The following is a 243,689-nucleotide window of genomic DNA, read 5'->3' as shown; positions in this document are numbered from 1 at the left end:
GACTGGTGGGACCGCATAGTGTTGCAAGTCTGGGACGATTCTCAGTGGCTACGAAACTTTCGCATGCGTAAGGGCACTTTCATGGAACTTTGTGACTTGCTTTCCCCTGCCCTGAAGCGCATGAATACCAAGATGAGAGCAGCCCTCACAGTTGAGAAGCGAGTGGTGATAGCCCTGTGGAAGCTTGCAACGCCAGACAGCTACCGGTCAGTTGGGAATCAATTTGGAGTGGGCAAATCTACTGTGGGGGCTGCTGTGATGCAAGTAGCCCACGCAATCAAAGATCTGCTGATATCAAGGGTACTGACCCCGGGAAATGTGCAGGTCATAGTGGATGGCTTTGCTGCAATGGGATTCCTTAACTGTGGTGGGGCCATAGACGGAACCCATATCCCTATCTTGGCACCAGAGCACCACGCCGGCGAGTACATAAACCGCAAGGGGTATTTTTCAATAGTGCTGCAAGCTCTGGTGGATCACAAGGGACGTTTCACCAACATCAACGTTGGATGGCCGAGAAAGGTAAATGACACTCGCATCTTCAGGAACTCTGGTCTGTTTCAAAAGCTGCAGGAAGGGACTTTATTCCCAGACCAGAAAATAATGTTGGGGACGTTGAAATGCCTATATGTATCCTTGGGGACCCAGCCTACCCCTTAATGCCATGGCTCATGAAGCCGTACACAGGCCGCCTGGACAGTAGTCAGGAGCTGTTCAAGTACAGGCTGAGCAAGTGCAGAATGGTGGTAGAATGTGCATTTGGACGTTTCTCGCTTAGACCTCAGCGAAACCAATATTCCCACTGTTATTCCTGCTTGCTGTGTGCTCCACAATATCTGTGAGAGTAAGGGGGAGACGTTTATGGCGGGGTGGGAGGTTGAGGCAAATTGCCTGGCTGCTGGTTACGTGCAGCCAGACACCAGGGCGGTTAGAAGAGCACAGGAGGGCGCGGTGCGCATCAGAGAAGCTTTGAAAACCAGTTTCATGACTGGCCAGGCTACAGTGTGAAAGTTCTGTTTGTTTCTCCTTGATGAACCCCCCGCCCCTTGGTTCACTCTACTTCCCTGTGAGCTAACCACCCTCCCCTCCTCCCTTCGATCACCACTTGCAGAGGTAATAAAGTCATTGTTGCTTCACATTCATGCATTCTTTATTCATTCATCACACAAATAGGGGGATGACTACCAAGGTAGCCCAGGAGGGGTGGTGGAGGAGGGAAGGAAAATGCCACACAGCACTTTAAAAGTTTACAACTTTAAAATTTATTGAATGCCAGCCTTCTGTTGCTTGGGCAATCCTCTGTGGCGGAGTGGCTGGTTGGCCGGAGGCCCCCCACCGCGTTCTTGGGCGTCTGGGTGTGGAGGCTATGGAACTTGGGGAGGAGGGCGGTTGGTTACACAGGGGCTGTAGTGGCAGTCTGTGCTCCAGCTGCCTTTGCTGCAGCTCAACCATACACTGGAGCATACTGGTTTGGTCCTCCAGCAGCCTCAGCATTGAATCCTGCCTCCTCCCATCACGCTGCCGCCACATTTGAGCTTCAGCCCTGTCTTCAGCCCGCCACTTACTCTCTTCAGCCCGCCACTTACTCTCTTCAGCCCGCCACTTACTCTCTTCAGCCCGCCACCTCTCCTCCTGGTCATTTTGTGCTTTCCTGCACTCTGACATTATTTGCCTCCACGCATTCGTCTGTGCTCTGTCAGTGTGGGAGGACAGCATGAGCTCAGAGAACATTTCATTACGAGTGCGGTTTTTTTTCTTTCTAATCTTCACTAGCCTCTGGGAAGGAGAAGATCCTGTGATCATTGAAACACATGGAGCTGGTGGAGAAAAAAAAAGGGACAGCGGTATTTAAAAAGACACATTTTATAAAACAGTGGCTACTCTCTTTCAGGGTAAACTTTGCTGTTAACATTACATACATAGCACATGAACTTTCATTACAAGGTCGCATTTTGTCTCCCTTGATAGATAAAGAACGGATGTTGTTTGAACGCCAGCAAACATACACTGCAATGCTTTGTTGTACAATGATTCCCGAGTACATGTTACTGGCCTGGAGTGGTAAAGTGTCCTACCATGAAAGATGCAATAAGGCTGCCCTCCCCAGAAACCTTTTGCAAAGGCTTTGGGAGTACATCCAGGAGAGCTGCAAATGCCAGGGCAAATTAATCCTTTCACATGCTTGCTTTTAAACCACATATAGTATTTTAAAAGGTACACTCACCAGAGGTCCCTTCTCCACCTGCCAGGTCCAGGAGGCAGCCTTGGGTGGGTTCGGGGGGTACTGGCTCCAGGTCCAGGGTGAGAAACAGTTCCTGGCTGTCGGGAAAACCGGTTTCTCCGCTTGCTTGCTGTGAGCTATCTACAACCTCCTCCTCCTCATCATCTTCTTCGTCCCCAAAACCTGCTTCCGTGTTGCCTCCATCTCCATTGAAGGAGTCAAACAACACGGCTGGGGTAGTGGTGGCTGAACCCCCTAAAATGGCATGCAGCTCATCATAGAAGCAGCATGTTTGGGGCTCTGACCTGGAGCGGCCGTTCGCCTTTCTGGTTTTCTGGTTTTCTGGTAGGCTTGCCTCAGCTCCTTAAGTTTCACACGGCACTGCTTCGAGTCCCTGTTATGGCCTCTGTCCTTCATGCCCTGGGAGATTTTGACAAAGGTTTTGGCCTTTCGAAAACTGGAACGGAGTTCTGATAGCACGGATTCCTCTACCCATACAGCGATCAGATCCCGTACCTCCCGTTCAGTCCATACTGGAGCTCTTTTGCGATTCTGGGACTCCATCATGGTCACCTCTGCTGATGAGCTCTGCATGGTCACCTGCAGCTTGCCATGCTGGCCAAACAGGAAATGAGATTCAAAACTTCGCGGTTCTTTTCCTGTCTACCTGGCCAGTGCATCTGACTTGAGAGTGCTGTCCAGAGCTGTCACAATGGAGCACTCTGGGATAGCTCCCGGAGGCCAATACCATCGAATTGTGTCCACAGTACCCCAAATTCGACCCGGCAAGGCCGATTTAAGTGCTAATCCACTTGTCAGGGGTGGAGTAAAGAAATCGATTTTAAGAGCCCTTTAAGTCGAAATAAAGGGCTTCATTGTGTGGACGGGTGCAGGTTTACATCGATTTAACGCTGCTAAATTTGACCTAAAGTCCTAGTGTAGACCAGGGCTAAGGAAGGAGATTCCAGCACCTCTCTAGGTAATGCATTCCACTGTTTTACCACTCTCCTAGTGAAAATCTTTTTCCTAATATCCAACCTAAACCTCCCCCACTGCAACTTGAGACCAGTACTTCTTGTTCTGTCATCAGCTACCACTGAGAACAGTCTAGATCCATCCTCTTTGGAACCCCCTTTCAGGTAGTTGAAAGCAGCTATCAAATTGCCCCTCATTCTTCTTTTCCGCAGACTAAACAATCCCAGTTCCCTCAGCCTCTCCTCATAAGTCATGTGTTCCAGTCCCCTAATCATTTTTGTTGTCCTCTGCTGGACTCTTTCCAATTTTTCCACATCCTTCTTGTAGTGTGGGGCCCAAAACTGGACAAAATACTCCAGATGAGGCCTCACCAGTGTCGAATAGAGGGGAATGATCACATCCTTCGATCTGCTGGCAATGCCCCTACTTATACATCCCAAAATGCCATTGGCCTTCTTGGCAACAAGGGCACACTGTTGACTCATATCCAGCTTCTCGTCCACTGTAACCCCTAGGTCCTTTTCTGTAGAACTGCTGCCGAGCCATTCGGTCCCTAGTCTGTAGCGGTACCTTGGATTCTTCCGTCCTAAGTGCTGGACTCTGCACTTGTCCTTGTTGAACCTCATCAGATTTCTTTTGGCCCAATCCTCTAATTTGTCTAGGGCCCTCTGTATCCTATCCCTACGTAGAGGAGGCAATGCACCCACGTGCACAACCAGACCCGGCTCTGCTGGAACCACTGGAGTGGCACCCGTGACCGGTGGTGAGCACCTCACTGGGTCCCTCAAATGTGGCACCAGCGGCACTGTCGTATCTACCTAAGCCCCACCGCACACAAGAAGCACGGGCACGAAGGCAGCTCCCCAGTGGGGACTGCCTCAAAACACAGTCTTCCCTCCCCAAGCCTTGATAGTCAGGTGAGAAGTCATGTGTCAAAGCAGAAGGTTCAGCTTCAACGCCGGCCCCGAAGAGAGCGTGCCTGGGGCACCGTTCCAAATACCAGCGCTCGCTACCTACCCCACCTTCTAGCGCCCCGACACCTGGACCTTCTACTTCACGCCCGACACAGTCGACTCCATCGGGACGCTCGAGCTTGATGCATCCGGTTCCGCACACTCCGGGCTGTTTATTGCCTCTCACATCATTGGCAGAGCTTACATTGCCCTTTGTGAGCACCCCACAGTGCTCTGGACCTCCACCCAGCTCTAGACTCCCTTCTCCGGCAGACAAACCTCTTGTCCTCCATCATTCTCCACTGGCTCCAGTGACAGACGAGCCCCTCTTGCTCATCGGCTGTCCTCCTGCTCCACACCTGGCACCGTCAGTTCCACCAGCGCTGACAGCTCCTCCTTTCCTGGACCCTTCAGAGTCTAACTGGTCTTTCCACCTGGACACGGCCCTTTTTCCTGGCCCACCTACAGCCAGACCCTCGACACCAGTTTTACCCTCTGGACTATGGTCCTGCAGCTGACCCAGGTTTCCGGTACCCATAGGCACCGCCAATGCATGGCAATGCATGGCAACCCCTACTCCTGGCCTTACTGGCCCTCGTGGGATCATGCAGTATGCAGTATCCATCACTCGCACCACTCATCTGCTGCCCAAACTGCCACCCTCCAGGAAGAACCCCTGGATACTCCATTTCCATCAGCACCGCTGGCCCTGGCTGCACCATCAGAACCACCCACCCCACCAGGCACTTCGTCATCACCAGATTATGCCACCTTCCCTCTCACCACCAGATGACCTTGCACAGTACAAGTCCCCACTCCATCACATGGCTACTGCTCTCAATGGCCCACTGGAAGATGTTCAGGTCCCCCAGGACCAGTTCTTCAACCTCCTGGACCCTCTTGTATGGCCTTATCCACCCATGCTGCCATATTACAACCAGCCCAGATGGTGTGGCACACACCAGCATTCTGCTCCCCTTACACCAAAAAGGGCAGAACGCCGATATTTCATTCCCTCAAAGGGCACCAACTTTCTTTTTACCCACCCATCAATTCCCCAGTGGTCAATGCCGTCACCGAACGTGCCCCTCAGCAACATTTGAAATCTACCCCTGACCGTGCTGTCAAGAAACTAGACTTGATGGGTCACAAGGTTTCTTCATCAGCAGGGTTACAGTTCCACATCGCCAGCTACATTGCTATTCTTGCCAAATACGACTTCCTGTCCTATTCCAAGCTGGCAGACTCCCAAGACTCTCTTCCACCAGGAGCTCCAACGCCTGCTAGACGGGGGGCAATTAGTAGCCAAGGTTGCGCTCCAGGATGTGGTTGAAGCAGCAGACATTGCATCTTGCTCCTTAGCTTCTGCCACGACTCTTGGCTCCCATCTAGCAGCTGCCCCAAAGAGGTCCAGACGACCCTTGAGGACCTCCCTTTCGATAATAAGAAATTATTCCGTGACAAAACGGACTAGTCCCTTCACTCCCTCGAGGACTCCCGAGCTACCCTCTGTTCCCTGGGCATCTATACTGCAGCCCCCACCTGCTGACAGCAACGGCCATCCTTCTGCCCTCTGACCACTTACCAAGTAAATGCCCAGCGACCACTTGACCCACCTCACCACCGCCCTCACTCCCAGCGACCCCAACATTCCTCTTCTGCCACCTCTGCTGCCTCCCCCTCTCACTGACCACCCAAACGACCATTTTGACTCTTCCCTTGAGACCCGCAAACTCTCCCTGGCCTTTCCAGTCATGCCACAAGTCGTCTTTGGGGGTCGTCTTGCCCACAACTGGGGCAGAATCACCTCCGACCATTGGGTGCTGGACATCATCCCTCAGGGTACCTTATTACATTTTTTTCCTTCCCTCCTCGCCACTCACCCAGGGGCCACCCTCCGAACCCTTCCCAAGACTATCTTCTCCACCACACTCCTCCACAAGGGTGCCATAGAACCTTATGCATGACGTTACCATGGCTGTGGCCTCTATTCCCCTTATTTCCTCATTCCAAAGAAAGGGGATGGTCTTCGTTCCATCCTGGACCTCTGCTTCACTTCCTGAACCAGTTTCCGGATGGCCACACTCCCCTTCTTCATCCCGTCTTGCCCCCATGGATCTGAGTTCACAGCTCTCAAGATGAAAGATGCATACTTTCACATAGACATCCACCCCATTCATCGCAAATTCCTTCACTTCATAGTGGGCAGTGCCCATTATCAATTCCGTGTTCTTCCATTCGGGATCACTCCCCTCCCCCACGTCGTCATGAAGGTCTTCGTGGTTATGGTGGCCCATGTGTGCCAATGGGGCCATACCCTTTCCCTTACCTGGATGACTGGCTTCTCATGGCACCCTCTTGCTTCCGCCTCCTGGCCACCGTACGGACTCTATGCTCCCTACTCCACAGTTTGAGCATTTGCATCAATGAGGAAAAGTTGATCCTTGTCCCCACCCACATGCTTACTAGTATAGGGGCACACCTGGACTCTCTTGAAGCCCAGGCCTTTCTCCCCAAGGATAGCTTCGCCGCCTTTGCGACACTCCAACGCCATCCAGCACACGCGTCCCTCAGTGCCTCTCCCTCCTGGACCACATGGGGGCCTGCACTGCTGTTATGCCATATGCCCACCTCCATATGCCCTGCCTTCAACACTGGCTCTGCACTGTCTATGATCCGCAGTCAGACCGACTAAACAAACCACTCATAGAATCATAGAATCATAGAATATCAGGGTTGGAAGGGACCTCAGGAGGTCATCTAGTTCAACCCCCTGCTCAAAGCAGGACCAATCCCCAATTAAATCATCCCAGCCAGGGCTTTGTCAAGCCTGACCTTAAAAACTTCTAAGGAAGGAGATTCTACCACCTCCCTAGGTAACGCATTCCAGTGTTTCACCACCCTCCTAGTGAAAAAGTTTTTCCTAATATCCAACCTAAACCTCCCCCACTGCAACTTGAGACCATTACTCCTTGTCCTGTCCTCATCTACCACTGAGAATAGTCTAGAACCATCGTCTCTGGAACCACCTCTCAGGTAGTGGAAAGCAGCTATCAAATCCCCCCTCATTCTTCTCTTCTGCAGACTAAACAATCCCAGTTCCCTCAGCCTCTCCTCATAAGTCATGTGTTCCAGACCCCTAATCATTTTTGTTGCCCTTCGCTGGACTCTTTCCAATTTATCCACATCCTTCTTGTAGTGTGGGGCCCAAAACTGGACACAGTACTCCAGATGAGGCCTCACCAATGTCGAATAGAGGGGAACGATCACGTCCCTCGATCTGCTCGCTATGCCCCTACTTATACATCCCAAAATGCAATTGGCCTTCTTGGCAACAAGGGCACACTGCTGACTCATATCCAGCTTCTCGTCCACTGTCACCCCTAGGTCCTTTTCCGCAGAACTGCTGCCGAGCCATTCGGTCCCTAGTCTGTAGCGGTGCATTGGATTCTTCCATCCTAAGTGCAGGACCCTGCACTTATCCTTATTGAACCTCATCAGATTTCTTTTGGCCCAATCCTCCAATTTGTCTAGGTCCCTCTGTATCCTATCCCTGCCCTCCAGCGTATCTACCACTCCTCCCAGTTTAGTATCATCCGCAAATTTGCTGAGAGTGCAATCCACACCATCCTCCAGATCATTTATGAAGATATTGAACAAAACTGGCCCCAGGACCGACCCCTGGGGCATTCCACTTGACACCGGCTGCCAACTAGACATGGAGCCATTGATCACTACCCGTTGAGCCTGACAATCTAGCCAACTTTCTACCCACCTTATAGTGCATTCATCCAGCCCATACTTCTTTAACTTGCTGACAAGAATACTGTGGGAGACCGTGTCAAAAGCTTTGCTAAAGTCAAGAAACAATACATCCACTGTTTTCCCTTCATCCACAGAACCAGTAATCTCATCATAGAAGGCGATTAGATTAGTCAGGCATGACCTTCCCTTGGCGAATCCATGCTGACTGTTCCTGATCACTTTCCTCTCATGTAAGTGCTTCAGGATTGATTCCTTGAGGACCTGCTCCATGATTTTTCCGGGATCTGAGGTGAGGCTGACTGGCCTGTAGTTCCCAGGATCCTCCTTCTTCCCTTTTTTAAAGATTGGCACTACATTAGCCTTTTTCCAGTCATCTGGGACTTCCCCCGTTCGCCACGAGTTTTCAAAGATAATGGCCAATGGCTCTGCAATCACAGCCGCCAATTCCTTTAGCACTCTCGGATGCAACTCGTCCAGCCCCATGGACTTGTGCACGTCCAGCTTTTCTAAATAGTCCCTAACCACCTCTTTCTCCACAGAGGGCTGGCCATCTACTCCCTATGTTGTGATGCCCAGCGCAGCAATCTGGGAGCTGTCCTTGTTAGTGAAGACAGAGGCAAAAAAAGCATTGAGTACATTAGCTTTTTCCACATCCTCTGTCACTAGGTTGCCTCCCTCATTCAGTAAGGGGCCCACACTTTCCTTGACTTTCTTCATGTTGCCAACATACCTGAAGAAACCCTTCTTGTTACTCTTGACATCTCTCGCTAGCTGCAGCTCCAGGTGCGATTTGGCCCTCCTGATTTCATTCCTACATGCCCGAGCAATATTTTTATACTCTTCCCTGGTCATATGTCCAACCTTCCACTTCTTGTGAGCTTCTTTTTTATGTTTAAAATCTAGGATTTCACCGTTAAGCCAAGCTGGTCGCCTGCCATATTTACTATTCATCCTCCCTGCTTGTGTGTTAGCTTCCTTCGCCTGGTGGTACACCCCGACCCTTACCACAGATGCTTCCTTGGTGGGCTGGGGCACCCATCTTGGGACCGCATGGCACAAGGCCTTTTGTCACCATGAGAAGTGTGGATGCACATCAACATCCTAGAGCTCCGGGCAGGCCGCCTTGCCTGTCAAGCTTCCCTCCACTCGCCCCACATTCAAATACTGCCAGACAACATGACAACGGTCATAGACATCAACAAGCAAGGCAGTGCCAGGTCCCCTGCTCTTTGTACGGAAGCCTTTGGAATTGGTGCCTCTGACACGAGATCACCGTATATGCGGTGCACCTCTTGGGCAGACAGACTGAGCCAATCCTTCCCCACAAACCATGCATGTGAGCTCCACCACCCCATGCCCCAGTCCCTCTTTTGTGGGTGTGGCACGCCACGCTGGGATCTCTGTGCAACACCAATAAACCGCAAGCTTCGACTGTTCTACTCCTAAGGGGGCCTGGACCCGGGCTCTCAGGGCAACGCCCTTCTCATTCCCTGGACTTCAGATCTTCTCTATACCTTCCCGCCACTTCTCCCCCAGGTCCTACGCAAGTTATGCAGTGATCAGGCAACAGTAATCCCATAGCTCCCTCCTGGCCTCACCAATACCGGTACACCGATCTTCTCCTCCTCTCTGCTCACCCCTTAATCCCCCTCCCCACCCTCCTGGATCTCCTGACACAAGACTGCGGCCGACTGCGACACCCCAACCCATGTCCTCTTCACCTCACAGCCTACTATTTGGTTGGGGATCACATGTAGACCAGGCCTCCTCTGCGCCTGTCCGCAGCATCCTCATTAACAGCAGGCGCCAAGCCACTCTCACGTCTTTTGCTGCTAAGTGGCGCCGCTTCACTGCCTGGGCATGCCACCGTCACATCTCAACAGACTCTGTCTCCATTCCTACTCTCCTGGATTACCTCCTCCATCTCCACCAGTTGGGCCTAGTGCACGCCCCTGTCCATGTTCACCTAGCTGCGCTCAGTGCCTTCCTCCCTCCCGTGGACGGCTTCTCTGTCTTTCCTCACCCGACCACCTCCCAAGTCCTCCAAGGCCTCCTCAATGTTTTTCTCCCTGTACAAAGGCCCACCCCACCTTGGGATCTCACTTTGGTCCTCTCTGCCCTCACCAAGCACCCTTTTGACCCATCACCTCCACACACTGTCAGTGAACTGGCGGCCATAATGGCGGACACCCCGTTTACCATCTTCTGTAAGGACAAAATCTCCTTACATCTATACCCCAAGTTTCTGCCCAAGGTGGCTTCCTCTTTCCATCTCAAACAAAGTATACACCTCCCGGTCTTCTACCCCAAGCCTCACGCCTTGCCCATGGAACACACCTTCCACACCCTTGATGTCTGTTGGGTGCTAGCCTTTTATCTCCGTTGCACCCGCACCTTCTGCACGTCCCCCTGGCTTTGTAACCATCGTGGAGCACTGCCGTGGCTCTGCCCTCTCCTCGCAACATCTCTCCAAGTGGATTTCTCGCTGCATTGAGACCTGTTAGGAGCTATCAGGCACTCACTCCCGCTGGGAATCACAGCCCACTCCACACAGGCATATACTGTCACGTCAGCCTTCCTCACGGACGTTCCGTGGCAGGACATATGTCGAATGGCTACTTGGGCCTTCATCCACACCTTCTCCATTCATTACACCATTTCTCCCTACACAACGATGGATGCAGCAGTCAGTCAAGGTGTCCTATAGATTTGGTCTTTTTGAGAGCCCTCGTGCCCACCTCCGTCCTGACCACTGTTTGCTACTCTCCCACATTTGGAATCCACATAGGGACCAGCGGTTGAAGAAGAAGAGGACGTTACTTACTGCAACTGGAGGTTCTTTGAGATGTGTGGTCCCCATCTGGATTCCAATCCCGCCCTTCTTCCCTGTTATTTACTCCATCTCATAACACAAGGACTAGGGGTCACCAAATGAAATTAATAAGCAGCAGGTTTAAAACAAATAAAAGGATGTATTTCTTTACATAACGCACAGTCAACCTGTGGAACTCATTGCCAGAAGATGCTGTGAAGGCCAAAACTATAACGGGGTTCAAAAAAGGACTAGATAAGTTCATGAAGGAGAGGTCCATCAATGGCTATTAGCCAGGATGGGCGGGAATGGTGTCTCTAGCCTCTGTTTGCCAGAAGCTGGGAATGGGTGACAGGGAATGGATCACTTGATGATTACCTGTTCTGTTCATTCCCTCTGGAGCACCTGGCATTGGCCACTGTTGAAAGACAGGATACTGGGCTAGATGGACCTTTGGTCTGATCCAGTGTGGCCGTTCTTATGTTCTTATGTTCCCCTCTGCTCCGGGCTTGTCTGTTGCCAGGTAAGAGGGAACTGGAGCAGCATTAACCCGTGCAGTGTCTTAAAGCCTCAGATGTGCCACGTGGTTGACACACGCGTGGGTCAACCGATACTACTCTGAAAAATTCTGGCTCCGGCACATGGCATGCATACACACACGTGTTTGGCATCCAGATAATCCAGATAGGGACCACACATCTTGAAGAACTTCCAGTTATAGTAAGTAACTCTCTCATCCTGTCAAAGTAACAATATCTGTTTTTTTATGAGATTTCATGTTTCATTGAGAAAGGTAATAGGCTGATGTAATATGCTTCGGCTTCTATAAGGCATTTGACGTGGTACTGCATGATATTTTGTTTAAGAAACTGGAATTTTACAATCAACATGGTCCATATTAGATGGATTAAAATCTGATTTGCTGACAGGTCGCAAGATGTAACTGTAAATGGGGACTCATCACTGCATGGGCGTGTTTCTAGTGGGTCCTGCAGGAATCGGTTCTTGGCCATACGCTATTTAATATTTGTATCAGTGGCCTGGTAGAAAACATAAAACCCTTAATGGTAAAGCTTGCAGATGACACAGAAACTGGGGGAGTGGTAACTAATGAAGAGGGCAGATCACTGGTACAGAGCGATCTGGATCGCTTGGTAATCTGGGCCCAGGCAAACAACCTGCATTTCAATGAGGCCAAATGTACAGCTAGGAAGAACAAAGAATGTGGCCACGCTTACAGGATGGGGGACTCTATCCTGAGAAGCAGGGCTCTGACAAAGACTTGGGATCATGGTGAATAATCAGCTGAGCATGAGCTCCCACTGTGATGCAGCGGCTAAAAAGGCTAATGCCAGCCTGGAATGTATAAACAGGGGAATCTCAAATAGAGGAGAATAGAGGTTATTTTACCTATGTATTTGGCACTGATGCGACCACTTTTGGAATCGTGTGTCCAGTTCTAACGTCCACAGTTCAAGAAGGATGTTGATCAGTTGGAGAGGGATCAGAGAAGAGCCATGAGAATAATTAAAGGATTAGGAAAACCTGCCTTACAGTGATAGACTCAAGGAGCTCAGTCTGCACAGAGAAGAGAAGGCTTGATTACAGTCTATAAGTACCTATATGGGTGTGATGCTGTATGGAATCTGGGGGACACTTTAGGATATTATGAATACCAATATTTTAAAATGGCAATGTGTTGTGCCAGATATGCCGTGTAAAGTACCTGCAAAAATGTTATAATTTGCCAGGTATGATAACCTCATTAATGTGTTTGTATCACCTTTGTATTGTAAATTATATGTATGGTATGTCAGTAGTTCCAAACTTGTGATGTGCATCTGGGTGACACTCCCAGACAGATTGGTATTAGCAGTGCCTAGCCTGCTTGATGGCCCATCAAGGGACATCAGCTCTACAACTGACCCATTGAGAGAAGGCAAGGAATACATCTTATGACTCAGCAAGGCATGCAGGGACATGCCTGTGGACAGAACTCTCAGGCTTCCAGGCCATGTGCTGGGCAGCTTGTGTTTGGAACAAAGGAAGTGCAGGCCGCATGGCAAAAGACTATAAAAGGCAGATGCATCTTTTCCATTTTGTCTTCATTCCTGCTTCTTGCCTCTGAAGTAACCGTTCTACAAATGAAGCTCTGAAGAAAGGACTGAATGATCCATCCAAGCTGTTGATGTGTTCCAGATGAACTTTCAAGCCAGCAAAATCATCAATACTGCTAGGAACTTCATGGACTTTGAATCTTTGTATGTATGTGACTGCTTTATCATTTAACAACTCTCTTCTTCTTTTTTTATAATAAACCTTTAGTTTTAGATACTACAGGATGGGCTGGCAGCGTGGTATTTTGGGTAAAACCTATACTGACCTGGTAATGTGGCTGATCCTTTGGTGTCAGAAGAACATTTTGTATACTTGAGCAGAGTTTTAAAATAACTTCTCACTGTACTGGACCTAGGTGCTGATTGGGAGCCAGAGAACTGGAATGCAATAAGGGTGCTGTGTAATTTCTTTTTGCTTCTTGATAACCAGTGGGGGGATCAGAAGCACACTCTGTGACTGATTGGGGAGTTTAACTTCAGTGTTACCCACCAGTCTTGGGAGTACCTGCGCTCCCTTTTGCAGTCTGCCCTGACCTTGGCATTTCCAGTGGGGGCTGCCCTGGGCACCCCAGGTCACAATGGGGAACAGAAATTTGATAATAGAGGCCTCTTCAGTCTAGCCGAGTAAGGTCTAACATGATGCAATGGCTGAAACTTGCAGTTAGACAATTTCAGACTGGAAATAAGGTGTCCATTTTTAACAGTGAAAGTGATTAGCCATTGGAGCAATTTACTAGAGGTCGTGGTGGTGCAATCAAGATTGGAAGAGTTTCTAAAAGATCTGCTCTAATTCAAACTGGAACCAACCCAGGGCCATTCTCTGGCCTGTGCTCACTATGGGCCCTTCTGGTCTTGGACTCTGATGACAATTCTTTATTCTTTGTATTCCAGTAGCATGTAGGGGCCCAGCCATGCTCAGTGCCCATTGTTCTGAATGCTGCACACACAAGCCAGGCCTTGCCCCCAAGAGCTACGGTCTAAATAGATGCACCTGATAAAGGGAAACAGGCAGCACCGACCGTCCCAGGGTCACCCTGCAGCAGAGCTGGGGTCAGAGGGCTTCACCAACCCTAGCTAAGCTGTTGCACAAATCCTAGGGAAGGCAGGTTAGTGCTGTTAACCTGATACACTCGGAGCTACTGGCTTGAGGAAACTGGCAGGACAAATCCACTGGAGATCCTGATGCCCGGCCCCTGAGCAGACCACACGGCCACTCCCATTCCTAGGAAAGCCTCTTTCTTCAGTGATGGACTTTCTAACTCAGTGTTCTCCCTGGGAGGAGGGTGGATTCAAGAAGCACTGGTTGCCCCTTGTTAGCATCACTGATAATTGCATGGCTTTGTTGAGTGCTGACAGCCTGCTTGGTGCCACGCCGGGCACAGAGGAGCCCCAGGCCTGCCCACAAACTGCTGCCCGCCCTCAGGAGCTCAGTGAAGGCCTTGCAAGTGAGATTGCTGCAATCCCACCACTCACCACTTGAGGGCAGTGAAATGCACTCTGTCTGGTCATTCCAGCTGCAGAAACACCTGGCACTGTGCAGCTGGGCAGAGCCTGCTTCCCAGGCCTTTGGGGGCCAGAAATCCAGCCGGCGCAAGTGACAGGTGCTGGCTGATGGAGCAGTGACTGGCTGATCCCCGACGGTCCCATGCTGACCGCCTCTGCCCTGCCCCCGCCCTGTGCTGGCTGCATCTGGTGCTGCTGCTGAGCTGCATGATGCTTTGCCTGTGGCTAGTGCTAGAGTGGCATTAGCCTGCAGGACTCCTGGGGTCCAGTCCCGGCTCTGACTGATGAGGTGACTTGGGATAGAATCATGGAAGATTAGGATTGGAAGAGACCCTAGGAGGTCATCTAATCCAACCCCCTGCTTAAAGCAGGACCAATCCCCAACTAAATCAGGTAGGTCCATACCTCAGTTTCCCCACCTGTGGGAGGGAGCTATCGATCCTCCCTCACATAAGTGCTCTGAGATCTGTGGATGAGGAGCCCAGTGGCCAGCAGGGCTTTGTGTCTGTTCTCTTCTGGACACCATGATTCTGAATTTCACTGCGGCTCCAAAGAGCTGCAGTGGGGTGGCCCAGGCTGTGTGGGGAGGTTAGAGGAGGTGGCTGGGATGAGCTGCTCAACTCACGTCCCCAGGAATTTAAGGGGTGCTGATGCCAGAGTAAAAACTGCTTGATCTCTGGGTTATTGTTTAGGATGGGCCTGGAGCCCCCTCCCCCGCAACTCTGGACTGGACCTGTGCCCCGGCTGGGGCTCCCCATTCCTCTGTGCCTCCCCTCTCTCCCCGCCCCCCGCACTGTGCTCTGTAGCTCCTCCAATCCAGCATTGTCTCTTTGGCCTGAACCCCCGCCTTGCAGCCAGAGCCTGGGCCAGATCCCAGCTCATCAGTGAGGCTTTGTTGGACAGTGAGCCTGCTCCTCTTTTGCTGCTGGTAACAAAGACACAAGTCCCTCTCCTGCCCTGCATGGCTGTCCAAGGGACGGTTGCTTGTGTCCATCTGCACTTTGGATGGAGCCGGGCTGAGAGCCAATGAGCCAGCCTCCTTTTCCCCAGCCATCGGCTAAGAACTGTCCACTAGGAAGCAGTGGAGGGGCTGGTGTGGCTGGCTGGGGGCTGGGGCATGTCAAGCGAGACATGGCGAGATATGCTACAGCCCATGCTGCTCGCCAGCCTGGCTCCTTTCTCAGCAGGGTTGTTTCTCCAGCTAGCAATGGAGCAGTAGCGAGTGCCTGTCAGCTGCTTGCCTTGAGCTGGACCCCGGCTTGTGAGGAGCTGGGAGCTGTGCAGGTGCTGAGGAGCCGGGCATGGGCTGGACGCACTGCATGCAACGATCAGGCATTGCCTGATCAGCCCAGCCAAACTCAGCCTGGCCTCAGCTGACCAAGTCCAGCCCCTCTCTTGTGTTTACAGGCAGTCACCACCCCGGGGGCTGTGCTGAGACCCCCTCAAACTGGCTGTATGTTTCAGGGAAGGGCTGTCTCTGGAACAACAGGGAACTCTGTGCAGCATGGGGCCGAGCGCCCCCCTTCTCTCCTGCCTTCATCTGCCCCTGAACCCCTGGCTTGGGGATGAGGTGCTTGGCAGAGAGACGGACGCTCCCAACCCCTCAGCCCCGGACAGGGCACCCCCAAGCTGTGCCTGGTGGAGGCTGTGAGGTTGGGGCTCCATAGCAGTTTCTAAGAGGGGGCAGATTCCTGTCTCTTTAGCTGGGGAGTCACTGCCCTACAGTGGTTCCCAAACTTTAACAGCCCGCAAACCCCTTTCCACTAAATTGTGAAATCTCGTGAACCCCTCCTAAAAATGAATATTTCCAGGGATTTAAGTTTAAATTTCCTCTACGCTCCACACTCCATGGGGATCCTGCTGCTGGACCCCGTTGACCACCCCGGTCAACTGAGCTCCACTGAGCTCGGGTTGCAGGTCCTGCTGACTGCCAGGGCTCAGGTTGCCAGCCTCAACTGCCCTGCCCCACTCTCCCTGGGGCTTGGGCTGCCTGCCCTGCAACCAGGTCCCACCTTCTGCCTCTAATGCCCGGGGTCCTCTGGCTGCCATTAGAGAAATTTTTCTGGTGAACCCCCTGTAACATTCTGCGAACCCCCAAGGGTTCGCAAACCCCAGTTTAGGAACCACTGCTGCCCTCTGTGCCTCTGCCCTCTAGCTGAGCCGCGGGGAGGTGCACTGGCCTGCCTTCCTCCTGAAGAAACATGCAGCACCCTGAGAACACAGAGGGGCTGATGCTACTGATGTAATGCCTTGGTGATGCTCCCCCCCCGCTGGCCTGGCACTGCCCCATGGGCATCGCTGAGCAAAGCAGTGAGCCAGCACGCTTGGGGGCAGCTGTTCCCCATCAGCCTTCTCTCAAACCCTGCCATTAAAAAGAATACAGCCCAACCCCTGCGCTGGTGGATCCCAGCCCCCAGGGTCTCTGCCAGCACTGCTGACTGGCCTGCACCAAAAGGTAGGGGAGCAGAGCAGAGCATCCAGGGCCTTTGTGCCATGCTGTCCCAAGGCTGAGGGTGCAGTGGGTGCAGCACAGCTCAGCAATAACTGCTCCGGAGCCTTGGGCGAGCCTCTGCTTCCCACACTTGGTGCTTTGGGATCCCCGGCTTCCAGCCAGGGCTGTCTGCCCCCTGCATCGGCTGGCAGGCCCCAGCCACTGCTCTTGCATGAACCCAAGGGCCTGTAGGGGACCCAGGACCATCTGCCCCACATTCTGGCCTTGCCTGGGCAGGACTGGTGGGGTCCCTGGGCACTGCTGAGCCTCGCCTGGTGAGGGCACCTCTCCGGCATCTCCACAGGCAGCTCCCTCCCCCTGACACTGTCCTGAGGGCTCAGCCCCTCCTTGTCTCCCTTTTAGGGGAGCAGCTGAGGTCCCCTCTCTTGGACGTTGCCTGTCACCATCACCAGCTCCCCCATTTCCTGGCCTTGCAGCCTGGGGCTGCCCCCAAGCCTCTTCTTCTTCAGCTGTTAAGGTTTGACCCTAGTACTGAGTATTGAGAATATTTGCAAGAAAATGAGCTGGAGACAGTCCTTGTCCCATTCGTTTTTTTTATGCTTGTAATTTAACTCTGTCATTGCATATTTCTCTTTTTAAAGATCTCACTCAGTTCCTTCCAAATTTCAACAGCATCAGCAATAAAACAGCGATTTTCCTGCATTTTGTTCAAGGCTACAGAAATAGGCTTCAGGGTGCTCAGCATAGAATCATAGAATATCAGGGTTGGAAAGGACCTCAGGAGGTCATCTAGTTCAACCCCCTGCTCAAAAGCAGGACCAATCCCCAATTAAATCATCCCAGCCAGGGCTTTGTCAAGCCTGACCTTAAAAACTTCTAAGGAAGGAGATTCTACCACCTCCCTAGGTAACGCATTCCAGTGTTTCACCACCCTCCTAGTGAAAAAGTTTTTCCTAATATCCAACCTAAACCTCCCCCACTGCAACTTGAGACCATTACTCCTTGTCCTGTCCTCATCTACCACTGAGAATAGTCTAGAACCATCGTCTCTGGAACCACCTCTCAGGTAGTGGAAAGCAGCTATCAAATCCCCCCTCATTCTTCTCTTCTGCAGGCTAAACAATCCCAGCTCCCTCAGCCTCTCCTCATAAGTCGTGTTCCAGACCCCTAATCATTTTTGTTGCCCTTCGCTGGACTCTTTCCAATTTATCCACATCCTTCTTGTAGTGTGGGGCCCAAAACTGGACACAGTACTCCAGATGAGGCCTCACCAATGTCGAATAGAGGGGGACGATCACCTCCCTCGATCTGCTCGCTATGCCCCTACTTATACATCCCAAAATGCCATTGGCCTTCTTGGCAACAAGGGCACACTGCTGACTCATATCCAGCTTCTCGTCCACTGTCACCCCTAGGTCCTTTTCCGCAGAACTGCTGCCTAGCCATTCGGTCCCTAGTCTGTAGCTGTGCATTGGGTTCTTCCGTCCTAAGTGCAGGACCTTGCACTTATCCTTATTGAACCTCATCAGATTTCTTTTGGCCCAATCCTCCAATTTGTCTAGGTCCCTCTGTATCCTATCCCTGCCCTCCAGCGTATCTACCACTCCTCCCAGTTTAGTATCATCCGCAAATTTGCTGAGAGTGCAATCCACACCACCCTCCAGATCATTTATGAAGATATTGAACAAAACCGGCCCCAGGACCGACCCCTGGGGCACTCCACTTGACACCGGCTGCCAACTAGACATGGAGCCATTGATCACTACCCGCTGAGCCCGACAATCTAGCCAACTTTCTACCCACCTTATAGTGCATTCATCCAGCCCATACTTCTTTAACTTGCTGACAAGAATATTGTGGGAGACTGTGTCAAAAGCTTTGCTAAAGTCAAGAAACAATACATCCACTGCTTTCCCTTCATCCACAGAACCAGTTATCTCATCATAGAAGGCGATTAGATTAGTCAGGCATGACCTTCCCTTGGTGAATCCATGCTGACTGTTCCTGATCACTTTCCTCTCATGTAAGTGCTTCAGGATTGATTCCTTGAGGACCTGCTCCATGATTTTTCCAGGGACTGAGGTGAGGCTGACTGGCCTGTAGTTCCCAGGATCCTCCTTCTTCCCTTTTTTAAAGATTGGCACTACATTAGCCTTTTTCCAGTCATCTGGGACTTCCCCCGTTCGCCACGAGTTTTCAAAGATAATGGCCAATGGCTCTGCAATCACAGCCGCCAGTTCCTTTAGCACTCTCGGATGCAACTCGTCTGGCCACATGGACTTGTGCACGTCCAGCTTTTCTAAATAGTCCCTAACCACCTCTTTCTCCACAGAGGGCTGGCCATCTACTCCCTATGTTGTGATGCCCAGCGCAGCAGTCTGGGAGCTGACCTTGTTCGTGAAGACAGAGGCAAAAAAAGCATTGAGTACATTAGCTTTTTCCACATCCTCTGTCACTAGGTTGCCTCCCTCATTCAGTAAGGGGCCCACACTTTCCTTGACTTTCTTCTTGTTGCCAACATACCTGAAGAAACCCTTCTTGTTACTCTTAACATCTCTCGCTAGCTGCAGCTCCAGGTGCGATTTGGCCCTCCTGATTTCATTCCTACATGCCCGAGCAATATTTTTATACTCTTCCCTGGTCATATGTCCAACCTTCCACTTCTTGTAAGCTTCTTTTTTATGTCATAAAAAAGACATAAGATGCATGTCATAGCATCATAGAATATCAGGGTTGGAAGGGACCTCAGGAGGTCATCTAGTCCAAACCCCTGCTCAAAGCAGGACCAACACCAACTAAATCATCCCAGACAGGGCTTTCAACATTTCTCTTAAGCCCACTGTTGAGAACTGTGGCTGTGACAGGGCCATCTATTTTTTCACGATTTTGTTCGCAAACTGTCATCAGATTAGGCCAGTTCTTGATACGGTGCTCAAACCAGTCCACTACTGAGGTCCATAGCACGTCTTGTGGGAGAGTTAGCTTGGTTCTTCCCACTTTTTTCAGAGCAGCTGCTGCAAGTGGTTGTTACTGAAGTACTTTGCAATTTCAACAACATTAGCCTTTATTTCTGGAACACTGAAGTCTTTGGCTAGGAGGTGCATCAAATGAGCACTGCAACCGTATGTTGTTAGCTTGGGACTCTCTTCACTCTCTTCTAAATTTCTTCTCATCTTGGATACATTTGCAGCATTGTCTGTGACCAAGCTGCGCACTAGACATTTGAATTGTTTTTCACAGTTTGTTATAGCTTTTACTGCTACTTCTTGTAAGTATTCTGCTGTGTGTGCATTTCCTGGTGCATCAATTGTTTCTGTAAGGAAGACATTCCCTTCTTCTGTTGTCACACGAGCACATACAACAGGATCATTGTGGACATTGCTCCACCCATCAAGATTCAGGTTAACAATTTCACCCTCTAGACCTTTTGCACACTGCTCAATTTCTCTTTCCTCCACTTTATCCAGCAATTTGCCTGCAACATCTGCTCTGTTGGGTGGACTGTATCCTGGTCTCAATGACTGAACCATGTTAATGAAGTGTGAGTTCTCAATCATATGGAAAGGAGAGTTTGTTGCATACAAACCGAGCAATTTTTTCATCAATTACCTCTTTTTGTAATCCGCTGGTTCTTATCACAAATTTATCTATGGTTGTTTCTGGATGATGGAGATTTTTTTTCTTTTTGCTCCAGGTGATATACTGTGACATACATGATGTGACTGACACACTAGCATTGGCAGATAACTCTGAAACTATAGAAAATGATGGTGATCTTGAAGGTGGACAGTCTTCAGTATGTTGAGAATGGATTCTCCTAAACAAAATAAGTCAATGCAGTTATATAATTATTATTACCATAGTGCTCATTTAGTATTACTCATTGCATTCACTGACACTCAGTACTACTTTAAAGGTGAAATTGTAAAAGGAAGATCTGCCTATTTCAGCTATTTATTTTTGTATCACAACTGCATCTAAAATGATAATACCGTAGAGTAACAACTACATTTTTTTGCTCAAACATGAGAATTCAAGACTAGTCCAGAAGGAAGACAGGCCGTCCTTTAAGAAAAGTATGAAATAAAAAAGTTGACCAACCTGAATCATAGAATCATAGAATATCAGGGTTGGAAGGGACCTCAGGAGGTCATCTAGTCCAACCCCCTGCTCAAAGCAGGACCAATCCCCAACTAAATCATCCCAGCCATGGCTTTGTCAAGCCTGACTTTAAAAACTTCTAAGGAAGGAGATTCCACCACCTCCCTAGGTAACGCATTCCAATGCTTCACCACCCTCCTAGTGAAAAAGTTTTTCCTAATATCCAACCTAAACCTCCCCCACTGCAACTTGAGACCATTACTCCTCGTACTATCATCTGCTACCACTGAGAACAGTCTAGAGCCATCCTCTTTGGAACCCCCTTTCGGGTAGTTGAAAGCAGCTATCAAATCCCCCCTCATTCTTCTCTTCCGTAGACTAAACATCCCCAGTTCCCTCAGCCTCTCCTCATAAGTCATGTGTTCCAGTCCCCTAATCATTTTTGTTGCCCTCCGCTGGACTCTTTCCAATTTTTCCACATCCTTCTTGTAGTGTGGGGCCCAAAACTGGACACAGTACTCCAGGTGAGGCCTCACCAGTGTCGAATAGAGGGGACCAATCACGTCCCTCGATCTGCTGGTAATGCCCCTACTTATACATCCCAAAATGCCATTGGCCTTCTTGGCAACAAGGGTACACTGTTGACTCATATCCAGCTTCTCGTCCACTGTCACCCCTAGGTCCTTTTCTGCAGAACTGCTGCCTAGCCATTCGGTCCCTAGTCTGTAGTGGTGCCTGGGATTCTTCCGTCCTAAGTGCAGGACTCTGCACTTGTCCTTGTTGAACCTCATCAGATTTCTTTTGGCCCAATCCTCCAATTTGTCTAGGGCCCTCTGTATCCTATCCCTACCCTCCAGCGTATCTACCTCTCCTCCCAGTTTAGTGTCAAGAAGATCCTGCATGTTCAGACATGTTCCTTTCATCATCTTCAACACAGCTTCCTCCTGAGAAGGAACACTTCTCATGATGTTGTTTCATTTGGGCAACAAGGCCTTGCATTTCTTTGTTGCACTTTTTGCATTTTGCATGCATGCCTGTCTTATGCACAGGTAGAGAAACTTATTTAAAATATTCCCAAACTGGGTCTCTTTTATAGCCTGCTGCCATTATAGGTTTTCCCTTCTAGTGAGAGAATGGTATGGTAGATCTCACATCAATGAAGGCTACACTCAGAAAGACCTCAAGTCTTCTGGAATATGCTGCTCAAACAGTTTCACTTTTGTTTCTACTGCCTGTCCCTCCCTTCTCACATTTATCTCCAGACTTCTTGTCCTTGTCCAGATCTATTCCGCCCCCAATCATAAGAATAAGAACATAAGAATGGCCCTACTGGGTCAGACCAAAGGTCCATCTAGCCCAGTATCCTGTCTTCCAACAATGGCCAGTGCCAGGTGCCCCAGAAGAATGAACAGAATAGGAAATCATCAAGTGATCCATCCCCTGTCACTCATTCCCAACTTCTGGCAAACAGAGGCTAGGGACACCATCCCTGCCCATCCTGGCTAATAGCCATTGATAGACCTATCCTCCATGAATTTATCTAGTTCTTTTTTGAACCCTGTTATGGTCTTGGCCTTCACAACATCCTCTGGCAATGAGTTCCACAGGTTGACTGTGCGTCATGTGAAGAAATACTTATTTTATTTGTTTTAAACTTGCTGCCTATTAATTTCGTAATTTCATAATTAACAATCTTCTATTCATTGAACTTTTTGAAACTTTGCACTTTTAGAGGGAGGTAAGGGATTGGCTCTGTGTACACAAATTTGCAAAGAGACAATAGGGTTGAGGTCTGTTATTTCTCACCTCTATATAATATTTATTTATTTAAAAACATTTTTGCTGTTAACAAGCATGTTATCTCTGGAGACACAGAATCCACAGTTTGAGAACTGCAAAACTAAGCATCTCTGATGGTATCTTCTAGACTGAGCACTGAGTCCCATTGGGTAGATAGAAAGATTAACCTAAATAATCTATACAGAAGCCCCTGGAACCCCATAAAATGGGGTCCCTAATCCATGAACTATTGGAACTCATTTACAAACTTTTCTTAAACATTACATGAACATACTGTCTCTTACTATAGAATTATAATTTATAATCCCTATTCCATGATGAGATATCTTTGAGCTATAATGTATCTTAATTAAAACTATCTTTAGATAGTTTTTTTCCTCAAAAAACATTTTATCAAAAAAATCTGATTTAAATTTAAAAAATCCGATGTTTTTGATTTTTTTTTTTAAATCATTGATTTTATCCACCCTGGCAAATAGGGACACAAGCCTATGCTCCTCTGCCCAGGCCAGCCCTGCTTCTCCCTCCCGCCTCCTCCCTGACTGCAACGCCACCATCCCTGTGGCCTGGGGCTGTGCCTGCCCACGAGGCTGCTGCACCGCTCTCTGCTCCCGCCCACAGTGCAAACTCCCTGGGCTGCGCCCTGGCTTACAGCTGCCACTGCCTCCTACAGTCCAGCTTTCTAGCCTCTCTGGCGGTCTCAGCCTGGAGGTCATGACCCAGCGGGCGTTGGGGTCACGACTCCCCAGCCCTTGCTGTGTTGCTAACCGGGAGGTGGATCCTGGCTGCATGGTGGTGGTGGGGGGCTCAGTACGGAGGAGGCGGGTCGCGATATGGAAGGAGCGAGAACCCCTCTCCAGACCATGTGAACTGAGGCTTCCGTAAAGCCTCTGCCTGCCCCACTGGTGCGATCACACTGCTCTCCACCACCCCTACCCTAGAGCCAGGCACCAGCCTCTCAGCCCCACAAGTTCAAGCCTCAGGACTCTGCTCACTCCCCCCACATCTCTGGTCTCTTTTCCTCCTGCCTCTGCCTGGCCCAGCCTGTCGTTCCCAGCTCCCCCTCTAACACCTGCTTCCCCTCTCTTTTGCCAGGCACCAACCTCCACACAGCTGGCCCAGGCCTCCACCTACCACGGCTGTGGGAGCTAGCAACTCCAGTGGGATTTGGGCGTTTAACTCCTTTGGACACCTTGGCCCCAATTGGCACTGCCCTGCCACCTGCAACAGCACCCAGGGCTTGGTGGTATGTCTGCATAGACACCCACGGCTGGCCTGGGCCACTGACTCAGGCTCACGGGACTTGGGCTGCGGGGCTGTTTTATTGTGGTGCAGCCATTTGGGACCCTCCCTCCTGACAGAGTCCTACAGTCAGAGCCAGTCGTGGGAGGGGGAGGAAGGAAAGCTCCATGCTGCCTGGAAAGAGCCATGACCTCTGGAGCGCTGGAGACCGTTGTCACCCATCCAGGCACAGCACCAGAGTATGGAGCCCCTGGCAGAACAACTGTCCCCACTTCCTATGGGCGGGAGGGGGCCCCAGATCCCCCAAGGTGTTTTGGCACGTAATTCCCATTGACAACGCTGCTTGCATTGGGAGCCTCTGGCAGAGCTGACTTGTACCTGATCTCTGGAGTCCTACGTCAACCCTGTCCCCACAGATTGCCCTGCCTGACGCTTGACTCACAGCTCGGAGGCCCCCAGGGTGCCCCTGGCTCAGGCTGTGTGTGACCTGCAGGAGGGGAAGCACCTTGACCTGGCAGGAGGCCTGGCTTGTCCCTCTGCGAATGATACTAAACTGGGAGGAGTGGTAGATACGCTGGAGGGCAGGGATAGGATACAGAGGGACCTAGACAAATTGGAGGATTGGGCCAAAAGAAATCTGATGAGGTTCAATAAGGATAAGTGCAGGGTCCTGCACTTAGGACGGAAGAACCCAATGCACAGCTACAGACTAGGGGCCGAATGGCTAGGCAGCAGTTCTGCGGAAAAGGACCTAGGGGTGACAGTGGACGAGAAGCTGGATATGAGTCAGCAGTGTGCCCTTGTTGCCAAGAAGGCCAATGGCATTTTGGGATGTATAAGTAGGGGCATAACGAGCAGATCGAGGGACGTGATCGTCCCCCTCTATTCGATATTGGTGAGGCCTCACCTGGAGTACTGTGTCCAGTTTTGGGCCCCACACTACAAGAAGGATGTGGATAAATTGGAGAGAGTCCAGCGAAGGGCAACAAAAATGATTAGGGGTCTAGAACACATGACTTATGAGGAGAGGCTGAGGGAGCTGGGATTGTTTAGCCTGCAGAAGAGAAGAATGAGGGGGGATTTGACAGCTGCTTTCAACTACCTGAAAGGGGGTTCCAAAGAGGATGGCTCTAGACTGTTCTCAGTGGTAGCAGATGACAGAACGAGGAGTAATGGTCTCAAGTTGCAGTGGGGGAGGTTTAGATTGGATATTAGGAAAAACTTTTTCACTAGGAGGGTGGTGAAACACTGGAATGCGTTACCTAGGGAGGTGGTAGAATCTCCTTCCTTAGAAGTTTTTAAGGTCAGACTTGACAAAGCCCTGGCTGGGATGATTTAGTTGGGGATTGGTCTTGCTTTGAGCAGGGGGTTGGACTAGATGACCTCCTGAGGTCTCTTCCAACCCTGATATTCTATGATTCTATGATTCTATGATTCTGCTAACCCTGCCCAGGGCGCAGCACTGGAGGGAGCTCAGACGGTTCTGTCCTGATTCCTAGTGGCAGGATGGACACAGACCTGGGCATGGGAACCCAGCTTTCTGCCAGGCTCCTACTGCTGAGCGCTCACCCTGGGGCTGGCTACCATGGCTACAGAGAAGCTGCAACCCCTGTCCTGTGTCACAGCCTGTTCCTACCCAGCACCATGTCCCGTCTCTGAGCACCAACGCTGTCAGTGCAGGCCCTGAGCCATCGGTGCGGGAGCTACTCCCCCTCAACTACTGATCGGCAGAGAGACCCACCACGCCCGCCTGGTAGCCAGCCCCAGGAATGGCACCCACTGATGGGAGGAGGAGCGAGGCTGGGAGCACCATTGTTGTGATCTTGGTCTCCCAGAGCTATGGGGACAGGTGTGATTGTAAGGCTGAGCGAGAGAGAGCAGATGCTGGTTAGATTACACAGAGCAGAGCGAGGGGCAGGGTAACTCTAGCTCAATGGGTGTGCACAATAGATGTATAAATCAGAGCAATAGAAAGGACACATGGAGAGGCTAGCTAGTAGGATCACTTAAACAAGGGCTGTTCTCTCTCTGGGATTGGAACAGAGGAGAATTAACTATCCCCAGCCCCTCCTCAGCCCCATGCTCAGAGGTGCCATCAGAGCCCTTTCCTCCTTCCCTGCTGCCCTGGAGAATCATTGATCTGGGCCCAGAAATCCCCTGAAACAGACCCCCTCAGCCGCGGTCTCCTGACAAGCTGCAAACCTGTCCACATGCGTCACTGCCTGCTCGAGAGCAGTGTTCAGCCTTTAACCACTTCGTGCCTGTCTCGCTGGCTGGCCTGCGTGTGTCCTTCACACACAGGCATGGGGACATGAGAGGGGTGTTTGCAAACTGGGCCTGGAGTGGCCTGTGAGTGACAAGCCAGGTGTCGACCAGAGCAACGACTCTGGCTGTCAGCACATGTGGAGGGCTGTAGCATGACGTGCAGAGTGGATAATCTCCCCAATGAGTCACACCTTTGATCCGGCTCGCTCTCTCTCCTTTCATTTTCTTCTCCTCTGTCCTTTTCTAGGCTCTCTCTCCTTTGACCTTTCTTTTCTTTCCTTTTCTTCATGCATCTCTCCCTCTTCCCTTGCTCCCAGTCACCACCCTCCCATTCTTTTCTTGTGTTCTCTCTCATCCCCTCCCTCCATCCAGCCAATAGCACAAGCCGACTCCTCTCCTGGGAGGAAAGTCAGTGATACTGGACCTGCCCTCTCCTGCCCCCCTCCCTGCCCCCCCATCATGCCAGTCTCTTGATGAAGCTTAATATAGCTCAGAGGAAAATGATTTGCAGCATAGGCTTGAAGATCCCCCCAGCCCCAGTGGCAGAAAGGGATCAGAGGCAGCCAGCTCTGCAGCATTGATGATGGCAAGTCGCATCCTGGCTACACAAGAGCCCGGCCCCAGCCTGCGGGGCCAGGATATTCTCCACCATGGACTAGCAGTATGTGGGAAGCCGGCCGTGGCTGAAACCTGTCCCAGCAAGGGACTCCAGGGTTGAGCGAATGCCTCTTTTCTGAATACAAACTTGGAGGCACAGGCAGAATCCTCTGCTGCCCCCTCTTACTCCAGCGACTCAGTGGCTAAGGTAGAAGCTTGGGGAGGATTTCCATTCCAGAGCGCTCGACACACAGCAGCTCTGCACCCAGCTCTGGGAAGTGGCAGCAAAGAATAACATCTGGGAAACTCCCAGGGGAGTTGAGGGAGGCAGACTGGCATCCCCAAGGGAGTATTCAGCATGACTCCTAGAGCTAACAGACATGCTTGTGTGGAAAGGGCCAAGAGATCTTCATGAGCACCGTACCGTGAGGGCCCCATTGTGCTAGGCTCTGTCCACAGGCAGTGAGAGACAGTCCTGGCCTCAGAGAGCTTCCACTCTAAACAGCCGGGCCTGGTGAATGGTGGGAGGGGAGACAGAGGCAGAGAGAGGGGAAGTAATTGATCCAAAGACTCCTGACTGCCAGACCAGCACCCTCGCCCCCGGAGCACTAGCCTCCAAAGGGCGAACTCACATGCTCTTGGGGAAAGTGACATGTGATCATCACTGACCACAACTAGCCAGCGCCTTGGCTCTGTGCCTTAAGGAGAGACAGCAGCTCCATGTCCCCAGACACCTGGCGGAGCCACGGCTCAGACTTACTCTGAAAGCCACTTTCAGCAGCAGCTGGGTTTCAGTCGTACACATTAGAGCTAGAAAATCCCCATTAAAGGTGCCGTGGAATTGGTGCAGGACCCTTCCCCACCTCGCACACCCCAGACTTAGGCAGCAGGGGCTGTCCTTGAAAACAATCGAGCTTGTATGGCTGCAAAAATAACCTTCCAAATGGGAATCCACGCTGCACTGTATCCCAGGGCTGTGAGCATCCCCTCTCGATCTTCTGTGTGCAGCTGGGCATGGGAGCGCTGGGGCCAGGGCTCAGCTGCAATCAGCTGACACAACTTGTCCTTGGCTATACTGACCGCAAAGCCATGCTCAGCACCGCGGCAGCTAGCTTGAGTGTGCCCAAGCAAACATGACAGAGACAGGCCCGCTTTCACAGCAGCATCAGATGCTGAGCTCTGCTGAAGGTCTGGCCCTCAAAGTCGAGGGCAGGGATTCCTCCCCTCTGCTATGGTCCTTGAACGTTTCTGAGCCCCTTCGCTGGCCGGGGGAGAACTCCCATGGGGCAGGCACTGGGTAGGACAGCCATAGGCTGGCTTGCAATCGCCTCCTTGGGAACTCGTCTACTGTCTCCAGTGCTGAGAACAGAGACGGGGATTGGAGGGGTGCGCTGGAGCCTGCGTGGTTGGTGCAGATTCTGGGGCAGCCCACAGACAGCCCAAAGGGGAAGCAGTATCAATTACAGTAGGTCCTGGGGCTCTGCTTGATATTGGGTGCAGTAGCCCAGAATCAGACAGTCTTGCAGCCACCCATCAACCACAAAGGCTGCACCTGTAGGAGGAGCCAGGGAGCAAGGATTAATTAGTGATGAAGCTCAGCTGGAGAGGAACAGGAGGGGCCTGTATAAAGCCAGGTAGCTGAGAGCAGAAGAGGGCTGCAGACACTTGCAGGGTGGGAGAAGACAATGTAGGAAGTAGCCTAGGACTATAGCAGTAAAGATTAGGACTGTGCAGACCTGGACTGCTTGTTGTAGGGTCCCTGGGCTGGAACCCAGGGTAGAGGCTGGGTCTGGGTTTCTCTACCAGCCACTGGAGTAGCTTTACTGAGGGGCAGTGAACTGGAAGGCTTCCTGGGATGGCAGCGAGACTTTGGTCCACAAACCTCCCTGGAAGGGGAAAACTACAGTGACCTGGCTGAAGGGCCAAGTAATGAAGAGGAAGCAGTTGAGCAGCTGGAGGACTGTGTCCAAGTTTGGTCACCAATGTATAGAAAGGCTGTAGCGAAACTGGAAAGGATCCAGAGGCAAGCAATTAAGATGATCAAAGGGATGGAAAAATTTGAGCCATATGAGCAAAGGCTGAAGAAACTGGGTATGTTTAGTTTGGAAAAGAGGACATTAAGGGGAGACATGATAGTGGTCTTCAAATATTTGAAAGGCTGACATAAAAAAAGATGGACAAGAGTTGTTCTCTCTTGCCACAGAGGGGAGGACAAGAGGCAAACTCCAGCAGAGCAGATCTAGGCCTGGTTTACACTGTGTGGGGGGATCAATCTGAGTTGTGCCAGTTGTGCCAATCTGAGTTGTCATACCTATGTGAATAATGTAGCTGAAGTCCACGTACTGAGAGCTATTTGCTGAGGTAAGTCAACAGCTGATGCTCTCCCATCAACTCCGCCTGTGCCTCTTGCCCTGCTGGAGTACTGGAGTGGACGGGAGAGCAGTTGGCGGTCAATTTATCGTGTCTGGACTAGATGTGATAAATCGGCTGCTGCTGGATTGATTGCTGCCCATCGATCCAGCGGGTAATGTATGCAAGCTCTTAGATTAAATCTCAGAAGAAATTTCCTACCTGTAAGAACAGTAGGACAGTGGAATAGACGCCTAGGGAGGTTGTGGAAACTCCTTCACTGGAGATTTTCAAAAGGATTCTGGATAGCCATCTGTCTTGGATAGTTTAACAGGCAGACCATGGGCCAAATCTGGACCACCAAAATTCAGCTTTGAACTGACCATGAAATCTTTTTATTTATTTGTTATTATCATTACTGTTGGGTGTTTTTAATTATTTTCTCTGGAGTCTGGACCTTGACTGGACCTTGACCAAGAAATTTGGACCTTGAGAAAAAACAATTGACTACCCCTGGTTTAGACTCAACAAATCCTGCATCTTCGCAGGGGGTTGGACTAGCTGATCATTGTGGTCCCTTCTAACACTATGGTTCTCCGAGTCCCGAGAAAGAGAAGGAGTGAGCACTGGCAGGAAGGGGAGTCAGACAGGCAGAGCTAATCCACAGCCAGGAGGAGATGCCCCAGTGGTGAGTACAGAGCCCCGTGATGCCTGGGAACATCTCCTCCTAGGAGAGAGTCTACTCAGGCAGAGATTGCTCAGAGCAGCATCTGTTTTGGCCTCAGACCATTCCTGGGGCTCTGCCCTGGATCTTCTGTGGGTACTAAACTCACACTAAACATGCTCAGAGCTGCTAGTCTCTTGGTGCCCGAAGCCCTCTCACTCAACGTCCATTGTGACTGGAACCACCCAGTCAGGGGCGCTTTGAAATTGGAGCTCAGGCAAACCCCAAGCCAGTAGAACAGGGTGGCCTAGCCCTGGTGAATTAGCTTGTCCCTGCCACACCTCTGTGAGGTGTAGGGTGGAAGCCAGCAGGCAGGAGCTGGCTATGGGGAGCTCTTGAGCGGGGTTGAGGCGAGCCTGGGCAGTGGCGCTAACTCTGGTTGTGGGCCCTGGCACATGCGGTCAGGTTCCAGGAAGGCAGGCCTGGGGAGGACTGCAAGATCAGCAGGGTACTGAAGAGTGGGGGTTAATTTGGTTTGTAGCTTTGGGGTCTGGGGAGAATCCCTGGGACCTGGTACTCTGCAAAGAATGGTTTCAGAGTAGCAGCCGCGTTAGTCTGTATCCACACAAAGAAAAGGAGTACTTGTGGCACCTTAAAGACTAACAAATTTATTTGAGCAGAAGCTACAGCTCACTTCATCGGATGCTCACGAAAGCTTATGCTCAAATAAATTTGTTAGTCTCTAAGGTGCCACAAGTCCCCCTTTTCTTTCTGCAAAGAATGTGATTCTGCTGAGTTCTGTTTGGCTTGGCAGGGCCTTTCTGCTGGCTTGCTCGCGGGCACTGGGTGCAGAGATGCTGAAGACGCCAGCTGGGAGAAGCCAGCTGGTCTGACAGCTGGACTTGGACACACTGGAAGGGAACAGAAATCTGAAGTCCTCTTGCTGGAAGGCAAGGCCACAGAAGACTCAGGCAGAGACATGCTGTTGCAGGACCAAAGAGGGCAGAGGCGACCAGCAAGAGGTGATGCTGGGCCTTCCCTTTGCTCATCAACTGTTGGGTGCCAACTAGTGAGTTGTTTTGCTGCTCATAGGGCTTGCTCTGGGGCTAGCCCTTATAACAGCTATCTGTTCCACTTGGACAAAGAGCTCCTAAGAACCAGCCCAGCTTCCCTCCCTGCAATAAATCTCATGCATCTGCGCTCCCAAGAAAGGTGCTTCTCTCTTGAACCAAACCATTTAGCAAACCATGGCAATTAGAGACCGACAGGATCTCTCTAGTCCCTCCCCTGCCTGCCAGAGTAGGTGGCTTTCCATAGCCTATTCCTCTGGGTTTTATCCAATCCGGTTGTAAATGTCCCATGGGATGTGGCTCCCACCACGGCCCTGGGAGACTATTCCATGGTCTAGTGCAGTGTTTCTCAACCTTTTTGATACCAGGGACCAGCTTGTTGACTTCCTAGACTGAATCAGAGAGATCTCAGGGATTGACACCGGTCCACAGACCAGTCGTTGAGAAACACTGGTCCTAATGAACTGGCTAGCTTGTGTGTGCACACTGCTGTCGTCTACTGGCTGGGATCAGAACTGCCCAGTTATGTATCAGATGTGCACTGCTAACCTCTAAAGGTGATTCTACCTTTACCAAAGCAGCAGGATCCTCAGCACTCAAGGTGGGAGGCTGGGGGGTTTGGTACTGTGAAGCGCCCAGCAGCCCCAGTCAGAGACTGAGTTTCTGGGTGGCCTCAGGTTTGTGATGCTATGAGTAGATTTGTAACTTTGAAAGGGTTCTGTTCAATTTAAAAATCACATGCTGTCAGCACAGCTGCCCCTCACTGACTCACTAGAGGTGGGATATGTAAAAGTGAGAAACTTTTAACAATCCTGTTGCATTTTTCCTACTTCTTCTACCTGTTTCCTATTTGCATTTTTCTCTGCCTGGACAATGGAACCCAATGGCATCAGCTTCACTTTTGTTTAGGGTCATTTTCACTCCTAACTTCTCAGTGCTGCAGAGTTGGCTGCTAACAACCTGGAAGAGGGGAGGAGAGGGGATGGCTGTTTCTCTGTTATTTCTGTATTTCCAACTTTAAAACAAAACCCCCAAGAACCTGAGAAATACTGATGTTGTGGCTCTTAAAGGTTTCACTAATTTCAATCTACATTTGGAGACAGTATCTATCTAGATCCTTCTTCTGTAACCATCATAGTAGTATCCGAGTCTATTTAATTAACAATTTCTCTTGCACGCATTTAGGATGTGATCCCACAAGCCACTCCTTTTGGGCAGAATCCACCCACACAACAGCTTTCAAGACCCAGGGCCTTATTCTGTTACTGATCCGGGGTCTTACATCAAAAACAAATTTTCTTCAATTTCCTTTCTGACTCAGCAGCCCACAGCCTGGCGAGCAGTTGATGGATACAGCAGGACCAAGCTCCTGGTAAACACCAGGGTTGGCAGCTCCACATGGCTGGGATCAACTGCCTTATTGCACCCCCGGATCTGCTTTTAACAAACTGTCTCTTCAGAAGACTTTCTGGAGTACAATTTGCTGAAGTTTGCAAGGCTCAGTTCCACCTGATAGCTTAGATGGAGCTGCTGGTGTTGGAGCTAGAGCAAGCAGAGCTGGATTATGTCTGCCTGGTGCATCACCATCAGTAGCAATAACTCTGTGAGCGGAATTAAATTCTTAGCTCCCTCTGTGCAGCAGGGAGTTCCACACTGGTAAATGAGGGTGGAATCTGAATGACTAAGGATCTGTATGGGAGCCAGGCAATCAAGAATTTAGGCCTTTGGGTTCAGTGGTCTGCCCAGAGGAACAACTAGATTGAGGCCCTGGATAACAGACCTGTTGATGCACAAACCTGGGGATAATCTGGCTGGTGAATCTTGCCCATATGCTCAGGGTTCAGCTGATTGCCATATTTGAGGTTGGGAAGGCATTTTCCTCCAAGGCAGATTGGAAAAGGCCTTGGAGGTTTTTTGCCTTCCTCTGTAGCATGGGGCATGGGTCACTTGCTGGAGGATTCTCTGCTCCTTGAAATCTTTAAATCACAATTTGAGGACTTCAGTAGCTCAGGTTTTTCGCAGGAGTGGGTGGGTGAGATTCTGTGGCCTGCGTTGTACAGGAGGTCGGCCTAGATGATCATAATGGTCCCTTCTGACCTTAATATCTATGAATCTATAATCCAGCTGCCTCTCACAGAGCAGTGCTGGCTCTGTGGGGCTGACAGGAGCATATGGGACAGGTAGGAATAGCTCATTTTGGACACTGAAGTGACCAGGCATGTCTGTGAATAGACAGAGGGAGCAGATTCATTCACAAATGCAGTACAGTCTCTGGTGGCATAGGGCATCAAGCTGTATGTGTGCGTGTGCATGTGTCAAAAGGCCCCCTATGTTAGTGGCAAAACTCAGCCCCCTTTTACATATGCATCATAATACAGGTTTTAATTCCATGATGACATAGTGCTCTTTCCACAGGCCCCCTGCCTCATTCAGCAGGGGTCGCTCTTCCTTTTTACCCTCCTCATTCAGTGTGTGGCCCCAGCCTTATTTACCGCTCATTATTCAAACCCTTTACTGCCTAAACAACTCTTAATTGCCTCCTGGGTGTTTCTGTGGTGCTCTCATCACAGTGCCTGAACGCTTCACAAACATGAATGAACTTATCTTCACATCGCCCCCTGTGAGCTGAGGTGGGGTTAGCCCCAGTTTGCACAGGGGGAACTGAGCCACAGAGCGGGTGTGGGTGTGGGTGTGTGTATGAATTTTGGGTGCATAACTTGAGACACCTACAGCCTAGGTTTTTCCCCCAGAGACTTTAGCGTGTGATATGCTCAAAACACAGTTCCCATTGACTCAGCAGCCATCAGGGGTGCGCTGCACGACTGGTGTCTCATGTTGGGCACCAAGGAAATGAGGAACACACAGTCAGTGATCACCTGTCCAAGTCTGGGTTAAGTGACTTGCCCAGCACCAACTGGGAACTCTGTGCCAGAGGCAGGGCTAGACTCCAGTTCACAGGGCAATGCTTTAACCATGTGACCCTCCTGTCTCTGCCTGCAATACCCTCCCTTAGTCACTGCACAGCTTCCAACTTCTACACAAAATGAAGCAGGGATCCTACACACGACAGCCTCCTTTCCTACCCAGCCATGCTGAATGAGACAGAGTCCTGTGGGAAAAAATACTGTGATTGTGTAATTAATGACTGGAGCAGAATGTCTATCCATAAAGGCTCCAAATTAAGGATGCCTGGGAAGCCTTAATTTTAGCACCTCCCAACTTTCCAGGGCTTCACTTTGCAACTTTAATGATGTAATTTGCAGCATGTGAAAGCATATTGACCCCCAGCTTGGGTCAGCCGCAGGGTTCGGCCTTTTAGCTCCTTGGCACAGACCTTTGCTACTTGAGCTAGTAGAGTAATTGACAGTAATAGCAGGCTGAGTATCTGGACCATGCATCGGAGGGGGACGAGACACACTCTGCCAGTGGGTTTTACAGACATCCGCTGACAGCAGAGGACTGGACAGACTCAGGTCTCCTGGGTTCAATTCCAGGTTCTGGAGGGAGTGTGCTCTCATGATGAGAGACTTCTGCCCCAGTCCCTGCACCAAGCCTGTCTGTGTTCCTCTCTCTTGCCCCCATCTGCTCCTGTCCTCCCTCCCATCCATACTTCTCTGCCCCAGCTGCCTGCCCTGCCTCTACTCCTATCCAGTTTCTCTGGTGCCCCCCAGCTCCTGTCTCCCACCACTCCCCACTTTCTGGCTACTGTTTCCCCCTCTCCCTATGCTTCTCCCAACTCTCAGGCTCCTGTAATCCCCCGCCCCATCCACAGGTGCTGAACCAAACTGTAAACCCTGTATATGATGGAAACAACTTTAAGCCAGAGGGTGCAATAGTACCACTAGTTCCAGCACCTATGTCCCCCTGGCCCCCACTCTCCTCCCCAGTGCCTGAGCCCTCTGCCCTCCTCCATGCTGCCTGGGTGCCAGCAGGGGGGAACACTGAGCGCACAGCCTCCCTGCTTACAGATCTGGCACTACAGCCAACAGGAGCAGCAATTGCAGGGAGAGTCTAGCTCAGCCCCCAGAGGTTGCAGCCCCATGCTCAGTCCCTGCAGGGGATGGTGCATGTGCAGTCCAGTCATATGGAGGAGCCATGAGGGGCTGGAGCGTACTCAGTGCAAATGCCATCTTCAGAGAATTTAGCTGTTCAACTCTAACAGGTTGTGCAAACTGCAGTTTGTCCAAAGGCTCATAACTGGCCAAACTTGGAGAGATTTTTACAGGAACTGCAAATGGCAGATCCCTAATACCAGGGCAACCCTCCTACCAATTTCCTGTCCCTGCTCCAAAGCATGTGGGCACTGGAATGCCTCTGTGATAAATGAAGTGGGGAGGGGGAGTAGCTCCTTTTTATGGACACCCACCCAGCCAGTTAGCCACAAAATCCCTGTTAGTAGCTGTTCTCTACTTGCTTGACCTGTAAAGGGTTAAAAAAGCCCGTAGGTAAAAGGAAGGGAGTGGGCACCCGACCATAAAAGCCAATGGGAGGGCTAGAACTTTTTTAAATTGGGAAAAAACTTTCCCTTTGTCTGTCTGTCTGCTGTTCTCCGGAGAGAGGTGACAGAGCAGAGACAGGGCTGGGACTATGCTGTAAGAAGCTTTAAGCCAGGTATGAAAAACCAGCAAATCATACCTAGAAACTACTTATTTAAAACCCCAGATATGTAAGTAGATCAGGAAATGTCTAGGAAGACACGATTAGGTTTATCTCTTTTATTTCTTTATGGCTTGTGGACTTCTCTGTGCTAACCCACAAATGCTTTTGTTTTGCTTGTAACCGTTAAGCTGGACCTCAAGAAAACTATTCTTGATGCTTAATTATTATATTTGATCTTTTAAAATCTAGCAATAGCCTAAGTTCCAGATGTATTTTCTTTCTTTTTGTTTTTAATAAAATTTACCTTTTTAAAGAACAGGATTGGGTTTTTGTGTCCTAAGAGGTTTGTGCACATGTTGTTTAATTAGCTGGGGCAACAGCTGATTTCCTTTGTTTTCTTCCTCAGCTCTTCCCTTGAAGGGGGTGGTGGTGAAAGAGCTTGAGGGTACCCCACAGGGAGCAATTCCCAAGTGTGCCTTCCTGGGTCCCAAGGGGTTTTTTGCATTTGAGTGGTGGCAGCTGTGATGGGTTGGATCACAGAAACCCCCTTGGGGCTGCCAACTGATGTGCCAAGACTACTTCTGCCCCTGCTTTCCCTGCCAGCTTGGGACTCCAGCACCCTGTCTTCCTGAGCCAGACACGCATGTCTGCTCCAAGACAGACCCATGGTCTGAACACGTGCCCCAAAGCTGCAGACTTAACTGAAAGTAACTTAAGAAGTGTTCTTGTCCTTAACACTCAGATGCCCAACTCCCAATGGGATCCAAACCCCAAATAAATCCATTTTACTCTGTATAAAGCTTATACAGGGTAAACTCATAAATTGTTCGCCCTCTATAACACTGATAGAGGGGTATGCACAGCTGTTTGCCCCCCCCCCCGGTATTAATACATACTCTGGGTTAATTAATAAGTAAAACGTGATTTTATTAAATACAGAAAGAAGGATTTAAGTGGTTCCAAGTAATAGCAGACAGAACAAAGTGAATTACCAAGCAAAATAAAATAAAACACACAAGTCTAAGTCTAGTACAGTAATAAAACTGAATACAGATAAAATCTCACCCTCAGAGATGTTTCAATAAGTTTCTTTCACAGACTGGACACCTTTCTAGTCTGGGCGCAATCCTTTCCCCGGCACAGCCCTTGTTTCAGCTCAGGTGGTATCTAGGGGATTTCTCATGATGGTCGCCCCCTTTGTTCTGTTCCACCCACTTATATATCTTTTGCATAAGGCAGGAATCCTTTGTCCCTCTGGGTTCCCACCCCTCCTTCTCAATGGAAAAGCATCAGGTTAAAGATGGATTCCAGTTCAGGTGACATGATCACATGTCACTGTAAGACTTCATTATTCACTTGCCAGCTCACAGGTGCACAGGAAGACTTACAAATAAAACAGAGCCATCTACAGGTAATTGTCCTGGTTAATGGGAGCCATTAAGATTCCAAACCACCATTAATGGCCCACATTTTGCATAATTACAATAGGCCCTCAGAGTTATAGTTCATATTTCTAGTTTCATATACAAGAGTGATACATTTATACAAATAGGATGACCACACTCAGTAGATTATAAGCTTTGTAATGATACCTTACAAGAGACCTTTTGCATGAAGCATATTCTAGTTACATTATATTCATACTCATTAGCATATTTTCATAAAATCATATAGAGTGCAACGTCACAGCAGCACCTACCCATCCAAGGTCAGAGAGAAGATGTTTAATACAAGCCTGGAGTGGCCAGTATTAATTTTTAGAATCTTTGCGGGCCCCCACCTTCTGCATGCGAAGTGCCAGAGTGGGGAATCAGCCTTGACAGTCTCCAAAAAAAAAAAGTCTTTGTCCCTAATCTCCTGCGCAGAAACATCTCACTCATTTTTGTTGAAACTTTCCAAAAATATTCAGCCCCAGACTTGCACGGCATGGACAGTTTCAGCCGCAAGGCTTAAAGTTTGGCAAAAGTATCAGTAATTGAAAAAATGGGCTTACAATGGGAGGTGTCAGGCAACCTTAACAATAAGTGGTACTACCAGCATCCTTTGTAGGAAACAAATCTACACCTTTGGAACATTAGGAAATGTCAGGGCTTGCTTTGAGAGATGTATTTCATTTGGTAACTAACATCCCCCTTCCCCTTTTGGGCCTGCTGTGAGAATTTGGTTCCTTCTCATCAAGGCCCTGCTGTTGGCACAGGACCCAGATCTCCAAGTGCCCCTTGCTGAGCAAGGGCCGCATAAGGAGGGGAACCAGGATGGGGTGGGTAAGTGACACGCCCAAGGTCCCAGGCTCCGGATTGACTTTAGGGTCAGGGAAGACAGAATCACAGAATATCAGGGTTGGAAGGGACCTCATCAACCCCCTTCTCAAAGCAGGACCAATCCCCAGCTAAATCAGGGATCCAGCACAGTGAATGGGTGACACAGCCAGCAATGGAATCGGGAGGCCCGGTCAAGACTAATGCACCCGGCCAGGGAAGGGTTCAGTCCAGGAGGCTGAGAACCCTCCTCATGTCACAAGCAGTAGAGGGGACTGTGCCCCAAATATCCCCCCCACCCCCGCACCTCTCTCTGAGGGCCCCCAGGGCTGGGGCCTGCAGTTCCCCTGGGCCCCAGCAGCCTCCCAGCCAGCCGGGCTGTGTGATCATGAGTAGCCTTGCGAGCCGCAGACAGCAGGCTCGGGCTTGCGGCGCTGAGGGCAGAGACCGGGCCGGTTCGCACAAGCTCACAGCTCCGCAGGGCAGTGGGAGGAGGGGAGGGTGAAGCGCACCCGAGCTCAGCCTGCATCAGGCCGGGGAAGGAGAGCCCCATTGCGCAGCTGGTGCCAGGGCCGGGCGGATCAGGCCCAGAGGGGAGCGGCCCCGCGGCTGCAGCGGGCAGGGCAGGGAGCGGGGCAGGGGGGGCAGGACTGCAGTGCCGGGGCGCCCGAGCTGACAGGCGCGCAGCGCCGGGGGCGGAGGCAGAGAAGCAACATGTGCCGCAGATCGCGGGGCTGCCAGTGAGCTGAGCGCGGCGCCGGCCCCGGGAGCCCGGCCGCGGAGCGATGCGGCGGGGGAGCCCCGCAGCCCAGCCCGCCCCCCGCGGGGCTCGCTAGCGCCGGCTGGGCAGAGCCCGCCGTGACCCTCTCTCCTGCCGGCGGAGGCTGAGCTGGTCACACGCGTTCACTGCGGGAGCCGGCGAGCGGCGGCAGCAGGGACGCGGGGGGCTGCAGGTAAGTGCCTGCCCCAGCCGGGATGGGACTGCCTGGCACGGGAGGGACCTCTCCGCCCGGGGGGGCGCTCGGAGCGCCACCTGTCCTGGCCGTGGCGCGGCGCTTTGCATTGGTATATTCCCACCCCAGCGGGCAGGGACCAGCCTCCTCTTCTTGGGCTTCATCACCTGCCTCCTTGGCTGCTGGGGAAGAGGCTTTCCAGTGGGAATCTCCTCTCCTCTCCTCCCGCCCTCTCCCTCCCCCAGCAAACACAGTAACCGGGGCAGGGGAGTGGAGGGGTGCATTTGGGACTGACGGGGTGGGGGATTTGCTGCGGGTCCCCCGAGGATAGGACAGAGTGTTCTTGTTATTGCCAAGGGGTGAGATGCCCTGGCTGGAACTGTACCCAGCAAGCCCTGCAGGCAGCAGCATGAAATAAAAAGCAGCCTGAGAAGGAAGCTGGGCTTTGCACAATTGTTGTGATCGGAGGGTGAAAAAAGAGGAAGAGTTTGGAGGAAAAAAAAAAAGTTTGACAGCAAAGCAGCTGTTTTGTATTTTGACATCCAGGGTGAATTTCAGAGGCGAGGAAGTGCCTGCATTTCAAACTACAACCTCCCCAGAGCATTCAGTTACAAACCTCCATGTGCTTCCAACCCCACTGCTAGCCCTCCCCACCCCTCCCATGATCTGAATGTCTCACGGGGACATGGGAGGGGGATCCCACGGTGGCAGGGGAGCTCTGCGAACTGGGGCCCAAGTGCTGGGTCTCTCACAGAGCATGTCGCCTTGTCCTTTTTTGAAGGTTTGTAGGAAGTGGAAGAGCCCTGAGCCCATCTGGGATCTGCACCTCAGTCGCACGCCTCAGCGAGACGCTCTGGAGATGGCAGAGAAACTGGTCCCTGGGGACTTGTTTTTCAGGAAGGCTAGGGAGTCGGTGTCTTCCCTGGACTCGGACAAGCTGGCCCCGGCCTCCACTGAAGGAGCTGGCGAGGAGTCCTCTGACAGTGAGGGTGAGCAGGAGGGCAGCTCTCACAAGCTCATCAGGAAGGTGTCTACGTCGGGGCAGATGAGGAGCAAGGTAAGGGAGCCGGGGCCCATTGATGGGAGCTGTGTCTCTGTGCTGTGGTGGGGCAATGACCAGGATGTTTGTGGTGAGACCTCAGGGTGGAGGGAACCGCCGTGGCCAGGCCGTGAGGTGAAGGCCAGGTTTATCAGTTCCTCGGCTGGGGGGTGTCGGGGCAGCTCTCCTTCAGTCAGCACAGCTGCCTGATGAACACCAGCCAAGGATGTTGCCCAGCACGTGTTTGTGTGAACAACAGCTCTTGTGTAACACAGGGCAGAAATGTTCTGCTGGGGCCAGACCCCAGGGAAGCAGCAAAGGAAGCTGCAACTGGGTCCAGTCTGCACCCAGAGTCCAGATGATGACAGGTGCCTCCCTGCAGATACAGGAGCAGAGTGATGCCAGAACAATACAACTGTGGAGCTGGAGTGGGGTGGGACATTGCTCCCAGGAAGCCAGGCTAGAGACTGGGGCTGATTCCCTTCTCACAGCTGCATGAATCAGGAGGCTAGCGGGCTTAGGCAGGTGTAAAACTGGTGTCAGGGTATTCAGGATCAGCTCCTCTACATCCATATGTTGGGAAAGGGTGAAAAGGAACCCAGATCCCACCCCAGCTTTAGAGACCCAAGAGCTGTCCCCTTCAGAGGAAGGTGTGAGGTCCCCTGAAGCATCTGGTATTGGGTACTAAATTATCTGTGGGTACTTGGCTCCCAGGTTTCATTTCAGCTCAGTGCAAAGATAGGGACATTTGGAAAAATGAGATCTGGGTTTGGATTTCAACACCCACATGATTTGGGGGCGTGAGAATCTGGGGGTTTGATTGTCTCCTCGAAGAGCAGGGGTCTGTGATTCAATCAGGTCATTGCTCCTCCTAGCTAAAACTTTCTGTGTCCCAAAAGGAGAATTGAGCCCCTCACCTAGACAGAGAGACAGAGGGGTGCGCATATGGGGACGGATCGAGGTGTGCGCATGTGGGAACGGATAGAGGGGTACGCATATGGGGATAGATAGATATACCTGGTGGCAGAAATTGTAAGCAAGGATTTGTAAACGTGTTCTGTATTCTTATTACTTATTTGTGTTGTTGTGATGCCTGGAGATCCCAACCATACATACATAATCTAACCTCTTGTAGCTCTGGTATATAGGCCATGTTGGATCCCCTATGGACAGCCTCTCAGATACTTTAGCCACTCAATTAAATTCTCCATAAACTTGTCCTGATCTCATCTGATGAGAAAAACCTTCCAGATTTTACATACTGGCTGGTTGTTGTTGCCTGGGATTCAATGAGAGCTTGGGGAACAGAATAGCAATAAATGCCTTTTTGGTAGGACCTACAACAAACAGTGTTGTGAGTTCCCCCTGCTGCCTCAGCAGCACAGCCAGGGGTCTGGTGATGCTGCAGTATAGATAGCGAGGGTAGCAATAAAAGTAGTTAGCTCTGTTTGGAACACAGGTGAGACCGAAAGAGTCCGTGCTGGACAAATGGCAAAAATAAACCAATTAGCAAGAGACATTTCATTTGATTTTTTAAAGAAGATCTTAGAAACAATAGAGAAAAAAATCAATTATCAGCCATTTAAAAATTAGCTGATAAATGTTCTTTGAAATCCATCTCCAGACAGCACCCAGAGACAATGATTGTTACTGTAAAAGATTTAGATGTTTGTATGAGTCAAAACAGCATCTGCAGTTAAACTGGGGAAGAGTAAAAACGACAAGAACTACTAAACTTCATGCTGCAGGGCATAAACCGATTACCAGCTAGGGGGTCAGGAAGGAATTGTCCCTAAGGAATAGCACTGCACAGTGAGGTGCACCGGGTTATACTCTGTCCTCCGAAGCATTTGGCAGTGGAGACAGGAGCCTGTGCTCCATGGACCTTTGGTTTGCTCTGGAATGGTAGGTCCTCAATTCTTATTAAAATGTGTTATTGGCAGCACCGCTCATCGCAAATTGGCAGATGAGAAATGAAAGACAAGCCATTCCCAGAAGTGCCGCAAAGGGGAAAACAAACATGGCAGATGTCAGGAAGGTGGGCCTGGAAAAGTGCTCAGGGAAGCAGAACATATTGTCTTGTTTATGTCTAATAGCATTTAAGATTTATCTTCTTTTCTTGCATGTGCATATAAGGTCAGATTCTGCTCTGATACATCAGTGTCAATCTGGACATCAGTGTCAATCTCCATTTAAGTCAATAGAGAAACTGGTTTTACACCAAATTAACTAAAATCATAATGTGGAAGCCACAGAGTATGTCAGAAGAAAAATCAAAACAAGGAAAGTTGCTTTGAGCTAATGTGGCGCATCTACACTGGAGATTTGCATTAGTATAGCTACAGCTCAGCAAAAATCCCTCCTACTGAGAAGTCCTGAAACTAGCTGGGTCAGTTTCCCATTTGTTTCTCGTCAGTTTCACTCTCTGGCTCCCTGTCCCTAGCACAGACCCCTTGTGTTTGCAATTCCAGCATTGCAGGGAAAGGTTTCAATAATGCTTGTGTGAAAAAATGCCCTCTCCCCAATTCCCCCTGTTTTTGGGGCGTTAACATGAGCCGCACGGGGAAATACCTTGTCATATCTGCCCTTGGTAAGTTTTAAAAAAACAGAATCTAAATCTGGAGTTTAGAATGAGTTGTTAATAATGTTCCTGAGGGCTGCCACTCATCCTGAAGCTGTCAGCACTGTCTCAATGCTACCCACATCCTACAATGTTGCCACCTGAAAATGTATCGAGGGCGAGCAAAGTGCCCCCTCCCCTCCCCAGGACAGTGTGATGCCATCACATGAGTAAGTGAGATGGCCTCTCTCCTCTGCGCTATGGGGTGGGCAGTGTTGGCACTAAACTTTGAGGCAGGATTGTGCCGTTCAATGGAATTCTGTTACCTGAGTGCCGGAGGAAACAGGGGTATCTAGTGTACTGGATAAGATCAGAGCAGGCTCGGCTGGTGCTCTAACAGGCAGATGTTCTGGGCTACTGAGTCAGGAGCTGGGTTCTAGTAGCAGTGATCTCTGCCCAGGTGAACACCATGTTGCTCATCTGTGCCACCAGTCTGCTCATCTGGACTGGCATCAGCTGAGCTTTGTGGGTAGCTCAATCCAACTCTTTGGGCTAGAGGACAAGCCCAGGTCCATGGGTGGGGGGGCATCTCAATATTATGATATGACAGCTCCAGTAATGCATTTAATCACAAAAAAGAAAATAAGGCCTGTTGGCACAGGTTCACCGCTCTCTGGCCAGACTGCCTGGAAGGGCACCAGGCCTCAGAGAGGTCAGTGACTGCTCTAAGTACCAGATGGTTGCTGCTGGCGGGGGGAACATGCTGTGGGAAGAGTGGTGGAGGATAGCTGGGAGATAGATGTGCATGGGCTACAAGGGCCAGGTTATGCCTGTGAGGAAACTATAGCGGGGACCAGGGGAGCTAAAATACAGCAGATCAAATGTTAAAATGTTCAGCAAGTGATTGAGAAGGGAGGGTTTTGTACAGGATCTGTCCATTGCACCCGGGGGGGGGGGGGGAGAAGCCATGTGCAATGGGTGTATTTGCCAGTGTCTTCGGCTGGAGGGGGTGTCTTCCTAGGCCCTCCATCATGCAGTGTTTTTCAAAGGGACTGAGCCCTGATCAGACAAGCTTTGAGTGAGCCTCTCTGGGCTGTGGAATCAGTGACAGCAGCAGCAAGGCCTATTGTGTTAACATGCACGATTTCCCAGGATGAGTCACTGCTGCAGTCACCCACAATGAAACAAGCTCATCGCATGACGGTGTTGCTTGGCCGGGCTGGGATTCACACATGTCAGCGATAACCGAATAACATGTGGAGGGCACCACTGAACTAAGTGAGCCTTGAGCTGTGTGGGGGCCGCTCTTCCCCCCCAGCCTTGCACTGGAAGTGGTCATTTGCTCCTATGCAAAGCAGGTGGAGAGCTCTGATACAGGGGCATTTTGCCCCCACATGGCTTGGGAATAAATGACCATGTACAGCTGGTCGAGGGGGAATCTGTCCCAGGGCTTTTCCCTCTCCCAGTAAGTAGAGAAAAGAGCAGGCTCCCTGGAGACACAAGCATCTCCTGGCTCCTTCCCTCCAGGTGCTGGGATGGTGCTGACACTAGTTAGAATAACACGAGCTGGTGATGGAAAACTGTAGTAGTCTGCCCTGACCCTGCCGGAACAGTGCAGGCGTGCTCCTCCAGACTCTCCTCCAGGGCTCTGTGCAGTCTAGTTATAAGTGGGATGCTTTCCCTCAGCCCAGTAGCTCTCTCTCCTAGGGGCTTTTCCTGATGCTCAGTCTAAATCGGGGTGGGCAAACTTTTTGGCCCAAGGGCCACATCGGGGTGCGAAACTGTATGTATGAAGGGCCGGGTAGGGAAGGCTGTGCCTCCCCGAAGAGCCTGGCCCCCACCCCATCCACCTCCCTTACTTCCCTGTCCCCTGACTGTTCCCGCCCCCCCAACCTCCGCCCCATCCAACCGCTCTCCGTCCCCTGACCGCCCCCCGCCCCCGAACCTCCGCCCCATGCAACCGCCCCCTGCTTCCTGTCTCTTGACTGCGCCCCGGGACCCCCTGGCCTCCTTACCATGCCGCTCAGAGCAGCATGGCTGGCCGCCGTGCCGCCTGGCCGGAGCCAGACACACTGCCGTGCTGCCCTGCATGAGCGTGCAGCCCCGCCACCCAGAGCGCTGCCTTCCCTGCTGTTGGCTGCAGAGGAGGGGGAGCAGCGGGGGAGGGGCCAGGAGTTCAGGGGCTTGTCTTCTAGCCGGACGTGGCCCACGGACTGTAGTTTGCCTACCTCTGATCTAAATGCTGTGTTTAAGAACTGCATCCCCATTGAACTGTCCTCCCCGCGCTGGCGATATGGGGCTCAGGACTGAACACTACTGTCCTGATTCCCCCACTGCCCTGCCTCTTGAGGCCCCCCTGATTCCCTGCTGGCCTGCCCCTTGGGGGCCTCCACTATCCTGCTCCTGGTGCAGTCGTTTACCTCCGTGGAGAGAGCTGTGATGGCATTAATTCTGGAAATGTTCCATGGGTGAGAAAGCTAAACAACATCAATCGGGCTGGGAAAAAAGGTTTCATTTGCTGATGAGCAGGACAAACTCCCTACAGGGCTCCCTGGTGAGACGGAGGGGCAGAGGGAAAGTTCCAGTTGGGCAGCCATGTATGGGATGGGAATGAGCAAGTATCACTGTAGTGGTGAACCCATGGCCCCCAATGCCCTGGCTGGGAAGGGACGTGCAGGGCACTGGAGCTGGCATTGGCTGCTGTTCACTTGGAATTCCCATGCAGGGCAAGCACGCTGGTGGGTTGGCCCTAACTTTGCCTGACGGCTGTCTAATCATCTGATGTTTGCTGATGCCTGCATGAAGGAAGTGCCTTATGGCATGCTGCCATGTGGGTAGCTCTGATGCTGCCAGGACAGGCTGGGAACCTCTGCTAATCTGGGTGGCATCCTTACGCAGGGAGAGAAAGAGTCACCTGCCAGAAGCCTGAGAGAATCAGCAGAGTGTGCGGGTAACTCAGGGGCATCTGCCCCAGGCCTGTTCAAGGGCCACGTTGGCCACTTGTTGATCGCAGCTATGGACTGGGGCGTCTGCAGATCCCAGCATGCATTGCTGCACACCAGCAGGTGAAGCATTGCATGCTGGGCCCTGTGGCTCCGGGTGTATTAATGGGAGGACACTGCTGCGTTCTGGGAGCTGCAGATGGCATTCCACAGTGATGCAGAGCAGGGATGGCCTGGCCTTTGCCCAAGTCAAGCTGTGGCTGGGGGCTGGAAGGGTCCCAGCAAGGAGAGCAGCCTCTGGCTCTTTTTGGGATCAAACATACCTGTTTTTCACTAGGCAGCAGCGCTTTGCCCTCTGGTAGCTGCTTTCTCCTGCTCCCTGAGCCCACTGTGAGGTCTTGGGCCCGTATTCACTATCCCTAAGGGAGTGGGGGCCTTTGCACCTCACCTGTGTGCTGCTCCTGGGGGCTGGTTTGAGCCCTAGCATGGGTTAGTGCAGTGTGATGGCTGTCGACAGCCCCAGCAGCTGGAGTTCCAGGAAAGTTGCAACCATCCCCTCCTTCCTGAGACATGTTCCCTGCACCATGGGCTCCTGTGGGAGGTGGCGATGGCTCTTCTCCTCTCAGGACTCTCCCTATGCCCAGGGCATTTCTGTATAACCCCTTTGTGGCAGCTGGAATGACGGTGCCATCACAGCATGTGTCTGAGCTGGAGGGATGGGCCAGAAGGCTATCAGGCTAGTGACTGCAGGGAGCAATCCTGCATCAGCAAGAGGAAGTAGAAATTAGATCAAGGAGGCCTTCTCTTGTGGTTAGTGCATGGAGGAGTCAAAGGAGTCAAGGTGACCTGGGTTCTAGTCCCAGCTCTGGACAGAAGTGTTGTCTAGTGGTTGGAGCAGGTGACAGGGATTCAGGATTCCTGGGTTCTACCCCGTCACTGACTTGCTGTGTGAAGTTGTGTAAATCATGCTTCAGTTTCCCCATCTATAAAATTGTCATTATCTACCTCTTCCCTCTATAAATTCCATGGTTCTGTTGCAAAGGCAGATATTGTTGCTAATTAGCAGTGAAGGATGAACCGCAAAGAGTTTGAGGTTCAGTTCAGAGGAGCAGCTAAAAGCTTGGATGCTAAATCTAAAGGCTCTTGGGTTTGCTGAGCTGGGATCTGAAAACAGTCTCTCCTGAGACTTCCAGTCCCTCCTGCGATGAGCACTGTGAGATCAGGGAGTTTTGGTGCTTCTGTTCCTGGTGCAACCCTCGCCAAGCCGGAGGAGCGTGAGAAGTGAATGAAAGCAACACCGTGTAACACTGAATTGGAGACCTCAAGCCAGGCTGAGTGCATGGAGCGTGTCTAGCCCTTCCCGGGCACTTATTGAGCAGAAATAGGCTGGTGTGTCGGAGCTGGATGGCCGGCTGTGCACAAGGCACCCTGCCTAGAGTGACGCTTTCCTCGCCATGAGAGCATAGGGGCTGGTGTCTGGCAGTGTGGAGAGCTCGCCAGCTGAGACCCAGGCAGAGGAAGATGCTTGTTAGTAATCTGAGCTCACCCTTTTGTCAATTCCAAGCTGTAAAGACTCCTCTGACAAGAAACAGCTCTGCTGAGGGAGGGAATGTGTTCTAGTGGTTAGAGCAGGGGCCTGAGAAGCAGAACTCCTGAGCTCTGATAATGACTCAGTGTGCTCAGCTTTGGACAAATCACTTCCCCTCTCCATTCCCCATTGTAAATTGGGGATAACGAATTGGAAAGCTAAACGCCTTCCTGTCCCGAAGGAGCTGGGAGGGGCTTGGGGCGGCGGATGCCCCGTGGAGCCTGCGTGGGACCTTTCCAGCCATTTGTCTTTCTGGAGAGCAGAAGAGGAGGCCAGGTGTGGTGGGAGCAGAGGAGCAGTCTTGCTCAGAGGCAGAAATGGGCCCAAGCCAGGACTCTCCCAGGAGACACTCCCAAAAGCCCACCCTAGGGAAGTCTGGGTCTGGACCATGTGAGCAGAGGACTCAGTTCCCAGTGGCATCCTGCAGACCACATGGATTGGCTCTCTCCAGCATGGCTGAGCGGGGGAGGACAGGAGAAAACTGAGCACCACCCTCAGGGAGCGTGTGCACCAGCCGTGCCAGGGGCTGAAGACAGAATGTTCTGCTGCTGGCACAGGTGGGCTGGCAGGGGGATGCCCATTTGGTGTATCTGTCTCTGGCAGGCGGCCCTGTGGAGCCGTTCACGACACTCTCTCTGCATTTGCTCCCTTGATGAGCTGCCTTATTTATCTGGCGCCTGCACCGGTCTTGTAAAGCAGACGCGCGACTGAGCCCCCACCCCATGGTCACGGCCCCCCCTTGCCTTCGGTGCCACATCCGCAGGGGGTGTCGGCCCTTTCCTTCAGACCGGCCCTGCTAATTGGGCGGTCGGAGTAGGTGGTGTTGTCATCCCCAAGCAGAGGAGATCTGGGCTTTGCAGCAGTGTCAGGACAGCCTTGCCCCTGCCCTGCTCCTCACCAGGCTAATGGAGCTCGGGGCGGGGGGCGAGCAGTGCTGGTAGCAGCAGCGCTTGCTGGTGAGGGTGGCAATGCCGCTGCACATGACACATTCCTTGTTCTGAGGCCAGGGAGCCATGCTGGCCTAGGCACGGCTGAGGGGGGCCACCCCACAGACCCTGCCTGGGCCGGGTGAGGGGGTTCCCATGGGCGATCAGCAAGTGTTAAGCTCTGCTGATGGGCTGGGGGGAGACTGCCAGAACTCAACTCACCTGCCCCTTACCTGGGACGTCAGAGACTCCGATTCCTCATGGGGCCCTGCTGGCTTTACTGGGCTGGTGCATTCACAGCTCTTGTGGCGAGCGCTTGCAGCTCAGAGTGGGAGGGAAGCACAGGGAGGCAAGGCCGGATTAACCTGTTATGGGCCTGGTGCCAAACATATTTGTGGGCCCCCATGGAGGCAATGGAGCATGGCATGGGGAGGTCAGTCCCCAGAGCGAGGGGCCAGCCAGGGGCACTGGGGCATGGCATGGCAGAGGTGGCCCCGCTCTGCCCAGCCCAGTGCAAGGGCACTATTTACAAACTGGCAATTGCCAGACGCACAGTGGCCTGCCCAGCCCTGTGCTGCCAGCATGCCCCTTCCCCTTGGGGGTAGGCCCACGCTGCACCACACCCCCCCGCCCAACACCAGAACATCCCCTGATTCCCTATGGCCAGAGCCCCCCTGGACCCACTATGCCCAGCACCACCCCTCACAAATGCACAGCACCCTGCACAACACCACCTTTGCCCAGCGCCCCCATGCCCACAGCCCCACCACAACTGCCCAGCACCCCCCACAGAACCCCCACTCCCAGGTGCCCCAACACACACATCTTCCCTGCAACCTCACGCCCAGCACCACCCCGGAACCTCCCTAGGGTGACCAGACAGCAAGTGTGAAAAATCGGGACGGGGGTGGGGGGGTAATAGGAGCCTATATAAGAAAAAGACCCAAAAATCAGGACTGTGCCTACAAACTCAGGACATCTGGTCACCCTAAACATCCCAGAGACCCACTCCCCACCCCCTGCCTCCCAGCCGCACTCACTGGCCCTGCTGGGAGGCGACTGTGTCTGCTGGGCTGAGCCAGCAGCACAGCCAGAGCTGGTCCCGGGGGCGGGAATTGCTCCAGCCCTGCGGGAAGGGCGCGATCAGCCAGGCCAGGGCCTGCCCCAGCTGGGCTCTCTCAAGATGCACTTTCCTGCAGGAGCCCAGGCAAGCCCCCCACACTGTCACCCTCTCCCCACACCTGGCTGAGACTGGCCAGGCTTCTGCACCAGTCCCATGCAGCTCAGCTCTAGGGAGACAGGCGGGGCCCCACAGGGGGTGGGAAGCAGAGACTGCCCAGAGCTGGAGGTGCACGGGGGTCCAGCCAGGGGGCTGAGAGGAGCAGGGGGGTGGGGTCAGGGGGCGGAGAGGAGCTCTTGGTCTGAGGAGCAAGTGATGGGCGGCAGGGAGCCAGCGGGCTGGCGGGCTCTCAGGGTGCAAGCGGAGCAGGCCGGGGCCCCTTCTAAGCATGGGCCCGGCTCCATGGAGCCGCTGGTCCCATTGTAAACCGGCACTGCAGGGAGGAATTAACCCCGCCCCACTTGTGCCCTCACTGCCCCTGCCCTGGGAGTTAACCTAGCCTCACTCATCCCCCCGACTGGGAATTAAGGTATGTTCTCTTCTAGGCTGGGGCAGGATCAAGTAGCCCTTGGCCATCCCTGGCAGGTGTTGGTGTCCCTGGCCAGGGCTCTGGCCATGCAGACTCCAATCACTGCCTCGATGCCACAGCTGGTGGAAATTTCCCGATGGAAGAGTTTATGTCGGAAAATGCTGATTGCACAAAATCGAACCGTTTTTGCGGGATGGGGTCGATTTCAGCTACATTTCGGTGGCAAAATTGTTGCCCTGTTTAGTTTGGATAAGGTCAAAGCTCTGTGTGTGAACATCCCCGTGTTATGGCCCAGATGATAAAGTGGAGACGAGGCGCATCAACCCCACTGAAGTGAAATGGGAAATTTTGCGATTTTGACTTTTTGCTGGGATTTGGGCTGGAGGCAAATTTGGAAATTCTGGCGTTTCCTGGGCAAAGGAAATCCTGAGTGTGGAGCAGCTCTAATAGAGTCAGAAATATTATGGGCCATTTGACACTGAGCCTGACCATCCGCACAGCTGCTCTGAAAGGGGTTCGAGCTGGAGCAGAGCTTTTAGAAAGACACCAAGGTTTGATTTAAAGACTCCAATGCAGTGTCTGAGGAGTGCCAGCACTCTCTTGGGGAGGGTAGGATTATCGAGAGGAAGGGGCTCAGGGCCCTGGGGTTGTGCATGAGTGGGAAGAAATGCCATAGTACCTGGATGAACAGGGTGGTAAGTGGGTTACAGTGTCATTAAGGGTCAATCCATTTTCCAGTGGACAGGTGTCAGTGTGACAGATCTAATCCCTCCCCGACCAGCCCAAAGCACAATGCAGCATGGCAGGTTCTTAATCAGGAAAGGAGGCTAAGGAAGAAATAGCACCTGTCTGTGGGTAGCTGTGCTCTTCGCTGCCTCTCCAGTGCATGCACAGAGCTTGAAATGGGGAAGGGGAGGGAAAGGTGTTTAAAAGGAAAGGTTCCTTTGATCTGGTTTGTTTAATCATATCCCGTCTTTGTGGCAGTCTCATGGGAGCACCCAGTGCAGAAGGTGGGATGCCTCTCTCTGCCCTTCTGGAAAGAGGAGACCAGGTGCGGTGGGAGCAGAGGAGCAGTCTTGCTCAGAGGCAGAAATGGGCCCAAGCCAGGACTCTCCCAGGAGACACTCCCAAAAGCCCACCCTAGGGAAGTCTGGGTCTGGACCATGTGAGCAGAGGACTCAGTTCCCAGTGGCATCCTGCAGACCACATGGATTGGCTCTCTCCAGCATGGCTGAGTGGGGGAGGACAGGAGAAAACTGAGCACCACCCCCTACCCCTCAGGGGAAAGGGGAGAGCTGTTGAACCTTTCACAAAGAGAGCTTTTGTCTCAACTGTTGTAGGGTGTTTGAGTTAAATTTGTATTAATAAATATAAACAGGGTGAATAAAACATAAGAATGACGTTCCCTGTCAACTAATCAGTTTGTCACCACTCTGTGAGTTCTCCCATTGACCCTTGAGTTCACTAGCAAAAATAGGTCAGACAAGACCTGAATTTCTAAGGAGAAAACAAGCAGAAAAGCAACCTATTGTAATCTTCATTAAATTTTATTGGGTAAGGAGGAAACCGATCCACATCTCACCTTTAGTCACAGCATTTAGCACTAGGAACAACTGCCACAAAGCTAGGAAAGGCAGTTGCTCCAAGATCTAGTGCAGTGGTTCCCAAATTTGTTCTGCTGCTTGTTCAGGGAAAGCCCCGGTGGGTCGGGCCGGTTTGTTTACCTGCCGCGTCCGTAGGTTCGGCCAATCACGGCTCCCAGTGGCCGCGGTTCGCTGCTCCAGGCCAGTGGCAGCTGCTGGAAGTGGCAGCCAGTACGTCCCTCAGCCCGCACTGCTTCCAGCAGCTCCCATTGACCTAGAGCAGCAAACTGTGGCCACTGGGAGCCACGATTGGCCGAACCTGCGGACGCAGCAGGTAAACAAACTGGCCCGGCCTGCCGGGGCTTTCACTGCACAAGCAGCGGAACAAGTTCGGGAACCGCTCATCTAGCACTTAGGTGAATACGGGGAGCATCAGTCTAATCGCAGGTTGGGTAGGAGTTGGGAACCAACGAGGCCTTTAACTCAAATCCTCAAGCAGCTTTCTCTCCCCCAGGGTCTCTGTCTTGAGGAATAGAGATGCTGTTCCACTGCGGAGAGTCAGAGGCCTCGTCTACACGCACATGTGACCTGGTGTATTAAACCAGTTTACTTAAACTGGTGCCAGTCCCTGTGTGAGTGCTCTTGTTCTGGTTTAGCTTAAACCTGTTTCTAATTGACTTAACCTCACCTGGAATAAGCCTGGTTTAAACCAACGTGAATGTCCACATGGCCTTTGGAGTCAATTTAACTCAGTCGGTTTGAAATCACCCCTTGAGGAGAACCAGTGCAGCTCTGTGTGCAGACAAGCCTGGAGGCTGAGCGCTCAGGTCTTCAGCTCACCCACCAGAAGGGCCTGGGACTTTGCTGCGACTCCAGGCCATGGTGCTACCCAGACTCCTTAAATGCACTCTCTTTACCCACAGGGAAACTTCTCATCTGCCTGCCTGCCTGCCTGCCTAGATACTTTTGTGTGCAGTGTTGTCTGTCTGCCTAGGTAGATTTGTGAGCCCTTTATCACAGCAGACTCTGTGCCCCAGGGGGTGGCGTGTGCAGTCTCTATGCTCCTGGAGGTGGTATGCTGCCAGCATATTGTCCCCTGGCACATGCCCATTACATTTCACGGCTCACAGCATGAGTCCATTGGGGCAGCCTGGGGGAAGCTTGCACTCCTGTTGCCCCAGCTATCCGTGGTTCTCTAGTCATGGAGAGGACACCAGCCTCCAGGGCTGTCAGTCTGGCACCAGCACTGAAAAGAAGACAAGAAGTGTGTGCATGCGGGTGGGTGTGAGTATGTGAGCCTGTGAACGTGTGCGTGTGTGAGTATGCCCAGGTGTGACTGTGCATGTGCGAAAGTGTGCACAGGAGTGTGAATGTGATGGGGTGTGGGGGTGTGTGTGTGAATGTACATGTGTCTGTGCGTGTGTGCACATTTGTAAAGCAGGTAAAGAAGTGCCATTTAGCATCAGCACCGTGTCAGTTCCCAGCTCTTCTGAAAGCCCAACTGCCTCCAAACTGGGCTCATCCTCCGGCCGGATTCTCACATGCTCCTGTGGCTTGTAGTGTCACCACTGCCCTGCTAGTTGTAACCCAGCTTGTGTCATGTCTGTACCCAGGTCTGCACTAGCTAGGCTTTACGAGTGTAGCTGTACTGGTGTACTACGCTGGCAAAGCGTTATACTGACATAGCTTATTCCGGTCCCCTGGGTGAAACAAGCTTCACCGGTGAAAGCACAGCTTTGCCAGTGTAACTGTGTCTGCACTAGGGGTGGTGTGGCACACCCCTGTCAGTCAGATCACACCTCTTCACATCCCTGTCTGACACTGCTAAGCTCTGTTGTGTAGTCCTGGCCTGTTTCTGAACCTCCCAGGAGTCCCAGATCAGCAGGGATGGTGTAGAGTGAACACTTGCCTCCTTTGTGGTGTATTTGTGAATCATGAAATCAATAGCTCCAGCCCTGGCAGGATATGAGTAGGATGGAAAACGACCCACGGAGCTGACAGTGGTGGCTGAGAATTCAGGTCCCGGTGTGTGGGCAGCACACATTTGTTTTCTCTCACTGCTAATGTCTTTCTACCTGCTTCCATCTGGTGCTTGGCAGCCCAAGTCAGGAAACATGGAGCAAGCCGCTGAGAGAAACCTGCTCTAATCTGCTTGCCCACAAGTTAAAGGCTCTAAAAGAAAGCAGAGATCTTTCCTTAACCCCTTCCTTAGTCGCCCATTCGAGCAGCCTCACCGCTATCCAGGGACAGGCGGTGGACTGAAGCCCCTTCTGGGAGTGGTGGAGAGCTGAAAGTGACATAGATGAGCATGAAAGACCAGAACCTAGACGATATCAAAGGGCTGCATTGACCTGGCCAATGGGGTCCTTTATATCTGTTCAGTGTCCTTCTGCCAGGGCTGCTGAAGCAGAAGCTTGAGGGGAAGTGAGGACTTCCCTTTGGCTTTCCCTTGCTAGCAGGGGCCTGACTCCTTGTGATCAGGGGAGTGGAAGCCAGCAGCATCAGTAAAAGCCCTATGTGTCTGAAGTGGCATGGAATGGATACTGCCTGCCTGGCTGGCAGCATCCATCTGGCTGCCTGCCCGGCCTTAATAAGCATTAGCCCAGGTGGAGCCATCCAGCATATTGCTGCTTGAAAGCTAATCTGTCACACTCTCCAAGATGATGCTCACCAGCTGCCAGGCCTGATGAAGGGCCTCAGCTACCAGCTTCCTTCCCCACTGCCTTAGGTCACTGCTCCCCACTCCGCTCCTGCAGGGGTTGCTCTCCGTAGCCCACCAAGTTCCTGGTGATCAGTGCTGCAGCCGGTACAGTGCTTTCCTGTGGCAGCCCAAGGACAAGCTGCATCGGAAAGGGCAGCTGGTAGGATCACGGGTGGGCGAGCGGAAAGGACTTCGGAGCTCACAGAATGGGGAAGGGAGGGGTCGGGGGAGGAGAATAGTTGTCATTCCCCGGTCAATAAGGCAGCAGGAGGACTTGGAATAGCGCCTGGAACGGAGTGGTGGGCTGGGGTTGTATGTGGGGCTGGGAAGGCAGAGGGCTGGGTTGTTGCTGGGTCATCTGATCTTGAGCAGTGGTTGCTGCTTGTGCAAAGGAAGATCTCAGCCAGGGTGCTGGCAGGGAGGTGTATCGGGAGGGCTCTGGGCACGCTGTTGGTCTGTAATGTAGCTCAGAATGTCTGGAGGGGACAAGGGGGGGCCTCTAGTGGTACTTCTGGGAATAGTACTTCTTAGTACAGGAAGTACCGGTTGGAAGACACTGGCTGGAATCGTGTACAGGAAGTTGTGTGTGCCCATGCTGGGAGAAGGGATTTGCTAACCACACACCTGCTAGAAGGGTACGTCAGGCAGGAGCTGCCTCCCAGGCTCACCTCAGGCTTCTCCCCAAACATGGGGCATTGAGCAGTTGTTTGTGCTTCAGTTTGGCCTTGAATATTTTGCTTGACCCTTAGTCACTGCCTTGGAAGGGTTCTTTGGAGACGTCCATTTAATACCTTCAGCCTCGTTAGCCTGCAGAACTCCCCGCTACAAGGTGATACTGAGTCAAACTGCTGATATATCATAAAAGGATTATCTTCCATTGTTGTTTGCAGTGCTGTTGTAGCTGTGTTGGTCCCAGATAGTAGAGAGACAAGGAGGATGAGGTAATATCTGTTGTGGGTCCAGCCTCTCTTGGTGAGAGAGTAGCTTGAAAGCTTGTCTATTTCACCAAGAGAAGTTGGTCCACTCCTAGATATTCCCTCGCCCACCTTGTTTCTCGAGAAGGATTAGGCACAGATATGGGGAGAACCGCTCAGTGCCTGCAGGACACCCCTAGAACACAAGGACTTTCCTTGCTACAGGGCACGAGCAGGAAGAAATTTCCTCCCATGAGATACGAATAAAAAATCCAGTGTATCAAGGGAGTTTGACACCTCCCAGTGCTTGGCGCTGGCTATGCCAGGCTGAGGACTCTGCATCAGCTCACTGAGCAGTTCTGCCGTGGCAGCTCCTGCCTTCCTAGAGACCCTTATCAAGGCAAATTGCTCTGGCTAGCATGTCAGCCATGTCAATGATATTTGTGTCATCCGCCTTAGCACAGGAGCCTTTGTCGCCCTCTAGTGGCTGGTGCACATAAGATGTTAATGAGTCAGCTGCAGGTGCTAGCTCGGTGGCTTGGGCCTTTTGCTCAAGCAGCAGCGGATTGTGCTCTTAGTGCCTAAGTTTCATAGTTCAAACCCCAGTGTCGGCCCAGGTGGGGTTGGTTACATTAGCTTGGGGGAAACATGTGCAACGGGGTTTTTGTTTTGTTCCCTTCCTTAGCCATAGGGACTCCGCGTTCTCTCCTGTGTAATTCCTCTGAATGCTGCATCTCAGCTACTCTGTTCCATGCCCCAGATTCTGTACTCTCCCTTGAGGGGTGAGGAGGGTCTCGCCTGCCCTCCCAGCCCCTGAATGCATTCATTTGCAACCCTCCTGCATTCAGCCCAGCGGCATGCCAGGCTCATGGCCCCCCAGGGTGGGGTCCGTCATGGGGCAGGTTGTGGCTGCTGTACTGCTTTAGCACATTCCCTTTGCTCCTCTGCTGCCGGGCTGATCTGGAACAGCCAGGACAGTTTATCACTGCTGCTACCCCTGGGTAGAGCTCCTCAGAGCATGCATTACCCAGCTCCACCCCAGGAGCCTGCTGGGGCTGGGACCCCAGTGGGGTTTTGCCTGTCAGGTGGGCCTGGGCTCCTGCCTGAAACTGTTCCAGTTTCGTCTATGGCTAGGATGAGGTGACCAGAGCTCGTGTGTCAGGGGCTGCTCAGGCGCAGGGTCAGCAAGGAAGAATCCCCTCTCCCTCCCCCTCCCCACCATAAAGCATTGTACAGTTGGGCACAGAGGGGGGAGCTCTGCTAAAGGGGAGCCAATGGGGGCTAGTGGATGGAGCACTGGAATGAGATTTAAGAGTTCCCTGCACTTCCCAGCTCTACCACTGGCCTACTGGATGACCTTGGGCAAGTCAGATCACTTTCCTGTGCCTCACTTTCACCATCTGTAAGATAGGTGTCGTGATGCTGCCCTGTGTTGTAAAGTGCATTCAGACCTCCTGATGGGCAGTGCCGTACGAGAGCTAAGGATTATTACCTCTTAGCAGGAGCAGAGGGTCTATGACATACAGTCGGGCAGTTCTGATTCAGTCCAGTAGAGGACAGTACTATGCACACACAAACTCATGACACTTTTAAAAGGCAGGGCTCTGACGTTCGCTATCTCCACTGCACAGTGGCCAGAGGAACGGAGCCTGGAAAAGGCTGTCATTTCCTTTGCGGGGAGCTAGCTCTTTCTGCTGTCTTCTCCCATGGGCTTTCTGGGCATCATGGGAGGGCCAGAGCCAAGGGGCAGCACTAATGTGCTCCAGCCACTAGTGCGAGGCCTGGGTAGTGGCTGAAATGCTGCTCACCATCATGCCTATGGGATCTGGCCCTGCAGGTGCCGTGTCTGGGAGCTTCCACTGAGCGCCTGAGAATTCAGGGCCTGGAGAGGCTGCCAGAGCAGGGCCATTGTTTGCTTCTTTGTGCATGAACATTGTTGGTGATGGCAGCCGTCATGTGCTCTGGAGAAGGGTGGATTTTAGTTCCCCACTGCAGCATAGAACAGAGGGGGAGCAAGGGGCCAGGAGAGGGTTTTTATGTAGGTCCCACCAAAATAGAGCTGTCACTGGGTGACTGGGCCCAGTGCAACTGTGAGTGGCCAGCTGCCTCCCTATTGGAGTGAAGAGAGCACCTGGGCCATATAAATAGGCTGACTGAGAACAGATAGGGAGGCAGGAAAGGGCAGGTGAGAACTGCGTGTGGAACCTCTCAAGTTACAGGAAGGCTGGTGCAGAGGCCCCTACAGGAGCAGAGACAGCTTGGTCAGGAGGCCCATCGCTGTGCTACTGAGGCCCGCTGCACGCGGGCACCGGTGATGGGGCTTTGAGATGCCAAGACCCATCCCAACAAGGAAGGCCAGCAGGCAGAGCACGGGGGGGCGCTGCCTCCCATCCCGGAGCATGCTCTATGACAAGAACCTTTGTTAAAGTTCTCAAGGCAGCATGGCCAACTTCAAAACTCTGGAGATTCTTAATAAACTAACAACTCTGATTCTTTGCTGGCTGGTATGTCAGCCTTTAGGCTGCACTCAGGTGATGTTTTCAAGCTTTTCTGTGCTGGGGGGGCTGGGCACTTACTTTTTTAATATCAGAGGGGTAGCCATGTTAGTCTGGATCTGTAAAAGTGGCAAAGACTCCTGTGGCACCTTATAGACTAACAGACGTATTGGAGCATGAGCTTTCGTGGGTGAATACCCACTTCGTTGGATGCATGTAGTGGAAATTTCCAGAGGCAGGTGTAAATATGCAAGTAAGAATCAGGCTAGGGATAACGAGGTTAATTCAATCAGGGAGGAAGAGGCCCTCTTCTAGCAGTTGAGCTGTGAACACCAAGGGAGGAGAAACTGCTTTTGTAGCTGGCGAGCCATTCACAGACTTTGTTTAATCCTGAGCTGATGGTGTCAAATTTGCAAATGAACTGGAGCTCAGCAGGTTTCAGAGTAACAGCCGTGTTAGTCTGTATTCGCAAAAAGAAAAGGAGGACTTGTGGCACCTTAGAGACTAACCAATTTATTTGAGCATAAGCTTTCGTGAGCTACAGCTCACTTCATCGGATGCATACTGTGGAAAATACGGAAGATGTTTTTATACACACAGACCATGAAAAAATGGGTGTTTATCACTACAAAAGGTTTTCTCTCTCCCCACCCCACTCTCCTCTGGTAATAGCTTATCTAAAGTGATCACTCTCCTTACAATGTGTATGATAATCAAGGTGGGCCATTTCCAGCACAAATCCAGGGTTTAACAAGAACATCTGAGGAACAGTGGAGGGGGGGAAAGGAATAAACAAGGGGAAATAGGTTACTTTTTATAATGAATCAACCACTCCCAGTCTCTATTTAAGCCTAAATTAATTGTATCCAATTTGCAAATTAATTCCAATTCAGCAGTCTCTCGTTGGAGTCTGTTTTCGAAGTTTTTTTGTTGAAGGATAGTCACTTTGAGATCAGAAATCGAGTGACCAGAGAGATTGAAGTGTTCTCCGACTGGTTTATGAATGTTATAATTCTTGACATCTGATTTGTGTCCATTTATTCTTTTACGTAGAGGCTGTCCAGTTTGGCCAATGTACATGGCAGAGGGGCATTGCTGGCACATGATGGCATATATCACATTGGTAGATGTGCAGGTGAACGAGCCTCTGATAGTATGGCTGATGTTATTAGGCCCCGTGATGGTGTCCCCTGAATAGATATGTGGGCACAGTTGGCAACGGGCTTTGTTGCAAGGATAGGTTCCTGGGTTAGTGGTTCTGTTGTGTGGTATGTGGTTGCTGGTGAGTATTTGCTTCAGGTTGGGGGGCTGTCTGTAGGCAAGGACTGGCTTGTCTTCCAAGATTTGTGAGAGTGTGGGGTCATCCTTCAGGATAGGTTGTAGATCCTTGATAATGCGTTGGAGGGGTTTTAGTTGGGGGCTGAAGGTGATGACTAGTGGCGTTCTGTTATTTTCTTTGTTAGGCCTGTCCTGTAGTAGGTGACTTCTGGGAACTCTTCTGGCTCTATCAATCTGTTTCTTCACTTCCGCAGGTGGGTACTGTAGTTGTAAGAATGCTTGATAGAGATCTTGTAGGTGTTTGTCTCTGTCTGAGGGGTTGGAGCAAATGCGGTTGTATCGCAGAGCTTGACTGTAGACAATGGATCGTGTGGTGTGGTCAGGGTGAAAGCTGGAGGCGTGTAGGTAGGAATAGCAGTCAGTAGGTTTCCGGTATAGGGTAGTGTTTATGTGACCATCGTTTATTAGCACTGTAGTGTCCAGGAAGTGGATCTGTTGTGTGGACTGGACCAGGCTGAGGTTGATGGTGGGATGGAAATTGTTGAAATCATGGTGGAATTCCTCAAGGGCTTCTTTTTCATGGGTCCAGATGATGAAGATGTCATCAATACAGCGCAAGCAGAGTAGGGGCGTTAGGGGACGAGAGCTGAGGAAGCGTTGTTCTAAGTCAGCCATAAAAATGTTGGCATACTGTGGGGCCATGCGGGTACCCATAGCAGTGCTGCTGATTTGAAGGTATACATTGTCCCCAAATGTAAAATAGTTATGGGTAAGGACAAAGTCACAAAGTTCAGCCACCAGGTTAGCCGTGACATTATCGGGGATAGTGTTCTTGATGGCTTGTAGTCCATCTTTGTGTGGAATGTTGGTGTAGAGGGCTTCTACATCCATAGTGGCCAGGATGGTGTTATCAGGAAGATCACCAATGGATTGTAGTTTCCTCAAGAAGTCAGTGGTGTCTCGAAGGTAGCTGGGAGTGCTGGTAGCGTAGATCCTGAAGAGGGAGTCTACATAGCCAGACAATCCTGCTGTCAGGGTGCCAATGCCTGAGATGATGGGGCGCCCAGGATTTCCAGGTTTATGGATCTTGGGTAGTAGATAGAATATCCCAGGTCAGGGTTCCAGTGGTGTGTCTGTGCGGATTTGATCTTGTGCTTTTTCAGGGAGTTTCTTGAGCAAATGCAGTAGTTTCTTTTGGTAACTCTCAGTGGGATCAGAGGGTAATGGCTTGTAGAAAGTGGTGTTGGAGAGCTGCCGAGCAGCCTCTTGTTCATATTCCGACCTATTCATGATGACAACAGCACCTCCTTTGTCAGCCTTTTTAATTTTGATGTCAGAGTTGTTTCTGAGGCTGTGGATGGCATTGTGTTCTGCACGGCTGAGGTTGTGGGGCAAGTGATGCTGCTTTTCCACAATTTCAGCCCATGCACGTCAGCGGAAGCACTCTATGTAGAAATCCAGTCTGCTGTCTTGACCTTCAGGAGGAGTCCACCTAGAATCCTTCTTTTTGTAGTGTTGGTAGGGAGGTCTCTGTGGATTAGTATGTTGTTCAGAGGTGTGTTGGAAATATTCCTTGAGTCGGAGACGTCGAAAATAGGATTCTAGGTCACCACAGAACTGTATCATGTTCATGGGGGTGGAGGGGCAGAAGGAGAGGCCCCGAGATAGGACAGCTGCTTCTGCTGGGCTAAGAGTATAGTTGGATAGGTTAACAATATTGCTGGGTGGGTTGAGGGAACCATTGCTGTGGCCCCTTGTGGCATGTAGTAGTTTAGAAAGTTTAGTGTCCTTTTTCTTTTGTAGAGAAGCAAAGTGTGTGTTGTAAATGGCTTGTCTAGTTTTCAGCAGTTTCTCTTTGAAGTCTGGTCCTGAAGTTTTTTTGCTGCAGGATGGCTACCTTTAAATCTGCACTTGTGTGTCCAGGGAGGTTGAAGTGTTCTCCTACAGGTTTTTGTATATTGCCATTCCTAATATCTGATTTGTGTCCATTTATCCTTTTACGTAGGGACTGTGCAGTTTGGCTGATGTACATAGCAGAGGGGCATTGCTGGCACATATTATATTGGTGGACATGCAAGTGCATGAACCGGTGATGGTGTGGCTGATCTTGTTAGGTCCTGTGATGGTGTCGCTGATGTAGCTATGTGGGTAGAGTTGGCATCGAGGTTTGTTGCATGGATTGGTTCCTGAGTTAATCATAGAATCATAGAATATCAGGATTGGAAGGGACCTCAGGAGGTCATCTAGTCCAATCCCCTGCTCAAAGCAGGACCAACCCCCAATTTTTGCCCCGGATCCCTAAATGGCCCCCTCAAGGATTGAGCTGACAACCCTGGGTTTAGCAGGCCAGTGCTCAAGCCACTGAGCTATCCCTCCCTCCAGTTAGAGTTAGAGTTACTATGGTGTGGTGTGTAGTTGCTGGTGAGAATATGCTTCAGGTTGGCAGGTTGTCTGTGGGCAAGGCCTGTGAAAGTGAGGGATCATTGTCCAGGATGGGTTGTAGATCACTGATGGTGTGTTGGGGAGGTTTTAGCTGAGGACTGTATGTGATGGCCAGTGGAGTTCTGTTGGTTTCTTTCTTGGGCTTGTCTGGCAGCAGGAGGCTTCTGGGTACATGTCTGGCTCTGTTGATCTGTTTCCTTATTTCCTCGTGTGGGTATCATAGTTTTGAGAATGCTCGGTGAAGATCTTGTAGGTGTTGGTCTCTGTCTGAGGGGTTGGAGCAAATGTGGTTGTACCTCAGCACTTGGCTGACAATGGATCATGTGGTGTGTCTGGGATGGAAGCTGGAGGCATGAAGGTAGGCATAGCGGTCGGTGGTTTTTCGGTATAGGGTAGTGTTAACGTGACTGACTTATTTGCACCATGGTGTCTAGGAAGTGGTTCTCCTGTGTAGATTGGTCCAGGCTGAGGTTGATGGAGGGGTGGAAGCTATTGAAATAATGGTGGAATTCTTCCAGGGTTTCCTTCCCATGGGTCCAGATGATGAAGATGTCATCAATGTAGCACAGGCAGAGAAGGGGCGTGAGTGGATGAGAGCTGAGGAAGCGTTGTTCCAGGTCACCCATAAAAATGTTGGCATATTGTGGGGCCATGTGGGTGCCCATAGCGCTGCCACTGGTCTGAAGGTATATATTGTTACCAAATTTGAAATAATTGTGCGTGAGGATAAAGTCACAGAGCTCAGCAACCTGTTATGCTGTGGCATCATCAGGGATATTGTTCCTGACAGCTTGTATTCCATCTGTGTGTGGGAGGTTTGTGTAGAGAGCCTCTACATCCATGGTGGCTAGGATGGTGTTTTCTGGAAGATCACCAATGCATTGTAGTTTTCTCAGGAAATCGGTGTCACAGAAATAGCTGGGAGTGCTGGTGGCGTAGGGTCTGGGTAGAGAGTCCACATATCCAGACAGTCCTTCAGTGAGAGTGCCAATGCCCGAGATGATGGGGCATCCAGGATTTCCGGGTTTGTGGATCTTGGGTAGTAGATAGAGCCCCGACCGGGATTATTCTAAGTGTAAGGGGACTGTTGCCCCCTTACTAACATTCAGTGGGGGTGTTTTGGTTGCTAGCTCCCAGTACTAAAAAGGGGGAAGGGTCAATGTGGAATCAGGACTCTGAGACTGACAGCCCCCAGGAACAATGGGGAGAGGCCAATGCTCCAGGTCAGCCTGAATGACAGGGCGAGCAGGCTAATCAGGGAGTCAGGAGGCCAAGGAGGTCCCGTCCTCCGTGAGAGCTGGATTTGCCTGGATCAGACAGAGTGGGGCTGAGCTAAGGAGAAAGCAGGGGCCCAAGCTGAGCTGGGGAGCAGAGCTAGGCCAGACCCAGAGAGAGCAGACCGTGTCCTGGGAGCAGAGCTGCAGCCCCAAAGCCAGAGGCACAGCCCAGAGAGAGCGGACTTGCCCTGGGAGCAGAGCTGCAGCAACCAGAGCCAGAGGGGCCAGAAAAGCAGCCCAGGAAGCCGGTCAGTGCTGGGAGCAGAGTGACAGAAGCAGCCTGCAGAGCAGACCTGTCCTGGGAGCAGAGCTGCAGCAACCAGAACCAGAGGGGCCAAAGAAGCAGCCCAGGGAGCTGGAGGCAGAGCAGCAGCAGCAGTGCTGAGACAGAGTGGTGGAGCTGGGGCTGGAGCAGTCCGGAGCTGGGTGCAGTGAGCAGCTGGGTGAGAGCGAGGGGGACCCTGGGCAGCGGGCCCAGCACAGGGAGACACTTCAGCCAAGAGGCTCTGCAGGCCAGGCTTGGATCGTAACTCCGACAGGGCCGGGGCGACACTGGGAAGAAGGGTCCTACCACTTAGAGCCTGAGAGCGTGTGGCCACCACCGGAGCGGAGTGTCCAACCCACAGCGTCCCTGCAGCACAGCCAGGGCCTGAGAAGGCGGCCTGGGGCTTACAAGGAACAGACTGTGAAATGCCCTGACATTCCAGAGACACTGTTTGTGATGTTCTCTGCCACAGAGCTGGTTGATGTGTTTCCTTTAGCCTTTCCCATTTTTCCTTATTCTTTTTAAAATTAATTGTTGATTAAATAACTTGCATTTGCTTTAACTTGTATGTAATGGTCAGTTGGTCAGGGAAGTGCCCAGTGCAGAGAGAGCACCCCGGAGTGGGGACACCCTAGCCCCTGTCCTAGGTGACCACAGCATGGTTGGGGGTCGAGCCCCCCAGGAATCGTGGGCCCAGCCTTGTTGGGGTTAAGAGGACTCTGCCAGACAGGAGAGTGGAAGGGGAGTCTTCAAGGGCAGGGAGGCCTCTGGGTAAAGGAAGTGGGAGCGAGGAGTCAGATCCTTTCGCTAGCCCACTTCACCAGAGTAGTGAGAAGCCAGAAAAGTTCCCCACAATAGTGGGACTATTCCCCCGCTAACATAAGGGTATGTTGATTTGTTCCTGTGTTAGTGTAGGGAGTGTCCTGAGTAGATGGTGAAGTTTCTTGGTGTATTCCTTAGTGGGATCTGAGGAAAGTGGCCTGTAGAATTTGGTATTGGAGAGTTGTCTGGCAGCCTTCTTTTGGTAGTCAGACCAAAAGCATGATGACAAAAGCACCTCCTTTATCAGCCTCTTTGATTATAATGTCAGGGTTGTTTCTGAGGCTGTGGATGGCATTGCGTTCTGCACGACTTAGGTTATGAGGCAAGCGATGTTGTTTTTCCACAATTTCTCCCTGTGCACGTCGGCGGAAGTATCCTCTGTATTTGCCAGATTGTCATTTTGACCCTCAGGAGGAGTCCACGTGGAGTTCTTCTTCTTGTGCTGTTGGTGGGAGGGTATCTGTGTATCAGTGTGCTGTTCAGTGTTATCTAAAACCTTTTTAGATAACTGAAGGTTTTCAGTGTTATCTAAAACCTCAGCTAAAACCTCTCCAACGCATCATCAGTGATCTACAACCCATCCTGGACAACAATCCCTCACTTTCACAGGCCTTGGGAGGCAGGCCAGTCCTCGCCAACAGACAGCCCGCCAACCTGAAGCATATTCTCACCAGCAACTACACACTGCACCATAGTAACTCTAACTCAGGAACCAATCCATGCAACAAACCTCGATGCCAACTCTGCCCACATAGCTACATCAGCGACATCATCACAGGACCTAACCAGATCAGCCACACCATCACTGGTTCATACACCTGCACGTCCACCAATGTAATATACGCCATCATGTGCCAGAAGCGCACCTCTGCTATGTACATCGGCCAAACTGCACAGTCCCTACGTAAAAGGATAAATGGACACAAATCAGATATTAGGAATGGCAATGTACAAAAACCTGTAGAAGAACACTTCAATCTCCCTGGACACACAAGAGCAGATTTAAAGGTAGCCATCCTGCAGCAAAAAAACTTCAGGACCAGACTTCAAAGAGAAACTGCTGAGCTTCGGTTCATTTGCAAATTTGACACCATCAGCTCAGGATTAAACAAAGTCTTTGAATGGCTCGCCAGCTACAGAAGCAGTTTCTCCTCCCTTGGTGTTCACACCTCAACTGCTAGAAGAGGGCCTCATCCTCCCTGATCGAACTAACCTGGTTATCCCTAGCCTGATTCTTGCTTGCATATTTACACCTTCCTCTGGAAATTTCCACTACACGCATCCGACGAAGTGGGTATTCACCCACGAAAGCTCATGCTCTAATACGTCTGTTAGTCTATAAGGTGCCACAGGACTCTTTGCTACTTTTTTAATGACAGCTGAGATTCCAGTGTTGTCCCATGACTCCGGGAGCTAGGGCTTTTAGAAAAATAGCAAATATCTGAGATGCAGGATAACATCATGAGAGTCGGTGATGCTGTATAACAGACGGTTGGCTTTGAAACGAATGTGTCTGTCTGCTTTCTGACTTCCCTAGAGAACATTCCCAGGCTAGATTATAACCATTTAATTTGGGGCGTGCATTCCAAAGGATGGCCGAGGTGACCTGTGCCCTTTTGCTGCTTCCTTATGTTGAATAAAAAGGGCCTGCCAGAATTGGGGTGGGAGTGGGGGTTGTCTTGTTTTTTACTTTTAGAAATATCAAGAATGGTCTGGCTTTTGCTATCAGACCTCTGGATCTGAGCCTTCACGGCTGAAATGAAGGGTCTTGACTCTTTAACAGAAGCTTTCTTTCTCCAAAGTGTTCAATACTTGCTGAGATAGACAAACTGAAGAGTTTTGCACTGGCTGCCTGACAGTCCCTTCCCTGCTCAGCTACCCTATCACTCAGCCTACCTTTATCTGTGACTCTCTAATCACCTCCAGCTCCGCTCCTGGTTGAGACAGGGCCCAGGTGATAACCACAGTGTGCTCCTACCCAGGGTTAGCTGACATTGGGATGATACCACTGTCTCCAGTCCCTGCCATGGGGAGCTGCTGCACTAGGGCAATGGGAGACTTTTTGATCGGTGCCAGTGCGGCTGGGACCATAGAGCAGGGGTAGGCAAACTTTTTGGGCTGAGGGCCACATCTGGATGGATAAATTGCATGCAGGGCCATGAATGTAGGGGAAGGGGTTTGTGGTGTGGGAGGGATGCGGAGTGCAGGATGGGGCTCAGGGCAGGGGGCTGGGTTGTAGGAGGGAGTGCGGAGTGTGGGAAGGGGCTCAGGGGAGGGGTTCGGGGTGCAGGAGGGAGATCAGGTTGGGGCGAGGGGTGCAGAGTGTGGCGGTGGGCTCAGGGCAGGGGGTTGGGGTGCAGGAGGGGTTTGGGGTGCAGGCTCTGGCCCAGCGCTGCTTACCTGGAGCAGCTCCAGGGTGGCAGCGGTGCCACGCCACTAAGGCAAGCTCCCTGCCGGCCCTGCACCATGCAGATCCTGGAAGGCGGTCAGCAACACGTCCCTGAGGCCCCTGGGGGAGGAGGGGCAGAGGGCTCCGCGTGCTGCCCTCACCTGTGGCTTCTACACCTGAAGCTCCCATTGTCCGGGAACAGGGAACCGCGGCCAATGGGAGCTTCGGGCATGGAACCCACAGGTGAGGGCAGCGCACAGAGCCCTCTGCCCCCCACCCCCCACCCCAAGGGGCCACAGGGATGCGGTGCCAGCTGCTTCCGGGAGCGGCACGAAGCCAACGGCCCCCTGGGGGTGGCAGTCCCGTGTGCCAGATCCAAAGTCCTGAAGGGCCGGATCTGGCCTGCGGGCTATAGTTTGCCCAGCCCTGCCACAGAGCCTTCCAGGGCAGACAAGACTGGAGTTTTTTTCGTAAAAACCCAAGAAGATCCTTTTTTTAAAAAACAAGCAAAGCAGATCCCCTCCTCAGCCCATTTTTCTCCAGCATCAAAGGGCATGAGCTCCATGCTTGCCCTTTGCCGATCCCTGCACGATGTGGCACGTGGCAGGATTTATGGGGAAGAAGGACAAAGCAGGGTCTGAGGCTGGGGAAGAACTGGGCCTCATCCTCCTGAACTGGGTGGGGGGAATGGGAGTCTGGCTACTAATAGCTAATTGTGCAGTGCGGTGACTACAGATTTCCTCCGCTTAATGAGCCCATTCCTGACCAGTTGTGGGCTGGCCCTGGCAGAGCTGCTGCAGCCCCCACGTCTGTGCCTTGTAGGAGGAGAGGCGACCCAATTAGCCGTCAGAAATCCTCGGGGTGAGGTGGGGGGCCCAATTAAGTGCTCTCCAATTAGTAGCTGCCAGCGCTCCCCCAGGGCTGGAGCGGGTAGCTAATTAACAGACATTTAATAGGAGAAGCCAGAAAAGGGAGCTGCACACCTGCCTTTCTCCAGTTGACCGTGCTCCGGGCAGTGAGCTGCTTTGCAAGCCAGAGCCTCCCTGCTCGTGTGCTGGGAGGTTAGTTGGCTTAACAGGAGGGGAGGAGCAGAGCCCAGAGTGACCTATTTCCCAGCCACCATTTATCACTTGGCATGTCTACCCTCATGGCAGAGACCAGAGCCACCCAATGCCCTGGCTTTGAGAGCCACTTGTGTCTGATGGTAGGGCTGTTCTGGGCCCAGGTGGGCGCTGCAGGAGATGGTGATTGCTGGGCACAGGTGGTATGCCTGCTGCAGGACATGGGCCAGTTCATCTCTGTGTAGCTAACTGAATGCTGGGGGTTAGACCAGCGGAGAACATGGCCCATGGGGCTGAGCTGGGTCTTGACTCAGGCTGAAGTCCATGGGGCTTGCCCATAGCTTTCTGCATTCTTCGCCTTGCCAGGCAGTATTTTTGTGATTCCTGGAGTGCGACGGGGCTGCTGTGGGCTCTGACGGGGACAATGTTTGTCCTCTACCTGTTCTTCCATTCAGGAGTCATGTGATCACTTAAAAGGGATGGGGAGCTGGGAGCCTCATAGGCCAGGGTGGAGTTCAGTCTCTCTATCATTTCTTTTGCCTGTGATTGGCGGACAGGCCTTCCCATTGAGGCAGAGCAGGTCTGCTAGATTGCACGTTTCACAGCTCTGGTGATGTCAGTGGGTGCATTGTGACTGATTTCAGAGTAGCAGCCATGTTAGTCTGTATCCGCAAAAAGAAAAGGAGTACTTGTGGCACCTTAGAGACTAACAAATTTATTTGAGCATAAGCTTTCGTGAGCTACAGCTCACTTCATCAGATGCATGCAGTGGAAAATACAGTGGGGAGATTTTATATACACAGAGAACATGAAACAATGGGTGTTACCATACACACTGTAACAAGAGTGATCAGGTAAGGTGAGCTATTACCAGCAGGAGAGAAAAAAAACCTTTTGTAGTGATAATCAAGGTGGGCCATTTCCCGCAGTTGACAAAAATATGTGAGGAACAGTGTGTGTGTGTGTGTGTGGGGGGGGAATAAACGTGGGGAAATAGTTTTACTTTGTGTAATGACACATCCACTCCCAGTCTTTATTCAAGCCTAATTTAATGGTGTCCAGTTTGCAAATTAATTCCAATTCAGCAGTCTCTCGTTGGAGTCTGTGGTTTGAAGTTTTTTTGTTGAAGAATTGCCACTTTTAGGTCTGTATTCGAGTGACCAGAGAGATAGAAGTGTTCTCTGACTGGTTTTTGAATGTTATAATTCTTGACGTCTGATTTGGGTCCATTGATTCTTTTACGTAGAGACTGTCCAGTTTGGCCAATGTACGTGGCAGTGGGGCATTGCTGGCACATGATGGCATACATTGGTAGATGTGCAGGTGAACAAGCCTCCGATATTGTGGCTGATGTGATTAGGCCCTATGATGGTGTCTCCTGAATAGATATGTGGACATAGTTGGCAACGGGCTTTGTTGCAAGGATAGGTTCCTGGGTTAGTGTTTTTGTGGTGTGGTGTGTGGTTGCTGGTAAGTATTTGCTTCAGGTTGGGGGGCTGTCTGTAAGCAAGGACTGGCCTGTCTCCCAAGATCTGTGAGGGTGATGGGTCATCCTTCAGGATAGGTTGTAGATCCTTGATGATATGTTGGAGAGGTTTTAGTTGGGGGCTGAAGGTGATGGCTAGTGGTGTTCTGTTATTTTCTTTGTTGGGCCTGACCTGTAGTAGGTAACTTCTGGGTACTTGTCTGGCTTTGTCAATCTGTTTCTTCACTTCAGCAGGTGGGTATTGTAGTTGTAAGAATGCTTGATAGAGATCTTGTAGGTGTTTGTCTCTGTCTGAGGGGTTGGAGCAAATGCGATTTTATTGTAGAGCTTGGCTGTAGACAGTGGATCATGTGGTGTGGTCTGGATGAAAGCTGGAAGCACGTAGGTAAGTATAGCGGTCAGTAGGTTTCCGGTATAGGGTGGTGTTTATGTGACCATCGCCTATTAGCACTGTAGTGTCCAGGAAGTGGATCTCTTGTGTGGACTGGACCAGGCTGAGGTTGATGGTGGGATGGAAATTGTTGAAATCATGGTGGAATTCCTCAAGGGCTTCTTTTCCATTGGTCCAGATGATGAAGATGTCATCAATGTAGCACAAGTAGAGTAGGGGCATTAGGGGGGGTGAGAGCTGAGGAAGCGTTGTTCTAAGTCAGCCATAAAAATGTTGGCATACTGTGGGGCCATGCGGGTACCCATAGCAGTGCCGTTGATTTGAAGGTATACATTGTCCCCAAATGTGAAATAGTTATGGGTGAGGACAAAGTCACAAAGTTCAGCCACCAGGTTTGCCGTGCCATTATCGGGGATACTGTTCCTGACAGCTTTGTAGGCCATTTTTGTGTGGAATGTTGGTGTAGAGGGCTTCTGCATCCATAGTGGCTAGGATGGTGTTTTCTGGAAGATGAGCGATGGATTGTAGTTTCCTCAGGAAGTCAGTGGTGTCTCGAAGATAGCTGGGAGTGCTGGTAGCGTAGGTCCTGAAGAGGGAGTCTACATAGCCAGACAATCCTGCTGTCAGGGTGCCAATGCCTGAGATGATGATAGTGATTGAGACATTTTGCCCCCACTCCTTTCCCAGTGGGTCAGCCCTCCACAGTTCTTCAGTATGTTTGCTAGGATAGCACTAAGCAATATCATGAATAATCAAAACTCAACTGCTGTAGCTAAAACAAGCGAACAAGGCTCATCCCAGGTCACATTAACCTGGCTTTATTTCTGAGCTAAAAGCCTGGGTCCATGAGCCCAGCTCAGCCCTGGGGAGGTTCTGATCCAGATCTGAACTTAGCAGTTCTGGCCCAGCTCTCTTTAATTTATTGTTGGGTCTGTGACACGCTTGTGAAGTTCAAAGTTCATGGGGTCTGCTGGGCATTAGTGTAAAAGAGGAAGGTTCTGTTGTGTAGACAAGAAACGGGTCAGAGACTCCAGCCTGCAAGTCAGCACCTGAGAGGTGGTCCCAGATTGGTGGGGGTGTATTAGGTGACAAGTCCTAGGTGAGTGGGCCTAGATGGATGATGCTCACTGACTAAATTTGACCAGGCTGGCCTAGGGAAGTGAGGCTGCTCTTGGTTACACAGATGCAATTTCCCCTGGAGGCAGGCCTGGCTGGTCGCTGGGGTAGTTCTCCAGCCGCCAATTCTGCTGGCACTTCCATCCTCCAGGGACTTTGCTCATTCTCAACCCTCCCAACTTCAGTTTGTCCAAACTTTGGTGACTTCGCCCCTCCTCTCATCCCCACCAAAGCAAGCCCACCCACTCCCCCGCCTCCCGGGCCCAATCCCCCCTGGTGGGGGGAGGGTGAGAGAGTGACTGTGTCTCAGACATTGGTCCTGTCACTTAATGCACACTAAAAGGTGCTCAGATCCTGTGGTGATTGTGAGGGGAATAGACCAGATCTATCCTGGCTTCCTAGCCATTCCTGGCTCTCTCTAGAAGCCTCCAGGTCCTGTGCCCCATGTGCTCCATAAACATCAGGCTTCTCTCTGCCCTCCACCCCATCTCCCACACCTTCAGATTGCTTCTGCCTTCCAGAATAGCCTCCCTGCTTCTCTGATATGGCCCACTCCTTTTGTGACCTCCTGTACAAGACCTAGCTCTGCTCCCTGGTACCTTGACTCCTACCCTTCCTCCAGCTGCAGAACCATCAAATCCCCTTTCCCGAGTCTCTGTCAATCCCTGCAACTAATCATTCTCTCTGGCCACTGCGTACCCGCCCCCTGGATCGCCCCCATCCTGCTGCCATGCTACATCTACAGATTCTACTTGTAACCCACATCATTTCTTTTTTTTTGCCTTTATGGCCTGTAATAGGTCGTGAACATCATGCTGCGCTGCTTTTGTCCGGGTGGTGCTTTAGAAAACGAAATGGCATTGTGCTAAGTGACAATGCTAGCTGCCATGTTCAGGTGCCTCTGGCTAGAATGAATGGATCCCTGATGGCTTGAAAACCGCGTCCCAGCCCCACCTCCTTATTGCTGCCTTTCATATTATTTACCAAATGCTCATGCACTCCAGGGCCCTGCAATTTCCCTGCTCTGGGAGGCCCATTGTGAGTCTCTTCTTAACAATTGCTCCCAAATTAGCTTCAGGAAAAAAAAGATAAAATTGCACTTTAGTGCTCTTTAAACTAAAAGTAGAAAAGTCTCAGTTAAAAGCTCCTTGTTATTTGGAGCCCTCATGAGCCAGTTAATCTGGCTTTTATGTCCCCACCCGACTCACTGGGATGTTTTGCTTTGGTTGCTACACTGGCCAAACGTTTGAAGTCTCTTGTCTACCAGCCAGGGCTCAGAAGATTTCATTGATTAATTTCTTATGTAGCCTGGCCAGTTAGAGGATGTGCCCCTCCTGTTGGGTCAGTTTCCATATTGACACTCCTCGGGGACATGCTGTCTTTCCCCTGCAAGTCTCAGTTTGCCAAATTTTGTGCGTATTGTAGAGCTTGTAAAAGGAGTTGTATGTAGAGAGTGGGCATTGCATTAGCAGAGATGTTACAACCCAGGGTGCCCTGTGTAGTCACCTAATTCACCGGGAGCTGAAGACCCAATGGGAAATATTGGTCAGTTAGTCTGATCCCACAAGCAGCACCTGCCTGCATGGGAAATGGACAAGCCTGAGATTTCCCAAGGTCGACTCCCACTCACCTCTTCGTGCCATTGTGACTTGTGAGCTTGGACTCCCCTGTCTCTGGGGACCCAGCTGGAGACATCTGATTTTCAGACCCTGCTGAGCACTTGCCCTCTGAAAATCTGGCCTCTTTAGGGGGCTCCGTTTGGGCACCTGAACTCACAGTCACTTGTTTTTCGAAAATCGAAGCCGCATTTTTATTCCCAAAGGAGGCGCTACCTCTTCCTTAGACCACAGCTTTGCGGGCTGCATGTGATGAGACTCAGGTCTGCTAATGTGTGTGACAAAAATCGGCCGTGCTCCTGAGCCCTACAGAGCCAGCCCAGCTACAGGAGAGGGAGCTGGGTTCAATGCATTCTTGGGCAGCAGTCCAATCAGGGACACCTGTGCAGCCCGGAGGGCATCCCGGGGGCAGCACAGCTGTCACTGAGGTCAGGATATGGGCTGCATAGTTTTGTTACTGGTGATCATTTGTGAGATGGAAAGAAGCCAGCTTGGGTCTTGTGTCGCAGAGTGAGTTTGCAGGCCTGGGGTTCAGGAGCCATGAGAGCCTGGCAGGGGTGCAGCATGAGAACCTAGGCAGACACACAGCGAGAAAACAGCTTGCAAACGTTCTGAAGAACTAGCTTGTAACCTAAGCCCATGGACTGTGGAGTCAGTGCAACCTAATGAACACAGGGTCCCACAGAACCTTATCAGGTCTCTTTTCAGAGCAGTGCTCCATTGTAAATCAGGAGCAGGGAAAGCAGCTTTCGATCCCTGCCGTGATCCATGCTTATGACACTGACTTTGTGGCCTACCTGGACAGAATGTCCTTCCCCATTCACCCTCCTCGGTAGCCAGCACCACGCCCAGGTGTTCATGCTCCCATCAAGGGAGGATGGTCTCGTGCTGAGGTAGTGGATGGAGACTGGGAACTGGGTGCGACTTCTGGCTGTGCCGCTGGCTGCCTGTGTGCCCTTGGGGCACGTCTGCACTGGGATAGGGCCTGGGCTTTCAATGAACATGGTTTTAAATGCCACTGAGCATCTAGAATTGCCAGACACAGTCATGTTCGATGCCTGGGGTTAACCAGCTCACAGGATTTTAAACACCACTGGGTGCTATGGGGTGGTTAAAAACAGGGCTCATCTGCCCAGTCTGGACAAACCTTTAACCTCTCTGGGCCTCTATTCCACACCTTTTAAAGGGGGACAGTGACCCTTCCTTTCTCCTAGCCTGTGTCAGTCTTTTGCCTGTGTAGATGGTGAGCTCCATGTGGTGGGGGCTGTCTCCCCTGGGCCCAGCCCAATGAGGCCTGTCTAGCTACTTGAATGCCAGCAAACGCCTGTAGATATCTGGGGTGAGCAGGGTGGGCAGAGAAGACCTCCCCAGAGCCTGCATTCAGGCAGGTCTATGTCGAGCCCTGCTAGGCAAAGCGCCCCCATGTAGTGCAGGATAGGGTAAGGCCAGGTGTCTGTCTCACTACTCGCATGCCGTGCGGTACTCTGTCAGTGGCTGGGCCACGTATCAGGTTGAGGAGCCTCTTGCAGCCTGGGCTGTCGGAGCTCGTCTTCTAGCTCCAGCAATGGAAGGGTGTGGCTTTAGATCCCCAGGTTTGAACTCCCCTGGTGACAACTACCCCAGGGCGCATGTGGTGTTACGAGTGGTTGTGGGCGGGGCATGGTGGGGAGAGGGGATTTGGTGCCCACTCTGCTCCTCCAGAGCGTTGGCAATTCGGGGTTGACTTGAATCACAGTGTTGTGGGAGGGGTCTGGGCTGTTGTCAGGTCCCTCAGCACATGACGCAAGTCTTCTACCTGATCTCATCTCTGAACCTGAACAAAGCTGGATCTTAGTGAGCTGCGGGCTGCCCACCCACTGCCAAATCTGGATTACACCTGCTCCCTGCTGAGGAGCTGAGCCGCCAGGGCACAGGGGACCTGAGAACATTTGGCCGGAGTGCCTCCATCTCGTGCTAGCGGGCAAGTGCCAGGAAATGCTTTGGGGCCTGCTGTCATCAAAGTCTGACGCACAGCTCTCATGGAGTTCAGCAGCTGCAGGATGGGCCCGGCATGTGGGCACACAGCTTAGCTTGCAGTGGCGCAGGTTGGTTTGCAATAATGAGGTCTAAGGGGTGGGTCTGGTGGTCCCAGGGTTTGTTATAACCTCAGGACATTGCAATTAGCAGGCAGTTGCAGGGCATATCCTACAGTAATGGGGCTTATTGTATTCCTGGAAGGTTTGCTGGGCTGCAGTTTATTACGCAGGGGGAAGGTGAAGACTGAAGGAACAAGGCTGGTAATAAATAAGGTTTATTAGGCAGTAGGAGCGTGACTGATCTGTGTGGGAGTGGTAATCTTGCTTCTTGGAGCTAAGGGTTTTTCTGCAGGAGGAAATTGACCAGCATAGTTATAGAGGAAGAACTATTTAGCTATAGATATTCCAGCATAACTCCTCAGATGGGCACCCTGTTCTTGACTAGCAGTGACTTCAAAAGTGGAGTAAGCATTCCAGAATAAAAGTCACTTTTATTCCAGCATGGCGTGTCCTGATGGCAAGTTATCCCGGCATAGCCAGATCAGGATAGATATGGTCAGTTTTCCCCATTCCGACAAGCCCTTATTTTTTTCTGTATTCCAGCAGTGCCTAGAGGTCCCAACTGAGATCCAGGCCACGTTGGGCTGTGTGCTGTGGAAACGCATAGTGAGGCATCCCAGCCTTGAAGAGACAAAGGGAAAGCTGATGCTCATGCCTGGTCAGGAGCCTAATACGGTCAAACCTTTCGACGTGCCTCTGGGGTGCTGTGCGTGACAAAGCCCCCGAATAAAGGACACACAATAACCTTTCATGTAGCAAATGTAATGTAAGGGTCTTTCTGGGACTCAGGAGCTGCTGTTCCGGCCAGGAACCATTTTTGACAGTTGAAGTGAGGTGGCCACAGCTATGTGTGGAATGTAGGTAATTCTGGGAGGATCGGGAGTGATGCCAGCCCGTCACAGTGACAGATGTTTCAGTGAGTTGAATGCAGCCCTGACCCCAGGGAGCAGAAAGCTGCTTTCTGGGAGTAACTCTGGAGGAGACCAAAAATAAAGTGTTTCTTGGCCTCCTGGCAGAAAAGAGAGCCTGCTAACAACTGTCAGCTCTTTGGGGTAGGAACTGGTTCTGTTCCTTATGTACAGCACACAGCACAATGGAGCCTAGTCTGTGCCTGGGACTCCCAAGGGCTAACGCAATACAGAGCATCAAGGATTGTTAGTAATTAGTAATAATGTGAACAGCTGCAGCGATTGACTTATCAGTTCCACCCAGACAGTCGGTCTACTTCCAGTCCCTGTGCAAAGACTTGATGTATTTTTACCTGCGAAATGATTACGTTTTTATTGACTAGATGTAAATCCTGACTTTGATGGCGAACCTTAAAAGCCCCACACATTATTAATGTCTTGTTGAGTTAACACAAGTCTCCTCCATGCTCTTACCTCTGAACCTGAACAAAGCTGGATCTTAGCAAGCCACAGGCTGCCGACCTGCTGTTGAATCTAGATCCCAGCCCTCCCTGACGGGGAGCCAAGCCATATCCCAGAATCCTGGGTATGGAGTCTTGGCAGAAAACAAAATATGGTATTGGGGGTCCTAGGTGGAAAAGAGGATAGTTATGGGTCATGGGAGGGACTAAACAGTGACCTATATGGAACAACCCTGCCAGGATGATGAGAGTAGGTCTGTGCCCCTCTTACTTCTCTGATTTTATGGGGAAAAGTGGATGGTTTTGGAATTTCAGGTGGAAAAAAATTGTTTTTGAGATCTAGTTCCTTGATGGAATATATGGTATCACCAAGGGGCTAGACCTCACACATGGAAGGTCATCCCAGGGACTGGTATGTAAACCCTTGAATGTCACTTCACCAGTAGGACAGTATATTGCAACTAAGCTAAAGGCAGCTGCATATGGATTGGCCAAAGTGCTTCTGATGTCACCATCTCACCACTGAACAATAACTGCACAATGAAAGTGTACCGTGAAAAATAACTAAAATCGGTCAAACAAAGAACATTGCGACATCCGCGGGGCTCCAGCCTGGAAAGTAGTTGTCTGAGAAAGTTGAGAGGCTCTGCAAATAAAGAGCTTGCAATGAAAGCGCCATCTCACGAACAAGTTTCAGAGTAACAGCCGTGTTAGTCTGTATTTGCAAAAAGAAAAGGAGTACTTGTGGCACCTTAGAGACTAACCAATTTATTTGAGTATAAGCTTCTGATGAAGTGAGCTGTAGCTCACAAAAGCTTATGCTCAAATAAATTGGTTAGTCTCTAAGGTGCCACAAGTACTCCCTGTCACGAACAAGTTTAATAAGAGTCAGAGGAACAGCCGTGTTAGTCTGTATTCGCAAAAAGAAAAGGAGTACTTGTGGCACCTTAGAGACTAACCAATTTATTTGAGCATGAGCTTTCGTGAGCTACAGCTCACTTCATCAGATGTATACCGTGGAAACAGTTTCCACGGTATACATCTGATGAAGTGAGCTGTAGCTCACGAAAGCTCATGCTCAAATAAATTGGTTAGTCTCTAAGGTGCCACAAGTACTCCTTTTCTTTTTAATAAGAGTGGCCAGTGAATAAGTGCATGATAATGCACTTGCATAATGGCAAGAATGCCTGAATGTCTGGAAGCAGTGTGGGCAGGGCAGGGGTCCCACTGTGCACACCTCAAATGAAGGATTATCTCCATTCCAGTAAGAAATTGCACCTGGGCTCTCTGCATTCAGCAGCAATATGGCAATCAACCATGCTGAAGGGGAGCTGGCTTCAATAGGAGCATTGCTGGAACCCTCTAAAGCATTGGACTCCAAACTTTTTGGCATCACACCCCCTTTTTAATTTTTGAGAAACTCTCATGCCTCTCCTTTACCATCATCCAACCCCCCCTTTTAAAAAATTCAATTAGTAATTTAAAATTAAAAATAAACATAAGAACTTGGTATAAAATTTTTTATTTAAAATTAAAAATAAGCTCACATAGTTTTTCTTGGCACAAAAATTTAATAAAAATGTAATTTAAAATAAGAAATAGCATAATCAAATTTAATGTGAAAGATGATGGTACATTTTCTTCACGAGTTGGAAAATCCTAGGTTTGAAAGATGAAAGTGCGCAACGCAAATCGTTTTCAGCATCCAGTCGATTCCTTTGTTTCGTTTTTGTTATGACTAAACTTGAAAAGCTTTTTTCACAGAGGTATGTCGATGAAACGGAAGAATAATATGTAGCGCTTCTTTTCCAACTTTCGGGTAAATTGGGAAATATTTTATCCAAAATTCCTCCAGGCTTAAGTTTTCAAAAATGTCTTTCGCACTTTAATCATATTTCATTTCGAGTGCTTGTTCTTGCAATACTTCTGGCGATGAATCGACATCAGCATTGAATGGATTATGTGCTAATTTATGAACGGGGTTGCCAGGAAAGTTGTGTGGAAAATAGCGGATGAATTAGTCCAGACAAGGCAAGTCCAGATGAAACACAATTTTGTTTTTCGCATCCTCTTTACAAAGTTCTTTGAAACCTTCATTTTCAGCGAGTGATGAAAATGTTGGAAAAGACAAAAAGATAGGCGTCTGAGCTTGCATTCGACGTTTCCAAAGCTTGATTTTTTCCAAAAACGCTTTGATGGCATTGGGGTGCGCTATAATGTTTGCAGTATTGTTTCCTTGAAGCTTCAAACTGAGATTGTTCAAAGATTCAAAAATGTCCACGAGGTATGCCAGTGAAAGTTGAAACATTTGGTCCGTAAATGCATGATATAACTCCTTTTTTCTGTTGCTGGAGGAAAATTTCCACTTCGCCTTTCAGTTCAAATAATCTCGAAAGCATGTTCCCTTTGGAAAGCTATCGTACTTCTGATGTGAAACAAAAGAATTTTATGACCTGCTCCCAAATCCGCGCAAAGAGCTGCAAAAAGTCTTGTATTTAAAGAGCTGTTCTTCACAAAATTGATAACTTTCATAGCCAAATTCAACGAGTCACGTAGATCATCTGGAAGGGTTTTAGCAGCCAACGCTTGTCTGTGTATGACGCAGTGAGTCGTGGTTATGGCTGGATTTTTTTCTTTCACCAATGTCACAAATCCAGAGCGAGAGCCAAGCATCGCTGGAGCTCCGTCTGTGCATACACCAACCAGTTTTTCCCATGAAAGTCCATTTTCCTCAAAAAAAAAAAGTCGGAAACCGTTTTCATAACATCAGAAACCTTTAATGTGGTCGTCAATTCCTTTGAAAAAAGCAGTTCTTCTTTCACAGTTCCATCATTAATGAATCTAGCATAGACGAGCAACTGACAGCATTGTGTTACCTCAGTGGTATCATCGCACTGAACTGTGAAAAAAGGAAAAGCTTTCACTGCCTCCACAACTTGAAGTTTTAGATCTTTCGCCATGTCATCGATGCGACGTTTCACGGAATTGTCGGAAAGCGAAATTTCCGATATTTTTTTTCTTGCTTTCGGCACCAAGCACAATATCAGCTGCTTTCAACAAGCAAGGCTTCACAAGAGTTTCTCCTATTATATGCGCTTTCTTGGCTTTAGTGTTGAGCAATGACAGTTGATAAGATGCTTCTACCACTTTGGCCGATGCTTGATTCAAAGCTCCAGTAGTGTCCAGCTTCATGCGTTTTAAATTTTGAAGTTTAGCAGCAAAAAACTCTTTTGGTTTGTCTTTCAAAGCGCTGTGGTTCTTTGTCAAATGTCGCTCAAGACGACTAGGACTAAAGGCATTATTGCTGAGAACTGCGTGGCATTCTACGCATTGAGGATGATTGATCCTGTTTTTTTCCATGCTTTTTTTCATTGTACTTCCTTTTCTTAATCGTGGCCATAATATACTAATAAAAAAATCTATACAAATAATTTTCCTGATTTGTGAATAATAATGGACGCAAGTTAATTTGAGTTATCGCGAACGTTTATTTACTACTACTATTACGTACAGACGCGTGCTGCTCTGTATATACTCCACCACCAGTCCAACAAGTAGCTGGTCTTGCGCGGTGAGGGGTGGAGGTAACCACTCCCACGATAGAACAGTCTTGAACACTCTCGCGAGAGAGCTAGGAAGTTTTTAAAAATTCTATCACTTTCTACATCGTTCTTTGGCCTCCTCACCAACCAGAACGGAACTCCTACACGTCGAAAGGCAAAAAAATAAAAAAGATTTGCATTTCGTGGTATGAAATTTGAAAACATATATACTTTTATTTATAGTTGTATTTTTATTATTATTGTACTTTGTTATACCTTTATTCTTGTCTACTTATATTCATAATCAAGAAAGAGAAGATTGTTAATACTTTATTGTAGTTAAATAATATAGGCCTGTAATTGGACAATTTTATGAATAGTTATTATGTATACAGAATATGTATAATTTATTGTCTGTTGGTCTATTAAATAAATAAAGAAAAAATAACTTTTATGCTTTTTTTCGTTATGAAAATTTCACAGCCACGCCCCCTAGTTTGGGAACCGATGCTTTAAGGGGAGACCCTGGTCCCCAGTAGATACAGTGTACCTCTGTTATAGAAAATAGCGCAGCTCCTCAGCTGGCCAGTCGGCGTTGCACTGTTGAAGTCAGTGGGCCAGATCCACAGCTGGTGCAAAATCTACATCACTCTCTTGTCAATCAGCCACATCCTGTATTCCCTGTTCTGCCACAGACTTCCTGTTTGACCCTGGGCAAGTCACATAGCCTCCCTGGGCCTGAGTTTCCCACCTGTAATGGGCTGTGATGGGGCATGCCAGGCCCACATGGGCCAAAAGGGTTAATGAGACCCCCACCCCACTACACCTGCAGTAGGTGTTAAGTGGGAAGAAGAGTGGGACTCAGGTGGGGGCTGGCCAGGATGGAGAGCAGCCTGGCTGTTGCCAGGAGTGGAGCTGGACTGCTGGCAGGCAGAGGCTCCCTGAAAGAAGGCAGAGAGCCCAAGGAAGATGGGCAGGAAAGCTGGAGAAGGGTGGCCAGCTGCATGGTGCAGGAGGCTGTTGCTGGCTCAGGGTCTGCCCTGCCAGGGGAGCAGAGCGCTCTCCTCCTGCAGCAGGACCAGTGGGGGGCAGGAAGTGCTATGAAGAAGCACTTGGAGAAGAGGCTCTCTTGGAGAAGAGGCAGAGAGAGGTGGTGATGCCCTGAGCCTGGGAAAAGGGGTGTGGGAAAGGCCCAAGACAGGACAAGGTAGGTTGTGGTCCAGGGAAGCATCCAGGAGTCTCTATAGGCAGGTCCTGGACAGGAACCAGTTGGGGAGGGGCGAACCTGGTTTCCCTGGCCAGCCCACTGGGGAAGGTGGAGTGTAAGCGCAGGGGGTAAGGGGTAAGGATGAGTGAGCCTGGAGCTGGATGAAGGCCCAGCGGGAAGGGGCTGGGCTGTTCGTTGGACTGTTGGGTTATCCTGAGAGCGATGGGACTGCATGTGGCCTGGCTGGAGTGCCAGAGTGCAAGGAGAAGCAGATCGCAGCGCGGACAAGCTGAGCCTGCTATGCCGTGCACTGACACCGGGGGGTGTGGTGATCAGGGTGGCACACTGAAGGGGGGTGGGAGCACTGCCCTGACTCCAAGGGCCGTTGTGAGGAGAAACACACTGAAGACTGTGATGTGCCTTGAGATCTGTTGAGGACAAGTGCAGGGTAAGAGCTGGGGGTTATTGCTGGTGTCAATGGAACGAGGCTGATCCACCCGGGCTGGGAGAGTCTGCATGCCCCTTTCCCCCTCTCCCTGGGAGGGCTCATTCGGGTACGTTTGTACCAACCCAGTCTCCATGTATCCAGAGACTGCCTCTCCAGTGGCAGCTGTCCATGCCCCCTAGTGCCAGGGCAGCTAACTACAGCCTGCATCTAGGGAAGAGAATGCAGAATGCTTTGCCTCTGTGGGGCGGGGGGAGCGCCGCAGGGCGATGCTGGGCTTGTTCTGCTCAGCAGCGACAGCCATAGGTGATCTGAGCAGGGTTTGTTCAGTTTTGATCGCCTCCTTGGCTCGGGAGGCTGCTCCGCAGTCCTAGTGCTCGCTGTGGTCAGCGTGCTGCCAGCCATTCCAGCAGTGCCCCAGAGAGGTAGGGGAGGAGAGAGGGCTGAATCCTGCAGGCCTTGCCCAGCTTCTGCTTCACTTGAGTAGAAAGTCAGTCCCGGCCCCAGGACCTGGCCTGGAATAATTCTCCCCAGTTTTAAATAGGAAAACTCCGACCCGTGGCCGTAAAGTTATTGGCTCCAGTCACAGAGGCCGGTTGGTATCCAAGCTGGGAACAGAGTGTATCAGGCTCTGACTGCTGGCCCAGCTCCATGCGCAGGCATCTTGCCAGCGCTCCCTGGGCTGCTGTTGGGGCACTTCTGTGGCTCCGTCGCTGTAGTAGCTGAGTTCATCCCCCACACCCTGCGGATGGGGCAGGGCGATTATCTTAACTGACAGCTGGGGCGGCTGACACTCCAAGAGACTAAGGGACTTGCCGGAGGTCATCCAGGCAGTCTGGGGTGGACCCCAGGGCCCAGGCTGGTGCCCTAACTGTTGGTCAATGCTTCCTCTCTTGCCCTTCAGAACCAGCCTAGCCTATGCTGCAGTGTCGCGCATTCCCTGGGAGAACCTGGCCCATCCCCACCTCTGAGCTCTTTGGCCCATGAAATGCAGGGGTCCTGGACGTGCTGTTGCCTGCACCCCTCACTAGATAGTGTGTGGGGAATTTCTATTCTCCTTTCTTTAGCTCTGGACTGGTTTGCAAACCGCGTCAGCCCTTCCCCAGCTCTTATCAGCTGCCTCCATTCCTGCCTAGCTAACCCCACAGCTATTTCCGGCAGGGCTTTCACCACAGCTGGCGCTTCCTCCACGGGGGGCTGCTGCCCAGCCTTCACCCTCCGCTTCTGCTTGCTTCCCTGGTGAGCTCCAGGGATGGTCTGCGGGGCTGCTGCTCCCCTCTTTTCCATGTTTGCCTCACCTGCCAGTGGGACCACTGTAGCTTCCCCAGAGCCTTTGTTAGTATTTGCCTTGGGGCAGGGGCTGTCTTCTTGCTGTCAGTGTGTACAGTGCCGAGTGTGATGGGGTCCTGATTCAGGGTCCCAGGTAGGGACCAAAGCCCCAGCATGCTACGTGACTATACACATGCAGGAAGAAGACAGAGTCCATTCAAGGAACTCATAGTCTGCATAGAGCAGAACTGACAAGTGGAGACAGGCAGAGTGGATGATTCTGAACAGGTAACAAGCAATGGCCTCGGCACACCAGTGGCTTAGTATCAGAGCTGAATCCAATGAGGGGTTGGAGGCATTAGTGCACCCAGTTCTGGAGTTTTGATCATCGTACCAACTAGACCGCTCTGCACAGGGGTTAACCTACAGGGGAGCTGTCTACACTAGCGCTTCCACCAATGCAATAGTGAGAAATGAAGAGGGGAGAACATATCGCGAGCCAGGCTGGGAGGGTGGAGCCGTGTTGCTTCAGCTCCTTGGTCCCACAGCTTGCCTGAGGTGCTGCTACCCACAAGCGGAGACTTCCTGCTGCACAGCGCCAGGCAGCCTCAACAATACAGGGAGCCTGCTCTCCGCGCACCAGCCCAGGAGGTGTGGGTGGGGGACCGGGATTTTGGTGACCTGAAAACGGAAGTCATTGCCTGAAAGGAAAGGAATAAATGCTCTTATTCTGGTTTCTCCACCCGGCAGCAGAGCCTTGCCTGCCATGTCTCACAGGCTGCAGGGAGGCAGTAGGGAGCATTCACCTTGCTAGGATCCCTTTTATCCTGGACATCTGAGGGAGCAGGCTCCTGTGCGCGGGGGACTTGTCTACACTAGAGCAATCAGTGAACTTGAGGTGGTTCACACATTTTTAAAGATTAGCATGGACATTCCCCACACAGTGTTCTAAGGTACAAGTGCCTGTGGTTTTGCCCTCAGCTGATCCTAAGGAGATGTCTACACGCCAGGGGCACAGCTGCAGCACTGTATATGTTTTCTCCATTGACAGAAGGGGTTTTCCAGGGATGTAGTTAATGCACCTCCAAGAGGGGGTAGCGGGTCGATGGAGTTAATACCTCGAGTTAACTGGCAATCACTCTTGCTCTGATTGAACTAAAAATGGGGCTAGCCACTCTGAATAGGATCCTGTCAAGAGCATAGGTATGGACTCCGGGCTGCTTGTGCCACCACAGCTACACTGCTATCTGTAGTGCACTAGCTGGATCAGTGCCAGCGTGGGTATGTCTCCTTTTGCTGGAACTTCTACCTCCAGCTTGAAGCATGGATGTGCCCTCCTAATGAAAATCCCTGGGACGTCTGTGCTAATCAGTGTTTGACGAAAGCAGAAGTATCGTAGACACTGCTCCCACATCGGCTCTCAGTCCTGGCCATTGGTTAAAGCTCCCTTTATCGTTTGCACAGCAGATTTGTTGGACAATTGCAGATGGTCTTGGGTAGTTTGAAACAGGAAACGTGTCTCCCCCGGGAATAAAGCTTCCAGGGTGCCCAGACAGGGAATAGAAGCAAGGTGTGATCAAACATGCAGAGCCCACAGCAGACTAGTGGATGCTCCCAGCAAACCACAGGCCAAAATTTGTTTGCTGAAATAAGTTGCTAAACAATTGCAATAACACCCTGCTTCAGTGAAGGCTGCATTGAGAGTATTGGACTGGGAGTCAGGAGGCCTGGATTTCATTATCTGCACTGGGTCCTTGGGGAAATCCCAGCCCTTTGTCTGTCTTGTTAATTTAAATCAACAGCTCTTCAGGGCAGGGGTGGTCTCTCACTGTGTCTGTACAATGGGGCCCTGCTCTCAGCTGCTGCCTCGAGATGCTACTGCAGTGGAAATAACAGCAAATGAGTACAAATCCTGACCCGTGTGCGATACTTTGCCAAAGGAGACAGGGCTGCGCTCACTGGGTGTGTTATTTGCACAGAATGATGGAACCACTTCTGCTCCCTGCTGGAGTGATTATGGTCTGATTCTAGGGTGAAACATGACTTGATTGTGGGGAGATGAGCTGCCGTGCATGTCTTCACAGGTGGTTTGTGGGGAGGAGCATGAGAGTCATGTGCTTCAGCCGTGAGACTCCTGAGTCTGCCAGCTCCCTGGAGTGCACGCTGTGGGGTACTGCTGCAGAGCACAGCTGTGGATTTTCATTAGGAGTGGCGACAGGGAAGGGTTGAATTTTAAGCAGAAATTTGGGGTGTTGGACGAGGCTGGGATGGGGGTGGGGCTCCATGCAGAAGGGGCTGTATGGAAGAAGACACTGAGGCCTGGTCTACATTACAAAGCCAGCACAGTGTATCTGGAGTGTTCAGGGCTGTGAAAAATATCACGCCCTGTGTGATGTAGTTAAGCCGACCGAAGTCCTGGTATAGACACTGCTAGGTCAGCAGAAGAATTCTTCTGCCAGCCTGGCTACTGCCTTAGTGATGCTGCTGGGAGAACCCCTCCACTGGCTGCAATAAGTGTCTACACAACAACAGTGCAGCCGCAGCATTTCTAGTGCAGACACCCCGAGATGAGAGACATATGTGTCATGTGAGATATCCGTAAGCTCCTATAGTGCCTTTATCCCCAAGGCACTATAGGAGCTTACGGATATCTCACATGACACATATGGTGGGAGGGGAGGGGTTGCAGCATGACAGCAGCATGGCATGGTAGTGTACTCTGAATGCTTTTCAGATGGGCATAAAATCCAGCCTGGGGTTGGTGGTGTCTGAGACTTCGCCAGGTGTGAGGGTCTGCACTAGCCGGTGCCTGGCGAGCTGGTGCCTGGCGAGCTGTGGAGAGGGTGGACAAGCACCAGATTTCCGTGCCCGCTATGACTCAACGGCGGGAGCCATTGCAACCTGGTGGCTGAGCTAGCAGCTTGGCAATGGGGCACACTGTCCTGTATCCTCCCAGCCCTTTGTCAGCGCATCCGGCACAAACGCAGTCAGACCAACTCAGACTCGGATGTCAGGGCCGTTCTGTTCCCTTCATCATCTCCTGACTGGAAGTAAAACCCAGCTGGGCCCTTGGGGGCAGTTGGCCTGTGGGGTCACCCATCCATCCGCCTTTGGGTGCTGTCTCCAGAGAAAGCTCTCATCCCCGTGGCTACTGAGAGGAGGTCAGTCCCTGGTGCGCCTTCCAGTCTAGCTTTCTGGTTACTCAGGGTTTGCAGGCTTCTGTGTGTGGGGGATAAAGATAGCCCCGTTTCTACCAGCCGGATGTGTGTGAGGTTTGCAAACGCGCTGCCCTCTCTCCACTCACATTTTCCATTATGCAAGCACAGCTCTCTCTCTGGCTGTAAATAGCGGGGCAGTTCACCAGCACTGCATGCATGCGTCCGTGTAGACCTGTGTTGCTGGGTGTATAAAACACATGTGAAGAACTGCCAGGCTAGATCAGAACAATGAGCCAGCTAGTCCAGTGTCTTGTCTTTGGTGGCTGGTGGCCAGGTTCAGCTGTTGCAGAGGAAGATGCAAAACACCTTGCAGGAGGCAGTTATGGGAGAACTTCCACTAGAGACTGGGGTTGTGCTCTGAGACATGGGGGATTATGTCCTTCCAAAGCACTAGTTTTTAAAATCCTTATTACTCTAACTCTGGATGTTTTTGTTATCCCTATAATTATCCAAGCCTCTTTTGAACCTATTCTAAGCTCTTGAGCTCAATTACATCTTGTGGATGTGAGTTCCACAAGCTAATTCTGCATTGTAGGAAAACGTATTTCCTTGGACCAGTTTAAAAAAACATTGTTTGGAAATAGCTCTGATTGCAAATGCTTGGGTCCCCTTGAAGCCCAGATAATGGATACTCTTTGATATTGCCATAATTCACCCTCAGAAAAATGCTGAAATCTGAGCGTGTGAAAATGATCAGTAAGAGGATTTACACACCATATATTCCTGCTTCACTTACTCCCTCCCTATGCAACTAACAGCATCCACCCACTCTAAACTCTGCCCCTTGCTGTCTCCTGAAAGAGTAGGGTAGTGCTGGAGGCATATGCTAGAAATAACCCTCCATTTGTTTAATTAGAACTAAAGATTTCAAAACCAGTTTACTCCCGTGCTGCGTTGGCACATGCTACAGCCTTGTGTGTCTTCTGCTATGTTGATTCAGTAGTAAGATGTTTCTTTTATGGTAAAAAGGGAAAATCTTATCTTTTGGCCCTTCTAGAATGTGTTCAATAAAGGAGGTGGATTCTCACCTTCATAACCCTGATGTAAATCTGGAGTAACTCCAGTGATTTCAACAGGATGACTCTGGATTTACATCAGTGTAACCGAGTGGAAGTTGCAATGTGTGTGTTACATTTATGGAAAGCAGACCTTGCTGGTTGATGCACTGAGCTGTACTGTTCAATTAACAGTCATGTTGTTCTTTCACCCTCGACAGAACCTAATGTGCTCTGGGTTCGGGCTGGAGTGGACTGGAAGCAGACCTCTCATCATGTTTACATGTATGTTGCAGCAGTGCCTAGGGGGCCCACAGTGCTGGGTGCTGTGTAAATAGAAAGTAAATGGCGACTCCTGCCCCAAAGAGCTTGCTATCTAGCAGACGGGTTGGCTGAGGCACACAAGTGGGTTGGGCTGGGGGGTTGGCCAGGGCTCACTTCTTACCCAGTTAGGAGCAGTGCTTAGATCTGGCGCCTGCCTCGCAGCCACTGCGGGGTGCAGATGTCTGTGTGCAGAGGTGAGTTCTGAGGGTGACCTGGAGGAGGCCAAGGTAGAGACATTACGAGTTTAGAGGGAAGCTCCCACCATGTGTTGGGGCAGTGGGGAGAGCGTGAAGGGCTTGTGAAGAAGTGGGTGTCTGAGGCTGGCATTGCTGATGAGGTGAAGGTGGTAGCTGACCTGATGACAGGATATTCCATAGCTCATACTGCAGTCTGCTGGTAATCTGTTGTACTTCTGTTTACATGTATTTATGCCAATCATGGGCCTGATCCAAAGGCCACTGAAGTCGCTGGGAGTTTCTCTCTTGATTGTGATGAGTTTTGGGTCAGATTTTACAAAGGGACCTAGGCACAGCTGAGTGGGGAGGTATAGAAAAAGTAAAGCAGGATTGTATGGCTGCATCACTTGATTGTAATCAATTTTCTGGGTGATCGCAGACTCCAATGATTGACATTTGCAGCCTGAACCACTGCCTAATGATGGTTTTTGTTGACTAATTCCCTGGGGTTTTTGGGGGGGTGGGGGAAGGAGAGAGGGATGGCGTTGTATTGATGTATCTTTATATGCAGAATTAATGAGGGAAGAGTAAAACTGAATTATAACTTAGAGACAACTAATATTTCGACTGACAGTTGCCAGTAAGGAATTAGGAAGTACAGAGGATCTCTTGATTGGAAGAGGGACACAGAAGTTATATTGATTAACTGATATCACAATTCAGAAGGTGAGTCACACTGAGATTAGTGCTGTCAACAAAATAAGTGTGTGGCTAAGGAAGGCAAAATCCCCTTGAAGGATCAACAAGAAAAAGCATACTTCTGTGGAAAAACTTGACTTGGCGTGCAGAGGAGGATGGGTTTGTGGTGAAGGCCCTGGCTGGTAATCAGCAGTTTCAGTAATCATCTCTTCCACAGACTTCCTTCATGACCTTGGGCGAGTCATTTAATCTCTCCCTGCCACATATATGACCCTACTTTACCATGGTAGCTGTGTGCCTCATAATCTTGAATGTTTGTATATTCCACCCACCCATCTGAGGGAGGGAAGAGCTATTATTTTGATTTCACAGAGGGGAAACTGAGGCATGGAGAGCCCTCATGACTTGTACCTGTCATCCAGGGAGTCTGGGGTGGAGCAGGGAATTGAATGCCAGTCTCCCAAGTCCCATGCTAGTTCCCTGACCACTGAACTACCTTCCTCTCTAGAGGACTCACCCTTCCTTCTCTGAGGAGTTCCCATCTGTAAAATGGAGATGGTAATTCTTCCTTTCTCTCCGCTCCATCTGTTTTAGACTGTAAGCTCTTCCGAGCAGGAGCTGTCTGTCACGATGTAAATGTTCAGTGCCCAGCACAAAGGGGCTGCTGGGTGCTCCCACAAATGACAATTGGCAGTTTTTCTTCCTGGCTCTGTGGTGGCTGCCACAGAGTTGTGCTAGGAGTCCACACGGATACCTGCCCGCATTTGGGATGTGATACTGATGCTATTACGTTGTTCCAGGACCCCACATCCACTTCCCAAAGCGAATGCCAGTCAGAAAGGCATTCTTGCCCAGGTCAGGTTGCTGGGCCTGGGGATGAAGGCCAGGAGTAAAGGGTGGTGCTACAGACCAGTGCGCCGAGGCCATTCAGAAAGAAGGGCTAGCCGGCACCATTGTTAGAGGAAGCTAAGAGGATGTGCTTGGTGCTACGCCCTCAAAACAGCCCTGTGCTGGGTGGGGTGGGGGTGGGGATGGAATGGGGGTAAGGCTTAGGTAAGGCTTGGGCAGGGGACGTTGTTCCATCTCACAGAGGAGGTCGCTATATTGACCTGTGGTTTTATTCAGATGTGGAATGGAGCCCTGGCCCAGGGCCATCCAGCTGGTGCGCTGCCCTGGGGTTACAGATCCTGTGAGCCTGGGCCCCAAGAAGCTGTGAACCCACAGCAAGGGCTGCCTGCCAGCGGGCAGCCGAGGAGCTGGGTGGGTGTGGCTGGAAGCCAGGCAGGGCTCTGTGAAATGTTTCCATCAATGAATTGGCAAATTTGACCCCCCACCACCCAGAATGCTGGCATTTGTGTTAGCCAGGCCCTTGCTTTGACATCTCATCTGAGAGACGGCAGCTCTGGGAGCCAGCACCATGCTGGGGCACACGGGAATCACCCCAACATGGCCTGCAAACACCTGGGCCCACTCCTGGGATAGTTCTGACCCAGCCAGGTCCTGTTTGGCTCATGAAATCTGCCCCCATTGCAGCCTGGGCAGGGGATAGCAGCCCTAGGAATGGGCTGCATGGCGAACACCCAGTGCTAACCCCATGGTTTGGCTGGGAGCCCATCCTGCAGAGCCCTGGGCCTGGCTAACCCTGCCAGTGCCCTGCAGAGCACAGCCACACGAGGCTAGGCAGCGCCATGCTGAAAGTCCGAGCACCCGGGGCTATTTTTAGCTATTCCCCTCTGATCATATCACACCTCAGTGTTGTTGACTGACTGTTATGAATGACTCGAAGGTGGTGGCTTGTGATCGGCCACCAGATAGTTTCGTTCTGAGGTTCACATGCTGTCCTACTTTACTGCTGGCTGAGAGCTGGAGAGCTCTCACATGGGTGCTGTGGAGCACAAAAGAGAAGCTTGAAAAGGCGACCCCTCCTGGCTATTGAGCCTGCTTTTCCTCTGGGCGCGAATCCGGGTCACTCTGGAGAAGTGCAGGGTCAGCTCAGGAGAAAGTCCTGGCCGTGAAAGAAGAGCCAGACCTGGTCTACAGGGTGCTGAGGGGGAGGGGCAGAGGGTTAGCCAGGCTTTGGGAGCAGCAAGGCTACAGTGGCAAATCTGATGTCCAAGTTCCCCCTCCTCCCTCAGTCTCTTCACCTCAGCTTCAGTGCACACCTGCCCGGTCCTGTGCCCCTCTCTCCGTCCCTTCCCATGAAGCTGCTCCCCTCCTGACTAAACACACCCAACCCCGCTGGTACTAGCACGGGCCACTTGCCTGGGGTCTTCTCCCTTCCCCCAGCCTGGGTCTGCCTGGGCTGTTTGGATCGGCAGTGCCTAGCATGCTGGGGCCCCTCTCTGGACTGGCCCTTAGGCTCTGCTGTAATGTAATAAACAGGCCTAAGAATCACACCCTCCCAACCCCACAGCTGCTGTCTGAACATTTTAGGGTCTATTCTGCGGCCCCATTATTGTCCCTTCGTACATGGAACCTGATTCTCAGCTGGGGTAAATCAGGGCCATCCCACTGAAGTCAGCAGAGATCTGCGGATTCGCACCAGTGGGGCCTCTGCTTCCCACTGAGTCTGGGTCTCCGTTCACCCCCTCCCCTTCCCCCAGGGTAATGCAGGCCAGTCTCTCTGCCTGTGTCTTCTGCTCTTCTCCTAGCATGGCTCTTGCCTTTTGCTCCTCCTTGCTGTCCTCCTGCCCTGATGCACTGGATGATCCCAGGTCTGCAGTGCAGAGTGCCCGCAGCGAGATGTGGTGTTGTGCTTTGCAGGTGTCTCTCGCTGGGACAGTGAGTACTGAACAATAAATAATAAGCCACCTTTTTTCAAATCAATGGGTTCTGCGTTCCAGTGCTATTAGCAGCAGATAAACAGAGCAAGAGCCAATGTTTTCAGATCTGCTAATCAGGTCTAAATCATCCACTCACTTGGTTGGGCCAGAGGAATTATTAAAGTGGCAGGGTTTGATTAAAACCAGGTTCCTGCTGCTACTCTTTTGGCAGCACCTCGAGGTCCAGCAGAGCTCAGACCCCCCTATACACCTAGGAAGACAGTCCTTACCCAAAGAGCTCACTGTCAGACAGACAAAGCATGTGTAGGGAAAGACAGAGAGGCCACCCAGGAGGTCTCCTTATCCCATCAGGGGACGTGTTTATCCAGGGATCCCAGGAGAGGCACCGGTGTGCCAGGAGAGGACAGGGTGGGGGGGATAGTCAGCTGCTGGCTCTTCTCTCAGTGAGCTCTTGCCTGGCATGTACTGACTGAGGTGTTGCCTTTCAGATCAGAACTAAACCTGATGCTCCGACTGCTTGTGATCCCTAGAGATCCCCAGTGCCCTTTCTCAAATCGAGGAGTGTGGGACTGGCCAGAACCTAGTTGACCATGACATTCTGAGTCCCCAGAGTCCTCCCTGCAGCTTGAATTGGGTACAGTGTTCCTCTTCACTGCCTGATGCTGCCTGCTATGCAGCGCTGCTACGTGCTGCTCCACAGCTGCTGCCTTCCACCCCAGAGTTGGCTGCATTCCAAAGGGGGATGCTGTATAGTGCTTTGGGATCCGGTAGGATGAAAGCTGGAAATGGAGTGCTCGTTATTCTTATGTTACCCATAGCGATGGTGGGAACACAGGCAGCTTGTGGGGTAGCGGTCTGAAGGGTTGGTGTGCAGGAATGAGGATGCTAGTAAGGAAGGTCATTCTTAGCACCTGCCACTGGAGTCAATGGCAGGATCAGGCCCTTAGCCTGGGTCTACACTTGCAAGTTGTACCAGCATAGCTATGTCGGTCGAGGTATGAAAACCCAGCCCCTGCCTGATGTAGCTGTGCTGACCTAATCCTCAGTGTAGACGCAGCTACATCAGCGAGGTCAGGGAGGTGTAATGCCACTTGGGGGGGTGGTTTCCTACACCGATTGAAAAGCCCCTTAGTTGGATGGCCTGCATCTGCACTCAAGGGCTGCACTGAGGTAGCTGTGCCGGCATAGGTGCTGTCGTGTAGATGTACCGTAGGCAGGAGTGATTCAATCACGTGTACCCCTGGAATGTCCTCTGATTCGGGCCCCTGACCTCAGCACACAGCCTCCCCCTGACCTGCCATGCTGTGCTGGTGTGTGGGGGGGAGGGAAGGAAGGGGAATGGCTGCAGGGCTCCTCTCTAAGCCGAGCGGGCGGGGTCTTTGAGGGGGCCCAGCTGGGGTGAAAGGGGAGACCTCCTGAACCCTGCGGGGTTGGGCTGGTCTCCCCATGGAGTGCACACATCAGAGTGCCGGAGCAAGAGCAGCACGCGTCCTGTGAGCATCGTGGCCTATCCCTGCTGGCCTGGCGCCTGCGCTGCCAGGAGGAGGGGGAGATGTGTGTGAGGAGTACAAGCTGCTGTGCAGGCGCAGGCAGGTAAACACTCGCTCCCCGAGGGATGTGGTGAGGTGGTGTGTGCTCCCCGCCCCCGGGTTCAGACAGCAGATCGAAGACATGATCCGGAAGAGAGAAGTATTTATAGAAACCAGGGCAGGCGAACAAGCAGAGCCCTGAGCCAGTGCCAGTTCAGTGGCTGGCGATGCCTCGTGCTTTCAGGGAAACCTTCTGCTGGCATGTGCCAGCTGGGGCTGACTGAGAATTGGGCCACCTCCTGTGCCCAGCGCAGGTCCCCCCAGGGTCGTGCAGGGGCCGCACCCTGCAAGGAGCACAGGTCAGAGGTTTTAAGCAGAGTCCCAGAAGTGCTGCGTGCCCATGTCATAGAATCATAGAATATCAGGTTTGGAAGGGACCTCAGGAGGTCATCTAGTCCAACCCCCTGCTCAGAGCAGGACCAATCCCCAATTTTTGGCCCAGATCACTAAGTGGCCCCCTCAAGGATTGAACTCACAACCCTAGGTTTAGCAGGCCAATGCTCAAACCACTGAGCTATCCCTCCCCCGAAACTTCCCATACCGGGAGTTGAACCCGGGCACCTGGGTGAAAACCAGGAATCCTAACCGCTAGACCATATGGGAGGCGTTGATTGGGAGGCGTTACAGTCAGTACCTGCAGCTCCCCCTAATCCTGCCAAGGATCAGGCCCTTGGGCTCTCCTTCGATTCCCCCACTCCCCCGGCAAGGATTGTGGCTTGGGATGAAAAGTGCTGTGCGGAGCCCAAAGAGCTCTGCCAGTAAACGGGAGCTCAGACTCACTTCAGGTCTGACGCTGGGGAGACGATCCTGCCTGGGTTTTGGAGGCCGTTGAACTCCTGTGTGCTAGCGCACCAGTGGTAGGTGTGGCCTACGGGCAACACAAACATAGCTGGAAATGACAGCAAGGACGTCAAGTAGGCATCTCTGTGAGAATAACAATGAGGCCTTGTCTATACCAACTGTACTGGGAGGCAGTGACCATGAGTTGGTTGAGTTCAGGATCCTGACGCAGGGAAGAAAGGTAAGCAGCAGGATACGGACCCTGGACTTCAGGAAAGCAGACTTCGACTCCCTCAGGGAACGGATGGCCAGGATCCCCTGGGGGACTAACTTGAAGGGGAAAGGAGTCCAGGAGAGCTGGCTGTATTTCAAGGAATCCCTCTTGAGGTTACAGGGACAAACCATCCCGATGAGTCGAAAGAATAGTAAATATGGCAGGCGACCAGCTTGGCTTAATGGTGAAATCCTAGCGGATCTTAAACATAAAAAAGAAGCTTACAAGAAGTGGAAGGTTGGACATATGACCAGGGAAGAGTATAAAAATATTGCTCGGGCATGTAGGAATGATATCAGGAGGGCCAAATCGCACCTGGAGCTGCAGCTAGCAAGAGATGTCAAGAGTAACAAGAAGGGTTTCTTCAGGTATGTTGGCAACAAGAAGAAAGCCAAGGAAAGTGTGGGCCCCTTACTGAATGAGGGAGGCAACCTAGTGACAGAGGATGTGGAAAAAGCTAATGTACTCAATGCTTTTTTTGCCTCTGTCTTCACTAACAAGGTCAGCTCCCAGACTGCTGCGCTGGGCATCACAAAATGGGGAAGAGATGGCCAGCCCTCTGTGGAGATAGAGGTGGTTAGGGACTATTTAGAAAAGCTGGACGTGCACAAGTCCATGGGGCCGGACGAGTTGCATCCGAGAGTGCTGAAGGAATTGGCGGCTGTGATTGCAGAGCCATTGGCCATTATCTTTGAAAACTCGTGGCGAACGGGGGAAGTCCCGGATGACTGGAAAAAGGCTAATGTAGTGCCAATCTTTAAAAAAGAAGGAGGATCCAGGGAACTACAGGCCAGTCAGCCTCACCTCAGTCCCTGGAAAAATCATGGAGCAGGTCCTCAAAGAATCAATCCTGATGCACTTGCATGAGAGGAAAGTGATCAGGAACAGCCAGCATGGATTCACCAAGGGAAGGTCATGCCTGACTAATCTAATCGCCTTCTATGATGAGATTACTGGTTCTGTTGGTGAAGGGAAAGCAGTGGATGTATTGTTTCTTGACTTTAGCAAAGCTTTTGTCACGGTCTCCCACAGTATTCTTGTCAGCAAGTTAAGGAAGTATGGGCTGGATGAATGCACTATAAGGTGGGTAGAAAGCTGGCTAGATTGTCGGGCTCAACGGGTAGTGATCAATGGCTCCATGTCTAGTTGGCAGCCGGTATCAAGTGGAGTGCCCCAAGGGTCGGTCCTGGGGCCGGTTTTGTTCAATATCTTCATAAATGATCTGGAGGATGGTGTGGATTGCACTCTCAGCAAATTTGCGGATGATACTAAACTGGGAGGAGTGGTAGATACGCTGGAGGGCAGGGATAGGATACAGAAGGACCTAGACAAATTGGAGGATTGGGCCAAAAGAAATCTGATGAGGTTCAATAAGGATAAGTGCAGGGTCCTGCACTTAGGACGGAAGAATCCAATGCACCGCTACAGACTAGGGACCGAATGGCTAGGCAGCAGTTCTGCGGAAAAGGACCTAGGGGTGACAGTGGACGAGAAGCTGGATATGAGTCAGCAGTGTGCCCTTGTTGCCAAGAAGGCCAATGGCATTTTGGGATGTATAAGTAGGGGCATAGCAAGCAGATCGAGGGACGTGATCGTTCCCCTCTATTCGACATTGGTGAGGCCTCATCTGGAGTACTGTGTCCAGTTTTGGGCCCCACACTACAAGAAGGATGTGGATAAATTGGAGAGAGTCCAGCGAAGGGCAACAAAAATGATTAGGGGTCTAGAACACATGAGTTATGAGGGGAGGCTGAGGGAGCTGGGATTGTTTAGCCTGCAGAAGAGAAGAATGAGGGGGGATTTGATAGCTGCTTTCAACTACCTGAAAGGGGGTTCCAAAGAGAATGGCTCTAGACTGTTCTCAATGGTAGCAGATGACAGAACGAGGAGTAATGGTCTCAAGTTGCAGTGCGGGAGGTTTAGATTGGATATTATGAAAAACTTTTTCACTAGGAGGGTGGTGAAACACTGGAATGCGTTACCTAGGGAGGTGGTAGAATCTCCTTCCTTAGAGGTTTTTAAGGTCAGGCTTGACAAAGCCCTGTCTGGGATGATTTAACTGGGAATTGGTCCTGCTTCGAGCAGGGGGTTGGACTAGATGACCTTCAGGGGTCCCTTCCAACCCTGATATTCTATGATTCTATGATTCTATGATACTGCCTTAACCCTACCCGGTATAGCTAACTTGTCCAACCTCTGGCGTGGATGCAGTTAGAATGGTATGAAGGTGCTTATACTGGTATTGCTGTTCCCCTAAGGGAAGGGGAGTTAGCTCTAATGGGTAAGGCCCACACTAGGGATTGTACTGGTATGTGTAGTTCGGTGAATAATCACCCCCTAACCAACGTGGCGTGGGGAGACCAGGCCCAGCCCACACTGCATGACTTGCATGACCAGCTGCTTTCCCAGGGTTGGGGTGTCTGGATCCGGGTGTTTTGTTTGGCTGCCTGTGGAATTCAGCAGCGGATCTGCTGCAGTTGCAGTGGGGGAGGTTTAGATTGGATATTAGGAAAAACTTTTTCACTAAGAGGGTGGTGAAACACTGGAATGCGTTACCTAGGGAGGTGGTAGAATCTCCTTCCTTAGAGGTTTTTAAGGTCAGGCTTGACAAAGCCCTGGCTGGGATGATTTAACTGGGAATTGGTCCTGCTTCAAGCAGGGGGTTGGACTAGATGACCTTCTGGGGTCCCTTCCAACCCTGATATTCTATGATTCTATGATCTATGATTCTATGATCTGGGTGCAGACTCTGACGCTGCAGCGGGCACTCTGGGCTCGTCACATTGTGCGGCCTGCAAGCGTTTGGTTCCAGACTGTGAGAGCTGCGGATAGTCTCTAACAGCAGTCTGCACGTATGCTGTGCAGCACCTTGCTCTGCTAACATTGATTTAACCTGCACCCCCTTGGGAAGTAGCTTGGTATTAGTAGCCCTGGTTTCCAGAGGGATAGATCGAGACCCAAAGAGATCCAAGTAAATTGCTGAAAGTTATGTGGTGAATCACAGCAGAACTGGGAATGAACCCAGGAGTCCTGATCTGCATCCTGCTTCTCTTTCAGTATCTTGCTGGGCTCTCTCCCTCAGCCTGCAGCGTCCATTTTACTAGTCCAGGAGATGTGCAGCCTGAGTGTATTCATGGTGCAGACCAAGCCCAGGTGTGAACAGGGCCAGTCTGCTCTCACTGCCTTTCTGACATGCCTCCCCTCAACCTGGAGGGACCCTCTGTAGAGCGAGAAGGAGAGAGCGCTCTCTGCGATCTGTCCCACCCTGGGCCTCTCTGGTGCTGACCGCAAACCAGGTGGTAGTTAGGAGATGAAGAACTGGACCGAGACCCTCTTTACTCATGTTGTATTGGCCCTACACAGACTTCACAGGGAAAGGTGATTTCCAATCCCTGTGGCAAGTTCTCTCATCATGCTGCTAGCTTGAAGCCCTGCTGGCATTTGGCCTGGAGTGCCCCGCTTCTGTCTGTGCAACTTTATCCAGACTGTCAGGCATAGCTAGGCCGCTGGGGTTGGAACAATAGCATCTCTCTGGTAATGTCGTGCTGGCAGCCCAGGCTGAGTCCTAACCCCCAGCTAGGCCCAGCTGTGGGTGCCAGTGCTAATGGTGGGGGTGGCTGCTGTTGGATATGGCTGAAGAATCCAAAGGATTACAGCAAAAGCAGGGCACTGAATGCGGAGCAGGTTGTGCCTGGGGTGCTGTTAGGTACATGTACATTTACTGTGCACAAAGGGACTTGTGTTGGAGACAGTGTGGTCTAGTGGGTAGAGCACTGGACTCAGGTGACCGGGGTTCTACTCCTGGCTCTGCAACTGGCCTGCTGGGTAACCATGGGCAAGTCATTTCCTCCAGCTGTGCCTCAGTTTCCCCAATTATAAATGGGGCTTCTGATCCTGACCTCCTTTGCAAAGTGCTCTGAGCTCTACTGATGGAAGTGCCACATGAGAGCTAGGGATTATTAGGATTTGCTTAACTCGAGCTCTCCTTGCATGAGTATTAGCCACACGCTCATTACCATGCCCTATGTCCCTTCTGTACCAACCTCATGCACTCTCTGAACCTTCCCCCAACCACCAGGGTGCCCTTGGACTAGGCCTGCTATGCGTCCAAGCAGGAGACACCCCTTTGTTCTGTCTTGCTGGCTGGCCAGGGAAGCTGCTCAGCAAATATGATCAGCTTCTTCTGGTGAATGGGTTTTGTTCTGTTCTTTCACTCACACATAAACTCCTTGGGGGGAAAAGGATCTTAAAAGCTCCAGGTGTTTTAAGGAAGTTAGCAGGACCAATGGGACCCCACTCGCTTTTCCTAAGGAGGAATTGCAGAAGCTAGAGAGGGATGAGATCTCCATCTCCCAGGGATTGATCCCTCCAGGAGATTTACAGAAGAGCAGGGAGTCCTGACTCCCCAGTCTGCTGCCAAGGGTACTAAGTACGTCTTACACCCAGACCTTTTCAAAGCAGTGTCAGTTACATCCAGAAATATGCTGCCTTGTATTCCTGTCAGGCCGCATGGCACTTGCTTGCTTTTCAATTGCACTGGAGAAAAAGAGGGCATGGCTTTCAGTGAAAGGTGGGGGTGTGGTCAGGACCAAATCCTGCCCTCTATTGGTTGCATTCCAACAGCTGCAGGGTGGGGAAAACAGTCAACTGAGAAAGAGCAAGTTGGAAGCTGCCCAAAGGAGCTGTAAAGTGCCCATTGCCTACTGGGCACACAGGAGAGCAGAGCAGATGTGGATACTGCTGCAAAACTGTGAGTGCCCGTGGGAGCTACCCCTGTAGTACTGGAGGTGCTGGGTGGCGTTCTGACTGGTGTTCGGGGCTAGGGAGCCAAGCAGAGGACTCTGTCCTGTACGGGTGTCTTCATTTTATTGGGCTGCCTTGTCTCTGACGCGCAGAGGTCAGTTATGGAGCTGATGCTTGTGCATGTTCCTCTGTCCCTGGCCTGTCTGACTGAATGTGCAGTATCCCTACTCTGTGTCTCCAAAGGCACGTGCATTGATAAGAAACTCACCCCAGAGCTTGCAGGCATACATGTCTGCAACAGCAATGACACTGCACATGCAGACCTGTGGTCAGCACCCATCCACACCCACGTCACTGGAATATTTTGCCTCACACAACTGTGACTTACTAAAATGCTGGGGAGTTATGATCTCTCCCCGGCTTCTTGATTACTTTCTCATTAGCCACACACCTTGTGCTTGTGCACTGCCTACCTGCTTCTGCTGATACCATCAGCTGTCTATGCTCCTGTGTTAAGCATAATAGAAATCTTTAACAGCCTAGCTCACTGCTGTAGCTACAGGGGCCTCCGGGTGGGAGAAGGAGCTTTTACAGCATTTTAACATATTTTAAAAAGTCCTTTATGATCCACATGGGCTCTAGCTCTGGGTGTGAGATTTGTACACATACTGTTATTTCTCTCCCATCCAAATGGTCATCATATTGCGCCCTGCCATGCACAAAGTATAGACATCCCATTACACACTGAGATCAGTGAACACAATGGGCTGAGGCAGAGAGGTGAGTTACTGAGAAATCAGCTGAAGAATCCCCTAGACTTGCAAATCTCCACAGGGCCTGAGCCCAGAAAATAGAACCTTGTCTACCTTGGGGTACATGGTCTGTGCTGCAAGAGACATCCAGGAGGAGAGACCTATATGTGGCCTCCTCCTGCAGTCCCTTGAGCCAGCTGGTCTGAAATGAACAAGTGTTTATCATAGTCACAGTCCTTTGTGCTTCTCTGGCATCCTCCCTCTGAGGAGCTCTGCCTGCATTGCAAACTTTAACAACCTGGGCACAAGAGTCTTGTTTAAGGTCACACAAGTAGTTGGGGGCAGGGCTGGGCATTGAATCTAGGAGTTCTGGCCACCAGCCTCCTGCTCTAATCACAAGACCATTCTCCAGTGAGCCTGGGGGAAACTTTGAATGATTGCCCCGACGTTCATTGCTTGTAACTCCCTCTTAGGGCTTGCAAATGAAAGCCAGTCCGCACCTGCTGCTCCGAGCGGCTAGAGGGTGCTATTGCTCCTCACGTAACCTTTGAACTTGGTGAATTGGACGGTTCAGGCAGGACTTCGCCTTTCCCACCCCCCAAATACTCTGTAACAGAAATAGCTCTCTCTGAACGTGTGGTCAGGGCAGCTGGCTGTGAATTCTATGTGGTGCTGGATTACAGGCCTCTGGAACTTCGAGGAAAGCAGAAGTGGCCAGGGAGCATTCAGCGTGCAGAAGGAAGTTTCACTTCTGTTGGGTCCAAACAGAAAGTGAAGGAGGCGACTTGCTTTGTCACGATGCACATTGATTTTCGGATCAGTCCCTTCGAACATCCAGGGTGCGGCTGGGGGGCGTGGACGGAGCAGTGTGTCATGAGAGATAGTACTGCCGCTGCATGGGCCCCACTCGCTCTGTGAGTACATGGAGACATGGCCCCAAGCACCTAGGCAAGTCTGAATGCAGCCAGGAGGGGGTGCTGATGACCAGTCGTGATGCTCTGGAGCAGATCCTCTCCCTCTAGGAACCTTGTTCGTGTACTTATTTTCTAGGCATGCTTTGCATGGCTCCCAACTATGAGGTATGGAATTGGATCGCCTTGCAGAGCCCTCCGAGAGCTGAGTGCCAGCATGGGGCAAGGAGGATACTGCTGCTACCTAGGAGGAATATTGACACTGATGTGCATGCCCACAGACTGTCCCTCAGGGTGGGAGCAGCCTTACGGCTGGCAACGGAATCAGATGGGGCTGCCTTGGGGAAGGGGAGACAGCTGGTCACCTAGGCAGTTAGTGGATTGGATCCCATTCACCCAGGGAATGGGGGCTTTATCAAACTCATCCGTCTCATCAGTCTGTCTGCACAGAATGGACCAGCCCCTCCAAAATCCCCCATCCCAACATGTGCTGAGTCTGGTGTCAGACCTGGGACTGGTTCTCTGGGGGCTTGCTCCAAAGACCTGGGCTGCGGATGCGGCAGGAGATCCCTCCAGGGCAGGGCAGCGGCATCCCTGCCAAGCCTTTGACGCAGTGTGGAAATGAAGCCAGCTGGAGAATCAAGCGAGTGCTCCCATGGATGGTGATGGCAAAGCCTCCACCGGGGCTGCTGCACTGGGGCATGGTGACTGTGGAAGCTGCAGCCAGCCTAGTGGGATTTAGCTGCATGTAGCGATTCCTCAGCTGCCTGCAAGGCGCTGCATGATGGTTGCATACAGGCAGCATTGTTAGGTAGCCACCTGATGGTGACAATGTACTTTTCTTGGCTTGGCTGGGCTAGCAATGTGAGTATGTCCTTGCACAGCCGGGCCACTGCAGCCACACTGCTATTTTTAGCCATGCTACAGTCACACCTCCGATTGCAGTGTAGACACACCCTAGGTATCAGGGACCAAAGGAAATTGGAATGAATCTGTAGGCTCAGACAGCAGAGTCTCCAGTAACGCCCTGCACGTGCAGCAATGATGAGAGATCTCAAAGCCTCCCACACCAAAACCTCAGGCCCCCTGTTGCTTGAGTTAAACGACAACCTCTGTTTGCTGCTAGTGGTCTAGGGTTTAGAGCTACTCTGGTCTTGTCTGCATAAGAATGTCTTTTCGGTATAAACCATGGTATGAATTTAAACCGATGTAGTTCTACCAGTATATCACCTCTAGGGACACGTATTCTGGTATCGGCGTGGCCTGTTTTCGGCTTAGCTTGTATCACTTGGGAAGGGGTTTTAACTAGGGCTGTCGATTAATCGCAGTTAACTCATGCAATTAACTCAAAAAATTAATCGTGATTAAAAAAATTAATTGCAATTAATTGCACTGTTAAACAATAGAATATCAATTGAAATTTATTAAATATTTTTGGATGTTTTTCTTCATTTTCAAATATATCGATTTCAGTTACAACACAGAATACAAAGTGTACAGTGCTCACTTTACATTATTTTTTATTAGAAATATTTGTACTGTAAAAACGATAAACAAAAGAAATAGTATTTTTTCAAGTCACCTCATACAAGTACTGTAGTGCAATCTCTTTATCATGAAAGTGCAGCTTAGAAATGTAAGGTTTTTTGTTCCATAACTGCACTCAAACAAAACAATGTTGTCGAGCAGTCTGGCGGTCAAGCTGCCTGGAGTGCCTGGACCCCAAGGACCCAGTTGGTTTGGCGGTCAAGCAGCCTGGGGAGATAGACAGCAGGAGATTGAGGACATTGAGCGCTGGTTGGCCAGCTACTTAGCACCACATAGCTAGGGGAGTTGGGGAGTGGGGAGCAGAGGAACCAGCCAGCTGGCTACCTGGCACCCTGGGGAGCTGAGGACTTGGGGAGTAGGGAGTGAGATGAGTGGGTGAGTGTGACATTCCCCTCTGGTGTTGTCTGGACCAGTGATCTGTTAGGCCACTTCAGTCCTTGACTCTGGGAGCCAGCCTTACCCTGCTGTGAGAGCCCCCACTCCTGGGCTGTTCACGCACAGCCTCTAGCATGTAAGCTGCTCCCAGCTACTTGCAAGTGAATGACACTAGCCAATATCTCCAGTCCCACATCAGAATGGTTACCAAAATAAAATATAAGCATGCAGTCTAAACTCTCAATCCTATTAGACTGGGCAGCAACTAGATTAAGCAGTTTTTCTCACCCCACTGGATATTGCAGTCCTTAGTATACAGGTTTGTTTCTTAAACCTGGGCCAATCTTTTATGTTGGAGTCTTGTCTTCTTCTCAGTGTCTTGGCTGCTTGCAGCGAAGGTGGAGGCAGGAGAAGGGCCCAGTATGCGTCCACTCTATCTATTTTATACTCTAGATCCATGTGCTTGTAGAACACAAGTCCAGGCATGTCTGTGGGGCATTGCTGAGTCTCTCTCAGCAAGGTTGAGCAATTCCCCTGGTGGGGACTCATGCAGGTGAGTCATTGCATTGTAGCTCCCTTGCTGGACAATGACTGTTGATGGGCTGTTTCACACCCCACCTAGGTGTTGGTTACTTTCCTTGCTGTTGCCTCTGGGGACCTAATATCTGGCTGATTCCCCCAACTTACAGCATGTTTTAGTGACAACCATACTACACAATTCTCATAACTTCATATGCATTAATGATACTGAGTCTGCGGTTGTGAAATTGCGTTAATACAGAGGGCCCTGCCCCAAATCTGAGTTTTATAGATTCTGAGTAAAACTACCCTTTAATTTGCTGCAGTTGATACAGGACTTGCTCATCCTTGGATCAAAATGGTTTCAAAGTGCCAAGTATTGTTCATTAATACAGACGGGCCTTTAGTTGGTTGATGGCTGCGTTTTTCTCGCACTACTGAGGTGAAGGGAGGGTTTCACACCTAGACTAAGATTCATTAGGCCAGTGAATCTGCATGGTGTAAGGAGTGGTTGACTCAGATTCTCTGCCCACTCTTATTGGAGCAAGTCTCACTCCCCAGCTTGTTTCAGAGGAACAGCCGTGTTAGTCTGTATTTGCAAAAAGAAAAGGAGTACTTGTGGCACCTTAGAGACTAACCAATTTATTTGAGCATGAGCTTTCGTGAGCTACAGCTCACTTCATCAGATGTATACCGTGGAAACTGCAGCAGACTTTATATACACACAGAGAATATGAAACAATACCTCCTCCCACCCCACTGTCCTGCTGGTAATAGCTTATCTAAAGTGATCAACAGGTGGGCCATTTCCAGCACAAATCCAGGTTTTCTCACCCTCCACCCCCCCACACAAATTCATTCTCCTGCTGGTGCTAGCCCATCCAAAGTGACAACTCTTTACATAATCAAGTCGGGCTATTTCCTGCATAGATCCAGGTTTTCTCACATCCCCCCCACCCCCATACACACACAAACTCACTCTCCTGCTGGTAATAGCTCATCTAAACTGACCACTCTCCAAGTTTAAATCCAAGTTAAACCAGAACATCTGGGGGGGGGGGGTAGGAAAAAACAAGAGGAAACAGGCTACCTTGCATAATGACTTAGCCACTCTCAGTCTCTATTTAAGCCTAAATTAATAGTATCCAATTTGCAAATGAATTCCAATTCAGCAGTTTCTCGCTGGAGTCTGGATTTGAAGTTTTTTTGTTTTAAGATAGCGACCTTCATGTCTGTGATTGCGTGACCAGAGAGATTGAAGTGTTCTCCGACTGGTTTATGAATGTTATAATTCTTGACATCTGATTTGTGTCCATTTATTCTTTTACGTAGAGACTGTCCAGTTTGACCAATGTACATGGCAGAGGGGCATTGCTGGCACATGATGGCATATATCACATTGGTGGATGTGCAGGTGAACGAGCCTCTGATAGTGTGGCTGATGTTATTAGGCCCTGTGATGGTGTCCCCTGAATAGATATGTGGGCACAATTGGCAACGGGCTTTGTTGCAAGGATAAGTTCCTGGGTTAGTGGTTCTGTTGTGTGGTATGTGGTTGTTGGTGAGTATTTGCTTCAGGTTGCGGGGCTGTCTGTAGGCAAGGACTGGCCTGTGTTTCCTTTCCTCCCAAGATCTATTTTTATCTTTGCTAAGCACACAAACCAAGGCCACCTGCAGCTTCCCTGACTCACTTCCTCATTCACCTGCATGACAGGAAAGGCAGGAGCTGCTCATTTGCATGCAGCCATGCTGTTGGTCCATTGATACTTTGGTTTGAGCTGGGGGCTTCCCTGGGCTGGGATAGTAAGTGCAGCTTCCTGGGACTCCAACTTGCAACTCGTCCTGCCTTTGACTCACTTGCTCAGAAACCGTGAATTGCGAGGCAGACACAGTCCCGGGAGTGTAGCTGCGTGCAGGAGGAGAGCAGCGTTGGCTGACGGCGCCAAAGAGCAAGGTTTGGATATTGGTATAATGTCACCATCTGACATGGACAGATTAGGGAGGTGAATATTTATGTCTGTCTCTCTTATACACATACACACACAGCTCCCAGGTACACACATACACTCACTCTTTCTCACACATTTTCACACACAGCTCCCCATCCCAGGTACAAAACACACACACACACACACACCCCTCCCCGGGTATGTACGCGCACAAACACACGCACCTCACTGTACATGTACTGTACATGTGCGTGCACACCCACACCCACAGAGCTCCCAGGTTCACACACTCTTTCTCACACATACACACGACTCCCAGATACCCCATCTTCCTTTCCTATATCTCCATGCATCATTCCCACAGATCCACACTAACGTAGGCGCCCCAATGTACGCTAGACCCCAGACATACAGGCTCACCACTCACAAATACACTCCTATGGCCGCACAGGAGCGCGGCGGTCCCTTCTTTCTGTTTCTCACCTACATGTCCACAGGCATGCAGAGACTGTGCAGAGACTTAGCTCCTTCTTGGGGCTGAAATGTGCATTCCTCTGGAGCATATCTGTGCAGAAGGGCTGAGAGAAATCTCTTCCACTGCCAGCCAGACTGGGATGGGGGAAGGGGGAGTGTGTGCCTTCTGCATATTCTGCATGTCCCTCAGATTTCCCTGGGGGAGCCGATCCAGGGCATGTGCCTTTTGTACCAATGAGTGGCCATTAGTTTCTCAAGCATTAGCACAGACCTTTGGAATAGCCATGGTGGAGCAGTCCATGGCTGGAGACACCTGGACCATTGACCAATGCAGAAGCCAGATGTAAAACCCTGCATTCCACATTATTCTGTATTGCTCTCTGCCTCCTGCTGGCAATCGGCTCACCATTTCAGGCAGGAGTGCTAGCCCTTTAAATGTTGTGTAGGTTATAGACTAGAGCCTGACTCCACTGACCTGCCTTGCAAGACTGGGAGGGTGTTGAGAAAAGGCCTTTCTTCCCGCCAGCAATAGATCTGTGAGCTGGGGGATCGCCTCCCAAGGGAAGTGGTGGAAGCCTCAGTCTCTTGAGTCATTTAAAACCAGGACTAGCCAAGGCTCTGGAGAGTAGCTTGTAGAGACAGTCCAGCCCTCGTCCTTTAGTGAATCAGATGGTGATAATAGCATTTAAATTGTGCTTTTAATTTTCGATGGTGTAATCCTCACAGCAATTCTGTGGGCAAGTGAAGTATCTTTGACTAGATGACTGGGTGCCCCGTGAGGCTGCTTCCATCTCTAACATCTGTGATGCTGGGACAGTAAATGCAGCAGTTGCCAGTCTGATATGGTGATCCACATCTTTCCCCCCTCTTCTAACATTTAAGGGTAGGGGAATGGGTTGGCAAAAAAAAGTCAAATTCCCATGATAATGTTGACAGATATATAGCCAAATAAGCCTACTTAGTGTACATATGTGGTCATGTGTGTTTGTGCAGGAGGCAGTGGGTGTGTGAATGCACATATGTGGGCATGCATGTCTGGGCAGGTGGGCATGCATGTCTGGGCAGGGAGGCGATAGGTGTGTAAATGCACGTATGTTTGTGCAGGAGGTAGTGTGTGTGTGAATGCACATATGTGGCATGGGGGTCTGGGCAGGGAGGCGGTGTGTGTGCGAATGCACGCATGTGGCAGGGGGTCTAGGTGGGAGATGATGTGTGTATACCCAGAGCCAGGCTTAGGGACATGTGCGCTAACAATAACACCTGCTGCTTTCTTGCCCAGGTCCCTCTCCAGGGCTGAAGAGCTGAGGCTGGGAGCTGGCAGTAACAGATGCCCAGCTGCTCTTACGAGGGTGTTAGAGGAAGTTCAAGCCATGCCCTGGAGTAGCCATTTCTTCCATTCTCATTGCCCACTGTGGCACTAACCCTCCCCCACATTCATAAAAGGGAAACGACTGATTTGTTTGTTTCCGCTGCATTTTGCAGAGCGACTTCCCATTGTTGGCTCAGTCCTCAGCTGTGGCTTTGCAGAGCTCCCCGCAGCAGAGCGTGGCAGCAAGCGGTAACGATTTCTGCAAGCCGCCTCTCTGACACCGGCCCTGGCCAGGGGCTGAACCAGTGCCCGGCGCAGCCCAGGAGCTATTCTAACTTGTGCAGTCTGTAATACTCCACAAGTGGATAGGACTGCATGGGAGCACAGCCCACACCACGGGGGAGGAGCCAGCCGAGGAGTACTGATATGGAGCTGAGGGCAGCTTTACGGTCACTGGCCCCATTCTGGTGGCACAAAAGGAGGTGACTGCAGGGCAGGAGCTGTTTTAAACACCAGGTTTAGGTTTGAATTTAAAAAATATCAGGTTTTTCACCTTGCGGAGAAGCCTCATGGGGCAGGGGGAGGGTGCTCTAGCTGGCAGGATTTCTCTATTCCCAGTGTTCCCTGGCTGAATCAAACCCCATTCTCCAAGCCATAACAGTGCCGACTAAGGGGTCAAAAGTCAGTGCCATGCTCTCCTTGCCCGTTTGTGCGAAGAGGCGAATTGAGCCGCAGTCACTTCCTGGAAGGGACTTTTTGGCCAAAGGGCATTTTTCTGACTGGGAAGCTGTTTGGATGGGATTGAGGCTGCACTGTCTGTGCCGCCAATTGAATGTGTCTTGAGCCATCTCTCCATGGAGACCTGCCAACCAAAGTAAGGATCTGAGTCTGTCATTGCTTCGTTAATGCTGATATGACTCAAGGAGTGCAGCTGACTCACTATTAGGAGTGTTGGAAATACACCTACAAGCACTGGTAACTGAATGACTAGCGAGTTTGAAGGACTATATGGTATTTGCAAGGCTCAGTTGCTAAAATGATTAGCGGCTTGATGTGTAGATTGCATGTCAAAGCAAAGGGAGACGGGGAGGTGGTGGGTCTCTAGGATGCTGAACAAGATAACGATATAAATAATAGCGATGGCTTTGCACGTCTAGGGTCTCCCATTCATGTGTTCAAAGCACTTCCCAAAGGGGGGTAAGTGCTATTGTCCCCATTTAGTGACTGAGGCCCATAGATGACTTCCCCAAGGTCCCACAGCAAGTCGGGGCAGGGATTGGAAAAGAACCCAGGAGTCCGGAGGCTCAGCCCCTTACTTTAATTAGAACACTGAAAAATGCCGCCATTCCATGTTGTATCTGCAAAACGTGCCACCTCTTGAGATATATGGACTCAGGTTTAAGCAGGCAATTGGAAATGCAAATTTTGTTTAAATGTGTTTGGTTGCACTGATAAATACCCATTTGCATGTGTAGTTATTCTGAGAACATCATATGGCCATCAAGGGTCAGATTCCTTGATACTTGGGATGTTTTGCGCTGCTCTGATGATCAAAGAAGCAGTTGACCAGACTTAACTGGGCAGCTAAATTGGTTTATGGCTGTTTTGCACTGCAGAAGCCAATCAGTGGAGGTGGGGTTCCCAGTTTTATTTCTTATGTCTGATCTGTATTACTGTAGAAGCCCCAGTTGTGGCTCTGGACCCCCCTGTGCTAGGTGCCGTACAAACACAGGACAAACAGATGGTCACTGTCCCGGAGAGTATACAGTTTTGAAAATCTCACCCTTCCCGTCCAGCAAGACTGTGCAGGATGGCGGCTGCGTTTCCATCACCATTTAGGTTGTTGACCGCTTTGCTCCCTCCAATGCCCGGCACATCAGGTGAAGAACACTGGAGCCATGGTTTCAGAGTAAGAACACTGGAGAGTTTCAGAGTGAAGAACACCGGAGCCATGGTGGCATGTAGGGTTGCCAACTTTCTAATTGCGCAAAACCGAACACCATTGTCCCGCCCCTTCCCCGCCCTTCCGCCGAGGCCCTGCCTCTGCCCCACCCCTTATCTGAGGCCCTGCCCCCACTCACTACAGCCTCCCTCCATCTGTCGCTCCCTCTCCCCCACCCTCACTCACTTTCACTGGGCTGGGGCAGGGGATTGGGGTGCAGGAGGGGGTGAGGGCTCCAGCTGGGGGGTTTGGGCTCTGGGGTGGGGCCGGGATGAGGGGTTTGGGGTACAGGAGGGGGCTCTGGGCTGGGGCTGAAGGGTTTGGAGTGCGGGAGGGGACTGAGGGCTGGGGCAAGGGGTTGGTGGGGCAGGAGGGGGTGTGGGCTCCAGGAGGGAGTTTGGGTGTGGGAGGGGGCTTAGGGCTGGGGCAGGGGATTGGGGTGCAGGAGGTGCAGGCTCTGGGAGGGAGTTTGGGTGCGGGAAGGGGTTTCAACCTGAGGAAGGGGTTTCGAGGTGTGGGCTCCGGCTGGGTGGCACTTACCTCAGGCGGATCCCTGTCGGCGGTGCAGTGGGGCTCTCTGCCTGCCCTGGCTCTGTGCTGCTCCTGGAAGTGGCCAGCATGTGGCCCGTAGGCGGAGGTGCGGTCAGGTGGCTCTGTGCAGTGCGTGCTACCCGCACTCACAGTTGCCACCCCCACAGCTCCCACTGGCTGCAGTGCCTAGCCATTGGAAGCTGCAGAGCCAGCACCCGAGGCGGGGCCGGATTGCGACGATTCCCTGGCTGCCCCTGTGCCTAGGGGCCACAGGGACATGCTGGCTGTTTCTGGGAGCTGCACGGAGCCAGGGCAGGCAGGGAGCCTGCCTTATCCCTGGTGCACCACTGACTGGACTTTTAATGGTCCGGTCAGCAGTGCTGACCGGAGCCGTGAGGGTCCCTTTTCAACTGGGCGTTCCGATCAAAAACCAGATGCCTGGCAAGCCTAGTGGCATGTGGGGGCCCGTGGACTGCAGGGTAGTTGAAGGGCCAGTGGTGGAGTGGTCAGCACAGCAGTGCCCAAAAAACAACCTAAGGAAGCCCTAAAATTTGGCCCTTTGAGTGCAGGACAGCACTGGACAGGTCAGCTGCAGCGTTTTAGTTCTTGCGAATTCAACCAACAAGCCATTTCTATTCATCCATCAGGACAGATGCAGGTCAAAGCAAAGATTAAAGATTTAATAGCTAATCTGTCTCCAGGATTTATAATGTGCCTATCACCTTGGGCACATTATCTTGGAGCTGACTGTGTGTGTGTTATCTTGGAGCTGATTGTGTGTGTGTGTGAGAAATTGCTGTGTTCGGGCCCTGCTGTGTCAGTAGATGTCTGCATGTGAAGTCCCTAATATAAAAGCTGATGAGCCTCAGAATGGACCCACCCATCCTTTGACAGCAGTCCCCTCTGTGGCCTCTATGAACACAGCTCCATTGTCTCGCTGCTTAGGTGTGGCACAAGAGTTACAGTAAATAGCCTCTGGCACCATGCTGAGAGTCTAGTAGCAAGGCACCTGCCCTCTGTGCTTGGAGACACAGCCTGAACCTCTGGGCGTGGACTCTGCAGGTGGGACAGCTGTCAGGGAGCTCCCGATTTTTATAGCCCCCTCTCCCCCCCCACTTTGTTCTCTCCTGGGAAGTCCGCTGGCGCCCCTGCTCAGAATGCAGGAGGGCTTGGCTTAGGACCAGCAGGGTTTCATCACGCAGTCACAGACTTTACTTGGCAGGAGGACACGGGAGCTGTGCAGGCACTTCTAAAGGAACACAATGCTTCCCTGAGAAGGCAGCCTCAGCCCTCCTCTGTCCTAAGGAATTTGCCCTGGCTACAGCTACTGGCATAACTGCAGAGTTGCAACCGACCGTGCAGATAGGCAAAGCCAGTTTTAAGCAGGAGGACTGCTCCATCAGTGTGGTCTAGTAGCTAAAGCACTGGACGGGGAATCAAAGATATGGGTTCTAGTCCTCTTGCTGGGTGACCTCAAGTGAGTCACTTCCCCTCTCCATGCCTCAGTTTCCTCATCCATAAAATCAGGATAATGATGCTGACCTGCTTTGTAAAGCACTTGGAGATTGATTGATGACAAGTGCCACGTAAGATCTAGGTGTTATCACAGTGGGGATGTGCCCCGAGGCTGAAATCAAGGCAAATCACCCATGGAATAAAGGTAGAAGAAAGCTGCATTAGCTAGTGGTCAGTACAAAGAGACTGGGTGTCTAGGAAACCTCATCTAATCTCTGCCAATAGCTTGTCCTGTCACTTTGGGTAAGTCATTTGCCTTCTCTGTGCCTTAGTTTCCCCACCTATGGTACTGGCCTAGCTTTGTAAAGTTGACTTGAGAGTGGCGAGGTGAGGATCTATCAGAGGTTCTGTTCATATGAAAATTAGTACAAGTGGCTGAGTAGTGACTTCCAAACGCACCTCCAAAGGGTTTTGATTTATTTCAGAAATAAAATACTGTTTCCTCCCCGCCCCCCCCTCCCCATTAAAACAATCATGGGGCCAAATTCCTTCCTAAGCAGGAATGCAGAGGTGACTTCAGAGTTTCCTTGGTCGAGCTGGTTGCAGATTTTCCAACGGAACATGTTTTCTATGGAAAAATGCCATTTTGTTCACCTTGAAACTTTCCACAGGAAACACTGATTTGGATGAAAATTTTTTAGGAAAAAACATCCAGAACAGAATGGTTTTGATTTTGTTTGCTTTTCATTTTTTTTATATTCCATTATACATTATAAAATAGCGAAAAGTCAAAATCGAAATGAAATGTTCTAACTGACCCAAAACTAAATATTTTTGAAAATGGCATTTCATGGGAAGTTTTGAAATCTTTGGTTTTGTTCTGAATTGGAACTGAAACTAATTTCAAAACTGTAAAATTTCCAGAGACACTGGAAATTCCAGTTCCTTCCCATCTCGGTTCCTAGGATGCTTCGCTTGGGAGTTGGGGTTCAGCATCCGCAAATCCTCAGAGACCCATGTGGAAGGGTGCATTGGAAGCAAGGACCATACACAGAAATCCTCTACAGGCTGGTTATGGGACCCTCCTCTAGCCCCTGGGCTGTGCATCTGCATGGTACTGGCACTGCTAGGCTGCAGCTGACTGGTGCTTTCCACAGCACTGGGAGTCACCAGACGTTAACAGCACCTCAGACTCCATGGAGCTAGAGCCCTGCTTGCAAGGGGAGAAGGGAGTACATTATGGAGCTGGAATCCCCTCTCCCCCTGCCCTGTTGAGGTGCAGGCTCCCCTCCCTTCTGAGTGCTAATGCAGAAGGGTGCAAGGGCCTGGGTAGATTACGTGGAATGGCCACAGCCAACTCCTCCCAGATATTTCGGGACTGAAGGTTGTGCCATGCATCCCCCAAAAGGTATTTTCTCCAGCTTTGTAGCTAGGGTCTGGATTTGACCTGTTAGCTCAACCTGCTGAGCCAGTAATGTCCCTGGGCAGGTGATATACAAACAGATGGGCCAGGGTTTTTTAGATTTGTTAGGATTTCTATGATTCCCAAAGACAAACCTTAGAAGTTAGTAATGGGAAAGACCTGTCAGGCTTCCCAGCCCATCTCCAAGGAGGCCCATGTGGGACTGTTCCCTCCAGCACAGCACAGTTGCTAGAGTATTTGTCCAGCCAGGTGTTTTAAACTCCAAGCAATAGGGTTTCCACAGCCCAGAGCTGCCAACAATCCCCCTAGCTGCAGGGACTCCCATCATACGCCCAGGCATGCCCCAGTGCTGGAAGTCAGTGTAGTGCTGCTCATGCTGTGCTTATAGCACGGGAGGAATTCTCCCCCAGCTATCGGCTAGCTGTTCACAGCCCCGTATGCTGCTGCAGTTGCGCATAGGTATTGGTGTGAGTGGAGAATTTTACCCTCTGAATCTCTGGATCTCACTCACCGTTTGGAATTTTTTCCTGCTGTTCAGCATATATTTTCTGTGATTGGTTTCATCCCATGAATAGCTCTGAGCAACCACTGAAGTGAAGCATTTATGCTGACTGAGCCTTTTTTACTCGAGTCCTTGGGTCTTGCAGCCTATCCATCAATAGGCGTCTGCCAGGTTGGGCTTTTAATTTCTCCCTCCCTCCTGCTGCCTCAGGTTGCTTCCTAGTCTGGAATCCTGCTGTTTTGAATTTGATCTCTGGTGTGACTCCACTGCAGTCAATGGCAATGCACCAGGTGTGGGGATGGATGGTCCAGTTTGTTAGTGGCGTCTGCCATGCTTTCGCAGTTGGGACCTGTAATGGGGCACAGCAGGATGCATGACCTTGTCGCATGTCTGTGTAATGTCACCATGGAGCACTGGGCAAGGTGCCAGAAAATCAGGGTGGATCACTTGGTTTCACTGCTGCTCTCCAGCGAGAGAACTGCAGTCAAATGGCTGCAGCTGCCCTTCAAGAGGCGCTGCCTGTTTTACATGACACATAAAGAATAAACAAGGAAGAAACCAGCTAGAAATTCAGTGTTTGCTTCCTTGTGTTTGAGGCTGTTTGAGATTGAATTTAGTGCCAGACAGACAGCTCTGGAGACGGAAGGCCACAAAGCAGGAAGAGCAGGGGCATCATCAGGACCAATACCTTGCCAAAATGCTGCCGCCCTGACCCAGATGGGAGATTTAGTTTCTATGCATCTGATGTCCTGAGTTGCTGAGCACCTGCTGCTGCCATAGGCGTGGGTTAGAGCCATGAGTACTCAGAACCTCTGAGACTCAGTGCCCTGCTGACTCTTTGCCTCTCTGCTGAGGCTGTCAACACATTATTGCCATAGCAACTTCCATGATGCACCACTTTGGTTCATCCCAAAGGAGACGGTGGTGCATCATGGGAGATGTAGTCCTGCCAAAGAGGCCAGCCCATAAAGGAGAACGGGGACATGAGGTGGTTGCAGATTAAAGTCCACGTGACTCCAAACAAAACGGTTTGATTTGGTTCCCCCAACAGAAATGTTTCACTTTGGATCAACCCAACCCCACATAAAACCTTCTGTTTAGATTTTCCTGAGGGAAAACCAAAAAATTTTGGCAAAATTTACATTTTCCTAAGGAAGATCTTGATTTTTGTGGAAATTGCATTTTCTACTAGAAAAGGACATTTCAATGGAAAAGTCCCAACTAGCTGTGCCAGTGATACTGCTCCACTGAGGAAATGGACGGAGATTCCATCCCCACCCCACCTCATTTCACATTGGCCACTAACAAGCCAATAGTCTGCTATGACATTTGATCATTCCAGGGACAGATTTCAAAAGAGCTCCATTCTCAAGGTGACACTCATTGCCAGATTTTTAGAAGGGCTCAATCCGAGAGGCCCTCCATCTGCAAGGAGGTTCTGTCCCTTGGGGATTAGCTTTGATGATGATGAGCACATTGAGTGCATGTTCAGGTCAGCTCCCTGACTGCTGCGCTGGGCATCGCAAAATGGGGAAGAGATGGCCAGCCCTCTGTGGAGATAGAGGTGGTTAGGGACTATTTAGAAAAGCTGGATGTGCACAAGTCCATGGGGCCGGACGAGTTGCATCCGAGAGTGCTGAAGGAATTGGCGGCTGTGATTGCAGAGCCATTGGCCATTATCTTTGAAAACTCGTGGCGAACGGGGGAAGTCCCGGATGACTGGAAAAAGGCTAATGTAGTGCCAATCTTTAAAAAAGGGAAGAAGGAGGATCCAGGGAACTACAGGCCAGTCAGCCTCACCTCAGTCCCTGGAAAAATCATGGAGCAGGTCCTCAAAGAATCAATCCTGAAGCACTTGCATGAGAGGAAAGTGATCAGGAACAGCCAGCATGGATTCACCAAGGGAAGGTCATGCCTGACTAATCTAATCGCCTTTTATGATGAGATTACTGGTTCTGTGGATGAAGGGAAAGCAGTGGATGTATTGTTTCTTGACTTTAGCAAAGCTTTTGACACGGTGTCCCACAGTATTCTTGTCAGCAAGTTAAGGAAGTATGGGCTGGATGAATGCACTATAAGGTGTGTAGAAAGCTGGCTAGATTGTCGGGCTCAACGGGTAGTTATCAGTGGTTCCATGTCTAGTTGGCAGCCGGTATCAAGTGGAGTGCCCCAAGGGTCGGTCCTGGGGCCGGTTTTGTTCAATATCTTCATAAATGATCTGGAGGATGGTGTGGATTGCACTCTCAGCAAATTTGCGGATGATACTAAACTGGGAGGAGTGGTAGATACGCTGGAGGGGAGGGATAGGATACAGAAGGACCTAGACAAATTGGAGGATTGGGCCAAAAGAAATCTGATGAGGTTCAATAAGGATAAGTGCAGGGTCCTGCACTTAGGACGGAAGAACCCAATGCACAGCTACAGACTAGGGACCGAATGGCTAGGCAGCAGTTCTGCGGAAAAGGACCTAGGGGTGACAGTGGACGAGAAGCTGGATATGAGTCAGCAGTGTGCCCTTGTTGCCAAGAAGGCCAATGGCATTTTGGGATGTATAAGTACGGGCATAGCGAGCAGATCGAGGGAGGTGATCGTCCCCCTCTATTCGACATTGGTGAGGCCTCATCTGGAGTACTGTGTCCAGTTTTGGGCCCCACACTTCAAGAAGGATGTGGATAAATTGGAGAGAGTCCAGCGAAGGGCAACAAAAATGATTAGGGGTCTGGAACACATGAGTTATGAGGAGAGGCTGAGGGAGCTGGGATTGTTTAGCCTGCAGAAGAGAAGAATGAGGGGGGATTTGATAGCTGCTTTCAACTACCTGAAAGGGGGTTCCAAAGAGGATGGCTCTAGACTGTTCTCAATGGTAGCAGATGACAGAACGAGGAGTAATGGTCTCAAGTTGCAGTGGGGGAGGTTTAGATTGGATATTAGGAAAAACTTTTTTACTAAGAGGGTGGTGAAACACTGGAATGCGTTACCTAGGGAGGTGGTAGAATCTCCTTCCTTAGAGGTTTTTAAGGTCAGGCTTGACAAAGCCCTGGCTGGGATGATTTAACTGGGATTTGGTCCTGCTTCGAGCAGGGGGTTGGACTAGATGACCTTCTGGGGTCCCTTCCAACCCTGATATTCTATGATTCTATGATTCTATGTTGGGTGCTGAGTAGTTCTGAAAATGTGGCCTCGCTTGTGGGCGCGGATGCTGCAAACTCTGTCCTTGATGACATGGGCTGGGGGGTGACACCCCTCTTTGGGGAGGCTAACCCGTTGACCCTGCCCCTTCTGCTCATGGCCCCATGTGTCCAGAGGAACCCCGAGCCCCTCCTTCCCACTGGAGGAGTCCTGGCCCTCCCACCCCATCTGCCCTGAGCCACCAGCTGACTGGCCTCAGCTACACCGGCCGGTCCCAGTGCTGGGCTGAGCCGCTGGCCCCAGTGCCGGGCTGCTGGCCCAACCCCTGGTCCAGCCCGAGCCACCCGGGGCTGTCCAAGTCCCTGGCCTTTGACGGGCCTGAGCTCCAGGCCGCTGGCTGGAGCTGAGCCTCTGCCAGCTTCAGGGAAGATGGGAAGGGAATGGGACCTCAGAGTGGAGCATGGGCAGGGCCACGGCCTGGGTTAGGAAGGCTTACCCTGCTCTGGCCTTTGATACCTGCTGCCCATGCTCGTTGACTGGGCAGGATACACCCAGCAGCTCGTAGAGGCGAAGGGCTTCTGATCCCATTCTCACATGAGCTGTCTAGCGTCAGGGTCTTTAGCCATCTGTACTCTACAGGCGTTACACCCGCACAGTTATACCATCAGGGGTCTCCAACCTTTTAACACTCAAGATCACTTTTTGAATTTAAGGACAACCCAGGGTCTACCCTGCCCCTTCCCCAAGGCCACGCCCCTTCCCCAAAGCCCCGCCCCGCTCACTCCATTCCCTCCCCCACCCTGTTATTCTCTCTCCCTCACCCTCACTCACTTTCACCGGGCTGGGGTAGGAGGTTGGGGTTCGGGAGCGGGTGCGGGTGCGGGCTCTGGGCTGGGGCTGAGAGGTTCGCAATGTGGGAGGGGACTCTGGGCTGAGTCTGGGGCAGGGTGCTGGGGTGCAGGAGAGGGTGAGGGGTGCAAGTTCTGGGAGGGAGTTTGGGTGCAGGAAGGGGCTCTGGGCTGGGGCAGAGTGTTGGGGTGCAGGAGGGGCTACAGGGTGCTGGCTCTGGGAGGGGGCTCAGGGCTGGGGCTTGGTGTGCAGGAGGGGGTATTGGGTGCTGGCTCCGGGAGGGGGCTCAGGGCTGGGGGTTGAGGTGCGGCCTCCTGCCGGGCAACACTTACCTGCAGCAGCTCCCGGTTGGCAGTGAAGTGTGGCTGCTGCTAAGACAGGTTTCAGAGGAACAGCCGTGTTAGTCTGTATTCGCAAAAAGAAAAGGAGTACTTGTGGCACCTTAGAGACTAACCAATTTATTTGAGCATGAGCTTTCGTGAGCTACAGCTCATGTATGATGAAGTGAGCTGTAGCTCACGAAAGCTCATGCTCAAATAAATTGGTTAGTCTCTAAGGTGCCACAAGTACTCCTTTTCTTTTTGCTGCTAAGACAGGCTCCCTGCCTACCCTGGCCCCACACCACTCTCGGAAGGGTCCAATGTGTCCCTGCGGCCCCTGGGGCGGGGAGCACGTCACTCCTTGCGCTGTCCCCTCTGTAAGCACTGCCCCTGCAGCTCTCATTGGCCACAGCTCCCCGTTCCTGGCCAATGGGAGCTGCAGGGGCAGTGCTTGCAGGCAGGAGCAGCCCACAAAGGGAGACCCCTGTCCCCCCTCCCCCGGAACTGCGTGGCTGCACTGGCAGCTTCCAGGAGTGGCATGAGGCTGGGTAGGCAGGGAGCCTGCCTTAGCGGCAGCCATGCTTCACTACCGACCGGGAGCCACCAGAGATTGGGATCGACTGCGAGTTCCTCTGGGATCGCCCTGTCGATCGTGATCGACTGGTTGGTGACCACTGGTGTAGACACTTCCTACAGCGGTGGAAGGGATGTTTCCGTTGTTGTAGGTAATCTGCCTCCCTTAGTGACAGTAGCGAGGTCACTGGAAGCATTCTTCCATCGATGTACAATCTACATTTTAAGTGTAGATCAGGCCTGTGACAGACTTGCAATATCTTGGAAAACTTTATGGAATTAAGTTAAACCTTATTGAATTAGGTTTAATACCTTTGGGGCCCATTCTATTAAAAATGCAACCATGTATGTTATTGTGGAATTGTGTGTAACTTCTCTAGGAGGAGAGGACTGCTAATAGCATTCCTCCAGTCATCAGCCCCCTGGAGAGGTTCGCATCTGCTCGTTCAAACTGGATTCTCCAGAGACCAACAGACAAAGAAAGGATTTTTGGATAAATACCCTGCTTTTAAACTGGCTCTGGGCCTTCTTCTTTATCCAGCAAATAGACAGGATCCTTGCTCTATGGATGGACCCAATCCTTAGGGGAGGTTTAGAAGGACTTAGGGGCCCCAGAACATTGGGTGCTTGTTCTGAGCTGAAGTTGTGCTGATGTTGAAACCACAAGGAAGCCCTTTGGGTCCAGTGCCGGATTGCTCCTCCCAGAGCCCATGTTAGGGTGGGGTGATTTTTGGCAAGCTTGGTAGTAGGCATGTAGGTTCTTTCATTGTATCTAACTTGTTTTCTCTGTTGTGCTTTTACCTTAAGAATAAAGCAGGCTTACATAGGAAGAGCTGTGGGGTGTTTATAACTGTGGGCATTCAGGCTGGTAACTGCCTCTGAGGAGAAAGTAAGGCTGTCTCTGCTGGGGAGAACACAGTGAAGGCAGGGCACGGTGCAGCCTGGAAATATGTTGGTCAGAAGGGAGTGAGACGCGGGTCTCTACCCAAGAGAGGGCATGGCCCAGGAGCCTGAAGCGGAGGTGCTTGCTGGATCATAGGGGGGAATATGGGTGTGGTTGCCCTGCCCTGTGACAAGGCCTTTTTTCTGGTAAGATAACAACCTGCTTTGTAAGCCCTTTCCATTGTGTTGTCCTCACTGGCCTCTGCTGACATGTGTTGCTGTTAAGGACATTAGGCCAGACTTGCTACAGGGCGGAAGACAGCGAAAGCCCGCTGAGGTGATTGGCCTTGCAGTGGCTTCCGTAGGGGTGAACTTGACAGAATGGGGTTTGTGACTGAGGCCCCAGCAGGAATAATTCTTCAAAGAGGAGGCGAATTGGTGTGCTAACAAATCCCTCTGTTGTGTGGGAATCGATGGGATGGGGAGTTTGGGCTAGGTTGTTCAGGGACATTATTGTGGGGATGTCATTCCCCTAAGAGACATTGGCTGTGCATTACTCCTCTGCTAACAACCCAGCTTCCAGTTCAGCTCCCAGAGCTCAGGGAAGGAGGCCCCTCTCTTCCCCTCGTCCTGAGAATCACTGAGGCAAACCCCGGCCAGCTCTTGATTTAGCAGCATCTGTTTTAGAGAAGGAACTTCTGCTTCCTGGTTCTAAAATAACTGTCCGCTGTTCCCTCCGACTCAGCCCTCCACGTTCTTCCTGCCAGTGTTCTCAGCATCAGCTGGGGTTTTAAGCTGCTGCGTGCAGGATATTATGACACATCACAGACAGGGGAGTCCTCCAGCACCTATCCCCCCTCCCCCCACCATATCCCACCATTGCATCCTGGGAAGTTTCAAGGAGGAGGTCAGGCTTGGCTGGGGGATGTTCTTTCATCCCCGGTGCAGATGGAGAGTGAGGGTTCGAGGAGTGTGTGGGGAGACTGGAGGAGGTTCAGTCCCCTTGAGTATTTAGAACTAAATCAAACAAAGCAGGGAAATGTCTCTCTCAGTTGAATCACTGTCTTTGTGAGATGAACCTGACCCTCGGAGTAAGGGGAGTGGCATTAATGGCAGCACAAATGCAGTCTGCAATAGCCCTCATCCTTAATAATGAGGTATTGTCCATGAAGACTATATGTCCCAGCATGCAGTGCTTCATCTTGATCTGCACAGTATTGCACAGTGAGACCTGCAGGCTCCACTGTGGTATCAAAGGGCACTTGCGATGCAGTCTGCTCCATTGTTTGTGTTGCGGTAGCACCTAGAAGCCCCAGTTCAGAGTTGGAGCCCTGCTATGACAGGCACTCTGTGCTTTGCAGATTAGGGTCAGCCATTATGGTCTAGGCAAGCTGTCATTGCGACCCTCCACCGGACTGGGAAAAATGTAGGCATTCCTAGTGCAAGAAAAAATGAAACCCGGGTACAGTTCTGCAAGCTGGGGATTCTGAGATCAGACTCACTTCATCCTGAAAGCTCTAAGTCTTGCTCACACTCTGATTGTCAGTTTGAAACAGAACTTTAAGCTGCTGTATGCAGCACTGGAAGAGCATTCTATATCCTGACATGTAAAGGGGCACTCATGGCTCAGTCCTGGAGCCTGGACAGTGTTCCCTAGTGGTGAAGATATCTCTTTGGGACACGGTAATCTTTGCATCACTACTTAGATTACTAGATTTCAGGCCAGGTGGGACAGTCTGTTCTCGACTGACCTCTTGCAGAGCATGGGCCAGAGAACCTGCTGATGTCATAATGCAAATGTCATCATGTCAGATTGCAGTGACTTTGTCCAGGAAGACAAAATGTTGCAAGAGATGTCCTGTGTCATGTTAGTGTGTCGCTCTTCAGTGAGGTACCTGCAGCAGGAGTTCTCAAGAGGGAGAGAATGTGAAAAGAGTGGTGTATGGCTCTTTAAAGTGCTCCCTCGAGTGCTGACATTCTCATCAATTAAAATCTTCTGTCAAACATCAGCATGAGCTGCAACCAGGCCAGCAAAATGCCATCGCCCTGCTGCTCCTGTTAAAGCCATACACTGTGCACCACTTCTTGTACGCCAGTCATTTACGCAGTAGTAATTAATCCTCACTAAATATGTATTTAATTATTTACTGCTATCTGACATAATTACTGTCCTGGTTAATTGAAGGCAAGAATTGCATAGGGTTGTTATTGCATCTGATTAAATACCAATCAAATATCAGTGGGTGACAATAGCCATTCTGTACACTTCTGCAACCCCTTTAATCTGCTGAGTACTTTGCAAACACTGATTAATGAAACCTCACAAACACTGCTGTGCAGTAGGTAAATACTGTTAGACTACACTCAGTGGATCTCAAACTGTGGGTCGGGATCCCTAAGTGGGTCACGACCCCATTTTAATGGGGTTGTCAGGACTGGCTTAGGCTTTCTGGGGCCCAGGGCTGAAGCCAAAGCCTGGAGCCAAGCTGAAGCCCAAAGCCCACTGCATGGGGCTGAAGCCCCTGGGCTCAGGCTTCAGTCCCCCTTCCTGGGGTCGTCTTCTATTTTTTGTTGTTAGAAGGAGGTCGCGAGGCAATGAAGTTTGAGAACCCCTGGACTACGTTGTTCTTGGAGGGAAGTGTGGTCTAGTGGCCTGGGGACAAGTGTGGGTGCTGGGAACTCCTGATTTCCATCCCTGGTTCAGGATTTTACTCCTCTCTGTGGGCCGATTACATTTCACCACGCCATGCTTCCATTTTCTGATCTGGAAATGGAGATGATAATGCCAGCACTTTGAAGCTGAGATCGTGGGCCAGTATTTGCTTAATGTTTCCTTATGGCACCCTCTACACACTCCTACCCTGGTCTGTTGCATCCAGCGCTTGTCGCACGTCTTATACGTAGGCTCTCTGGGGCAGGGACTATTTCTTTGTGTTATTTTGTGTGTTTGTACATCAGCTAGTGCAGTGGAGCCGTAGGCATGACTGGGATACCAACATAAATAATATGCTCCCCATTTTAAAGGGCTGAATGCCCACCCAACATCAGGATGCATCAGCACTGAGTAGGAGTGAGTGGCTTGCTCTGGAAGAGGGTGATGTCTCTGGTAGAGAGGAAGCTCCCTGTCTTGGGAGAGGGCATATAGGCATGTCTACACTGCAATTAAACACCTGTGGCTGTCCCCTGAATCAGGCTCATGGGGCATGGGTTAATTGCGGTGGAGATGTTTGAGCCTGGGCTGCAGCCCAAGCTCTGAGACCCCTGTCCTTCTCGGGGTCCCATTGAGTGTTGTTGGAACTAAATGCAGACTATTTGCATTTACCTCTTCCAGAACAACCCATGAGCATGGGAGTCACATGCTGCACACTCAGCTGTTCAAGTCAGTGAAAGGGCTAGTGGGTAGAATAATGTCCATAGATATCCAGGAAGGGAGCATGAGAAAATTCCCTTTAGTTGCGTTTCCTTTAGTTGGGCTGAGCCGCGTGGTATGGCCCGTCTCAACTAATAGGAACTTGAATGGCCATACTGAACAGACCGGTCCATCTAGTCGGTTTCTTGTCTTTGACAATGGCCAATGTAGATGCTTCAGAGAAACCTTCATAATTTACCTACTAGTGCATTACTGCGCTGTAGATGAAAATGCCTTTCTGACCCTACTAGATGATCAGCTGTACCGTGAAGCATCAAGATCAAAAGCCCCGATAATTGTCCCCGGGAAATTGTAATCACAGCTGCTATTCCTGTTTATATAAGATGATAAAAAGAGTCTGTAGACCTTTAATCAGATGATTGCCTCAGCAATATCCTGCAGCAGTAAGTTCCACAGATCAATTACATGTCTAATTGAAGATCTGATTCTACTCAGAAACAAATAATGCTGAACTAAACCGCCCGGTCCTCCAGCTGCTGGGACAAGACAGATCATGCTCCACATCAGTGAATTCCTTTTCTGAACTAAATGTACCTCAGCAAATTAATTTCAAAGGCCGTTGGAGCCTCCTAATTGACAATGGAGCCAGGAGTTCTTATCTATAAAGGGCCCTTGGAGAAGCTTGAAGCTTTTGATGAGAAGTGTTACCTCAGATAAAATGAGAGGTTTGGGGTGCAGGAGGGTGCTCCGGGCTGGGATCAAGGGGTTTGGAGAGTGGGAGGGAGATCAGGGCTGGGGCAGGGGGTTGGGGTGTGGAGAGAGGCTCAGGGATGCAGGCTCCGAGCAGTGCTTACCTCAAGTGGCTCCTGGAAGCTATGGCATGTCTCTCTCCAGCTCCTAGGCTGAGGCGCGGCCAGGCGTTTCTGCACGCTGCCCCATCCGCAGGCATCCCTCTCCAGCTTCCATTGGAGCGCCGGAGGGGGTCACTGGAGTACATAGGAGCTGGCGCAGGGCCATGCCGCAGCTTCCAGGAGCTGCGTGGTGCAGCCCGCAACCCAGTACGCTGACTGGAGCACCAGAGCGGCCCTGACCCTGCGCCCTGGCTGAAGCGGGGCCGAGCTGCGTGGTGTGGCCCACCGCCCTGGCTGGAGCGCTGGAGCTGGGCTGAGCTGCGTGGTATGGCCCACGACCCTGCTCCCCAGCTGAAGCTCGAGGGCCGGCTTAAAACGGCTCGCAGGCCATAGTTTGCCCACCCCTGTGCTAGCTCCTGAAGAGAGAGAGTGCCTTGGCTTCTAATCAGGCCCTTGCTAGGAAGGGGTAGTGTTGGCCTTTTGAGAGAGAGTGGGCTATTGATTAGTCCACTATTGCTCGAACCTTTCAAGGTGCAAATGAAGGAACAAGCAATGCCAGCCAGTCTAGATGCTTCAGCAAAGGGGAGATGTTAGCATTGCTCTGATTAGTGCAGCTGCTTCACTAGAAAGAAGGAACCTGTTTATATCAGGAGGCAAAAAACAGAAGTACAACGTTAATAACTGCCTGGCACACCAGGAAATAAGAGCAAAGAAAGCAAGAGTCTTTGGAAAGTTCTCATCGTGAGGGCTCTTTGTTTAAAGGGGCAGTATGCCCAGTCACTTGCAGTGGTTAGTTTTGTTGTTTGTCACCTTGCAGCCTCTTAGAAGCTCAAAAGTGACGTTTCCCATCCCTCCACTTCTGCTCTTACCTGTTTTCAGAGATAATTTCCCCCTTCTATTCCTTAAAAGCAAGATGCAGGGATAAAATGGCTAATGACCCCTGGCTAATAAAGGCTCATAACAGAAAGAAATGCAAAGTGTGTGTGTTTCCTCTTCCTTCCTCCCCCTCAAAAAAATCTCAGATACTTCCCGGTTAAATGAAAACATCCCAGAGGCAGTGTTTCCCACTCTTTAAATGTTTGATGCTTTTTCCTAAAGCCCCTGGTCCTGGAATCCTGTGTGGGATTTTTTTCAATTGAAAGTTTCTGGCCCTCCTGGTTACAGAAAAAAGCTTGAAAACATGATCCAAGTGCTCCTTAAAGTCTCAAAAAGCAAATAAAAAGAACACAATGTATATTATTTTACAAATCTCATGATTTTATTGCAATCTCTTGATTTTGGGGCCTAACTCATTGTTTTGGAGCCTTTGCTGAGCCTGTTGGCAATACATGCAGCTGCATGGCAGTCCTCGTACCTGTGTTCTCACACAATGCTGTATCCTGAGATGTCTTTAACCTGAAGGATTGCACAGAGCAGAAAACAATAATAATAATAAAACCATATTGAAACTTATTTATGTGGTGAATACCCTCATGCATAACCTGATTAATTGGAGCATTCAGCATCTAAACTAGGGCTTCACTGAGAGGCTTTGCAGCTTCCCTGTTGGAGAACATGATACAAATTGTATGCTTATTTTATATTCCTGTTGTCATATGCATGGTCCATATGGGCAGCACAGCTCTGGGGATATTTTTGAGTGTTATCTTATGCTCCCTCTACTGGCAACTCTGTTCAGTAGTGGAATAAGAGCATTTGCAGAGTCCCCTTGAAACAGGAGCTATTTGGGTATCAATTCCTTTTTAGCGAACCAGCAGTGTGAATTTTCTGCAGTGTTTCGAATCCTGGGGAGGTTTGCCCCGCTTTCCCCACCTGGCAGCACATTTCAGGACTACCCCTTCACAAGGGGTCCTCTTAAGACAGATTTAAACTCCAAGTTTCCTTGTTTATGTTTTGGAAAGGGTAGCAGGGCTGGTGCCTGCCCGAGAAAGAACAAAGGTAAGGTGTTATAGCAAACTTGGGGACAGCTGAGAGGCAAAGCACAACTGCAATGTTATCTGGAAAATCCTGATCCTCACTCTACCTCTTTGCAAACCTCGTGTGTTGTGCTAAGTCCACAGCCCCAACCTGGGCATCTACTGTGCCTAGAGCTGATGAAGGGGTTCTGGTTTTCTTGAGGCATTGCCGTGAAATCTAGGCACCAGAAGGTGAATCATAGGCAGCTCTTTGCATTCAACATTATGGTCCTATATTTGTCATGTGGAACACTTTAATTTAAGAGCATCCAGCATTTGCCATGCAGAGGGCCAACTTCCTGGGAGCCTGTGGGCTTCATTTTATCTGGATAAAAGTTTACATAAATATTTCACTAAAAAGAAAAATTTACCTAACCCTAATGAATGCTGGGATTTGACTATTTCTTGACAGGCAGGTAGCGATCGCTTGTTTGCTTCATTCTGCAATAATGAAAACCGGCAGTTGATGGGTTTTGTCCTCACCCAAAGTCATGGGGGGAGGGGAGGAACTGCAAATGGTTTTATGGAATAGGAAGATTAAGTGACCTCCAAACCAGAGCACCACAGGCTGTGACCCTATGCAAAGGACATGTGCCTGTCCTCATTTAGCACTCGCTCCAACTATGATGGAGGCCTCCCTCACAACCCCTCCTGTGATCCTCCTCCCACCTGTCTGGGGGCTTCTTTGCTGTCTGTTATACCCCCTGTGTGGACTGGGACAAGGAGGTGCAGCTGAACTTTGGTGTTCCTTGTGGGCTTTGCAGGTGGGCAATATTAAGAAATGCAGAGTTAGAGCAGCTAGTCCGTCTTTGCTGTGGGCCATCAGCACTGGTGTCAGATGGGATCCTGGATGCTGTCAGGAATGGTGCTCTGCCTCGGGGGCTGGGTGCCATTGGTGTGTCTGGGGCTGGGACCCTGGAACAGCAGGACACAGTGCTGTTCCAAAGACTAAGGCCCATGACGCCATGTCAGTCATTTGGTGCTGGTGCCACATCCATTGGGTTTAGCTGAAGAATCTGTGTTGTGCAGTATCAGCCTGGTGTAGTTACAGGTGTGTACTGTGCCATGTTGATCCTGTGTTCTTATGAAATCTGCATGAAACTAATTTGATTGTATCCAGGAAAAAAAAGGCAGTATTGGTATTTTTGGTTTTGTTTTGGTGGTGGTGAGGAGTTGGAGGAGGGGAGGGTCAATTTTCCCCGACTTGTTGAATTTGTGTGTCATTCTGAGCTGTTCACCTGACCATAATATGAAGATGTTTGATACTCTGGATGTTTGGCTCTCACTGCAATGTGTGAGTGGAAATGGAAAGCATTCTAAAAAGCTCCACGAGGTGCGAAGAGAGGGTAAAGGTCCGAGCTCTGCCTGTTAGCAAGCTATCCAATTGTCCGGAGTCGTCGGTGACTGGGGAGTGGAAACAAGCCCGTGAACATACTGAAGGAGTAAAAATCAATCATTCTTCAATCTAGATCAAATAGAAACACTGTCAAGAGTCGTTAAGCAGCGAGATAGAAAGGGGTTCATGTGCATGATACAGAAAATTGGCTCCTTCAGCTTCTTGGAGATCAATGGTAACACAGAATGAAATTGCCTATTGAGGCATTGGAGAAGAACGCTGATGATCCTGTAAGTCAGTGCTACTCAAAGTAGTGGTCTGCGGACTGGTGCCGGTCTGCGAGCCATCGGCTGCTGGTCTGCGCACACATTGGAAAAAAAAATTGCTGGTCCCCCACATCAGATAGCTTGAGAAGCACTGTTGTAAGTGACACATTTTCATTGCCGTTGTCCCATCGAAATGTAGCCACAATGATAAACTGGTTTCAGAGTAACAGCCATGTTAGTCTGTATTCGCAAAAAGAAAAGGAGTACTTGTGGCACCTTAGCGACTAACCAATTTATTTGAGCATAAGCTTTCGTGAGCTACAGCTCACTTCATCGGATGCAATTTAGCTAAATCAGTTCAATCTCCCTTTAGTGAAACTGTGTAAGTCTGTACGCAGGCCAGCCCACAGGCTTTGATACCCAAACCAGGGCCCAGATCACTTGGGAAGGGCAGTAACTGTGCCATGCAGCCAGAGGAAGGGGTCTCCAGAGCATACCCAGAGCGTTATTGCCTAGTCATTGCTCCATGGTGGCAGGCAGCAATCTTTGCTTGGCCGCCATGCTCCACCCACTTCTAAATCCATCTGCACAGAAGGGAGAATGGCAGCAGCCCAGCAGAAGCAGGGTCCAGTGCCGTGGATAGCTTATACAAGGGAATCAACGTCTCCTTGTGTTCCTCTTGCTCCCCGACATGGCATGGTGCACCACTGAGCCCTTGTTGAGTGGTGATTGTACCACTAAAAAGATCAAGACAAAAACCTGAGACTAAAGTTGTGACCTTCTTTTGCATTAATGCCCCTTTCAGTGTCACACAAAATGAGCAATGTAATGAAGTGTTTGAAGCACTTTGCTCTAAATAAACTCCTCCAGACCAGACAGATTTAAACTTCCAGACTCAGATGCTGCAAATGAAGAAAAAAAGGGGAAAAACTGAAGGAAGCACTAAGAGGATCAGCATGTTCATGCAAGATGACTGATCAGACATGAGAAATGACCCGATAATAGTATCCATTCAGGGGAAAATGCATTGCTGCTAAACGCTGATTGTACAGCTGCAAATAAACCTGCTCTACATTGTGTCTAGGTTACTGAAGAGAGCACCCCAAAATGCAGAGTATAGTATGAGAGGATCTCTGCCATTTTGCTCAGAGAAAATAAAATGAAAGAGATGAGAGACCTTCACAGAAGCAATCAACTCCAGCATTTGCTTTCTGTGCAGTGAGCACACTGTTGAAACCTTCTTGAAGAAAGAAGTAGCACCTTACATAGCACATGGGGGAAGTTCAAAATGTTTTCCACCCTGCCATCAGCCTCCTGGTTGATTGACTGATACCATAGGATTGATAGCCTGGCTTCCCAAAGACACTCAGTGGATTGAGTCTCTGCATTTTCATCCAAGTGCCATAAGGATGCTGCTGTTTGCGCTGAGCAGGAGGCCTTTGTTTGAAACACAACAGACATTTCACACAACAAGGGACTGTACAGAAATTCTAAACTTTTACAAAAGCAATTTCAGGAGTTTGCAGGGGGCTTGGCTGATCACAGGCTGCTAGTACAGCTGCAGTCTCAGTGGAAATCTGATTTGATGTAGTTAACAACAAAGAACTGGAACTATGCAACAGCAAATAAAATAAATGATTCACCGAAGGAATGGAACTTTTCCATTACTGAGCCAACATGATTGATCTCAAATACAGAAGTCATGGGCTGAGCTCCATACAAGAAGAGGCAGGTGTGATGTAATTCTGAGTTCCTTCCTTCTCTTCTAGGTTGGTACAATAAAAGCTATTACTGTCCCCCTCCCTCTCTGATAGCCTGGGACCAGCACAGCTCCAACAGCACTACAAACAACAATGGAAGATTTTGGTATCTAGGGCAGATACAAAGTGGGTAGGTCTGACTAGTTAATAGATTGGAGGCTTGATTCTTGTGTTTTACTGTCAGACCAGCCACCTCTGCATTGTGGACATTGGTTGCCTTTTTGTCTCTGAGGAGTAAATGGGCTTATATGAAGTGACTTGCAGCAAGTAGGTGCCTTCATTTCACAAAGCCTTTGTGCTTTCAGAGGGAAAAAGGTGGTTTTCTTTGGGCTGCAGAAAATGGCAGCAAGCCTAGTATTCTCCCATAGTGGGTCTCTAGCTCTGGTATTATCTGGCCCCCCTTACCAGTGCCTCTCCATCTCCATTGTGTGAGGCAGAGCAGGGCCACTCTCCCCACTGCACAGCTGGAACTAGGCCCAGAGAGACCTGTGCACGGTCACAGGTCACACATGGAGGCTGTGGCAGAGCAGGGAATTTAATCCAAGTCTCCTGGGTCCCAGGCTAGTGCCCTAAGCACTGGGCCATCCTGCCTCTCTAAGGGGCTCTGTGGGGTCTGTTCTGTATGTAGGGTTGCCAACTTTCTAATAGCACAAAACCGAACACCTCTTCCCCCCACACCATCCCACCCCTTCGCCGAGGCCCTGCCCCTGCTCGCTCCACCCCCCTCCCTCTGTCTCTTGCTCTCTCCCACTCTCACCAGGCTGGGGCAGGAGCTTGGGGTGGAGGAGGGGGAATGAGGACTCTGGATGGGGATGTGGGCTTGGGTGTGGGGCGAGGATGAGGGGTTAGTGGTGTGGGAGGGGCTCAGGGCTGGGGCAGGGGATTGGGGTGCAGGGTGTGAGGTCCGGGAGGGAGTTTGGGTGTGGGAGGGGACTCCAGGCCAGAGCAGGGGGTAGGCGTGTAGGAGGGGGCTCAGGATCAGGGAATGGGGCTGGGGTGGGAGGGGTGCAGGGTCCCGGCAGCACTTATGAGGCTCCCAGGAAGCAACTGCCAGGTCCCTGCAGCCCCTAGGCACATGGGCGGCCAGGAGGGCTGCACAGTGCTGCCCTAGTGCCCGCAGGCTCCACCCCCGCAGCTCCCATTGGTTGTGGTTCCCAGCCAATGGGAGCTGCAGAGCCGGCACTCGGGGTGGGGGCAGTGTGCTCCCATGGCTGCCCATGTGCCTTGGAGTTGCAAGGACCTGTCAGCTGCTTCCAGGAGCCGTGCGACGCTAGGGCAGGCAGGCAGCCATGGGCCCCCACTGCGCCGCCAACCGGACTTTTAACGGCTCAGTTGGCAGTGCTGACCGGAGCCCCCAAGGTCCCTTTTCAACCGGGCATTCCGGTCGAAAACTGGACTCCTGGCAACCCTATCTGTATCACAGTCTGCACTGCTCCACACTAGTCTCGTGTCATTATGGGGCTTGGATTCTACCCGTTCCAATCCAGATGTGTGTTGGACTCCGTTAGCCTTGTGTAAGTACAGAGGTCCTGATTCAGGAAAGCCCTTAAGCACATGCTTGAGTCCATTCATTTCTAGGAAAGCATTTAAGTGTGGGCTTAGCACGGGCTTTCCTGACTCAGGACCAGACCCAGGACCATACCAGCAAAGCGGGCTAACCGAGTATGTAGCATGTTGGCCCAGTTTGCCTCTGGGCTTTGCATGCTGCCAGGCCAAGCATGGAGCAGAAAAAAGAGGGTCCTGATTGTCTCTTTTTTGACACCCGTGTCATCCCATTGTCTTCCCGGCTTTATTCCTGCTTTACTCTGGAGGGAGGAAGATGGGAACTGGGCTCAATGGGTTTAGTCATGCAAATCTAACAGACAGACTGAAAGCTCAGGGAGTGTGTGAAAGAAATGAGTCCCTCCCTGGGGAAATGGAAAACCTTAACATTGGTCTTATTCTCAGGGGAGGGTGATCTTTAACGCTGAGATTGGAACAATTTACTGAGGGTCATGGGGGATTCGCTCTGGCTGACAAGTTTTCAATCCTGACTGGAAATTGGTCTAAAAGCTCTGCTCCAGGAATCATTGTGGGGCAGTTCTCTGCCCTGTGTGGTACAGGGGGGGGTCCAACTGGATGATCACAATGGGCCCTTCTGGCCTTGGAATCTGTAAATCAGTGATTGACAAGTGGGTCTGCAAAGTGGGTCTCAGGCACAGAGTGCCTGGGGTGTCTCTGCTTTTGTCTGCATGGTTGTTTATCCTGGCATGAATGGCACATTCAGTTAACTAACTGAATCCTTAATGTCCCAATGCATTTAAAAACACACATAATTCAAGCATCCTCTGTATGTGGGACCACCTGCCCTCCCACCCGGCCTCTCCCTGCTGTATCCAAAGTGCATTTTCTGTTACTGAAAGTGGTTTGCATCAAAGATGGAGGGTTGAAAAATCTTCCTGTGTGGTCCTCCACTTTGCCAGACCCATACTCTCTGCACTGGCCTCCTCCATGCCAAAACCAAGGGGCCACACAGATACATTCTCTGTCTCAGGAAGGTGCCCCCCTCCTGAGCCCATGCACTTGGCTCAGGTTGGGTTTGAAAGTGTCTGAAATGTGCTGTCTCTTTAAGATCCCAGGTCATTAAATGGGCCAGATCCTCAGCTGGTGGAAATGGGTGTAAACCCAGTGACCTTGATTGTGCTACACTGAGTTACGCCATGCTCTGTATGTGGGCATGAACTGACAGATCACTGCCCTCTTTAGTATGTTACCCCTTCTCCCTGCTATACCCTGTGCTTTCATGGCTGCATCTCATGGGTTTGTTGGCTCGTGCCAGGCTCTGCCTTGGAACAGTCTGTACATGGCCCAGGCCCTGGCATGCAAGGGGTTAAGGCCTTGGGTTCCTTTGGCCAGCTGTGGATTGGGGTGCGAAGGCTCATTGGGTTCCTGTGACTCTTTGCAGAAGAGCGTGAAGGAGGGGCTGTTACTGAAGCAGACGAGCTCCTTCCAGAGGTGGAAGAGGCGATACTTTAAGCTGCGGGGCCGGACACTGTATTATGCCAAGGACTCCAAGGTAGGATAAACCCAGCAGCCCCTGGGCATTGGGGAAGCTTTGGGAGGAGGCTCCCTTAAGCCCCAGGGCATCGCCAGTGTGATGGCTGCCATGGCTCATGCCCCGGGGATTCAGCAGAAGACTTGTGGAGCTCTAAGCATGAGCTGCTACAGCTTGAGCTAAAGCTGTCTAGCCAGTGCGGCAGCAGATTTGCCCCCAGCGGATGGGGATGGGGATGGGGCACAGAGGGGCCTGTCACGCATTCGGTCTCTCATCCGCCCACAGGCTGCTGGGGCTTGGCCTTCCCCTTTGCCTTCCCTTTGTCCACACGGCATTGGACCTGGGTCTACCCCATTTATCTGGGATGAGCAGCAGCCTAATCTGGGGGATCTCTTCTCCCCCAGCCTTGGGAGCTAGTGCTACCCTGACTATCCAATCAGGGCAACCCTGTCTGAGCTAATAAACCACTGACCTCAGGTATTTCCCTCCCCCGGCATGCGCGCACACACATGCTTGCAGGTATACACACCTGAGTGAGCCAGCTCCTGAAACGGACAGCTGGCTCGTTAATTGGTTCACTCTGTCTTCAGACCCCAGCACTCTGGGTTATTACTACACATTGCCAGAATGCAGTCCCCATTGGCAGAGCCCCGCAAGGCAGCCAGCCCCTGCCAGGAATGCTGGGTCCCATCTCAGGAACAGGCAATCACTCACCAACCCATTGGAGAGGAGCGTGCAGCGCACCAAGCAAGCAGTGATTTCCTGACCTCTCTAGTGCCCAGGAGGGGTCTCCCCTGGACAGAGAAGATGGCTAGGAAAGACAGAGGATTCAGAGAGGGGAAGGAGCATTCCCTGTAGTGTGTCCTCCAGGACTTTGCTCAGTCTTGCTTGTAAGGAGGGGGAGTTTCACAAGCCCTAACTTTGATCCCAGTTGAGTCAATGAGAGCAGAGTTAGGCTGATGGGAAGGCCCAGTTCCTCATGGATTTCCATAGGACTTAGGCACTTCAATATCTTTGAGGATCTGGGTATTTGAGAAGCCCACCCTAAATATCTTCAGCAAGAGGCCTCCCATCATATCCTCTGCGAGTCTGGATGGTGACTGACTTGGCCCTTTCTCTCTGCTAGGGAATGTTATTGACGCCCAGATTGGCCTGTTGTAAATCATAGTGCTGGGAGGGACCTCGAGAGAGCATCAGGTGCTGAGGCAGCACCCAGTAATCTAGACCAGCCCTGACAGGTGTTTGTCCAACCTGGTCTTAAAAACCTCCAATGACGGGGACCACAACTTCCCTTGGATGCCTGTTCCAGATATTAAATGTCTTTGGAGTTAGAAATCTTTTCCTAATATCTAATCTAAATCTCCCTTGCTGGAGATTAAATTGATTACTTCTTGTCCTACCTTCAGTGAATGTGAAGAATAATGGATCACCATCCTCTTTAGAACAGCCCTGAATGTATCTGAACACTGGGATCAGTCCCCACTTCAGTCTTCTGTTCTCAAGACTGAACATGCCCAGGCTTTCCTCAGAGGGCAGGTTTTGAAAACTTTTATCATTTTTGTTGCTCCCCTCCCCGATTTGTCCACATCTTTCTTAAAGTGTGGCACCCAGAACTGGATGCAGTTCTCCAGCTGAGGCCTCTCCAGTGCCGAGTAGAGTGAATCATAGAATATCAGGGTTGGAAGGGACCTGAGGAGGTCATCTAGTCCAACCCCCTGCTCAAAGCAGGACCAATCCCCAATTTTTGCCCCAGATCCCTAAATGGCCCCCTCAAGGATTGAACTCACAACCCTGGGTTTAGCAGGCCAGTGCTCAAACCACTGAGCTATCCCTCCCCCACACAGGAGTGGGACAGTTCCCTCCTGTGTCCTTCAGACAACAATAATACACCCCAGAATGATATTAGCCTTTTTCTGCAACTGCACCACATTGTTGACTCATATTCAATTTGTGATCCATTCTAATCCCCAGATTCTTTTCACCAGTATTGCCACCTAGATAGTGTTCCCCATTTGTAGTTGTGCATTTTATTTTTATTCTTTCATATGTGTAGTACTTTGCACTTGTCTTTATTCAGTTTCATCCTGATGATTTCAGACCAATTCTCCCATTTGCCAAGGTAGTTCTGAATTCTAATCCTGTTCTCCAAGGTGCTTGCAACCCCTCCCATCTTGGTGTCATCTGCAAATCTTATAAGCATACCCTCTGCTCTGTTATCCAACATATTAGTGAAAATATTGAATAGTACCAGACCCAGTACAGACCCTTATGGAACCCCACTAGATACACCCTCCCAGCGTGACAGCGAACCGCTGATAACTGCCATTTGAGTATGGTCTCTCAACCAATCTTGCTCCCACCTTTTTGTAATTTCAGCTAAATCACATTTCCCTCGTTTGCTAATGAGAATATTGTGGGACTGTGTCAAAAGCCTTACTGAAAACAAGAAAGAAAATTAGGTTGGTTTGGCATGATTTGTTCTTGACAAATCCATGGTGGCTATTCCTTATAACCCTATTATCCTCCTGGTGCTTACAAACTGATTGTTTAATCATTTGTTCCAGTATCTTTCCTGCTATCAAAGTTAGGCTGACTGGTCTATAATTCCCTGGGTCCTCTTTGTTCCTCTTTTTAAAGACAGGTTCTATATTTGCTCTTCTCCAGTCCTTTGAGACCTCACCTGTCCTTCAGGAGTTTTTAAAGATAATTGCTAACGGTTCTGAAATTGCCTCAGCTAATTCCTTAAGCACCCTAGGATGAATTTAATCAGGCCCTGCTTATTTGAATACATCCAACTTAGCTAAATTTTCTGTAACATATTTTGGCTTGTGTTTCTTCTCCCTTGCTAATATTAATTGTGTTAAGTCTCTGGTCACAATCAACCTTTTTAGTGATGACTGAAGCAAAATAGGCATTAAACACCTCAGCTTTCTTGAGTTATTAGGTCCCCTTCATTGCTAAATAGAGGACCTGCACTTTTCTCTGTCTTTCTCTTGCTCCTGATATATTTAAAGAACCTCTTCTTATTGCCTTTTATGTCCCTTGCTAGGTGTAACTCATTTTGTGCCTTAGCCTTTCTGATTTTGTCCCTACAAGCTTGCCCTATTCTCTTTACTCTGTACTCATGTACTCTCTGTACTCATCTTTAGCAATTTGTCCATGCTTACACTTTTTGAAGGATTCCTTTTTTATGTTCGTGTCACTAAAGAGCTCCTGATGGCCTCTGACCATATTGGCCTCTTATTATTCTTCCTATCTTTCCTTTGCACCAGGATAGTTTGCTGTTGCTGTTTGCTGTTGACATTTTAATAATGTCTCTCTGAGAAACTGCCAGCTCTCCTGAACTCCCTTTCCCCTTAAATTTTCTTCCCATGGGACCTCAACTATCACTTCTCTGAGTTTTAGTCTGCTTTTGTGAAGTCTGTCATCCTTATTCTGCTGCCCCTTACTCTGTGATCTAGAGACCAACAGCCCCAAGGAAGGGTGAGCTTTATCATCATCTGGATCTTACTGATCAGACCAGTTTATTGTCATTGATAGATGGCATCCCCTCATGCCAACCTGCTTCTCCAGATGGCGAATAAAAGCTTAGGGAATCTGTCCCTGTCCCATCCCCTGTAGGTCACTCCAGGAGCCTCTGCCATCTTGAGGAATATCCATTCACTAGACTCCCTGGTTCCAATTGCTTTGACCAGGTTTGAATCCATTGTAAGCCGTTCCCATGGGCTACTTATGTTCCTTCACAGAGTCTCATGTGGGTCCTCACCCTTACATGGAAGGTCAAGGAAATTGTGTCCACCAGGTCACCGTAACCTAATAGTTAATTAATATTCCCTGAGCTGTGCTCTGACACAGAGTGGCTCGCTTTGTGGAGTTGTACTGGCTGAGCCCCAGCACGCTATATGGTCCACAATGGCCAGTTGTTTTGGGTGCCCAGTTCTGTAGATACCCAGATGCGCCCATCAGGGTGGCTAGGTTTCAAGACACTGCCACTGGCCGGCCACTCTTAGAAATGTGGTCCACCGTACTGGCCTGCCCGGGTAGAACTTTCCCTTACATAGACTCCACAGCCCAAATGCAGGCCAGGTGTAGGCCAGTGTGATCCCACTTTCACCAGGCCTGGGTCTGGCCCTCCTGCAGCTTGAGCAGAAGCAGAACAAGTGGCCCCTTGGAGCATCCTGCAGCTGTGCACACTAGTCCCTCATGATCCAACCCTACCCCCTTTTTGGCAGCAGGACAGATTGCCACCCAGCCAGATCTCCCCCTCTGGCAGTGGGAGCAAAGGCAGGGACAGCCTTGCAGCCTGAGCCTGCTCTTCTGGCTGCTTTGGGGGTCCCATGGATCATTAGGCGAGCCCTTCTCCCTCCATCAGTGCCCAAGGTGCTAAGGTGAAGCAAGTCTCCCTAGCCTATGGGTCTCAGGATCTCCCTCCACTGCCTGGGCAGAGCTAGGCTCCATGGGTTCAGTTACTGGGCTGAAGGCTGAGGCTGTCTCATTGCTGGTGTCTCTGCTATATCACCCTTTCCCTCATGCCTCCCCAGTCATTGATTTTCGATGAAGTGGACCTGTCCGACGCCAGCGTGGCAGAGACCAGCACCAAGAACATTAACAACAGCTTCACGGTAAGGGACAGTACTTCACACATTGCACTGCAGCAGTCCTGGTCCAGCACCCATTGAAGTCAGTGGAAATACTCGCCTTGGCTTCAGTGGGCTTTGCATCACAATCTGCCTGTTGTTATCCTTGTGTGTCAAGGATGGGGGAGGGAGCAGAGTAGGGCTGCTGCCCTTCACAACAGGCCTTTCCCTCTCGCCCCCACAAAACCAAGTGTCAGACTGTACTTAAGGGGTATGCTCTGGGAACTCCCGAGCATGGGGGTCCCATAGGAGGGATCATCTCCCGGTAGTGGAGGATGGGCAAAGTTATCCTGCAGCATGTGGTCATTTAATTCCTGATACAATAAATTAATTACAGGAACTCCTCACTTAAAGTCATCCCGGTTAATGTTGTTTTGTTATGTTGCTGATCAATTAGGGAACATGCTCGTTTAAAGTTGTGCAATGCTCCCTTATAACATGGTTTGGCAGCCACCTGCTTTGTCCACTGCTTGCAGGAAGAGCAGTCCGTTGGAGCAAGCTAGTGGGGGCTTGGAACCAGGGTGGACCGGCAGCCCCACATCAGCTCCCTGCTCCCCTAAGTTCCCTGTGCGGCAGCCGCCCAGCAGGCTATCAATTGCCGGCAGTTCAGCTGTCCCTCCCCCAACTGCCGTGTGCTGCTCCTGCCCTCTGCCTTGGAGCTGCTCCCGGGAGCCTCCTGCTGGCTGTGTGTGTGGCGGGGCCGAGGAGGAAGCATGGGTCTAATGTCAGAGTGTCCCCCTGCTCCTGCCCCTCACTTACCCCATTTCCATAGAGTGGGGGGGAGGGAAGGACACAACAGGGCTCAGGACGGAGGGAGCTTGCTGGCAGCAGCTGCTGTCTCAACTTGCTGATCTACTTAAAAAGGCAATGTACTTAGAGTGGAGTCAACCTACTTAAAGGGGAAATGCACATCTCTCTCTCACACACACAGGGTGTGTGTTTCTGTCTCTGTCTGCCATGCTGTCTCCCCTCCCTCCGTTTGTGCTACCTTGTAGAGTGTGAGGCTACATTAACAACAAAGTGTTAACCCTTGAGGGCTCAGCTGTTCTAGTTCATCATTTAGCAGTAAGGCATTCCCAGGGAACTATCCCACCCTCTTCCACCCTCTGACTTCATCACCTCAACCAAGCTTCACAATCATCATTGCTGTGTACAGTATTAAATTGTTTGTTTAAAACTTATACTCTGTGTGTGTGTGTATGTGTATATATATATATATATAAAATAGCCTTTTTTCTGGTGAAAGAAAATTTCCCTGGAACCTAACCCCCCTATTTACATTAATTCTTGTGGGGAAATTGGATTACTTAACATTGTTTCGCTTAAAGTTGCATTTTTCAGGAACATAACTACAATGTTAAGTGAGGAGTTACTGTACTTTTTCTATAGCGGATGTTCAACAGTGCCTCCTCCTAGGAGAGGCAGGAACCAAAGTAGTTGTGAGCCTCCAGACAGCTAGTGCTCCATTAGTGCTGTGTTTTGGGGGAAATCCAGCCCTATGGACTTTGGTACGATGTGTGTGGTGCTAAAGCTGTGGGCTGCCCCTCTGCACAAGGGTGAATTTCATATACAGGGACTGCTGCTGGAGTAGCCCTGAGCTTCCCATGACAAGTGCACTCACTCTGGTCTCCACAGAGGCCTTTGCTGGGCTTCAAGGCCTGCCCTCCCACTCTTTTCCCTTTAGCAGCTCCTGGACCAGTCCCCAGTACACACAGCTCCAGCGGAGGCTGTTGCAGGCCCGCTTCGGACCACTGGCCATGCTCACCCTTGCTGTAACTCCGCAGGAGTCAACAGAGTTGCATGGGAAGGGAATTTACCCATTGCTTCTGCTCTAGTGTGCACACCAAGGACCCAGTCCTGTACCCACTGAAGTCAATGAGAGCTTTGTTGCTGACTTCAGTGGGAATAGGATTGGGCCCCAGAGCCCCCTTTAGCTGGCCAGTAACATACATGTAATTGTCTCCAGTTGGGCACAAAACTCCAGGCTGGGACTGGTACTGTGTTAGCTGAGGAGGGCTGGACCAGCCTCTTGTGGGGGGCTACCTTCTGATTCCCTAGGAATTGGGGGTGGGGGAGAACGTGGAGCTTGGCTTGAGTGCCCCCCTGGAATAGAGTGTGGGCATCGTGCTTCTTGCCGCCTGGAATGAGTAGAGAAACTCTGATCTCCCGAGCGCCTTCGGTAGCCCTGCATGGTGTGAGTGGGGGCAGCACGCTCGCCTCTGCATGTTGTAACCATTCCAACAGCGCAATCCATGAGCAGTCTGGATTTCCTCCTCTGCACTAGCTGTGGGCTGCCCAGCAGCCTCCGTTCTCTTTGCAGCTGGCTTAGCAGGGCAGTTTTCTTCTGTAGGTGATCACACCATTCCGAAAACTCATCCTGTGTGCCGAGAACCGGAAGGAGATGGAAGACTGGATCAGTGCCTTGAAATCCGTGCAGAAGTGGGAAATCAATGAGGTAAGAGAAAAGGAGTACTTGTGGCACCTTAGAGACTAACCAATTTATTTGAGCATGAGCTTTCGTGAGCTACAGCTCACTTCATCAGATGTTTACCGTGGTAAAGATGTTTCCACGGTAAACATCTGATGAAGTGAGCTGTAGCTCACGAAAGCTCATGCTCAAATAAATTGGTTAGTCTCTAAGGTGCCACAAGTACTCCTTTTCTTTTTGCGAATACAGACTAACACGGCTGTTCCTCTGAAACATGAGGTAAGAGAGGCACACACGCTGGTTGGGAGTCCCCAGGTGGAAGGCCCATGACAGGGAGTGTTAGTAAAACTGTCCTGGACACAGGGAAACAGAGAGATCATAGCAATATTCATCTAAGGGATGGCATTCTCCCTATTCGTAGGAAGAGTGTCATGAGATACAGGGTTTACAGTGCTAGTCATGCTGTGCATCAATGGGGTAGCTAGCTGTGACCTTGTGAACACTGTGTGTGTGTGTGAGAAAGAGAGAGAGAGAGAACAGTTGGATGTGAACTCTGCCTTTTACTATTATTATTTACTAGGTGTAATACAGTAGCACCCAGGAGCCCCAGTCATGGATCAGGACCCCAAAGCACTAGGCGCGATACAAACAGAGGACAAAAAGACAGTCTCTGTCCCAAAGAGCTTAAATCCTCTCTGATGGTGAAATGCTGTCAGTTGTATTGTGTGTCTTTGGAATGGTCGCTTTCCCTGAACAGGCAGTGCAGGAGCAGATTTTCTCTCTTTGACGTCACAGTTGACCAGACCCTCACCTGGTGTCAATTGGTGCAGCTCTGTTAAAATCAGTGGAGCTGTCTGTTTACGCCAGTTGAGGAACTGGCTCCTTAGGTATTAATTAATGACTGGCCAAACCAATTTGTCCCCCTTTCCTTTGGAGACTTTCTGGTGTTTTACTAATTTATGAGGATAAACCCACTGGGCTGACGTCCGATCCGGTGTAACTGTTTAGCGTGTTCAGTAGAGCTCATTCATTTCATTACAGGAAGCTCCTGACATTTGCTGGGACAGAGGCTATGAAATGGCTCGGTGGGATTGGTCAGTGAGGGAGCAGATGCTGGGTGGAAGGGGAACGGTAGCACAGGATTTGTTATCCTAGCAGAACTGCGTGTAGAGTGAGTGCTGGGCTAACAGGGCTAGAGAACATGAGATCTGACTTGAACAAAGCCATAAGTGCATAGTGGTGGCACCTCTAAGGAACCAGTTTTCCAGGCATAAACGTCCCAGCAGAACTGCTCGTGTGGCAGGTTTTGGTTTTCAGGGTCCTTGAATGTAACTCTCACCCACCAGCCTCACAGTATTGTATTTGGTTTGCTCGGGGCTTAAACAATCACACATGTGCATGTCCTTCCACCCTGCCTTGTTGCCATTAGCACAGCCATGGCATGAACCCTCGCCAGTTGCTCCCCCGACTTCTGCCAGCTACTCATTCATTATCCCTGTGACTTGGGGTTTTCAAATTGGGACGAGAAGACTGGGAGCTTCAGAGGAGCCAGAGGCAATTAGGCTCCCAAATGCCATTGAATTCTCTCTTAAAAAGTTATATTCTTATTATAGCTTCAGTACCCACTGGTGATAATGGCCCAACTCCTCAAAGGTATTCAGGTGCCTAACTCGCATTGACCTTTGAGGATCTGGGCTAATGAGTGCAGCATGTAGGACAGAGCCAGCTGAGCAGCCAGTGCTGCCAGACGAGGAACTACTTGGAGAGAATGCTAAGGCTGCCAGGGGTCAGGAAATGCCAATGTTAAGTTTGCTTGTGTAACTTGACTGCTTCCCCCTTGTGTGTACGCATTGCGCTGCAGTCTTTAGCAACATGCTCACAACTGGGTTTCCACAAGACTCCTGGCCTCACATGTTGAGCCAGATGGAAAGTGCCCAGAGAGTGAGGCCGCTGGGAATAGTGCTCTTCAGCCTCACCAAGCCATTGGCAGACCCCACCTTGTGCCTGCCCAAGTGGCGCAGAATGAGGGAGGTATGCACTAGTCCCTGCCTTATTCCCTGACCCCCCTGCCTTATGTGCTGCCAGCTGTCCAGCCTGCCTGCCGAGGTCCCACGACACTCACTGCTAGCCCTGCCTCATTCACTGAGTGCCGTTCAGCCTGTGCACATTGGCTAGGCTGTGCTTAGGCTTTATGGCGATGCCCTGGGGCGAGGGGCAGTAATGCCCCACATTCACTCCCCAGCTGCAGGTATCTGGTACTTGCTCCTCCCACTGCAGAGGTGGCTGAAGACTGGGGTGGGGTGGGTGGGGGGCAGGCATAGGAATGGATGGAGATTTGGCTCCCATATGGAACACACCAGCCAGCAGAGCTGACCATGCTGCCTCCCAGAGCTGAGACTAGAGGCCAGGAGTCCCAAGTCCCGTGCTTCAGCCACCGAACATACCAGGCCCTCCCTGACCACACAGAGCTCTGTGCAAACACTGCTGTTCCAGAGAAGCTGCTGTGGATTTGGTTGGGTCACAGCGATCTCCTCTCTGGACAGTGAGAGCGCAGCCAATCAGTAACAATGTAGTGAGCAATCTCGGGCACACCAGAGGGTGGGTCCCACCTCAAGCAGCACCTAGGACCCATGGGAGCTGCGGTGGGTTAAGGAGCGTGCGGGTCTCTCTCCCCTTTGCTAGTCAGGTGCTGGAGAAAGTGTCAGTACAAATGTACAGAACAGAACCCTTCAATCCCATTTCGAATTGGAGGAAGCCAAGCGCCTTGGGGCAGAGGGGAAAGGGACCAGGGGGAGGAGAAAAGATGTAGGGGGAGGGAAGAGAAATCTTAGTTACAAAGGGGGGTATAAGAGGGCTAAAGACCAAGGACTAAACTCATCCCTGAGGTACCTGCCCAGAGCTCAGTTGTATCCATCTGGAACAGGCAGAGCCTGGCCTGTAGAGACTAGTGGAGAATTGTTTTAAAAGGGGAGCTGTGGTGTGATCTTCCAGCTACTCTCATTGCTGCCTCATCATGAAGAAGAGACGTTGGCTGAAACATGCCTTAAGTGTCAGTTCAAAAGAATAATCGGGAATTCTGCTGGGCACTGCTGTTTGGCAAGTTCATGCTGACTAGGACACGGTCCCATCTGAACGCACAAGCGATTGAGGCTTTCATAACAGCTGCATGACTGTGCTAGTGAATGGAGCGGCAGTGAAGCACCTCCACAGAATCACCCCCTGCTCAAAGCAGGACCAATCCCCAATTTTTTGCCCCAGATCCCTAGAAGGCCCCCTCAAGGATTGAACTCACAACCCTGGGTTTAGCAGGCCAAAGCTCAAACCACTGAGCTATCCCTCCCCCCTCTTCATGGCTTGTGCATGATGTGTCTGCTGATATTGGCAAGGAGAGTGTACATTGTGGGGAGTGGTCTCCAGAGCTGGGGCACCTACCCACTCGAATTGAGCCAAGGACCCCGACTCATTTCATGTAGGCCTCCAAGTAGTCGTCTGATGGTAAACGTGGTCAGGCCTTCCAGCAGACTGGCTGGCATTTGATGCAATGACCTAGAAGTGGAAGACTCCATATCCCTGGAGCCATCCAGGTGGGATATTCCCCAGCTGGGCAAATCTGGCCTTATGCCATCTTCTTTGCTCCCATGTTGGTTCCTCTCTACCATTTTGGAGGCTGGCAGGGCGGGCACAGGGCACAAGGAGATGCATGGGCCATTGAGAGCCGGGAGTCCTGGAGCCTTGTTACATTTGAGAAAGTCCCCAGTTGCTCTCTGGGGTTTGTTGCCTGCTCCCGCTGTCTTTCCAACTCACACTAAACACACCTCAATTCTCTTTGTTATTCCAGGCCACGCAGTTCAACATGGAACATTTCTCTGGGATGCATAACTGGTACGCCTGCTCCCATGCCCGACCCACTTTCTGCAACGTGTGCCGCGAGGCCCTGTCAGGGGTCACCTCCCATGGCCTCTCCTGTGAAGGTACCGGCTCATCGGCCCCCGGCTCTGCAGCCATGAACAGATAGTGGGGCTGACCCTGGGTGGGATTAGTAGGGAATGCTTGCCAAAGCCTAGCTGAGCTGGCCACAAGATGCATCTTCTGGCTGCTCATCTGGTGGGCACAGGAATTGCTTAAGTCAAGCCAGTATGCTAAATAGGAGAGAGAGGAGGGGAAATGGAAGGCAGAAGGTAGGGACTTGGGGAGAAAGATTGGGGTTAGAAGGGACATGGGTGAGGAAAATGTAAGGAACAGACCGAGGTCCCTCTAGCCCAGTGTCCTGTCTCTGATGCGCTAGTACCAGGTGCATGACCTCTGCAGAATGCAGCCAATGGGAGGACATGGTGCAAGGAGCTCTGGTCCAAAGGACTGTGATGGGATGGATGCTGGTGCCCATGCTAGGGGGCAGACACCTGTGCACATGTGTTGGTTGCTATGGGCTTCATTCAGCACTGCTGCAGCCAAGGGGTGTTTGTTCTCCATGGGAGCAGGGTCAGGCCCATGGACCAAGCGTTGGTGTCCATCTGGGGCATTCTGGAGCAGGGAGGACTGTGTGGTGTGGGGAAGCCGTCCCTGCCACCTTCCCATTCCTGCAGGCTTTTCCATCTCTCTTGCTACTAGTTTGCAAGTTCAAAGCCCACAAGCGCTGTGCTGTGAGAGCCACCAACAACTGTAAGTGGACCACGCTGGCCTCCATAGGAAGTGACATCATCGAGGATGAAGAGGGGGTAAGCACTTCCTTCCCTCCCCCTCCCTTGCCAAGAAGGGCACTGCCCTGACACACCCTGGGGCCAGCCACCGAGCCAGCCAACCCTTCCTAAGCAAGGGTGCCAATGGCTTTAGCTCTGGACCTACCTGTGTAAAGGAAGCTGTAGGCTAAGTGGGCCTGCTCTGTTATATGGATGTGAATCAGGAGTAGCACAATGGAGTTAGTGCACTTTGTCCAGACTTACCACCACATACATGAGAGCCCAATCTGATCCAGGATCGGGAGCGAATTCCTCCGGAGGAGTTAGAACTGCACTTAGAACCACCCCGGGACAGTACTGCATGGGCCCCACCAGTGGGTGGATGAGATGCTCTGGTGCCCCTCCATCGCCAATTCTATTGCCAAATCCCATAGCCTGTCTCCAAGCAACATCCCCACTGCCTGCTTTGCCTGAGCAAGGATGTGGCCCAGGGATCCTCTCTCTCATCTCTGTGCTAGAGGCGTGAACCCTCTGAGCTGCCCCTGCTGTGAGGGCGCCCCTTCTTCCAGGCCCATGTTGAGACCTTGGCTGAGTCAGGCCCTGGAGGTGAATGGGGAGGCTGTTTGGGATGAGGCCATGCTCCCATGCTGGCCTAGGGTAGAAAAGGCATCAGTGACTTTCTGCTGTGGCAGTGGAGGTCCTTGGAGAGACCCTGGATACTGCTTTCCCTTAGTCAGTGGCAGGGAGCTATTCAGTGGGAAGACTCTATCTCCGAGTCATTACATTGAATGGGCAACTCTCTGGAGTCCTGGCCTTGATGCCCCAAGGTGACAGCCAGTACAGGTGAGCAGCAGTTTAAAAGTATCAGCATGCTGTGCTGAAGGCTCTTGGAGAGGAGCCTGTGCATCGTGAGCCAGGCTGGACATCTCTCAACAAGCCAGTGGCCAGGGCCTGGGAGATGGTCCAAGTGCATGACATGGCTGCAGGGTGTTGTCATCCTCAGCCCAGCTCTCCCTGCTGTTTAACCGTGAGCAGAGTGGATGGAAAACGCTGCCAGATCCAAACTGCTCAGTGACTCAAGCACCACTGACTCCGCAGCCTGTGCGGCTGCCAGGGGTGAGGCGGGTACGGACTGGAGATGGTGCACTGCGACGCCCAGAGGAGGGGCTGACTCAGATGCTGCTGACGATGATTATAACTCGCTGTAGAACAGGGAGCAGGGGCATCTAGAGAGGTCCCAGCCCTCTCCACTATGCTGGAGCTGGCATTCCTCTGTGACTGGCCACAGGGGGGTGCTGATGCTCTTCAGAGTGGGTGGTGTGAAGTCTTTTCCAGAGGCTTGCTGGGCAGAGGGATGGGAGTTTGCGGGGCTTTGAAAACCCTGTTCCCATCTGTCCCCCCCCTTCCCTCTCCCGAATCGAGGCAGCGTAGCCGGCTGGGTCGATGAAGTGAGGTGTAGCTCACGAAAGCTTATGCTCAAATAAATTGGTTAGTCTCTAAGGTGCCACAAGTACTCCTTTTCTTTTTGCGAATACAGACTAACACGGCTGTTACTCTGAAACATTACATAGACAGCTGATTTGCTGGTGTGGTTAGGTGCTTTGGCATCTTAGTCGCTGGAATTACTCTCAGAAACAGAGGCTGCTGGAAGATGGGTGGACAATGAAAGCCAAGCTGAAGTGGACAACTAGCCCGCCTCCTGCCATGCCCAACGCAACTGGTTTCACGGGCCCTGCTGGATACCGAGGGGGCATTTGCATGCACTAGCACCCAGCTTTTATGCAGCACTTTAATCTGCAGATCTCAAAGCACTTTCCAATGGAGGCCAGTATGATCATCCCCAGTGGGGAAACTGAGGCATGGAGCTTTGGCATGACTTGACCAAGATCCTGCAGCAGGCCAGTGGTAGAGCTGAGAACAGAATGTGTCTGTAACCAGGCTGTAAGCCAGGTAATTGACCTGTTCCTCTGCCCTCCTCTCTTCAGGTAGCCATGCCCCATCAGTGGCTGGAGGGAAATCTGCCCGTGAGCGCTCGGTGTGCCGTGTGCGACAGGACCTGTGGCAGTGTACGGCGGCTGCAGGACTGGAGGTGCCTCTGGTGCAAGGCCATTGTAAGACCCTCTCCCTCCAACCCCCTTCTTTATTCTGTTCTCTCAGACCATGCCCATCGCCGTGGTTTCTGAGCACCTTGGCCTCCTCTATTATTTCTCTGTATCAGATATGGATATTGTACACCTTCCATGCCATAACCACGACTGTGGATGCAGACACGTAGCTCTTCCTGCGGTGGGGCTCTGTGGTCACAGTGTGTTTGAAGCCCTTCTCAAACACAGCTATATGTCAGCACCGCTGTAGCACCCACACCCACCACGGTTAAAGGTGTGTTACAAAGCCATCCCCGTGGCTGCCGAAGGGCATTATCCACTGCAAAAAAACCTGCCCACGTTGCTCAGGGAAACAGGCAATGGAGCTGGAAAGCCACTGCTTCCACCCAGAACAGTAATGGACATGGAAAGATCTCCAGCCACACGAGCTGCACCTGGATCCAGATTCCAACCCCCCAGGAATGGGGGTGTTGGGCTCTAGAGGCTGACTCCAGCCCATTTTCTCATGCTTTCCACAGACACTAACTGATGGAGCCTCACACCTTTCTGTGCAGTAGATGAACATTATTGTCCCCACTGCTACCAGTGGGGAAACAGAGAAGGGTTGTCATTTGCCCAAGATCACACAACAGGGCAGGAGCAGAGCTGGGAAGAGACCTATGTCTTCTGGCTCCCAGCCTCCTGCTCTCGCCTCTAGACTAAGCTGCTGCCCTTTCAGCCAGTAAGCTCATGCCGTCTCCTGCTGCTTTGTCCGCCCTAGGTTCACAGCGCCTGCAAAGAGCTCTTTGGGAAGAAGTGCCCCCTGGGGCAGTACAAGGTCTCCATAATCCCGCCAACTGCCCTGAACAGCATCGACTCGGACGGTGAGTACCAGAGCCAAGGACTGCTGGCTGCTAGTCAGTCTGGGGCAGAGCCGGCAGGAGGACAAAGGAACGCACTTCCTTTGAGCTGGATTAGAGTGTCCTGAATGGCGGGAACTGAGTCTCTGAGACCTTGTGGCTCTCGGGGATTCCAGCTCTCCTGCGCTAGCCCAGCCATGGGGGCATTGGTGGAGAGACCCATAGATCAGGCCCACTGAGCTTGTTCGTCTTTCCGGGGGGTCCAGTACAGCTGATCCAGAGGACTACAGACTGGGCCCTGTTGCAGCTTGTTGAAGCTCTGACATTGCTGGCAGAAATCCACCCCACACTGCCCTGCTGCTTCAGGAGACACAGGGAAGGGGCTGGCACTCTCCAGGATGTATTGGCTGCCATGTAGGAGCCCTGGAGGCCCCATGGGGAGTTGTACTGTGGCTGACCTCTCAATCCACTTAGTCAGGCACTTGCAGCTCCTGCTTCCCTGCAGGTGGAGCCACGGTCACTTCCTGAGCAGGGAAAATGCCTTTGAATGGCTAAGTAGTGAAAAAGATCAATGCAGGCAGCTCGCTGCGTGTGGGAACCACCTCTCCATCCTCCCCAGCCCCATCCCTTACCTGCATCCCCTGCTGTGTTATCTATAGCACAGCCTGCCAGAGTCCAGTCCAGAGCTGTAACTAGGTATTTTAGCGCCCAGGGTGAGCAAGCATACAGGCCCCCCTAGAGGCGATGCTGGGGCAGGGCCTGTGGGATCATGTCCCATCCAGATTTCTGCCTTTCATTTAGCACAGAGTTTTTCAAACTGGGGGCACCTCCTGCCAGGAGCCAGTGGATCGGAAGTTGGTGGGAGCCCCTTGGGCCCCTGGCTCTCCACACTATGGGAACCAGTGTGTTGGCTGGCTGCCCGGCAGCCCTCCCTGCCTTGCTCCCCAAGCCAGGCCACCTCTACATGGCCAGGTGCTCCCCAGGCAGAGCGGGTGGCACAGCTCCAGGCTGCACCCCTGACATGCTCTTGGCTCTCCCCTGAAGGAGCCTGGCACCAGCTGACGATACCCCATGGAGCTGACCGCTGCCCATGGAGCCCAGCTCCAGCGTGAGCGAGTACTTCGGGGAGCATCTCATGGCAGTGCCCCACAGTTTGAAAATCTCTGTACTAAATGGAAGGGAGAAATCAGGGGAGCACGTGATCCTGCATGCCCCCCACACTGCCCCATTTTTCTGCCCCCACGACTCTGCACCCTGGGCGGCTGCCCTGCTCACCCTGCCCTGGTTACAGCCCTGCTCTGGTCCTTGGGCAGCATGACATCTATGTCCCTTTTTATCTGGCAGATGGAGTCCTGATTTCCTCCTCTGCCCTACCAGGGGACCAGCTGCTCCAAGTAGCTACTGGGAGGGTCTCCCCTTGTGGTCACAGAGGCAAGGCAAGGTGGGAAACTCCAGGCTGCCTTCCTGGGTTCATGGCTACTGCATGGGATCTGTCCTCTGCAGGATCTAGGCACCAGATCCTCTCCTCTTCTGGCTGCTCTGGGAGAAGCACCCTCTAATCTTTGTGCTGCAGCTTTGGGAGGGAGTTCCCTCATTGTGCATACAGCATGGCAGAGCATGGCGGGCGCAGTGGTGGTGTGACTAAGACTCATGATTTGAAAGCCCCTGTCAGGGCGAGAGAACGCTTTGTGAGTGTAATAACAGGGGCACAGTATTACTAGTGCTTTGAGATCCTCGGATGGAAGGCACCATAGACGGGTAAAGATGGGCAACTGTCGATCTGCTGGATCCAGATGTACCTGTAAGAGATCTAGTCAGTTGCTTGATGAATCTGTGTATGGCTGACAAACCCAATTTGAGAGCAACCCAGTGTTACAAATTTCACAGATCCATGTGTTGTCTAAGTTGGAATCCAAGATTAGTCCCTCGCATGAACAGAAATAACTTTGACTGAGTGTTGCGCCCGGCACACAATGCAGGCCAAGAGCAGCAGTGGGAAAGGAAAGGGGCCATGGTGGTAGTGGGGAAGAGAGGCTAGCACTGGGTTTGAATTGAGATGGAGAGGAGAATGGGGGAGAGCGTTCCAGGCAGTGGCTGCAGAGGAGAAGGCTCTTGCAGCAACGTTAGTGAGCATGGAGAGGATCCTAGGATGAGGTGGGAGGGAGGTTAGAGCAGCAGTTTCTAGGTGGCTGGATGGGAAGTTTGCCCTATCAAGCGGTTTCTGCTGTAACTGGGGTGCCAGGCTGGGAAAGGTGGAAAACCCTGCGCTAGGGCCTGCTGCCAGCCCCTCGATCTGAGAGCTGACCATCTGGGGCGAAGTTTTCAAAAGGAGCCAAGGGCTGTTTTCAGAAGGGAGCCATCGAGGCTCAGCCTCATCGAACGCCAATGGGATTTAGGGGCCTCCAGCACTTCTGGGACTCAGGCACCGAAGTCACTGGCATCATTTTAATGACACTCCCTAGGTCTTGGACTGAGGAGACATTATCCCTGTCTGGGCCTTGCTGCCATCCCCAAATCAGCCCAGAAGGTTCAGCGGCTGTTTAAATCCAAGTTGCCCAGTCTCCTTGTAGCTGAGACAAGCCACTCCCGCTCCCCTCTGTAGCACCCTTCATGCACTCACTTCCAAGAATCTGCCCTCCAGAGCCTTCACTTGGCTGTGAGCATTGACTCTGTCCTCTGTTCCCTCCAACCCTTGATCCTTTTACCATCCCAGCTGCTTTTCTCCAGGCCTGCTCCAATTCCCTGGTAGCCGCCTGTAGAGGACAACCCCCATGCACAATCCTCCCCCGCCTCCCAGCTATAGGCTTTGTTTCAGCCATTATCTATTGGGGTCAGCCTAGGGGTGGGACGTGACAGGGCGCTGCTCACACGGCGCCACTATCCCAGAGTAACTGGGTGTTTGTGCTAGATTGATCAGCGATGTAAGAGTTTCAATGGAATTCCCATCACTGGGCTTCTGGATCAGTACACCTGCTGCTCTGCTCTTGGCATAACGCTAGCCACATCTCCTGCTGTGCACTGAAGTCAATAGGGAGATGCTGATTTATGGCTGCTGCGGCTTCTCTGGTGATTCAGTCTGTCTGCAGACTCAGGCGGACAGCAGTGCATTGTTTTAGACTCGGGTCCCTCGCTGCAGACGGAACCCTCTCCGAGTGAATGTTCCGGTTCTGCACACGCTGCTGGGGCTAGCTAAGAAGCACCTAACAGCGCTGACTCCAACCCCGGATCCAGCCAGTGCTGTGTAAATGTTGCTGTCATGGAGTTACTCCTGATTTACACTGGTGTGGGAGGAGAACTGGGCTCTGCATCACTCCTGTGTTTCATCTCATTTCCGCTTTTAAGCATCCTAAGAATGCACTTGTCTTTGGAATGATATCCCTGCATTGGACACTGCCTAGTGATTGTTTATCAGCCGTTACCTGAGGTCTTTTTCTTTCTTTCTCTCAGGCTGGCCCTGATTGCTCCCTCCGCCCCTTTTTTTTGTGGCTTTTCTTCTCTGTGTAGCATCCTGGACTTGTGCTCATTTTTATTCCTATCACTCAACCCAGGTTGAGTCTGTGCAGACAGTGACTTCTGAAATATTCACCACATTCCCTCTAGAATCATAGAATATCAGGGTTGGAAGGGACCTCAGGAGGTCATCTAGTCCAACCCCCTGCTCAAAGCAGGACCAATCCCCAACTCTAGTTCTCTCTCATCTGACGGTCTGATCAATGTAGTTTCCACCCCTTCGTCCAGGTTGCTAGGAAATCTTTGGACAGGGTTGGAGCTGATAACGAACCCTGAGGGCATCCCGTGGACACAGCTTCCAGTCAGAACTGGCCCCTGGCTCCACTGCTATCTGTTCTGTAGCATCTCAGTATTGTCCTAACCCACCTTGCTTCATCGAGGGGCATGGGATTAAATGCCTTTCCCAAATCCTGGGCATAGAATCTACGCTGTATTTGCCTTATCTATTTCTGCACAGCAGTTACCTTGTCCGAGAATGACATTAGATTAGTTTGATATGAGGGGCTGGGCTCTGATTTAGAAAACTCTTCTGCCTTTTCTGTACAGCATCGATTTCCCCAACTCTGTCCCGGCAAACATGTCTGCTTATCCATCCCTGGAACCAAGGCTTTCTGGTTTCCTAGCTCTGCTTTCTTGCCAGTTTTCCAGGAGCAACGGGATGGGAGTGATAACGGCTTGCAGAGTTTGTAGCCAAATTCTCTAATACTCTCAGGAGGCTTCCATCTGGTTCGAGCTGAGCTAAATATGTTCTCCTCCTCCAGATATTTGCTTGCTTGGTTTTTAATGATTTTGCTGCTACTGTCATCCGGTGGCTCATCTGCCTCTCTCATTACTCACTGGGATACTGTCAGAGTAACAATCAGACATTTAAAAAAACATGGCTGTGCTACTAATAATCTACCTCTCTCCAGTCTCTCTCTCACCTTCTCCCCCATGCTGTCTCCTGTCCTTGAGAAATGGTGGCAGGGCTCTCCTTAACATCCCCTGTGGGGGGAGGGGAAAAGCGTTGTACAAATATCTGTTTCTTGCCTGCCTGAGACTGCTGGAGCTGAAGTCTTTTTCAGCACCTCTGTTGGGGTTGGGTTTAACTCACGCACAGCTTGGACAGTGATACCGGCTCACTCAGTTTCATTGCCTTGGTCTCATGGGCCAAATCACAGCTGTGGTGTTTGGATTACAAGGCCCGGGGTCTCCTTTCTCCTCTTTCCTAGAGCATCAAACACACATTGCCACCTCGTCGCACTCATTGCTCCCTGCCTTCCCCAGGGGCTCTCCTGGATTCTTCTTTCATGGCTCTTCTTGCCGAAACTAGGGATGGCCCATGGATTCATTCTTCCCCTCTATCACCTCCACACGCCTTTCCTTCCCCTCTGGGGACTGCAGGTTTCTCCCTCTGCCTCAGCCCTTACTCGCCCCGACTGCAGGTGCCTGTGTCTCCTTTCAGGGCCTTGTAGGTGGTTTCATTTGTCCTGTGCCCTCTGGGTGTCTGCCTGGGACTGCCCCTCTGAACCGAGCCCTCTCACCAAACAGGGCACACAAAGACTAAACCTTCTTTCTTCTTCCTCATCCCCAGCTGTGCTTGGCACTGTGCCACCTAGCTCCCAGCTTATGGAGGTCTCTGTGAGGTTAGTACTGTCTCTCCAACCCCTTACCAGAACCTATGGTGGATCCAATTAGATTTCAAATATCACAGCGAGATTTCTCTTCCTGCTTCCCCACACCCTGCAATTTTCTGGGTGGTTCAGATAATCTGGCTCTTCCGCTTGCAACCTACACACTGACTCAGCATCTCCTGGTGGTTTGATTCTCACATCCGATTAATTTGTTCTCTGGATGTAGCAGATGCTTAGCAGTGCCTGGGGAAGGCAGGAGGCACAAGGTGGGTAGAGTTGACAAGCTCAGAAATGTGACAGGAGAGCTACAGAGACTTGATTTCTCAGGAGCGCATTCTGGGCAAGCTGCAGACGCTTTCTTGAATGCGGCTATTATACAAAGGTACTTGGGTGAAATCTCATGGGAATACTTGCCTGCATCTCTGGCTCTTTGAGGGCCTCCACCAGTTATTGGTGAGGGACGTGTGCTTGTTTGTTCTGAGCTGTCACTCATTTTCATGCATTATTTAGGGTTGCCAACTTGGTAATATTTTAAAGCCGAACACTCTTAACTGGAGTTCTGGAACCTCTCTTGCCCCACCTCTACTCTCTGAGGCACCACCCCTGCCCCTCCTCTTCCCCTCAAGGCCCTGCCCCGCATTCGCTCCTATTCCCCCTTCCCTCCCTGTCGCTTGCTGCTTTTCCCCTCTCTCCCCCACCTCCCTGCTGCCTGGGTCGGGAGGGACTCTTTTATGGAGCTGGGGCTGGGAGCTGCAGCTGCCCGACGCAGGTAGGAGGTGGCCCCAACTTAGTAGGGGCTGGCTCGGGTGATGACCCAGCTCCTCCCCCGCCCGCAGTAACCGGACTTTCTGTGTACAGTCAGTTCACCTGACTGGACATGTCAGGTCCCCTTTTTGACCAGACTTTCTGGTTGAAAACTGGGCACCTGGCAACCCTAGCATTCTTTCATATATTCCAAGGCCAGAAGGGAGCACTATGACCATCAAGTCAGATCTCCTGGATAGCACAGGCCAGAGAACTTTCTGTTCCTGTTTGAACAAAAGCACATCTTTTAGAAAAACTTCCAATCTTGATTTAGAAATGGCCAGTGATGGAGAATCCACCATGACCCTTGGCAATTTGTTCCAATGGTTAATCTCCCTGACTGTTAAAAATGTATGCCTAGTTCCATTCTGAATTTGTCTAGCTTGAACTTCCAGCCATTGGATCTTGTTATACTTTCGTCTGCTAGACTGAAGAATCTATTATCTATTTTTTGTTCTCCATGTAAATACTTATAAACCATGAGCAAGTCAGGTCTTAGCCTTCTCTTTGTTAAATATATTGAGCATATTTTCCAATCCTTTAGCCATTCTCGTGGCTTTTCTCTGAACTCAGTCCAATTTATCACCATCCTTCTTGGATTGAGGACACCAGAACAGGACACAATATTCCAGCAGTGGTGCCTAATACAGAGGTAAAATCACTTCTCTTCTCCTAATCACAATCCCCCTGTTTATACATCGAAAGATTACTCCTGGGGGAATTCTGTGCCACTGCGCATGTGCAGAGTATGTCGCCCACAGATTTCTTTGCTTCCCTGCAGAAAAATGACTTTATGACCCTCATATGACCTGTCCCAGCAGTATGTTTCGGGTGCCCAGGGCAGCTGGCAGAGAGGTAAATCACTGTGGGGCAGAGGGCAGGACTGGGGAAGACCCGGCTGGTGGCTCCTACCCTGCGCTGGGCTCAGCTACTAGTCCCGGTTCAGCTGGGGAGGACGGGACTTCCTCTTCCCCTGCACGGCATCCGGAGCCGTGTCAGACACCCACCCAGATTTCTCACCCTGGCTGTAAGAAGCTCTGCAAACTCCTGCCCCCTCCTGCCTCGCTTCCTGCACCTATTGCTCCTCAGCTGCAGGGGGAGGGGTCACTGTACATGCAGCTGGTCTCCCATCTATCCAACCTCTGTGCATCCAGACCCCCTCATACTCAGACCCCCACACCGAGCCTCACCCGGAACACCCCCTGACAAACCCCACTCTCCCTTCACCTAGACCATCCCAATGAGTAACCAGCACTTGGCTCCCCACCCTACCAAGCCCCAACCAGCTGCACCTGGATCCCCATCCCACCCCACCCCTCTGCCGATTTCTATCCTCCCCACATACAGACCTCCCCGCTGCTGAGTCCCAACCACCTTCACCTGGATCCTTCTGCAGAGTCCCATTACCTGTGCACCCAGATCCCCCCTTGCACCCGGATCCCACCTCGAACCCAGATCCCCGCCCCACAGAACCCTCTCAACCCACACCTGGATCCTCCCACACTAAGCTCCTCCACCCATGGATCCTACCTTGCTGAGCCTGCCTGCCCACACCTGTGCACACATGGAAGGGCAGGACCCTGGGGTGTTTCTGGGGCAGGCCCGGTCCTTGTGCTGTGTCAGGGTTGGGTGCAGCCTCACCGCTGAGTCCGTGTTTCGGGGTGGGGGGGAGCTTCACAGTGATCTCCCACCTCTGTACAGCCAGTGGCCTGTGCTCTCCAATGCCATGCTGGAGCCTCCACATTTATTTGACAAATAAAATTTGCAGAATTTTAAAATATTGTGCGCAGAATTTTTAATTTTTTGGCACGGAATGCCCTCAGGAGTAAAAGATCTTACAGTCCTTTTGGCTACAGCATGACACTTGACAGGTTTCAGAGTAACAGCCGTGTTAGTCTGTATTCGCAAAAAGAAAAGGAGTACTTGTGGCACCTTAGAGACTAACCAATTTATTTGAGCATGAGCTTTCGTGAGCTACAGCTCACTTCATCGGATGCAAGTGAGCTGTAGCTCACGAAAGCTCATGCTCAAATAAATTGGTTAGTCTCTAGCATGACACTTGGCACTCATGTCCAGCTGGTTATCCAGTATGACCTCCAAGTCTTTTTCAAAGTAGCCGTTTCCCAGAATAGAACCCCCATCCTGTAAGTATGGCGCATTCTTTGTTCCTAGATGGGTGACTTTACATTTGGATGTATTGAAATGAATATTGTTTGGTTGTGCCCAAATTACCAAGTGACCGCATGGTTTGGACCATGCCATCTCATGGTGCCTTAGATCCAGTCATCATAACTGGGGGAAACAATGCTTCTTGGAAAGTCACCATAGCTAGTTATTGAGGTATTCTTATCTCCTGGTGATGTAGAACCCGGAGCTATGCGGGCCTAGGACTGGAATAGTATGAGGGCATAGGTTGCAGCAGCAGAGTTGTATGGGGAGCCCAGGGCTGGAGTAGGCTGTGGGACTGTGGGTTGGGATTGATGTGCATTGGTAGAGTGAAGGGAAAACCTTCACAGCTGAATCCCTCCCTCTAGCTAGCGTTGTCAGGTCATTGGTGTCACACCCATATCTATCTCTCCCAGAAGACATGCACACTTACTGGATGTGAGTCTGCATAGTCACAAAGCTGTGCTCCAGAGCTGGCACAGGAAGCCCGCTTCCTTTCTGGAAACAGCACTGGGCAGAGCAGAGAGTGAAGCTGACAGCCCTTCCCAGCAGCGTGCATCACACTGGGCACTGTGCAGCACTCCAGCACGCCCTGCGCAGAGTGCAGATCTGGGCCTCTCATGAGAAGAGCAGCAAAAGAAAGCAATTCCATGGCCAAGTGCAGTGGAAGTGGCTGCAGGCTCCAGGCCAGCTATCGATCCCTCTCTGTAGTGGTGCCAGCCCTGATCCATTAGCAGATTTCATTTCCAATTTAATTTCTTTAAAAGCGTTGCACTGATTGTAAATCCTTTGTGGGCTCCCAGATTGTTCATCTGGTGTTTACTTAACAGTCAGTGCTTTGCTCAGCTAACGCTATATGTCCTCTGCTGAGCCCTGACTGCCTTGCAGCAAAAACCCCACCAGGGATTTGCTCCTGCCTGCAGAAAACAAGGGCTGTTTTCCAGCCACTCACCCAGCAGCCTTTCCTGATTTCCACACTCCATCCCCAGATCCCACCCTTGGTCAGACTGCCTCTACTTGTGCCTTCTGCAGCATGGTCCCGATTCAGGACAGCACTTATACGCATGCTTAAAGTTAACTGTATCTACTTAAAGTTGACTGCAATGGGTTTTAAGCTTGTGCTTAACAATGAGCATGTGTTTTAAAGCCTGTCAAGGCTGAATTCCCACTCTGGCACTTTGAGTGCAGAAGGTGGGGGCCCGCAAGGATTTTAAAAATTAATAGGTTTCAGAGTAACAGCCGTGTTAGTCTGTATTCGCAAAAAGAAAAGGAGTACTTGTGGCACCTTAGAGACTAACCAATTTATTTGAGCATGAGCTTTCGTGAGCTACAGCTCACTTCATCGGATGCAGCTCATGCTCAAATAAATTGGTTAGTCTCTAAGGTGCCCAAGTACTCCTTTTCTTTTTAAAAATGAATACTTGCCACTGGCTGGCTGGCACGCTGTATGTCCATAAAAGGGGCTTACCCCCCCTACCCCCCTTCATTTATCACAATGCCCTTCCTGAATAGGGATGCTTCCTGAATCAGACCTAAGGGCCAAGCACGCATGCATTGCCAGGGCCAGACCTTAATAAGGTGGGCAGTGTACATAGGCAGTTGGTTGCAGAGCAGGGACTTGGATCCAACCCCAGGCTATTGCACTGCTCACTGGGGCACTCGGCTTTTCCTCAGGCTTCTGGAAGGCCACCTGCCCCTCGTCCTGCTCCAGCCCGCTGCTGGCCTTCGTCAACTCCAAGAGCGGCGACAACCAGGGTGTGAAGTTCCTGCGCAAGTTCAAGCAGTTCCTCAACCCGGCGCAAGTCTTTGACCTGATGAACGGGGGCCCTCACCTCGGGTAAGCGACAGCGCCCTCTGCCGCCCAGCCCTCTCCCTGCACTCACGCCCACAGTGCCCCCTGCTGCCCGGCTCCCTCCCTGTGCTCCCGCCCATGGCGCCCCCTGCTGCCCAGCCCTCTCCCTGTGCTCATACCCACGGCGCCCCCTGCTGCCCGGCCCCCTCCCTGCACTCACACTCATAGAACCCCATGCCGCCCAGCCCACTCCACAGTGCTCCCTGCTGCCCGATGGCATCCCCTGCCACCCGGCCAATTTTCTGCACTCATGCCCACAGTGACCCCTGCTGCCTGACGACGTCCCCTGCCACCCGGCCAATTTCCTACACTCATACCCACAGCAACCCTGGCCACCCAGCCAATTTCCCCTATGCTCATGCCCACAGTGCCCCCTGAAGCCCCGCCCACTCCCTACGCTTGCTCCTGCAGTGCCCCTGCAGCCTGACCCCCCCCATGCGCTCACACCAGCAGTGCCAGGCCTCACATCCCATGAGACAGTGCGTCCCTTCCCTCCCTTTGTTCTTTGATCTACCTGGGGGCCAGGGAAAACGAGGAAGCTGCTCAGATCCTAGAGACACATGACTCCATCCACCCAGCCAGGAGCACCCCATATGACCCCGTAGCTGGGAGGGCCTCATAAAGATGGTCCAAACTGAAAGCTCAGCAGCTCCCACCTGCTCTGTAAGGGGCTGAACTGGGTCTCCAGCCCTTAATGCTCTGAATTAGATGAGGCCGAGCTGTTTGGATTGGGTGGTAAACCCAGATCACGAGTCCCAGAGCCTGGGCCAGTGCGTCGGGCTGGCTGAGCTCCAAAGAACACTGCAGATGTCTGGACTCTGAGATCCTCCCACCGCGGGCTCTCAGCCTGGCTCCAGCCTGAGCCCAAGCACCTATCCTGCAATTTTTTATCCTCACAGGCCTAGCTCTGCAAGCCCGAGTCAACTGACCTGGGCCAGCCATGGGTCTAGACGTACCACTGACTGTTACCCCTGCTTGAGTGAGCTCTGCTGTCCCTCAGGGGGAGGGAAAAGGCCGGGGCCTTCCTTGGAGGGAGCTGAGCTGAGGCATGTATCTGGGACCCCGTTTAGCCCTGACTCCTGCTCCTCTTTGTGTGTCCCTTGCCAGCCTGCGGCTCTTCCAGAAGTTCTCCACCTTCCGGATCCTGGTCTGTGGGGGAGATGGCAGCGTGGGCTGGGTTCTCTCCGAAATCGATGCACTGGGATTGCACAAGCAAGTGAGGAGGAGTCTGTCTGCTGCCTCCCCCGTCTCAGTGTCTCTGAGGGCTGCCCCCGCCCCCTTGGGTCTTGGCAGTAGTGAAAAGCTGGCTTGGGGGCGTGTGCTAAGCCCTGGCAGCCAGGAGCTGCATTTCCAGAACTATCGCACAATGGCAGCGCTGGTGGGGCTGGCATGGGCTAGATGTGTGTCACCAGGGCCAGACATGTGCAGGTGCCAGGTGTGCTCTGGGTTTGTTTGGGTAGGGGCCTGCAGCGCATTCCAGCAACGTCCCAAAGTGCCAGCTGTGCCCATTGCCGGGACACCCCCAGTGACCCCCCCCTTCTGAGTGTCACTGGTACTAATCAGAGTGTGAGCTGAGATCCTGCCCACGCCCATCAGAGAGATCCCCAGGGTGTGGAGGGGATCCTGCAAGGGATGGGTCCATTGGACACGGCACCCCATGCCCATAGCTTTTGGCTGGGCTCTCAGATTGGGGGCTGCCCTGTGCTCACAATTCTTTCCTTACCATGGCAGTGCCAGCTTGGTGTCCTGCCGCTGGGGACGGGCAATGACCTGGCGCGGGTGCTGGGTTGGGGCAGTCTCTGTGATGATGATACCCAGCTGCTGCAGGTCCTGGAGAAGCTGGAGCGGGCCAGCACCAAGATGCTGGACAGGTGAGCAGGGGCAAGGCTGTGGGCTGGGCAGACCTCATTCCTGCCCTGGGCCAGGAAGGGGGCTTCACTCTCAGTATTCCAAATGGGTAAAAGAACAAGCTCAATCTGGGTGGGCGCTCCCTGGGAAGGGCTCTGAGGTCAGGCGTCACCCTGAGTCTGCCATCGTGCGCCTGCATTTTCAGCCACATCTCCCAGGCAGCAGGTTGTCCCGTAGCCACCTACTGCAGGGCGTCTTCCTCTGTGTCTGGCCGCTCTCGGAGACTGGACACAGGTCTATCTGGGCTGCCAGTCCCAATGGCTGACCTTCCCCACTCCTTTCGGACACCAGGGCCTGGCCAGGACTGAGACGAGAGTCACCTCCCACGCCCCTGACTTGCGGTTGCCATCTCCTGTTGCCCTGGCTTTCTGAAGCCCCACTCTGCGTCCTATGGGGGGGGGGGGGGGGGCATCTCCCTGCAGATCCCTGCCCCACCATGGCCCAGTGCCTGCCTTCATCTCAAAGGGGCTGCCCTGGGTTTCCGGGCAGGGCTGGCTGCCAGGCCATGGCTTGGCAAAGGTTGAGCCCCGGCAACAAGCATCTTGTCTTTGCCTTCCCTCCAGGTGGAGTGTCTTGACCTACGAGGCGCCCAAGCAGTCGCCCCCTGCCATCAAAGAGGAGGAGAATGGGGATTCCTGTATCCAGGTACAGCTGCTCTGTTGCCTGTCCAGCGTGGGGGGTGGGGCTGGAGTGGCAGCATAGCCCAGATGAGTTTGGGGCATGGAACATCAACTCCTGCGTTCAGACCCCTGCCTATACATGTCTGCTAGCTGAGCATGGGGATGGAGGGGGAAAGCAGCTTGCACATGGCAGCACCCAGGGCCTGAGGTAACTGGCTCTGTGGCACAGTCTATACAAGGGGGGCGGTGGCAAGAGAAACTGTGTGTCCTAGTGGATAGATCACTGCACTGCACTGGGAGTCAGCAGACCTGAGTTTAGTTTCTGTCTCTGGCTGCTGGGTGACCTTCCCCTCTCTGCGCCTCAATTTCCCTTCCCTCCATCTGGTCTCGGTAGCCTGTCAGCTCTTCAGACAGTCTGGTACCGGAGCCTTTGCAGCGCCATGCATGCAGTGTGAGCGTAGGGTCTGATTTCCAAGCACTTCCCTGCTGTTGGTTTGCAGCAGGCTCTGGCACTCAGTGCTGCCACTGCCCCAAGGGTGTGTGTGAACGAACGCAGGGTTTGTAATCACACACTAGAGCATGCACTCGACTGCCATGTAATAGCACGCACCCCGATCCTCTCCCCTCCCGCAGCCTGTCCCACCTGAGGAGCTCTAAGCATTTCACAGTCTTGAAGCAATGAAGCTTCACAATCCCATCGCGCATGCAGCTGCACCCCTAAAAGGGGTAGTTGGAAATCTGGGCTATCCGCACCCCACTTAGCCCCGTTGCAGGGGAGCTGGTCTTTGGTGCAGTTCTGAATGCCAACAGAAGAGGAAATGATGGATTGGCAGGTTCCAGATGTCCCCAGGCATTCAGAGAATCAGAGTGGAGCAGGATGGGGAAACAGGCACAGAGCGGGGCTGTGACTTGCTCAGGGTCACACAGCTAGTCAGGAGTACAGCCTAACTCCCAGTCCGGTGCTATAGGCACTGAGCCCTGCTCCCGTACAGCTGCAGGGGCTTGCTCAGCCCTGCAGTTTTCTAGTGTGGCTGGCCCAGGAGGATCCAGGGAGGGCACCGGGAGTGCTGCTGCTGTTGCTCAGAGAGTGCCCTTGTTCCCTCCATGTCCCGCAGGCGCAGATCTCTCACTACGCCGACTCCGTGGCTTTCCACCTGGCCAAGATCCTGGAATCCGACAAGCACTCGGTTGTGATTTCTTCTGCAAAGTAAGGGGGCTTTGGCTGATGAGGGTCACCCCAATCAGAGCCGCCCCCACCTGCATGCTGTGGGCAGGCCAAGGGTGGCAGGGATCAGGCATGCACCTCCCCAGGTGCCCTCTGCCCATCCCCAGGCCAGTGAGCACGGACAGTAGCAGGCCAAGCTTCCCCCACCCTGCTGGCCTGCCGGAGCCAGGTCTGGTGGGCTTACTCTGAGGGCTACGAGGGAACTGGGGGTCTGTGGCTCATCCTGCCCCTCGGCTTCTGCTGGCAGTGCCAACGGGGCAGAACTGTGCCAATGAGGGGGTGGTTTTGTGATGTGGCTGGTGGGTCCCAGATCTTCATAGGTCTTGAAATCAATGCGAGTGAGGCGCCGAGTACCTCTGAGGATCCAGGCCAGGGAGCTTGTATTGAGGCCCCCAAATCATTGCACACAGGGCTCCAAGCAGCCTTCAGCCGCTAGTGCCTTTGGCTCCATGCTGGGCCCAAATGGTGAAGGGCATCACAGCCCATCCCATGTGTCTGAGCCACGCAATCCTGGACAGCTGCAGTTTGCATCCGCAAGAGGTACGTCCCAGGGGCCCGGCCAGAGTATGGCTGGCTGCCTGGCCGTGGGTGATGTCAGGGTGCTAGGCTCTCACCAGCACCAAACGCTGCAGTGCTTGCTGCAGGGCGGCACAGCTGGGCCCAGAGGTGGGGGCCTCCCTCGTGGGGCTGGAGAGCGCCCTTTGCTGGCTAATGGAGGAGCAGCATTCCAGAGGCACTGTGCCCAACTGTGTGGGGAGGGGTCTGGGAAGGAGCCCCAGCGCAGGGGTTCCTGTCTCACCCCGACTCTGCCCCCGGACGCTGCTCTCTCTGGCAGGTTCCTGTGCGGAACGGTGAACAACTTTGTGGCTGAGGTTGGCAAGGCCTATGAGAGGGCCATCGAGAACAAGCAGGAGGCTGACACCATGGCTCGGAAGGTAAGTTCTGGCAGGGCATGGCCTGGTGGGGATGCTTGTTGGGACACTAGTGCCCCCCTGTGGCAGACAGTCAGTGTTGCGGGCAGCTGCAGTCTTGGCAATCGCTGGATTTAAGCCTTTGGATTCTCCATGGAGTTCACAGCATGGATTAATCCATTGCCTGGGACCGCCTTCAGAATGCCCTACCACTGAGAGGATGTTCCCATGAGCCATGCCATGGAGCAGCAGCCATGTGCTGTGCCATGCTAGCTGTGACCCCCCCCAGCGCCCTCCCCTGGGACCAGCCTGTGGCTGAGTGCCAGCAAACGCCCTGGCCTTACCGCGGTCCACTCCCCTGGGATGACTAACTTCTCTCTTGCAGTGTGCGATGCTGAACGAGAAGCTGGACTCCCTGGTGCGGGAGCTGAACGATGAATCACAGGCAATCGTTGTCCCCGAGGGGAGCACGCAGACTGCCCCACCCGGCCCTGAGGCCAAGGAGAGCAGCAGGGGGGGCAGCTTCAACCCAAGCCCTGTGCCCAGGATCTTCAAATCCAAGGAGCAGCTAATGCTGAGAGCCAACAGCCTCAAGAAGGCCCTCCGGCAGATCATTGAGCAGGCAGAGAAAGGTAAGGAGCCCGGGCGAGGCAGGAAGGGACTGCAGTGTCGGGGGTCAGCCAGACTCAAGGCCTCTGCAAGGTCCCTGGCCTTCCCCATCCATTTCACATTCCATGGCTGGCCCCCTTATGCGGAGGGCTCTGCTGGGAGGATCAGTCCTCCACTATCATGCAGACACTACTTGCTGCAAGGCTCAGTACTTTATCAGCTCCTCGCTGGCCTCCAGGGCATTGGGAATGCCAGGGGCCAAGGACCCAGTGTCCAGGCAGGGTACAGAGACCCCCTCCAGGCACTTGCTGACCCCTAACAGGTACATTGACTAGCAGCATGGCACAGTGCGTAGATCCAGGGGCTGGGAGCCATGTGCCAGTCCTGATCCTGCTGGTGACCTGGGAAAGGCAAAGCAAAGCTCCAGTTTGTCACTGATTCTGAGTCCTTTCATTCTGAGGAGCCAAGCTGGAGAGACCCAGGACCTGGCTCACCTTGATGCTAGGTTCACTCAAAGGGAGTTCTTCGAGTGCTAGCTCATGTCAATTCCATTCTAGGTGTGCACGCCCACGTGCGCGGTTGTTGGAGATCTTTGCCTTAGCGGAACCCATAGGGCTGGCTGTGTCGCCCCCTTAAGTGCTGCGCTCATGCCGCGGTATATAAGGCACCGCCAACCGTACACCCTGTCAGTTCCTTCTTACTGCCTGTGGTGGTCAGTCAAGCGCCTTTCCTGCTTAGCAAGAGCTAGTGGTTTCTCCTTTCAAACTTTGGACCTTAGTGCCTTTGTATATAGTTTGCATATAGTAGTGTTAAGTAGTTAGTTAGTTAAGTTAGGGTCCCAGTGGGGACTTTGCCCCAGGCGGGGCATGCCCTGGTCTCCCAGGTTTAAGCCCTGCTCAGACTACAGCAGGTCTATGCCTGTGAGTGACCCCCATAGCAGCTTCCTTAAGTGCTTGGGGGAGTCACACGTTAAGAAGCGATGCCGGATCTGCAAAAACTTTTGGCCCCACACCCAGAAACAACGGGATATCTGCCTCAGTACTCTCCAGATGGAGTCTGCCCTCTGTCTGTCTTCCGAGCCATCCAGGCAGGTCGCACTGAGCGCCTCAGCCTCTGTGTGCAGTGCATCGCTGGCACCTGGCTCCTCCTGGCACCGTTTGCCATCGCCAGTGCCGAAGAGGAAGGCCAACAAGCATTCCCCGGCGCCAAACAAGAAGGCCCAGGGGTCACCTACCAAGGGACCCGGGCCTGCCCACCAGGCTACTCTGGAGCCATGCAATCGTGCCTCCCCGGTTGAGGCTCCCAGCCCCCTTAAAGGTCCGCCACCAACTCCTGGGAGTGATATGGGACCCATACCTCTGCCTGCACCGTCATCATCGCAGGCTCCCCAGGTGCAGAGAGAGCACAGGTCTCCACCTGCTCTGATGATGACCCTGGTGCTGCAGGACCCGGCTAAGGTTCCCCAAGAGGGCAAGCTCACCGTTAAGACCCCTCAGGGGATAGGGGAACACCATCAGTTGCCAGACAGAAGACATCAATCTTCTCTGCCGTGTCGAGAATCCAGGTGCAGGTCCGAGTCGCATTGTTGGTCACCCAGGCTGGCATCCAGATTCCTGGCGCTACTCACTGGCACGGGGTCGACACTTCCCCTACTATTCCCAGCACTGCTCACTGTCTCACCAGTCATCCTCCAGGCGTCAGTCCTGATCACCGGCACGGTGGGAATGTTCCCCGTCTTGGCACCAGTCTCCTTGGCACCGGTACCACTCTCCCCAGTACAGTCACCGGTCAATTACACCAGGTCACCGGTCACTGGAAGTCATGACCAGTAAACAAACGCAGACATCGATGGCTCCTTGCTGGTAGCTGGAAGGTGTTTCCTCTGGTACAGAAGGCCAGTTCAGCCCATCGCCCAGGTCCCATCGGCGTGATTGGGCACTGGAATCCGCTTCCTTGTTTGCGGCATCGCGGTGGCAGCACAGCCAGTGGCCAACATAGTGGCCATATTGGAGTGTGTGTGGCATACCGGTTATGACAATGCCCCCTTCCTTGGTGGCCATGTTGAAGCATTGGTCGGCAGCCCCACCTGGCCCGGTACCGGAAGCCTGTTCTGAGGTCGGGGCGGAGGAACCTGTGCCCACCCCCAAGTCTCCTTCTTCGACTGTGGGCAAGACCCCCGCACCTCCATCTGTGGTCCAGTCTTCCTCGTTGTCCCTGGACAAGGGGGTCACCGGACCTTTTAGAGCTAGCTCACCAGATGACTTCAGGGAGCATCAAGCCCTAACTCTGGCACGTGGCCGAGAACTTGGGGCTTGAGGTGCAGGAGATGGTGGGATATGAGGGGACACCCTCTTCAATGTCTTCTCGGCCTCTACGCTCACCCGCGTTGCCCTGCCCATACATGACAGAGTCCTCAAGATCTCCAAAACCCTGTGGCAGACCCCCTCCTCCATCCCTGCCACCTCAAAATGGGCAGAGAAAAAGTACTTTGTGCTGGCCAAAAGTTTCAAATACCTTTATACCCACCCACCCCAGGGCTTGCTGGTTGTGTCTGTGGCCAACGAGAAGGACAGACAGGTCCCCACCTCTTCTACTCCCAAAGACAAAGAGGACAAAAAACTCGATTTATTCGGGAGAAAAATGTATTCCGCCCCCAGCCTGCAATTCTGGATGGCAAACAATCAGGCCCTGCTAGTCCAGTACAATTTAATCTTCAGGATAGTCTTAAAAAGTTCCAGGAATCCCTCCTTCAGGGTCTGGCCCAGGAGTTGGGCATGCTGGTGGAGAAGGGCACAGCAGCAGCCAGATGTTCCCTGCAGAAGGCATGGGACACGGCAGATTCAGCAGCAAGGGTGGTCGCATCAGCAGTGGTTGTGCAGTGTAGTTCCTGGCTCTAGACTGCAGGCCTCTCCCAGGAGATGAAGGCCTCAATCCAGGATCTCCGTTTTGACGGAGTTGGTCTGTTCTCAGATTAAATGGATGCCAGGCTGCATGGGTTGAAGGACGCCAGGACTACCCTTTGCTCGTTGGGCATGCACATGCCTCAATCAGCCAGGAAGCCCTTTCAGCCATAGCCGCCGCCAAGGCCCTGGCAGCCTTGTCAGGGACCTACGAGGAGAAGGGACACTGGTTTTAGTCATTGTCTCCTTTCTTCCTCCCGTTCACCAGACCAGCCTGGGCCGCCAAACACCCAGGGGGACAGAAGCAATCATTTTGAGGGATGAGAGTGACGCCCCCAATCAGCCAACTGGACCCTACCTGCCTTTCCTTGACTGCCTTTTCCCCTACCACTCAGCCTGGTCGCAGGTTACATCAGTCTTCTGGGTCCAGGACATAGTGCCTTGGGGCTATACTCTGCAATTCTTGGCCGCCCCTCCCCTGCCACTTTCCCATCCCTCTTCAGGGACCTTTCTCACGAGCAACTCCTTGTTTAGGAGGTCGAGAAGCTCCTGGGCTTGAAGGCTATAGAGGAGGTTCCTCAGGACATGGAAGGAAGAGGATTCTATTCATGTTATTTCCTAATCCCGAAGGCCAAAGGGGGCCTCAGACCTATCCCGGATCTGCGTGGCCTCAACAAGTCTCTCAAGAAGTTGAAGTTCCACATGGTCTCCCTGGCCTCCATCATCCCTTCCCTGGATCCAGGGGACTGATACGCTGCTTTTGACTTAAAGGACGCTTACTTTCATGTCTCCATATTCCCGGGACACAGGCGTTTCCTGCGTTTCATAATGGCCAGGCGTCACTTCCAGTTCACAGCGCTACCCTTTGGCCTCCAGGGTGTTCAGGAAATGCGTGGCACTGGTACCGGCTTACCTGAGACATCAAAGGGTCCAGATCTTCCCATAGCTCAATGACTGGCTCATCAAGGGCAGGTCTTCAGAGCAGGTGCAACGGAGCCTTGATCTGGTGCAGTCCATCTGCAACGATCTGGGCCTGTTAATAAACACAGAGAAGTCCACATTAACACTTGTTCAACGCATAATGTTTATTGGAGTGATTCTCAACTCCACATTGTCCAGGGTCTTCCTTCTGGAAGTGTGTTTTCAGGCCATGTTGGACTTGATCGCCCACATAAAGAGCCATCTGCTCACCACGGCCCTCACATGCCTGCGATTGATAGGCCACGTGGCCGCATGCATATACGTGGTCAGCCATGCTTGACTTCATTAGCAGCCTTTGCAAAGGTGGCTGGCCTTGGTTTATATCTCCAGCAGACACACCTTGGACCGAGTGGTCACAGTGCTGAGTCATGTCCTCTTGTCCCTGAATTGGTGGCTGAATCCCGAGTTGGTGCTGCAGGTGATTCCCTTCGTGACCCCGTCTCCAATGCTCACCTTGGTCTTGGACGCGTCGGATCTGGGCTGGGGACACCACCTGTGTGAGCTCAACACCCAGGGCTGCTGGCTACAAAATGATCTAGCCCTTCATATCAACATCAGAGAGCTCAGAGCTGTTCGCCTGGCCTGCCAGGTGTTTTTGCCCCACCTGAAGGGCAGGGTGGTACAGGTCCTGATGGACAATACAGCCATGATGTCTTACATCAACAGGCAGGGGGATGCCAAGTCTTTGGCCCTTTGTATGGAGGCGCTCAGCCTCTGGGACTTCTGTGGGCAGTGCAACATTTATTTGGTGGCTGCCCACCTGCTTAGAGCCAAGAACGTTTTGGCGGATTGGCTCAGCAGGACTTTGTCTTGCCACAAATGGTCGCTCCATCCAGAGGTGGTCAGCCTCATCTTCCACATGTGGGGGACTGCCCAGGTGGACCTGTTTTGTGTCCAGACAGAACAGGAAGTGCCACGTGTTGTGTTCTCTGCAGGGTAAGGACAAGGGCTCACTGTCAGACACCTTCCTGATCCTGTGGTTGGGAGCACTGATATATGCCTTCCTACCAGTACCATTGATCCACAAGATCCTGCTAAAGGTGAAGCAAGGCAGAGCGTCTGTTATCCTCATAGCCCCAGCATGGCCTTGTCAGCACTAGTTCGGCATGCTGCTGAGTCTTTCGGCAGCCACCCTGTTGCAGCTACCTCTTCGGACGGATCTGCTGTCCCAGAACCACGGCAACTTGCTGCACCTGAACCTGTCATTGCTGCACTTGGCAGCTTGGCTGTTGCTTGGCTAAGTATGGATGAGCAGGAGTGCTCTGCTAGTGTCCAACAGGTCCTGCTGGGAAGCAGAAAACCCTCCACCAGGACTACCTATGTGGCAAAGTGGAAGTGGTTCACGTGTTGGTCCTCGGACCGGCACATTCCTGCTGCAATACCTGCTGCAGGACATCCTGGGCTATTTACTTTACCGTAAGCTCCCAGGCCTGTCCGCTATCTTCCATCTGCCTGGCGACCGTTTTGGCATTCCTCCATTTCAAGGCTGGTCGGTCTTCGCCCATCCCATGATGGCGCGGTTCTTGAAATGTCTGGAGTGCCTTTACCTGCATGTCTGGGACCCGGTTCCCCCTTGGGACCTGAATCTTGTGCTGTCGAGGCTCATGGGTCACCCCTTCAAACCTCTGGCTTCCTGCTGTCTTCTTCTTCTCTCCTGGAAGGTCTGTCTTCTTGGTCACCATAACTTTGGCCTGCAGGGTGTCCAAGTTCAGGGCGCTCATGTCGGAGCTGCCATATAAGGCCTTCTGTAAGGACGAAGGCCAGCTGCATCTGCACCCAGCCTTTCTGCCCAAGGCTGCCTCCCAGTTCCACACTGGTCAAGATATTTACTTACCAGTCCTTTGTCCAAAGCCTCGTATGACGGATGACAAGCGCAGGCTGCATACCCTGGATGTCAGATGGGCGCTGGCCTTCTGCATTGATAGAACAAGGCCGTTCCATAAATCAATGCGGTTGTTTGTTGCTGTCACTGCCAGAATGAAAGGTCACCCAGTGTCTGTCCAGAGAATCTCATCTTCGATCACAGCCTGCATCTGCTACTGCTACGAGTTGGCAAAGGTGCCCCTACCGGTGATCGTGATGGCTCATTCGAGTAGGGTGCAGGCGTCAGCAGCAGCCTTCCTGGCACAAGTGCTAATCCAAGAGATCTGTCGGGCCACCGCCTGGTCATTCGCCCACACGTTTGCATCGCACTACGTGCTGACCCAGCAGGCTCGAGATGATGCTCGGTTTGGGAGAGCTATGCTACAAGCTGCAAGACCGTGAGCTCAAAACCCACCTCCATTGATTCTGCTTGTGAGTCACCTAGACTGGAACAGACATGAGCAAGCGCTCGAAGAAGAAACAATGGTTACCTGCCATTTGTAACGGTGGCTCTTCGAGATGCAGGTTGTGTCCATTCCATTCCCCGCCCTCCTGCCCCTCTGTCGGAGTTGTTGGCCAGAAGGAACTGAGAGGGTGTAGGGTTGGCAGCGCCTGATATACAGACGCATGAGTGCAGCACTCCAGGGGGTGCCAAAGCCGGCCCTACGGGTATTGCTAAGGCAAAAATCTTTGATGACTGCGCAAGTGGGCACGCGCACACCTATTATGGAATGGACACGAGCAACACATCTCGAAGAACAACAGTTACGAAAGATAGGTAACGATTTTTTTTTTAATGCTCAGCACTTCCAAAAATCAAGCCAGATGTGGCCAGGCAGGATGCCCAAAACAGAGGCACCTCACAGCATAGGCCCCTGCTGATCATTTTGGCCTGGACCCTTCTGTGCCTCAGTTTCCCCCTCAGTGAAGTTGGGACACTGAGTCACCAGAGTGAATCACTTAGAGGTGACTCTAATAAAAGTCAGGGAGCGCACCCTGGTGGCTAATCCAGGAGCAGCATCCCTGAATGCCAGCGGCATTGCTCCTGGCTGGTGGGTCACAGGTCCTGGCACCTGGGGTACAGGAAGAAGCCCAAAGAGCAGGCACCCCCATCTCCTGGATGGTTCTGTCTGCCCTGTGAACTTCTCATCATGCTAGAGCATATGCCGGACCGCCTGGGTCTTTGGGAGTAGAAACACCTACAAGGGTCAGACCTATCAGCAGTGAGCTGGGGAGGCATCGGGTGCATCCAGGTGCTGGCTGGGCATCCCTAGGGTATGTCTAGACAGCAATGTAAGCCTGGGCTCAAGTCTAACCCCCCTTGCGTCCATGCTAACCTAGGTGCTAAGCTAGGGCATGGACTGCAGGGCTGGAGGGTCCGAGCCCGTGTTAAGCTGGGACCTAGTGTCCGAGCCCTATTGCTTTCCTGTGCACACGGCTTGACTCGGGTCCTGGAAGACCTCCGGATCTACCCCAGAGTTCCTGGCAGCAGAGGAGCAGCGCTGCAGGCAGCCAGCGCAGATGCTGGAAGCACCACTACTGCCTGGCCAAGCCCACTCCCCTTGCCTGCTCCGGCTCCTCCTCACTGCTGTGAGGAGCTTACTCGGAGCAGGGAGCAAAGCTGACTGGTGGGAGGCAGCTACTGGGTGCCAGGGTATTGAAGGTCATCCCTGCCCCAGCCCTGCTGAGCCGGGAGCTCTGCTGCTCCCCCTCCCTGCAGGGCAGCCACTTAGTCCTGCTCTGCTCTCTGTCCCTTCCCCCAAGGCCTCCCCACCCCCCCGGGGCTGTGTTTGCAGGTACGCCCGGGCTGCATGCACTGTCAGGTGAGAGAGTGTGAGCCAGCTCCAAAACTTCCCCACAGCCTCCCAGGAATCCCTTATCCCTGCCGCCCGTGTGCGGCGGGGTCAGGGCTAAGGGATCCCAAGGATGCTGGAGCACCCTGCATCCCAAGCCCAGGGGATGCCCTTGACCACTCTGCAGCCGGCAGCAGCCAGGCTGGGGGTGTGTGTTCTTCCTCGGACACCTCCATTCAAAACAACAGACAACAATAAATAAAAACCAGCCCAAGAAAAATCCTGTTATTGACCAGCCCATGGTGCAGTCTGGCAGCCCTGGAGCTGGGTGCCCTAGTTACCTTTAGAACAGGCGCCTGTCCTGGGCATTTTCCTGCCCATGTGACTCAGCCCAGTGGGGAACCCAGTTCTCAGGTTAGGGGCAGTTCAGAATAAAGCCTTCTCACACGGCTGTGTGCTCCCGGGACAGCCACCACAGGAGTCATTATGTGTTTCTGAGTCCCATCAGTATCATGTCACAATTGGGAAATAGGCAGGGCAGTAGAGTTTTCCCACAGTGCACCATGTTCCTAGGGCTAGAGTTTCAACAGGGGTGGGGGGCAGTAGGAACTCTGGGATATGGTTACTTTGACTTGGGTCTGCGCACTTGGGTGCCAGAGCCCTAGGTTTGAGCATGGGTCAGCAAATCCTTAACCTAGGGTTAAAATGCAGTGTAGATGCTCCAGCCCAGGGTTCCCTGACATGGATCGGCTGACTCGAGTCCCATGAACCCTGGGCTGACACTGCTGTGTAGCCATACCCCTACAGTTGGCTTTACATTGCATGCCTTGCCTGTTCCCGTGTAGCTGTGGATGAGCAGAACAAGCAGACTCAAGCTTATCGGAGCATCACGGCTTCCGGCAAGAAGGACAGCTTGGAAGAGTTCAGCAAAGAGACCGAAATCCTTGGTAAGGCTCCGGCTGGTTCATGCAGCCCACTCCCCGTTCAGGATCATGGACTCTTCCACGTCACTCATTATTTAAAGTGATTGGAGAAGCTGGAACCAAGGCAGGACTGGGGGTGGCAAATACACAGATTAAAGGGGCCCCGTTTTCCAAAGTGGAGGCTCCCCAGCTACGTACTACAGTGCATCTGTGACTGTGAGAAGGACTCCTGGTTGCTGTTGTGTAACTGGCTGGGGGAATCGGTCTTGGGCTCACCTTTGCTACCTGCACAGTGCCTGGAGCAGTCTAAACACCAGTCTCAGAGCACAGCAGACAGGCCAAACCAGGATAAGCCTGGAGATTTCCAGCCATCAGAATGCTAGGGCCATGTGCGATGTGAGTGTGCCGTGGGATTGCACACGTCGTCTGCCCAAGCTACGCCCATGCCCACCATTGGGTGTCTCAGAAATGGTGATGTTTGGACAGTCAGGCCTTGGCAGTGTGGGCACTGGCCGGAGGCTGCAGAGGGATCCTGGCCTGGGCGTTCCAAGGGAAATTGACCAGTTGTGTGCGGGGGGCTGTGGAGGCTCTGACAGACTGGCAGGCCATGTCCATAGGCGGCAAGTTATATGGGCCCATGGTGCCCGTGCTCCACCAATATTCAGGAATGTGGGCCTGGGGTCCCAGCTGCCTGCCCCGCACCCATCCCCGGGTGTGGCCCCAGCCTTGGCCCCCTTAACCCTGTTCATCTAGCTCCTCCCAGAGACATGGCCTGGGGCAGGACTTGGACCTGTTCTGGGCACGACCAAAAATTATACAAACCTGGCATCCATGGTCGTGTCCTGCAGGGACCATAGCAGAGGAGTCCAACTCTCTGGAATGGGGCAGGGATGCGGGGCCCCACCTTGAGCCATCAGTGTATGTGCTGGAAATCAATAATACCTCGGGCTCCCCCTGCTGGCAGGAGAGCAGGAGGAGCCTGATCCAAAGCTGATTGAGGTCAATGGAAGGTCTTCTGTTGACTGAGGGCCTGATCCAAAGCCAATTTAAGTGGCTAACAAACCCCCCATGCCCTGACCCCCGCTGGTGGTAGGGAAGGAGCGCAGTGTGTATTGCACCCTCCATTATCAAAGCAGGGTGAGAAGGGAGAATTGAGTGCAGATAATCAGGAGACAAAATGTCCAGGCCCTTTGCAAGGGATTTACAAATCATGTCATCTGACCTGTCCATAATCCGGGTGTGTAGGGCCACACCTAGCACTCACCACTAGGGGCATGTTCCATTTAAAGTGGCAGCATGCAAAGTGCTTAGCAGAGTGCCCCATTGGGGTCCCCTCTGCACTCAGCAGTTAAGGGGCCTCTTAGTGCGGTGTTGGGCGCTCAGGAAGGCAGGGTAGGGGTAGGATGCAGGGTATACGCTTGTTAAGAGCAGGGGCGCTGCTGGCTACTAAAGAGCATCTCCCCTTTGTCCAGGTTCCCGGCGTGGTACGGTGACCTCCACTACGTCGTCCATCCTCCTGGATAGACCTGACAGCTTCAGCACCATCCATTTCACCGAGGATCCCAACACCATGTGAGTACGTGCTCTGGGCAAAGTTAATCCCTAGTGCATGTCCAAGCCTCCGATGCTGCCCCCCGGGACATAGGGTAGGGCTCTTATTCCCATTTGACACAGGAGAACTGAGGCCCAGGTAAGGAAATGACTTGCCAAAAGCTGCAAAGGACACATGGCTTCTCCTTTATCAACACTTGACCTTAACCTCAGTCTCAATCATTATCAGCCTTTCACCAGCCAGTTTTCCTCCTCTTTCCCGGAGAGTCTCATATAGGGCTCTCTTCATTCTGATTGGCTGACAAGAGGGGTTTGTGTTGCAGTGGAACTTTCCATTCTCGCGCGTGGGGGGGTTCTCTCCACACTGCCAAAAGTAAGGTGAAGGGGGCTGCTCGCAGCCTCTGGTTTGAGAGCATCCTGTTCCTTGAGGGTCCAGGTGTGTCTCCCCTAGTACCACTAATTGACACTTGGTCACCCTCCTCCTCACCGTGACCCACGACTTTGTCATCACCAGGGCTGGGTGACAGCCATGTGCTCTACCTGTGCAAGCCAACTAGTGCAGAATGCAGCGACCAGCCAGCTTGGTGGAGTGCATCATCTGGACTTCAGGCGCTGTGGCTGTTGCTGGAGCTGTAGGTGTATAATACCTTCAAGCTGGGATCTGCAAAGGGATCTCAGAGTTATGCAGTGAGCTCCCCTATGGGGAAAAAATTGATTATCTGTTAGCTGGAATTGATCAATTTTAGAGATTCTGGATTTAATTAAAACCAAAACATTTAGACGTGTCTGTCTCTCTGTCTGTCTGTCTGACTATTACTGCAATGTCTGAGTGCTGTCCCCGCAATACAGATTGGTGAAAGCAGAGTCCTCAACACAGCCTGCCTAACTCTCCTCGCTTTAACCTCACAAGATATTACCGGGAATCTGCTCCTTCACCTATCCTTGTTAAATCAATGACTGAATTAAAAAGCCAGGGTCTGATTCTCCTCTGGCACTGGTGTAAATCTGGAGCCCCTCCACTGAAGCTTATGGAATTACATTCATGGAAAATTGGCATAAATGAGACCAGAATCAGCCCCTGGCTGTTTAAGATCAGTAAATTGTCTGTGAGTCGTCAGCCAACAATCTATCTGGCTAAAGCACGTCTGGTTGGTATCATTAAGCAATGCCAGGCGAGCAGACAGTATCTTTTGCGGAGATGGTAATAGATTGTGGCATGGCTAGCTGAAGGTTTGCCTGGCTTTGCCAACTTGAGAAATGTAATAATGGCCTGGCCTGGGACACACTATTATTATTTTGCAATGGGGTTATTACACACAGTAATGTCAACCCTTTGTGTTTAATGGGGACTAGAAACTTGGCTATGACATCACTGACAGCCAATCAGACATGGCTGTGACATCACTGACAGCCAATCACAAAGCTCCAATTGTCGCTAACACTCTAAAACCCCTTCAAAACCCAAAATAAATCTCAAGGACTCTCATACGGATGTTTCAATAATGGGGCTGATATTTTCATTCTGCTGCCGTTTCCCGGTTCCACCCCCATGATCACTGCTGCATTGTTCTGTGTCCAAACCTCTCCTTCCCCATCTGCTGCTTTCAGACAATTCTCCGAAAGATGCGTCATGAATAACTACTTTGGCATAGGCCTGGATGCCAAAATCTCTCTGGAGTTCAACAACAAACGGGACGAGCACCCCAAAAAGTGCAGGTAGGCAAAAGAGCCCCCCTACCTTCCTCAAATGGAGAGTGCCTCAGGATAGGAGCAGAGGTCAGAAGTCCTTGATTGCTGAGTTCCCATTTCATGAGGGAGTCATCTATAAAGACACCCTCTGCCCCAGGGCATGCAACTCCAGGGGCGACCTGAGGGCGGGGGTGGGGGCTGTCTTTGGCCAGATCTACACAAGGAAGGCTATACCAGTGCAAAGCACTCCTAGTGTGGACACAGCTTATACTGGCCAAGCTGTGCTTGCACCAGCATAGCTTATTCCATCCGCCCCGAGTAAAACCAGTGACACCAGGACAAGCATATGTGGCCAGTCTAGCTGTGTCTACACCAGAGGCTTGTGCTGGCAAGTTACATCGGTCAGACCACACCTCTTCACGCCTGGCTGACAGCCATGCAGGCAGAATTCTGTAGTGTAGACAGAGCCTAAGTGATCTGCTGTTGGGCTGAGCGTCACGTTGCTCCTTATCTGTCATGAAGCTTCCACTGCTCTGACATGAGTCCGGATGTCTGATTAGCTGAAGGTGTCTATGGTGCCTGACTTGAATGGAGATGCAGCCACATGGTAATAATAACAGCTTGTTTAACAAGAGCCATGCACCAATGCCCTTCATCCCAGCATCTTCTAATACTCTGCAAACATTTGTTAATTAGGCTCCCGGACATTAACCCTTGTGAGGTGGGTAATTATAATTATCCCATTTTACAAAGGCCAGTGGGAACCAGCGGAAGTTTCACAAAATCAGATCCTATATATCTAGAGTAAACATACAACAATCAAGTATTACTAGCATCTCAGAGGGTTGTGGCAAGAACATGTAAACCTCTGGAGAGGAGCTCAGCTCACCGGACATCCTGAGATGGAATTGAATCCTGCTACTCAGTTACCTTGAATGGCATGTCTAGCAGGAAAGGTGTAGCAGAAAAAGAAGGGATGAAATGATGGCTGAATAACAATACTACCTAAGAGTTATACAGTGCTTTTTAGCTAGAGATTTCTTTACAAAGGAGGCAGTGCTATTATCTCTATTCTACACATGGGGAAACTGAGGCACAGAATGAGAAAGCAATTTACTCAAGGTCACTTAACAGGCCAGTGGTAGGAATAGAGCACAGGTCTTTGGAGTCCCAGTCTAGTGTCCTATCCACTAGGCCACACTGCCTTCCTGGATAAAGAGGGCTGTAGAGCATTGCCTTATGGAGGGAGACTCAAAAGAGTGGCACTATTTCATTTGGAGAGGAGAGCAGTAGCAGCTCTATAAAATGCTGAGTGATGCAGCGAATCAGGCATCCCTGTTTACTTTTTCTCCTACTCAAAGAGACATTCAGTGAAACTACAAGGTAACACATTAAAAACTGATAAGAGGAAATATTTTTACATAGGACATAATTAACCTGTGGAACTTGCTGCCACTGGATATCATGAAGGCGAAGCACTTAGCAGGATTCAGTAAAAGGATCAGACATTGCTGTGGAGAATGAGAACATTGACAGTTACATTGGATGGGGTTTTACACCAAGGGTTACAAACCCTCCTGTTTCAGGACATCAACCAGTCTTTGACCTGGGGGGAAGCAGCTTCCACTGTGGGCAGGTTATTCCTCGCCACTATCAGGTTCTTGCACCTGTCTTTGAAGCAGCTAGTGAGAAACAGGGTATGGGACTAGATTGTCAAATCCGGTCCTGTAATGTCTGTGTTGCCCGTTAATTACTATGCATGTCATTAGTTTAATCTCTTCCTCTGTTGTCTAATTTGCATATTTAAAAGTCAGTCTCATTGCACTGCTGTAACGAGGCTGTGGCCCATTGCGCCAGTGGTGACCAGGGCTTGGAGTTGTCTGCAGGACTGGTTTAACACAGATCCATGAGTTTCAGGACCATTGTGATCATGTCCTCTAACTCAGCTCAGAGACCCTCAGCCAGTGACTTCCCACCCAGGACTTCTGGCTGAGCTAGAGCATCTGTGTTAGACAGGTACCCAGGCTGGATTTAAAGCACCTACTCAGAGCTGTGTGTTTCTCTCCCCTTGCCCCACTGCAGCAGTCGCACCAAGAACATGATGTGGTATGGAGTGCTGGGGACCAAGGAGCTTCTGCAGAGGACCTACAAGAACCTGGAGCAGCGAGTCCAGCTGGAGGTAATCAGAGGTGCTGGCCTGGCCTGGGGGCCATAAATCACTGGGGGAGCATAGGAGCAGGAGCTTGTGTGTTCAGCTAAGTGAACATGCGTGGGCTCCTGGATAGATCCCTGTTCTCTTCCAGGCGTTGGGGTTTAGGTACTGAGATACTGTTGGAATGGGGGCCACAGATAGAGCTATAAGCTAGGCTGCCAGGCCACAGCAATGCTCATTTCTCAGTCCCCCTGCTTTAGTGCCAATCTCTTCTCCTGCTTTGTGTTTGCTTGTGTCATGGAAACTTCTTCCTTTGCAAGACGGAGCCCAAGCAGAGGCACTGAGTCCCAGTGCTAAGCAGGTTACTGAAAGCCCAAGCAGATATTCGTAGGAAAGCCAGGGGACTCTCCAGTTGTGTCTGTGCTGGAGGGGTGTGTGCATAGATTTCTTACCATTGCTCACCCCGGCACAGCATCACCTGGTGGTGCGAACAGGGGGAGCCCTAGTGTAGACAAGGCTCCTGCATTTTATTTTTAAACCAAGTATCCTGACCCTGCTTGGGTTGGATCGGACCATGGGTTTGCTTTGGTAATGAGGCACAATGGGGGGATCAGCACGGGGCCTGAGTGAGTTCAGGCTGGCGATTCTCTGGGTGTTTCCTGTTTTCTGTTGGGGGGGGCAGGGACTGAATGCTAAAGTGTGGTCAGGGCCTTGAAACAGTGGTGATGCTCCAATGGACAGTGGCTTCTGCAAACCAGCCCCACGCAACTGCCCTGACTTCCTTGAATTCTCTTAGGCCTGGACTGTGTTTCACAGCAAAATGCGGGAGTTTGCTGGCGTTCCTGCCTGACGCCTGCTTTGTGGGCAGATCTGAGGGTGCGGCTGGGCTGGCAGGTGGTGCCTGGCACACACTGAAGATCTCAGCCTGCCTTATCTTCTCTTTCAGTGTGACGGGGTGACCATCTCCTTGCCCAGTTTGCAGGGGATTGCCGTGCTCAACATCCCCAGCTATGCTGGTGGCATCAACTTCTGGGGCGGCACAAAGGAGGATAATGTGAGTGCTGGCTGCAGGGCGGGGTTGGAGGCTTCTTTGGCTAATGGTGTCCATGATAAATCTGAAGGTGAAATGCCTCAGTGCAGCTGTAACAGGAGACCTGGTATCCATTTAGGGACAAAAGAATTGCCTGACAGATCTGCCCCGGGTCCACTTGGTCTGGTCTCCAACCTCCCGTCAGATGGATCAGCCCAGGGCCCATCTAGCTCAGGCCCTGATTCTGACAGAAGTGTGTACCTGGGTGGTTTTGAGGAAAGGTGGGGAGTCTTTCTCACTGGGAGGCACTGTTGTCTAGTAGCTAGAGCAGAGAGAGCTGGGGGTCAGGAGGCCTGCAGTCTAGGCCTGACTCCACTACTGACTCCTTGTGGCCTTAGGGGTTCACATCCCCTTGCTGTGCCTTGGTTTCTCTATCTGTGAAGTGGGGCTACTCCCTTTGCGAAGGGCTAGAGCAGTGTAGAGCTCTGTTTTTGTGCACACCCCGAGCTCATTGTGCTGCAGTGCACAGCCCTGACCTCCAGGGGTTGTTTGTGGCCAAAAGCCTGAGGTTGCAAGGACCCTTTGTGAGGAGGCCAGAGCCCTTAGGGGAGCCCCGGGCCATGTCTGTGTGCCCCACTCCCACTCCGCCTGTGGGTGGCTGTGTGGGTAGCTCAGGTCAGTGGCAGCTTCCCCTGGGGTTTTCTGCCAGGGCCTCCCTCCACCCCTCCCTCCACCCCTTCTTGTCTCAGCAACTGGACCCACCTCCCACCCTGGCTCAGCTGTCATTACCCTGCCGCTCCATCTTCTGGGGTCAGGTGGAGAGTCCCTAGAAATGGAACTTAGCCTAGATATAGACAGACAGACACAGAGACCCATGGATGGACAGACACACACAGAGACCCCCAGGCAGACAGACATGCACACAGCTGTGTAGACACAGACACAGAGACCCAGGGACGGACAGACATGCACACAGCTGTATAGACAGACAGACAGACACAGAGAGCCCCAGGCGGACAGACAGACACGCAGCTGTATAGAGAACCCCAGAGCGTGGTGAAGAGGAGTCCAGGGCGGTGGCTGTCATGGCGCTTTGCTTTCCTTGCAGAACTTTGGGGCGCCCTCCTTCGATGATAAGAAGCTGGAGGTGGTTGCTGTCTTTGGCAGTATCCAGATGGCCATGTCACGAGTCATCAACCTGCAGCATCACCGCATCGCCCAGGTAAAGTAGTGCCGCCACAGGAGATCAGCTAACCCTTGGCTGGGTTCTACCTGGCTAGGCCCCAGGTGGCTGGAGGCCCAGATGGGGCCTGTCTGGAGGGGCCAATGCCCCCATTGCTGCCTCCCTCCCATGGAGCCCACGGAGGTTGAGGAGGGAGCACCCTGGGCGGAAGAGCCTGCAGGAGGTCAGGCAAGGGCAGGTGTGGGAGTCAGGCTCTTGACCTGTGAGGAGGGGAAGGGTCTCCAGTAGGGCTGGTGGGCAGGGAGGGCCTGCTGCTGATATGGGCAGGGAAGGCTCTAAGCTGGAGGCAGCAGCTTTTTTGTTGGGGGGAAATATGCCCCTGAGGCCCCCCATGGTGGGGTGGGGGTTGGAAGCAAACTCTCCCCACATTCACCCCTCCATGGCGGTACCTGTCCCGCAGGGCTGGGCCCGGCTGCCCACACTGGCCATCACGACCTGGCGCGTGGGGTCGCTGCACCACTCAGGTTTGGCCCAGCCACCCATTCGCAGGGACTGCGCCATCGTGTGTCAGGTTGCAGCGCTGCTAACTCAGATTCCATGGGTTTGGGGGGCCAGGGACAAACTGCCCCTTTTGTCCCATGCCCCCCAAGTGGCCCTCTGTATCTCACTGGGGCTGTCCCGTGCCCCATGAGTGTGCAGTGCCCCTGCCAGCGCGGAGTGGTGAATTCTGCTCTGGGAGCATGGCACACCCACGTTGCACAGGGCATCAGGTGGGTCAGAACTGACGCCCTGCGAGTGGTGTGTCTGGGTAGGCCGTGTGCTGATGGAGAAGCACAGAGTGGGTCTGCCTATGGTACAGCTCTGCGGCAGCTGGAGGTGGGATTCCCAGCTCAGGCAAAGGGACACATGTCAGCTCTGCTTGAACTGACGCGTGAAGATAGCAGCATGGCCAGGGCAGCATGGCCAAGCGCTCAGGCTCGCTGCCCGAGTATGTACCCAGGACTTGGGAGGGATTGGACTCCAGTGGCTACCCTGAGCCATGCTGGCTACGCGGCTAGTTCAAGTGGAGCTAATCTGTAGCCAGTGACCCAAGCTAGGAATCAGGCCTCCCAGTGGGGTCTGCAATCTGGATGCACTGGTGCCCCTGGCAGAACCCAGCTACTGGGCCAGGAGACGTGGCTCTGCTAGGAAAGCAGAGTGCCAGCCGGCAGGAGACATGGCTTTGCCAGCATGTCCTGGCATCACAGACAGCACTTCCCTGGCATCAAGCCATGGCAAAGCTGCGATTTCTGGGAAAGTTTCTTTAACTCAGGCCGTGTGAAGCCCTGGGGCCATGTGCGCTGCCCTGCTGTTTGGTGCCAGCCTCCTTTCCTGTGCTTGTCTGGCAGTGTCGGATGGTGAAGATCACGATCCGGGGAGACGAGGGCGTCCCAGTGCAGGTGGATGGAGAAGCTTGGATCCAGCCTCCAGGGATCATCAAAATCCAACACAAGAACCGAGCCCAGATGCTAACAAGAGACAGGGTGAGACCTGCCAGCTGCCCTTAGACTCGGGGAGAGGTGCCCAGGGTAGCTGCGGCTAGCATGCAGCCATTCTACCTGGGGCTAGGACCTCATCAGCTCTCATGAGCTAAACGGGGCTGGTCCTGTCCCACAGCTGGATGGGGAACTCAGATGTGGTGCTGCTGAGTCAGTCAGAAGAGCCCTCTCCTCTGAGCTAGCACTGGGCCAGTGCCCTGAGTGGTGCTAGCGGGGTGCTTTGCTGGCGGAGGTGCCGTCTTTCAGACGAGCCTTGACTGGCTGGGCGAGTTAAAGATCCCAAAGCTCTTCCCCCAAAGAACTGGGTGGTTAATGAGATTCCAATGCAGGTAACTACATAGAGTTGCTGTTAAACATCTGTCCTGTTCCACCCCAGAGGTGGCTGCATTTCAGCAGTGGGAACAGTGATTGATGCATGCCAGTATTTGGGGTTCTTGGGGATGACGTGGCAGCTGCCATGGTCCTCTCCCAAAGCTGCTGCACTGAGCTCTGAGCCAAGGGATGCCCTAGTGTGTCAGTGTGGGGTGGCAGGGGCCGTGCAGGGATGAATGCCAGCTGCCTGGCAATGTCTATGGAGGCAGTGCAGTGTCAGATACCCACAGCCCCCATGTTAGCAGCAGGGTTGCCTTGTCTCTCTGCAGGCCTTTGAAAGCACCCTGAAGTCGTGGGAGGACAAGCAGAAGGGCGAGGGCTACAGAGCCCTGGCGCGGCCCCGCCTCAACTCCCAGCAGTCCATGGAATACCTGACCGACGAGGAGTATGGCCAGATGCAGCAGATGGCTCACGCTACGGAAACCCTCATCACCAGGTGAGCTGCAGTGCCCGTGGGACACGGCAGGGGAGCAGGCCCATCTGGAGCTGGCTGGGGTAGGAGGAAGCACCTCATGCTACTCAGTGGTGCCCCCTGTGGGTGGTGAAGGAGCAGTGCAGAGAGGAGTCACGTTCTTCCCAGCGCTTGGGGTGGTAGCTGTGCAATGGCGTGGGGGTGGAGTGGCTCTTGGGGATGCAGATGATCTCCGCTGAGCTGGGAGTGATGCTGTTCTGGGGGCCCTGCTCTCCCAGCCTGGATCCAATCCCCCACATCCGGGAGAGGTGGTAGATTGAGAGGGAACCATCACTCCAGGGCGCTCAGAGTCCTGAATCCCTAGTGTAGCCCTGCAAGTGCCTGTGCATGGATGCACCAGTGGGACGGACAGGGACTCCTTCCCAGGGATCCCATCTCTGTACATGGATCCTGGCCCATGGGCCAGACTTCCTGTTCCCCAGGTTGGAAGCCAAGGGAAGCTGTGAATTCCCATCAGCTCCCTTCCTTTGTTTTCCTGCAGGATCCGCGAGGCAGCCACAACCCACAAAGCCATGGAACAGGAGCTGGCCCATGCCGTGAACGCCTGCTCCCTGGCACTGAATGAGGCCCTTCCCAACAAGAGCAGCAGCGGGCCTGAGGTGAGAGTCACAGCCCGCCTGGTGTCACATCCAGGGGGAGTGAGAAGGCAGGGGATGAGCACGTGGGTGCAATCCGAAGAAGAAGTGGCAGCAGGGAGGGCGGTGGAGAGAGAGACAGAAGATTGATTAAGGGGGAAGCCAAAGGCTAAATGGATATTATAGAGCGAGCCAGTAAATAAATAGAACAAGGAGCTAAGCCAGCTATAAATAGACCAGGCGAGCCAGAGACTGAGCTACAGGCAGAATACAAATGCAGGAGGCTGCCTGGCTGCATGAAATGTCAGCACCCGTCCCCGCATCCCACATGAAATCCACTTTTCTCTGTCTCCACCTATCCAAACATGCTGTGGGGGGAAGCCCTGCTCCAAGCCCTGGGCGATGGGGTTGTGTGGGTTTCCATTACTGAGCTCTGCAGGTTTGTGTTGCTCAAGAGATTCGTAGCTTATAAGGCCAGAAGGGACCACTGTGATCATCTAGTCTCACCTCCTGAATAGCGCTGGCCCGAGGACTGCCCTGAATTAATCCCATTTGAACTAGAGTAGATAGTTTAGAAAAATGTCCGGTTGTGATTTAAAAATTGCCAATGCTGGAGAATCTACCACGACCCTGGTAAATCGTTTCCATGGTTAATTCCCCTCCCTGTTAGAAATTTACACCTTATTTCTTGTCTGAATGTGTCTAGCTTCAACGTCCACCCATTGGATCTTGTTAGACCTGTGTAAGCCTTGGCTGCTCATGGTGACAAACCTGACCTTTGTTTCCAAAACTCGAAAATTTTGTGAAAAACCGACAGTTGAATCATGTTTACAGTGTTGTAGTAGCCGTGTTGGTCCCAGGATGTTAGTGAGACAAGATGAGTGAGGTAATATCTTTTATTGGTCCAACCTCTGTTGGCGAGAGAGACCAGCTTTTCAAGCCACACCGAGCTCTTAGTGGGAAAGGTACTGCGAGAATCACTGCTAAATGCAACCTCCCCACAGACCAGGACACACCAACACAAAGCGGCACCAGACCCCGCCAGAACAACAGATGCAAAACCTGCAAACATATCTCCACTGCTACAATGATCAACACCCCCAGACCACCCCTTTCAAGATCTGTGGGTCCTACACGGGCTATCACATGTGGTGTTCCTCATCCAGTGTAATAACTGCCCCAACAACAACTGTGTGGGTGAAATCAGACAATCACGATGCTCTCGAATGAACTCACATAGGAAAATGATAAAAGACAAAAATACCCTCTTTATTGTGAGTGAGCACAATTCTGACAAGGCGGTCACTCGCTATCTGACCTATCAGGCCACATCCTCAAAGGAAACCTGCACAACACTTTCAACAGATGAGCCTGGGATCTTAAATTCATTACTCTGCTAGACACCAAAAATCATGGACTGACCAGAGACCCTGGATTTATGGCTTATCACAACAATCTGTAACCCACTGACCCCCTTTTTTTGTACTATGATGACAGAGGTGTTAACGGGCTGCTTTACCTTGAATCGTCCCTTACAATATGTGCTAACTACTTATGCTAAAAACGATCTGTCCCACCGTGCATTTAGCTGTGATGCTCAGAGAACCTTTCCCAGACCCGAAGAAGAGCTCAGTGGTGCTCAAAGGCTTGTCTCTCTCACCAGCAGAAGTTGGGCTAATAGAAGAAGTTACCTCATCCACCCTGACAACTTAATCAGAAAGTCATTATCTGTCAGGGGCCTGGGGAATATTTTAGATGAAAGTTTGTGGACAGTTCTGACTCTGAAAGGCGCCTGCACAGTGTGTGTGTGTGTGGGTGCTCCTACCCTATATTCTGGCTAATGGCCCTGTCTCACCACTGCCCCCTGTTGGACGAATTGAGGCCTGTTTGAGTGTTTGCACCACCTCCTATAGATACCAGCCATGCCTGGAAAGGCTCTATACAGCACCTGGCACAGCAATCAATGTTCTGTACATGCTGCCAGGCACTGCAGTACTGAGTGATGCAGTATGATGATAGAGGCAGGCTCCAGCGCCAGAGCAGGGCCTGTTTTCCCCTTCCTGGGTAGTAGTGTCTGCTCAGCAGCGTCTGTGATGGTGTATGGGTTTTCACTAGGAGTTGGTGCTGGGTCTGAATGTGCTCAGACCACAGCGCACGCTGATCTTGCCCACGAAGGCCTTGAGCCCGACAATAAGCTCCTTTGCCTCTGCCGCCCAGCTGTCTTATTCTGAGCAGATGTAGTTTCTTTGTCCCTGAAGATGGTATAGGTCCGAGGCCATGGAAGATGACATGGTCCCAGCCTAAGTTCCCTCAAAGCTGCGCGGCCACACAGCAGGCTATCAAGGGCCGCGCAAGCGGGGAGAGGTGCCCCTCCCCTGGCCCCAGGCTGCTGCAGTGAGAGAGGGCTGGGGGGAGTCCTCTCTCCCGGTTGCAGCTCTCAGGGCAATCTGCACCCCAAACCTGTCATCCCTGTTCCCACCCCAGAGCCCGCACTCCCAGCCAGAGCTCTCACCCCCTCCCTACACCCAAACCCCTGCCTCAGCCCTGAGCCTCCTCCCACACTCTGAAATCTCAGCCCCACCCCCACAAAACATCACCTCCATATTGGTGCACGTAACAGAATTCATTCTGCACATGGATGTAAAAAATTAGAGGGAACATTCGTCCCAGCCCCCAGTTCCCTGCATAGGTGCTGACTCCGTGGGTGCTCTGGGGCTGGAGCACCCGTGGGAAAAAATTGGTGGGTGCTCTGCACCCACCAGCAGCCAAGCTCCCCACCCCAGCTCACCTCACCTCTGCCTCCTCCCCTGAGCACGCCGCAGTCCCTGCTTCTCCTCCCAGCACTTGCTGCCACGAAACAGTTGTTTCACGGCTTAACAAGCTCTAGGAGGGAGGAGCGGGAACGTGGCGCGCTCTGGGGAGGAGGCAGGGAAGAGGCGGGGCCGGGGTGGGTATTTGGGAAGGGGTTGGAATAGGGACAGGGAGGGGGCGGAGTTGGGGTGGGGACTTTGGGGAAGGGGTTGGAATGGGGGCGGGGCAGGGGCAGAGCTGGGGCAAGGGCAGAGGGGGGTCGAGCACCCACCGGCGCCAGCAGAAGTCGGTGCCTATTGTCCCCTGAAGGCTTTAAATGCTAGGCCAGAGCCCAGAGTGGATGTGAAGCATGCAGTGGGCTCAGGAGGCAAGCTGCTATGTGGAGAACAAGCTGGCATCTCTGGCTTGCCTCGGCTGATGATCTAAGACAAGGGGAGGTATGGAAGTACAGACCTGAACTGATGAGAACTTGGGCCTCAGCCAAGAGGGCGAGGGGGCAGCAAAGTCTGCGGTTTGCTACTGCTTCCTGGCAATGCTCCAAGGCTTTGTCCTGCTCCGCTGAGGGCGCTAGGGTAGGGGAAAGGACCGTGACACGGTGTAATCAGACTTGCAGAACCCAGCAGCATCCCAAAGCATCTCGCCAACCGGGAAGGGGCAGCATACCGACTGCATTGTCCCACCAGGCCCTGATCCCTTAGCACCGCTTGTCTCCATGTGTCTGCTTACTAACATTGCTTCTCTCTCTCCTCTTTCTTTGCACCCATCTCCTCTCAGTTTCTGAGCAGAAATGCGGCCGTGGATGTGTCAGTTAGCGTGAAAGCCCTTTACACTGAAACCAGAGCTTTTCTGGAAGGAAAACTGGTGAGTGCATGCCTGGGGAGGAGCCAACGCCCTAGGGTGTTTAGTCTACTCTGCTCCAGACTGCGGAGGGGGGTGAGGGGGGCTGGTTTGTGAGATTCCCTTGCATGAACCCCCCTTGCATTCAGCATGGAGATCAAAGCTGTAGCAAATGGCAGAACATGCTCCAAGCTTCATGCTGCAGGACAGGGAAGGGGGCTACTTCCCGTGGAAGCTCTGGCAGGGACTGGAGGATGTGGTTAGGTGCAGGGTGCAGGGGGAAGCTGGTTGGGGGGGCAGGGCATGAGGGGAAGGCATGGGGAAGCCCAGGAGGGAAGAGAATGTAATGTGAGGTGTTGCGCTGAGGCCCTGGGGGTGACAAGACTACCCAAGTTCTCATTAGATCACAAAAGTAGCAGTACTTTGACTGGTTCCTCCCTCAAACCAAGCTCTGCCCTCCTGATGGCAAAATGAAATGCCTCAGTAAACTGTGCTGAACTTCATAACATGATCATCATCCCTCTCCTTGCTTCTGTGCTTTGATCAGCAGCAAAATGGGTACTGATCATGGGTGGGTAGTCATTATTAGGGCCCAGAGTTAATAGATCGCCAAGACAAGCAGAGCTATTAGCTAATAGAGCTCTTGTTTCAGACTGTCTGCAGTCTCAGGCAGACCTCACTGGATCAGTTACTCTTGGTGCATGATTTGAAGGTTTTCTTTTGGTAATCATTGTAGAGATTTAATTTATTTTTTTAAAGCCAGCTCAGCTTTTGGAGCAGTGGGCAGCAGGCCCTCCTGCAAAGCACCCTCTTCCTGACATGCCATGAGCAAGCTGGTGTGACCATCGGTCACTGTAGGGTGCAAGGGCCACTAGATGTGTGAAGCGGGGAGGGGACCAGCCCCACCGCCGTGGCCTAAAGCTGGGTGCTGACCAGCCCAGTGTTAATGGCAGAGTAAAGGAGGACATCACGCTGATGTCCGCCAGCATCGCTGCCACTCTAACATGGGCTGCCAGCTCGGTGGTCTGTAGTGAGAGGTGTGGGTGACACAAATGCTATGGCACTCTCCGTGCCTGGAGCTGACTGGATGTGGCAGTTATTTCCCAAGCACTGTTCCTCCCTGTTCCTCTTGGAACCAGGCTGTGCTGTGTGCCACCTCCTAGCAGCACCTGTTCCCCTGCATGCCAACTCTGTGTGCCACGCTGCTCCCAGGCGCCCTGCACCGCACAGGAACCCAGCCAGATATGGCATCAGAGGTGCAGCCGGAGCTGTTTCCTTCAGCTCTCCCTGCCTGGGCGGGGAGTGTGTGAAGAGGGGAGAACGGCTTTAACAGGACAGTTAAATCCCCCCCACCCGACCCCCAGAAGCTCCACCGGGAGTGCAGCTCTTTCCCTTGCTCCATTTCCATACAAACTAACCAGAAGATGGAACTTCCATCATGAGCTCCCTCCTCTCCCAGTTCTGTTTAAAGTGGCAATGAGCTTGTTGCGCCAGTGATCAAAACTTGTCCTTGATGTCCCCACTTCTTGGCACAGGCAGGGGGTTCAGTTATCCCTGAGCTAAGCAGCCTTCCCAGTGCATTCCAGGCTGCTGCAGAAGGGCAATTCTCTGTGGCTTTGAAGACAGCTACCAACAGGCCTCTTCCACGCCACCTGGCACCATGACACCAACCCCCAACGTTGGCCCTGTGGCAGTTAGTTAGCCCCATGGCGGTCACATGCTGGCCCTCTGTTCAATTCATTGTCAGATCCTGATACTCGACTGAGAACTGAACTCTGCATGAATGCTCAGGGTTCCAGGACACTGCTGGAAAGACCCCAGCTGTGCTCTGGACCATGAATTTGGAACAGCCAAAGCAGAGGTGGGTCTTGAAAGATCTTTGCCAGGTTTTATGCCAGACTCATTCTGTGAACAGGATGCTCATTCCCAGTCTGCTTTCATAAAGCTGGGCAGGGAATGGCGGCAGGGTTTGGACCTGGGAAGTTCAGCCCCAAAAGCACAGACTTCAGCCTCTGGAGCTAAGAGAGTCACTCTGCTAGCTGTTAGCAGTAGCAGGCTGGCTTTCTCTGTGAGCTCAAGCTACTAGAAGGGAACATGACACCCACTGTTCTCGGGTGGATCATGCTTGTTCTTTACTTTAGCACCAAGTTTTGTAGAATATTTCAGAGACACAAAGCCCCCTCCCCCTCTCTTTATGAACTCTGGGCATGATGAGGATGGAGACAATTTAACACCCAGTTTTGCTCTGCCTTTTTGCATCTCTGATCTTAGACAGGTTAGTTGGTCAGTGTCATTTGGGTTTAGTTGGTGTCACGGCGGGACTTTCGTGTACCCAATTGTAACTGCAGGAGTAGCCAGTCAAAACACTGCTGTCATTGGAGATTTTGTTTCTAAAGGGAACACTCCCAGGGAGCTTAGGTTCTGTAAAGGTGAAGTCCTGGCCTCGCTGACATCAGAGGAAGTTCTGCGATTGACTTCAACAGAGCCAGGAGTTTGCCCCGGGTTTTACAAAACCTAAATGTGGGGCCTTGACCTTGTCCCTTAGCCCAGGTGCCCTTCTGTCCCAGCAACGGGGGCTGTTTGAGAGATGGGAGAATGATGGGAACGGACAGCCAAGCAATCGGTAACTAGCAGAGGCTGGTATCAATCTCAGCAGTGAAACCCAAAGGGGAATGGGCAGACTTCCTCCCCGGGGCTCATCCTTGTGGTTAGCTGAGCTCCAGTCCCAAGCGGGTGGAGCCGTAAGGCAGGTCAGTGCATCGTCCCTGCCCATCCTCTCCAGAGCGGTACCCACGGCATGCGCTCGCACGATGAGCTCTGCACGGGACGCTCATGGCTCTCTCCCCCAATCCCTGCAGCAGCTGGACTCCCCACAGCAAGAGGAGAGGCTGCAGAGAGCCCTGAACACTGTCAGCCAGGAGCTCCAGAGGCTGCTCGACATCCACTGGCTGGCGCCCATCATCAACTCTGCCGAGGAGGTGGGTGTATGGGGCCGCTCGGGGGCACTTTGGTGGGTCATTCCTCCTCCTCCTCCCCACGCTGGCAGGATCCTGCCTGATGCCATTGCAGCCAGGGAGGGAGAGTCAGTGAGGCAGTCTGGCCTAGTGACCAGAGCGGGGGAGCTGAGTTCTCTTTGGGTGACCCTTGGCAAGGACCCTGTTAACGAGCCTGCGCTGGGCCCTTCGCAGCCCAGCCCCTCCCATCCCACTGAGCTGGCTTTGCGTTAGACTGGACCATCCTCTCTCCCATCCCTTCATATACATCCATCCTGAGCCCCGTGCTTCTGCAGGGGGCTTAGAACCCAGAGCCCTGAGAATCAATAAACAATTGCAAATAAAATGGGACTTGGGCCTCCAGACTCTTGCATGAGTCTCCCAAGAGACTGCAAGATCTGTGTCTGCCTTCCTCCTTCTCCCCGCCTCCCCCTCCCTCCTCTGCTGTCCTCACTCTGGCCCTGACCCTGCAGTCAAATCTGCCCCGGCAGACCTTGCTTGGGTCCTACTAGAGTCCTGAGCCTCCTCATGGGCCTGATTGAAGGCCAGGATCAGGGCCTTAGATTATTATCTCTTCACAGCAGGGGCCCGGTCTGAATAAGATCCCCCTCTGTATGGTGCACTGGGAGTCTCAGCTGTGCATGTGTCAGATGTTGCTGTGATGATGGGGCCTGCTCGGAGGGGGCAGGGGTTTTTGGGGAATCTGGAATACTTGGAGCACAACGTGTCTCTGGGAGGCCCAGAGCGGAGAATCAGGGCTGGCAGGGGAGGGAGGGTTGCACATCCTGTGAACAGATGAAGAACCAGCACTGGATTTCTCCATCCGGTAGTGCAGCTAAACGTACAAGTGACTCCCATTGACTTCAGTGGCACTTGCTCATGTGCAGCAGATGCCTTTATCGGGCCTGTTCTGCTCTCTCCTGGTGACTCTTCTGGTGCCCTTCTTGTGGCTGTGTTCCTGGGGGCACAGGCCGTCCAAGAGGAGGGTTTATCATTCAAGGGAGCCCAGCAAGTCTAACACCAGCCCTGCTGACCTCATTACAACAGGGTTGCGACCTACTTTGGGGTCCTGACCCACAGTTTGAGAACCGCTGTTCTAACCCCATTCGGTGGTACAAACGTCCGTGTCCTGACTAGACTACACCCTCCACAGACGCTAGGACTGGTGGATCTGGGCTGGCTTGAATCGCATCGGCCAGTGCTGGGGATGCCAGGGCAGAGCTGGGATAGAACCCAGGTGTGGTTAAGCACTGGCCCCTGCTGCTGGCAGGGAGAGGTGGGCATCTGAGGAGGGCATGGAGTGGCACAGATGAAATGCATGGCTCGTGAACCTAACCCGTTATCCTCTCTGCCGGCCTCGGGCACCAGGAGAACTCCGAGAGCAGCAGCAAGAGCAGCCTGAAGCTACGGATCAACATTCCCAAGCCCAAGAAGGACAAGTTTCAGAAGCTGAAATCCAACAGCATGGTCCCAGGTAAATCTCTCCGGAGCAGTGGGCTAGACAGGCAAAGCGGCCTCCGCCTCCCAAGCACTAGGGAATGTCCTGGACCTGCCATGCTACCAACCAGGCACACTACCACAGCCAGAGTAAATCCGTACCATGGTGTTGTGCTGCTGGAGGGCACTTAGACAAGGTGAGCAGGGCGGGCTGTGAACCTGTCTAGAGCAGCGCCGCAGGACTGCCTGCCCATCTGCCTGCCAGGCTGGCTCTGATTGCAGCCAGGCACTGAACCATGCCGAGGATGGAGTGACTGGCACAGGGCAAGGGGCACAGCTTGCTGGGTTGTCAGCTCAAAGCTCCTCTCTCAGAGGAGGGAGTTATAAAAATGGAGTTGAGAAAGAAATGTGCCTCATGGGAGGATTTTCCAAAGTGTCTAGGGGATTTAGGAGTGTGTCCCGTTGACTTGCCATGGGACTTGTGGTCCGAACCGTCTCAGATGGGTTTGACTGTCCTCCCGCATTGGCACCAGCTTTGCAAACAGACCCAGTGCTGAGTCTCCCAGCCCCAGCTGCCTCGCTTGCCCGAGTCTGGCCCTCAGCCCCGCTCCATGTCCCGGCCCCCTGGTGCTGGCAGGAGAATCCCCTCAGCAAGTCTCAGGCATGGAGAGTTCAGGGCTTCCTCCTGGTGCCTTGGTTCCTTATCGGGAGCGAGGGCTGGTGGTCGGTGCACAGGCTCGGCAGTCCGTTTTCACCTCAGCTCTGTCACACTCGCTTTGTGACCCTGAGCCCATCAGTAAATGGGCTCCCCCGGGGGCATGGGCTGGACTAGGCAATGTTGCTGCACTCTCAGATCTAGCCCTAGTGCATTACTCCCATGCCTGCTCAGGGGGCCTCCCTGTGCCCCCTGGCCATCTGCATGCAGGCTGGCTTTCAGGCCATACCCCGTTCTTCTGTCTCCCAGGGAGTTTGCAGGGCTGCAGCAGCTGTAAAGGGAACAGAAAACCCTAGCCTCAGGGCTTTTGAAACAAGCTACAAGTGTCCCTAGACTCTGTTTGCCAGAAGCTGGGAATGGGCGACAGGGGATGGATCACTTGATAACTGCCCTTTTTTATTCATTCTCTCTGAAGCACCTGGCATTGGCCTCTATTGGAAGACAGGATACTGGGCTAGATGGATCTTTGGTCTGACCCAGTATGATCGTTCTTATGCCAGTGTTTTGTGTGGAAATGTCTCTGGAGTGCTGGGGCCATGAAGGGGAGCATACGGGGCAGGGCCTCCCGGGGCCTCGGCGGGGAGCGTATGGGGCAAGGGGCTCTGCCTCCTGACCCCTCGGAGGGGAGTGTAAGGAGTGAGCAACTCAGCTCCTGAGACCAGTGCTTGGCCTCTGTTCTCACCACACAGCTTGGTCTCTTGAAGAGATCAGAGTCCCGAGCTGTGTGTCCCGACACGTGGGGCCCTGGGGGCACAGCAGCTCTGTGCTGCATGGCTCTGGTACTGCGTCTTCTTCCCTGTCAGGGGCACGTGAGCAGGGCACTCCTAAATCGCAGCTGGCAAGTTTGGTTTTGCTTTTCATTCCTGCGGGCCCAGGGGATCGGTTTGACCATCGGCATCCTGTTGGGCCACGTGCATCGTTCAGGCTAGCGCTTGTCCCTGCCGTTGTGTGAGCCGCCACTGCTCATGGTGGACATGAGAACTGGGCCATACGCACATGGCTCGAACTTCAGTGACTATTAGGCCTTAGCTCTCCCCAGGTCCCAGAGCACATTTCTAAGCCCTCCACTGAGAATGGGGAGGCCAGCTCTAGCATTTCTGGTGTTTTGCAGGGAAAGCAGGTGGGGGAAACCCCTTTTCTGGGCATGAGTGGAACTGTTCACAGCCCACCGGCCTTTTTCCCTCTCACTAGGCACCGCACATGATAGACTCATTGCAATGGTTCTGTGCCCCTGCTGGGCTAAGGCGTCCCTTTGCAGGCACCTAGCTCTCCATACAGCATGTTAGGTTGATGCTCTCAAAAAGAACTGTGAGCCATACTGAAACAGCTATCGCGGGTCACCTACCAGCCCGATCCCAGCTCTCGTGCTGCTGTCCATGTAGGAAATAGAGATGGGTCGGGTTGTGAGACCCTAGGTTGCCTTGGGAATAGTCCCTGCACTAGGGAGGTGAGGGAGCAGAAATCAATGGGATCCCGGCAGGGCCCCTCTCCTGAGCAGAGCTGCCTGGAACAGATCCTGGCTGTAGCAAGGGAGCGTTTCCATCTGGGGGTGCGGGTGGCACCCGAGTCCCAGGCATGCGATCCTGCCATGCTGGAATGCTGCTGCCTGCTGCCTGCGCTCTCACCCTGCCTGGCTTTGTGCTTCCCTGTGTGTGCGCGTGTTGCTTTCGGCTGCGCCTCTGTCCACTTTTCGCTGCTGAGTCGATCGTCTTTGCTTTCCCTTTTTGCTAGTGGAGAAATGGGGCGCTGAGGAGGTGGCGGCCTGGCTGGACACGCTTGGCTTAGGGGAATACAAAGACATTTTTTTCCACCATGACATCCAGGGCTCAGAGCTGATCCTGCTGGAGAGAAGAGACTTGAAGGTACTCGCATGACTTGCTTTTCTGACTGCGGCAGCGTGGCTCTCTCCACCAGTGCCCCATTGAGCTGCATGGGCACAGTTATGGGCAGAATGCCGCCCGATTGGTGCAGCCTGGCTCCTGGCAGAAAACCATGAATGATTGTAAGCCAGCTTGGAATTGCATTGGCAGGGCTGCGTTGGCATGTTAGCCCCTCCCCTGGAACCCAGTCATTGGCACGGCACTTGAATGGCAATGGCGGGGCTGCACTTGCATGCTGCACCTGCCCTATGAGCCAGTGTATTTGCATTTCGCTGCGGGTGGTGCCACACCATCAGAATATGGGCTCCTTGAGAACCAGGGGAGGCATGGTGTTGCTGCACGGCCCTGGCTTCCCGCAGCCAGGGGGTGGGATGGTGACTCCCAGCCAGGGACTCCATAGCACAAGCCAAACCTCCATTCATCTCCTCCAGCTACCTGGCCTGGGTGATCAATGAAACACCCGAGTGAAGGTGGGGCTTGGGAATGGGATCCAGAGCCTACCACCCCCAGGACACAGGGTCACGCTCATTCCTAGGAAGCCAGGTGAAATGAGCTGAGAGGAGGTTTGGGGTGGGGAGTGGGAGAATTGCCTACTGAGCAGGTGTCCCTATCACATCTGGTAGCAGTAGGTCTCTTCCTGGCAGACAGACCCAGAGCTGAATTGGGCCGTGGAGACTGCACCTTGCTCTGAAGGAGCAGCTGTGCCATTAGCCTGGAATCATTTCTCTAGGCTACTGAAAACATCTGTTCCTCCAGTTAATACACTGAGGGCCAAATCCACACCGGTGCTTGGCGCCAGCCTGCCATTGATTCACATGGACATTAGAGCCTGGATAATTTGAAGAGTTCTTTTTTTTAATTGTTGAAATGTCACATTTTTTGTGGAAACTTTTGTCAAAATCCATCTGATTTCATAAAAATTTCAGTTTAGCTGAAACAGCATTTTCCGATGGAAAACATCCAACTACAATTTTTCAACCAGCCCAGCCCCACTCCCCCGACCAGCCCTGTTTGCCCAGTACACACGCCCTGCCCCACTCCTACCAGCCCCCTGCCTGCCCCAGTTCACACATCATGTTCCAGTCTCCTGACCAGCCTGACACCTGCCTGCCCAGTACACACTCTCTGCCCTGCTCCTCCGAGCTGCTGCCCCCTCAGCCTGCCTGGTTCAAATACCTTACCTCACTCCCCTGACCAGCCTCCCTCCTGCCTCCCTAGTACATAAGCCCTGCCCAGCACCCCCAACCAGCATGCCCTCTGCCTGCCCTGTAACCACGCCCTGTCCCTCTCGCCTGCCCCCTGCTTGCCCGTTTCACATGCCCTGCCTCTCTCCCCCAACCAGCCTGTCCCATCTGCCTGGTGCACATTAGCTTGCCCCATTCCCCCGACCAGCCTGCCCTCTGCCTGCCCAGTTCACACACCCTGCCCCACTCCCCTGACCTGCCAGCCCCCTGCCTGCCTGGTACACATCATGCCCTGCCCCACTCCCCTGACCAACCTGCCACCTGCTTGCCCAGTACACAGGCCCTGACCCACTACCAGCTCCCCAGACCAGCCTGCCCCCTGTCTGCCCAGTATACAGGCCCTGCCCCGCTCCCCCATCCTGCCAGCCCCCTGCCTGCCTGGTTCACATGCCCTACCCACTCCCCTGACCAGCTTGCCCAGTACACAGGCCCTGCCCCACTACCCCTGCCTGCCTGGTACACACACCCTACCCCACTCCCCAATCCTCCCAGCCTCCTGCCTGCCCAGTTCACACACCCTGCACCACTCCCCCGACCAGCCTGCCCCCTGCCTACCTGGTACACATGCCCTGCCCCACTCCCCTGACTGGCCTTCCACCTGCCTACCCAGTACACAGGGCCTGCCCTGCAATCCTGCCTGCTTGGTACACACACCCCGCCCCATTCCCCCATTCTGCCAGCCTCCTGCCTGCCCAGTACACACACGCTGCCCTGCTCCTCCTCAGCCTGCACAGTTTACACAGCCTGCCCTACCCCACTGGGGGAGGTGGCTATGGCATGCCTTTGGATTCTCTATTCCAATGTCTCCTCCCCCACGCGCAGCCAGGGTGGGCTGTGGATCAGGCCTCAAAGCCCTCTTTGGTGCACCCCCGCCCCCGGGTTCCGGGGCTCTCCTCCCCTGTGGGCAGCCCCAGACCCTGACTGGCGAATGGAAGACAGTGGGTCCCAGCGTGGGGCACCATCCAGCTGCTGCTGCCAGCCTGGTAGGTGGGATATGCCATCTCTGGGCGCAGGGCCCACTCTTAGCCAGCCACCTGGCCCAGGAGAGTCTCAGATACGCCAGCCTCCTGGCTGGATTGGACTCGCAGTTTGCCTGTGGTGAGAGCTGCTTCCTATGGGGGGCTGGATTCCGACCGAGGGGCAAGCAGATGGTTGGCTAGAAATCCAGCGGGGCTTTTAAGCCAGTGTTTTCCTGGCTGCATTTGCTAATGTGTCGCTGTGCTTCACATGTTTCAGAGTAACAGCCGTGTTAGTCTGTATCCGCAAAAAGAAAAGGAGGACTTGTGGCACCTTCGAGACTAACCAATTTATGTGAGCATAAGCTTTCGTGAGCTACAGCTCACTTCATCGGATGCTTCATGTGCTTCACATGCCACTGAGCCCTAGAACTTGATCCTGTGCACGCCGCCTAGACTGCCAAGGGAGGCTGGGGTGCAAGTATTGCAGGACTGGAGCCCGAGTTCATCAGTAATAAAAATGTCCCTAACCCTGTGATTTAGAGACGCTTTGTGTATTTGTCAGGTGCGTGTTTATTCAACCCACACTTTCTCCTCTCTTCTTTTATTCAGGATCTGGGGATAACAAAGGTGGGCCATATGAAGAGGATTCTCCAGGGAATTAAAGACATCAGCAGCCATCCCTAGCAAAGTATATAAAGGAAAAAGAATGCGGCCAGTGACCGTGATGAGGAATCTTAATTCTGGATGGGCCCTCTAGAACCTGAAATCTAGAACAGGCACTCTAGAACACTAGCAACTTCACATTCATTCTAGAACGCTAAACACCTAGGCATCTGTTCTCGAGCATGTTTGTTCCTGATGCAGATGCATCCCATCAGCAAACGGCCCAGAATGGGATGCTGTGGAATCCTTACACTAGAACATTTCTCATCACCACTCTCAAGCGTGCCCCTGAAGAGTTTACATTTCCATGTTTGCCAAAGATCATTGATCTGTGCGTCTTTGCCCTTGATTGCTCTCGTGGTTTTGGTTTCTGTGCTTGATGGTTTCAGGTCAGCAGTTCATTTCCGTACGTACCTGTGAGCAAGAAGGAAGGACCAAGCTGTATGTGTGCTGTTGGGGTTGCCAGGTTTCCATAGCAGCTGAATCACATTTAGTTGGCTACTTTCAGGCTTCAATGTGAAGGAGACGGAGTCAGGTGAGAGAAGGCAGCCAGCAGCAAGTGGTGAGGTGCGAGCAAACACCATGAAATGGCCAGATCTGTGAGACTACGGCGCCAGCTGGGGCCCATCGGAGGCAGAACACTCGACAGTGTCAAAGGCTACGAGTCCTCATGTCCCACCTTCAGGGAGGGATAGTGCCTCTTTGACAGGGCTATGGGGGAACGGGCACTAGGGCATGCCTCACCGGCACCCTGGCTTTTCTAGTCTTCATTTCAAAGCTGTGATACGTTTGGGCTCGTGGCAGCGTATCCTGTCCTGGAAGGGTACAGTGCATGCTGGGCCACCTTTCCTGCCTGCGTCTCGTCCAAAGGCCGCTCAGAGCAGCGTGTGTGTATATTGCTTTAGTTTGCCAGTTTCCTGCCTATGGAATGTAGCTGGTTCCTCCAGCAGTACTGGGGCGTATTGGGTTGTCTGCTGAGACAACTGGACACCCTGTCCTTGCCCACCGGCCCTCATTCCTCTTGGCTTGGTTGTTTTGAGCCAGAGGTGATGGAGCTCCCTTTAGCCTCATGGCACTACATGGGTAGCATGTTGGTTTCCTCCTCTGAATACCAAATCTCTTGGGTTCCAGAACCTGAAACTCATCATAGGCCGCCCTGACTCCCATTGATCCCAGGGGCACGTTAGCCTTGTGAGCCCCACCTGAGATCAGGCCTCCCACTGTCCGTCCCACCCAAAGGCAGCTCACGTTCCCTGCCACCATTCAGTGCCATTCAAGAGGCTTCTGCGAAGTAAAAATGGGGAACTCAAGGCTCCTCCTAGCCTGGAGCAGAGGAGGGGGCTCCTTCCGGGCATCAAGGGGGACCAGCTTACGCAGGCTCGAGAACCTTCTGACATTTCAATATGGCAGCTTTGGAAGTTGTAATAGTGAAATACACCACAAAAAAAAAAACAACACAAAAAAAAAACCAACCTCCCACCCCGCTCCACTGTTGTTCAGCCATAAAATGTATTTAAACTCTGTAAATAGTTTCAGAGAAAACATATTTATTGCAGTGAGATGTAAACCTGTAATTTATTCTGTCCTGGATTGAACTGGACTAGGTTGGTGCAGCAAGTACTCCAGCCTCTGACAATTACCAGCCACCAATGCTCCTCTGGTAGTCGGAGGCCTCTGATCTCTTCCTCGCAGTTTGATGTTAATTTGGAAAAATTGCCCTGCTCAATGTAATAAAGAGTCACCTCCCAGCTTCATTGCCCCAGAACAGTGATACAAAAGGAAGAGGCAGTCATGAAGGTGGGAGGAAATTATTTGATTTTGAAAAAATCTCCTTGAAATATTGAAAAACTGGTAAAAAAAAGTTTCCCACCCCTTGTGATGTCGTCTAATCAGCTCTATAATTGATCCATCCCCAGACCTTTGTGAGGAGCCAGCATTAAACCCTCCCACTCACTGGGAAAGGTGAGAAATCACTTAAACTTAAGTCCAAAATTTCAAGCAACTGCCCATTGTGGATGTCCGATGTAAGCTGCCTGGAGATTGATTATTCCAGAGGGGCTAACAGCTCACACCTTCTGCTGATGCCTGCTGGCATGGCAGGGCCCAGCATTTGTGAGAATCAAACTCAGGGTGCTTCCTGTTGGACACCCAAAAGGAGTGGCCACTTTTGAAGAGGTGAGCTTTCCCATTACACTGAGACACGCACATGGCACTGGCCCTGCAGTAATGGTGCTGGGAGGAAATCTTACGCTTTAAGCTTTGTCCTAAAGTTCCTACAGCTTCGGGGGATGAAACCCGTTCCTTAAGGGCTGGGTTTTGCTCTACAGCAGTATTGCCGCTGGCCCACGGACAGCACTAGGAGGGTCGCCTCAATGCAAAAAGGTGTTTCCTTCCAACTAGCAGCTGGGCCCACCTGGGGCTGCATTTCACCCCCTGGTGCCATGTTCTGCTTAAAAGTGCCACTGTGGCTGCAGTCCAAGAACTGGTGAAGTAGCAGGAGAAGGCCAGAGCAGCATGGACTGACCTGGGATACCCACCACTGCCATGGCCTTTGCGTATCACTCCATGGAGGAGCCAGGAACCAGCCACCCTCCAGCAAATCTGCTGTTAGGACAAAGCATTAAACACAGCCGCCATGGACTCTTGTGCAATGGCCCCAAGTGGGGAGGGGAGCTGTGTGTTAACACTGGATGGCAGTGCAATGAATCACTTATGAATGTATTGTAATCACTGCCTGGACCAGCCCTGGTCCCCGCAGAGTGAGTTATAGGGCCTGGCTTTGGAGATTGTCTTGTGAGGGTTGGAGTCATACCTCCATCACCCACCTTTGTCCTGCTGTGTGTGCCCCAGATAGAGCCATGCACCCAGGAGGCTGGGGCAGGTGTCAAGGGAAACAGCCTGCCTGTGCTCTCTGCAGGCTGGGTGGGGTAGTGCTGAACTCTTGTGCGCTAACCTGTGATCCAGTGGGTGGTGTGTATAGTGACTGTGAATGTAGGGATGGGGTGGGGGGAGGGTGTACATGGGGATGTTTAAATGACCATTTCCCCAGAGGTAGCTGCTGCCCTATATAGTCTCCATAGCATGGGCTGGGTTAGGCTGGGCCCAGGGGGGAGGGGTAAGAGCCTGGGATGGGAAAGGCCAGAACAGTTAGGCTACTGCAATGCTCCCTCTGGTCACCACATAATGCAGGGGGGAGGGGGTTCGACGCTGCCCTTCTACCCTTCATGCAGCCCCAGGGACAGGGTGTCTCCCTCGGCTTGGTCCAAAGTGAGCATAAATCACCATTAGGCCGACCTGGCACCATTCATCTCCTTCCTGCAACTCCCCAAGAGGCAGGGCTGTAATGGGAGCACTGCCCCACATGCTGCTGTTCCTGCAGTGATAAGTCCCTGCAGAGCTCAGGTCAGCAGGTGCCACCCACACCTTCAAGACTGCTAAGCAGGGGACACCTAATGGCATCACTGCCCAGGAACAGGGTTTAGCCCCGAGGCCAGGAGCAAGAAGAACTTGTCCTAGCCTCCTCAGTTTGCACCAAATTTAGTCAGACTAGAAAGTGGGCTCCCCTCTGATCTCTGGCCTCAGCCAGTGGCCCAGTACAGCTGATGGGGGCCCCTGCTGTGGGAGGCTGGAGCCAGAAGCAGCCTGTTTATATTAACAGGACATTTTATGTGTGCCGGTAACTGAATTGGCCAGGTGCTGGCAGCAGCAGCAGCTCCTGCCCTACTGTAAATTAAGTCGTGCCAGGGAGAGGCTTAATTGCAGTGAGACCCAGGACCTAGGCCAAAAGCAGCCAGCCCCATGCACTGTTAGCGGTGTTTGTGAAATCCTCTGTGGCCTTATGCTACTGTCCAGTGGTGGGGGGTGGGGCAGGTACTGGCTGATCAGAAGCAGAGGGCCGGGAAGCAAGAGTGGAGGTAGAAGTAGGGGAGAAGATTGGAGACCCTTCCACCCCTCCAAAAAAAACCCCTGCCCTTGAGTTTTGCTTGACTGTATCTTAGCCTGTTTGTTATGGGCAGGCTGAAGGCAGGAATGGAAGGAGGCAGTGGGCCAGCTACACCCAGCCTGCAGAGTTTGGGGTGGGGAGTTTGCTAAATGTAAAAGATTAAAAATGATGGAAACATTTGCGTGTGGTTTTACTGGTGCGGCTTGGGCTAGTTGAGGGGACAGGCTGGATTCCAGGTGTGAGGGGTTCGATCACAGAAAACCCCTTTTGGGACTGCCACCTGATGTGCTGAGGCTACCTCAGAGCCTGTTTCCTGTGCCAGCTTGGGACTTCAGTCCCCTGCCCGGTTTGAGCCAGACATGCTTGCTTGCTTGCTGCAAACCCAGAACGACGTCTGAACCACGTCCCCCCAAAGCTGCAGGCTTAACTGAAAACCGCTTAAGAAGTGCTCCTGTCTCCAGCACTCAGATACCAACTCCCAATGGGATCCAAACCCCAAATAAATCCCTTCTACCCTGTATAAAGCTTATACAGGATAAACTCAAACTGTTTGCCCTCTATAACATTGATCGAGAGATATGCACAGCTATTTGCCCCCTACCCCATATTAATACTCTGATAAGTAAGAAGTGATTTTATTAAATACAAAAGGTAGGATTTCATAGAATATCAGGGTTGGAAGGGACCTAAGGAGGTCATCTGGATCTAATTTACGCAGTGGATCTAATTTACTTAGATTTTAGTAAGGCGTTTGATACTGTGCCACATGGGGAATTATTAGTTAAATTGGATAAGATGGGCATCAATAGGAAAATTGAAAGGTGGATAGGGAATTGGTTAAAGGGGAGACTACAACGGGTCCTACTGAAAGGTGAACTGTCAAGTTGGAGGGAGGTTACCAGTGGAGTTCCTCAAGGATCAGTTTTGGGACCAATCTTATTTAATCTTTTTATTACTGACCTGGGCACAAAAAGTGGGAGTGTGCTAATAAAGTTTGCAGATGATACAAAGCTGGGAGGTATTGCTAATTTAGAGAAGGACAGGGATACCCTACAGGAAGATCTGGATGACCTTGTAAACTGGAGTAATAGGAATAGGATGAAATTTAATAGTGAGAAGTGTAAGGTCATGCATTTAGGGATTAATAACAAGAATTTTAGTTATAAGCTAGGGACGCATCAACTAGAAGTAATGGAGGAGGAAAAGGACCTTGGAGTATTGGTTGATCATAGGATGACTATGAGCTGCCAATGTGATATGGCTGTGAAAAAAGCTAATGTCATCTTGGGATGCATCAGGAGAGGTATTTCCAGTAGGGATAAGGAGGTTTTAGTACCATTATATAAGGCACTGGTGAGACCTCACCTGGAATACTGTGTGCAGTTCTGGTCTCCCATGTTTAAGAAGGATGAATTCAAACTGGAACAGGTACAGAGAAGGGCTACTGGGATGATCCGAGGAATGGAAAACTTGTCTTATGAAAGGAGACTCAGGGAGCTTGGCTTGTTTAGCCTAACTAAAAGAAGGTTGAGGGGAGATATGATTGCTCTCTATAAATATATCAGAGGGATAAATACCAGAGAGGGAGAGGAATTATTTAAACTCAGTACCAATGTGGACACAAGAACAAATGGATATAAACTGGCCACTAGGAAATTTAGATTAGAAATTAGACGAAGGTTTCTAACCATCAGAGGAGTGAAGTTTTGGAATAGCCTTCCGAGGGAAGTAGTGGGGGCAAAAGATCTATCTTGCTTTAAGATTAAACTCGATAAGTTTATGGAGGAGATGGTATGATGGGATAACATGGTTTTGGTAATTAAATATTCATGGTAAATAGGCCCAATGGCCTGTGATGGGTTTTTAGATGGGGTAAGATCCAAGTTACCCGGGAAAGAATTTTCTGTAGTATCTGGCTGATGAATCTTGCCCATATGCTCAGGGTTTAGCTGATCGCCATATTTGGGGTCGGGAAGGAAATTTCCTCCAGGGCAGATTGGAAGGCCCTGGAGGTTTTTCGCCTTCCTCTGTAGCATGGGGCACGGGTCACTTGCTGGAGGATTCTCTGCGCCTTGAGGTCTTCAAACTACAATTTGAGGACTTCAATAGCACAGATATAGGTGTGAGGTCTTTTTTAGGAGTGGTGGGTGAAATTCTGTGGCCTGCATTGTGCAGGAGGTCAGACTAGATGATCATAATGGTCCCTTCTGGCCTAAATATCTATGAATCTATGAATCTGGTCCAACCCCCTACTCAAAGCAGGACCAATCCCCAATTTTTGCCCCAGATCCCTAAATGGCCCCCTCAAGGATTGAGCTCACAACCCTGGGTTTAGGAGGCTAATGCTCAAACCACTGAGCTGTCCCTCCTCCCATAAGTTGTCCCAAGTAATAACAGACAGAACAAAGTGAATTACCAAGCAAAATAGAATAAAACATGCAAGTCTAAGCCTAATACAGTAAGAAAACTGATTACAGATTAAATGTCACCCTCAGACATTCAATAAACATTTCAATAAACTGCTTTCACATACCGGACACCTTCCTAGTCTGGGCACAATCCTTTCCCCTGGTAGAGCCCTGGTTCCAGCTCAGGTGGTAGCTAGGGGATTCCTCATGACTGCAGCCCCCTTTGCTCTGTTCAACCCCCTTATATAAACGTCTTTTGCACAAGGGGGGAATCCTTTGTCCCTCTCTGCGTTCGCACCCCTCCTTCTGAATGGAAAAGTACCAGGTTAAAGATGGATTCTAGTTCAGGTGACATGGTCACATGGCACTGTAAGACTTTGTTACCCACTTGCCAGCCCACAGGTATACAGGAAGACTTACAAAGAAACAGAAACATTTACAGTCAATTGTCCTGGTTAATAGGAGACATTAAAATTCCCAACCACCATCAACGGCCCACACTTTACATAATTACAATGGGACCTCAGTTATATTTCATATTTCTAGTTTCAGATACAAGAATGAAACATACATGCAAATAGGATGACCCCACACAGTAGATTATAAGCTTTGTAATGATACCTTAAACGAGACCTTTTGCATGAAGCATATTCCAGTTACATTACATTCATTATATAATTTTATGAAAATATGCTAGAGTGCAGTGTCATACCAGGGGGAGCAGAGAAATGTCATTTCATCTTTCAAGTGAGCCACTCAGATGGCCAACCCCAGCCCTTAAAACTCAAGCCAGGCCCCCAAAGTATAAGCTCTGCCTAAAACTCACAAAATCTTGGTACAATAAATGTTGGGCGTCATTTCGTGCCTGGGTCTTTCAGGGGTCAGTTTCAAGCTTCTCCCCAGCCCTGATGACTAGATGCTCACCTTGAAAATGAATAGCTGCAATTCCCTTGGTCCCCTGACTCCAGGACCTGGGGCTTTAAGAAAAAAAGCAGAACAGTTGTGGCTATTAATGATTATGGTAGTAGCTAGGAGGCCTAGTCACAGAGGACGATGTGGGGTTAGCTGCTGTGTATACACACACAAAACACAGAAAGATGTAATAGGGCTACCATAGGGGAGAGGGGGTTATTGTCCCTCTGGATAGAGAAGTGTGGGAGGGGAGGCAACTGGTATTGTTAGAGACCAGTTTACCTCAACCTGAGTAACTCCCTGCCCAGCACACGCAAGAGGGCCAGGGCCTGACCAGCAGCCCCTGGCCTAACAGCATTGCTCTGTTTCATACACGTGTGCTAAAGAGAACAGCTTCCCACTTATTCCCCATACCCCCTGTAGCACCCCACCCCTGGCACTGTGCTGGGAAGCCACCCGCTGATGTGCTGTTCAGGCCTTGGAGGAACAGCCTGAGTCCAGCCCCACTGGATGGGGGTGGGGGCTGCCCAGCATTGCACACCATCAGGCTGATTGTAGTTACCACAGCCTTTATGGTAGGGAGCATTGGGGTGTTTGCATCATTGACCACCCAAAACACTGCAATGGGAGGGGCTGGTTGAGGGCCCCAGTTCTGCCCCTCCTAACGCTTCCAGCCATGGTCTAGTTGAGAAACAATTCCAGCCCAGAGTGAGCCAGGCTCCATTTTACTCCATAACTCTGCCTCCCCCAGCCCACATGCAGAGCCAGGCTTGCTGCAGCTAGCCACAGTGGGAGGGAGCTGGATTCCCAGTGCCCCGAGCCCCATGCAGTGACAAACCTGCAGCCTTAGCAAGCCCTCTGTGGGTTACTCACATGCAGCACTAGGCTGAGAAACAGGCAGATTGTGTTGGGTGCTATGGGGCAGCAGGGATGGAGCTGGGTGGAGCAGCATTCACCCTGCAACAGCTCACATGGTGCTGCAAGGTGTTGTCATGTGCTCATCCCCCACTTGGCTCTGTGCAGAGCTTTTTTGAAAATCCCACCCAGGGCCTGCACCAGCTGTACCCCATTGGCAGTGAGAGTGATTGGGCAGGTTACATAGCTCTGCAGCCACACCTGGGGAGATACGGCATCCCTGCAATGGTTTCCGTAAGGAGCTGGTCCCCAGTGCATGGCTGTTAGAAGAGTGGTGATTGGCTGGCAGTCCGTGAGGGGGAGTCAATAGGTGGACCATGGGACAAATCCATAACCACCACAACAGCTGCTGCAGCACAGGGGCCAGCAAACAGAGCTGTAAACAGGGGAGTTTGCTGGGGGAAGATTAGGAGAACCAGGCAGAGGAACAGACAGGCTAGTGAAGGGAGTGTGTGATGTTCTGGCAGTGGTGTGGTGCTCACTGGGGGTTTGTTTTGCTGTGGGTGGGGGTGTTTTAGGTTTGTGTATGTTTCCTGGACCAACAGGACTTAGGTGGGAAGGCTGTGACAGATACAGAGCAGCAGTGGTAGTGACCCAAGCAGTGGAAGACACAGTGAAGATGACTGGATGTGGAAGCTGCGGTATGTACAGAATCCTGCAAGGGGTACCTGAAAAGAGTTTCGTCTGCATGAAATGCTGCCTGATGGAAGAAAAGATCTGAGGATTGGAGATGCAGGTGGAAACTCTGGTTGAGTTTAGAAGGGGGGGAGGGAGGGTCAAGCAGATGATGGAGCAAAGACACGAGGAGGCTGAAGGGAAAAGCTCAGATTTACAGATGGAAGCAGGACCAAAGAACGCTGAGGGGAGACTGCTGGGTGAGGAAAGTGGACAGTGGAAGCATGTGACTAAGAGAACGAGGCAGAGGAAAAGACTGATTATTGAAGGAGAAACAGAGCTCAGGAACAGGTTTGCAGAGTTGGAAAATGAAGAAGGGACACATCAGGTGGTCACTGAAGGTGAGAGGACAAGGAAGAAGAGAAGAGCAGCTAGCCCTATAGGAAGAGGGGAAGAGTCAATGGAGATAACACCAAATATGAGCCCCAGGAGGATACGGGATGAGTTGCAGAGGATTGCAAGGGAGAATAGGAATTAAGAGAACTTGCAGCCAGAGGGAACAGGGGATAGACCGGAGAATCGCACCATCAACAGGAAAAGGCAGGTCTACATGATTGGGGACTCCTTACTGAGACGAATAGACAGGTCTGTCACCAAAGCTGATCCAGAGAACAGAAGGGTGTCCTGTCTGCTGGGCGCTAAAATATGGGATGTGGACCTGAGGCTGAAGAGGATCCTAATGGGAGCGGGAAAGAATCCACTGATTGTCCTTCATGTGGGAACAAATGATACAGCTAGATTCTCGCTGGAACGTATCAAGGGAGACTATACCAGGCTGGGGAAGATGCTTAAGGAAATTGAGGCTCAGGTGATCTTCAGTGGGATTCTGCCTGTGCCTAGGGAAGGGCAACAAAGATGGGACAAGATTATGATGATCAACAGCTGGCTCAGGTAGTGGTGCTATAAGGAGGGTTTGGGGATGCATGGCCACTAGGAGGCATTCATGGCAGAGGACTGTTCTCTCAGGATGGACTTCACCTGTGTAGGGAGGGAAATAGACTTCTAGGATGGTGGCTGTCACAACTGATTAGGAGAGCTTTAAACTAGGAATCTGCAGGAGATGGCTGGGAGATGTCCAGGTAATCTCCATGCTGGATTTTAGCACTGAGAGGGAAGAAAAAGTAAGAAAGGATACAGCCGTGGGTAGGAGAATGGACATAAGGAGGAAGGGCAGTGTGGATACCAGTCTAATAGGTGATACTGGTGATAGAATGTCTGTGTGTAAATCGAGTGAAGAATGTGAGCAAAGCCAAACAGCAAAATTAAGATGTTTGTACCCCAGTGCGAGAAGCCTCGGTAACAAAATGGAGGAACTAGAGCTACTGGTGCAGGAAGTAAAACCAGATATTATAGGGATAACAGAACCATGGTGGAATAGTTGTCATGACTGGACTACAGGTATGGAAGGGTATGTGCTGTTTAGGAAAGACAGAAATGAAGGCAAAGGTGGCGGAGTAGCATTGTATATCAATGATGAGGTAGACTGTAAAGAAATAAGAGGCGATGGAATGGATAAGACCGAGTCTGTCTGGGCAAAAATCACATTGGGGAAGAAAGCTACTAGAGCCTCCCCTGGGATAGTGCTTGAGGTGAGCTATAGACCACCGGGATCTGATTTGGGTATGGATAGAGCCCTCTTTAATATTTTTAATTAAGTAAATACTAACGGGAATTGTGTGATCATGGGAGACTTTAACTTCCCAGATATAGACTGGAGGACGAGTGCTAGTAATAATAATAGGGCTCAGATTTTCCTGGGTGTGATAGCTGATGGATTCTTTCACCAAGTAGTTGCTGAACCAACAAAAGGGGATGCCATTTTAGATTTGGTTTTGGTGAGCAGTGAAGACCTCATAGAAGAAATGGTTGTAGGGGACAACCTTGGTTCGAGCGATCATGAGCTAATTCAGTTCAAACCAAATGGAAGGATAAACAAAAATAGATCTGTGAGTTGGGTTTTTAAATTTCAAAAGGGCTGACTTTAAAAAATTAAGGAAATTAATTAAGGAAGTGGATTGGACTGAAGAACTTGTGGATCTAAAGGCAGAGGAGGCCTGGAATTACTTCAAGTCAAAGCTGGAGAAGCTATCGGAAGCCTGCATCCCAAGAAAGGGGAAAAAACTCATAGGCAGAAGTTGTAGACCAAGCATCTCAGAGTGGTGATTAAGAAAAAGCAGAAAGCCTACAAGGAGTGGAAGATGGGAGGGACCAGCAAGGAAAGCTACCTTATTGAGGTCAGAACATGCAGGGATAAAGTGAGAAAGGCCAAAAGCCATGTAGAGTTGGACCTTGCAAAGGGAATTAAAGCCAATAGTAAAAGGTTCTATAGCCATATAAATAAAAGAAAACAAAGAAAGAAGAAGTGGGACCACTAAACACTGAGGGTGGAGTGGAGGTTAAGGATAATCTAGGCATGGCCCAATATCTAAACAAATACTTTGCCTCAGTCTTTAATGAGGAGCTTAGGGATAATGGCAGGATGACAAATGGGAATGAGGATATGGAGGTGGATATTACCACATCTGAAGTAGAAGCCAAACTCAAACAGCTTAATGGGACAAAATCAGGGGGCTCAAATCTTCATCCAAGAATATTAAAGGAACTGGCACATGAAATTGCAAGCCCATTAGCAAGAATTTTTAATGAATCTGTAAACTCAGGGGCTGTACCCTATGACTGGAGAATTGCTAACATAGTTCCTATTTTTAAGAAAGTGGAAAAAAACGTGATCCAGGTAACCACAGGCCTGTTAGTTTGACATCTGTAGTATGCGAGGTCTTGGAAAAAAATTTGAAGGAGAAAGTAGTTAAGTTTCAGAGGAACAGCCGTGTTAGTCTGTATTCGCAAAAAGAAAAGGAGTACTTGTGGCACCTTAGAGACTAACCAATTTATTTGAGCATGAGCTCAAATAAATTGGTTAGTCTCTAAAGTAGTTAAGGACATTGAGATCAATGATAATTGGGACAAAATACAATATGGTTTTACAAAAGGTAGATCGTGCTAAACCAACCTGATCTCCTTCTTTGAGAAAGTAACAGATTTTTTTAGACAAAGGAAAGGCAGTGGATCTAATTTACCTTCATTTCAGTAAGGCATTTGATACGGTTCCACATGGGGGATTAGTTAAATTGGAAAAGATGGGGTGGATATGAAAATTGAAAGGTGGATAAGGAACTGGTTAAAGGGGAGACTACAATGGGTCATACTGAAAGGTGAACTGTCAGGCTGGAGGGAGGTTACTAATGGAGTTTCTCAGGGATCGGTTTTGGGATCAATCTTTTTATTACTGACCTTAGCACAAAAAAGTGGGAGTGTGCTAATAAAGTTTGCAGATGAGGCAAAGCTGGGAGGTATTGCCAATTTAGAGAAGGACAGGGATACCCTACAGGAAGATCTGGATGACCTTGTAAACTGGAGTAATAGTAATAGGATGAAATTTAATAGTGAAAAGTGCAAGGTCATGCATTTAGGGATTAACAACAAGAATTTTTGTTATAAACTGGGGACTCATCACTTGGAAGTAATGGAGGAGAAGGACCTCGGAGTATTGGTTGATCACAGGATGACTATGAGCCGGCAATGTGATATGGCCGTGAAAAAAGCTAATGCGGTCTTGGGATGCATCAGGCGAGGTATTTCCAGTAGAGATAAGGAGGTGTTAGTACGATTATACAAGGCCCTGGTGAGACCTCATCTGGAATACTGTGTGCAGTTCTGGTCTCCCATGTTTAAGAAGGATGAATTCAAACTGGAACAGGTACAGAGAAGGGCTACTAGGATGATCTGAGGAATGGAAAACCTGTCTTATGAAAGGAGACTCAAAGAGCCTGGCTTGTTTAGCCTAACCAAAAGAAGGCTGAGGGGAAGATATGATTGCTCTCTATAAATATATCAGAGGGATAAATACCAGAGAGGGAGAGGAATTATTTAAGTTCAGTACCAATGTGGACACAAGAACAAATGGATATAAACTGGCCATCAGGAAGTTTAGACTTGAAATTAGACAAAGGTTTCGAGCCATCAAAGGAGCAAAGTTCTGGAACAGCCTTCTAAGGGGAGCAGTGGGGACAAAAGACCTATCTGGCTTCAAGACTAAGCTTGATAAGTTTATGGAGGGGTATGATGAGATGGGATAGGCTAATTCTGGCAATTAATTGATCTTTGAGTATTAGCAGTAAATATGCCCAATGGCTTGTGATTGGAGGTTAGATGGGGTGGGATCTGAGATATCTACAGAGAATTCTTTCCTGGGTGTCTGGCTAGTGAGTCTTGCCCACATGCTCAGGGTTTAGCTGATCACCGTATTTGGGGATGGGAATGAATTTTCCTCCAGGGCAGATTGGCAGAGGCCCTGGGGGTTTTTCACCTTCCTCTGCAGCATGGGGCACGGGTCACTTGCTGGAGGATTCTCTGCACCTTAAAGTCTTTAAACCATGATTTGAGGACTTCAATAGCTCAGACAGGTTAGGGGTTTATTACAGGAGTGGGTGGGTGAGATTCTGTGGCCTGCGTTGTGCAGGAGGTCAGACTAGACGATCATAATGGTCCCTTCTGACCTTAAAGTCTATGACTCTACGTGTTTTTGAATGGACCCCAAAATCTTTTTTTATTATTTTCTTCTCTGGAGTCTGGACTCTGGCTAGATCTTGACCAAGACATTTGGATCTTGACAAAAACATTGAATACCCCAGCAGTCAGCACTGCCCATGGTACTCTAAAGGGACAGGCAGAGGATGCAAGGGTGATTCCCACCCTGGGAAATTCATTTTAGGTGACAAATCTGAGGAATTGTCCCCGATTGAAGTGTTATTATAGGAGGTTTTGGAACAAATAGATAAATTTAGAAATAAGAAGTCACCAGGACCAACTGGTATTCACCCAAGAGTTCTGCAGGCACTCAAATGTGAAACTACAGAACTACTCACTGTGGTTTGCAACCTATCACCTAAATCAGCCTCTGTAACACATGACTAGGATAGCTAATATGATGCCATATTTTAGAAAAGGGCCCACAGGTGATCCTGACAAGTACAGGCTGGTAAGTCTAACTTCAGGACGAGGCAAATTGGCTGAAACTATAGTAAAGAGCGGAATTATGAGGCACATGGATTAATACAATATGGTGGGGAAGAGTCAACCCAGCTTTTGTAAAGGAAACTCATGCCCCTGTTAGAATTCTTTGAGGGTGTCAAGAAACACAGACAAGGGTGATCTACTGGCTATAGCGTACTTGGACTTTCAGAAAGCCTTTGACAAGGTCCCTTACCAAAGGCACTTGAGCTAAGTAAGCAGTCATGGGATAAGAGGGAAGGTCCTCTCATGGATCAGTAACTATTTAAAAGATAAGAAACAAAGGGTAGGACTAAATTGTCAGTTTTCAGAGTGGTGAGAGTTAAATAGCAGGGTCCCCCAAGGATCTGTATCAGGACTTGTGCTATTCAACATTCATAAATGATTTGGAAAAGGGGGCAAATAGTAAGGTGGCAAAGCTTGCAGATGATGTAAAATTACTCAAGATATCCAAAGCTGACAGCAAAGAATTACAAAGGGATCCCACAAAACTGAATGATTGGGCAACAAAAATGGCAGCTGAAATTCAGTGTTGATAAATGTAGAGTAATGCACATTGGAAAACATAATCCCCACTATCCATACAAAATGATGGAGTCTAAATTAGCTGTTACCATTCAAGAAAGATCTTGGAGTCATCATGGTAGCTCTCTGAAATCTTGTGCTCAATGTGCAGCAGCAAACAAACAAACAAAAGCTAAACAGCATGTTAGGAACCATTAGGAAAAGGATAGATATAGAAAATATAATGCCACTACATAAATCCATGGTATGCTCACACCTTGCATACTTTCTGGTCACCCCACCTCAAAAAAACCCAAGATATTTTAGAACTGGGAAAGTGCAGAGAGGGGCAACAAAAAGGACCAGGGTATGGAACAGCTTCCATGAGGAGAGATCAAAAAGACTGGGACTGTTCATCTTGGAAAAGAGATGAATGGGGGGGGATATGAGAGAGGTCTATAAAATCATGACTGGTGTGGACACAGTGAATAAGGAAGCGCTAGGGGTCACCTGATGAAATTAATAGGCAGCAGGTTTAAAAACAAACAAAAGGAAGTATTTCTTCACAGAACACACGTCAACCTGTGGAACTCACCACCAGGGGATGTTGTGAAGGCCAAAAGTATAAGTGAGTTCAAAAAAAGAACTAGATAAGTTCATGGAGGATACGTCCATCAATGGCTATTAGCCAAGATGGTCATGGATACAACCCCATGCTCTGGTGTCCCTAAGCCTCTGACTGCTAGAAGCTGGGACTGGATGACGGGATGGATCGCTCGAGAATTGCCCTATTCATTCCCTTTGAAGCACCTGGCATTGGCCACTGTTGGAAAACAGGATACTGGGCTAGATGGACCATTTCTCTGACCCAGTAGGGCTTAGGTGTGCTTTTGCCTAAAATCAAATGGCCCCATTTCTCATGTGCCACAGTAACTCCACAATGATTTAATGCCATGGGTTTTTTTTCCCTTACTTCCCCTGTGATCTGAGCATCAAGCTGGCTTCTTCATCAATAATGATTCTGGAGGCTAAATTCAGGTGCCTGCAGAATCTCCCAGGGTTTTCAGGAGTATCTCTGCGTCCGTTGGACTCACTGATACTGGCACAAGGAGGAAGAGTCATTTTAAGACTATCTCCTAGTTTGCAGGGTCGCCATTCAGCACGCAGCTTGCAAAGTGCTACCACCTAGCACCCACTGATGCCATGCGGCAGTCACAGGTACATCCAGATAGCTCGGAACCAGGGGCTGGGATACAAGACCCAGCCAGAAAGAAGCCATCTATCGGTGCTTCAGATGCAGGAAGCAGGGTCAGGAAGAACCCCTCTGTGGCTGTAAGTCCCTTGTCTTGCACAATAGACAAGAGGAGGCCAGGTGCTACCCCAGCAAACCTCAAAGAAACAACGCTGCTAACCCTCCCCCAGCACGCCACCCAGCTGTGTGGCCCATGGGCCACACATCACCCCTCCCAGCCTTTGGCCTGTATTTCCTCTGCAAGTTCCCTGGGGGCAGGGAGTGTCTTGCTAGGTATCTGTACAACAAGGGGCCCTGACCTCACGCCACTGCTGGGCTGGGAATACTAAACAGACTCTGCCAGGCAGGACAGATACACAATATTTTATTGACTTATTTTCCATGTGTTTAGTCCCCCAACAACACTTCCTACATTTTTTCCCCCCTTTAACATTAAAAAAAAAAATCTATGTACAGACCCATCTGGGCCAAGGGAGCGAATCTCTATGTACAGAATATTTACACATGGGCCGTGCACCCCTCCTAGCCAGGGGCAGGGCTGCCAGCCCCCAGGAGGGCTGCTCCCCCCATCTCCTGGGCTAGCTCTTCAGAGCCACTTCCAACTTCAGCATGTCCATGGGAGCACTCTTGGCCACTTCGAAGAAGACTCTGAAAAGGTGACACAGGCCTGTTAGTGGGGCACACCCGGGGGAGGAACACAGCATAGGACAGGGTACGGGGGGGGGGGCGGGAGCTCCAGCCAACCTGAGGGAAGTCTGCTGGGGCACTGGGCCCCAGCCAAATGCCTGTGGTCATTAGCAAAGGATTCCTTTCTCCAACGAGTTCATTAGGCATTGGCGTTAAATCGGCATGAGGTGCTCAGTCTAGCAACCCCACCCCCATGCCCTGTCCCTGTTGGCATGTCTCCAGCCACTATGGAGTCCTTCTGGGCACATGGGACCTGAGCTCCTAGTGTACAAGCCTTCCAGGCCCCTTTTACACAGAGCAAAGGGCAAATTTCTCTCTTTGCAGGTCCTCTCCCTTTCAGGTGCTACCCCTGCCCCTCCCCCAGCAGAGGCCTGCGGCATACGTTCCAGGCCAGGGTGGCCCATGGCTCCAGCGTAAAGGGCAGTTTTGCTGGCTCTGCCCCTGCAGCAGCCACAGCCCAGGGAGAACCCCTTAGAGCACTGACAGATTGTGGAATGCAGGTCAGCCCTTAGCTGTAGTACAGAGAGCTCCTGCTGGGCCAGCCTCTGCCAGCCAGCCCAGGTGGCTCAGTTGCTCCCCCCGCCCTCGATGCAGCAGGCCCGAGGTGTCAGAAGCCACACCTAGCTCTAAAGAGACAAAGTTCAGAGCGACTGGGGGCAGCCAACCCTTGCCATGCTGCAGATCAACGTTCTTCTGCAGAGCGCAGGCCAGAGGTCAGAAAAGGTGATCACAATGGTCTCTTGGAAGCTGACACTGCACTGGGGCCAAAGCAGCAGGGCATTGAGATTGAGCAACAGCTTCACAGCTTCCGCCCCAGGCTGCCCAGTGCAGCGCCCCCTGCTGGCCAGTGGAAGAACTGTCCCGGCCCCCAGCCCATCAGACACACCGCCACAAGGAGAGTCCACTCACCGGTGGGAGTACTTTGTGCGCACTGCCTTTAACTTGTCATCGTGCTGGTAGGTCAGCAGGAAGTTCAGCCTCTTCACCAGCGGATGGAGCTCATGAGAGCTGTATCCGCTGTAATACTCCAGCGTGGGGCTCTGCAATGTGTTAGAGACTCAGAGCCTGGTCCAGCACCATTGCACATATACCCCACACTGCTTCTTCCAGGACACTGGAATAGATCTGACCCCTGGGATGCCCTGACCCTCTAATGGCTGCTTGGCCGGACTCCAGTGCAGACAGGACATGGATCACTGGCCTAATTTAGATAACAGCTGAGTTTGGCTTCTCATCGTGGAGAGATAGGAGCAGAGACAGGCCCAGTCAGGTCCCCACCCAGAGCCAAAGCAATGGCCTCTGTGCAGGTGGCCATCTGCAAACAGGGACACTGTGGTCAAAGGGGGGAGCAGCCAAGCACCAGAGTCAGCTGCCAGGCAGGAAGCATTGGACAAGAATGTCACATCCTTCTCCCCTTGCCTGTGGGGCCAGCTAGAGAGGATGAGAAGGTAGCGCAAACCCCACTCCTGAGGCTGCTGAGGGCCCGGCTTGGAGAGTGCGGTGAGCTACCCCCTTCTCTAACTGCCCTTGAAGGTACCAGGGCCTGCCCAGTACAGCTGCCCCTACCTCAGGCCCTGCACCCTCTGGAAGGTGGGAGCTGGAGAGCAGGTGTGGGACTCAACAGGGTTAGGAACTTGGGCCCCACAGGCTCACGTGTAGCTAGCTATTAGGGGCAGGACCAAAGGAGAAGTGGAAGGGGTGGGGCTTCCCTGCCCATCCAGGATTGAAAGAGCATCAGTAGCTCAAGGCTGGGGGTTCCCTGCACAGACTGCAGGATCTGGGACCAACCCTCCTGCAGCCACTTTCCCAGTGGCTCCAGGACAGGGCCCACCCGCAGGTCCCTGGGGGAAACTAGCAGTGTCGTCTGGCTGGAGAGCCAGTAACAGCAGCCAAAGGGGAAGCCATTCCGGGCAGCCTCCTGCCCCTTGGGGTCAGTGGAGCTAATCTGGACAGCCTGGTATGGGGAAGGGCCAGGAGAGCAGGACACTCACCCATCCACCAAGACTCTTCATCTTGAGCGCCAGGAACAGGCAGCTCGCAGCCAGCTTGGAAGCACTCTCCTGGACGTAGTCGTACTCCGGCAAGGTCATCTCACAGATGAAGCGGGCCAGGGTCAGTGTCTCCATGCTGGCGTGAGCGCACTGGGACCATGGGAGGGGAAGGAGCTGCGGTGAGACCTCCCTGCTGAGCACTTAGTGAAGGGGAGATGCCTCCCCTAGGTGCCCCCAGAGCCAGGGCGGGCATGGTCATGGGGGAGCACACTGTCTGCACTGGAGAGCCCTGCTCAACGCTGGCTGCATGGTAGAGGCAGGTGGTCCCACCCAGCAGATAGCTGCCAGCTCACTGCAGTAAGGGCCCTGTCGGTGCTCAGCACGGGGGTGAGGAAGGGGGATGGGTCCAGGGCACCCTGGAACACAGGCACCCCATGGCCCAAGGGGAGAGTCACTGAGTGAGCCAGCCTGGCTGCCTGTCCAGGTCACTCAAGCCAAGCAGCTGGGACTGGACCAACTGTCTCGCTCTTCCTGCTGGGACAAGCCAGATCCAGACCCCCAGACCTCTCCATGGAGGAGCCTCCAGCATCCAGGCCTGGACGCCTGCTCATCTCCCACCTTGAGTGCCAAATACTCCTGTCCCTTCTGGTGCTCACAGCCAAGCAAGCACTTGATTCCCCTCCCTGGACAGGAGAGAGCTTCCTGCTGTGGGTGTGTCGGGCAGAGCAGGGGGCACCACTAGGCGGGGCAGAGGAGCCAGCCAGCGCTTCCACATGACTGAGATGGCCAGGCCTACATGGACCAAAGAGCAAGCGGATGGCGGAGAAAGAAATTGCTGCTCCTGGCATGGCACAGAACATCCCACTCTGCTCCCCTCAGTGCCCCAAGCCGGGACTTTCCTCCAGGCCACTGCGGCGCGGAAAGGGACGGCAGGTTTTGGCAGGAGCGATAGGATCCGGGGGATGGGGAGAAGGGAGAGAGCTTGTTTGCTGGTTACAGCTCCTCGGACAAGCTAGCATTTTCCTTCCGGCAAAAAAGCAGCCTTTGCCGTCCCCAGGGCGCCACCCCCTCGTAGGGACGATGCAGACAGCATGAACGAGAGCACTTTATGCCTACGTTGTGCTCATTTCCCCACCAGCAGCGCAATGTGATTGTGCCAGCTGGCTGGTGGGGGAGGGTGTCATCGAGGTCGCCTGCCAGCCTCTAGCTGTGACCAGCCACATCCCCCGCTACAGGCAGAAATGAGGCCCCACCTTGGCAAACCTCCGCAGGAAGCGATACGGGATGGGAATGTTGATGTCGAACTTCAGCGTGCGGAGGATACTCATCTCCATGGCAATCAGCTCCTCCCTCTTGTAGGCGTCGTCACAGATGTAGAGGAAGTCGTCCACACATGGGGGGCAGCGCTCCTAAAGGGGAACAGCCACAGAACCGCTCAGCCCCACCTACACCCAGGCCCGTGACAGTCCCTAGGGGGCGCTGTGCTGAGCTGCCTGGTGAGGGCTAAACTAAAACCCGACCCCCTTGGGGTGAGATTTTCAGAAGCATCTAGGTGAACTTGGAGCACGAATCCCATTCACTTTCAGTGGACTTGGCTCCCAATCCCTTTATCCACTTTTTGGAAGATTTCCCTTCTGGCTCTTTAAAAACACACTGGCACTTCTACGAAATGGGAACCCTGGTGTCCTGGCTGGAGTTCAGCCTGGATGCGGCCATGCTGCCCCCCAGGGCCAGCCCTGCTGCCCCCCAGGGCCAGCCCTGCAGTCACAAATGGGATAACACCACTCCAGAACTGCCCTGTATTGCTGCTGTTGAACAGCCGCCACTGTTCCAGAGGTGGCTGCATTTCAGTGGTGGGCCAAATGATCGTTGCAGATGGCACCAAGCAGTGATGCACATTGAAGACGGGGCAGGCCGATGCAGAGCACTTCACTTTCATCCAAGTTTTCCATGGGAAACTTATTTTCAGCAAAAATTCAAAATCGAAAGATTTTATTGGGGAAATGGCATTGCAGTGCATCATGGGAGTTAAGAGTTCGGGTGCCTCATGCTCCTGTTCTCCTCTACAGGGTGGGCTCGACATCTTGCAGGATGCCCCAAAGTTCACCCTCTTAGAAAGGGGAGGCAGTGCATCATGGGAGATGTAGTCCAACCAGGGAGCTAGACCATAGCGGAAAATCTAGCAGGAGACAACCCACCAACAGTTCCCACAAGGCACTGCAGCAGTATATCTGGATTGAAATATCAATTTGGGGCATTTGATTGATCGGGAAATTTTTGACCAGCCCTACCCAGTCTCCCCACCTGGGTAACTTGCCCAAACTTTCACCTTTCAGGCTGGGGATTTTCACCATAATACCAAGGTGGTGGTGATGGGGGGGGGACGGGGACGGGACGACGGACGGACATCTCTCCGGCTTGGTTTGATTTTTGGTTACAGAATAGGGTGTGGATGGTGTGCCAACAAACTGCCAGTGCCTGGAACAGCTGGGCTCCATTCCCAAGCACAGTGCATTGGAATGCTTTAACCAGCACTTGTGGGATCAGAAAGCATATCAGCCCTGTCACCAATGGCAGCATTCTCTCCCTGGGATTCCTCCCCACTTCCTGTTTCCTCCTTTGGTGAGGAAATTAAACACAAAAACTCAAGTTAATCCTGCATCATGGCTCCAACGCTCTCAAGTCAGGCGTAACATTACCGCCGCCATGCTACGGAGCGATCCATGCAGCCCTTCCTCCCTTGTTCAGGTTAGTTGCTCAGTGGCAGCTATCGCAGCACACTCGGTCCATAGGATGTGCACCGAGGTCCAAGTTCATGGGGCAGCTTTAGCATTTGGAATGTCCCAATTGCCTGATCTTCCCCCCCTTTGCTGGTACAGCCCTATTCACACCAGCACACGCTCCCAGGGATTTGTGTTAAAGGTGAGATGCTAACCAGTAGGATCTGTCTAAGGGCTAACTAGGCCCCAAGGGGTAAATTCCAGCCCACTACTCCCTTGATCCCAGCCTGCCCACCCCCTCACGGCTATTCTGGCACTGGGGCCTTTCGAGCAGCAACAGCCAATCGCTGTACCATGGCCTTAGCCACATGAGCTGAGTGGGGGCTATGATGTGACTGCATGGCATGCTCCATGTGTGTCCCCCTCTGAGCCTGGCATGAAGGGCCCATTAGCCATATTTGGAAGGGATCTGGAGCCAAGTTTACCCAGCCACACAGTGTGTTCCAAGGGGCAGGCCATAGGGATGTGTTACCCACTGCCGACAAGCCAGGATGCCCCCAACACCCCACAGTTCTCTGCCCAGGCCAGAGCTGGGTCACCTCAAACTTGGAAGCGATGAGGATGGCCGTGGAACCGATGAGCTGCAGCTTGTCCCTCATGCTCACCACCTCCACCAGGTAGTGATCCACCAGCTTCACCGCCAGGTACAGCGTCTCATGGTTTAACTCAAAGTTCTCCTGGGGGAGAGACAGATGGAATGGCACATGCCAGCCAGTGTGACCCACACTGGGAGCAGGCACTCAGGGTTTGCTACGTTCCCCAGCTGCCCTCCGCAGGCAAGCGCCCCATGCAGCAGACTCAGGGCAAGGGGCAACAGCGCCCCTCACTGCTCTGCTCCTGAGACTTGCCCTCATGCAGGCTGGGACTTGTTTTAGCAGCCAGGGGAAAACGCTTCCCATTCCCAGCCCGGGGGTGAAGGTCGCGTCTGCTGCTTTGCCCCAGGCTGCCCACCCCAAGAGCTCAGGCACAGATCAGTGTCGTTTGGCACAGGGAAGGGTCCCTGGCGCTCCACTTGTCTGACTCGCCAGGCTGTTCCTCCTCTGTCCAGACTCCAGGGCTGGCTCCTGATGTACGTCCAGAGGAGAGTCAGGGCCAGCGTCTCCACGAGGTTACCGGCCCCTCCCAAGGACGCCGTAGAAACATGGTAAGCGGCTTCCTCCCCCTGGCCTGCAGCCCCCTTTCTGCAATCCCTTCTCCACTCACAGCCCTTTCACCCCCGCCACAAGCTAGGTTCACAGCTGCGTGCAGCCGAGCCACATGGGAGGTGGGGGGGGGTGTTGAGGGATTTCTCTCCTCCACGTGGCTCCTGCTCAAGCCCACAGGGGAGGGAGGGCTGGTCTGCGCCACCTCCAGCTGGCTGGGGTTTGTGTTACAAACAGACACTGTGCACACGCTGGTGCTCTCCTGGCAGCTCGTACTCTCCCTCCCCCCAAAGGAGCCCAGGTGCGCACCTGGACCTCCACCATCCAGTCCACCAGAATGGCTCTCATGTCCCTGCTGATGTCGTACTGCTTCTCCATGTAGTTTGGGAGCAAGAACTTCTCCTGCCAAGGGAGCCACAGAGAGGCTGTTAGTGAATGAAGCCCACCCACTGCAGCATGCGGGTAGGGGCTGAGTCCATGGCCCTGCCATCCTGCAGGCAGGCTGCTAAGCCCTCTCCATGGCACCATAGCCAGGAGCTGCCGCTGTCATGGCAGGGCCTCCCTGGGACAGACCCTCAGCACCACTGTTGACATAGGAGGGTCCTACCCACTGCCCAAGCCCAGTTGTGTCTCTGCAATGGCTCCAACTCTCGTGATGGGCTGGATGCCAGAGCCCAGCTGATCCTACCCTATGCTACTCATCTCTCCTGGGGCCAGCCAACCCTGCTACATCAAGGGAAGGGGCACCCACGGCCCCCAGCAGGGATTAGTGGCTGGGGGAACAGTTCCTGCCAGAAGGTGCCATCCGCACAGACAATGCTGCAAGGAGAGCAGCAGTAACTGGGCTTTACCATGCAAAGGTGAGCTAGGAGCCCAGCCTGCTTCCCCTGCTAGGCCAGCAAGCAGCACGGCCGGAGGGGAAATGGCCACCAGGGCCTGCCCAGGGTTTCTCAGGGAGATTCACTGCCATGGACAGAGTGGCCGTCAGCCAAGTGGAAACAATCACCCTGCCCAGGACTAGCCAGCCTCCTGCCAGGAGAGCCCTGGGCTCCAGGGAGGCTGCGCAGAGCGGGCAGGGGGAACAGAGAGCTGTATGCAACAGGCTGCCTGGAGCTAGTTTGCCTGCTTGGAAAGAGCGAAAGGCTGAGCCAAGCCAGCCAGGACATGAGTCAAGGGCTTTTGGAAATCAAGCTTTATGCTTCAAGTGCTAAGGTGCAACCCGCCTGCCCTCCCAATGCACCAGCCCCCCATTTGCAATGCCATGAAATGTGGAAGGCAAATGCACTGGAGGGGGCTGCACTCTCTTCTGTGGAGACAACGGGACTTCATAGAATCATAGAATATCAGGGTTGGAAGGGACCTCAGGAGGTCATCTAGTCCAACCCCCTGCTCAGAGCAGGGTCAATCCCCAATTTTTGGCCCAGATCCCTAAATGGCCCCCTCAAGGATTGAGCTGACAACCCTGGGTTTAGCAGGCCAATGCTCAAACCACTGAGCTATCCCTCCCCCTTTCAGACTCTAGGGGCCTCAGCCTGGCATTCTAGCTCCTTCCTGTGCCTGATGCCCCCTGGAGCCAGCCTGGCATCCCCAGGGCGTCGAGCCAGCGAGCTCCGAGAGGCTGGGCCAGTCCAGCAGAGGAAGAAGGAGAGAAGGTCAAAGCTGAGATCCCTGTGCCCTCCCCAAGCACCACACACTTCTCTCTCCTTCATGTAATTGAAGATCTCCTTGGCGTACTCGGCGCTGGCGTAAGCGTCGCCCAGCTGCTCCTTGTCAATGTCCTCAATGGCAGGCGCCTGCGGAGAAGGAGAGAAGGTTGGGGGATAGCTCTGGAGTCCCAGAGGTACCTCGAGAGAGGAGTCCCATGTGCTTGTGACAAGGAGGCAGTGAGAGCAATGGCTGGTCAGGCACTGGGCTGCCGGCCCCAGGCTGCTTTGCCAACGCACATCTCTCAGCTAGCAGAGGAGTGTCCACAGCGATGTGGAAACCCCGGCCTGGAACACAGCCGGCGCTGCAAGCCCTGTCACTGCGCTTCATCCTGCTCTGCAACACCTCTCGTGCTGCTCTCCCAGCTCACCTGGTGGGACTTTTCTGGAGCAGGTTGCCTATGTGGCCTGCAGGGAGCAGACCTGCCCCCACACAGCGTTCAGGGGAAATTAGCCCCCAGATCCCATCTGTGTAGCCCAGCAGCTGGGGAGGGGGCAAGGTGCGGCTTGGCTTCACGCACGCAGATGGACAGGGCCCGAGGCTCAGTCCCCCTACAGGGTGAGCAGTTGAGGCAGCAACTGCAGGCAGTGTTCCGGTATCCCCAGGAAGAGGTGAACGAGCGCCATCTAGGGACAGGGTGAGGCGTGGACACTTGCCTCCCGCGAGGAATGCAACACCAGAATACCAGCTGAGCCCCATGTGCTGCTCACGCCTATCGCCCTCCCAGGGGTCACTAGGTTGGCAGTGGGCACCCAATTCCACTGACCTGCACAGGCGCCGACTCCTCCAGCACCGGGTCATTCTTGGGAACCAGTTTGGGCTCAGCAGATGCCTCATCCGGGGGTGTTTTCCTCGTTGCCCTAACAGAAGCAGCCAAGAGCGGGTCAGACACTGCAAAAGGCCAGGCTCAGGGGCAGCCTGGGGAGTCTCTGGCTCTAGATCTCAGGAAGAGGTTGGGGGGTGTTGGTCATCCAGTGCCCCAGGAATCGCCAGATCACATCAGACCAGGTCCAGGAGCCCAGGATCCTCTCTCCAATAGCGCCCTGTAATAGCTGCTTCAGAGGCAGGGCAAGAAACCCCCCAAGTGAACAAAGACACCTGCCCATGAGGGAAATGTCTTCCCTGTCCATGACCGGCTGATACCCTGAAGCAGGAGGCTTTACAGCCCTGTCAATATTTTATCTTGACTATCACCACCATGAAGGTTCCCGTTATCCACATCAACACCCAAACTTTCCTTGAATTCCACTACGCTTTTGGCCTACATGAGATCTTGTGACAGAGTTCCACAGGCCAACTGTGCATTGTATGTAAAAGGCATTTTCCTTTAGCAGTTTTAAATGGAATGGCTTTCAATCCCATTGAAGTCCCCTTGTCCTTGTGTTAGGATGACAAGGATCTCCCATCTGTCCCCTCCGTACCACTCCCTTTCTACATCCGCCTCACATCCCCTAGTATTAGTCTCCTCTCCAAGGCACACAATCCCCATCTCTCTTCCTACGAGTTTTTCCAGGACCCTGAATCTTCTCATCAAGGAGACACACACATGCGTCTGCCATCTCCTTTCAGACAGGGTGATAATAACTGCCCAGCATCCGTGGGCAGCACGCCCCATTGATATATAATAGCATTAGACTATTTTCCACATAGCGACACCCCTTCCTTCCACATCCCAGCATCCTATTTGTCTTTAGCTGTAGCCACATCCCTTAGGATTTCCCTTCTCCCCTGTGCATCAGCCAGCCAAGATGGAGGGATGTTCCTTTACCCCGTTTTACACTGTGGGGCCTGGCCTGGCCTGCAGCTTCTCCCACTCCATTTTCTCAACTATCCTCCTAGTTCCCCTCTGGAGGGGAGCTCGCCATGGCCGCAGAGTCTGCCAACAGGCAGGCTGAGCACATTCCCAATGGCGAAAGCCTCTCCAAGGACACCCCACCCTCCCAGCTGGCAAAGGTCCTGCCATCAGAGGCCCCAGCTCCACCAAGAGACCCTGAGAGCCAAGAAGCATTGGCACAGAGAGACATTAAGCTTTTGGAGACTGACCCTCTGCCAGAGGGTCCCCTTGGGCTGCAGCCTGGAAAGTGACAGCACTGTGCGAGCCAGTAATGGGGCTAGCCAGAGGGACAGCGGCTCCGATAACAGGGTAAATGCGCATCCATCAGAGCAAGGACCCCAGCTCAGCTGCAAGGGGTGGGCGGTGCTGGGGCTGCATCAGGGCTGACCCACAGAATGTTACTCACTTTTTCAAGTTGATCTCATTGTTCTTCAAGACCCCCAGAGCAGCTGTGCCTTTCTGTGCCTTCCTGGGACCTGCCTTCGTGGCATCCTTCTTCCTCAGGCCAGCCTGGTTCTTGTGAGCCTGGCAGGTGAGAGGGCAATGCTGGGAACACAGCATGACACACAGAGGGGCAGCCTGGCCAGGCTCCCCAGCATCGCACCACTCAGACGAGCCTGCCCATGGCAATGGGTGCCAGGAGCTCTGTAAAGCTTCACTTAGCAACAAACAGCGTTGGGGGAACATCTGACAATCAGACAAACACTGAGGGGGGATTCAGGAAGGCACTGTGCCAGGAGAGCTCAGCGTACTCTGGCTAGGCAGGAGCACCAGGAACTGGGGTTAAGCAAAATGGGGTTTTTACAGTGCTGTGGAGCCCTGATTTCCCAGACTCCTGGTCAACCAGGTTTGGGTCTTGCAATGACTGGAGCTCTGCTCCCATGACTCCAAGTACTACAGAAGGAGAGCTCCCATCTTGAGGAGCTCAAGGTCTGGGATGCTGAAGCTAAAGTCCTTGGCAGCTGTACTTGCTGAGGCCCCCTGGAACTGGACGAGCACAGATGAGCACCTTATTATCCAATGCCCTGACTCTAAAGAGGCCTGTGGGGATCAAATGTGGGTTTTAGTGTCTAGAGCCTGAACTCTCTCTGCAGATCAGCACAAGTCACCACAGCGATACAACATGTTAACCACTGGGAACTTTCAGCAACAATGGAAAGTGGAAATATTGGAAACTTTTAATAAAATCTCCCATACAATCATGGCACAAGAACATAGGAATGGCCATCCTAGGTCAGACCAATGGCCCATCTAGCTGATAGTGGCAAGTGCCAGGTGCTTCAGAGGGAGTGAACAGAACAGGGCAATGTATCAAGTGATCCACCTCCTGTTGTCCAGTCCCAGATTCTGGCAGAGGCTTAGGGCCACCCAGAACATGGGATTGCATCCCTGACCATCTTGGCTAATAGCCATTGATGGACCTATATTCTGTGAACTTATTTAATTCTTTTTTGGCCTTCACAACATCCCCTGACAAGGAGTTCCACAGATTGACCGTGCATCCTGGGAAGAAATACTTCCTTTCGTTTGTTGCATATTAATTTCATTGGGTGAGCCCTGGCTCCTGTGTTACATGAAGGGATAAATAACACTTTCTTATTCACTTTCTCCACACCAGTCATGATTTCATCAACCTCTATCACATCCCCCCTCAGTTGTCTCTTTTCCAAGCTGAAAAATCCAGCTTGTAACCCAGATGGCTTCCAGCAGGGATGGAAATCCAAGCTTTGCACTCTGATTGAGGGGTGACCAGCTCCCTCTGTGGCAGGAAGTTTGGTCACAATGCTCCTTAAGCAGTACACTGCAACATGCACTGTCTAGAGGGACCCCTGGGGAGGTGTAGGAGCACATCCAATACAGGGAAGCCAATGAAAGGAGCTAGTCCCTCTGAAGCAAACAGGTTTGCTGCCTGGTTTGCCTGCAGGCTATTGATAGTTGTGAAGTTTCACTGGATGTTGAGCCCGCCAGTCTTAGCAGGGAAAATATTTTAAGGTTAACATCAGCATGGTCTAGTGGTTAGAGCACAGGGCTGGGATGCGGAAGAAGAGTTTGTTCCCTGATCAGAGTGTAAGGACTAATATATGGGAGCATGGTCTTTATATCAGAGCAGTGGGCCAGGCATCAGGACCCCTAGTCCCCCACACCCCAGCCCATGCACAAGTCAGCACCAAACAAGACCAGACAACAAGACAGGGGGACACAAGGTAGACATGAAACATTCAGCTCAGGGAGGAACCCTGCCCATCCAGTTCCCCCACAAGCTTCCTCCCCAGTCCCTGCAGCAGTGCTGTGTCCTTACGTTAGTGAGGTCTCCGAAGGCAGACCTCTTCTTGGGTGCCCCCTGGGGTGAGGATGGGGACCTCTTTGCTTGACAGCTCTCCTCCTAGAGCAAGGAGCAGATCATTGAGATGGCATGCTGGACCCAACCTCACCAAGCGTGGGCTCCTCTGCCACCCTTCCCTTGGCAGCCATGTCCAGAGCAAGGGACATGGCACCGAAGATACCAACTTTCAGATACCACCAGTCGAGGTGGGTCTGGAAGCGTCACGTATTCTCACAGCTCCAGCTGTGATAGGTCTGCCCCACAATGCCACAGTAGCTGAATCTGATGTATCAGCCTCACCAAACCCCATTGAGGGGGAAAGTGAGGGCAGGCTAGACCCCAGCTTACAGATAGGGTTTGAGGCTGCGTGACTTGCCCAAAGGGCAACAGGCTAGACTGAAGCTCTGTAGGGGCCAGCCCGGAGCTTTAAAGCATTAACACGACTGAAGTGCTGGGACCAATCTTGGCCCAAATCTTAGAAGAGGGAGAAGCCACCTTTTCCCTGTGGCCTCCAAACTCCAGGGACCAGCCCGCACCTTTACCAGCAAAGGCCCCATTGCAACCCCCGAAGTGAGCGATCCATATGTATCCACATCCCCAGCTCCCAGCGGGGCAGGAGGAAATTACTAGCCCCACAGACTCACCTTCTCAGGTCTGGCATTTTCCACTGCTCCTGCTTTGCCAGGCCGGAGCTGTTTACTACCCGTGGTCTTGGAGTTGCGTGGCACTGGCATCTTCTCCCGTCAGCCTCCGCCCAAGCACACCTGCACACAGAGGCGAGAGATGCCCCCAAAATGCTGACTAATGATCTCAATGCACTCTACAGACTCAAGGCCTCAGCCTCCCTCATGAGGCAGGCAAACAGCCTTCATCCGCACCTCACAGATGGGGAAACTGAGGCATGGGGAGGGGAAAGGATTAGCCCAAGGGCTCCCAGTGAGCAACGCTAGGAGACATGGGTTTATTTTCTATCCATACTCCCACCTGTTATCATCCACACCACAGAGCAGTGACTGCAAACCTCTGCCTCTGCCCCAAGGATTTTAGCAGCAGCTCAGACACTACCTTTAATACACGTAAACTCCTCACAGGCAGAGAGTAGCCCTTTGGGATCAAACAGAATCCACTACCTCCCACAGTTCTCCGTGACTCCCTGGGAAGCCTAAGCGGGGAAGCAGTGCCTCCCCACCCCCCAGCCTCATCCCTCACGGTCTGGTTTTTCAGGCGCTACTGGAGCCACCGTTGCTTCTCCAGGCTAACGCCACCTCTCTCCACAGCTTTCAGCCCAAGGGACCTTGGGTCGTGGCCACCCCCATTCCATTACCTTCTGACTGGGGAGCAACGCAACAAGAACCACCCTACTGTCATGGGGAAAAGGCAACGGGATGAAACAGCTTCTGCAGGATCCTGTTAGAGCAACGGTTGTCCTGCCATGGCAGCATTTCCTGCACTGGTGCGAAGCTGCTTTGAGGAAGGCGAGTGGCACAGAAGCAGAGCTAGTCTGGGGGCCTTCTCATGTGAGGCGGGGAAGAACCACTGCTAGGGCTTAGGAGCATGCAAGCCAGAGTGAGCATACTCCCTATTTAACTCTTTGAATGCCACTGAGGTCTCATGGAAATAACAACTGGGAGCATTCTGAAGGCCGGGAAGGAGGCCGGGGCCTTTGTCCATGGGGCAGCAGGAGGGCTGAGGCAACAGGAAGGCAGGAAGGATGCTGGCAGGTGCGTTTGGTTGTTGGGGGTGGTGGGTGGGGAAGGTTGGGGCTTTCAGCAGCAGTTTGCAGGCAAGTCTACCCATCCGGAGCGTTGGAGGTGCTGAAGAAGATGCAGGCATTACGGAGGTAACAGAGGAGGGGAGCATGCCAAAAAAAATCCCTGGACACACTCATGTACCCCTGCAGACTCTAATCTGCAGCACTGCAGAGAACCAGCCACTTCTCCCTCAGGGTTGTCTGGCTGCTGAGGGACATGATGAATGGGACACCAGCAAGCCAGTGCCAACCTGGTGACAGCAAGCTGTCCAGCGGAAGATCCAGATCTAAGACCCACTGTAGGACCTTTGCTCTCTGGCCCCCAAAATAGGATATTTAGTTACAATTCAGATTGAATTCAGTCTATCCCGCTCTGCTTCTTCCTCCCTCCCATCACTCTGCCAGGGGGCTGGCAGTTAGGGCCCAGCTGGAAGCGTGGTTGCACCGAAGTAGTGACATGCGAGGTAGGGCTGGGAGAAAGCAGATATTAATGTGCCTAAAGAGCATCCAAGATCAGGACTCTATTGTGCTAGGTGCCATATAAACAGAACAGCAGAAGGTCCACGCTCCAAAGAGCTTGTAATCTATACAGGGGGAAGGTATAGAACACACCAGCTGAGTGAACCATGTGATGGCAACAAATAGCATGTTAGTCGCATGATTAAATGGAAAGAAAAGGGAAGGCGAGGAGGATGCAGGGGAGAAGATGGTTAGAGTGGTAGTGTGGAGAGAAGTGAAGATGAAGAGACTGAGGAAGAGGGTTGGAGCAGTAGTTCAATGAGAACTCCAGAAAGATCTCTGGATGTCTGAAGGTCCCTGCCTTGGCTGCTTCTACAGCTGCTCCTATCAGCTGGTGTATCTGGCTAGTTCCTCTCTGCAGTTTGCACCCCCTCCTCTGGGAAACAGAGACCCCATTGGCTTGCACTCTGGGAAGCTAGAGCAGCCAATCTTCACCTGTCTTCCAGTCAGTCTGATGCAAAGGAGATCTGCTCATGCTAGGGAGCCAGACAAAATCACCCCAGCGTGTTAAGGGCCTAGTGTGTTCAGTGCCTTTGGCAGCGCCAATCCCAACACCTGGTGTAGCTCCAAGGAACACAAACCAACAGATCAGGGTAGGGATAGCTCACGCCCGCAGGAGCTGAAAAGCCTTTTGTTCAAATCTGGAGACCTAAGCCATGACGACAACCCAACCTAGAGTGACTTTCCAGACAAGCTCCCACCAGCTCTGCTGTTCTCCCATGTACAGCCCAGACCGCACCCAGTCACTACAGAGAGCACTAGGCTGTAACAGTTTCCATTGACTCCAGTGGCTACTGTGACATCACCCCTTCACAAATGAACCCTGATATGTGGGTCCCCCTTCCTGCTCAGCAGCCATTTTCAGAGTGCATGTTACAAAGCGTTTCCCAACATCTATATACTGGCCAACACCCAGCTCTTAAATTTCAGTCATAAATCACACAGCCAGGAGGGGAGCATCATGACCACCATTTTACAGATGGAGAAACTGAGGCACGGGGCTGTGAACGGACTTACCTGAGGTCATCCAGCAATCCCATGGTAGAGCTGGGACTAGAACCCATGTCTCCTGGGTGCTCTATCCACTAGGCCTCACTGCCTTAAGATAGGGGGAGACAGGAGGGCAAAGCAACTGTCTGTATGGCTTTGGAGCTGGATTATCAGCCCTGGAGACTGATTGGCCTCTGTTTACTCACAGAACAGGTACAGATGGGCACCAGCATGGCAAGGTACCCACTCACAATGCCCCAGCCAATGCACTTTAACCTTGACATAGAATAGGCCTCATTAGTGTCAGCGGATATGGATTGTGAGTGGGCCCCCCACCTCACTAGGAGCTGGACAGAGACACACTCCCCCCACCCAGGCACTAGACAAGAACAATTTTGACACTGTAGCTAGATCTCAAGCAGTTGTAATGAGCCCATCCCCACAACAGCTGAGCACCTGCCTGCCAGGCTGGATGTGAACTAGCAACCTAGATGTGAAAGGCTCCACAGTCCAGGTCCAGGTCTGTAGCTGTTTACATGTTTGTTTTTGCATTAAGTGGCCGGTCTGAGCCACCTAAGGGCAGAAATCCATGCAGTGACATTTTGGGACTGTCAACATTACCCTCCTCCCCTTTAAACTAAGGATGCTTGGAACCAAATCTATGCTTTATGTGACTGTACTGAGGTCATGGGAGTTGCGTGGGAAGGTAAATATGGACTTTTGTCCTCTGGTTAAATTGATGGAGGGGGGCAAACAGAGAGAACACTTTCCTACAGTGCCATTAAGCAGTCATTCCACTAGCACCTTTCATTCCCACCCCCTTCCCAAAGACAGCCCTGGAATGTGTGCTCTAGGTCAACAAGGTTAATTATAGCCAGGAGCCACAGCACATCAAGCCAGGGACACATCTCAGGTGCTTTAATAATAGGAGTACTCGTGGCACCTTAGAGACTAACAAATTTATTTGAGCACAAATACTCCTTTTCTTTTTGCGAATACAGACTAACACGGCTGCTACTCTGAAACCTTTAATAATAGGGTACTTGGTGGAAAACATGCTATCATTTTAGCAGCTGGGATTAGGTTTTCCAGGACCTTCCAACCTGGCTCAGAAACCTGGATTTCCCAAAAGCTCTGCAGTAAAAGAGGAACAATGGCTACACATCACAACTGGCTTGGTTTGCAATATCCACCCAACAGATTCAAAAGACACAACTGAGTTAGCTAATCCACATAGAAATTACTGAGCTGCTGTTTGGAGACACATTATGGATAAAACCATCCAATCAGAGGAGAGCCAGCCAGGGTTAGTGCAGCACCCAGCAAGGGGAACGAGGCCAGTACAAATCTCATCACCATGCAGCTGCCCCCAGCCACAAGAGATCTGAATTTGCACCTTCTCCCGGAGTCACTGAACTTTGGCTCAGGGTAAAGGACTCTGGAACACACACACCCATTATCTAATCAACCCTGAACCCTTATAAACTTCTCTTTCCCCCCAGCACGGCTCGGGGTCAGCCCACCGCGGACTGCAGGCCCGGGGAGGGAGCAATCAGCAGCTGCCGAAGCTCCCTGCCAACCCCACAGCGATTTCGCAGGCGACGCTCAGGGAAGGGGCGGCAGCAGCAAGCCGAGAGGAAGCGCAGGCCGCAGGAAGGACAAGGGCAAGTCTGCCCGGGCCACATGCCGGAGGGAAGGCGCAACACGGGCTGCATTGACGCGGGGCAGGGACGCTGGCACCCCGGGCAGAGCGGGCCGGGGCCCGGGAAGTGCAGGCCGGCCGGGGGGGGTAAGGTGACCCGCCAGGCCCGGAGCTCACCTGGCCTCTCAGCGCCCGGCCCCGATCCCGGCCCGATCCGGCCTCCGCCTAAGAGCTGTGGCTGCTGCTGCTGCACAACGTAGATTTGAAAACTGCGGCCTTGGCAGGAGGCAGCTTGCGATTGGCCAGTAGGCAGCCAATCAGTGAGCCAGGTTGAATGCGGTTGCTAAGGGCGGTGCACAGCGTTTTAAAAATCGGCTACCTCAGCCAATGGGAGAAATGGCTTCTCGGCCAGCGGGCGGGCCAAGACACACGGGGGGCGTGATCTCCCTTATCCGCCATTTTTATTGGCTGGGCACTCGCCAAGCGGCGCGTCTTGTTTTAAATTGACCTTAAAGAGCCAGACAGCGAGGAAAGTGTGAGCAGCTGCTGGAGCAGGGAGGGACTGCGCGGGGACTGCCCCAGCCTGAGCCTGTCCCCTCCTCCCCCCAAGGCCTGCACCCCCCTCACCAGGGAGGGCCCCGCCTTGCTCCACCTGCCGCTCCTACTCAGCTACTGCGAAACGTGGAGGACGGGTGGAAAGAGAACAGGAGGATTTGTGGCACCTTAGAGACTAACCAATGTATCTGAGCATAAGCTTTCCTGAGCTACAGCCCACTTCATCGGATGCCTGCAGTGGAAAATACAGTGGGGAGATTTATACACACAGAGAACATGAAACAATGGGTGTTACCATACACACTGTAACCAGAGTGATCAGGTAAGGTGAGCTATTACCAGCGGGCGGGGGGGGGGGTGAAGCCTTTTGTAGTGATAATCCAGGTGGGCCATTTCCAGCAGTTGACAAGAACCTGTGAGGAACAGAGAGGGGGGAATAAACATGGGGAAATAATTTTACTTTGTGTAATGACACATCCACTCCCAGTCTTTATTCAAGCCTAAGTTAATTGTGTCCAGTTTGCAAATTAATTCCAATTCAGCAGTCTCTTGTTGGAGTCTCTATGTAAAAGAATAAATGGACACAAATCAGACGTCAAGAATTATAACATTCAAAAACCAGTCGGAGAACACTTCAATCTCTTTGGTCACTCAATTACAGACCTAAAAGTGGCAATTCTTCAACAAAAAAACTTCAAAAACAGACTCCAATGAGCTCACCTTACCTGATCACTCTCGTTACAGTGTGTATGATAACACCCATACTGCAGGCATCCAATGAAGTGAGCTGTAGCTCATGAAAGCTTATGCTCAAATTAATTTGTTAGTCTCAAGTGCCACAAGTACTCCTTTTCTTCATCCCTTAGGGGCTGCCAACTTTCTGACCGAACAAAACCAAACACCCAGCCCCTGCCCCTTCTCCAAGGCCCTACCCCACCCCACTCACTCCATCCTCCTTCCATTGCTTGCTCTTTCCCACCCACCCTCACTCATTGCGGAGGGAGGGTCCCTTTTCTACCAGGTGTTAGTTTGAAAACTGGTGACCTGGCAACCTACTGCTAATGGGGCTTCCTCTTCTTAAACTGGGTTTTCACACTGCTAATTACAGACACTGAAGTTGCAGAAAGTGCATTTTCTAGATTGTTTAAGAATATGTTGAATAGGACTGTCCCAGAATAGGCCCCTGGGTGACACCGTCTGTCCATTCTGAAAATTGACCATTTATTCCTACCCTTTGTTTCCTATCTTTTAGCCAGTTACCAATCCATGAGAGAACCTTCCCTCTTATCCCATGTCTGCTTACTTTGCTTAAGAGCCTTTGGTGAGGACCTTGTCAAAGGCTTTTTGAAAATCTAAGTACACTATATCCATTGAATCCCCCTTGGCCACATGCTTGTTGACCCCCTCAAAGAATTCTAGTAGATCGGTGAGGCATGACTTCCCTTTACAAAAACCATGTTGACTCTTCCCCAACAAATTATGTTCATCTTTGTGTCTGACAATTTTGTTCTTTGCTATAGTTTCAACCAGTTTGCCCGGTAATGAAGTCAGGCTTACCGGCCTGTAATTGCTGGGATCACCTCTGGAGCCGTTTTTAAAAATTGGCATCACATTAGCTATCGTCCAGTCATCTGGTACAGAAGCTGATTTAAATGATAGGTTACAGACTACAGTCAGTACTTCTGCAATTTCATATTTCAGTTCCTTCAGAACTCTTAGGTGAATACCATCTGCTCCTGGTGACTTATTACTGTTTAGTTTATCAATTTGTTCCAAAACCTCCTCTAATGACACCTCAATCTGGGACAGTTCCTCAGATTTGTCACCTAAAAAGAATGACTAAGGTTTGGGAATCTCCCTCACATCCTCAGCCATGAAGACCGATGCAAAGAATTCATTTAGTTTCTCCGCAATGGCCTTATTGTCTTTGAGTGCTCCTTTAGCATCTTGATTATCCAGTGGCCCCACTGGTTTTTTAGCAGGCTTCCTGGTTCTGGTGTACTTAAATTTTTTTCTGCTATTACTTTTGGAGTTTTTGGCTAGCTGTTCTTCAAATTCTTTTATGGCCTTCCTAATTATATTTTTACACTTCATTTGCAAGAGCGTTGCTCCTTTCTATTTTTCTCAGTCGGATTTATCTTCCACTTTTTAAATGATGCCTTTTTGCCTCTCATTGCTTCTTTTACTTTGTAGTTCAGCCACAGTGGCACTTCTTTGGTTCTCTTTTTTAATTTATGGTGAACATTTAAGTTAAGCATTTATTATGGTGTCTTTAAAAAGTTTTCATGCAGCTTGCAGGGATTTCACTTTTGGCGCTGTACCTTTTAATTTCTGTTTCACTAACCTCCTCATTTTTGTGTAGTTCCCCTTTCTGAAATTAAATGCTACCATGGTGGGCTGCTGTGGTGTTTTCCCCGCCACAGGGATGTTAAATTTAATTATATTATGGTCACTATTACCAAGTAGTCCAGCTATATTCACCTCTTGGACCAGACCCTGTGCTCCATTTAGGACTAAATCAAGAATTGCCTCTCCTCTTGTGGGTTCCAGGACTGGCTGCTCCAAGAAGCAGTCATTTAAGGTATAGAATCATAGAAGGTTAGGGTTGGAAGGGACCTCAGGAGGTCATCTAGTCCAACCCCCTGCTTGAAGCAGGACCAATCCCCAATTTTTGCCCCATATCCGTAAATGGCCTCCTCAAGGATTGAACTCACAACCCTGGGCTTAGCAAGCCAAAGCTCAAACCACTGAGCTATCCCTCCCCCCCATGAAACCTTATCTCTACATCCCGTCCCGAGGTGATATGTACCCAGTCAGTATGGGGATAGTTGAAATCCCGCATTATTATTGAGTTTTTTATTTTAATAGCCTCTCTAATTACAAAGTAAAACTATTTCCCCATGTTTATCCCCCCCCCCCCCCACCACCACCACCACTGTTCCTCAGACGTTCTTGTCAACTGCTGGAAATGGCCCACCTTGATTATCACTACAAAAGGTTCCCCTCCCACCCCCACCCCTGCTCTCCTGCTCACTTTAAGTGAACCTCGACCTGGAATATTCTATCTGCTACCCAAGATCCATAAACCTGGAAATCCTGGACGCCCCATCATCTCAGGCATTGGCACCCTGACACCAGGATTGTCTGGCTATGTAGACTCCATCCTCTGGCCCTACGCTACCAGCACTCCCAGCTATCTTCGAGACACCACTGACTTCCTGAGGAAACTACAATCCATCGGTGATCTTCCTGAAAACACCATCCTGGCCCCTATGGATGTAGAAGCTTTCTACACCAACATTCCACACAAAGATGGACTACAAGCTATCCGGAACAGTATCCCCGATAATGTCACGGCAAACCTGGTGGCTGAACTTTGTGACTTTGTCTTCACCCATAACTATTTCACATTTGGGGACAATGTATACCTTCAAATTAGCGGCACTGCTATGGGTACCCACATGGCCCCACAGTATGCCAACATTTTTATGGCTGACTTAGAACAACGCTTCCTCAGCTCTCGTCCCCTAATGCCCTTACTCTACTTGCACTACATTGATGACATCTTCATCATCTGGATCCATGGAAAAGAAGCCCTTGAGGAATTCCACCAAGATTTCAGCAATTTCCATCCCACCATCAACCTCAGCCTGGACCAGTCCACCAGTCCACACTTCCTGGATACTACGGTGCGAATAAGCGATGGTCACATAAACACCACCCTATACCAGAAACCTACTGACGGCTATTCCTACCTACATGCCTCCAGCTTTCATCCAGACCACACCACACGATCCATTGTCTACAGCCAAGCTCTACGATACAACCGCATTTGCTCCAACCCCTCAGACAGAGACAAACACCTACAGGATCTCTATCAAGCGTTCTTACAACTACAATACCCACCTGCTGAAGTGAAGAAACAGATTGACAGAGCCAGAAGAGTACCCAGAAGTCACCTACTACAGGACAGGCCCAACAAAGAAAATAACAGAACGCCACTAGCCATCACCTTCAGCCCCCAACTAAAACCTCTCCAGTGCATCATCAAGGATCTACAACCTATCCTGAAGGACGACCCATCACCCTCACAGATCTTGGGAGACAGGCCAGTCCTTGCTTACAGACAGGCCCCCAACCTGAAGCAAATACTCACAAGCAACCACATACCACACAACAGAACCACTAACCCAGGAACCTATCCTTGCAACAAAGCCCGTTGCCAACTGTGCCCACATATCTATTCAGGGGTCACAATCACCCTAATCACATCAGCCACACTATCAGAGGCTCGTTCACCTGCACATCTACCAATGTGATATATGCCATCATGTGTCAGCAATGCCCCTCTGCCATGTACGTTGGTCAAAGCGGACAGTCTCTATGTAAAAGAATAAATGGACACAAATTACACGTCAAGAATTATAACATTCAAAACCAGTTGGAGAACACTTCAATCTCTCTGGTCACTCGATTACAGACCTAAAAGTGGCAATTCTTCAACAAAAAATCTTCAAAAACAGACTCCAAGGAGAGTCTGCTGAATTGGAATTAATTTGCAAACTGGATACAATTTAACTTAGGCTTGAATAGAGACTGGGAGTGGATGGGTCATTACACAAAGTAAAACTATTTCCCCATGTTTATCCCCCCCTGCTGGTAATAGCTCACTTTAAGTGATCACTCTGGTTACAGTGTGTATGGTAACACCCATTGTTTCATGTTCTCTATGTATATAAATCTCCCCACTGTATTTTCCACAGTATGCATCCGATGAAGTGAGCTGTAGCTCACGAAAGCTTATGCTCAAATAAATTTGTTAGTCTCTAAGGTGCCACAAGTCCTCCTTTTCTTTTTGCAAATACAGACTAACACGGGTGCTACTCTGAAACCTGTCTAATCTCCCTGAGCATTTCACAATCACTATCACCATGCGGGTCTGGTGGTCGGTAATATATCCCTACTGCTATATTCTTATTATTAGAGCACGGAATTACTATCTATAGAGATTCTATGGTACAGTTTGGTTCATTTAAGATTTTTACTTCATTTGATTCTATGCTTTCTTTCAGATATAGTGCCACTCCCCCACCAGCACAACCTATTCTGTCTTTCTGATATATTTTGTACCCTGGTATTACTGTCCCATTGATTATCCTCATTCCACCGAGTTTCTCTGATGCCTATGATATCAATATCCCCATTTAATACGAGGCACTCTAGTTCACCCATCTTATTATTTAGACTTCTAGCATTGGTATATATGCACTTTAAAAACTTGTCACTTTTTAGGAGTCTGCCATTACATGATGTAAATGAATGGGACTTTTTTTCATTTGACTCTCTCTCATCAGATCCTACCTGTATTTTATCATCTTCCATTCTCTCCTCCTTATTAGGACATAGAGAATGTCCCCTAAGGGATATCTCTGTCCGAACCACATGCTCCTCTGCACCTTTCGGCTTTCCCCCAGTCCTTAGTTTTAAAACTGCTCTACAACCTTTTTAATTTTAAGTGCCAGCAATCTGATTCCATTTTGGTTTAGGTGGAGCCCATCCTTCCTGCATAGGCTCCCCCTTTCCCAAAAGTTTCCCCAGTTTCTAATAAATCTAAACCCCTCCTCCCTACACTATCATTTCATCCACGCATTGAGACCCTGCAGTTCTGCCTGTCTAACTGGCCCTGCACATGGAACTGGAAGCATTTCAGAGAATGCTACCATGGAGGTCCTGGACTTCAATCTCTTACCTAGCAGCCTAAATTTGGCCTCCAGGACCTCTCTTCTATCCCTCCCTATGTCATTGGTACCTACATGTATCACGGCCATTGGATCCTCCCCAGAACTACACATATGTCTATCTAGATGTTTCGAGAGATCTGCAACTTTCGCACCAGGCAGGCAACTCACCGTGCAGTCATTCTGGTCATCGCAAACTCAGGTATCTATGTTTCTAATGATCGAATCGCCCATTACTAATACCTGTCTCTTCCTAATAGCTGGAGTTCCCTCCCCCGGAGAGGTATCCTCAGTGCAAGAGGATACCACAACATCATCTGGAAGGAGGGTCTCAACTATGGGATCATTTCCCTCTGCTCCAGTTGGATATTCTCCTTCCCTGAGACTTTCATGCTCCTCAACAGCACAGAGGCTGTCAGACCGGGGATGGGACCATTCTACTGTGTCCCGGAAAGTCTCATCTATGTACCTCTCTGTCTCCTTTAGCTCCTCCAGTTCAGCCACCCTGGTCTTCAAAGCCCGTACACAGTCTCTGAGGGCCAGGTGCTCCTTGCACCAAATGCACACATATGTCATAGGGCAGGTAATCATACATGCTGCATTGGGTGCAATAAACCGGATAGCCCCACTCTGTTGCTGGACTTCTGCCTGCATTGTCTTTTTACGCTTGAAGTTAGTTCCCTTGTTGAAGTTTTATTTTTATCAGGGGGTGGTTTTGGCTTTAAGTTTAAATAATGTTTCTAGCCCCCCTCACACTCCCCACCTGAAAACATTACAAGGAGTCTGGTGGCACCTTAAAAACCAACAGATTTATTTGGGCATAAGCTTTTGTGAGTAAAAAACCCACTTCTTCAGACTCCTTGTTGTTTTTGTGGACACAGACTAACACTGCTACCCCCGATACACTACTCCCCCCTGTAAACTCCTCTGCAAAACTCCCCTGTTAGCAGCTCCTCTGGTCGCTTATGAGCAGGCTTTTTAAAGTCCTGGTCTTCCTGAGTAGTCCTGCCCCCTGGTTAAGGGTTGATGGGTGCTAAAGGGCTTAGGGGTCAAAGCCTCGTTAAGAAGCTCTCAGCCTTGCTTAGCAATGGTATATTTCAGTCAAGCAGCAAGCACACCACAAACACACACACTACAGAGAACAAACTCACCCCAAGGGTCACATAATTGGTCCTCCTTCACCTGGAGAAGTCCCTCACAAAACTCCCGTTCGCTAGCTTGATCAGGCCCTACTGATGGTGCAGCACCTCTCTGAAGTGAGAGTAAGGGATGGAACAAACCACATAACCAACTACTGGAGAAGTCTGGGAAACAGCTTCTCACCCACCTTGGGATGGGGAACACGGGGAGGGGCAGGGAAGATGGTGTCAAAGATTTCAGAGATTGTAGTAATTTTAAAAGAATCCTGGTCAAAGGTATTTTTCTGAAACCACACTAGTGCCAAGCAGGGCTGGCTGAAAACCGGGAGTTTGTTTATTTAGTTGCCCAGCGTCTCTGCTCCATGCACTGGGGAAGGAAGCTGCAGCTGGACCGCTGTAGCATCGACACTTCCTACACTGGCAGCAGGGGTTCTGCCGCCACTCGAATTAACCCTCCTCTCCAAGAGGTGGCAGCCAGGTAGACAAAATAATTCTTCCATTGACCTTGCCGTGTCTACACCAGGGCTGGGTTGACCTAAATCCGTTGCTCATGGTGCAACAGTTTTTCACAGCCCTGAGCAAGGCAGTTAGGTGGAGCTAATGTTTAAGGGTAGACCAAGCCTGAGTCTCCAGGGAAACCCACAGCAGGGGCTAGGGCAGGGTTGGCTTTGGAGGGTGAAGAGTGAAGCCAGAGAAACAGGTGTCATCCCTCCAATCCCAAGCAGAAAGGCTTGAAGCTGCATTGCCTTTTCCATGGTCCCCTACAAATCTGACCCCCTTCAGAGGTTCCCAGAGGAGAACACTCTGACGTTATGGTTCAAATGGAGCCATGCTGCTCTTGAAGAGGGAGGGTCAAAGGGCCATAAAGTTGGCACAAGGTTTATACATAAACTTCTGCCAGTTACACCAAGTAAGATTCCACAAGGGGATCCTCCAGGAGATCTCCCCACACCTCCCACCCCCGGTTTGCCATTTGCCCAGCTCCTTCCATCTCCCTTCCCCCCTCCCAGCTCTGTCTGTGGATATTTCCACAGGAGGGAATGGGCTAGGTCGATGGATTTAAAGTTAGCATAGTCAGATATTACAGCAATGTTTGTTGATAAGCAGACGGAGCTTGCTCTGAAGCCGGGGACAGACAAGATGGAAGTGTGGTTCTCTCCATCCAAAATTAGTTTCTGGCTAACATCTCTCACTTCCACATTAAGTGTGATAGCACCAATGGCCATTTCACATAGCGGAAGCAAACGGACCCGTGTCTTTGCACTGTGATAGTTTCCAACGGTTATCTAAACCTTAGATTCCCTTCTCTCTCCTCCATTTGCAGGGTTCTCAGTTCTGCAAAAAGCTCTTACTGGAACTTGTTTGGCTTCCCTGGGGTGTGCTGTTCTTTCTGCCGCTGTCACCATTTTCCAGTGTTGCCAAGCAGAAGAGAGAGAGATTGCTGGGTATACTGCCCTCCTATAGTCTTTCCCCTACACCAGGAGCCCTCTTACTATTTACAGAGCCTCGGTTTACACATACGGTTTCTTCTGTGACGTTACCCCACCACCACGGAGAGCTCTTATCATGGCCAACATCCTTCCCTCTGGAGAGAGGGGGAGAGGAGGACTCTCTGGAGCCCAGCACTTCACCGCCTGGGATCAGAGGTCCCTGTGCAGGGACGCAGTGCACTCCCTCCTCATCCCTCGGGGGTGACCACAGTACTTCACGGCACTCTACAGACATGGCGTTGAACATACTCAGATCCAAAGAGCAGCGCTGAGGCTGTACTGAAGGCGATGCCCAGTGTGGCAGGATTCCACACAGCAGACAGTCAGCTCCACTTCCCAGTAATTTTGGATGGAAATAATCTAAACAGAGTGTCTGGATCAGAACCCCGAAGGTAGTGGGAGCTGTTGAATGTGCACCGTTGCTCAGGCCTCACTTGAGCTGATTTGCATTGCATTAGGCTTTGCTAACTGACATACACAGTTGTCCTCCCAGGCCCAACAGTCCTGCTGTCTGTACTTTCCCTGCGTTGGAGTTCTGGGATAGACCTTTAACAATTTTCTAGGTAGAGTTTGGGTCCTAACTAGTCATTTGCTGAATAATTTAAAATGTGTAGAACAGCAGCGTCTCCATTCTTAGGCTATTTATCCTCCCAGAGCCCTTGTGTAGCATCTCCAAACCTTTCACATTCTATGGTTTATACAGCAGGTCGATTCACACTGATGCTCCATGACTTCCTTTTTGTTTTAAATCAGGGAGAAACTTGTGGAGAAGATTCAAGGTCTCAGTTTATTTTATATCATTTCTTTCTTCTCTCTTCCTAATCATTGCTGCTTTCTGCTGGATGAAGGTAGGATCATGGATTTTCTGAAAAATCACTTGATGAGAGAGATTATCCGTGTTATATCCAGGCATGGCAGAATTCAATTGTGACGTTCCCCTCTGGTGTTATCTGGATCTGTGATCTGCTAGGCCTCTCCAATCTTTGACTCTGGGAGCCAGCCTTACCCTGCTCTGCTGTGAGAACCCCCACTCCTGGGCTGTTCATGCACAGCCTCTGGCATGTAAACTGCTCCCAGCACATGAGTGAGCACTTTTGGCCAGCCACTGCTTGGATTGTGCAACCGAATGACACTAGCCAATATCTCCAGTCCTAGACACAAACCTGGGAATCTCCGTCTTGCAGTGTCCAGTTATTCCCGCTGGACACTGCAAGCTTATATAAGTTTGTCAGTGTAACAAAGAAATTGATATGTACGAGGCTTGTTATCCCAAGGGAGCCTCTGACACACTGCAATCCAAACACACTGCTTCAGATAGAATAAACAAACAGATTTATTAACCATAAAGATAGATTTAAGTGCTTATAAGTGAAAGCATTACAAATCAGATTTGGTCAAATGAAATAAAAGCAAAGTGCATTCTAAACTGATCTTAACACTTTCAATGTCCTTAAAAACTTAGATCGGGATCAGCAACCTTTCAGAAGTGGTGTGCCGAGTCTTCATTTATTCACTGTAATTTAAGGTTTCACGTGCCAGTAATATATTTTAATGTTTTTAGAAGGTCTCTTTCTATAAGTCTATAATATATAACTAAACTATTGTTGTATGTAAAGTAAATAAGGGTTTTAAAATGTTTAAGAAGCTTCATTTAAAATTAAATTAAAATGCAGATCTTATCAATTTAGTGTGATCGTTGCCCTTTTCTTTTCCTTGCTGAGTTTTCCAATGTCTGGCACGTATTTGGATACTTTAAGCTGCACACAGGTTTCTGAAAAAAGAAAAGGAGTACTTGTGGCACCTTAGAGACTAACAAATTTATTTGAGCATAAGCTTTCGTGAGCTACAGCTCACTTCATCGGATGCAGTGAGCTAGCTTGTGAAAGCTTATGCTCAAATAAATTTGTTAGTCTCTAAGGTGCCACAAGTACTCCTTTTCTTTTTGCGAATACAGACTAACACGGCTGCTACTCTGAAACCTGTCACAGGCTTCTGAGTGATCAGTTGTTAACTGGCTCTGAGAGGGACAGAGGACAGATTTCATGTGTGAAGAATACCTGTTCACACAGGTATGTGGATCCAAATGCTGAAAGCATTGCAAACACAATTTTCTTCAAACAGTTAAATTTCACAGGCAGGGATGTCCAGCAGGTCAGAATAGAGGCCCCATGATCTCTCTCGGTAGCTTCAAGTGCACTCCGCAGATCTCCAAACTTTGATGTCCACAATTCTGAGCTTTTTTTATTGAATGAGCTGCATTTCGAAATCTTCAACACCCATCCACTGAAATACAGACAAATCCAAGTTGCTTTCGTTGAACCTTTCAGGTTTAATTAGAAAAGAAAGCATTGGGCCAAATCACTGGAAATCTTGAAACCTGTCAGAAAATTCTGATTCCAGTTCTTGCAGTACATTCTAATCTCAACGTCAAATGCAGTGCGCTATTCCACGTGGCGTGATAGTGATGTAAGCAGCAAATCAGGACTTAAAAATATCCCAGTACAGTGGAGCTGGAACAATTTTTAAGGGGGGGTGCTGAGCTGTGCCCCCCCCCTTACCCCTGTCTGCACCCCTCACTGCCCCAGGCTGGGGCCAGTGGGCCAGAGCTGGGGGCAGCTACAGAGCCCTGGGCCAGCAGCCAGGACCCCAGGCTGGCAGCAGAGCCCCCCAGACAGGTGGCCGGGACTCAGGGCTGAGCGGGGCTGGTGGACGGAACCCCGGCTGGCAGGGGGCTGGTGGCCGGTACCCCAGGCCAACAGCGGAGCCCCCGGGACCGGTGGCCAGGACCCAGGCAGTGTGAGTGCCACTGAAAATCAGCTCGCGTGCCGCTTTTGGCATGCGTGCCATAGGTTGCCTGCCCCTGACTTAGATGCTTCTCACCACTGGCTGGTTGGTTACTTTTCAGCCAGGCTCTCTCCTTTGATCTGTGGTTCAGTCGCTTGGTGGTGATGGTGTCTGTAGATGTAGGTGGAAGAGAGAGAGCATGGCAAAATGTCTTTCCCTTTTATCATGTCCTCTCTTTCCTCTTGGCTTTGCCCCGCTCCTCCCCTTCAGAGTCAGGTGAGCATTACCTCATCGCAGTCCCAAACTGCCCAAAGGAAGGGGGTGACAACCTCGAGGGTCTGACAGATTCTTTTGTTGCTGCCTAGGCCAGTGTCCATTGTTCCTGTGAGGCTGAGCTGGGTTTGTCCCATCCATGCCCTTACGAGGTGTGAACTGCCTCTCAGTTCTTGGAGAGTTTTTGCCTGGGCTTGTTTTAAGCCATAAGGACACATTTTCAGCCTCATAACTATATACATGAAATTATAACCTATAACCTTACTATAGCGTTACTGTAACTATTACTATAACATCACTATAACAACCATGCTCAGTGCATTATGAGCCTTCCAAAGACACCCAATATAACAAACTTTGCATTGGATACCACACAATCATTTTATAAAGATGAACATCGGGGTGTAGGGTGTTCCCCCGAGGTACAGAGCGTCACATCATTGTTTATTTTTTATAATTTCAATGGACCATACTGATGTTTCTTTTTAAGCATTTGTATTTTTATGAATGGAAATGTTCACTGTTGTTCAAAATTATGGACTTTAAGCATTTTTAAACTTTGTATTGATTTCAGGTTTCCCAGTTGTGGGAAATTATGAGGGGGGCAATAATTATTTAATGATGGCAGACACTGAGATTCAAAAAGTTAAAGATTTAGAACTGTTAAAACACAAATTGTCAAAATATACAAGGTACATATCCTTAAATCAAACTCTAATGAAAGCAGAATTTTTCTTACTTTGCCTCTCTGTAAATTTCTATTATAATCATCAAGGGAAATAGGTTTTCATGGGTTTATGTGCATATGGAGAAATTGACATTTACTGATAAAATCTAATCCTTCCAAGCCTAGCTAGGGACTGAATTAATCCTGGTGAACACTCTGGCTACAGGTGTGGGGAAAGCTGATACGCAGAGCTATAAAATAAAAATAAAGTCAAACACAGAGGGACGCTGAGGGTTTCACTATAGAAACAAAAGTGAGAACTTCTGGCTCACTGAATTCAATTTTTTTTTTAAATCAAAAGTGCCAGTTTAATAGGACACTGCCCCCACCCTCCTCCCCCCAGTGTGATTGAAAACCACTGTACCTGCCTTGGAACACAGGCATGATGGATTTATCTTTCTCTCAACAGGTCATTCTGGAAAGTTCACACTGCTTGTGATCATTCTCATCGACATGAAAATTGTAACTCTGCCTGTGGCAATAACGCTCTCTGGGTGTCAGCAAAAACTGAATCAACAAAAGGCCAAAATTTGTAAGTCAACGAAAGCACAGCAGAAATAACAATTGTGTTCCCGTTTCTTTCTTTACTTAAATGTCTTTGCTGAACTATTCATCTCATCTTCTCCTGCAGTATGTGAAGCCAGCCCAACCCACCTCTCCAAACCTTTTGAGGTTTAACTCATTAATACCTGATACGTAAATAATTGAAGGTAATCAGACTGTCAGAGGTGCCACACAGGCATGCCACCCTCATGGCTGGAAGTGGTAGTGCAGCAGTTCTGCCTCAGTTTCCCCAGTGTCTTCTTTGGTCCACTCTGGCTACAGGAGTGAGCTGGCCCTCCAGCCAAGCCACGTATCACAGTCCAACCCCTTCCAGGGCCTCAGAGTCCTTCACTTAAAGTCCAGCAGAAAATAGCAAAACAACCAAACCTTCAGCCCAGCTGGATTCAGTTGTTAGCCTTCCCAGCTGCAAACTGTCCCAACACAGACCCAACTTTCTGGGTTCCAACCTCTCCACCCATGGGCTGGCACGCTGTCCCCTCCACACTGCCCTGGATTCAGGCAGGTTTCAGTCTCTGATCAGCTCCTGTCTCCAGAGAGGCTCCTTGCTTACTGCAGTATAGCCTCGGCTTCCTCACCAGCCCCCCACTGCTGCATTGCCTTCCACTTAAGGTCAACCCTGCACAGGTGGCGTACGGTGGGGCTGAATGGCCCCAAGGCCTTAAAAGTGGAGGCCCCCCATTACCAGGGTGAAGTGGCCATTGATAGCCGTGTTCCAAGTTTGCAGGATTTTACTCTGAATCTCATTATATATATATATATATATTGTGTGTGTGTGTGGGGGGGGGGGTGTTGGAGAGTGTTCTGAAAAGCCCCAGCTGCTGGAATCCTCTGTGAGAATCTCAGCTTTGATTTTTTTAAAGTAAATTTCTACTCCTCATGGTTTCAGAGGAAAGCTTGAAAACATGACCCGAGTGAACCCTGAAGTCTCAAAACCCAAACTATTAATTTGTAAAAGTCTCATGATATTTTTAAGTCAGTCTAATTTTCAGGGAATAGGCTAATGATTTTGGAACACCTGAGGATGACAACACTGAATATGAAAAAAAAGAAAAGGAGTACTTGTGGCACCTTAGAGACTAACCAATTTATTTGAGCATAAGCTTTCGTGAGCTACAGCTCACTTCATCGGATGCATACTGTGGAAAATACAGAAGATGTTTTTATACACACAAACCATGAAAAAAATGGGTGTTTATCACTACAAAAGGTTTTCTCTCCCCCCACCCTACTCTCCTGCTGGTAATAGCTTATCTAAAGTGATCACTCTCCTTACAATGTGTATGATAATCAAGGTGGGCCATTTCCAACACAAATCCAGGTTTTCTCCCCCCCCCAGACAAGAACGTCTGAGGAACAGTGGGGGGGGGGGGGGAGGAATAAACAAGGGGAAATAGGTTACTTTTTATAATAACTCAACCATTCCCAGTCTCTATTCAAGCCTAAGCTAATTGTATCCAAATTGCAAATTAATTCCAATTCAGCAGTCTCTCGTTGGAGTTGTTTTCGAAGTTTTTTGTTGAAGGATAGTCACTTTGAAATCAGAAATCGAGTGACCAGAGAGATTGAAGTGTTCTCCGGCTGGTTTTTGAATGTTATAATTCTTGACATCTGATTTGTGTCCATTTATTCTTTTACGTAGAGACTGTCCAGTTTGACCAATGTACGTGGCAGAGGGGCATTGCTGGCACATGATGGCATATATCACATTGGTGGATGTGCAGGTAAATGAGCCTTTGATAGTGTGGCTGATGTTATTAGGCCCTGTGATGGTGTCCCCTGAATAGATATGTGGGCACAGTTGGCAACGGGCTTTGTTGCAAGGATAGGTTCCTGGGTTAGTGGTTCTGTTGTGTGGTATGTGGTATGTGAGTATTCGCTTCAGGTTGGGGGGCTGTCTGTAGGCAAGGACTGGCCTGTCTCCCAAGATTTGTGAGAGTGTTGGGTCATCCTTCAGGATAGGTTGTAGATCCTTGATAATGCGTTGGAGGGGTTTTAGTTGGTGGCTGAAGGTGATGGCTAGTGGCGTTCTGTTATTTTCTTTGTTAGGCCTGTCCTGTAGTAGGTGACTTCTGGGAACTCTTCTGGCTCTATCAGTCTGTTTCTTCACGTCCACAGGTGGGTATTGTAGTTGTGACTTTATCCTTACCCATAACTATTTTACATTTGGGGACAATGTATACCTTCAAATCAGCGGCACTGCTATGGGTACCCGCATGGCCCCACAGGATGCCAACATTTTTATGGCTGACTTAGAACAACGCTTCCTCAGCTCTCGTCCCCTAACACCCCTACTCTACTTGCGCTATATTGATGACATCTTCATCATCTGGACCCAGGGAAAAGAAGCCCTTGAGGAGTTCCACCATGATTTCAACAATTTCCATCCCACCATCAACCTCAGCCTGGTCCAGTCCACACAAGAGATCCACTTCCTGGACACTGTTCCTCAGACGTTCTTGTTAAACCCTGGATTTGTGCTGGAAATAGCCCACCTTGGTTATCATACACATTGTAAGGAGAGTGATCACTTTAGATAAGCTATTACCAACAGGAGAGTGGGTTTGTGGGCCGGGGGGGGGGGGGGGGAGAAAACCTGGATTTGTGCTGGAAATGGCCCACCTTGATTATCATACACATTGTAAGGAGAGTGATCACTTTAGATAAGCTATTACCAGCAGGAGAGTAGGGTGGGGGAGAGAAAACCTTTTGTAGTGATAAACACCCATTTTTTTCATGGTTTGTGTGTATAAAAACATCTTCTGTATTTTCCACAGTATGCATCCGATGAAGTGAGCTGTAGCTCACGAAAGCTTATGCTCAAATAAATTGGTTAGTCTCTAAGGTGCCACAAGTACTCCTTTTCTTTTTTTGCAAATACAGACTAACACGGCTGTTACTCTGAATACTGAATATGTAATTGAGTGATGATTAGATTTGCTTTTTTGTTATTTGCACTCAAGTGTAAGGGGGCCGATGGTCTCAGCCTGCTCCTAGTGAAGTCAGAGGCAAAACTCCTCTTGAATTCAAAGGTACAGAAAGCCATAAGGCTGTGTTGCCATCTAATGATACAAAGTTAGGCACTGCTATAGCTTGCTGTTGAACAAAGGTCAGATGCAGAACTGGGTCTGACTCCCTAGCCTATTGCACTCCCACACGAGGCTGATGTTTCAAACAGGAGTGTTTTATTAAAACTTGTGAGAATCAAGCACAGTTTACAAAGTTCACTGCTCGAGTGTTCCTAAGAGGGGGAAACCAATGCTGCAGCCACTCCCTGCTCACCAAAGCTGTGTGCTGATCTCTTACACAATTTCCATGCCTTAATGACACAGTGCAGTGAAAGTATAACCCTGGGATTCCAACTGGTTCTGTTAAACTGACATTTTTTATAGGTGCTCGTACACACACACACACACACAGAGGCATTATTCCTTCGGAGTACCACATCAGAAGCCAGTACAGCAGCACATTTGTGATTCATTTTTAGTTATTAGCAGGATTTTGGGGTGAAACTGACCCTTCCATGTACACCTGTGTTCTACAGATAACCACTAAACTTCATCCCCCTGCAGGGCTGCTAGTTTTGCACATTTCCCTTGCACTTAAAATTAACCCCCACGCCTGCGTAGGAAGTCAGAAGAAATGGAGATATAAAACACACCATAATCAGTGTTTTAATTCCATTTTATCAAAATTGGCAAATTACCTGTAAAGACAAAAATAAAACCACAACCCCATGCTCCTTGGCTTTTATCAGGTTGCCAGATTGTGACTGGTTCAGCCCCGCTGATCAGCTGTGCTGTAACTTGCGTGTCTTCTCTAATCGCCTTTTATGATGAGATTACTGGTTCTGTGGATGAAGGGAAAGCAGTGGATGTATTGTTTCTTGACTTTAGCAAAACTTTTGACACGGTCTCCCACAGTATTCTTGTCAGCAAGTTTAAGGAAGTATGGGCTGGATGAATGCACTATAAGGTGGGTAGAAAGCTGGCTAGATTGTCGGGCTCAACGGGTAGTGATCAATGGCTCCATGTCTAGTTGGCAGCCGGTATCAAGTGGAGTGCCCCAAGGGTCGGTCCTGGGGTCGGTTTTGTTCAATATCTTCATAAATGATCTGGAGGATGGTGTGGATTGCACTCTCAGCAAATTTGCGGATGATACTAAACTGGGATGAGTGGTAGATACGCTGGAGGGGAGGGATAGGATACAGAAGGACCTAGACAAATTGGAGGATTGGGCCAAAAGAAATCTGATGAGGTTCAATAAGGATAAGTGCAGGGTCCTGCACTTAGGATGGAAGAATCCAATGCACCGCTACAGACTAGGGACCGAATGGCTAGGCAGCAGTTCTGCGGAAAAGGACCTAGGGGTGACAGTGGACGAGAAGCTGCATATGATTCAGCAGTGTGCCCTTGTTGCCAAATCCCAATGGCATTTTGGGATGTATAGGTAGGGGCATAGCGAGCAGATCGAGGGACGTGATCGTTCCCCTCTATTCGACATTGGTGGGGCCTCATCTGGAGTACTGTGTCCAGTTTTGGGCCCCACACTACAAGAAGGATGTGGATAATTTGGAGAGAGTCCAGCGAAGGGCAACAAAAATGATTAGGGGTCTAGAACACATGACTTATGAGGAGAGGCTGAGGGAGCTGGGATTGTTTAGCCTGCAGAAGAGAAGAATGAGGGGGGATTTGATAGCTGCTTTCAACTACCTGAAAGGGGGTTCCAAAGAGGATGGCTCTAGACTGTTCTCAATGGTAGCAGATGACAGAACGAGGAGTAATGGTCTCAAGTTGCAGTGGGGGAGGTTTAGATTGGATATTAGGAAAAACTTTTTCACTAGGAGGGTGGTGAAACACTGGAATGCGTTACCTAGGGAGGTGGTAGAATCTCCTTCCTTAGAGGTTTTTAAGGTCAGGCTTGACAAAGCCCTGGCTGGGATGATTTAACTGGGAATTGGTCCTGCTTCGAGCAGGGGGTTGGACTAGATGACCTTCAGGGGTCCCTTCCAACCCTGATATTCTATGATATGATTCCATTCTTCTGGTGAAAGAGATCTGTGTTCAGTTCGGTGAGTTCTGCACTCATTGCCACATGAACACCCCCCCATGGAAAGAAAGCAGGAGGGGCCCTCGCATCTACAAAGTTCTGCCAGGTTTCTTGCAGTGCGGGAGGGGGTTCCCATTCCTGTGAAGGAACCGGGGGTCAGTCCAGGCCTCAAATAGTGAAGATCTGGTAGACATGCCAAGGCATAGGGAAATCCGTGTGGAGGTCCTGTGCTTGGGAGCCCTTCTGTCACCTCCCCAACCCTCCATTCTTTGGCTGAGCAGCTCCAGTGTCAGATCACGATTGCTCCAATCAGCTCACTGAGGTGTAAAAACAACAGCTTAAACCTGCAGAAGTGGCTGGTCAGTCTGAGTGTCTCAAGTTTCTGGGTGCTCAACATGAGACACCCTAAGGGCCTGATTTTCAGAGGGTGCATCTCAGCACTTGTTGACAGTAGGGTTGCCAACTTTCTACTCACACAAAACTGAACACCCTTGCCACGCCCCTACTCTGAGGTCCTGCCCCTTCTCCAAGTCCCCCCTCCACTCACTCCATCCCCCCTCCCTCTTTTGCTCGCTGTCCCCACCCTCACTCTCTCGCTCATTTTCAATGGGTAGGCTCAGGGGGTTTGGTTGCAGGAGGGGGTGAGAGTTCCAGCTGGGGGTGCAGGCTCTGAGGTGGGCAAGGGATGAGAGGTTTGGGGTGCAAAAGGGGGCTCTGGGCTGAGGCATTGAGAGGGGGTGTGGGCTCTGTGCTGGGGGTGTGGGTTCCTGGGTTTGGGCCAGAAAAGAAGGGTTTGGCGGGTGGGAGGGGGATCAGGGCTAGGGCAGGGGCTTGGGGAATGGGAGGGTGAGGGCTTCAGCTGGGGGTGCAGGCTCTGGGCTGGGGCTAGGGATGAGGGGTTTGGGATGTAGGAAGGTGCTCTGGGCTGGGAATGAGGAGTTCAGAGGGCAGGAGGGGGATCAGGGCTGGGGCAGTGAATTGGAGCCCGGGAAGGGGGTGGGGTCAGAGGTGAAGGGGGAGGGATAGCTCAGTGCTTTGAGCATTGGCCTACTAAACCCAGGGTTGTGAGTTCAATCCTTGAGGGGGCCATTTAGGGATCTGGGGCAAAAATTGGGGATCGGTCCTGTTT

The 243,689-nt window shown here is 51.5% G+C and overlaps 2 protein-coding genes and 1 non-coding gene across 6 annotated transcripts; 1 reads left to right on the top strand and 2 right to left on the bottom strand.

The window, feature by feature from the left end:
* The first annotated feature begins 38,503 nt into the window (after positions 1–38,503).
* DGKK (diacylglycerol kinase kappa) lies at positions 38,504–195,325 on the top strand. 4 transcript variants are annotated; one of them, XM_048863924.2, is made up of 30 exons: positions 38,504–38,696; positions 39,478–39,753; positions 128,650–128,760; positions 133,281–133,361; positions 135,727–135,831; positions 139,643–139,775; positions 140,413–140,519; positions 142,466–142,591; positions 143,346–143,448; positions 153,192–153,354; positions 154,477–154,585; positions 155,101–155,240; positions 155,841–155,922; positions 157,013–157,104; positions 157,958–158,057; positions 158,419–158,665; positions 167,025–167,126; positions 168,575–168,674; positions 170,262–170,369; positions 172,425–172,521; positions 173,441–173,548; positions 174,633–174,746; positions 176,096–176,230; positions 176,887–177,053; positions 177,571–177,688; positions 181,250–181,336; positions 184,174–184,290; positions 185,674–185,779; positions 188,189–188,319; positions 191,150–195,325. In XM_048863924.2, exons 2-30 carry the CDS (start codon positions 39,556–39,558, stop codon positions 191,222–191,224), a joined length of 3,462 nt encoding a protein of 1,153 aa, XP_048719881.2. In that variant the 5' UTR covers positions 38,504–38,696; positions 39,478–39,555; the 3' UTR covers positions 191,225–195,325. The 4 variants fall into 4 exon arrangements, with proteins under 4 accessions (XP_048719881.2, XP_048719880.2, XP_048719882.2 ...); XM_048863923.2 differs by having other exon boundaries at positions 38,505–38,696; positions 184,171–184,290; XM_048863925.2 differs by lacking the exon at positions 188,189–188,319 and having other exon boundaries at positions 38,505–38,696; positions 184,171–184,290.
* TRNAE-UUC (transfer RNA glutamic acid (anticodon UUC)) lies at positions 91,460–91,530 on the bottom strand. Its single transcript has one exon. It is a non-coding gene; the product is annotated as a tRNA-Glu (tRNA).
* An 11,905-nt stretch (positions 195,326–207,230) lies between the features above and the next one.
* CCNB3 (cyclin B3) lies at positions 207,231–224,513 on the bottom strand. Its single transcript, XM_048865040.2, has 12 exons — positions 224,422–224,513; positions 219,988–220,107; positions 219,320–219,403; positions 217,427–217,545; positions 215,953–216,046; positions 215,177–215,275; positions 213,792–213,884; positions 212,880–213,017; positions 210,814–210,969; positions 209,561–209,710; positions 208,479–208,609; positions 207,231–207,530 (listed from the first exon to the last, which is right to left on the bottom strand). The coding sequence occupies exons 2-12, from the start codon at positions 220,075–220,077 to the stop codon at positions 207,461–207,463; spliced, it is 1,224 nt and encodes a 407-aa protein (XP_048720997.2). The 5' UTR covers positions 220,078–220,107; positions 224,422–224,513; the 3' UTR covers positions 207,231–207,460.
* Positions 224,514–243,689: the final 19,176 nt, after the last annotated feature.

This window comes from Caretta caretta, chromosome 9 (genome assembly GCF_965140235.1).
Source record: "Caretta caretta isolate rCarCar2 chromosome 9, rCarCar1.hap1, whole genome shotgun sequence".
In the NCBI taxonomy this organism is placed as follows: domain Eukaryota; kingdom Metazoa; phylum Chordata; order Testudines; family Cheloniidae; genus Caretta; species Caretta caretta.
Note: the sequence above shows the minus strand (reverse complement) of the source record. Positions and strands in the feature narration are given on the sequence as shown.

Bases quoted from the DNA above. Each gene is read 5' to 3' on its own strand.
- DGKK (XM_048863923.2), top strand. From the start codon at position 39,556: ATGGCAGAGAAACTGGTCCCTGGGGACTTGTTTTTCAGGAAGGCTAGG. The intron at 128,761-133,280 runs GTAGGATAAACC...ATGCCTCCCCAG, and splicing joins ATTATGCCAAGGACTCCAAG to TCATTGATTTTCGATGAAGT. The intron at 168,675-170,261 runs GTGAGTACGTGC...TGCTGCTTTCAG, and splicing joins ACCGAGGATCCCAACACCAT to ACAATTCTCCGAAAGATGCG.
- CCNB3 (XM_048865040.2), bottom strand. From the start codon at position 220,077: ATGCCAGTGCCACGCAACTCCAAGACCACGGGTAGTAAACAGCTCCGG. The intron at 213,885-215,176 runs GTGTGTGGTGCT...CTCCCTTGGCAG, and splicing joins ATTACATGAAGGAGAGAGAA to GAGAAGTTCTTGCTCCCAAA. The intron at 210,970-212,879 runs GTGACCCAGCTC...GTTCCCCTTTAG, and splicing joins TCATCGCTTCCAAGTTTGAG to GAGCGCTGCCCCCCATGTGT.